General features: G+C 45.3%; 6 protein-coding genes across 15 annotated transcripts; 1 reads left to right on the top strand and 5 right to left on the bottom strand.

Annotated features, from left to right (window-relative positions):
• Window positions 1-1,229: 1,229 nt before the first annotated feature.
• Window positions 1,230-76,054, bottom strand: LOC119136605 (zinc finger protein 521). 5 transcript variants are annotated; one of them, XM_037275161.1, is made up of 10 exons: window positions 75,966-76,054; window positions 75,731-75,888; window positions 67,933-67,992; window positions 63,136-63,339; window positions 41,750-45,234; window positions 41,578-41,662; window positions 35,423-35,614; window positions 17,287-17,418; window positions 11,811-11,926; window positions 1,230-2,447 (listed from the first exon to the last, which is right to left on the bottom strand). In XM_037275161.1, exons 5-10 carry the CDS (start codon window positions 44,876-44,878, stop codon window positions 2,418-2,420), a joined length of 3,684 nt encoding a protein of 1,227 aa, XP_037131056.1. In that variant the 5' UTR covers window positions 44,879-45,234; window positions 63,136-63,339; window positions 67,933-67,992; window positions 75,731-75,888; window positions 75,966-76,054; the 3' UTR covers window positions 1,230-2,417. The 5 variants fall into 5 exon arrangements, with proteins under 5 accessions (XP_037131056.1, XP_037131053.1, XP_037131052.1 ...); XM_037275158.1 differs by lacking the exon at window positions 75,966-76,054 and adding an exon at window positions 75,042-75,085 and having other exon boundaries at window positions 75,731-75,857; XM_037275157.1 differs by lacking the exons at window positions 75,731-75,888; window positions 75,966-76,054 and adding an exon at window positions 75,042-75,718.
• A 16,884-nt stretch (window positions 76,055-92,938) lies between these two features.
• ss18 (SS18 subunit of BAF chromatin remodeling complex) lies at window positions 92,939-99,868 on the bottom strand. Of its 3 annotated transcripts, XM_037276223.1 has the most exons (11): window positions 99,698-99,868; window positions 99,223-99,299; window positions 99,062-99,146; window positions 98,662-98,818; window positions 98,072-98,302; window positions 97,819-97,989; window positions 97,468-97,545; window positions 96,768-96,890; window positions 95,712-95,842; window positions 95,327-95,390; window positions 92,939-94,280 (listed from the first exon to the last, which is right to left on the bottom strand). In XM_037276223.1, exons 1-10 carry the CDS (start codon window positions 99,764-99,766, stop codon window positions 95,373-95,375), a joined length of 1,140 nt encoding a protein of 379 aa, XP_037132118.1. In that variant the 5' UTR covers window positions 99,767-99,868; the 3' UTR covers window positions 92,939-94,280; window positions 95,327-95,372. The 3 variants fall into 3 exon arrangements, with proteins under 3 accessions (XP_037132118.1, XP_037132117.1, XP_037132119.1); XM_037276222.1 differs by lacking the exon at window positions 95,327-95,390; XM_037276224.1 differs by lacking the exons at window positions 95,327-95,390; window positions 97,468-97,545.
• Window positions 99,869-100,301: 433 nt separating this feature from the next.
• psma8 (proteasome 20S subunit alpha 8) lies at window positions 100,302-102,568 on the top strand. The gene is made up of 7 exons (XM_037276662.1): window positions 100,302-100,516; window positions 101,056-101,182; window positions 101,285-101,409; window positions 101,494-101,616; window positions 101,694-101,813; window positions 101,984-102,046; window positions 102,135-102,568. Exons 1-7 carry the CDS (start codon window positions 100,415-100,417, stop codon window positions 102,228-102,230), a joined length of 756 nt encoding a protein of 251 aa, XP_037132557.1. The 5' UTR covers window positions 100,302-100,414; the 3' UTR covers window positions 102,231-102,568.
• An 18,626-nt stretch (window positions 102,569-121,194) lies between these two features.
• LOC119137299 (BTB/POZ domain-containing protein KCTD1) lies at window positions 121,195-130,038 on the bottom strand. 4 transcript variants are annotated; one of them, XM_037276519.1, is made up of 7 exons: window positions 129,792-130,038; window positions 128,288-128,435; window positions 125,876-126,263; window positions 124,947-125,125; window positions 123,652-123,796; window positions 122,663-122,968; window positions 121,195-121,623 (listed from the first exon to the last, which is right to left on the bottom strand). In XM_037276519.1, exons 3-7 carry the CDS (start codon window positions 126,113-126,115, stop codon window positions 121,459-121,461), a joined length of 1,035 nt encoding a protein of 344 aa, XP_037132414.1. In that variant the 5' UTR covers window positions 126,116-126,263; window positions 128,288-128,435; window positions 129,792-130,038; the 3' UTR covers window positions 121,195-121,458. The 4 variants fall into 4 exon arrangements, with proteins under 4 accessions (XP_037132414.1, XP_037132415.1, XP_037132416.1 ...); XM_037276520.1 differs by lacking the exon at window positions 128,288-128,435; XM_037276521.1 differs by lacking the exons at window positions 125,876-126,263; window positions 128,288-128,435 and having other exon boundaries at window positions 129,792-130,027.
• Window positions 130,039-135,062: 5,024 nt separating this feature from the next.
• Window positions 135,063-136,977, bottom strand: aqp4 (aquaporin 4). Its single transcript, XM_037276522.1, has 5 exons — window positions 136,802-136,977; window positions 136,242-136,653; window positions 136,002-136,166; window positions 135,824-135,904; window positions 135,063-135,679 (listed from the first exon to the last, which is right to left on the bottom strand). Exons 1-5 carry the CDS (start codon window positions 136,888-136,890, stop codon window positions 135,458-135,460), a joined length of 969 nt encoding a protein of 322 aa, XP_037132417.1. The 5' UTR covers window positions 136,891-136,977; the 3' UTR covers window positions 135,063-135,457.
• Window positions 136,978-180,236: 43,259 nt separating this feature from the next.
• cdh2 (cadherin 2, type 1, N-cadherin (neuronal)) lies at window positions 180,237-222,886 on the bottom strand. The gene is made up of 16 exons (XM_037275566.1): window positions 222,610-222,886; window positions 220,839-220,947; window positions 197,183-197,394; window positions 193,794-193,961; window positions 192,604-192,759; window positions 191,810-191,954; window positions 191,543-191,715; window positions 190,152-190,289; window positions 189,802-189,987; window positions 189,064-189,317; window positions 188,637-188,779; window positions 187,691-187,924; window positions 187,036-187,269; window positions 186,693-186,832; window positions 184,532-184,696; window positions 180,237-181,710 (listed from the first exon to the last, which is right to left on the bottom strand). The coding sequence occupies exons 1-16, from the start codon at window positions 222,670-222,672 to the stop codon at window positions 181,504-181,506; spliced, it is 2,727 nt and encodes a 908-aa protein (XP_037131461.1). The 5' UTR covers window positions 222,673-222,886; the 3' UTR covers window positions 180,237-181,503.
• Window positions 222,887-243,793: the final 20,907 nt, after the last annotated feature.

Below are 243,793 nucleotides of genomic sequence, written 5' to 3'. Positions count from 1 at the left end.
ATCCTTTTCTCGGTCTCCTGCAGTGCTGGCGGCTCCCTAAATAGACCTAAAGCGAGGGTGTGTGTGTAGGTGTGTGTGTGTGTACTGCGACCGCACAGGGTGATGGGTAATGGAGTCATTAATAACGCCGACCTCCCTCAAGAAGCTCAGATGTTCGTTAGCCTGAGCCACAAGGGAGCCATGGGGAAATATAAAGCACTTTAATATCAGGGGGGGGAAAAAATGGTTATTTTTGATGATTGTGTTCATGCTGTCATAGGTCTTGTCTGATAGGTTAATTGCCAGTACACACATTTATAGACTACATGCATGGAGAGCAACCTTGAGGGGCCCAAACTGTCAAAAATAATGTTCAAATAGGAAAGCATTTGTGTCCCTTTTCACTAATGTATCTCACGGGACTAATTATTGGACGCCAGTGCGAGTGTTTGCACCTTATCCAGGGGAAAAAATGTGTTCAAGGATTTTAGTGCCACATCTAATGAGAAGTAACTCAAGAGCTGTAGCAAACTTTACACTTTGACAGTCAATAATGCTCAGTTGTTTAAGGGTTATCAATTTTACAAAATGTTGATAATTGCAATTTCAACTGGGGTAGAACTGCAGTGTTTGTGGGTTACTGCTACTGCTACTAAGGCAGGAAACAGTACCTTTATCTTCCATTGCATCACATCCAAACAATTCTAAAATCCCACACTACAATATATTAGCTCACAATCAATATTTATCAACAGAACTTGAAATAAATAAATGCTACTCACCAAAATCCGATGCAGCAGAGCAGACCTCCTTCCTTTGCTTCTGCCTGGCCGGTGTGCGTTATCTATCTTTGCATATTGCTCTGAAAATGCTCCAAAACTCAATTACCGGGTTGAAGCAACTGTGTTGCTTGACCTCCACTCTTGAAGTTCAACTTTTCTTGAAAAGGGCGCCTTGAAAATGCACTTTTAGTCATGTTCTCCTCTGAACCAATCGCTGGTGCGGATCTTAAGCTCAACCAATCAGAGGATATGGCTCTGAACCAATCAGAGGACGGAAAAGTAGGACGTCAGATTTACTGACTGAAATCTGATTGGTTACACGTAACACAAGAAATTGACATTTAAACGGTGTGTTGTCAAAGCCAACACTGGGCATTAAATAAATAAATAAATAAATAAATACTACGGACTAGGCATACATCCTGTTCATATAATTATTTCAATTATGGAAATAAACAAAGACCACAGCATTTTCCTCATAGTTTTTAATATTTCCATCACATGTGCAACACAAAAAAATAGCTCTGCTGAAATACAGAGCTCCATATTTGTACAATACTTTTGAGTAACATTGGCAATAAGTGTCCTCTTGCCGCGGGGAGTTTTAGCCGGAGATATCCTGTAAACGGCGTACGAACGATTCTCAAGTCAAAATGTCAAAACATTAAAGTTTCATACAAAAGTGCATCTCAGGTTCAATGAATGCAAAACATTTACACAACCGAATGTTGTTGTTGCTGTTTTTAAAGTGTGTTGCCACGGCGGCTTCCGGCTGGAGCGGAGGGCAACAGAACACTGCAAAGAAGAGGAAAAGGGAGCAATGATGTCGGCCACTCTCCAGGAGAGCCAGGGACTAAGTCGAGTACATCCCTAATACGGTAAGAAACTGTATTTCTTGTCAAACCATAGAATTCCAATTGATTTTTGCGCCCTTGTCGAGCAAAAACGTAGAGATAACAAAACATGAAAAAAACAAATCCAGTCATCTCCAGGCTTCAATGAGCAGTAAACATCAAGAGTAGAAATGTACAGGTTGAATCAGCGGGCTGGAGACTTCCCATCCCCTTGCTCTCGGAGCCACGTGGGAATTCTTTTCACGCCTCTGTTCAGCAGCCCACCAGGACCAGGGGGACCTCACCTTCCACAAATGCGAGTGGCCACATTTGCATATGTCAGCATAATGTCCCGCTTTGCTTCTGAAGACGATACCGTCCTCTCCTCACCCTCTTGATTGAGGCGGAATGCGGAGCGGCCGAACCTTCTTTTCTTCTTTTTAAAACCGACTGAAGCTGATTGACATTTTTTTTTGTTGTTTTTACAGACAAACATGTTAAACTGTACATTGGCGAATACTGTATAAGATTGCAATATAGCTGAAGTGAAGCAACACATGAAAGAGGGCTATGTACAAGCACATTTTGAAAGTAAACAATGGGCAATGTCATTTTGTGACCTCCCCCTCCCGCTCACGTCTTTATCTTCGTGCTATTTTTTCTTTTTTTCCTTCTTCGCAGCGGCACGGCCGCCTCGCCACGCCGCTGAATCCTTTAAGCGAGACAGCGAGCGGGACGTTGCACTGGCCATAATTGGCGCTCGGGCTGTATTCTCCGCGTCACGTCTCCCGTTTGGTCGTCGGCGGTGCTCGTCTGGGCCGGGTTAGCTGCTGTGCTGAGTCAACGTGTGGTTCTGCGGGGACACACAAAGAAACACGCTTAATAATGGTCTTGCCGTTTCTTCACACCATTAAACAGGGGTGGAGATGTATCCGGAGTCCGGACCAATTTGAGAATTTTGCTCCCTTTTCAAAATCGGACTCCTTGATTCAGATGGATGTCTGACTTGGGCTGCCCACTGACCGATATATAAACAAAAATGTTCTTTTTGTCCACATCCTGGTCTGAAGGTACACACCATGCTTTGATTTGGTTCTTGACATTTCAACATCATCCCATCAGGCTTTCATTATCCCCATTCCAATTAACTTGCACCTGAGTCAGACGTGCACGCTCTCAAATCGATACCCTCTGGATGCCTGGATGAAGCGCGCTAAAACCCGCTTCTGACACCAAAGCACAACACCTCTGACAGATAGATAACCCCCACCTTCTCCATGCTGAAAAATATTACATCCCAATCAAAGACTGTGGCCATGGAAACAAATCCATAACGAGGCACTGGCACACCATACGGAATACCGTCCCTTGGAGTCTTGTTTATTTATCTCGCGCTGCCATCTAATCAATGTATGCACTACCCAAAAAAAAAAAAGGATTATCAAAGTGGCCGGTGACTTTTTTTGTACATATGTAATGCTGCAAAAGGGAACGTGTCGACTTTTTGTTGTTTCATCCACATTGATGAAGACACACCGACGCGTGGTTGTCGCGGGGCAGCTGTGCCAGGTTTTTTAAAGGGAGCGTGGACCGGGAGGGGGGTGTAACTGGTGTCCCTGGTGGGCGGAATCCAGGTCATCTTTTGAAGTGACTGCTAATCCCTTTAATGCAAACTACATGCCCCACTTGCCGCGCTCACTTTAAAACACGGCCTCGGACTCCTGTCGACTGGCACGGACTTAGACGCACCTGTCACACGCCAGCGCAAGAGTGGGCTCATCATTATTGGACGCAAATAATCACATGGACCAGGCAATGTGCTGAGAGATATTTCATAAGTGACGATGCCTGTGTGTTTTATTTTCTGACATTGGCCAACAAAATGGAGCATTCTTGTCAGTGCTAAGGCATGATTTTTTTTTTCTTCAATGAGGGAGTAACTAATAAAATGAGCTACACCGAGTTGTTGGAATATAGCACAGCGAATACCAACAAAATAATACTTCTATTCATTGCTAACAATAATAATCCATGACGGGACCCTCGCAGCCTCATTTTCACGGCGGCGTGACAATAAGATCATCAAACTTTGATGCTGTGCAAAAAAAGCGTGACAATTTAGCATCAGCCATCTGTCGAGTATTCACATCTTTCTTATTTTGGGCATGTTGAGGCCCCTGAAAATGGGATTCAGAAAGCCCGCTAATATTTGTATTTGCTAACCACAAGAAGGTGTGATTATTTTGGTGGTATTGTGCGTGGTCCCCCTTCCGCACTGTCTCTCGGGCATCAGCGGTGGGCGACTATTAACCCCCATTGCGTCGCTCGCCTCCCTCGTTACCCTTCCGTCTGCCTCCGGATGAAGCGTTTAAACGCCTCCACGGCTTTCCCTTCAGCTGCGGCGATTACTCCCCGACAGGTGGGGTAATAAGCAGTTTGACGGGGGAGCAGGGAGAGTGACCCCCCCGTAGGGCTCACCCCTCCCCTCCCTCCCGCACTCACTCACTCTTTTCCTTAAATAGAGAAGGCCCCGAACAGGCTTCTCGGCTTGCCTTCTTGCAGAAATAAAGCTCCTCTAAGTGAGTCTGGGAGGAAAGTCCCCATGGGACGGTGCTACAAACCCAGCCCCCTTTCCGCCTTTCCTTTCCTTGCCTCCCCCTCCCTCCCTCTCCCGCTCCCCTCCGGTGAAGACATCCTTGGTGTTGCTGAGGAGGGACAGGAACGCGGCAACCTTATTAATGAATGCGGCGCATTACCCGTCAGCCCGACTCCTCGACTGCTCCCGAAGGCCCCCGCAGTACGTGACTTCAAATGGCAGGATATTGACACGGAGAGAGCAAAGCGGCGAGACTCGATGTGTGTGTGTGTGTCGGTGCCTCTGTGTGGCGAGAGGGAAACAGACAGAAAATTTGTGCGAGCAACCTCGGCGGGCATGTGTGTGCGTGGAGCCCAAAGGAATGCGGCTCCTTGGATATAATGTAGGGCTCGTAACAGCTATTAGAGGGGAAAATAACCCCTCTGGGGAACAGCTCCTACCCCCTTCCACCGCCATCACAGTATGTCCCAGCTTTGTCTGAGACACACACACACACACACTGCATCCCTACCTTTCCCTTAGACACGCCACTAGTTCCCCTCACTGAGGGCTTTCTCAAGGACGGTGTTAAACGACTTCAGTGGCAACCATGCAGACTAAAGGGAAATGGGGGGGAAAGATGAAGGGTGCTGTTGAAAGATTGAAAATGAAACCGATAGCGTCATCTCGGCGGACGCTAAACTCCGCAGAGTCCCGACTATGAGTGACGGAGAGTTAACGTTGACTTTTTTCCCTGTGAGCTCGGTGCTTTCGGTTGGCCGCTACGCAGTCGTATTTTAGCCTCGAGTGTAGCGGGACTTTTTACGGCGTGCCAAAGCAAGAGCCCTAGTGAGTCTTTATTTTGAAGTAGGTCGTCATAGCACGCGGTAGCTAGCCCGACTTAACCTTTGAGATTTCTGCTTACAGTTCATTCATGGTCCATGTAGGAAATTAGAAAAGTTTTCATGAAATTTAAACGGCCATATTTGACACATTGAGCTGAATGCTATTTAATTTGCACCTCTTAGCTATTATATTATCTATTAATCAATTAATATAGTGATCTGCTGCTACCCGCTGCCTCATTTACCCGGCAACAGTGGAAAAAGGGGAGCGGACCTACCCGCAATTATTTTTTTTCGACTTAAATCACAGTGCGGGCTCAACGCTAGTTGAAGCAAATTAGACGTGGAACAGGAATGGAGCAAAAAAAGGTCCAGGCGGCAAGTCGGATGTCACTAATGGTGTCACACCAGAATGACTGCAATTTAGGATTAGATGGCCTCCATTAAGCCTTTTAGCGCTCGTCTCAACGCCATTCTTGGATGGCGTCCTATTCCCCCGGAAGCTCGGCCGTTCCCCCCAAACCTTAATCCCCTCCTCCACCCTTTCAACTACCTGCTGGAAGCTTGCGCAAAAAAATAAAATAAAACGGCCATCGCAACTAAATTAGATTTATCTTCTATCACTGATGTGCTTCTCCACTATATCAAGATGGGCAGTGCCTTCTTCTTCTCCGTTCCCTGGGTGCTGCTGTTCAAGCCCACTTTCATGTGATTTCATCACCCCACAGCAACCTCCTCCAGGGCAAGAAGAAAAGGAGGAGGCAGAACACCCTCCAGCATGCAAACAGGTGCAACGCCTCTTTCTGAGTTGAAGGCAGCGGCTGGAAGGAGAAGTTGGAGGGAAGCAGCCGGATGGGGAGTTGATTTAGGATCGCTCTTTAGATGGCGGGCCTCCGCCGAGAGCGGCCGTTCTCCACTGAGGTAAGCGAGGTGAGCGGCTTGCGTCAGCGCCGCAGAGGAAAGACCGGACGGACTTGTCTCTTGGCTTTCATCCGGGCGAGCCGCATTAGACACGAGCTCTTATCGTAGCACATCACAGAGAGGGAAGATGTCGGGCTTAATCGCGGCTCGAATAATGTTTGATTGGTATCGTGTTAATACCTGCAAAGCGCCCTCCTGCTTGCTGTTTTCAGCATGTAGCTTTCAAGCCGAGCTTTAGCGAGCGGTTAAGGAAGCAGAGTTCACGCAAAAAAGGTTTCGAACAGCTGCTGCTATTTTAAAATGCGCTGTATAAACAAAGTTGTATTGTATTATAAGTAAAGTTGAATAAAGTTTGACTCAATTGCCCTGCACTGCATTTTGGATGATGCGCAAAAGTTCGACTTGTGCTGTGTTCAAAACAAAAGGCGAGGGTGTTGCATCTAGGCTCCATCTTTAATGGTGCGTTGAACTCAGTCCAGTATCGACTGCGAGCGAGCTGAGCGTTCCCCACAGTAAACCTTCCCCGTCTTTGACCTGAGGCCAGGCTTAGCGCCGGCCAACTTAGCCCGACGACGAGCACAATCAAATAAATAAATAAATAAATAAATAAATAATTGAGCAGTTGGCATTCTCCACAGTCATCACTTATCGGGCCGCGGGGAGGGATGACCCGCCCAAAACACCCGCGTTGTGCCACAAACCCGCCTGGTTTCCCTGGCAACAGACTGTCTTGTTTGAGGAGAGCTACCCGGGGGAGTCGTGGCGGTACAGTAACGGCCGACAAACAAGCGCTGATCTCCGCGCCTTCCTTTTGTCATATTCCCACCAAATACTCACGCATAAGAGCTCAAGCTCAAAATGGCGGCAAACGTTTCTGAGGTGTAACCGGGGACGACGGACCACTGTTTTTTTTTGGGGGGGGGGCTTTGTTGTTGTGAATGATAGTCATTAGCCTGTCGTAGCAGACAATCGAAAGGCGCTGGAATCGGGCCGTGCAGCGATCCCGCTGTTTGACTGAGGTAGCAAAACAAGTGCACAACTGCTGTGTTATTATGGGGCCTCATTAAGTGAGGGGAAGGTGGGAGACGGGCGAGGGGAAGCGTCAGCCAGAGGGCCGGCGAGGGGAAGGAAAAGAAGAAAAGAGGAAACACAAGAGAGCCATACAGAGTGTATTTGGAGGTGATGGCAACACACACACACACTCGCACACACAGATGCCTTTCCAGCCAAAATGAAGACTATGACTAAAGAAGCCAATTAAAGGCTTTCTTAGGGGAGCCATCTTGGGAGGGGGATGGGTCTTCCTGGGACATGAGCCCTGGGCAACATCCCCTAATTAGACAGAGCGAGGGGGGAGGATTTCTGCCTGTCACTGGGAAGGAGACAAGGTCCATGGGGTTCCGCATGTCACTCCCAGAAACAAAAACACAATTACTCTCGCATTTAACCACTTGAGTCTGGGATGTGATTTGAAAGAAGACACCAAAGCTGAACGCACGCACCTTCCGGATCGATCCACGTAGAAGGACGGAGAGCTCATCTGCACGATGGTATTTTGGGGAGCCAATCAGAGAAGCAGCTTTTAAGTGACCGAGGATGGGCGTCATTCGTTCGACGACACTTTTGGCAACTGGAAACTGCTGTTGGAATTCAGGAGGGAACAATTGGGAGACTACTTCGAGAATCCGGGGTAGTACGTTCTGAGGTACGCCGATTTTCCTGAGAAGCGCCGACACGTTGTTGATTTCTCACAGTCACGCCGGAAAGTAAAGACGACATGTTTGCGTAAGAGACGCGTCGACGGATCGGGGCGCAGCGCGCCGAGCCAGCATCTCTTCTTTGTTTGGATTTAACTTTCCCTGGTGGCGCAACACAGGGAAGGAAAAGAGCTCAAAGGCTTCTGGGAGTTTTTTGTCACGTCTCCCCGCAGACAACGTGCTTGCGTGCACATAGCAGACCCTGGGAGAGACCGCCACAAAGACAAACACATGCGAGTGGGAGAAAATCCTCCCAGGATGGCGAGGTCTGTCATGCTGTCTAATTCTGATGCACCTTCACAACAAGAGCGCCACAATGGTGACAACATCACTCACCATCTGAGACTGTTTACGTCCCCCATTACAGTAACGCCGCTACACTTGTGTAGGTAATTAGAAATAAGCTTAAATATTAATGACGGCTCCTCACAAGCTGCCGTTTTCCCCCCTTCTCATTCATCGTTGTTGTACTTTTGGGCTTGTAGCATTTTGAAACGGTGACAGAATCCGAAGCACCCGAGGTGACAAAGACGAAAACAAGTTGTCATATGAAAGGGGGGGAAAAAATACATACGCAACTTTCAAAGGCGTGAAGAGCTGTCACGCGCGGCGGCGGATCAAGATCTTTCCAGAAACGGGCCGTTTGAAAGACGCTTAGGGACAAACAAGGAGAGCTTTGGTTTACCTTTGGGATGCGGGGCATTCGGGGTGTTTCATAATTCGGAAGGAATTATGTATATTAAACAACTGTGTATTTCAATTCAATTGAAGAAAAAAAATCAAATTATGGCTTTATTTCCCTGACATGTTTCTTTCCTGACTGTCCATTTTCTTAATTTCGGCGCTGGATGGACGCCACATGGCTGTTTACACTGACCCGGTGACCGCCAAGCCAATAAATACGCTTAATTAAAACGCCGGAATTGGTCACAGCGTGGCAATCACTGGCATCACGCGGGGAGAGGAGACTCTCATTTGAGCAGAAGGCGATGCAGATGAGCGCTCGTCACTCATTAAGGATGTCGGCATTGTCTACAAAGGAATCCTTTTGGAAGATACTCCAATTAAGGTAGGTGGGAAGCCATGCGGCCACCCAAATCAATTTTTGATGTAAAAAGTATACAATTTGATGAATTGTGCCGCTCGCTAGTCAAAGTTGTGTGGAAGAAGTTTTGCGCTGACCAACCAAAGGAAATCTGCTGATGTCATTGAGGGCCAATTGAGGTTGCAAATGTAGGTCAAGTGCTTTTAGGCCAGCAGAATGATTGTCATCGTACCAAGACTGACCTGTGGGAGGCAGCGTGGTGCCTCTAGACTGTCGGAAAATACAAAGAACAAGTAGAAGAACTATTAGCGATTTTCTCCTTGTTTTTACCGTAGTGAACGCAAGAATTGCTGAACACAACCAGTAACAAACTACAAAGTACAAATTCATTCTTGCGAGGGTTCTACTTGTATATGACATTTTGAGGACTACATTTAAAGGCAAATTCGAGCCAGTCCAGCTTTCAGATGCAGCCCCCGAATCAGGACCGAGACGTGGCTCCCCTCTGCCGCATCGCTGCGGAATCCAAACTTGAGCGCTTCTTCTTAAAGCGACTCGCCGCACTCTCTCCGAGATGTCAGATTTAAGCTGCGGCTAATAGCGCGCGTCCATCAGTTAATGAATCCGCCTAATTAATCGGGGCCGAACGGGATGGCGGAGGAAGTTTGTTATCGGGTCTCGCGTAGCAGTGTGGCTTTCGCAACCACTCGAGGGAGGGATTTTTTTCAGGCTGGTAGGAGAAGGAGAGTTTCTTGAACTGAAAAGACAAGCGTGAGGTTCCACCGCCGCCTGGATGCGTCTCCATGAGGGTCGGCGAGCGCTTGCCCTCCCCATCAGCACCTCGTGAAATATCTCGACTTTGCTCTATATTTTAATGGCGTGAGGGGGAAGCGGGGTGCAGGGGGGTGGCCTCTGGAGAGCCGCGGCCTGCATCTATCTGACTTGTATTGTTTTGTCTGTGAAGGGAAGGAGATGATTCTCCTTTGGAATGTGGATTCCGGGGCACAGTGGCCCAGGAGTCAGTCAATCTGACCAGTCGGAGGGGGGCCGCCTGGCGGGGGGTCCTCGGAGGGCTGATTAGACGGATGCACTCCCATCATCCATCTCGACAGGCTGGTGAAAATTGGCTAGCCCCCTCGCAGGGTAGAGTTCACGAGAGTGGGGGAGGTGGGTGGGAGAGGCTGCGAGGCGCCGCACGCTGGATACCTGTCACAGCCTTTGGTCTGTTCCAGGATCTCGGCAGCAAATTAATAAAATATCCTTCCCGTTCGCCTTTACCTGCCGCGGCGGCGCTACGTGCCGGCCGCCCCCTTGACCCCGGCAACTACGGCCAGAGACGAGGAGCCAAAGTGTCAGGGAAAAAAGTGCAAGACAGCAAACACCGGGAGCTTCCACGTCTGGCGCCGCTGCTGGAAGACAGTCCGACTTCACACGGACTGACAAAGGAGCAGCGTGTGTCAGGGAGACGTGCAACTCGCAACTTGCAAGCATTTGTTGTGGGCCAAAGAGTAAGTTGGTCTCACTGAAAGTCAAATCAAAGCCATACAGTCATAAAAGTGGTGTTTTGTTTTGTGATACTACAACTTTTATTGTAAAAGGTTGCACCTTCAAAATAAAAGCATATTGTTAAAAAAAAAGTTTTAGGGCTCTATTAGACTTACTATAAACTACTACTCAACTGTACTTTTTTTCCCCTATACTCATCCACATAGGCTTGTTTTTGTGAGAAACAAAAAAAATAATTGTCTTAAAAATACGCTCTTTCTCGTTTACTTTATTTTCTTTCAACTGCTGCATTATAATGCACAGCAACCATTGCGTTATTCTATAGGTGCTGTTTGTGATCAACTCACTTGGGAGGCTCCGGAGCACAGGTAGACTATAATGATCGTCTTTGCCCCCCCTCTCCCTAGTTCCTTCCTGCTTTCACAACAAAGTGCCACAGGTCTGTCATGTTGTGCTCTCATCTCCTCACACAAAGTGTAAAAGCGTGTTATCATACGTGGAACAGCACCTCGGGGACACGGGGCATGTCAAACTATCCGGGTTCTTGAGAGGAAAAATTGCTTTTCATCAACATAGGCAGGTCCAGTTGTGTGCAACTTCCTGATTTTTATTTTGATCAAGTCCATAGACCGCTCGCAATATGATGAGCGGGCTAACGAACCGGCTGCGCTCACTCCCACAACGGCGCAACCGGCAATTTACTGGGCACCAAAATAAATCCCTGACATTGGCTGGAGGAAATAATATAGTTGAAGCATGTAACAGACTTATTGTGGTAAATAATCCACAATCCCTGTTTGTTTAATTCACGCTTACAGAATTTCAATGAGTGCCAGATAATGATCCCATTCACCTTCCTCCTGGCAGACTCACTGCGTGGCGTGCGGACAAGCTCTTCTTCTGGCTACCTGCTCATCGCGCATTCAGGAAGGCGCGTTTGGAGACGAGCACCTCATTTGTTTCTTTTTACCCTCGCTGGCAAATTAAGGGAAAACGCCAGTGATTAGAGCAGAACAAGGTGCTTTATGGAGTAAGGTTTTAATGATTCATCTTCAAACGCTAATAAAAAATGATGCCATGTGCACTATGGAGAATCCCCCAAACACGCACGCACACACCACCAGTGTAATAAAATAATAAGGAATGTTTCATTTTTGCTCACACTCCCTGAGGATAAAAGAAGGGGAAAAAAGATTGCCAGAAAACGGATTATATCTCCAACGCTACGAGTTCATAAGTCCAACTAGTAACTTTGTTGAAGGGCAGATATGTATCCGCCCCGCCGCCCCCTGGAGGAAAACACTCCTATTTAACCACGAGGCCTCCTCTGCGATTGGATGTGGAGATGCAGCCGTTTTGACTCGCGCCATCCGTGTTTTTTTTTTTTTTTTTTTGCCTCTGCGCCGCGCGTAATTACAGCTTCAAAAAGGAGCATTGGGCTAATCCCTTCATTCCAGATATTTTACTGCTCTGCCGGTCTAATAAGCAAATCAAATCGTATCTGGGAATCACAAATGAGTTTTCCGACGGTCTGAAGTAATTCCTTGCCACGTTAGGGAGCGGATACCTGTAATTCCGTTTGGAAGAAGAACTTCTGAGGACACTGCGAACAGTCGTAGATCTTATCCTCTTGGCCGTGAGCGGAGAAGATGTGCTGCTGAAGCTTATTGGCCTGCACAAACACTGTGGACGGAAGAAGAAGAGGAATTAAGATTATGCTATCGGCGTGCATCTCATGTTCTAAAACGACGACTCCGCTCGTGCAAATGGGAGCCGGTCTAATTCTCGCTGCCTGAATGGAAATAAATGCAATGACGAGAGGACGTGTCAAATGGCAAGGTGAAAGAGGGAATGACAAACAATGGACACGATATTACAACTGTTAAGAGGTTTCATTGGAAAATAACAATTGATAGGTTATCAGTGATAACATTCACGACACGTGCTCATGAATTTATTGTCTGTTTAGAGCGTACGGTGGAAACAAGGATAAGAAAATATTCCATTATTTATCTATCTATCTATATATATATATACATACACACACATATATATATATATACACACAAATATATATATGTACACATATACTATATATAGACACACACACACACACATATATATATAAATATATATATATATATTTTTTAGAATAGTCCCAGTGTTTGGCTCAAATAATTTTTTTAAGGACCGTAATCTTGTAAGATTAGAATGAATCGTTGGCCTGCACAAAGCGTGGCGAACAATAGGCATGCAGGGGGGACCTCGCTGCAAGCATTCCTGCAACAAAGGCGGCATCATAATTGCATTTGCCTGAATGGAAATTGAAGAGACGATGTCAAATGGCAAGGAAAATGACTTAATTACAAACAAACGAGCACTGCATTGTCGTTACAACAACCTTGTTATGTGATATAATTGAGAAAAAAAAAAAGTAACAATTGAGATGTTATCAGCAACGGTCAAATCCACAGCATGGGCGTTCCCAAATGCATATTGTGTGTCGGGAATAATAAGGCTCCTTATTTAGCACCGCGGTGGGAACAACAAGGCGGAAAATAAACAAGCGCCAAAATTGGCATAGCTTCAAGTGCAAAACATGGCCTCCATTAGTCAACATGGCTAATTATATTGACAATATAAATATTCATGCGCTACTTATTCATGCCGCCACCATATCAACACACTGGCACTTTAAACACATATATAGATATATATTTGTGCTTTAATGAAGCCAGAGTCCACATTGGCAGAGCCAAGGGGGATGGCGGTGGCGGCGGTGTAGGTGTTGAGCTGATGTGCCTTCAACGCGTGGGTGTGTTTCAGCGTCCTCCGAGGAACACTTCAAACGTGTCGTTTGTTATCCCGGACCCCTGTGCTTTAACGACGGCCGTCCGATCTCAAAGGGAAAGAAGTTACCATGCAGGGGCCTTCATTTGAATTTCTTACAGCTCAAAATAACTTTTCTTCTAATAAATGCAATGTGGAGCCACGCGGAGATGGAGGAAGGTGCTCGGGCACGGGGCATGCGCGTGTGTGTGTCGTGGGCAAGGTGATGTGACATGAAGTTGTACAAAGTGCTAACAGAATAATGCACTCTAACCACAAATAGAAACTCACAGAAATGACATCTTATCGGATATTGAGAAGGTTATTGAATGAAATATAATAAATAAGGGTAGAGTACATTCATGGTGCAGAAAGCATCTTTTGTCTGTGCGCTAACGACAACAACCTGATTCTTTATTACCGTAATTTTCGGACTATAAGTCGCACCGGAGTATAAGTCGCACCAGCCATAAAATGCCCAAAAATGTGAAAAAAAACATATATAAGTCGCTCTGGAGTATAAGTCGCATTTTGGGGGGCAATTTATTCGACAAAATCCAACACCAAGAACAGACATGAACGAGCAACAACAGGCTAAATGATACGGTATGCTAACGTGACAAACACAAACGAGGAGCTGAGAACGGGCCTGACGTAACATTCAGTTATTTAAAAAAAACTATTACATAAATAACACGTTTATAAAACCATCTGTGTCACTCCAATTCATTAAATCCATCGATCGTCCTTTGTCAACAATGCCGTTTGCCGCGCCGCAGTTCAAATTATTCCACAGGCCCATACAACGATATATACACTATATTTTAAATAACTATCACATAAACAACAATATTATCAAACCATTTGTGTCACTCCAAATCATTAAATCCATTGATCAAATGTCTCCTTTATGTCATCCTGGTGACAGAGGACATGTCCAGAGGATATGGCGCTTTAAAGTGTTAATTACTTTATTTGATTTTTTCTCTCTTGTTTCCATGTTTTGAATATGTTCAAGATAAAGATATCAAAGCATGTGAAGTGATCAACTATACTAAAAATAACATGTGAAGTGGTCAACTATACTTGTAAGTAAGTGATGTGTTAATGATCAAGTAAAAATTTGTGAAAAAAAACATATATAAGTCGCTCCTGAGTATAAGTCGCCCCCCCACCCAAACTATGAAAAAAACCGCGACTTATAGTCCGAAAATTACGGTATTAGCGGCGTGTTTTTGTGTGCATATGCTAAAGAGCAGCAGGTCAGGGCGACTGCAGGAAGCCCTCATTATGTCTTTGGCTAGCAGAGGAACAAGTCGATACAGCGAAAATAAAAATGGATCCGAGATGCGGGGGGGCCTTCAAACGCTGAACACAACGGCGATGACCAGAGTCAGACGCTTCGCCACGTCGACTCGCAATACTGGACTGGCAAAACACAAATGTGTTTAAAACTAACTAGGAAAACATTTGCTTGAAAAATATGAAAGTAGCTAAAAGCCTGCCTCCGCTAGGTTGCGGTTTGGACAAGCGCAACCAAAGAGGACAGCTACTGCTAAGAGGAAAGCAACTTTTAGTGGAGTCTGCAGGCCGTCGAGGGTGTCAAGGCTGACGAGGATGCGGGGGCCCGAGGTCTCCTCGCTGTGGGGGATATTAAGCCCTCTGATTGGCTCTCAGGGGCCACCCATGGCAGACATGTCCTGTTTTCGGCAGGCCCCAGCTCATCTTTATTTTGGCACGGCAGTACTCTCTGCAGGCTGCGTTGCACCAATACTAAGTTGTTTGAGCAGGGAGGCAAACAAAGTTAACAATCGCCCACTTTTCTCCCTGCTTTTCATTTATTTATTCCTCTAAGCTATGTGTTTTTGTTGCCGCCGCTTAATCACGAATGCGGAGGATGTTCTGCAGCCAAACAAGTCAAGAGACAATCTCTACAACTTTAATGGGGATGCAAGCAGGCACATGGAAGCTCACAAATGGCGAGCCAAGTCACGCTCTCAGGCCATGTGACTTCTCTTAGCCAATCAGGGAAGGCGAATGAAATGTAATGCTATCTAACAGTCACACCGTTTTTTAATTTTGGGAATGTTTGCAATAAAAAAAAGACTTGCAACTTTTCAAAAGTGAATACAATTTGGAATTTGGTATATTAGCAGCAAACAAGAAGTCGATACACAATTTGCTTTTTGCGGGCCGCACAAAAAGATGCCATGTAATTAAACTCCTGCGTTTGTGACAAGCTCGTAGCTTTCGTACTTTTATCAAGCTCCAAGTTCCGTGTGTGCTACTTTCATCAGGCAGAGTTTCTTGTATTTTGTTTGTCTTAAGTGCATATTCCCAATCACAATATCCACAGCAGGCCTGCCTTGTTGCCTTGCTGCCTTGCTTCCTTGCTGCCTGGCTTCCTTGCTGCCTGGCTGCGGCTCCTAAGGGTGCAAGCAGACACTTCTAGCTGCAGGCTCCCCCACTTCTGAAACCTGTCAAATGTGTCCTGGGAGAGTCAGCCTGCCTCTCATCATCCAGGGGCTTGTGGACCTCTCTCTCTCTCTTTCTCTCTCTCCATTTACCCTTCCTCTCCCCCCACATCTCCTCCCCCTCTTCCACACTTTCATCTCACATCCAAACTTGCCGGTTGCAACCTTCTCAGCCTCCTCCCGAGTTTTTTGTATTTTTTTTTGGTCTCCTTTTCTCCTCTAGTTTGTCTACGACTTACTTTGACTCGCACTTTCCCACCAGTCACTTTTTTGGGGCCAGATTTGTCCTCTTTTTGTCCCCTGTGGTGGTGATAGACACGTGTGTCAATGAACGATTCGACCGCCCACCACGTCGCACGAAGCTTCTCAACTGTACTTTATTTAGAGAGCGCTTTCACGGCAGCTGCGAGTTTACGGAACATCCGAGATCAAACATAAACAATAATGCAAACATGACAAAGCAAGAACGGTGAGAGGCCGCACTAAATGCCTGGAAAAGCATTTCAAATGAAAAATGTCTGCTGAAGTCAACGGGTCGCAAATTTGAAGGCTCCCTCCACAGCAGGAGATGTTTTCCCTTTTTGTGGTCCAGAATAGAAATAAATCTCGCCTGTTGGTTTATTTAACGATGGACCAACATTTTTCTGTATTTTAACTTTGACATAATTCCACAGACGGACAGAAAGTTATTCAGTGTTAATTAACATTATAAAGATCAGTCTAGCATCATCATCTGCTTTTCCGCTTGCCGCAATGGCCTTAACTCGTCTGTCTACTCTGTGACTACTGTCTTGAGGGTCCCCCCCCCCCCTTCCTCACTCACCCCACCCCTTGGTGCACCGTGATCAATACGGACGCGGAGGGAGAGCAGGGTGACTACCTGTCCGTCAAAGCTGGTGGAGGAAAATGAAGGCTCAGAGGAGGCATGCTGTGTATATTAAATCAGCCGGGACGGGAGAGAGAGGCCTATATCAATAGGCTGCAGCTAAAAAGAGAGATGGAATGGCAGAAGAGCAGGCTTATTATGATTTGGGACTTTTTTCCATTTTTTATTTTGCTGTTTCATTCAGTGAGTTTTGATTACTCTTTATTCATCCAAAATACTTTGTTTGAATAAAATGCCATTTTACCGTTAGTTTTGCTTCACTATAATAACCTTGATGAGGAAAAAAAAAAAAAAAAAAGCGAGCTAATGGTTTTAATTGACGTATCAAGTGTGCTGGGCGAAAGGGAAGGAAATGAGCTGAGAACTTCCAAAGTGCAAAAGAAGACTAAAGAGCTGAGGCGGAGAAATAACAGTGAAGAGCCCAAGTTAACGACTTTGCAGATTTCATTATGGAGATAGTTAACCCTGTTGACACTGAAGGAGGGCGCTCTCCTCTCGAGAGGAGCGCGCTCCTTCCACCTCCACGCGCAGAGACAGATGAGATCATTACAGCTATCAGCGCCACTGCCATCCACAATTAGCACATGCCCCCCCCCCTCCCTCCCCCACAAACACCACCTCCGCTCGCCTCGTGATGTCGTCCTCCCCCTCTCGCCTCCTGACACTTCCCGAGGCCCCCGATAGCGGAAGCCATTTGGACTAAATAAGGAAGCGCATGCAGCAGAAGTTCTCCCCGCTTTAGTCCAAGCACCTGCTTTGACCTTTCCCAACTCATTTACATTTGGCTTGAAGATGCAAAGTTGAGCGGAAATGTCTGACTTGTGTCGAAAAGAGCAACACACACACACACACACCTGTGAAGCAGACAGGACACTTGAAGGTTCCGCCCATCCCCTCGAAGCTGTGCTCGATCAGATGGCATTGAAGCTTGGCCGGCGAGTCGAACGACTGACTGCAGAGTTTGCATTCGTGGTTCAAGCCCTCCTCTGCAAGACAACAAAGCAATCATGAGTGGCTTAAAGAAGCAGTCAAAATAGCAAATCATTTTCAATATTCAGCAGAAGATCAAATTGCACTTCAAAATGGTTGATTGAAGTAATTCATGCCAGCAAAACTCATCTCATCGCCCCTTGTACGACACCTCAGGTCGGAAAAGCGCAGATGCTCGCTCCATTTCTCCTCCCCGCTTCACCACATCGGAATAGATCAATTTGCCACTTGGCTTAAATCATTTCGACAAACTCCACACATTCGTTTTCCAGCTCGAAAAATCTCGCCGAGTCAGCCTTGTGCGGAACGACCCATCTCCAGCATGTCAATAAAAAGCCCATAATGTCTGCTACGGGGGCCAGACGGCTTCTCCATTAAACTCCCGCTGGTCAGCGTTCGCTACGGGGAGGATGGATGCACCAGGGAATGCTTCTTTAGGCTTCGTCCAAGTACCTGACATACCAGAAGAATTGGATGCAAAGTGCATGAAACTCAATTCTACCAAGCAAAATGGAAGGAAAGCACGTGTTTGAGTGACTCTACCTCGCTTCCGCTTAAGAACACATGAACGATGCCGCTTGACATGACAAGCTAGCAGGTTGTTAAGGGTTTAACGCAGCGACACCGAGGTTAGGCTGATCACAGTGTTGTTTGCCGCAGCCCGCGTATTTGACAGATGAGCTAGCGCAGCCTAAATATAGGTCTGAGTGGAGCAGCCGAAGAGGAGGAGGAGGAAGAGGAGGGAAGAGTTTATCCATCCAGCCAGCCAGGCAGCCAGTCAGCACGTCTGCCCTCTTTGATCATCATTCACTCGGCTCGTGCGTGTGTGTTGGGGAGTACGCGGAGGTCAAGCGTGCTGCAGGGTTCACTCATCTATGCTGCCGCCATATGCGCAGCCCCTCGCTTGACCCCGGCCGGCGCACGACGCGCTCCCGTCGGACCTGCTGCCCTGCTTCATTATGCAGAAACCTCCGCACCTGCCCGACTGACCCGTGGACGTGTGTGTGTGTGTGTTTGGGAGCAGGTGCATGGAGGCAAAGTTGCAAGAATGCAGCAAAGAATGCAAGTGTTGTGTTTCAAATCCAACAGTGGACTAAGTATCGTTACCGCGGGGCCGTTCCATTTGTAGGTTCATTTTTAAAAAAGGGTCAATTCAGTTCTGTAAAATAAATAAACAAACAGTTGGGTGCTGGTGTCTTTTTATCGGTAGAAATCATTTTAGGAACGGTGTGACCTCTGCTTCCTGCCAGCCTCAATGGGATAAGCGGCGTACAAAATGGATGGACGGCTGTTTGGGAAGCATCGGAAATTTCCACCGAGGCGGTTGTTGTTTTTTTCCCCGGCGAAATGAAACATGACAACCGGCGAATGTGTTTGGAATACCCCTGCACTGAGCGACAGTCGGAGGAGCAAGCTAACCAGATTAACCACATCTTCTTCTTCTCTCTGATTAGGCTGAAGTCACTTCCTGTTCCTCCCTTGTGCGATATCTGCGCTAGCCAATGTGGCAGTGCGCAAAGTCCACGGGGAGGGACGTCAGCATCCATGGCCGTGTCCCCGCGTGCACTGCTCGCAAAATCCTTCAGATGCCGACTTCTCCCGGGCCTCTAAGCGTCTGCGACACCAGAAAAGTAAGCCCATCTGCATATCCACAGGGCTTCACCTTCCCGGGGCTGATGCTTTATGTATTTCACAGCTCCTTAAAACACAAACGGCTAATATCCCTCCCATGCGGTGGCACCACAAGTGGGAGAAGAGACAGAAGGGAACCGTCTTTATTTCTTTTTTCCATCCTGGCTGAAGTTCATGCGCCGTTGAAGGTTGTTTGGGGAGCCGGCGCTCGCCGCTCTCGGGCTGGCATGCTTTAGTAAATCCTTTATGTAACAGGACAGGAGTTGCTGCCTGGTCAATTCTGGAAGTCTTCAATCCGCTCGTCTTCATTTTGCTTGGGAGCGGATCAACTGACAGCCAGTGAAGAAGACGAAAGTAACTGAAGATGTTCCAGTTAATAATTAAGTACAGGCAGCGCAATTAATGAAAGACTCTCATATGCTTCCAACATCATCAGGCCAGCGATGCTCGACTGAGCTCGTTCGTTGACTTTGGGAACGCTCATGTAGAATTGTTAACAAGCCAACACATTAAACAATAACCCAGATTCTAACCTTAAAACCGGGACAAAAAGCCAACCTGAAGAACCAAAATGGAATCCTAAGGCGCTCATCCTGAAAACCTGAGCAAAATGCTAAAAGCACAACAATTACGCTAACCAAAACAGACTAATCCAAATCAAAAACTCGAGCCGTCACGGTTGCATTTGTTATTTCGAATCCACGCAAACATGATCAAATACTGCCCCCCAGTTGCAGCCTCCTCCCAAACAGTTTGTGCCGCATCCGCTGAGTGTTTTATTTTCAGAATGACTAGAAGCATTTGTTGGGAGTCAAGATGGATTTATGCTAATGGCCGCCGTGTTGTTCTCCGAAGCTTGTGCGGCCGATGCAGCTCCCCCAAATGATATTAAGGACATCAATCAAGGCACTCTTTTGCCCAAAGTAATGAGTAAACAAGGGAGGGAGAAAATTGGGAATATTTAGTAGGCAGCAGTGGGTTGTTTTGAGGGCACCCTAGAAATTAAAAGAGGTCTAATCGAACAAAACAGGTCAATGAGATTCGCGCGCAGCGTTTCAAAGAGCAAACCTTTCCCCGCCATCCTGTTTATGAGCAATTTCACCTTTCGCTCGTTTACTTTCCGGCTTACCATCTGTCTCGTAATTTCCCGTCTGATATAAGAGTTCTCCGTGAATAAGATTTGAGTTTTGCCGGATTTTCTGCAGTCTGCGCCAGCCTCCACGGAATTGGATGGGAGCTCCAGGCCTGTAAACAGTAGGTGGGTTTACTTCTCTCTTCTCTCGGCGGGAACTATCCATTAACAGATAATGGGGGGAAAATCAGAGTGATTAAGGCCCAGGGAATTATGGGTGAATACAAATTGACTCCACCTCCGTGCGATGCGCTCTCCTGAGGTAGAAACACCGCTCATGGAAACAAACTCATTTCTGAAGTAGTCGCGAGCCCATTAAGGTGGGGGCAGAAGGGAGAAAGGAAAGATGGTGGGTGGTGGCACCAAGGGATGCAAACCCCTCCGGACCAAAGCTGATTGGAGAACCGGTGCCGGCGGGGAACGCGGCTGATATGTATTTCCTGCCTGCATGCTTAGAGAAAGCATGTGCAAAATACGGCAATGAAAGGAGGAGATTAAATCGAGGTACCTTGAAGCCCCCCCCCATCGTTCGATCAGTGAATGAATGTATCAGACAAATAGAAAAGAAAATCAAAGCGACTGAATAAAGCTAAAGTGGAAGCTCCGCTGTGTTTTGCCGGTGGGGAAGTGGGCATGTAAAAGAAATCTTTTGTGCGTGCGAAGGAAAAGTGGAAGCGAAGCCAACTACCAAAGCCCTCATGTCAGGGCCCCGGGTTCATTGCATGCTTGATGCCGTGTTCTCCGGGGGGGAGGGGGGGGGTTGACACGCCAGGGGTGGAGACACCCTCACACAGCGAGAGCAAAGAATTCTGGGGTAACACGTCTCTAGGAGAATGTCAGCTCTGATGCGGCGGCGGCGGCGGAGGTGCTAATCAGAGCAGAGCGGAGCTCCTGCTAAGATCAGCCGGCGTTCGCCGGCCCGCAGCGTTTCCGCCACCGAGCCAAAGATGACACTTCTCCGCTGTCGACAAAAACACGCGTAACGCCTGAATGGATGTGACAAAAAGGTTTTAGACCGCTGGAACAGCTTTTTGACGTTTGACAAAATGCAAAACGGCGTCCTCCTTTCGAACCAACCGAATGGATGCATTTCCACAATGTAGGTCTGGTGATGGACAACATGTTGAATTGGAATCCCGTTGAAGCCCTCAAACACGCAGAGGTTACTACTTTCCAACTGGCCACACCATGGTGGCATCCCACGTTTGCTACAATTTGTCACAGCTCTTTAGAAGGAGTAAACACCCTCAAGCCTGAGTCCAACTCGGGTCTAGCGCATTATTAGCATCCTCAAAGCAAGCAAGAAAAAACCCAAAGAAACGATTCAGATTGAGGTGTGAGTCGAAGCGAGTCTCTGAATGTAAAAAGTTAATTACTGGCTCATGCCTGTCTTTTTTTTTTTTTCTCCTCCTCCTCCTCTCACGAGCCTCTTCAATGCAGCATTGTCAGGCTGAGGTATGCAGCTCCACCGGCTCTGTGGTCGGTCCGCACAAAGGATGAGGGAAGGGGGAGCGTTGCACACAGGCCCCTTGGCTGGGCTCGCCGCATGCAACTCTGTACAATTAGCCAGCCCCTACGTTCTGCCGGCTTATAATTATCAGTGCTTGCCTTAATTGACTCCCCTAGCCTGCTGCAGAGGGACCCCCCCTCCCCCCCATCACCACCTTCCCCCTCTCGCCACTCCGGGATCTCCAAAGTCATTTAGGAAAGCGCTCATATTTTTGGCCTGAAAAAAAGAAGGGAACATTTGGCGGCAGAGTATTCATCATCAGGTGTCTAGAGGTTTTCCTTAATAGAAAAGCTGAGTCCCACTGAGTGCGCTCCATGTAGCGGCCAGCCACGCATGCTCAGGACCAGCAAGCTGCCATTCGCAGCGGGCCGCCACACATTTGCATAATTTTATATAACACAGGCGCCCGCACTGGAAATTTAATACACCTCAGCAAATACCAGACAGGCGTTTTGCATAATTTTTTTTTCTTCTCTTCTCTACCTTGCTTCCTCACACCATGTTTCTCTCCTTGTCTTGTCTGAGCGCCGCCGCCCTCCCCTCCGATCCCACCCATCGCCGAGGCGGCGCTCTCTCGTCGCCCCACGCCGCGGCTCCTCTCTCTCGGAGAGGGAGAAGTTCATTACCTCAGCTAAATCAGAATTAGTCCCTTCATTTTGACGGGGCGAACTTCATTAGAAAGGCCCTTCCTTAATCCAGCCGGGAGAACTGATGAATCTACACGGGGGCAATCATTTGCTTTACGCAGCACATTCAGCCACTTCCTCCCCAGTGCTCCATTTCCTTCTTTTCTCCTTCTGTCTGTACCGTCACAATTTCATCGGATCGGCGGCAAGAAAAAAAAAAAAAGGCAAACACCTGCATATAATTAACTCATGGCAGGGTGGAGAGGATGACTTATGCCGCACGGAATGTCCCTTCTCCCCGACAGGCTTGGGAGGCCTCTGGAGGAGCCGCAATGGATTTGGCCGACGCTCAAGCTCAGGGTCTGAGGGAAGCGCCGAGACCGTTTTACAATGCCATCGCTAATGCCGCATTCTGGTGAGGGAGGCTACGGCCCACCTCAAAACGTTCCGCTTCACAATAAATAACATGCCCGAGTAGTGTGGCATCTTACAGAAATACTGCTTAGCTCTCCACTACTGTATGGGTCTCCTTCAAACCATCATCAAACAGCCGCAGTTCATTCCGAGCAACATTGTACACCTTGAATGATACAAAGCATATTGTTTGAAATGCGCCGTACAAATAAAGCTTTGTGGGATCCAAACGCGCTCCTTTTCAAGCAACTCAAGCTGATTTACGCTGATTTTCTTTCCGAGCGAAACAGAGGGAGGACAGACAGCCCCTGACTGCCATAGCACGGAGTCTGGTGTCAAACAGATGTGCAGCTTGGCAGCTCTCTCCTTCAAAACAGAGAGCCCGTGGATTTTAGGGAGGCGCGGACCCCGCCTTCCCTCCCCCGACAGTCCAAACTCCCCACACAAGGCCCCCGCGGTCTCCGAGTCCTCATCACCTCCACGCGGGAGTCTCCTGACTTGTAATCTCGCGCTTCGCCCGTGAAGCCCCCGCGTGGTTACCCCCTACTTCCGCGGCTGATGGCTAAATTGGAATGGCGCACCCTGCTGGTGCCGCGAGCTCTGAATACACAGCGGGTACTCGCGTGGCAAAGAGGCGGCCCTCTCTTTCTCGCGCTACCTTGCATATGGCGGACGTTCACGCTGGCTGCGAGCTGCAATATCCGTGTACGGCGCACGCTGGGAAGAAAAGGCACAATCAAGAACGCGCAAAAACGCTTCTGGCGAATCGCAACCTCGTACGTGGAGTTATTCTTTGCATGTGTTAGCCATTAGCTGAGTGAAACGGGTACTCGAGAGTACTTCCACAACAGTCGTTCTGAATTGGGAAATGGCAGAAAAGACACCATCTTTTTTTTTTTTTGCTCAAATCTTTTCAGCATTTACTGTGCAAATTTGTAAGATACAAGTTAACTTTGCAACAACAACACCACCAAACGCTTGCCAGATACATCGCATATATTTCATCGCACTAAAATCCACTGTGGGTTTAAGAATGGAGATAGTTCAAGTGTTTTTTTTATATTTTTTTTATGCAGACTGCAACGGCTAGGTGGACAAACGCAGGCAGCCGCACTAATTACTTGGGGACTGGTAGCAACAATTTCTTTCTGCTTAAAGCTCAATTAGGCAACGTGGTTGCTCTTGTGAACAGAGACAACAAATTATAATAATGTACAATCTCCAAAGACAATTAGAGGGCGAATACTATGACTTCATAAAATAAAGCACACTCTTCGACCATTTTGTTTAGCCACGAGGCCACAATCGGAATACGGCGAAATGTCAAACGCAGCACAGAAGATGAAAGATTTGCATCTCTATTTTCTAGATTCGGGGGACAATCCCAGTTCGGCCTTCCTATGTGGAGGTTAACAAAAACGGCAGGCGGGCCGCAAATGGCCCCCGAGCTGCACTTTGGACACCACTTAACAGTACACAAGAAAACATGTACGCGCCCCATTTGACTGTCACTGTGGTGAAAAAAGGTCATCAAAAACAAAACACCGTGCAGTAAATACTATTTTGATTAAAATCTCCAGAAAAAAAAGCCCCTTCCCTTCCTCCTCCTTTTGTGTTCACGGCCATTTAATTTCCCTGCCATAAACACCATCTTAGGTGAGGTGAGCAGGAAGGAGTACTTAGGCCAGACTGGCCCACGGTGGTATTTCCAGCAAGAGCTCTCCTGGAGAGAATACTTGTCCATTAAGACTGTCAGGTGAAGCTCTCAGAAAAGGAGAGGCCGTATCTCTGGAGAGGTCTGCAGGGAGTGCGCTCAGGATTGGGCTCGGCGTGCATTCAGGGTTCGAGAAAACTCCAGCCCGACTTGGCTACGGTGATATCTATGCCGGCGTCACCAGATTATTGAAAACATAACCTACTTTGCTCTACAAAGAAATGTCTATTCTATCCCTTTGAGTATCATTAAAAAGGGGTTTGGAATTACAACGCACTATTATTACAGCTCGCAAGGGGGGAGACCTCAGTCATTAAGCCTCTAAGATGTCGCCTGTTTTGATGATTTGTATCCGCTCTGTTCCCTTACAAAAGTGACAAATCCTTGCTATTTTGTTGCCAATCTCCTCGCGCTTGTCAAGTGTATCGAAAGATCACAAAAAAAAAATACAAAAAAAAAAAAAGCGCCTTCAAACGCGCGTGTGATGCATGTTGAAAATTCACCATTCCCCAATTGCGCTCGCAGGATTAAGTCGCGTCTCGCGTTTTTCTTTAACCGGTGGCTGCTGCGTCTCACATCAGAGCCGACGCGAGCGGAGCGCGCCGCTATTGTCCAGGGGAGGGAACCCTCGCTCCAACCGTCAGCGCCTCACCAACTGGGACGGAGATGATTAAAACGCACGGCGGCGCTGACTGACAGACTCCCCGGCGCTTCAAGGAGATGACAGAACGCTCCTCTAATTTTAACCACAACGCAGAGCTCCTCTGTCAAAAAAAAAAAAAACACAGAAAACAGCCACCCTGAGATGCTTAAGTGTAACAAAAGTAACAAACTGAGCAGAGAAATAAGTTTGAAAAAAAAAAAACAACAACAATCGGAGTGCAAGGAGGTGATGGGAGCGAGCGGGGAGAAGGCGCGGTGTCCCACCGGCGCCGCACACAAACAGCTGGAACCTGTGAGCGCGTGACAACACCTTCAAATATTTCTGTTACTTTCACAGAAATATCTGATGCTGATGCACCAGTGTGATGCTTCCGCCGCATCCTCGTCCCAGCACAAACACACAAATCAGATGATAGCTGACATTTTTTATAGCAGGCATGTGGAGGTGGGAGAAAGCAAAGTGAGAGGTGGAAGGTGACGTGCAAAACAAGGAGCGAGCCGGATTGACACTGCAGCTCTCAATTTAATCACCATTTTGATTGTGTGCTTACAGTGTATCTATTTATGTCGGGCGCTAACAAGTTTCAATTGTTCACGCAGGGATGTCGAATCGGAGCGCTCTGACAAATTCACAAATGATAATCAGGATGAAAAGAAAATCTGTACTTCAATTTGGATCCGAATTCGGTCCTGATCTCCAATTTGATTCAACTCGAACCACGTGGCGCCACGTGTCTGAAAATGTTCCTTCACAGAGGGCGGCCGGGACGGGCTGGGGAGCTTCTCTTTCATTGTCACGTTATACGGCGGGAGGCGGCGTACTAAATGATTCACAGAAAAGTCGAATCTTTTACATCGGCGTCAGCAATTCAGCCAGGCGCCCTTGTGGGGGAATTCTTTTTGTGTGTTTTTATTGAAGTCTGCGCCGAGCGCGCCCAAAAGCCCTGACAGGGGGCCCCCGAGGGCGCTTGTCTTCACCTTCAAATCATAAGATGGAGTGCAGAAACTCCCTCCGTGCTCTCAATTATACCGCTCGACGCCCCCCCCCTTTACACGCACGCTCGGTCCGACAGGCATGCACGCAACGCTGCCCTACCCAGAAAAATAAAACAAGGAAAAGTCTGAAGTAATGCGGTCCCGGTGGAGGGCGCCAGCGTCACCTTGCTGCTGGATCAGTTGACAGGCTCCCTACGAAGCAGGTCCACCACCCCTCCCCCCTCCCCCGCGGGTCTTTCACACTTGATACTACAAAGTGACAGTTGGTACTTCATCCTGAGGGATGGGCCAAAAGGAGCTATCATGGCTAGAACATTTTCTCAACACATTCCGACATCCATTTTAGCATATTTTTCGTTATGGACACACCACAATAAGAAACAATGGAATTATATGGAACCTCTAAAAATCAGTATATTTATGGAAGTCCTTGTCTTTTGAGAAGGACTTGAATTCAATGTCGTCATTTTGGTGTGGATTCTTGTTGATTTGATTTTTTTTAAGCCCTTGAAATGTTCGGTCAAATTGCGAGTCGTCCAAAGGTAAAGTCAACGGGAGCGCAAGTGAGGTGCGGCGGGTGTAGCCAAAGGATCGCTGTCATTTCATGGGCGGGCACAGCTGTACAAACACGCAAATCAGCCCATTTCTGCCTGCTCGATGGAATCCACTTTGCATGAATGGCCTCTATTTTCCCCGGGCCAAAAAGGACCATTTTCCACATGTCTCCATGAAGACGACAGGCCTCAGATGAGTGGACATGCAACATTAGTTGGGGCCAAATCCATGTGGGAAATTTTGGCTCCTCTGGCTGACTTTGCCCAAGACCTCGCTCGCCCAGGTCCTTCCGCCTGCCCGCCTGACCTGTCAAAAAGCTTCCTCATCCTTCCCAAACAACATAAAGCAGCCACCGCTGGCGGGGTCAGGGGGGCAGCTGCCCCGGGTGCCCGGACGCCTTCGCAAACGCTGGCGCAAACGCTGGAAAAGGGCAGCCAGTGAAAGGGAATCTTTTCAAAGTGAAATCTCCAGCTGATGGCTTAGAGCTCCACACCCCACAGTTTGTTTCTCTTGCTGCTGTCAGATGCTCGGCCTGAGCCATTTGGAAGGATTAAAAAGGGGGGGGGGGGAACCGGACAGTAGCGCAGGGCCTGAGTGATGGCTCCAAGACCCCTCGGAGCGTGATAAACCTTTTGACCGTGACGCCCCCCCTGTGACCCCTGACCTCTGGTTCTGTGCCACCGACTCAACGATGCAAAAGAATGACCTCCACAATGGTGGGCAGTTTACCTGCCTGTTCGGATCATCTGGCATCTAAAACCAAATGAAAGCTTCGAGAATGTCGTCATGTCTTTCAGTTGGTAGTTTTGACTTTGCTATAATTTTTACTGACAGTGTCTTTTTATCTGTTACTGGCATCACCAACCATCAGCAACACATTTCTTCTTCTTCTGTCTAAATATAAAGAACTGAAAAGAGGTGGAACATCAGCGTCTCCTGCAATGGAGCGAGAAAGAAGACTGCACCAAAATCAACACTTTGAAGCTTTTGCAGCTGACCACATAAATGAGCCAAACGCGTGTCTGTCCAAATGTTCTGCGGTCGGCCAAAGATGAAGATATTTGGACACCCTGGCTAGAAACGGAGAGCGATAAACCAAAGAACACCAACAATGGCGGTAATATGCTCTGAAGCCCGGAAGCGAACGTCTATTTTCAAATTCATTTCAAAGCACTAGCTCGACGGCTCTATAACGCTAATTATAATAAAGTCACGCCCCATTACCTATTCAAATAATGTGTAATCTGCAGGCGCGGTGAAATCGCTATGGAAGAAATGAATGGCCGCTGCCAAAGTACGTGTATTATTAGCAGAGGCGCAATGACACGTCCACCTTTTCCGCTCCACGCCGGGCAGGGCAGCGGCTCCAAGGTCGCGGCGGTCCATGCCAGTCATTCCGCAGATCCATTTTGCCTCCCCAGGCAGGCAGGCAGGCGGGCAGGCAGCCTCCCTCCCTCCCTCCCTCCCCCGTGTTGTTGGCCCAGTGATTCAGTGCCTTGCATTAAGAGCAATTCACCTGCCTGCGGCATCCCAGCGGCACAGCTCCCCCGGGGAAACTAGGTGGAGCATAAAAAAGTTCCACATATGGTAAAGTCAAGCTGCTCGGAGGCTGCCGAGTGTCTGCTGTGGGGATAGCGGCTCCTAAAAGGCCCAGCTGGTACTTGGAAAAGAGCTTGTGCATTACTACACCTCCGTGTCTGTTTGGGCTCCCCTTTGGAAAGTGTTGGCCGGCGCACATGACCGGCCATTTTAGATTCCTCCCTCTACCCTGCCTCATCTCCCGCTCCCGGTTCTGTATCCAATTGAACATTTGGTCCTCCACTGCCGGTTAATCAAATTCCTCCATCTGGCCCTCGTGGTCCCGATGGAACTCAAAAGGTGCAGCCTGAGCCCGGGTCCAAGAGCGTTTTAAGGGGAGGGGGGGAGCCTGGCGAAGGAGACGAGGACTGCCGAGCTAACTTACGCAGCCCAGTCAACTAGATCGGGGTAGTGTGCACAAGGCCGGTCGTTTTGGGCAAACAGGAACAGCTTGGGACTAAGTACCAGAAGCCTGCTGTTCTCATCCAGCTCTGGGATGGCGAAGGGATCAGATGACAGTAGGAGGATTTTAAGAGCTAATACCTCCATCCACTGCAGAATGCACAATTGAGTTGGGTCTAAATACTGCTCCTGACGACAGATGGCATGTAGCAATGTTATTTACTTGCCGCATCAGTAGAGGGCGCTGTGTTTGCTTGGGGGGGGGGGCAAAGAATTGCTGCATGGACTTAAATTTTGAGCTGATGCCGAATAATGCTACCTGAATCAAAGCATAAGATGCATCCTGCCGTTTAGACTCAGACAGACAAACCTAAAAGGCAAAACAGCTTCTGGAGGTTACTTAACCTCCATGACACTGTAGGGCCCAGCTCGTGGAGGGAGAAAAAAAAAAAAAACCATAAAAGCAAAGTAATGGACCAAGAAATTACAACATGTGCGTTAAATCTCGTCTGGTTCATGCTGAACTAGTGCTGGCGGAAAGAGACGACAAGCTGCATCTCGGTGTCCTCCTGGCACGTCAGAGAAACTGAAGGATCACACAAACAGTTGAGCAACTGCATTCCTCTCGCTTAGTTTCTGTAACTGCGGAGGGCGCAACTCCAGAAAAATGGCAACCAAATAACGACCTATTATTTACAAGCGCTCCTGACTTCAATTGAATCTTTCGGACTCAAACAAATCAGAATCTTTGCCTCTTTAAGCCTTAGAGGGCGCTGTTCTCAGACTAAAACGCATCAGAAAGGAGCCACGGAATGAAGACATTAGCTTGTTGTCTTCCTCGAGTTCAAAGTCGCCGCGAATCAGTAAGTAAGCGGCGTCTAAGCCCGCACTCTGATCAAAAAAGGAGTCGTGTTCAGATATCACGCAAAGCCGGCGGGGATCTTTCCATCCCCTGGAGAGCGTCTGTTGCCTTGGCAAAATATCTCCTTCACATATTTTTCAAACGTGACCGCTTGTATTCAGTGGCAACGGTAAAATGCTTACAATCCAGCGTTACTCTTTGATTGGGGAGGAGCTGAAGGGAGGTCAGCACAAATACAAAACGTCTGGCTCTGCCCGTTCACGTCCGACTATCGTCTCTCTCCCCTGCCAGGTGGCAAAACATGTGTCAATAATTAAACTGCTTTTACGTAACACGCTACAGGAACACAATGCAATTTGCTCCCCATATTTCATTGGGCCTTTATGAAAGCACATGAGAGAGTGTAATTAATCAAACCACTGGAATATGTGAACGGCAATTTCCACTTAATGGCACTTACAGGGATTGGGTCCCTTAAGCACCCTGTTCTGTCTACCAAACGAGCCGGATTCATTTTCATCTTGGTAGTTCAGAGGAGAAAACCTGGCGCGGATGTTAGACGACGCCCGTTTGACATCGGCGCAGTCGCGACATGCCCCAGGATTCCGTGAACAGATAAGAAAAAGAATCATTCTTTGCCATCTTTCTTGGCCGTTTTTGCCGTGACCTGAAAAGCAGAACGTCTGTTCTGTCTCGACTGGACCGCGGGATGCTAACCGCTACCCAGCCAGGGACGGACGGGAAAAGGATCATTGGCGGCTTTTAGTGGCTTTTTGGGTAAGAAGATGGTCTTGGTCGAAATGGCACCCATGTCCCGAAAAGTGTTTCTCTCTCGCTCTCTCTCTCTCTCTCCCCCCTACTTCCATCTGCCTCTCCAAAGACTCATCTAAGTGCAGCATCTTGTTTCAGTAATTCAGCCAGGGCCGAGACAGTGGAGAGAGGAACGTCATCGATTTCCCTCGCATTTGGTTCCTCCTAGACTTCCTCTAAGTCCTCTTTGGGGACTTGGATTGGAATATTGGACTGCGTCATAAGACAAGCGTGGTTTCCATCTAAGGTCAAGCAAACACACAAAGTGTCATTTTGAGAATGATTCAGAATGATTCAACTCTCGGATTGATTCGTTCCACAAAGCCATGGATGGCGCATCTATCCTTGGGTATTTTTACATACGGGAAAGAAGCAGCAGACCTTCAAAGGACTCTGGTCTCATCGTGAGGGTCTGAGTTTGCGGTAGGTCTTACCGCCATCCCGGCCGTCTTCCTGTTGGCCCCGCTTAGTAGCCCCTGAGCATCGGCGCCCTTTAGGACTCCTAATAATTCATTTTGTGCCGAGTGGAAGGCAGCCTGCTAAATTCTTAATAACAGTCAGCAACTCTCAGGCTGTGCTTCCATTCATTAACATCTTATTGAGATATTCTTTAGCACAAAAGCAATTAAAAATGCAACACAGCTACCTGCAGATCTGGGCGTGTAATATTTTCCAAATAGAGGCCGATCCCTCGTGCCATTAGGAGAGGCAAGTGAAATCCAAACAAGACAAATCTATCTATTGTTTATCACCTCCTCGGGCTTTTTACCCAGAGGCCAAAATATGAGGGGGGGGGAGAGGTCATTAAATTACCATTCACTTCTCTATCCGAGTTAGACACGTGACGGCAGAATGGGCGCTAATTACCATAAAGAGCTCCATTCCATTGAAGGGAGGAAAGCCATTCACTTGTTTGGCCTTCTCTCACCGAAGATGTACCTTTCCAAAAAGAAAAGCATCAGGGAACCAGAAGGATCACCTGGAGGCTTTCGTGTTTGAATCATCAATTGATTGTGATTGTGATGAATACCCCGAATCAAAACAAGAGCATCATGTTCAAAGTCACGTTTGAAGTTTTTGATTCAATTAATATCTCCTCTTCTGTACGGCTCACATTCTCGAATCCAATCGGTTAACAATACGTCCAACGGGCATTTTGGCCCAAATGTGAAATCGCCTTAGAGCACGGAGGCACCAATATCTTCAGTCAAGCAAACGCAAAGATTGGAAAGTGGAATACAAGCAGCAAATAAATAAGAACAGGACGGCAAAATGGAGGGAAAGATTTGTGATTTTCCCCTCTCTCCATTCCCCCGCGAGACCTCCCTTGATGCCAAGCATTCATCATTCAGCCTCTAATATCAGTTATTCTGTGGCTCCTCTGCTTACAGCAGAATTAATTTCTGCTTTAATTACTCTCATCGGCGGAATGCTGATGAAGGAGAGGGACCAGGCATTCTGGGACCCGGGCCTCATTCCGCCGCTTTAATTTGAATGAATTCCACACGGAGACGCTGGCAAACAACTGGCAGCCGGGCCCCGGGAGCCATGGAGGGAGCCGCCCCCGCGGCCCCCGCTACGCTACCTCGTGTGTGTATGGCATGATGAGTGTGTCACACAGGAAGAAGAAAGGCACTGACTGATGGATTGTGCGACGAGTGTGTACGTTGGGCCGCCTCCGCATCGACGTGCTCGGAAGGAAGCGAGCGGCATTCCGTAGAACGGCTGCAGCAGAACCTCATCAATAGTTAATCTGATCATTCCAATATGGCGCGTCATACTCAACGCCAGCCCGTATATCACGATAACAAAAAAAGAATGTTCACGGCCACGTTCGCATGGTGAAAACGAGTGCAGAGAGCGCGTTGTCGTCATTGACTTTCCGCCAAGCCCGCTTGCAGGACGCTGCGTATTGGCTGCATCGAGATTCCAATTGATTATGCGGGTCTTGCATACCGATTCGTTTTGATTAAATGTGAGCTTGGTTTTTTGTTTTTCACAAATTCTAATGAAACAAAGACACGGGAGGATAGCGTGCCAATGAAGTACGGCTGCTTAAATGCAGGGAGGAAAAACAAAAGTTCTGGGGATGAACGTATTCAGCGTTAGCTCCCACTGGACCCTCAGAACCAAAGTTATGCTTCTCATCACTTTAATCTCAACAACAAGCCACAATCTGTTGTTAAATTAATAAAAGAATAATTGTGGAGGTGTAGCTAATGTTTGGCTGAGTTCATAATACGTTTGCTATATACCGCTGCCACGTTAGCATGTTTGTTTTGCCCCAGTTAAGCTAACGTAGCACACCTCGCTAACCGAGCATGTCATTGTTAATGTGCCGCAATGACGTAAATGCAACGTCCTTGGTAGGCTCGACCTTTCACGACCCTGAAAGCTCCGGACAGGCGGGTGGCGGCAGCCTACGCGCGCTGTCCGTTTTTTGGCAACCTCAACGCCCACCCACCCTTTGCCTCCCCTCCGGGCCGCCATGAGCAGCTGGGTCACAAACACTAAGCGCATTAATATCTTCTTAATGATAATAATCATTACAGCATAAGCACCTTCCCCCGATGCGGGACGGCTCACGAAAATGTGCCAGAGTAGCATCGTCGTTAAAAAAAAAAGAAAAGAAAAAAGAAGAGATGAAATGACTCTTAATGGGCAACAACTTACAGTCACCATGATAGCGCCGACACTAATGCAATAATGTGATAATGAGATACAGCCAAGGCATTAGGGAGACCAAAACCGGGGTGAATGAATAAATAATATTTGGATTTAAAAAGTGGCCATGACACGGTTGCCACTGCAGATGTTCATGGAACAACAGTCTTGATTATATATGTTTTAATGAGCCCTAAGATGAATTTCCTAATGCAGCATCTGCAAGAGCACTTTGCCACCTTTTCGGGTGTCCACGCACGCACGCACGCACGCACGCACGCACACACGCACACACACACACACACACAGACACACAGACACACACACACACACACACACACACGCACCTCATTTCATACTGTCACTATTCACCTATCACAGGCCATTATGCGTTTCATCTACGTTCATTATTGAAGCTAATGATCTGTTGTCCTCTCAAGGAAGACTACATTAAAAGTCTCTTACTAACTTAATTAGTAATTATGAATGTTAAAGATTAATCAGCCAGTGAGTGGCTTAAGGTTGGCGTCTCTAGGCGGCGGGGGGTGGGAGGGGGTGGGCAAAAAGCGCAGAGACAAAAAGAGGCCACGTTCATGTTCACACTGGAAATGGAACGTGCCGTGAGGAATACACTCACTCTCTTGCCGGAAAGACATTTCAAAACATTCATTGAGGGAGGAAATGTCTTGGCCAGTCCATCACTACAGTGACAAATAGCACCATCTTGATTTTTAAGAATGTTATGAATTAATTTGTTTTAATTTTACAGTATTTTCTTGCATTAGCAAACAGTGCACCCTTTTTAAAATGAAAAACGAGCTTTGACACGTCCGTCCATATTTTGCCGGCTAAAATTTGTGCTCCTTATGAATTTAGCAGTGGTGCTAATGCTAATACAATCTCACACACCTCGTGTCTAAAAATGAAAGTTGCAGACACACATTCCGAGGTAGTGTCAAAAAGGAAAAGAAGAAATAACAATGGATCACATTTGACACTTTTCACCGCATCACTCCTGGATAGAGTTTGGCACGCCAGCCTTGAAGTGCCAACAGATCTAATATAACAGGAAGTAGCGTATAATATGAGAACTTGTGATGCATGGCAGCGCTCACATTATCTCCCGCTAACAAGATGGAAATAGATCTCCTTAATTAAGCCCAGGGTGTACACCAATTCCTGTCTATATCGCCACCTCCCTGACAATTCCACCTCAGCAGCTCCGGTAAATACTGTATCCAAACGCTGCTACACATTAAAGCTTAATAACTAATAAGGCTTTCATCCAGGGAGTTTCCTGTGTGATTTCCATTCATTTGAGGAGGGGGGCTATGCGGGCGGGAATAGCCCAGGACCATCTCCCTGTTTTCCGGAGCATGTGGATGCTTAAGCCGGCCGGGGGGGTTGCGTGCGAGAGGAAAACAAGCAGCAACTTTAAGTGTGCTGAGTTGCCGAATGTTGAGGATACAAGCTGCGTTTCTGCGCCAACTTCACCAATTAGTGCTCAAGACATCGATTTTTTTTTTTTATCTCCGAGTTCTACCTTTTAATGCAAGCGGTCGGGAATTTGTTTTTTTTTTTTGCTTCAAAGTTCAATTCTACACATGGTTACTATCAAAGCTAGGAAAGTTCATCCGAGCGCCACACAAATCTCTGAAGATTAGCGCTGATGCTAGTGCTAATATGAAACGAGAAGTGTCAATATTGCAGACGTCTGAAATTGGGTGCTCGTTGGTTGCCATGGAAACGCCAGCACGACCACACTTCTTATTTATTTCTAGCAGCCGTTGTTTTTAAAGCGCTGGCGCTGTCCCGGCAAGTCCGACAACAGAAGCCAGTGTAAATCATTGAGACTGTTTTTTGCTAAACTTTCAACGAAAGGTGAACAGTTGACAGAAAATCATTTTATAGTTTTGCCGTGTCCTTTCGAGGAGACACACAGGGAGTTGGGGTTGGGGGCTGGCTGGCTTGTGGCCTGCAGCACCTGAAACCTATTACGGGGCTCTGGAACATTCCACAGGGTTCCTTCACTTTAGCCAGAGGACATCATAAAGGTCCTTGCAGAGCAGTGTGAAACAGTACAAGTAGATTTAGAAGTAAATGTTTGTTTGGTCACTCAAGTTTGAGCCACCTTTGCTCCCAATTCTTACAAAGCAACGCCATGATCAAAACATTTACTATTGGCGAGCCAAGCAAAACTTTTTTTTATCAACTTTTTTTTGTGATTTTTATTATTATCACATGCTCTGCCATCTGGACTTAAAACAGTAGGGCCCAGTAGTGTGCTGACACTGAAAACAAACAAGCATAAACACACAAAAGCGCCTGCCAAATTTCTCGCAGATATAGTCTGGCTTTGTATGTCTATATGTGTTTTAGTGCCACCGAGGCCCGTCTCTTTGGCTGAGCCCGCGCCTCGCCTCGCCTCGGCGTTATGCTCACTGGGTTTGGCTCTATGGGTGTCTGTGGCCTCTCCTCTGGTCGCCCGTGTCCATTTGCTCTGCGGGTATGGCAGGCCCGAGCTGACAGATGGCCGCCCCTCTCTCCATTCCGCTCCAGAGTAACACAGTAACTGGTTTTTCCTCCGCCGTTGACCTTGCCACAGCCAGCCAGCAATCCGGGCTGGCACTCGGCCTGTCGAACAGGAGGGTAATGAAGTCCGGCGCTGCTCACATGATTATTAAGGCTTTGACGCTGGGGGGCCTTTTCAGAGCCCCATGCCCCACACACACACATGCGCTCCCTCCTCCTCCTGCTCCTCCTCCTCCCCTGTCAGCCATTGGCGACGTAAAAGTTAGATGAGAATAGTCACAGCTTTGGAAAAGCACCACCAAAAAGCTCGCTCTGCACTTCAGAGAACTTTGACAACTTTGCTAATCATCAGCATGTGTCTTTTCTCAAAAGACTGGAATCAGAGCCTTCTACCAACGGCCATCTTAGGTGCAAAAGTTAAATCACGCCGCCATTAGCGACGCCAACTTCTAAGAGCGCCGCGGTTCAACAGCAGCGCGAGCCCCTCGGCGCAAAAGCATCACCGGGTAGGCCAGTCGTGGGATTTGAGAGGCGTCGCTAGCAGCTCTGACCTTTAGCGATGGGGGGGTGATCTGTTTGCGCCGCCCCTATTAGTCGCCCCTCCCTGGAGCAGCCCGCCACCCACCTCCGGCCAGACTGCTAAGCAACCTCATCAGACCAGGGGTGCACATCCAGGGGTGACACCCCGGAGACCGACGAGAGGCGGAGTAACGCCGAGGTTAATTTCCATCATGCACTATTTATGGACTTCACTTCAGAACAAGGCTTGGCATTAACACTCCAAAAGAGACATCCCTCCTGTATATCAATAAAACATAGACTGAAGGGCAGGACAGGAGGAGCCTACCTTCATTCAGTCTGCATTCAAGTCAATTCTCCATTAGGCTCTTAAAAATAATGACATTGTTGCCGAACTAGTTTTGATGTACCGTAATTTTCGGACTATAAGTCGCACCGGAGTATAAGTCGCACCAGCCATAAAATGCCCAAAAAAGTGAAAAAAAACATATATATGTATATAAGTCGCTCCTGAGTATAAGTCGCCCCCCCACCCAAACTATGAAAAAAACCGCGACTTATAGTCCGAAAATTACGGTACACATCACCATGGCGACAGCCAACCAGTCGGCCCATTGCGATTGTACAAACAGGTCGTATGAACTGAGAAAATCCGATATTTTCTCACATGTTGGCCCATTCTGTGAGGTGTGCGGAAATGTCAGGGAAAAAAAAAAATCAATAGATAAGGACCACATCAGACCCCGCTTGTCTGGCCTAGGGAAAGCGCATCCCTGCAGTGATGTCAATTATCTTTGCTTCACAACAAAAAAAAAACAACATCAAAAAGTCTGCACTACTTTCAGCATGGAGGAATTTGTAAGAAACTTTCCTTTGATTCCAAGCTCGACTGAATTAAGCTGAGAATTGTATTGCCAGCACTTTTTTTTTTGTCCATCCCCCCCCCCCCACCAAGTTCATTTTGCTTTCAATTCTCCTCATGGATGCAACATTAGTCAGCTAGCGGTGTAATGTAACAAGCGGTAAGGTGCACATAATTGCATATTAGCGGCAGCACACTTGGCTGCGCGGGAGGTGACTGCGCTAACGAACGGAGAGGTGTTATTAATCACCAATTAATAAAAGCGGGCAGATATCACACTCGCTATGCAGCACGCGCGGCGGCTTCTTTTGTTCCAGCCCGAAGCTCCGATGGGTTTTTCTCCTCTTTATTGTGATTACATTGATGGTGCTCAATTCCTGATCTATTGACTTCTTGCGTTCTAGCCTCCAACGAGGAGTCCGACCAGGAGTGTTTGTTTGCACATGACGTGTGTGCATGCTCTAATAACAAATCACTCATGCCGTCAGACCAATCGATTTGCCGCGTCCACAGCAGCTTGGACAAGCACTTTTAAGATTCATTTTCTACTTTTATCCAGCTATCATGTTGTAGCTATTTCATTCAACTGGAAAGATTTCAAGTAAATATGAGCTGGAATGAGAATCAAACATTCAAAATGGAACTATTTAACGTGAGCCAATTATCTGAGGAGGACATTTTTTATAGTTTTTTTTTTCTAGCTTGATTTTGTTAGGGGGGAAAATTCCATTACAGATTCAGAATTTTTGTTGTTGGATAATAAAATAAAATAAAATAAAGTATAGTATAGTATAGTATATTTCTTTGCTTCTTTCTTTTGTTTCTTGATTTAGTTTGGCTGAAAAGTTACAATCCTCAACTGATATAGGTAAATTATCACAAGCTACACGACTGAATCTTTAAATAATCGATGTGTTGAGCACAAAACAAAAACGAGCTCCGTGTTATCACGCAAACCAAAGTGGAAACATAAAAACGAGGGAGCCCACAGTGGCCGCTTCCCACTGAGCGGCCAGCTGTACAGCAAATGTGCCTTTCCCCTCTCCGTCCCCCAAAGCGTCCCACCCCTTTGCTCGGTGCCCACCGTCTTACGCCCGGGTCGCACTGTGCAGGAAGAGGGCTCATCCCCGACTTGGCTCCAAGCTCATCGCTGTCACCAGCCCAGTAAAATTGCAAAGGTGACCCCCCCCCCCCTCCATACTACAAAAACAAAAACTTTGCTAGGATGCTGTTTGTTTTGTTTACATGTGTCCTTCAGACCAAATGGAGTGATTTTACAGAGATTAAAAGAAAAAGCCTTTTTCATCTTTTAAGAAGGCAGCCTGCGCCGCACGGAGCGACATTTGAAACAGTACGATAAATGGAGCACAAGCGACCCCCCTCGTGAGGCTCCAAATGTCAAAGTTTACAGCGGGGTCAAAGTAAAGCAACGGGGCTTCGTCATGGCGTGCTGGTAAAACCCCGAGCGGGCTTTTGTGTCATTGAAAGACCTCCAAACGTCCTGGTAAAACATCACCAAAAAACTACATTGGGACTTTCAAAGCTGAGCCGAAGCTCCATTTTTTAAAGATGAGACAAAATTCAAATGACTTGAGATTTCAGAGCTCAAGTGCAACTGGATTTAGACTGCGGGTGACACAATTAGGGAAAAACATACTTTTATTCTTTGCCTTTTGACTTGGCATGAGAGAAACATTATTGCAGTGTTCTATGGTAATAATTTATGACCTGTCCAAAAAATAATCCTGATGAATCTAACACGCGCTATCCCATGCACATAGTTGCACTTAATTGTATTTTATGACTTTGTCATCACGGCGTATGCCTTCTAAAAGTTGAAATGTTACTGAAGGTAAATGAGGCCTGGAGCAGATTATTTTGATGAGGGGGGGGAAAAAATGCATTGACTTGGAAGTCCAGCAGTGCTTTTGACTACAGTATGTTCCACTCTTCCATTTTCCCCACATGGAGATATTGTGAGGTTTCCTATCCGAATTATACAGAAATATAAAAGATTATACGGTGACGGCGGCGGCAGCTGAAAGCACTATAAATCTGCCAGTCTCTGGAGAAAAATTGGACACCCTCGATTCTGCGAGCGCACCATGCCAAAAAACTCTAAAGAGTGGCCAGCTGTCTTCTGGCCTGCTATTAAATTGCTCCTCGGATGGTGGCGATATCATTTTTTTTCCTCGCTCCCTCCCTCCTTTCAAAGGAGTCTCCCACCAGGTCCCCAAGCAGAGCGGCCAGCTGTACGGCAAATGTGCGCTGATCCATCTGGGCCCGGTCGGGCTGCGACCTCCAGCTTAAGACGCCGCGGTGCACTGCCACCTCACGTACATTTTTTTTTTTTTTTTTTTAATACCGACATCTCGAATAGCCGGTCACTTTATGCGTGAGCATCCGAGTGGCATGGAAAGGTGCAGCGGAGCTCGGAGTGCTGCTCGCATTACAAAGGCAGCTCATATGGACGATTTTGTCCGTCCGTCCAGGTTGCCGTTGCGTTGTTGCGTACATTAGCGCTCGGAGCAACTATATATAGAGTTATCAGTGTGAAGTGACACCGTAGAGGAACGGGCCATGGATGAAAACAACACCCCTATGAATCCAGCGTCTGCTCCATTACCTACGCTAATAACGCTGACAGCTGAGCGGCGATGACCCCGGCCCCCCTGTTTCCCCTCTCCCGTGCAGATGGCCATTAAAGAGAGAAAGTGTCCTTTTTTTCCACCAGAGAAGGTATTTAGAGCTTTTCTAAATGAGTATTTTTTTTTTTCACTGCGTTTTTTTGGCCCAGACTAGTTTTGCAGTGATTATAGGACTGGATGGGATTCAACTCTGTGATGCTAACGTTTTACTCCGCCGACGTAGAGACAATTGTCGGTTAGCTTTCGCCAACCTGGTCGCGGCTGCTACCTTCACTCCTCGAACTGATTGAAATGGTAACCGAGGCGCGATCAGGTAATCGAGAAGCCGATTAAATCAGACAAATACGGCTCATAGTCGATGCATGATTTTTTTTTGTCAAGGCAGAAAGTTGGATACGCTACTTATGTTGGATATCTGGTAAAATTGTACAGGTCGTCACATCGTGGCGCATTTCCCTTTCCTTTCGCTCTCTGTATTTGTTCTACGGATATGACAAAGGCACTTCTCCGCATTTCACAAATGGTCAAGCAAAGGCATCCATCCATCCAGCAGCCAGCCAGCCTTTTGAGGAGTCTGACGCAATCATGCGGAATACAAAGCGACGGCATATCAGAGGAGTAAGACATCAGACAATCAGCCATCCTCCTGTTATCTTAAGCTGCCCGAATTCCACTATTACGGGGGAGCTGTGCGCGGGCGCCGCTGAAAGACATAAAGTAACCGGTAGGGGGCTTTGTTTTGTACCCTCCCGGTGTGCTCCGTGCCCGCCTTTGCAACAGAAAGGACTAATGCTGGCACGGTACTGTATTATGCGCCCCCTGAAGAATAGTGGGTGAGCAGATTGCAAAGATGAATACAAAACACACACCTACACTCTGGGCTCATCTCTCTCCTTTGCAAACGCTCCGTGGCATCAAAATCACAAATCACATGCTTCTGATTGTTTATGCACAAACAGTGGGCCCCTGATAGAATTGCCGAGCGGTCCTGATAGAATTGCCCACCGTGTTTAAATTCACCTGCGCCTAGAAGCGTGTCCCAAACAGAGAGGCGGTTTGGTTCCAGATCAATGACTCGCTCCCCCACTGAAGACAACAGATAATGCAGTGTAATGAAAGAGCCGCCAAACGAGCTGAATAAATGAATGAATAAAGGAACGTGAGACCAGAATTCAGATACCTACTTACTGCAGGCGAAGGGGGGGGGGGGGGAGAAAAAAAAAATGTTTCCCAATTGTTTTGTCTTTACAAATGCTTCTGCCTGCATACAGATGACACACAAAGCCGGCCGAAATGTTTGGGGCGAGTGTGGTTTGTTGTCAAAATAGATTCAGGGTCAAATAATGTCACTTGCAGCGTTGTTCATATCTGAATCATAATTTATGTTTGTGTATTTTCTAGTTTTTAATCTGATTATTTGACAAAATGATAGTCATCAACAGATTAATGAATTAATCTATTGATATATATACACACATATATAGTATGTATATAAATATATATACATATATATATAAATACAGACACACACATATAGAGTATCTACATAGTGTCAAGATATTTTCTTCCCACTTTGAATCAATATTTGAATCAACATTTCAGCAGGCTCCATAAGCATGCTCACAACATTTTGATCATTCACATGCATGGGGAAATTAAGATGACTTGCTTATGTTTATGGATGCACAACACTTGGGGATGACGTTAAAATATTCAAGTAATTCCACCTAGTTTGTGATGTGATCCGGAAACTTGTGAGCCTAAATGAGACAGGGTCAAATATTTTATTAGATTTTTCACACTGTGTGATTTATCCTCAAATATGATGAAATGATGTTCTTTTTAATTTGAATGTTGAAATGGATGATGGGCTCAAGTCGGATTCATGTTAGCTACAAAATCACAACGATCATTTTCAAATGGAGGATATTGATCACGGTCTCTCCGTACTATAGAAGTACCTTGGAAACAGTGAATACATTTCGATAGCTCATGCAGGGACACGCCAAGAAACAACAACAAAAAAGGTCTCCTACCGAGCATATGGTTGGCCACATGAACTTGGATGTCCCATTCACTGTAGAATACCATCTGACATTTGATGCACTGGTACGTCTTCTTCTGTAAATAAAAGCAATATTACGAAACTCATCGTCGAGTAAAGCACACACACAAAAAAAAAACGAATGACAGAAGGAGGCACGCTACCTCTTCAGTTTGCGACGGACTGGATCTGGGCATTGGGGACATCTGCGGTGTCTTGAGCTGTCCGCCACTGTCCCCTGCGTGCACCGCCTGGACATGGTTATGCAATTCCACCTCGGACTCAAACTTGACGTTGCAGCTCGAGCACCGCGTCTTTGCGGCAGCCGTTGAGGACGTCGAACAGGACGAGGACGACGAGGAGACGGCTTTGCCTTTGCCCTCGCCTGGGCTGAGTCTCTCTCCCTGGATCCATTGGGCGGTGTTTGGCGCCGGAGTGGCGGCGCCCCCCTGTTGCTGCTGTTGCCTGCCTCCGTTCATGGTCGGACTGGAGCTCTTGGACTCGGCGTTGGCCACGCACGACGCGCAAAGTCCGTAAGGCAGGCCGTTGATGTCCAGCTTGACTAGGTCCTGCTTAGAACGAAAATCTTTCAGGCAGGAGGCACACTTGAAGGGTTTTTGGACGTGATGTAGGTGCTGGTTGTGAGCGAGGGCATTGGCGCGCACCATGGATTGGTTTGCCGACATGGTCCCCGTTTTTTGCATGTGGAAGGTCCCGTGGATCTTGAGCTCCAATGTGGACGTAACCGTCTGCATGCATACCACGCATCGGAAACCCGTCAAGGAATTCCTCAGGTCCGGGTGCATCTGACAGTGCTCCAGAAAATCTTCCTCGCTATGGAGAGGCATCTTACAGATGCGGCAGCTGCCCGTGTCGAGACTTTTGCTGTGGGTGACCTTGTGTTCGGTCAGGGTGAGCAAAGAGGGGAAACGCTCCCCGCAGATGGGGCACATGTAGTGCTTGACGGGCCCAAGGTGGGTCTGCATATGTTCCCTCAGACCGGGCTCGGAGAAGAACGTGCGAGAGCAGACGTTGCATTTGTGGTTGCCCTTGATCATATCGGCTTTCCTTTTCATCATGGCGCTCTCGCCGGGGCGAATGTTGTGGTCCCTCAGCTGGTGGTTGGTGAGAAGCGACTCCATGGTGTAGGAGGCGCCGCAGATGTCACAACTGTACATGGGCTCCGCAGTCTCCACCTCTTCCTCGCTCCCGTCGTGGCTGTTCTGGGACTCCAGCGTGGGTCCTCCCGTGGTCCCCGTGCCGTGGCTATTGGCCAGGAGACCTTGCAGCTCGGCCTCATCTTTCGGGTGGCCGTCCGCCCCGCCGACGGCGGCGGAGCCATTGGCGCCACAGTTCTGCGCCTTGCCGTCAAACACGCAATGCTTCTCCCGCAAATGCTTCTCCAGCAGCACGATGGCGTGGAAGGCCTTGCTGCAGAAGCGGCAGTTGTACTTCTTGCTATGTGTGGTGATGTGACACTGCAGCTCCACCTCCGTCCCGAACGACTCCCCGCAGAAGATGCAGCGGTGGGCGCGACCTTGGTTTTCCAGGTGGCTGTGTTTGACGTGCAGCTGCAGGTCGGTCTCGTGCCTGAAGTCCCAGTTGCAGGAGGTGCAGCGGTATACCTTCTTCTCGTTGCTGTGCTTCACGGCTAAGTGGAGTTGAGTGGACACCTTGGAGTCAAACACCTCCTGACACAGAGTGCAACGGAAGAACACAAAGGTGTGCATGTCCAGCAGGTGCTTCTGCAGGTCATCCACCGACGTGAACTGCTTGTCGCAACTCTCGCAGATGTAATAGGTGGAGGTGATGGTGAAGTGAACGGTGACGTGCTTCAACAGGGATTCTTGGTTCGGGAACTCTTTGTTGCACTGCGGGCAGGTGAGTTGTGGCTGCAGGCCATCAAGGTGAGTCTTCAGGTGGGTCTGGAAAAGATCTAAGTTGGTATACTTGGCCCCGCACTGGTTACAGATGAACTCTCCGGACGAGCGCGCGGCGGATCCGCCTTGCTTGAGCATGGACGCTTGTTCTACGGTGATTGGAGAGGAGGGGCTGAGAGCGTGCAACGTCTTCTTGCCATTATTGATGTAGTTGAGAGCAAGGGGAATGTTCTTGTGATTCTCCTTGATGTGCTTGTTGAGCTTCAGAACACTGTTGAAGATGGGCGAGTTGGTGCAGTACGAGCAGGAGTAGACCTCCACGATGGGCTCCTTGGGGGTGACGGCCAAAGGAGAGTCGAAACGCAGGCTGCCGCCGTCGCAGTGAGTCTGACGGACGTGCTCTTCCAAGGTGGTCTCTGTCAAGAAACCCATGAAGCACTGGGGGCAGAAGAAGGCGTTGCTCTCCTTGGCCACGGGACTGGGAAAGCCATGGGAACAGCGGATATGCTCCTGCAGGGTGTTGAGGTCACTCAGTATCTCGGGGCAGAAGTTGCACTGAAGGAGCGAGTCGGACAAGCCGACCAGCAGGGCCGCGTGGCCCTCGGCGTTGTGGACCTGCTTCAGATGTTCGTTCAGATTTAACAAGGAGGGCAGGACCTCCAGGCAAAACTGGCAGGTGTGGGCCTGCTCCGGCTTGTCCAGATGCATGGTCCGGAGGTGAATCTGAAGCACGGCCAAACTGGAGAACACTTGCTTGTTGCAGTACATGCAAGTGTAAGAAACCTTTGGCTGTTTGGCCGCTCGCCCGCCAACGTCCGAGGCGTTGTGAGCGGCCCGCTTCCTCCTGCCCCGAGTCTTGGGGACAGGCGGCGCTGTCTCCACCATGGTGGAGCTGTCGACAGAGAGGTTGGAGTCGGGAGTGGTGCTGGAGACGGAAGTGTAGCCCACGGTCAGCAAAGAAGGGCTGTTACTATGGTTACTGGATTCGGGAAGCTGGTGGACGTCCATGTGAGCGTAGAGGTCTTCCACGGACAAAAAGTGCTCGGCGCAGACGGCGCAGGAGTGGCTCTTGCGGTCCCGGCCGTGGGCCCGGTCGATGTGGCTCAGGAGGGCGCCTTCGTCGCCGAAGGGCTCGTGGCAGTAGATGCACTGGAGGGTGGCGCCCAGGCCTCCGTCCTCCGACGGCGAGCACTCGGGGTGGCACTCGGCGATGTGCCTCTGAAGGTCTTCGGGGACGTCGAAGCCTTCCTCGCAGCGGTCGCACTTGCGCGTCTCTTTCAGCTTCCAGTCGTCCGCTCGGCCCTCTTTGCCCCTTTCGTGCACTTGCATGTGGCCGTGCAGCGAGCTGGAGGAGAGGAAGCCTCGGCGGCACACGGGGCACTTGTGCGGTTTGTTGGAGGCGTGAGTTTTCATGTGGATTTTCAGGTGGTCGCTGCGGGAGAAGGCCGAGTCGCACTCGCCGCAGTGGTACTTCTTGTCGCCGGTGTGCAGCTTGACGTGGCGATCGCGGCTACGCTTGTGCTTGAACAGACGGCTGCAGAAGGTGCAGCTGAACGGGAGCTTGTCGCCGTGGCTCTGCTCGTGACGTTTCAGGAAGCTCAGGCGGCTGAACGACTTGTTGCAGAATTGGCACGGGTACGGCAGGCCTGGCCCGCCTTCGTCCTCTCCAAAATCATAGTCCTCGCAGTGTCCCGGAGACGTCTGGTCCTTACTGGAAGGAGATGACGCCGGCCAAGAACAGGACGGGTCGTCTTCTATGTCTGCGCCGTCTGAAAGGGAAATAGAAAAAGCCACGATTCATTTGAGTCACTATCGTCTCGTCCGTCGTATTAATCGGAGTGAATTCTTTTGGACTTTAAATACAAATTGAACATTGCCTCCTCGAAGGTGTTACCAAAAAAAGTTACATTAAAACACACAATTGAAAGTATAATTAGAGATGATAATAAGAAGAAATACTTTTAGCACAATTAACCTTGTATGTGGCCATGTAATGGCTTAGCCCACTGTGACTCATTACACAATCTCTCTGACATTTAAAACCAAAGCAAGACAGTGGGTGGAAGCCTGGCATGAGGTAAATTAGAACATTTCCATTATTTCTGAACAGCTAAAAGACTATAAAACAAAAAAAAGGAGCCCTTGAAACAACTTTAAAGCCGGATGAAACACACGAGAAATACAGATTCGACACTGGTTGGGATGGGAGAGAAGATTAAATGTGCAATTTCAACGGCAGCCATACGTAGCCTTTAGGAAGCCTCCGCCGCGAGACGAATGATCTGAATCAAAAGTTGAATGCGCCGAGCATCACTCAATACATATCCGATTACGGAATGAAGATTATTAACATATTTATCAGCGTGCAAAGCTGCGAGGCGAGAATGTGCGCGGCGCAGGGGAGGCAAACAAGGGACGCCACACCAGGGAGCCAGCAGTCTGTCTAATGACACGTCAAAAAGGTTCCAATCGCAAAATGTTGCTTTGATCCAATTTGGCGAACGGGAGCCATATTGGAGTTCTTGGGGGTGTTGTGAATGGTTGTCTGTCTTTGTACGGATGCTGCGACTGATGTGTCACCAGTTTCTGGATGCTCCAGCATCACGCGACCCTGAACACGAAACGGAAAATGGATGGATAGATTCACTATTTTATTTATTTTTTTAATTTATTATTGACTATTTATGGCACATGAGATTGCTCAATTCGCCATCATTGAGACCGACTTCCCTCAGGTTTTCTGATTGGCTAAAATAACTTCACAGTTAGCATCTGTTGCTTTGGCATTTAGCTTTTGTAAATCCCTGCATGCGTAGCCTCACTTATTGCAGGTGCAGTGAAACACGCCAACACTCCCGTACGTGTTCCAAATACTTGGCGCTTTCCCGAAATGTGCTGACGTTCCTGCACTGTGGCATGACTGAAAAACAGCACTTCCACAAGTTCAAAAGGTTACGGGCCACTTCTTCCTGCCGTCCGATTCCAAGTGCTCTCCACTTCCTTAGCTAAATAAAAGCGTGTCATCTCAACCCCTTCAGAAAAAGCCGAGTCCAAAGGGCAAAACTGAGAAATGGAAAAACAAAAGGAAACGGCAACGATTTATGAAGGTAGGAGGGAGGGGTGGTGAAGGAAAAGCTGGTCGCAGGAGCCAACCTGACAAATCCGAGCGTCTCCTTCTCCTCCCCTCGCTGTTGTTGTTTTACGGGGTGATCTGCCCTTCATCGGGATATCGTGCCCTCTCGGAACACTCGCGCCCCATCAGGGCCTATCTTCAGGAAACAGATGCGGTCGGTCGGAGGAGGCCTCCTCCTCCTCCTCCCCGCCGTGGTTGAGAGGAGTCCACCTCCACACCGCGGCCCTCCCCAATGCCTTCCCCCCCGCTGGCTAGGCGCCCACTCTCGGCATCTCTCTCAAGGTGCAAAGCCGGCTCGGCTCTTTGGGTGCGTGACTCAGAGCGAGGCCCTCCTCCACAGAGGGGGCGGGTTCTGCCATGAAGAATGACCCCGGCCGATGCCTCGCAGTCAAACGTATTGGCGTGAAGACAACGCTATAAAACAAACAAACAAATGGGCCCGTATGGCACGAGGTTAAATGGAAGTTGACGCTCCGAAATGAGGAAGCCTTTGCCTTGGGACACCGTCAAGCTGTCCTTCCATTGTTTGCTTATTTGCTTGATGTCAATTATTTATTTAGTGCCGTTACTCCAAGGACACAAAAACATCAATCTGATATAAAAAAAAACAAAAAAAAACAACTGTTGTTCTCCAGCAAAGACGAGCAGATAATAGTCGAGTAACAATTTGAATGAATCAGAGCGAGACAAATTTGACCAAAATATTCAGAGAGAAAAATTGCCACTCAAATTGAACACTCACAGGTTCAGTTCAGAAAAGCAGCAGCTGGATATTTATCCAAACATCTAAAGTCTTACAACTTTGAGGTGTGAAAACTAAAAAGCATAAAAGAATTAAAACGGCTCGAGTACTGGACCAAGCCGTCAAATAGTCCAGAATATGAAACTATTACAGGAAAAAACATGTTTTAAGATGCCAACAGCTTTTTGTGTGCAACGGATTGTTTCTGTTTCCATTATAGGAAACAAAATGTAATCAAAGTCCAAGAAAAAGAGCTTTGAAGCTGCACCGTGTGGATATGATTTATGAACGATAGAAGATCCCTCGCGGCTGAAAGGTTCTGCTGCTGTAAAGACACGGCGACTTAGTTCTTTGTTTTAGTGGCAGGACAATAACAACAAGAATTTTCGTTTTTTTCCCTGGCGCGTGTGCAGGTTCATTCTCTCGCTCTCTCCCACACATACACAAAAAAAAACAGAGTCAGAAGTCCAATGGCCAAAACAAGTATGTGAACAAGCGTGGATGAAAGCTCAATCCTTCCTCAGGAGAGCGGCAGAGGAAAGAGAGAGAGAGACAGCCTTGTTTTTTTCCCCTTCTTCACCCTGACAAGAAATGCCCAGGCCTCAGCAGCAGCAGCCTGAGTAAATAAAAGAAGGGGGCCTTACTTCCCGGTCTCTCGGGCCGGGGGCCTGTGCACGCCAGCGCTCTCTGTGCTGCTGCCAAAGGGGATGCTGGGGCCTGAAAAACTACACCCTGCAGCTGAAGGGCTGTCTTTGTTGGACTGCCAAGGCCTTCCTGAGCATCCTTCAGCCAACAGCCTGTCACATCCTGGGAGGAAGACCTCCATCTTAAGGCCTGTCCCTCTCCGGGAGTTGTGGCAATGCCGACACTCCGTTCAATGTCTCCTATGTGAACGAAAACAAGGCCGGCCGGCGGGAGGGAGTGTGCCATCGTTTGACATTAGCTGGGGAGATGAGATCTTAGACCTTTCCGCATGACAGCAACTAGAAAGGCAATCGCTAGTCCACCGAGGTGCAAAGATTGTGACCTGGCAAGCCGAGCAACTAATATTTGTATTTTTCATATGGCGCATTTTTTGGACCACCGTCTCAATGAACGGGTCTATTTATTTATTTATTTAGAAATGTGCATATACGAAACACCCTAAAGATCATGTGTACAGAAAATCTCTCTCCTATATTTATTCAAACATACTTTACTAACATTTTTTGGGAAGGGTATGAGGTAGTCATCTTCTTTTCAAGGCACAACCCAAAAGTAAACAGCTCTGGTCATGTGAGCATTTCTACAATACATTTCGTCCCAGCACTCTATTCTGTCCAAATTTACTGAAAATAATTGGAAAGAAACATTTCTAGAGTCAAATGATTTTTGTCTGTCACAATTGAGAGCGGTGGGTTCAAGTAAACAAAGCAGCAGAGCAAATAAGTCCACTTCGATTCGACATTCATCCTTGATTATAAGATGCATAGTTGATTTTGGAGAAAAGGTAAGGTACGAAGAGAAAATATAGCCCACGCAGAAAACCCACAAAATGAATGCAGGACCACTCGCTTTCTATATAGCAAGTCAATTTCACCAGGTTCCACATGCATGAGCACTATATTAAAAAAAAAAAAATCTCTTCTATTTACACAAGTCCTATATACCATGTATTTTTTTTTTTTCTCTACCACACTCATGTCTGGAGGTTTCTCGTAGCAGACTGAAGTGTTCTTTGTGCCCCCCGCTTCCTCTGTATTCATTCATAGTAACCTTTCCCAGAGTAAATACTCCTGTTCAAATAAAGCCCTTAAATCTGGGAACAGGTCGGTTGCCATTTTGGGACTCCAAAACCCAGAGGATCCCTTTTGATTTATGTCCGCTATTAATATATTTGGCTCTTACAAAAATACACGGGCATAATTTGAAGAGAGCGTGACATTAATTCGTCCACATATGGCGCTGGTCATTTTGGGCTTTTCATCGCCATTGCAATTGGTTGGCGGGACAACACTTTGGTGGCGTGCTCAACTCCAGTCCAAAGTAAATCACATCTTTGTGTGTTATGCTTGTCATAAAAAAATGTGTTTTGAGCGTATTTGTTGGCACACGAGGGATCGGGACTCATTGAATAAACAAAAAAGCTGACAACTTGTCTGATGTAACACCGTGACCTTCCTTCATATTCACACACGATGTATTTTCTTTTTTTCTAACATCATGATTATTTCCCCGCGAGACAACCGCACGTGTCATCTCAGCACTTTACCTTTTCTGATCCCCAAATAGCTGCGCGTCATGTGACAGCGTCACTTAAGATTGAATTGAGGATGCGGCAAAATGAATTTTCGCATTATCTCAAGAGGCCGGAAGTCATCCGAAGACATCAAACCCGAGTTTTGTGTGGTTTTATCGGCAAGCCTGACAAACCTAAATCTTAAAGTTCATTCAGTGGTATCCATTACGCCCGCCCCGCCTCCCACCCTGGGGAAAAGCGGCAAAGCGTCAACTACTTTGTCCACATTAGCCACGTCCCCCAGCTAAGACAGGCACACTTGGTCACTGTCCCAGAAATCACAGTGCCCCAGTGGCACCCCGAGAAAGTTAGACAAATGGAAGGCCAGAGTTGAGGAAAAGTAGGGCAGACGGTCATCATTTACTGGTTTTTTTTTCTTTTCTTTTCTTTGTGGTGACAAATGGATTACATACTGTGTGAAAGACATGGCCCTGACACACAAAGACAGTAACTGGACATTAAGGACAATATGGAACCCAAAAAAATCTTTGCCAGCTAATCAGTCAGTCAGTCAGCTAGATGTTAGTAAGTTAGCCAAGTTAGTCCTGCTGCCATTCAGCTAGTGGCTATCTTGTCCGTCCATAAGTCAATACTAGCTACCGAGATGGTGAGCGAATGTCTCAAACCAAACTATAAATAGGAGATTCGCAATTTGGAATGATTTTTTTCCAATTTTGCTGGCAGTCTAAGCTGATCTAAGCTTGTGAGAGAGTGAGAAGAGGTTGAAGCATAAGCGCAAACAGGAAGAAGGCTGTCCTGCAGGTCTTGGCTTGTCCAGTGGCCACAGTGAGTCTCGCAGGGGGAGAGAGCAGGATGACAATCTGTCCCACAGCATGACCCCTCCATCGCCCGCCTCACTGCACTGGCTCTTAGGGAGTGTGTGTGTGGGAGTGTGTGTTGTTCCCTCAACACTGCGGCAGATCAGATGCAAGATCCAGGAATCCATTCTATCCATGTGCTTCTGCTAATATCTGCTCATTGTGTGCACTTCTCTTTTTGATTTTGTTCGGGTGAATATGGCTTATGAGGAAAATCGTTGTGTAGAAATATGCCAACTTATTGTACGGCCTTGAAACAAGTTTCCTGACTGAGCTCAACTTTTTTAAATGAATAGCATTAAAAAAAAATCTTTGTGCCTTGTGTTAAGAATTTTTTTTTTCTGCCCAATCTACTCAGTGGCCACCATGAAAAAAAAGACATGTTTGTAACCATAATGCAGTTAAGCTAACAGTTAGCTTTTTATTGATTCTTCGACGACTATAACTGGAGACACCAATTTGGTCAGTCTTGGGATTATGGCAGATTTAGTTTGCTCATTGTTGAGGGAGATTTGATGGACTGTTTGCACACATTTCCTCGTTGTGTGGAGTCCTCCACTAAGGTCTAAAAAAAAAAATCTGAAAACTGTGTGCATTTTGGCTTGAGCAACCGCACACAGAAAGAAAACGCCTTTCCCTTGCTTCTTGACCTGTGACTTGTGTTTTTTCCCCTGATTAATACACAGAGGTTCTATTTGATATCTCCTCAAAGGCGTCCATGCTTGTCAGTGGTAGTACAACAGGAGACAGGCCGGGAGGGAGACAAAAACACGGAGAGCAGAGCGGGAGGAGAACAACAAACACACACATATTCAGAAGAAGAAAAAAAAAAACAAGCATCTGCTCAAGCAAGACGATGTATTTTCATGCATCCCTGTCTTAAATGTCAAGATTTCTTAAACCTCACTGACTACAGCAAGGACACCTCTCCAAGGTCCAAGAGAACCTGCATTTATTAATAATTAGCTCGAGACAGACATATTTCTTTTTCCGGAGAGAATAAAATTTCACAAGTTCTTTTCCAGTCATTCTTCTCGTTTTTTTGTTGTTGGCCCGAATCCCGTCGAGCGATTCAGACGTAGCATCGGCCTGGCTGCTCCCTCCTCTCCTTAATCATGCCTCTAATACCCTCCAGATGAATAAACAGCGTCATCCCGCCTCTCTGCGCCAGCCAGAAGGCTCCTCTCTGCGCTCTTGAATCCAACTTCCAAGCAGCAGCAGCGGCGGCGGCAGAAGAAGACGGGACGCCAGCAAAAAGATGACAGATGGAAGGGTGGATCAATGCGGAAAGCGGCGCAAACGGCAAAGTAACAAAAGCCACGGCGAGATTTCCCCGCTTTTCCCAATAATTCGTCTGATCTCTCACTCGACACAATTACCACTGTGATGAGTCTCCTCATCTTGGAGGAGACTCCTACGGACATGCTCGTGTTTTTTTTCTTCTTCTTCTTTTTGTTTTGGTGCAACCTTGTCACCTCACACTGTGTCCACAGACTGCACAGGGAGGGGAGGGGGTGAGGAGGTTGGCGGGTGGTTGTGTGCGGATGCTCCCTGGAGAAGCAAACAGACCCTGGACCAGCACTTCCCTGGGCCCAATAAAGCGTGCCAGAAGATTCCCGCAATGTGTGTAGAGTATGTGAGCACAAATGTCTGACAGATTTCAGGGTTAGCTTTTTTTTCCGCCTGCCCTCTTGCATTGTAGCTTGATGCTAATAAGCGCCGCGCAAATACATGCCGACACGCATCATCATCATCGTGAGGCCGGACGGAAAACAAGCGAGCGAATGACTACGGGGCATTTTTTACTTATTCATCCATCACTGCAAATTGATTTATTCTTCTTTAGCTATTTATCAGCAGAAAAAGATCAAACAAAAAAACAATTTTGCTCAATGGCAGAAGTTTTAGAAGTAGAAGACAAAAGGCTGATCTTCCTTCCTCCTCCTTTTTTCCAAATCCTTAATGGGCGGCTATGATTGCAATATACAGTGAGGAGGCAATAAAAGTGGCACGGTTGCTTAAGTTGCTATCTGAATTTTACAACTAGGGTGACCTTTAATTAAATTTGCTGCGCAAATATGCCGATGAATCAGCAAGGGACATTGTCAAACCAACGGTCAGGTGGCGTCTTCTCAATTTGCATTTCTTTTCAGGTCATGATGCGGCCTGGGCGAGTATTTGGTTGGAGTTTGGCTAAGCTGTTTAGTTTTAGGAGCTAAAATGCACAAGTAACAAACATCTTCCAAAAATGCATGGTTATTGTAATGCGACGTGACAAAAAGGAAATGTGGCTTTCTAAATATGGAATTCTCTAGAGCTGAGTGAGCACTCTGCCTTGGCCTTTATACGCGAGAATGTTAAAAGAAGACGCTGACAAAGGCCACCGTCGGTATTTATGGTTCAATGGCCTTGCAGGCAGCCATGTTAACATTATAAAACTGACAATTTGTTCAATTCAGGTTTTTGCGTGAACATGGAATTTTGGTCACTAAGATGTTTGGGCTCAAGTGCATTTGTCAAATTGCTACATTTTAGCTAGAAATGGCAAAAGCCGGTGAGAAAGGACTTAAGACACCGTTTGCCGTGTCATCAGCAACTATAATTATACAGCGGGGGTTTATTTGCTTTTTGAGTCAGAAAGTTTAGCCGACGAAATATTCACAGCCTTTTTTTTTTATTTAAAAGAACACATGTTGTATCATCAGATCATATCTTATAAACGGACTGCTGTCATGGATAAATAAGTGAAACACACTTTATGAGAAAATTAGTAAAGCTATTTCACACGACGCTTTCTATTAAGATTGGCCACACATGAAAGCAGCCATCAACTCGGCCTCTGGCAGCCTCAGCTAACCTTTATCCTATAGGGTCTAATTAATGTTGGCCTTTTTGAAGGGAGCGCTGTCCGCCGTTGCCCTCTTCTAGGCCAAATCCGTCCGTTTCGCTGCTGAGCCAGCCTGCCTCGCTTAGCCACCACCAAGCGGAGTAGCGCAGAGTCCCTATTAAGACCTGCACTTGGAAGCAGACCGTTTAATTATTTACCAACAGAAGGTGGGGGGACGGTATTTGGTACAAGGAGGGCCTATTTTTTTTTTTAGTTTATAAATGAAGATTTATTATCATTGGATAGTGTGGATGAAGAAAACATTTTTTTGTGGTTGCTCAAGATAGATACACACTATGCCTGTATTTCAATTTATGATGTCGTAGAGTGAGAAAAAAAATTATTTCATTCATACATTTTGTCAATTTGTCTTTATACACTGAAGTGTTTTTTTTTTTTTTTAATAATACCAAAAATAAAAATGGCAGTGTTCTTAAATTCAATTTAATGGGGAAAATTGATTCGATATGAGAGTACATTTAGTTACGAGCTTGGTCACGGACAGATTATTCTCATAAGTCAACACCCCCCACACTGTATTCTAACATTTATAAAGACACTAACTAATCAAATGGTGTCGAATTATTGTAGCATCCTATGCCTTTTTTTTTTTAGGTCATGGAAATTGACTTGGCAAGATTGCGTGTATTATTTTGACTTGCCAAGTTTTTCAACACGAGCTGCACAAAGGGTTAACTCGGGGCAAAGTGTTTGTATTCTATCTGCATTTCTGCACAATACAACAAAACATGCAGAATACAAAAGGGAATACATTGGTGGTGGGGGGGAGAGACAGAGCAAACAATAAGCGCAACCACATGTGACAGAGTTTGACTCTGTGTGCGCATTTTCAACGCGTGTGTGCGTGTTGAAGTGGGAGACAACTCGCCGAGGAGGGGGAGGGGGGGGGGGGGGGCGAGATGAAGACAAAATGCAGAGAGGGAAGCAAGACAGGAGGGCAGTGGAGAGAAAAAGCAAAAGGCAGCAATCACATTTGCGCGCGTGCACATAACAAAAAGCTCGACAAAAGAGGAACACACCGGGGTATTTGCGGAGCTGTCGGCAGCTGGAGGCGGGATCCTATGAAACTTTATTAAAATCGAGGCCCGTCAAGAGGCGGAAACTAGACGACTGGGGCGACGAGAGGAGAAAGGAGTGAAGGAAGGAAGTTCCAATAGAAGGGAGAGAAATTCTTTTATTTCAGCCGTACATTAAGTCACCTCCCTACTGATCTGTGCTCCCCTTCCTGGTGTGGATAAAGCCCTCCCTCGGGGGGCCCAGGGTAATTTCCAGAAACTCAGGTATTAGAAAAGTCCGCTTGGGGACCTGCCACAATATACCTTCACAATTTCAGATGCTCTAGAAAAGAAAAGTGGGGGTGGTTTGTGCTAAAACCCCTAGAGCCCCCCCACACCCACCCCACCCCCAAACCACTACCCCAGCTCAAATTTCTGAAGTACAGACATATGTGTGTGTGTAGACGGTGGCCCCCATGGGATTGAGCACCAGCAATAGAAAATCCACTGCATGGAGAAGAAAAAAAGCATTTCCTCTCTGGTCTGGCAGGAGTGCTTTTTCTCCTCCTCCTCCTCCTTTTCCTCCCCTGGCTCCCACCAGAGGCTTTTTACAAAACATGTGTTGCTGACATGTTGACAGATTGCTCAGTGAAGTGTTAGGCGCGTGCACACGGCCGGCCATTTAGAGGAGGGGGGACATGGCTTCCTCGCCAACATCCTCTACCTGAGGCACCATGTTTTATACATCATGCGCACAGAGTCTCCCACCCACCCTCACGCAAAAGAAAAGGAAGAGGGGAGGGAAGGATGGGGGGGGGTTAATATGAAAGGTAAGAGAGTTGCTCACATCGTGAAGAAAGCAGTCAGTGCAGAATATTTCAGAAGGAAGGAAGGAAAAAATGAAGGAAAAAAGGAAGAAAGGAAGAAAGGAAGGAAGGAAGGGAGTCACATGGTCACCGCCATAAAAAAAAAACTCTCCCTCTACTTTACGCCGTTCGTACTGTTTGGGTCAAATTTGACCTATTTTGACCCTATCGATGTTTCCATCCATTACTCTGAAATCAGAAGATGGCGGGATGACGACGGTTAAGAATGACTGCTGTTAGATGGATTCATTAGCCCGCGTCAACCCGAAACATGCTACAAATGACGACGAGTATGTTCGGATTAAACAAAAAAAAAGCCAACGGCTCCCGCAACAGAGTCTTATCAGGTTATATCGACAGCGCTCGTCCTAATCGCCCTGCGGCTTCCAAAAGTGCTGCCGTGGCAACAGGATGGAAATGGGGATCATAATGTATTCATGGTGCCGGCAACCTAAGGGGATGCGGCACACGCTCTCCGGGGACCGCACTTTACCCGGAGCCAGACGTGTCTGGGCAAAATCACTCCGCACAAGACGGCAGCGGAATACTGAGGAGCCGTCACAGGATAGAGGGAGGGAGGGAGGGAGGTAGAGAAGGAGGCAGGGAGGGAGGAGACTCGCACAGAATAAAACAAAGACAGAGGCGCGAGCTCGGACGGTGAGTAAACAGCACCTTCCGGACCGCCGTCGGAGAAACGTAACACAAAAGGAGACGAAACGGGAATGGTGGGGGGGGGGCTCCCACCTTGAGAAGCCACTCGCTCAAGTGGCGGGGAAAATAAATGGCAGAGGAAATGGGAGGAGATGATCGGGACCGCAAAGGAGACGCGGCCCTTTGGCCACGGGTGAGAAGGAAATAAACAGCCGGTGCGGTAAATGAACAGGAGGGGACGGACGGGAGATTGATGGCCCAAGAGATGGAGGCTTGCTTGCCAGAGAGCCCGCTTAGCCAGCCGTGCGCATCCTGAAATCAAATCCAAGGACCGGTGAGATGATTGCTCGGCCGAGACGCACTCGCTGACCTTCTCCGGCCTAATCAATTCCCACGCATGCTCCTCCGTACACAAATATAGGCGATAGATTCATAGGGAAGTGAAGAGGGTCACGCCATGCGAAACATCTCTCAGTGCTCAATTTGCGACGGCAGTAGTTGGTCTGCAAGGACCCATCCGAAGCATTAAGCGAGAAGTGAATCCGCCATCTTGCGTTGCCACTCACTTCGCCAGCCTTCATTGACTTCGCCACCCTTCTGTTCCTAATATTGTGACCCGTGAGTACACGTACGTGTGTATTCATCCTGCAAAGTGGAATAAAACATTGAAGAAAGATCTAACTTTAGGCTGCATTTTTATGTCAAGGTCTTTTTTTTTCCCCCCAAGCGTCATCTCAAGGTGCTCATGCAAATGCGCTGCAAGTCTCCCGAAAACGAACAGATTCACCCGCAAACTCTTGCTGGCCGCACTAACTATCCTCCACACGTAGTTCACCCTCAGGCACTGCACCGAGGGCCATAGACAACTCCCTTGTCTGTCCTCCTTCCTTTCCTTGTAGCTGACAGGGTCTTGGACTGCTAAGCTCCAACGCGGACACTTGTGTTTGTAATGGCGGCGCAATCAAGGTGGAAGGAGGAGAAGTGAACAAAAAAATGGTGAAGAAAGTGATATGCATTCATACAATGCTCAAAAGACAAATCAAAAGTTACTCAACAGTTACTATTTTCTATCAGGTGCCATATAGTCAAAACTCTAACCAAGGTTTTGTTTCGGAAAAATAGATGGCCATGCTGAGCACATCTCAATCTACGCCGGAGATTAGTAATCATCCAGGGTCTTGGTATTGATGTCCAGGCTCAGCTTGTTTGCATATTTACTGGCTTTAGAGTCCAGTCGCCTGAGGTAAGAGGCAAATTGCATTCCTGCTCCCCCCCACGCTGCTCACACACACAATCAGCGGCACGCTTTGCATTTGGAGCACCCCTTCCATCCTATCCTCCAACCTTAACATGCTGATCAGTCATCTTGCAGCAAGCATCCGAGCAGCGATCTCATTTGGCTAACATCATCACAGCCTTAATCTGGTTGCGGAGAGCAATCAGTTTACTTTGGAATTAGGCATTCCGCCGGCGGGTCCGCAGAGAGGGAAAGCTCGCAGGATTTCCAGCATGCAAACCAAGGCGCGGAATGCATTCCCGCGTCTGATTGGGTGATAACAACCCACACGGGCACCGCGTGAAGAGGAATGAACGGCCAACGGGAGGCCCGAATAATCAAGCCCTTGGATTAAAATACAATCACAGCGCCTTTTTCATTCTGTTGACTTTATTGGTGGGATATGTTCAACAAAGCCTGGCGGTCCACCAAAATTGCGAACAATCTGCCGCAAATCCACAGCTACCCAGTTCGGAAAACAACCCGCCATTTTTTAGCGTATCGCTTTTTATGAATTCGATTGTCTGCTTTTATCGCAGAGAGGAGCAACAAGTTGACTTTGCGCAGCCTTGGGCGAGTAGCCGCCACTCTCTCTTCAGAGAGGCTCTCCGATCGATCCATCGATTGCTCGGAAACGATCACCGGGTAGCTTGCTAGATCAGATGACCTTTCCCTTCTCGGCCGCCACTGCGCGCCGCTCTTAACATTACGGCGACAAACTTGGCGTTCCGCTCCGGATGTCGGCGTCAGAGAACCTCATTTGCGAATGCCACCTTCCAGTCGGAACACGGCAATTAGCGCTCCGATGGGAACCACGCGCGATATTTGAGAATCCCAGACCTTGTGGGTGGCTCGGCTCTCCGTATCCTGAAGTTTAGGAGTGGCCGCTCCCCCGGCAGCAGCCCCCCCCTACCACCCCACCCGAGCGCTACAGCCCGGCCAACAAAAACATGGACCCCAGGGAGAGGTGGAGGAGAAGGGAAATGTTGAGTCCACCATCGACCCAAAAATTTCCCAAAGGCGAGCAGGATGCCGTCACAGCTGGCTCTGCTCTGTGCAGCATTAAAACCTCAGCCGCCACCCCCCCGGGACACATAAACCTGTCGGAATGGTCACTCTTTCCACTGCCCTCCGTTTCCCTCTTTCCTCTCCTCCCATTACGGGCAGCTTTGGCATAGATGCCATTGAAGGAAAAACAAGCCTATGGGGATGGATCAATGCGTGCTACATTTCCATGCAAACTTTTATGAACTTTTTGGGAGTTGAAACAGGATCCAGTCGGGCCACTTGACATTTCCGCTTGCTATAGCGCCAATCGAAAATGAACAAAAACATTCAAAGACCTCCAACGAGACACAACTCGTCGTTGCCAGGGTAAAGAGTGAATTGCGATACATAAAATTAAAATGGGTTCCATGGCAAATGCAGCAGCTAGCAAAAGGCTGCTCTGTGAGCTGTTGCCATCCGCATACGACGCTACGCGAAAGAGGTCGAGTGAAGCCTGCGGGGCGCTAAAGGACGTGTCATCCAAAGCGCCAAGCCGATGCACGCAGGTGCCGCTACTGCCGAGCCCTCCGAGCAGATACGAATAAAAGCGGCGAGGACGATGAGGTAGAGTCGCCGTCGGGCTCGGTCGTACGAGTCGAGGCTCTCCGTTCTTTTCATTGTTTTTCAGGAGGATACGCGGCTTTCGTCTGACAAAGGCCGATAAATACTTTATACGGTGCATAATGTGTGCGGCGGCGGCGGCGGGCGCACGGCAGGCAGAGAGAAAGAGGGGCACTCTCATGAGGGCATACGCTTTGAATTCCTAATGACACTCCTGTTAATGTTAGCGCCACGGGCGCACCGAGAGCCAAAGCCTGCGACTTGAAAGCTCCCCCTCCGTCTTTTTCCTTCCTCCCAACCTGGCGTGGGCGGGCGGTCCAGACAGGACCCCGAACCCGGATTGCATGCCAGAAGTGACCGTCTTGGCAAATCCTTGTAATCGGCGTGCCGTCGCTTTGTACCACAAGACGCAGAGTGAGTCTCTTGTCGTCGTCTTGCGTGAGCCATTTTGAAGCAAATTTATCCTCGGCACAGTCTTCTTGGCATCGTAGATGTTGGATCGATGCAGAAAGTTACAGAGTACGGCTAATGGGATCCTGTTGGAAATTGTTGCAAAACACGGCCCGGCTGCCAGCCCAGCGCGCCGCTCATAGTCGCTCGGAGTGATGTTACTAACTGTTTCCATGTGGTCGACCCAAAGGCTTGATGTAAACGGGAGGAAAGCATGTATGGCAGCTTTCGGGAACGCTCGCCGTCAGATGGCATATTACAAACATGTCGGCGCCGTTTCCGTCACATTGCCCAGGATGTTATTGTTTGGAGCGTTAGCGTTGCCTTCTCTCATAAATCCGAGATGCGCTTTATTGAAGCCGAGCGCAAGCGTCTACGGGGAAGAAGGGGAGAGAAATCTACATAATATAAATCCATACGTGGCCCAGTTATCTCTCTCTGCTTCTGCGTCGCACCCTTTTCTGATTGATTCCTTTATCTGGGGGAAGCAGAAGACATGCTCTGTTTGCTCGCACAGTGGCTGGCAGGAAAACAGAGAAAGACACTTATTAAAAAGGTCATCTCGCAGAGGGTTAAAATAGCCGGGCGCCGATCTCTCCAGAGGGGAGGGGAGGGGCGGGGAGGAGGGGCTAAGGACACAAGGAAAGGTGTTGCTCCGGGGAGCCGTAATGAAAGAATGGCCCAATGTGCACAAGGCCGTTCGAATAGCTACAGATGTGCCTGCCCGTTTGGAATTCAACTTTTAGAGCCCGAAATCTTATTTCTCTTTCCTAGTTTGCCTCAAAACAATTTCACTTCCCCTTGCGAGAGACAAAGCGATGGTGAAGTGTTGTTTTGGCGAGCCCTGCGGAAAAAAAAAAAAAAAAAGCCTCCGGCCTCTCGTCTCTTCCCCAAGGCGGCAGGATGCTGATCCCCACATGGAAATCTGATCCGCAGTCATCCTGGAGCCACGGGGGCCAGCCCGCCTCCCCCCTCGTCTCGCCTCGCCTCCCCTCGGAGCCCCTGAAGTTGAAGGGGTGCTCTGGTTAGGGGGGGGTGGGCATTCCTGCAGTCCCACCCCAACTCTCCAGAGAAGCATTCTTGCAGCCGTGCCCGTAGCCTTCATTTGTGATCTCCGGGGGAGCATTCCTGAAGCCCTGCCCCAGCCGGCCCGGCCGGTCCCCAGGGGACGCATTCCTGCAGCACTCGCTCTCCTTCTCCCTTTCCTCCCCTCCATCTCCCTCCCTCCCTCCCTTGCTCGCTCCCCCTCCGGCAGCCTCTTGCCTTCCTCTGCAGTCCAGCATTAGCGCGATCGATAGCGCCGATTGCCTCTGGGACAGAAGGCAATCCATAGCCGCGCGCTCCCTTAGCGCACTGCAGTGGTCATGGCTTAAGTGCACCGAAAGGTGTTATACCTCCGCCAGACGGGGTGGGGGCCGGCCGGACGGCTGGCCGGGGGAGACAATGGTCGCCATTGATCGTGGTGACATGTAACATCTTTTTCTTTCTCGGGCGTGGCCCGCATGCGCCTTAGACTACTTTCGGAGTTTTCTGTCACTCCACGTTGAATATAAGCCAGACAACTTTGCATGTGTCTGCTTTGTACGAGCTCTATTGTTTCTGGCTAACAAACAATAACGATGTTTTGAGCACCTGCTTGATGATTGTGGGTTATTTTTTGCACGCCGAGTCATTATAGGGCAGCTCAGCATAAGCAGGAAAGCAGCTGCCGTTCTGTACATTTCTAACTGTTAAACAATTGAAACAAACCATGTCATCCAAAAGGCAAAATATGTCCATTTTTCTTCCCCCAAAAAGAAAAGGTTTCAAATGTGGATCTTTTCGCAGGTGCTGCTTCTTGACTAGAAAATGTCTCCAATAAAGCATCCATCTGTCAGCGGAAGCTGGATGTAAGGCAAATTAATTGGCCATGGATGTCTCTACATAACGCCGCAAAGGAAATCTCCTCCCATATTTCTGACTCTACACTAACACAACGCTACACAAACACACACACACACACACACACGGAGCGGTACTTAGTATGCCATCTCTAAGTTTCTTTTTTTTTCTGCCACTGTTGTTTGAATACTAATCGAGTGTTTCTGCACAATCACAATGCCCTGATGGCAATTAGAATCTTTTGTTTTGCTTTCTGAGGGGGGCTCTTATCTAAACTCCGTTTTTTTTTTTTCTATCAGCATCGAGCAATTAAGAGTTATTTGCCCGTAAGATTGACATTTATAAAAGCCCCCGGCTTCATTAGATGAAGAGTATGGCCGAGTCAGTCGTGACCACAAAGTACAACCGGCGCCCGACATAAAAGCTTCGGATCACATCTCCAACTCTCACAACACCGCCGACTATTTCGCCACAAAATAAGTCTAATTACAGCAAAGAGAATTTTAATTCCAGCCCTTGCCGCCTCTTAAATAATGCCCTTTGTGTCTTGATGTTCCCAAACAGGCAAATCAAGAGTTAGACGGATGAAACTGGATTAGAAGGACAACCGTGTTAAAGAAGGTTCAGCGCCGATACGTTCCGCTGAAAGGCTTTCTCTTGGCTGGCGGTGAAAGCCAAGCGTGCTTTGATTTTTCACAGTGGCTCGTCGCTCTTTACAAATGCGCACACCCGAGGCCAACAAGCACGTGCATGCGCACGCCTGCCATAATAATGCACACGAGTGTGTGCCAACGGAAGGAACAAATGAATCCGCACGTTTGCATTGTCACTCGCCGCTGTAGCTATCCGGACAAGCGCCCCAGAAAGTGGATGACTGGATAAAAAATGGTCGGGAACCCTACTTCAGTACTGCCTCTTCCAAAATGTTAAAAATAGCATCGACAACACAAATCATTCATGATTCATTGCAAGACTTCCCAACTGGAATACAATTTGGAAGCATCGAGCAGACGCAGCAGCAAAGAGTTGCGGGATTGCTCGAATGTATTTATCCATCCTTAAGAAATTCTGTTTGAAGTCATGGGTGAGGCAAAATGAGGTGCGCTACTTGCTTGCCACCAGCAGGGGCACTGTGGCTTCAATTTGTTGAACGTCAGATGCAGCCAATGTTATACAATTATTACCAGGATTATTGAACAGTCGTTTCTTGTTTTTTTTTTTATAGTTGTAGGCTGTTTGTAAGTATATATTATATTTTGGGCTTCTATGCAAATGTATATAAATATATTTTACTTGATGACAAGGCGGATTCAATCACATAGGCTGACACCGGTGACGGCAATAAAAGTCAAGTTCAGTTCTCCACAATATTACACTATGTTGGGCCCGAAAATATTTTGGAGGAATTTAGTTGGCGAAATGGATTACGGCCACTTGATTTTAAAAAAGGACGGTGACAGAACGCCGGGTGTGCAAAGGAGGACAGCATGTCCGGGCATGGGAGGAAGACACACACGTACCCAGAAAAACCTTCAAACCACATCATTAGTTCTCCCGGCCCCCTTGTCAGAGTATTTTTAGCAGCATTCATCCATCAACAGGTCAATGACACACACTGCCAATGGCAGCCTTCCTTTTTGCGCGCTAGCATCGGGAGGCCGTTTTCTCGCCTTGCCTTTTATAAGGCGGCGCTTTGCAAACTCCACTTTGGGGACATTACAACAGTTCATTCAACTCAAATGAAATTGTATATCAAATCAAAACGCATTTGAATTGAATGAATTGGCCAGCTTTAGAGATCGTACCAATTGAAATGCGAAAGGTACGGTAAGCCGAGACAACATTGTGCTGTCGTTAGCTTGCGGTCAAGTAGCGTGAGGACAACCTATTTGTACGCCACATCTGTATTGATGTGCAGCAAACATGACTAATGTGCGCCAGGCCGAGCCAAAGTGGCAGTCTGGCGTGGGCGGCGCTCCCCCTCAACGCGACGTATTCTCCGGCGAGGGTGAGAAAGTGAGAGGCAGAGTGGCGGGCAGGCGCGGTGGGCTGAGCGTTGTTTACCTGTCAGCTGGCATTGATTAATCTTGTGTTCGGTGAGATCGCTCAGCGACTCGAACACCTGCCGGCAGCTGTCGCAGCTGTGCGGCGCCGGCTCCTCGTCCTCCTCCTCTCCCTCCTCGACTTCCTCGGGAGAGAGCAGCCTCTTCTTCCTCAGACGCCCGCTCTCCGCGTCCTCCGACGCCCTCTCGGGGGCGCACTCTGGATCTGGAGAGCCACGGGAAATGACACAGTCAGAGAGGAAGGGAAAAGAAAAACGGGTGACTCACCAACATCCTTTGGGCGGCAATAAACTAGCTTTGGGTTTAATAAAAAATAAATACAAAAAACAATAATAAAAAGTTTAATAAAAATGCAGGTTCACTTTGGACCTCTGTAACTCAACCACTTGCGCCATTGCGAAATTGTAGGGCAGGTGAAAGACACACACACTCATATACACACACACCTCTGTTATTAGAAATGGTTTTATGCCGCGTTTGCCCTGCTTCACCCAAGCAAAACTTCAGTATATGAAAGCAGACTGATGGGAATAAGTGTAGTTAATAAATTGTGGACTACAGCTTTTGGCTGGACTGGACTGGACCAAAAAATAAAAATCAAATAAATAGCAGGATGTACTGTAGTTGTGGACTGCAATAGTCAGGAGACAAAACATATTAAGGAGACATCGCAGGCCACAACAGTGGCGATACACACAAACGTCTGAGCGTGTGTGTGTGTTCCACTGCCGGCATGACACACTTCCCTAAATTATTCAGCCTGGCTCGCAGGCAGCAGCGGGTCACGCACATCAATATCCTTCAATCCATCTGCGCGTTTGTCTCTGGCCGGCGTCGTGCAACCGGAAAGCGGGAACGATGACCACCGACGTGCCGCTTTTTAATCACAACAACAAGAAGCCGAAAAGCTTGCGCGGGCCGACGTGCGCTTTATGAGCGAGCGGCGAGCGGCGAGCTGCGCTTTTCGCCCCTCCCCTGTTGTGAGCAATGCACTTCATAATAAAGCTGATTAAAAAGCCGGCCGCACTTACAATCGCGGCCACCCTGGCTGAGACCCCATGGGGCAAAGGAGCTGGTGTACTCGACTGGCAGCCATTTTAAAGCTCCATCATGCACGCCTGGACTCCAAGTTCTGTTTTTTTTTTTAGCATGATAAGGTACCAATTGTCTAAAGTGGTGCGCAAAAGAGGAAAAGATCCTTTGATTATGCAATCATTTTGCAACCTTTTTTTTTTATCTTGGTAAATACTCTATTATATATATATATATATATATAGAATATAAAAAGATAAAGAAAAATGCAAATAAATCAAAACTTTTTTCAAAAACAAAAAACTGAATTAAAAAAAAAAGTCCAAATGAAATCAAAAGTAACTACAATGAGTCCTTGAAGGGTCAAGCGGTAATGTAAACATAAAACAGCCTACAATTGAGCAATAATGAGCATAGGTGCTGCTGTTTTGGCTAGCAACTGAGTTCTTAAGGGCCGAGTTAATACTTTGAAGTGCATTCGTTATGCCACACGACTCACCGAGGCCACACAGTCTTTCCCCCCCTCTGCTGCCACCCCAGCAAACCTCCCCAACTCAAAGTATTGATGCCACATCACACCCTCCATTGTCCTTCTCTCCTGCAGACTGAACATGCCCTCTAAAAATATCAGCCCGGTGGTCCCTGGTGGGAGCATGCAGAAGAGAGCGGAAGGTGTTTCATGAAAATGAAAATCCCAACTCAATCCTCACAGACGCGAGCGAGCGAGCCTTTGTCGCTCTGGGGTCCAAACGGTGCACAATATAGACCTCAGCTACTGACACCGAATGACAATAGGCACTTGAAAGTCAACTCTTTTTCGAGCATATGCCTGTGAAATCCTTTATTTTATTTACCTCAAATGCTGTTTAGAATGCTTAATTTCTCTAATGATCTTGCTAAATCTCTTCTATTTCAGCACGTAATCTTTTATGGCAATATTATAGACTACTAGAGTCGGCGTTATTATTAGTTAGCCTACTTAATGGTCAAATGATTGTACTGATCATCATTTTAGTATGGGGCAAGGTTTGTAAATTTTAAACAGCAATGTTAGCGTGACATGAAACAAGGTGAGAAAGTTCCTGACTGGCCCATTAATCAGACAATTAAAGAAGAAAAACTGTGGCTCGCTCTGGCAATGGCGGGGAATTCATTCTCATTGTAAGCGAATGACAAGCTTGTGTCAGCATCATTACTTACATAAAGGTAAAGTGTAAAAATACCAAATAGATCAACAAAGTTGACAACTTAAATGTGAGGCAAATTTCACACAAGTGCCTAACAGTAGGGTTAGCACCAATGCTATTGCTAACACATCAGAGGTGGTTCACCAAAGAGTACAGCCCACAAAGGTTGAAAAGTCACTCCTATCATTTTTTTTTTTATCTTTAGCAATCCCATAATAAACAGAACTGTAATTTCTGATGCAATGATGAATGCAACATGTTGGAGGTGGCAGACATCTGCTGAGGAGAGGGGAGAAGAGGGGAGGGGCCAGCCGGCCGGCGCTTGACTCGGCAAGGTCACGTCCAAGCCTGGGATTACAGAGCCACGTCAATACTTGAGGTTCCTGCGCCCGTGGGCCTTTACAGTAATCTATCAGATCAGGACATCTCCTCACAGCCTCTGAGGGCCGGACAGCAGATCAATAGCGTCGCGCGCAACCGCTACCTGACGATCTCGCAACTCAATCTTGGGAGGCAAAAGACCCGTTTTGCAACATCCCTGCAAAAAATGTTCTTAATGAAGGGGATGGAATGAAGATTGGATGGAAGGATTTATTCCTCCCTTTCACTACCTGTCACAGTATGGGCGGGCCACCATAATAGGGGGGAGGCAGGGGGGGGATCCCCTGCCAGGGACCCTGTGCTCCCTGGTGGAGCTAATGGAGCGCAGAGGAGAATATCAGTTCAAGGCTTATAAATATTTAAGTGCAGAAATATTCAATAATATAAAGGGTGGGGGTGTCCAGGGGGCTCTTGGAGGCGTAGGATGAAACTTGTGGCGTAATAAATGTCACCAGAACGCCACGAGAGAGTCTATCATATGATGGATGTCTTCGGTTTAGGGTGGAGAAGATCAGGACTACGACGCTACATTTGAATGTTGGGGAAAGTTTTTTTTTTTTTTTTTTTGCAGGTGGTAGTGGGTGCAAAAGAAAACGCAGCGGTTTCAAGCCGAGCTGGCTCCGTCAAGGCTTTTGAGCTTCTTTGTGCACCCGTTGGAAACATAATTACCCGCTCAAGCGGCTCTCCTTATTTCCCCATCGCTTCCCGGAGATCATGATCCTCTGATGCCCCACCCTTGCTTCCTCATCACCACCACCCCCTCCTCCAAAACCACCCCCAAATTCAAATTAAGAATTTATTTTAACCAGCGAGCGGCTTCTGTCGACACATGTCGGCAGGCCTGATCAAAGGTGAGTGCGCTCCTTTATCAGAGTGGGGGGGGGGGGGCTGTCAGGAATAGGAGGACATTAAGATTGAATAACCTTCACATGCTTGGCAGCACCTCATTACTTAAATATCTAAAAACTTGGGTACTATCTATACACACATACAGTACATCCACATGTACAGTAGGTCACACTTGCTAGCTCCACGCATTGTTAACCACTATTAATAATTAAGTGAGAATTTAATGCATACGTCTAATTCTGTGTTTGGGATCCCTGTGAAATTCTTCTTGGAAAAAAAAAAAAAAAAGGAGATGAATCATCGAGATGAAGATTGGCAAAGCGACGAGTCCTTTTTTGAGACACGACGACGCCATTTTTTCCAGAAATGGGAGAAGGAAAAGGGACGGAAGCGGGAAGAAAGAGCGTCGGGCATGTGGTTTGAATTACACTCCGCCTCGCAGTAGCGTCTTGAGCCTGGCTCGGGCTGGCTACCAAAAAGCCTCATTAAGTCTCGCCGTTTGCTCTTTATGATGCCGTCTTTCTGTCTTTTGTTGCAGTTTGGCTTAGCCTCCTGTCAAAGATGAATGAGAAACAGGAAGCGGGGGGCCTGCAGACCACTCATGGGGGTCGTCCTCTTAGAGGTAGCTGCGATTAAACCCGAAGCTTGTCGGGGGGGGGGGGCTTAATGGCGATTGTGGCCGCGTCCATCAAAATGGCAAGCTGGGCTGTCACCAAGCAGTCTTAGGGCCATTCTTGAAATGAAAATAATTATATCACCAGGTAAAGGTCAGACTGTTATGGAGTGATGTTTTAAAAAGCAAGTTCCAATATTTGTAGAGAATAAAGTTGGAATATTAGGAGAATAATGGGATAATATTCAAAATTGCTAGAATAGGAAAAAAAAAAATCTCATTTGAATGAAGTCGTGAGGATAAGTCGAATATTGCGAGAAAAATAAAATATCTGTGGTTATACGGCAAATGTTGTTTTGATTATGAGCATGAAAACAATATTCCCAGAAACACACTTTCAAAAAAAAGTTGAAGTTGCTGCAGTAAGATGAAAAAACGCATTCGGTATAAGAATAAAGTCATGCTATTATGAGAAAACAACTTAAAAAAAATCTCCAAAAATACTACAAGAAAAACAATATTCACAGTGGTAATAGGAGGATTTTTTTTTTTTCTTACTTGAGTGAAGTCAATATTATGGGAATAACACACTCAGCAGCAATGCAGGTTACTCAATAAAAGCCTCAACAACAGGAAACGCGTTTCGTCGTCAACTCAACAAACACACACACACACATACGCAGACACATGATCCACTTTCCAGACAAAAATGATGAAATATGAAATGGAGCATTACCGCTCGGAATGGCGGCGTGCCCGGGACTGTGCTGCTGCTGCTCCTCTGTCACATTGTCTTCTACTGCCACAAACCCAGAAAGAGAGAAAGAGGGGGAGGGAGGGGGAGAAATAGTCAGGCAAAGATATGCTTAATAGTGCAAAAACAACTTTGACACACTGAGATTTCCCTCTTTCTTTTTTTTTTTTTTTTTTTTAAATTTGGCACTCAAATCATAGGGAGGCGGACAAAAAAGAAAAACCTGCCGGGATATTTGAACTGCTTTCGGCAGATTGGCGATCCACACGAGGCTTGTTTACGACTTTTAGTGGCAGCAAGGCAAGCAACCACCACGTAAATAACATTCATGAATAAAAGACGGCTCCAGTGAAAGCTGCTTCGCTGAGAAGGTTCGTGCATCAGGCGGCGACTTAAAGGGATGCTGACTTGAAAATGGATGTGCCAAAACAAGCAGCACTTAAGTCCAGAATCCAAAATAGAGACAGTTGATCAGCACTCCAGACCACAACATGGCCACTCCTCAGTGAGACTTTTTCTCATCCTGACCACCCCACAAAAAAAAAATTCTAGCTACGTCCCTGCCTAGCGCGAAGCAACTCGGATGGCCTTTAGGCAACGACGGCAAGAACGAGACCAAAAAAAAAATCCGGCTTTAACATTGTGAGGTTTCCAAGCGGCGTGTCAAGTAGGAGCAGTGAAATGGATTTTAACAGCGGGAAGAGAACAAAAGCGTCTCCCACCTGTTCCATGTAAAATGAAGGCCTCGCTGAGGGCTTCTCATGCCTCTGCGTTCCACCCGTGAAGTTGAATTGCATTCTCCATTATGTATTTTCCAGCCTTTCATTTCCGCCAGCTCGGAGTGAAGGGGGAGTGTGACAGGACCTCCCGGCAGGGGAGAGCCATTGACTGCCGACGCAGGAAGTGCAGCGCTTTTAAAAGCGCGCAAAATATCCTGTACTTTGCATAATTAAGACGAGATCCTATGGCGACAGAAGCCTTTCGACTCAGGGGAGCGCCAGTCACGTGCGAGCGGGGAGTCCAAGCGCCGTGAAAAATGAAGAGGAAAGGTTTGGCTGTCGCAAATGAGAATTGCAGGAGCCGAGCACGCCAGAAAAAAAGAACGAGGGAAAGGTCAACGTTAACAGAAGGAGAAATGTACTTCAAAAAAACATGTCACAATATTGCAAGAATAATATAAGTGGCAAGTAAAAAACTTTACAATGGTGAAATTGTGAATTAAGGAGAATAACGTTGTCAAATTACAAGTACAAAAGGTTTTAACAAAAGGTTTTTTAAAAAAAAAAAAAAACTACGGCAAAGTTGCAATATGGTGAGAATTTTGTTTAAATTTAACAATGTCAAGATAAAGGATAGTATGGGAAGGAAGATGCTATATTATGCAGGAATTTTTTTTTTAGAAACAATAAAACCATTATGAGACTAAAGTTGCAGTATTATGAGAAATATGATTACAACTGAAATAGTCAAAATATTGAGATCATTTCTGCGTTCAACATTTTTTGAAAATGCAACATTTCTCGACATTACAACAAAACCAGAATTTTAGAGGAATGAAGTCGCAATTTGGACCCGAGCGATTAATTGGTCGACCGATTTAATTGGGTAATATTGGTCATTTTATATTGAATATATTATATATAAGATTACGACATTTTTCTTCTCGCGTCAAGACTTCTTTCCCGTAACTTTACGATGGTGCGTATTTTCCTTTCTGCAAGTCCCAGAGACTCCAATTTACATCCAGCCACATCCGATTATTTTGTTGAACCTTTTGAAAGACTGCCCATGACCACTCTAATTGTAAATGTTGCCCAACGCCGCATACGCCAAACAAATCAAGGCCTCGGCTATTAATTAGCGGCGTCATTTAATGCAAAGAGGCGCGGTCGGACAGCACGGAGGGACGTCCCCCGGCGCCGCCGCAGAAGACGGAATCAGCCGAGGCGCTCCCGCCGGAGCGGGCCTCGGTGACTGACGCCCTGAGAGTTTAATGAGTTTCTCCGCCGCCGCCGAGCTCCTCGCGCCTGAGATCATTTAAATGGGGCCACGGATGGGGGGTCCTAATAAATCCCCCGTGGTTCCATCAGAGATTGGTGGCAGGGGTTTCTCTTTTTGTTTTGATTACCATCCCTGTTGGTGAGATGAGGGAGTTCAGGCAGAAAATGTTCTTTTATGATACCATAAGAAGCCCTGGCGGTCAGGGAATGATTTGTCGCCCGCTGGAACCATATTAAAAGTTTGCTCATTATGACAACTTTGAGAAGAATTCGGCATGTCTCTAAATCGTTCGGTATCAGCGCGGGAACGTTTTGGGTTTGGTTAAGCGCACCTGGCTTGTGATTCTGATGTTTCGACTTGAGCTCATTGAGTCAATGGAGCTTAAACAGCTTGAAATTTTAAGATCGAAATCATATATTTAAAAACACCCAACCAAATCATGTAATGTCAGAAAACGGATAGCTTAATGCTAACATATAATGCAAAACGCCATTGACATGCCAACGCAACTGAGCAAAGATGTTAGGATGGAGAGGGCCACAATTTGGGGGCAGCAAAGACAAATATACGATACGAAATATTATCTCGTACCGACACGGAACGGATGTGACGTGCGCTCGTGCGACGGCACAATCAGTGCTATCAGTTAATTAATGTTTGACAAGTATTACTTGGGAGAAAAAAAAAGCATTTGTTGATACAATACCAAACCCACACGGGACCGCTCTCCTTTGATTATCAAAGTGCAAAGCGGGGTAAAACAAACAAACAAAAAAAACACCTAATCCCACAACAAGTGTTGCAACATTAAAGGCCACTAATTAACCGAGCAAGCAAATACCGAACACACACACACACACACACACGGGAATGAATGGAGGCTAACTGTCATTTTACTGTGAGTGACAATCCCCTAGACGGAATGTTTCCCTTTTTGGGGATGAATTAATTGCGTGCAGACAAAGCTACACAGATTATCCATTTATTGACTCTTAATCGGCGTTTATTTGAAGAATTTGTAAGAAATGACAATAAAAATTCCACAATACATTTCAACAAGGTTGATTAGCTGCGGATTTTCCTCTACCTCGTGACTATAAAATGTTATGTAACTCATTCTCCCTAAGAAAGCATGAAGAAAAAAATGACTTAAAGAATTAAGAAAGTTCAAATCTTTTGCACAAGTGTGTCGATACAAAAATGAGGTATGAGCATGAGGTACGCAACAGGTCAGAAGTTGCAACATCCCCCTTCGATTTTATCCTATCCACTTGTTGCTTAGAAATCTCCAAGCTGCTCCGACGTACGGTCCACAAAGTTCAGCAAACAAACCAATTATGTCGATTCACGTGGACAAATTCACCTCGCCGTACAAACAAGGCAAACCCATTAGCAGCGAATGGCCGCCGATGAGCATTTTGTGCAGATTACATCGAGCTTGCTTTTCCAATAACCTTGCAGCTTTTGGATCCCCGATTCAGCCGCCTTTTTGTGCACGCGTGTCTTTGTGGATACGCGTGACTCATCCGCTTGGTTACAAGGCGTCCGGACGATACGGCGGCAAGCACAATGGCGCTGTAATCCGCCCTGACTGACCGCGAAGGAGATGCTCGCCACGGGGACTACAACTCAATTTAGCAGGGGGTGCGCAGGTCAACCCTCTTCAATTAGGCCCGGGAGGAGGCGGGTGGAGGACACGCACACATGACTAACTTTCTTAATGAGCATTATTTGAACTGATGATTAGTGTCATAAATAATTTGCAATGGAGCAGCATGTTAATCACGTTGCATAATGTCTGTAATCCTTCATTTATATATAGAAGGGAGGATTCATTAAGAGCGCGGCGCCATGATTGCAAATGTAGCGGCGGGCTACGCGAGTCAAGTCAGACGAGAGGGATGCAAATAAGCCGGGCGACATCTCATTTGGGTTTGCGGAAAAAGGCAAACGCGGTGGGGATCAATCACTGTCTGGCGATCAGACCATCCATGACAACAAGACAGACGCACGCCGCGAAATAAGAGGAGATATCGGCCAGCTCCCGTGACGCACCCGTCCGGCTCGCCTCAGCCGCGTGTCAAGCGCGCTGACAGCCGTGCTAATGGGATTTTTTTCCCCCTCTTCTCCTTTAAACCAACGGCTCCATCATAATTTCCTTAATGATAATCCTAACCATATTTTTGTGTCACATTAGAAACGTGTTAATGGGTGTTATGCCACGGTCCATTAACGGCCCGCAAGACGGCACGGCACGTTCCGAGGCAACCGCAATGGAAATAGAGCTCAAGTATGCCTTCAAATGCTAATGCTAATGCAACGCAGTGTCAACATTGCAAAAAGGGGCAAGGACTAAATGCTCCTTCATAGGATGTAGCTCCATTTAGGGGGAGGGGCTAAAAGACTAAGCTAAGTGGCTATAACTTTAGAATATAAATTATTAACATTTATGGGCAATATATTAGTTGGTCGAACAAAGCAAGCAATTCGAATTTGCCGAGTTAATTGGTATCTTTAAGTTGGGGGACAACACAAGGGACAATTGTTGAAAATCACTTGAGCAGAATCGAAACTATTTTGTTGAAGTGCCCAACTAATTTACCAGCTACCTAGTGGTAGAGTGTCCGCCCTGAGACTGGAAGGTTGTGGGTTCAAACCCCGGAAAGACTATAAAAATGAGACCTATTGCCTCCCCTGCTTGGCACTCAGCATAAGGGTTGGAAATGGGGCGTTAGATCACCAAATGATTCCCGAACGCGGCACGGCTACTGCTCCCCTCTCCCCCAGGGGATGGATCAAAATCACACGGCGATAGGTTAAATGCAGAGGACAAATTTCACCACACCCAGATGTGTGTGTGACGATCATTGGGACTTTAACGTTATAACATTGTATTGAAATTTGGAGTTCCAAATCCAATCCATCTATGAAGAGTCCAACGACTTGATGTAGCACCCAAAGTTCACCCACGCGGAGGCTAATTGCAGCTCCTCCACAACATGAAATATTTAAGGCCGACATGACACGGCACCAATTTCAGCGTCGCACTCAAATGCAAATGGTGCGGAAAATATATTTATATATGCGCACGGCCGATGTGGAAACTCATCTCTTCGGCCAATAAACACGTCAGCGGCGAGGGCCTTGAGAGTGCGGTCTGTGCTTCGAATGAAAACATCTACGCTGGCTGGCGCGCTTCATTCAGGAGAGCGCAGACGACGGGACGGACGACGTGGCAGTCGTCGCTCGCGTGCGGGAGATCCGCTCGCACATGGCGTCACGCGGATTCGAGAAACATCTCGCGTCTGCATATACGTGCTCGCCTCGCTCCCTTTTTATTCCCCCAAGCAATAAGATTGCCCGCTTTGTCTGGCGTACTTAATTGAAAGACGAGCTGCAATGTTGCCTGCCCTTTTTTCTTGTCTGTCTGTCTGTCCTGACGGGACCAAGAGCAGACTTGGACACCCTCAAGCAGCCAACGCTGAGATGGCGGCCAAATGAAAGAATGCAAGGCAGCCGTGCTAGCATTAGCTTGCGCTCAAGTCTGGCTCGCCAACGTTTTGGAAGGTAACAAATTGACCTCAAATTGATGTGAAAATTAAATAAAAATGAAACCCTAACAATTGACTCCAAAACACTGATAAAACATTCAATACATGGAAAATGGGGGGGAGGAAGGGCACTGACACCCCGCGGATGCGATCAATGACGTCATCGATGTATCGCTCGTAAAACGCTAAAAATCTGCCGATGCGACTCCGCCGATCATATCCGAGTAAATTCATTGATGAGAATACACGGATCAACTTCATTCGTCACAATAACGACACCGTTCCTAGAAAATCACGATGTCCTACGACGACTCAGTTCTTTTCGGAACAGACCCGCGGGCTACTCGTGCGGTCCATGCCACCATGACCTTTGCCCTAAAGGCATCAAAAAGTCAAACTGCAGGCAAAAATAACTAACTAACAATCTTGCGGGGAGAAAGACATTTTCGAAAGAGCGAGAGGAGATGACGGCGCTTCCTCTCTGAACAATAGCGAGGCAGACGGAATGACAAGGAAAGTTATTGTGGACATCTGTATAAGTGTAGCCCCCCTTCCCCGAGGAGCCACACAGACAAAGAGCAGTAAATAACATCTGGCTCTCCCCTTTTTTAAAAAAAAAATAATAATAATAATCTACGGCGACCTGCTTTCTTTCGCTCGGAACGAAGACGTAAAATGTTGATTTCTCTGCGACGATGACAAAACAAACTGGCTTCATTTGCATACTGATTTGCTCCCTCCGTCTCTCGCTCGCACAGCAGTCTGAACAGATGTTTTGCATGGCACACTTGTAGCATGTAACAGGCTGCAAAAACGCACAAGTGACGAAAAACAACCAAACAAACGGCTGTAGCAGGAGGGAAAATAGGACGGCGAAGAATCGAAGACGTGCACGCACTCTCGGGGGGTGATATTGATTGCAAATGGTGGCTGCACTACTGCAGAGCAATTCCTTTGTGATGAAGACTTCCGAGGAGGAGTGACGAGGTGGAAAAGATTCCAATGCATGATCACAAAATTGGGGACGACACAAAATTCAATGGCTGCCAGATGGATGAACCAGAGCTCAACCCCCAGCCCGCCCTTGCCAAAGTATCCATCTTTGCATGTCTGCATCTATTTCTCTGACCACACTGCCCCAAAAAACACCCCCCAAAAAAAGTTGAATCTTCAAAGTTCTTTTCGAACATGTGTCCAACTTTTTGCCTCAAAGATAATGGACGCACACACACGCATACGTACAAAAAGTCTCACTTTGCTCACGTGACTGCCGTGCACGCCATTCCTTTACTTAAAGTTGGCTGCTTAAGGATGACTCCGGATGTTTGCGTCTGTAGACGCACAGCCGTGCGCGCGCGCACACATGCGTGCGCACGCTCGAACCCGCCCTCAACGAACCGGTCCAAAATGATTTTTCCATGCGCAAAAAACATATCCAGCAAGCAGGAATGCGTCCGCAGCAAAGCAACATTTCAGCTGTTGCTGGTGTTATTGTTGAAAAGAAGAAGAGCAAATAAATTGTTTTGGGAGCCAGCTTACCTTTGAGGGATCTTGGCTTCGCTTGCTTGCGCCGCGACATGATCCTACACAAAACGTTGAAGTTGACAATGTGCGTAAAACGGCTCAGTGGCAAAAACGTCTCGAAATGCGCGTGGGCTCGACCGCGGCTGCCTCGCTACCATCACCGGCGCGCGACGCTAAGCGATTTATTTGGAGGAGAAGAATTTCTTGGCTTTTGTGATGAGCAGGTAGACAAGACGTGTTTTAAAAGGTCCGATTTCCCCGGGAAAAGTGCGAGAACGTGGCTCTGGTGGTGCTGGTGGTTCCGTCACGTGCTGCCATTCCCCGTGAAAATGTCACGCGTGTGCACGCTCAGGAATAAAAAACGCAATATTTGCTTTTTTCTCGACCCCCGCTACCATCATCATAATCATCCGCGGTGGTGGAAAAGAGCTCTCCGGTAAGAGAGCGCAAAAGAAGAGGGAAAAAAAAAACGTGCAACAAAACAAACCACCCTTCCGTTAAAAAAAAAAAACGAGAAAAGGGGACTAAATAAGAGTTTTGGGGCGGGTTATCCAGCTAAGCACACGAAAAGTAGTCGCGCGTCAGAGGACTAGAGCTAATGTAGAATTAGGTGCGCGGATGTGCTCCGAGTCTACGTCTAAATTGCTCTTAAAAGGAGGATGAAGAAGCAGAGAGAAGATGGAAGCTCCCTCCTCATCACAAACCTGCAAGGTCTTGGACTGCGCTGTCGCTCCGGTAGTCCACATAATAATGGAAAATGGAAGCAAGGCCCCCAAAGCCATCAGGATGGCTCCAGAGGGGGCCCCTACCCCGCAGGGACTCGCTCTGTACGTAATCACTGAGGAAATCATTGTCAGCCTGCCTGCACTCACACACAGACAGAGAGGCATGATTAAAATCCGAGGGAGCGCTGCAAGATGTGGACGCCTGGACTCGCACCGGTCTCCGGATCCGGAGTCGCGCTCCCAGCCCCGCAAAGTGGAAAGTGGGCCTGGCGGGCTGGCTGGCGTCGCCTCTTCCTGCAGTCCGCCGGCGGACACTCCGTCCGTCGATCAGCCCGTACAGCAGACGGACTGGTCCCCCTTCTGGTGAAAGAAGAAAGACACGTTTACCTTCAGTCATGCACGCACGCGGCAAAACACGTTTCCCTCCACATCAACTTTGACGACTTTTTAAAAAATGCAAAATGCATGACATTGTCATTTATTCATTTTTATTTTTGTGGGGTTTTCTTTTTGAAGATGGATGGATATGCAGACAGGTGATATGACGGGTAGCTACGATATGATGCAATGAGATACAGATAGAAAAAATGCGATATATAATACAATAAAAATAGACAAGACAGGTACGATGTGCTGATTTATATATGATATTATTAATATATAATATCACACGTAAATTTTGCACGGCCTCTTGTTGCTAGGCAGATTTCAATCGCTGGTACAGTCAGCTTAAGTGAATATAAAATGTGTATGATCTTTTATCGGAGCTTACTAAGCCTTTCCTGGATTTTTTTTTCCTTTCATTATTTGCACAGGCAGGGTAGGGCGCCCCTCAAACAGTCTTCTGCGGTGGATGGAAATTAGCAACACCCTTTGATAGCCTTTGGTGCAGTGCAATTTGACTTAGTAAAAGCAAAACGCACACCATAAAAGTCAATAGTTAAAATTAATGATGTGACTCCATAATGAAGCTGTCTCTATTCTATAGGGTACCTCTACCTTTCAATCTAAAATTTGGAGTGCACAGAGACTACAAGACTAAATGCTCGAAGACAACAACAAAATAGAAGCGGCACCTGCCTACACATTCTTGCGCATAGTAAATTGATGGGGGGAAAACGTGATGCACAAATATTTATAACAAATTTAACTTGTCATCTCACAATGTACATCAATAACCATGCCCAAACATGTACATTATAAAACCGAGCCGTTGCTTTTTGTAGACGTAAAAATCAGAGCGAATTTGACATTCATTAATCTATCGCCCAAAACAGCAAACTAAATAGTGGGTCGCCATCTAGTGGTCGACAGTGGTATTACACCCAAAATAAATGGGAGTCCGTACAAAATAGTCTGGATGCCCCGAGGCACCATACTGCCATTCACTGGTTAGTCTTGGTACTACAACAAACACTTGATTTGAGGGATTCTGAGTATACGCCACGGAAAATAAATCAGTAAGCACACGTTTATTTATTTTTTCATCATGTGAGGGCTCGCTTACATTTTAAACATCGGTTAAGAATCGTTTCGTTTCAGCGTTCAAGAGGGACTTGTGACCTACATACACCTACAAAGCTTTCACTTTGCATGCTCAATTTTCATCCTTTATTTAATCTGCACCCCTTGCCTCTCAAATGAGCCCCCTCCTCAACACACACACATGCACCCCACCCACACGATGCCACACAAACCAAAAGATCAATAAGACAAAGCGTGACAGGGACTGACGTGAGGCGCTTTGCTGCGTTCAAAGGCCTCACAAACTACAGTAAACTTGGTAAACACGCATATATGAAAGGACTATTTGTCGGCGCTGGGATTCTGTCAGGAGGTCTCAGCCGCCTTAACGCTTCAATCCCAACAATGCTTCCCCTCACAAAGTTCCCTCTCGCTGTCTCGACGCACTGTCAGACGTCCCTCCCAAACTTTTACCCCCCCAACACACACACACACTGCTCTTCAAAACACAAACAAACATCCTCCAGGGCTCTTTGCTACTTTCATTAGTGACAAAGTAACTGGGAAAAGGCTTGACTTGACTCACTTCAAGTCTCTTAAGTCACACTATACTCCCTTAACCACAAGCCCCCCACCCCTCCTTCCCACCATCACCCCACCCATGTGAGGAGAAATATTACTCATGACGCTCCAAAAACTGTCTGACTCTACTTGCCCCACAGGAATTACTTTAGAAATGTGGAGAGAGAGAAAAAAAAAAAAACAATCACATATGCATTTATTTCCCAGGAGGGAGATAAATGGATAACCAAAGTAAATAAATGTGTTTATCCAATTTGGACTATGAAGACTTAAAAGGGATAGTGATTATTTTATATGGACACAAATGTAAATGCAACTTTTTATATCTTTGCATTTCTGTGCAATGGACAAACTTTTGATTGAAAAAAACAACAACCTCATTTTACATTGGCATCATGTGAATTCATACTATTTTATTTTGTACTTTTCTAGCATTTTTTTTTTTTTTATGGAAATGTTATTTGGAGGGGAAGAAAATGAACAACGTACCAGTGCCTGTTGTTTGTCCTCCTTAGCTTGATTTGTAGGCATTTAATTGTTGGGGCGAGCATACACAATTATGACTAGTATTAATCTTCAAACTTTATCACCGGGTCTAATCAGGTAGTTTGTCGAAAAGGCAGCTGCGTTCAAAGTGACGTGACCCAGGAAATACAAAATTCCAAGTGGAAAGGTGACACAGGCAGACAGAAAACAGCGCCGCCTGCTGTCAGGTCAGTGCACCCGCCATATTGGATGTGGCACTTGACTGAACTTGTTCAACGACTAAACTGCACAAAGTTGATGCTAGAAAGAATTTAAACAAAAAAATGTGTGCGTGTGCGTGCGTGTGTGCGCGTGTGTGTGTGTGTTGGATCATTTCAGCCTCCACTCTGTCTCTCGGCAGGGTCGAGCTGCTCCCCTTCAAGAATTGTTTGGCCTCAACTGGAGGCTTTTCCGTGACCTTTTGGCCTCTTCGTACTCTGTCCATTTGGCTCCCCCCGAAAAGTACAAGATAACATGAAGCAAAAGAACACCTAAAAGTCACGACTTAACTTTTAAAAGAAAGTTTGAATGGTGATGACTTGTGAAGAAAAGAATAATCACTGAAGGCTATTGAGAAGACTTTGCTTATAAATGGTGAAAAACGGCATCTTAAAAAATGCAGCCGCTCAATTACGCTTGTTAGAGGAGGGCATATACACAGACACGCATGTGCACCAAACACACATGCGCGCACACACGCACACACTTTGACTTGCCTCATTAAAACCCATCCAGCAAGCAGAACTCTGAGATGTGAATGCCTCCCTCGAGGAGCACAACACGTTCGTTTCCAGAAAGGCGAAATATTCAACATTTTTTTCCCTCCCTTCCTTCTCCTCCTCACTTGCTTGTAATTACTGACGTTGCCGGAATGCATGACCCCGAGAATAAGGCCGCGTCCTACGAGAGCCCACCAGACACATCACCATCTCCGGTCCGGCTCTCCGCTGTGCGCACGCTCCCCCGTCGGAACGCCACCCACACCGGGCGCGAGTGAGGTCGAGGCGGCGCCCCCATCACCAGAAAGAGCGCCCCACGGGGACTTTACACTCGCTCTAACGAGCCAAACTCCCGAGGCTGAGCAGAAAAGAAAAACAGCTACGATGATAAGTGACGGAGAGCGGTACAACTGAGGCCTTGTCTCGCAGAAAACTGATTAAAACAAAGAACAAAAAAAAAAAAAGCGTTACAAGTTGGCAAGCTCGAGCCAGAGTGCAGCTTTCCAACTTTGTTCTCGTACAAATTGTTAAGCAATTAAACACTGGCGCAAGTGACTATATATATATATATATATATATATATACAGAGAGAGAGAGAGAGAGAGAGAGAGAGAGAGTCAGAATGTGTTTGACTTTACCGATTCGGCTGTATCTGTAATCTGTAATCTGTAGTGAATGGTCCTCCTGGAAAGTGACCTTCCAGTCACATATCCACAACTTCCATCTTCCCAAGCCAAGGAGCCCGCGGAGCAACTCCCAGACGGGGTCATTAGCGCAGCGGTGTCACCGGGCAGCAGATCACGGGCCAGAGAGGCGGGCGGGCGGCGAGAGAGGGGGACTCTTGGCACCGCGGTGGCTGCTGTGCGCTTTGACATTCAGGGCTGGCTGATCTATGGGGCTGGGGAGACAGTGCCCTTGCTCTGGGTCTCAGTGAGGGGAAGGTCCTGGCAACGTTACCCTTGCTCGCTTACTTTATCATGAAACTCAGGTCACGAGACACCGGACGGGCTCGTGTCCGCGTCACGACCTGCGCTGCAGGACTGCGACATTCATTGTCCTTTTCAAGCAACAATATTTTTATTTATAAATATAGCAGATATATACGTGTTTCTATACTTATATGGAGTTAATGTAGTCTGATATACATTGTTGCTCCAGTAGCATTGATGTAAGCGAGTATTCGGACTGTTTATTTATTTATTATTTATTCTATTTATTTTTTATCTCATGCGCTGATCGGTTGGCACTTTTAAATTTCGTTGTACGTGTGACAATGACAAATAAAGATCTATCTATCTATCTATCTATCTATCTATCTATCTATCTATCTATCTATCTATCTATCTATCTATCTATCTATCTATCTATCTATCTATCTATCTATCTATCTATCTATCTAAACATGCTAACAGTAGCGTTCCTACAAAGTTAGCATAGCATCTGAAGTGCGGGACATTTTAAGTCACTCTTGTCACCATCTCAATCAACGAGGTTGGGCGCCGCCACAAAGCTAGCTGCTACTTTCATGCCTATTTAGCAACTTTTCCGACCCCTTTAGCGACTATTAAAAAAAAAAAAGTAGCAATGATATTCATATTCACCTCCGATGGATAATCCGATTCTATGTATGCATGAGGCACGTCCCCTCACAGTGTGTCCTTTAATGTATCTCGCACACAAACATCAATGAAAACATAACCTCCTTTCTTGAGATCATTCCTAGTTAACAATATTGTTGTATTCCTCACAAGTTGCCATTAAGCATGCACAAAGACGTGCGCTTGGCACACGGCGCCATGTAACCACAACGGGACGGATTCACGGCGCGATCAAAAATCATTCTGCTGGTTTTTATGTCCTCTTCTGAAATGGCTTTGACCTCCAACTGCAAAATGGCCACCACATGCCAAGAAAGACAATCCCCCCCGGGGGGCCTTACCGCAGTCCAGCATGGTCATAAAAGACACAAAAAAAAATCCTCTTGGCAGCGTCACGTAAAGGCAACATTACCACACATGAAAAAGTTTTTCATTAGAAGATGAAAAGAAGCTGTTTGCAGCAATTGTGTTTATACTATTTTGTTGTGTTATTTGTTGTAAGATGATTTCTTTATATGATATTTTGTTTTTTTATCATAAAATATGTAAAAAAAAAACAGTATTCTTCATGATATTTGGACTCACTTCAGTTTCACCATTTCATGAATTTCTTCTCTCTTTTTTTTTCAGCGTTGTGGCTGTGTAACGCGGGTTAGTTAGTGACTACTCGAGCCCCCCACTAAAAAGCTGCTGTTGAGAGTAATGAGCAATAGCGCAAATGAGAGCGGCCATCTTCTCCTCCTCAGCAGCTCCAATTTACTCCGGCACATTATCCCTGGAAAAGCGGCAGCTGTGCCGGAACGCTCGCGCGAAAGCAAGTCGGAGAACGCGGGCCCGGAAGGATTAGGGCTGACTCTCGCTCCCGGGCGACGCCACGCGCGCATTATTCATCCCGCTCTCCTCCTCCCCCTTCCTCAGCCCTCTTCACCTTTTTCGCTCCCACCAGCCCACTGACTCGGCGGCTCCCCTGACAGTTGCATAAGCCCACAGAACCTCTCTCTGGACCGCGGTGGCCGGGACGGCGTTAATTAAAAGAAAAGGTTAACACACACGAGGCTGGCGGGAGGCACATTCCTGTGGGGGGGCTCCCTTGGTGGAGCATCTGCTCGGTGCCCCCCCCCCTCAGAGAACCCCCCCGTTCAGGAAAATTGTAGGACCCGAGGACATTTGCCAGGGTGATTGCGCCCGACAGGGACATAAAGGATGACCCTCAAACTAAAGAGGCTGCAGCATGTGCTTCCACTCACCTGTCCGGCTCGGGCCTTCTTGCTTGGGAGCTGATTAGCGTGTCCCAGAGAAGGTCTCACCTCCCTAAACACCGCCCACACACACACACACAAACACACACATGCCTTCATTAAACAGTGGGACGTGTGCCAGCTCCAAGTGTCATAAAGCAGAGGAGAAGCAGAAAGAAAGGCGAGCTTGAGAGAAGACAGCACCGGAAAAGGCGGCAATATGGAGGAAGTTGCGGGCACGCCTGCGCCGTTTGACGTACGGGATCATTAAATAATGATGAATTATCACTTCATTGGGTTGGAAAAAAATACATATTCACGCGGGGAAATTGTTGGCCTAGTTAGCCTGGTATATGCTCGCCGTTTGGCATCAGGTGGGACTTTGTGATGAATGGGTCACAAATAGCTGCGAGATTAAAGCACTGCACCCAATGAGAAACGCAAAATGATTTTCAGAGGAAAAACTCACACTGTTGTTTCATTGAGGCGTTTGAGACACATACTAGGGAGACGTTTAAATACAAGTTGTGCTTGCAGACAAAAAAAATAATATCGTAATGGAGGTATTTATAAAATAGTGCCAAAATAATCAACAATGCAGGAAAGGGAAACGTCTTTTTTTTTAGATAAAATGTGATTTACTTGAAAGAAAATTGTGATTTACACACACACAAACACACACATTTGATGTCATCGATTCCGACTCCTCACTTTCAAGTCATTCCCATAAACACACAGATGCTTTTTAAGACAAACGAGAGGGAGTGAAAGACTTTCCTCCCCCGGACTAAACAATCAGAGATAATTAAACATCTATCCTCAAAGAAGTGCTCCCACTGGAAGGTTGTTTAGTTTAAGGATGTTCTCAGCGGCTTGACTCACAAGGGACAACCCCCCCCCCCCCCTTCGCCACGTAGGAAGCTTTCTACCTCTAACAAGGCTTAATGTTCAAGTAACAGAGCGCCTGATGAAGTCTGACAACAAGTTTGTCTTTCCGAGTAGAAATCAACAATATAGAGTCAACATTTGTATTTACTGCACCTCGACTTGCTGCACAAACACGACTTGCCGGCAAGTCTTGAGAGAGTCGAGAAGGAGGAGGCGGCGCTCAAAAGCCTCGGGTCCCGTGCCATGTGACCTCCTTATTGTAACGAGAGCATTTCTCCTCAAAACTCTTGACTGCTGAGGAGGGGGAGGAGGAGGAAAGGAAGGAAGGGTATTCTTCAGAGGAGCTCTTGGAAAACTCTGTGTTGAAATCCCAGATGAAGTCCTGTCAGAGGGCTGACACGGAGCATCCGGGGAGAGCTGGGGTGGAGTGGTGGTGGTGGGGGGGGCTTTGGTGCTCCGGGTCTGGACACTGGCCTAGTTTCCCTCCGACCCTGCACCACCTCATCTGTTCTTGACTGTCATCCTGACCTCATTGAACCAGTCTTGTAATATTCCCCATCACTTTTGGAGGTGACAACAAAACACAGAAGCCCCTCAGTAACAAAAGAAGATATCCAATTCAGTTTGAAACCAAGTTGACACTTTCAAACTCATTTAGCCTGTTTTTCCAATGGATGACAGAACAGTTCACTCCTGGCGCCATCAGAGCTACCGAAAACGGAAAAGGTCTGGATGATACCTGAAAAAAGGCATTCAAAGCTCTTCTGTCATGTTCATGTCACGCCGTCAAATATGTGCTTTTAGTGAAATGTCAGCACGGCGGGCGTAAATGCTGCTAGTTTGTGTCTTGTAGCTAGTTTGATGTGTCGGCAATCCCTTTGCTAGCCCAATAACTGGCTCACCCCAACGCTTCTCTTTCATGCTGCCTCCTTTATTCTCATTCTTGGTGGGATTCCTCCAGAGGTACATGGTGTGCCTCTTAATTTCCCCTGGGAAGCGTGCGGGAAACAGACACTAGTGATTTTCCAGAGGATGAAAACATTGGAATAGGATATCTGCGGCACGTGTACTGTTGCCGGGTCAGACAAGCAGTTAAGCGGGCGGGTGCCGTAACTTGTCACGAGTCTGTGCTTTGCATCCGCTCTTAGCTTTCCTGTCTTTTGTCTTTCCAGGGAGTCAGCACATCTCCGCCGGAGAGAGAGAGAGCAAAAGAGAGAGCGGAGGGACCTCGGGGGAACCGTGTGGCCCGACGGGTTTAGTTTGTATAACCGTCACATACCTGGGGGGGGGGGGGGGGGGGGGGGGGGGGGCGCGAGCGGCTGCTCCTCTGAGGAGCAAAAGTTTCTGCCATGTTTACTGTCGTGTTCTAAGGTACGGCAACATGGCTTCAAACACATCAAACGCGTCTACAGGAATACTGATATTGGGAATGCCGTGGGGAAACGCACCAAAGGCACGAGAAAAAAAAAAAGAACAACACACACGCTCGTGCGTGCCCACGTCTGTGCCCCGAGCGTGCGGGAACCACACACAAATGCATCCATAATTTAAAACAAGCATGTTTTTTGGTGCTAGCAAATAAATGTGAATGCTTCGACTGAGACATCATGTTCATCGTGCAGGATTTTGATCCAGGTACGATGATGGAAGAAACTACGCAAATTGCATAAAAGAAACGGTCAATGTTGTAAGTCTTGTTGCCATGGAAAAAATGCTAACTATTGCATGGATGGCAAAGACACTCGATGTGCTTTGTTCACAAAGATCTTCTCAAAAGTATTGATGGGGGGCAAGGCAACCTCTCAGCATCGACATCTGCGAAGATGGCTGCACTTGATTTACGGAGCACTGCTGATGGATTTACCGAAGGCGGCGTTTGTTTGCCGCGCCTCCGAAGGCGGGAAGACGAAGCCGTGCGTCTCCGCCTCCAGTCCCGACTCGTGGGGACGTTGGACCGGATTAGACGGCTGACAGCTGGGCCACATCTCTGGAGGCTGTTGAGGGAGGGGCACCCCCCCACCACCACGCTCGCTGCCTGCTCGCCTGTGCACCAAGTGTCAATTTGAGCACGAAGGAAAGATGGAGCGAGCCGAGGAAGTGAGTAAGTGAGGGTCCGCTGGTGGTCCTGGGTGGGTTGATATCAGTGGTGCATGTACACCGTTAGGCATCAGGAAACACACAAAGCACTCCTCCAAGCGTGGACGTCTTGACCTCTCTCCTGGTTTGGGCTGTGATGATAATAGTGAGCACCGCATGCTATCGGGCCAGCATATTAAACAGGCGGCATTAGCTTTCCCATTAATTGTTCCGCAATCAATTTTTTCCCTCGCCAAAATCAAAGCTTTTCAACAATGCAAAAAAATAATGATAATTCTCGCCTCGGGTGGTAACCTGTACAATTACGCGCAATCAAGGTAACAAACCTGCTCAAAAATCAAACACTGGTTTTATTTCCATTTGGGTTGATGGGAGACGTAATTAAATGTGACTTCTCTAAGTGGTGGAATTGTTTGACGGGCTGACTTCCAACACGGACGTTAACTTCCACATGAGACGATTTTGATTGTGGCGTGCACAACAACAGGCGAGCGTTAGTATGACAGATGTTGGGCCGCCGCCGCCGCCATATGAGAACGTTGCCTAATAGGTTCTCTTGTGTTTCCTTCGTCGTGGCGAGGACGTGGGCCGCAGGGCCGCGAGTGGACTTTATTAGCCCGCCATTTATTTTTATAAATGAGAGAGGGGGCCGCACGTGGGGGGTGGAGGCCAGTATGCAAATGCAGGCCCTCATTAAACAGCAGCCGCCTCTGTTGTTTGTGTTACATTAACCGGGCTAACTAATGACAATGTAATGATCAGAGCCCTCGTGATGAAGTCATCACAAGCCTTGACATTTACTCCTTTTTCATGTCATCGAACACTCACGTCCCACCCGAACGCTCAAGGGGGTGTCGTGATTGAGTTGAAAGACTGTTCTGTTCCTGCTGTCCCGATAATACGAGGTACACAGGTATGGGAATGACGGTTTAAGATTCCATTATTTTCCTTAATTCGTCACACGGCAATGGTAAATCTGAAATCCATTTTGGTGCATTGTGGATGTGGAAGGTGGAGATGTTTATTTTTTCAGTTTCCCACTCTGCTCCAATATCGTATGGTGTTCCACAGAGTTCAATTTTAAGGCCCCTGCTGTTTTAATTTGATTTGCTACCCTTGGATTTGAACTTGAGAAAGCATGCCAGATGACAGTATGTCTCTTTAAGCAACAAGTACGGTTTCTCTGGAAGGCCTCTTTATCTGTCTGGAGGATATCTGAGACTCTTGAACCTCTGAAATCCCTCCAGAGCTGTAAATGTTCACCCTATTGATGTTCCGTCTGCGAATGAAAGGAACTAACTTAACCATGGGCGGGGTCAAAGTCAAAGTGGGGGTGGTCATTATTTAAATGAGCTGAATACCGACGTCTCAATTTGGCAAAAGGCTTGTTGAGAGAGATTTTCAGAAACGGGCAGATTAAGATTTACATGGTTGTTTAATTTCACACTTGATGGGAAAGCAAGCACTCCAGAGACTCAACTATTTGTATTAAAACAAAGTCCATTTTCCATAATATGTCCCCTACGAGTCTTATAGTAGCAAAAACACAATACCTCCCGATTCACATAAAAAAAGGAAAAAAAAAAAAAAGGAAAAACTGCAACCACAGCAGTTCTATTTTTGGGGTCTCTTAATTTTTCCTGATGAAGTTGGGACGCTGCCGGTGTGTGCGTAAAGATGTTTATCTGGACGGCTTTGGTGGAAATGAGGAGATTAACCCCACATAACTAGCAGACATCTTCCAGTTGATCTCAGCATCATTAGCGCGCATTAATAGCCCGTGAAATGTGTTTTTCACCCCTCCCCAGTATCATCTTAATTACATGACATCTGACTTGGCCATCTTAACGACGACTCTCTTTGCTTTGGGACTCGCGAGGTGCGTTTATTGAGTCTTCCACACCTTATCCGAAAAGACTGTCTTTGGCCATTAGAGAGACAGATTGACACAAGTGTCGAATAAATCTTCATGGCAGTGAGTCAGAAATATAAATAGAGCAGCAAAGATAGATTTGTCTGCCGTGTTGATGAAGTTACCTTTGGGGGAGAAAGCACTACCTTTTTAGTAATGAGGACAACTGCAGACTGTGTGGTCTCCTCATAAAAAATGATAGGTTGGGAGGTACCCCACCGAAGGCCTTGCTGATTTGGGGGAGAACCAGCCCCACCTGGTGGCTTCATGTGGAGAAGATGTGGGTTGTTTTATTTTCCTTATCAGATCCCATATCAAACACATTCTCTCTCTCTCTCTCTCTCTCTCTCTCTCTCTCTCTCTCTCTCTTTCTCTCTTTCTTTCTTTCTTTCCTCATTTGAAAGCGAGGTCCAATTACAGCCCTATTGCTAATCAATGTGAGACATTAGGGCGTGTATAAATCACACTCGGCCGGGCGCCTGGTTAACAGGGGGATGCCACCGGGGACGTGTGAGCGAAGCAAACAATGTGACGCTGGGACTAAACAATGAAGACCCAAACACCATTATCACGTCCACAAATCAGATTCATGAGACAGATCTGTTTCGATTTAGTCGGAATGTTTGGCATTTTAATGACGTAGATGGGAAATATTGTTTGTTTGCACTCGGCCTACTGAATACAAACGAAATGTTCCACATTTAAAAGAAATGAGAGGAACCACTTTGATTGCCGCTGAATGAAGTCGGCTGCGTTCACGCCCACCGAGCGCAGACCGCCCTTTCTTGAATGCTCCGGCTTGCTCGCCGCCGCGAAATTAGTACCAACACCAGGTCTAACGCACATCACAAAAACAGAGCTCAAGCATGTTTTAGTCTTTAAGTCCATTATCTTAATGCTAATGTAAAATACAACGTATATTACTAAATGCAACTAAATGCAATTTTTTTAAAACTCACAAAAATGTTGTCATCTTTTTTTTGTGAAGGCTGTTCCATTTATTTCTAACTGCTTTGCGTGTTGTGTTCTGTTCTCTCCAGCAGTATTTTGCAATCTAGGCCCAAGTGATTATTTGCTATTTACAGCGACTAAACAAGCAAAGAGCACCAGAGGTGTTTGTCAAATATCTGGGAGTAGCGAGGTTCCTGTGTACATTTTTAATTGAAGATGTCGTTATTGTGCCCCGAAAAGCTTCGCTTGCAAAGTGCACACGCAGGCGTTTGTAAAGCGAGCTCGCTCCAGACGGGGACCATGTGAAGAAGACTCGCAGGCCCTTTGATGTCTTTGGGAAACGGGCATAATGCATGTGTAATTAATAAGCCATTTGCATATGATGAACTGGGGCACTTAGTCAATGTTCTTGGGATACAAATACCTGAGGAAAACAATAACAGCAGAGAAAAAAAAAAAAAAAAAGGGATGGGGGGGAGACAAATCTACAGCCAGCTACGGATTAGAAATACATTAGTCGCTAATTATGTGCTAATTGGTAATATTTTACCAGGTGTTTGTACTTAACTGGTGGTAATGCCCTCTTGGAAGGAGCGCATCGCATCGCATCGCAGGTATCCTCCGCGGAATCTCTCGGCCCTTGGTGATTAGGATGCAGCCAGACAGCTCCAAAAAGAAGGATGATCATGTTAATGATGGGGCTAATGACAATGAGTTGGAGCATAATGACCTACCTCACTAGAACACTTTTGTGTTATACATATATAAATAGCACTTTTCCAGAAACATATGGTTGAGTGTGAGAACCATCATTTTAGATGTTAATGAATGAGATGTTTCGACACATCTTTGTATTTGATTTTGCACGGAAACTCAAACGTCACGTCTCTGGAGTGGGTCCACTTTGCAAGAGTGCTGACATGGACTAGTAAATGTAATGACGAGGACACAAAAAGACAAGCACGTATCATTTGGGAGTCGATTACAGATGCGGCAATAAAATTCGCAACAACACAGCCCACGTCGACGCTTGTACATGTCCATGCGTAAACCATTTGGCATATTATTTCTTTCATTTTTTTTTTTTTATGTTGGAGATTGTCGCTAGTTATCGTTATGACGATGATGCATAAAAAGCCTTTGGTGGTTTATGACAAGTTGTGTATTTTACGCTCCATATTGCACCCTTGTGAGTGTTTTCTTAATTGCATGTTCCTGTTGAGTACACTTTATTTTCTACATCCTGTACAGCACTGGCATGTATGGGCCACTATATTGGGTACACCAAGCTAATGAAATGGAATTAGAAGACCTATGAATGAAACATTTGTTTTGCTGCGATGTTTCGGAGGTACACAATACAAGTCTCAAATGTTAAATTGACAAAGAAAACATAGAGTTGCTAAGTGAGGAAGCGCCGTTGAGATTTTTGTGTGATTTTGCCCCAGTTTGTCGTCAAAGGATTGCATCACGCACGTCTTTTACCTCTTGTGACTCAACCTTTCTTTTCTTTTTTCTTCCTGCAGCTCCCTCAGCATAGTTCGACCTTGACTGAGAGGCTTTTTTTTTTTACTTCCCTGAACATAAGCGTCGCACTTTCCCGTAATCCTCCGGGAGCGCTGAGGTGAGAGCTGTGGCCCACTACAGCACTCCAAGTGGCTGGCAGCAGATCAAAAGCAAAGCGGGTTCTTGAGCTCATTCCAATTATAACGGCACACACTATCGGGTACAAATACAAACAGCACGTAAGCGATAGTGCCGGTGGCCTGCAGGAGGGCTGCCAAAGAGCAGGCGGCATGCTAATCAGGATACCTCTCGCCACGGGCTAGTCGGGGAATGGCCTCCCATCTTGCCCATTCCCAGTCAGGCAGGGAATAAAGGGAGAAAATCCCCTATCGGGACAATCCAAGGACAAAATATAAAAGCACCGCTTTTGCTCTTTCGAGTAAAATGAAGTAATGCTCCAAAAACACCCCCCCTCCCTCCCTCGTTTGGATAGCCCCCTCGGAGCTTGGCGGCTCTCCAGAGCCACGCCGGGGCAGTGGAGCAACAGCAGGAGCCTGAGAGAGAAGCACACATTGTGCACGGCAGGACCTCAACAGCGGAGGCCTGCAGGCACAACTCTCAAGGACGCGCAGAACTGGGGCAGAGAACTTCCAAGCTTCCAACTGGCAGGGTGGAACCACACTGTGTGTGTGTGTGGCGTACTGGCTCAAAGTTCCCTGGATTCATCCAGGAAACACGAGGGCGATTTAGACCATGAAACAAAAACAATCAATTCATATTTGAGGACTTTTCGAAAGGATCCATTGCATTGATTGGCCAAATAGGTTCCATCGCTAAATTATTTCTGTGATGGTTCCAATAAGAATCCACTAAGCTTCTACACGGACATCTGTCCAATAAGAAAATAGAATGATAACATTACTGAAGATGATCGGAGCAGGTCGGTAGTTTGGTGGAGTGCGTCAGGATCTCAAAAATGTGTTTTGTTGTTTTAAAACGGCACTGAGGCACAGACAGCAGCAGTCCAGTGTGGCTCAGGTTTACCGCTGCCATCACATCAGGAAGAAAAAAAAAATAGGAACCACGCCGACGTGAGATGGACTACCCCCAACCAAACGTTAGCACATCGACCTGCGCCACCATCCTGGGCCTCTAATGGAAGCCCCGGGCATACAGACGCCTCCTCGGCTTGGACGCAGGCGTCAAGTAGCGCGCTCCTCATCACCGGACGCAGCGGGCCGCGCCGTCCTCTTTCTCTCTCCCTAGGACGGGCTTTTTGGGAACATTGCAGGCTCACGTGACCAAATGAGCGCCTTCTAATTTGCGGCCTCGGATTAAGGCTCGGCCGGACGCCCGAGAGAATCAATGGCGTTATTTCCCTAAAACACTGATGTGGCGAGAAGCAGCTCGCGGGGTGCTTTTAATGCCGCCGCAGTTCCAGCGGCGACCGGGCCGTATTGATTGCGCCCGGGCGCAGCTACGTGCATCTTGCGGGGATGGATCTATTTGTGGTGCTCTGGGCTGGGATGGGGGGGGGCTCCGCCGGCGGGGCAGAGAGCTCGCTCGGCCAATGCCAAAAACATCACAACGGCCATGTTTACAGATTACCCAAAGGGAAAGTAAATTACAACAATTATGCAGGCGGCGGGAATACCGATAGAAGCGTAGCCGCTCGTTCACCCGGAGATTCTTCGTCTTTGCCAGACCAGAGCGAAGACAAAAACGTGCACTCGATTTGATTTGGTGGCTAAACCCTCAGCAAACGATGGGATTTAAACTAAGGGGGTGGGGGGGAACATCACATGCATGCAAAACAAGTTGAGGTTGTCAGCTTCAAGAAATCTTTTTGTCTGGCACGATGGCGAATCAGCGCTGTTGTAGCTTTCGAGACTTCGGGTCATTAGTTGGAGTTGGAGCAAACTCGCTCACGCTTGTCTCCCGGTAATCACAGGACAACGGCAATTAATCATGAATGTAAACATTTGGCAATTTGCAGCACAGACAAGCCATTTGCCCTGGTGTTATTGCTGTCGGTCCAAGCTAGAAGAAGGAAGTGTCTTATCCAAAAATCACAGGCCTTTGTTTGCTGCAGCGCTGACATATTCATGACCGGGGCCATAATAGTCCGATTTCTGTTGGAGCCCCCCAGGGGGAGCGCAGAAAATGGTGTCACATCCAATTACTGCGGCACACTGTAGCAGTACGTATGCAGCCATCTCCAGAAATCACAGGTGCGCACACACATTGCGCTTTTCAGGCTGCTTGAGAAGCATTGTGAACGGCCCCACGCACGCTCAGCCTTTATGAAGATTGCAAGAGAGCGGGCTTATTTTTATAATGCAGACAGAATACAGCGGGAATACTCAATTTGAACACATTCAAATTTTGGTTTCAGGTCGTTCTGTTTCCCTTAATGTTTAACAGATACATACTCCCAGGAGTAAAAATAATTTGTTTTAAATTCTCCATGAAATTTGCCCCTACTATAAAATGACACTTTTTAAATAATAATAATAATAATTTCACTTTAGCCGACAAAATGGAAAATAATCTTTTTTGGAATACATTTTTGAAAATAAAAACAGCTAGACAAATCATATTTAAAATCCACTTTAAAACATTCATCACTTGGATTTGCAACCTGGCACCGTTTGAGCGTCTGGTTATCTTTGAAGATTAGAATTCTGCCTGCGCACCCTTTTGTGCCAGCCAACGAGGGGAGCAAAATGACATTGTGATCATAGCTGGCAGGCAGGCAAGACGTGATCTCTCGCTTTCTTTCTTTCACTCTTCCTCCCCACTTTTTCCTCACTGCCCCCCCTCATAGCCACGTTCTCCGTGTGATAGAAATCCTTCGGGGAGGTATAAGAGCTAGTTATGGGGGAGATGCAGCAGGCTCCACAGTTTAATTGGAGATGTGTCACACTAAATAAATGGTGCAAAAACAAGCGCTGACTGGAGGCTTGAGGGAGGGGCCCTGGGGATGCTGCCCTGTTTTACTGGGCAGGAGCTTTGCACCGCTCCAGGGTGAAACGGGGCCAATGCGCTCCAACCGACAAAGCTGCGGCGTGCCTCCCAAAGACAAGATCTCGCCGACAACAAGGTGTTGCATACGTGCAATCCATTACATCACAGCATGGGATATTTTCACGTGACATTGCGCCATCTTCCAATAGGTGGCAACCAATCAACCAGTTTATCAAGAAAGCACACGTTATTATAAGAACAGGAAATCTTACTGAGTCGCCTTGGCACCTCCTCATCCTCCCCGAAAGGCCTCAGACAGTCGCAGGAGGAGTGACCTTGCGTAACCCCGGCACCGGCTGCGAGGGCACAGCTGAGGGCAGCATCTGCCAGGCTTGACTGGGAGTGGAAGTAGGGAGGGATGGGGGGGGGGGGGGAGGGGCATCCACCACCATTGCCAGCTCTGCCAAGCCACGAGCCGGGTTCAGGGAGCCCCAGTGGCAGATGGGTTGGGCGGGGCAGCCAGCTGTGGAGCAGCAGGACGATGGTGGTGGTGAACTGGGAGGCAGGCGCCGCTAAAATCTGAGCGGCAAACGTAGCATCAAAATATTTTGTTAAGACTGAAGTTCAAAAAATGTACAGTGAAGTACACAAAAATTCGAGTTCTATAATAAAACAAAAATTCCCATTAATATCAAATATTGTTTGAAAAAAACGAAAACAACTTAACAAGAGTGCAAAAATACATTAAAGATTCCTCCAATTTATTATCAGAATGTACAGTATAACATTACCATGACACAAATGTGAACGCCATGTGGATGGGAATGCAAAATATTTCAAAACAGCCATAGTGTATAGAAACAATAGGTGAGGCCAGTGTTGCCCTCGCCACGCCGCGCCGTCCACGTACGCGTCAGCAAAAAAGCTGGTGAACTGCACAAGCAGCCATGAAACTGGACATGAACATTACGTTTTACTTATCTTACATGATGTGACAGCCGTTAACATTCACGTACGACACTACTTAAAAGACGACAGCCTACGCACGTACTCCGATGAAGGAAAACATTCCAGCATTGCTAGTCGTAATATATCGGAAGGAACTACGATTTCTTCCATTTGCAGGAGAATGAGGCCAAACTGAAAGGAAAGAAAGGGAATATCTCGACTCATTCTTATCCCGTTAACGGATTTCCCGTCCCTACTTCATAGTAGCAAGTTTCTCATCATTTTTCTTTATTTTTTTTTCTTTTCAGGCTGGCCTTTCTACTTGTGTGCACGACCAATACGCTCCCTTGGGCTCGACACACCCAAGCACACCTTTGGCCACATCTTGTCAAATTGTGGCAAAAGACATCTTTTTGTTTTTTATTCTCTTCACCACCGAAGTTGGCACAGTTTATTTAGTACAGCAAATGTCTTTTTTTTTTCTATATAAAAACATGTTCTAATGGCAAGTTTGCTTTCCTCCTAATTACAATTTGAGGAAAGCAATTGCAAATCGTTTGAATGGTTCAGTTCGTAACAACAACAATGTGCTGGATAACCCTCCCCCCCCAAAAAATAAACATTGTTGACACACAACTTAGTACTAGCTTCCAATGTCTTATACAAATTCATGTCTCTACAAAAGAATAAAATAGATTTTTTTACATCATCACATACATCGAGACGTGTACCTGTGCGGGCACGTGTAGACTCCAAAGTCTAGGCCGTGCCCCTCTAACCTTTTACACACACTTTCCACCTACTGCTGGCATTATTGCTTCTTGTTAACAGGGATCCGAAGCATGAACCACAGTAGAACCACTTTTGAATCGTCTGTGAAGAAAAAAGAAAAAAAAAAAACCTCTGGCGTGCAGTCGACGTAATGCTCAAGGATAAGGCAGCTCCATCTTTAAGGCACTGCCGCTTTGAGACGTACTGGACCACAAAAAAGGGGGAGGGGAGGTTGAAATGTTTATGAGCCCAAAATAGGGAGGGGAATGGATTTGTTTTTTTTTTTTCCGTGTTTGTTTGTGCTGCTGTGACTCATATCATCTGTGTGGGCGTTTTTCATTGCTGGTAATTTCCATACTGGCCCTGTGAGGGAGGATGGGGGCGGGGGGGGGAAAAAGGTGACAGGGCTCAAGTTACTTGTTTAAAAATACAAAATACATTAACACACACACCAAAATAAAACTGAGCTATCAAGCAACATCTATAATTGACTTGACTGCACACCATGACGTATGGCTGCGTTTGCATGTATCCACCAGCAGATGGAGGCAGATCCTCACAAGTGGTGAGCTCTTACAAAAAAAAAAAAAAAAAAAAGAAAAAACACTAGTGGAGAGAGGGAGTTTTGCAGCACGGCTCTCTTGAATGATGGCTTGAGCAGTGTTTCTCAAAGTGTGACCCACGGGCCACTGGTGGTCTCAAAGAAACCCCAAGTGATCCGTGACAACATTGGACAAAAAAAGTTAAGCAGATTGTGTAACTTGGTTGTTTTGAATGAGGAGTGGAATTTTTAGGGCCGTGCCGAAAAGTCCTATATTAGTATTTTGATCTCTTTTTTTTCCCCCCATGGTTTGCTTTTAGGAAGTTTACGTCCAAATTGGCCACCTGTGCAGACTTTCAAGTAGCAACAGAGCAACTGATTTTGTGTACAAATGATGTAAATAAACTGATTTTTTTTTTTTAATCGTGTGAACAAGTTTGAGAAACACTGTACTTGAGGAGCTACTTTTCAATGAGATAGATTCAGGGCAAGGAAGTAGTAAGCTAATGTACATCTAATCAGGGGTCGAAGTGTGTTTAATTTAAGAGTATGACTTGAATCCAGGGCAAGATACCTAAACATTTTTTTTTTTACACAGATCGGGTAAAGCCACATAAATGTGTTTTGGCTCTTGGCAAAGCATGCTGTGTTCCCGGACCTCAATTGCGTATAAATTCGACCCCTGGCTAACCAACGGTGTTAAAAAGGAATACAAAAGTCTAATCTTATCAATCACCTTATCAAAGAAAGAGGAGAAGAAAATAAAGGAAAGAAAAGAGAGAGAGAAGGAAAGCATAAAATGCAAAATTGAGGCTAGGTGTTCAAAACATCTAGATTGGACGTTGAGGTCTTCACAGCAACCATTTACCTTTGCTTCTTATAGAGCTAGTCAGGGGGTTCAAATCCCCGGGCCTTTATTTCCTCATGTGCCCCTGAATATTCAAAGATAAAGATATCAAAGTGTAGCTCGGGTCCCCGCCACGAGAGCACAGGATATTACAGGGCGAGAAGAACCACGGCAGTTAGCGGCAAACCTAAGGAAGAAGCCTTCGTATTTTGTCCCTGAAGGGGAGGGGCATGCCACGTTAGCCAGAATACACAACCGAGGTTAACACAGGAATGGCAGTAGCGACAAACACGAGTAAGCGCAAATACGATGAGAGCATGCACAAAATACACACCGAGTCAAAAAATGCGGGACGAGCTACAGTCGTATCGGATCTCGCCGCTCGCCGCGCCGGGCGCATACTCACCTGGTCGTAGCCGTAAGGGCGCTGCTGCTGGGCCTGCGGGGGTCCGGGCTGAGGGGGGCGATAGCCGCCGTACTGCTGCCCCTGCCCCTGGGGGTAGTTGGGGTACTGTCCCGGAGCATTCTGGGAAGGCCCTAAAAGGCAGATTGGACCGATTTGGTGCAGTTTCATCTCAAGTTTGAATCTGAAGCACTTTTGGCGCAATTTTGTTTTATTTCCGGAGCTATTCTGTTGAAGAAGCGTGATCGTTTTAAACCTTAGCGGGTCTGTGACGCTTTGATAACACCACGATGAAATACGGTAATGCAATGCTTCATCATGAATTTTTAGTTGGGGAGGAAGAAAAAAAAAAAGAAAAAGAAAAGAGAGACTCGGACATAATGAGCAGAGTTGGCGGAACTCTAGGGAATCCCTTCCCAACCATTAATTGGATGCCATAAAAAGTCGATGGATGCCAACCAAAGGACGGCCCAAAACCGGACTCATTTGTTTGGGCGACGTTATGCCGCCAGCGATTCAGGTTGGGGGCCCACACGTTAGCTCCCTTGTGGAGGGAGACATCAAGGAAATGATGCTGGTCTTCATTAGAGAAGCAGACTTCATTATAAAAAATGAGGAGCGGGCAAGAGAGGGAGGTAGAAGAAAAAAAAAAAAAACTTTTCTCAACCCTCGCATGGTGAATCCAAGATGTGCGAGACTAAGCAAAGCCTCACCATGCCCACGCAGCATCATTAGGTGCTCGTAACGCCGCTCAGCAGAACCCGGTGAGGGCTGGCGAGCGACCAGCATGTGTGGCAGGCAGATGGAGCTCACCTCGCAAGCTTTGCCTGGCTGCGAAGCTCATTACTAACTTGAGCTTTGGCCCGCACTCAGGTTGAGGGATGGAAAGTTCTGGAGGGAAATGGGATGAGGGAGGGAAAAAAAACTTCCTCCTATACTAGGATTGCATGAAAACTGAAAAAATGGTGGTTCCACTTCATTGCAATCTCTCACTAGGAAACCGGAGGCATTGATTTTCCTCTGCAGATGGTACGCCGAGAACGTGGTAGTGAGACTCACCGTAGCCCTGCTGCTGTGGCGGGTAGGCCTGCTGACCTGGGTACTGCTGTTGAGGTGGGTAACCCTGCTGCTGTGGGGGGCCTTGCTGATAAGCCTCTTGCTGTTGGCCGTACTGGGCATTCCCTTCGGAGCGCAACATCAAGACATGTGAGCAAGGAAACAAGCGGGTCCCAAAAAAAAATGCAACGCATCGGTAACAGAGCAGAGCTGTTTTATGGCGACAATACACGAGATTGTGCAGGTGTGCCTAATAAAGTGCCCAGTGACAGCGTGTCAACACCAGGTTCATGTTAGTAGGAAAAATATTGCTGTCCTTTTCAAACGGAAAAAGTCATTTGTTATGTGTGAAAAGTCATAGAAAAAGAGTGTTAGTAGAAGGGAGGGGGGGGGGGGCATACAAAGTAAATGTTAATTAAGAAAAGAAAGTAAAAGGCAATGAGGCTGTTACGAATCCACGTGAATGCAGTTGTGCTTCGCAAGCGTGGTGGAATTGTTGAATGGACTGCTGATCCTTGGGGAATGGCAAACACTATTTGGAAGCGATGATGTCATTTATTAGGCCAAAGTCACTTTTTTCATTTTACCACCTAATCATAAAGGTGGGCGAGGAGGGGGGGGGGGGTCTTTGAATCACGCAGTCTCTTTGCATCATTTGTGTGTTAACACAAGGTGCTGGGCTGACTGGAAGGATTTCTCCTACCTTCAGAGGCTCCCTGTCCTGCATGACTGTACTGGTCCCCATAGTAGTCTTCCTGCCCTGGGTACTGCTGAGGGGGTCCTACATGCACATACACAACATACACACAAGTAGATTCAAGGTGCTGTTGGAGCGACCGGCTGTGTGAGGATGAGGAGGGAAGGGGTGGCATTTGGATTTCCGACCACTATTCTGGAATTGTATCGCATCCCCGATCGGGAGGATGTTTTGCGGGCAAGCCGTGTGGAGACGTGGGGAGAAACGGGAGTGAGAAGTGTAGGAAAGTGGGTTAGGGAAAGGGAGGAGGAAGAGCCACACTCGCACGCACGCACACACACGTGGGAATTGGGTTACCTTGCTGCGGCGGTCTATACGGGGGCATGGGCCTCTGCCCCATGACGTGATTGCCCTGGTTCACCTGGCCCATCATGCCCATGGGGTTCTGCTGGCCTTGGTAGTGCTGGCCGCCCCCGCCGGGAGGCATGTTGTACTGCTGGGAGGGAGGCTGCTGGTGCATCATGGGGCCTGACACGGACGGATAAGACGGAAAAGCTCAAGAGCACGGCGGCGGGAGACGTCCGTCAAAGTCGCAAGCGAATGCCTTTACCTTGATTGGGCTGCATGTTCATACTGGGTCGTGGCCCGTAGTTGCCCATGGGCTGGCCCTGCGTCATGTTCATCTGGCTTTGTGCCGGCATGCCCTGCGACGAAGGGACGGCGTGGTTGTAACCGCCCATGGTTCCGTGGCTGCTCGGGGGCATGTTCATAGAGCCTGCGGGCATGTTGGGGGGCTGGTTGGGGCCAGGACCGGGGCCCTGCATGGGCATGTGATTGGGCCCTGGGGGTAAACAACATTGACAATGCGGACAATGGCTTACGAGAGGCGCAACGATCAATCGACAACTAATCAATTAGCAAACTAATTGCAAATGATTTGTGCTAATCAGTGAATCTCTGAGCTCTTTTTTTCATTTAAAATTGTCCAAATGCTCAGAATTTTAGCTTTTCTCAACAGTAAATATTCGATTTCAATGTCATTAATGAAAAGAGAAAGAGTTGAGGTCCAAGACAAACAGGTGACATCATCCTAGCACAACCTCCCTTGCAGGTCTGCGCTGTTGCTAAGCAACCCAAGTGAGAAGGACTGAAGGGAAACGGAAGGGGAGGGGGAGCAAGATGGAGGGAAGGGCCACTTACCAGGCATTTGTCCGTTCATCTGGTTCTGCATGTGTGGGGCAGGTGGCCCGCAGCCCACCATCCCCTCGGAGGGCATGCTGTGACCGTGACTGGGCTGAGACGGACCTCCGCTTTGGTTCATCCCACCGGGGCCCATCGGCATGTTTTGAGTGGGTGGCTGCGAAACACAACTGAATTCAACTAGAGGCAAGATTCGAACCCTCAGGTCAGAACTGCAAGGCAGACGCGCTTAACGCTTGGCCACCTGGTTGTCCACAGAATGCATGATTACTAAAAATCAATCACCGTGGCTCCTCTGTTTAAGACAGACTTCTGTGTGGACAAGTCTTCACACACAAAAAAAAAGGGAGACATGTCATCATCACCTTACAAATATCCCAAATCATGCACACATACTTACTGCTGGTAGAAGAGACTGCATGTTCTGATTAGAGTCTGCTATTGTGGCCAGGTACACTAAATTTCTGTGCAGTATTTGTTGATACCTGTCGAAGTGCAGGCAGTTATTAATAGCAGTCCACTTTAAAAGGGGAACTCCAACAACAGTGGAGGACAACTCACTGTGAACACTCTGTTGTTTTGCCCTTGCTCTGGAAGTCCATAATACTCTGAATCAAATGGTTATTTTCGTCAAGTAGCTGCAAAAGCGAGCAGACGTATAGGAATTATCCACTGCGAGATAGATTTTTGACATACAATTCTAAATGAACAATTTGACCGCAGTAATAAAAAGGGGGCGTTTAATTATAAAACGTGCCTTTGAAGCTAACAAAAGAAGCGTCTTGCTAGCTTGCTAATAACGCGCTAACACAATACCAAAACCGAGCTCGGTATATAAAAATCAATTTGAACGTGTGAGTGTTTTATGGTCTGCACATGGCAGGTTCAGATTCACCGCGCCGGGATTAGCATCATTGTGCCCAATCCATCCATAGCCAGTCGGACTCGAATGGACTGCATCGATTAGCACTAGCGGCTAGCAGCGTCTCAAAAAGCACAGCCTCCATTCTGCGACGCTTTCAAAAAGATGAATTACCTTTTGTATTCCAGCGGGGGTAATATCACCCTTGCCACGCTGTCTATGAGGTACGAACGCCACCGACATGGTGATACCGGAGGTGAATTATATGACCGAGATCATAAACCGCAAAAAGTCGCGCGCACACTTGGCAAATCTGTACTACACAACTCCGATGATTGAACACACTAGGACGACGTTGTAATGCATTCGTCCGATTTAGGGGGGGATATGAGATTTGAAAACCTGTTTCGAAAGTATTTATGCGATGATGCCTGTACGGTGATTCATATGGCGTTTAATGACAATGTAAAAAAATAATACTTTCAACATCGTTATTATATTGTCATAAAAACGTATATGCTTTCACAATCAAATTCGTGTGTCCCCTATACCGCGTGTAATGAAACAGCCCGGAAGCCACAGGAACCCTGATTTGGGAGATTAAAAAAAATAAAAACGCTGTACTTGAATATTTTTCTTAGGTTATCGTTGACACAAAGACATTTTTGAAAATACAATGATTAATTTTTAAGTATATATCAACATATCTTTCGTGAAATTAGCTGGTTAACAAGTTACAATTTTCGTATTCGTATCTTTTCCGAGTTCAGAGTTCATGCGCATGCGCCGTGCTGGACTAGCGGCATCGTTCGATTTACGGCTAAAAACTAGCTGAATCATTTGGCTAAAGTCTCCCATTGACTCTTCTCATTGCACACTTCTTGCGAGGTTATGGCTGCAAGATACGATAGAGCCATCACCGTCTTCTCCCCGGATGGCCATCTCTTTCAAGTGGAGTACGCCCAAGAAGCTGTAAAGAAAGGCTCCACAGCGGTCAGTTTGGAAATGAAACTAAAAAAGCTAAAGCCAGCGCTAGCTAGTTGGCTTTCCTTTCTGTTGACGAAGCTCGCAGTTCATTAAAGTCCGCCTTACGAATTTTGCGATAGGCTTAAATTGTAGGAATTATGTCCTAGACGCGTGTTTCGTTTGAGAAAAACTTTTAACCGTGTTAATGTGTTAGAAAGCTGTCCTAATCAAATTAGTGGATCAAATTTGACCCGTGATTTAACTCATTCTGAAAAGACTTAAAATCTCTAGTTATTACCCAATATTGTTTTCCATGTCATAGCTGACATAGTATTTATTCATATCCATGGAAACACTGTTTTAAGAAGTGCCATTGGTTAGCATCAAGTCGCTGTGTCATGCTCTCTGAGAGCTTTCAGTCTCCAAGTTATCAATTTGACAAAAATCACCAGAGCACCGTTATTAAATATTAATTTAAAAGTCAAAAAAGCAAGCTGGTCGTCTTATTGCAGTCACATTTATTATAAATAAATGTCACTGTGTTGCTTTTGTCTGTGTGCGAATAGGTGGGAATCAGGGGCAAAGATATTGTCGTCCTCGGAGTTGAGAAGAAATCGGTAGCAAAGTTGCAGGAAGAGAGAACCGTCCGCAAGATATGCGCCCTCGACGAGCATGTCTGCATGGCGTTTGCAGGTGAGCCATGGAGGACAATTCCCAATAATTCATGCACGCAAGTGTTAAAATGTAGTTTGTCTCTTGTTTGTTTGCTCATTCCTTTTCACTGACTTTTTTCAGGGCTGACGGCAGACGCTCGTATCGTGATAAACAGAGCGCGTGTTGAGTGTCAGAGTCACCGCTTGACTGTGGAGGATCCCGTCACTGTGGAATACATCACACGCTACATCGCCACCTTGAAGCAGGTGGATATTCCCACTATGTTCAGTTGAAATGGGTTGCAAGCTGACTGCTCACATCCATGCGTTTTGAAATGGTTTTGATTTTAGCGTTACACCCAAAGCAACGGTCGCAGGCCATTTGGCATCTCTGCTCTGATTGTCGGCTTTGACGACGACGGGACCCCTCGGCTGTATCAGACTGACCCGTCGGGAACCTACCATGCCTGGAAGGTGGGTGATGGCTTTGGCCTTGTAGTACTCACATGTCCAAATGTTGAATGAGAGCGCCATCTTCCGTGTCCTGTTAGGCCAACGCGATTGGCCGCAGTGCCAAGACGGTGAGAGAGTTTCTGGAGAAGAACTACACGGACGAAGCCATCGCCGGAGACAATGAGGCGATCAAGTTGGCAATCAAAGCTTTGCTCGAGGTGGGTTTAATGTGCTGGTAAATACAAAGAAGAGAGCAGAGGTGTAATAAAGTAAAACAAAAACTTGGAGCTTATTTGCTACATCGCTCTAATTTTCTTGAACACAACACAACCTTTGAGATCATCATCCATCTAAGTCTTCAAACCGTCACTTTGTATTCCTTCAACAGGTGGTCCAGTCGGGAGGGAAAAATATTGAACTGGCTGTAATCAGACGGAATCAACCACTCAAGGTGATTTTCATTCGCGCCGCCTCACTTGTACATTCTATATTCGAGTTCCATCGAAGCTCATCATGAGCATCTGTTTACTTGTGATCAGATCCTGGAGTCCAAAGAGATCGAGACTCTGGTGGCTGAGATCGAAAAGGAAAAGGAGGAAGAGGCTGAAAAGAAGAAGCAGAAAAAGTCGACTTGAAATATTTTTTTTTTTTTTTTTTTTGGAACTTGGATATGGAAGTAGCCTTTTGGGGAGGATAAAGGGGGACTGATAACTCATTTATTTCACTGTAAAGAAGTGAATCCTAACTTGAGATGTACCATCCCTCCAGCTGTTCCAAGTGTGTAAATACTCATACATACACACAGCACTCAAGTTAGGCTTCACACACGGACATTTTTCTATCATTCATCTTTGCAAGTGCTTTGATGGTGACAAATATCACATGTCCAAAACTAACCGTTCGGATTTGAAATCGGGAATAAAAGATGACTTGTTTATAAAAGTCTTCATTCATATCATGGCGCAAAAAAAAATGACAAAACACACCCCAATAGAGTGAGATTTTTAGTGGGCTCGGAAAGAATGTAAGCCTGGAGGAGGCGGGGATATTATTTGCAGGTATTAAAATATTCATACATATTCTACTCGTGTGACACGTCGCAATCTTTGATGTCAAATGGCTAAATAGTAAACATGCATGAAGTCATTTAAGACTTCTTCAATACCTGCTTTGTCCAAAAATGTTTTCCAAATAATATTCTGTGAAATCATTTAGTTGCTAATATGGGTTGCATGTCAATTTTGTAAGCTGTATCGCTCGTCCTCAGCCGTCATTTTAAAACAAATTAGTGAGGGAGGTGTGAAAGCAGCACCTAACTGGGGGAGTGGAGGGCTCCCCCTTTTCACCTTGAATTCGCTTATCAAGCCAGCGCTGCTGTGAATTCTCGCCGACACAATTATGGCCGGCGGTGTGGAAATGGCATTTAATGGGATCCTGGCCTCACACCCCAATGGGAATTTTCGGGGACTTTAATCTGGGAGCCCCTTTGAAAAAGTTGTGCTCCGCTGTGCCAAGGGGCCCCCGGGGGGCTTTCCCTCCGACTCTCCAGCAAAGACATAATGGTGAATTCTTAAAAGTCCTTCATTTAGAGTCATCTCCCCGAGACAGGATTTCCTGAGTGGATGCGTTGGCTGCCTGGACAAGACCCAAGTGCACTTTGTTTGCCATTTGTCTTGTTTGGAGCTTCTGCACTGACCAGTATGTGGGCGCCAGGATGTCGCAATGAAGAATAAGTCATCGCGCCATCACAGCGGGCGTGACGTCACTCGCGTTGGTCTGCTGCAATTGAAGGTTTGTCACAGCTGCTCGTTCGCCTTAGGTGTAATGGAGTGAAAAATAAAATCTTTAATATACACTTTTCATACCTATTACTAAATATTTTACTATATACTCCAGCTTTTCAAATTAAAATACTCATTAATATTTGGCCTAATCTACAAAGATGTACAATAAATTGAGCGCCATTTCACTTTCTAAGGATTTATTGAGAAGTCCCAGTTAGCACTAAAGCTGATAATGAATTGAGTCGGTGGCTAAGCTTAGCCGGACATTATTGAAAAATGTCTGATCTGGCCCTCTCAATCGCCTAAGCTTATTTTGTGCTTCAGCAAAACTCTTCTTTTTTTTTTTGCAGCTGCTTGTGGCTATGGAGTCTTGTCTTTCTTCCCTCCCACTATTCCCCTTTCTTTATTTATTTTTCCAGCATCGTTGTTGGCCATAATCAGCTACTGCTGCTGCTGCGCCTGAGGATAAAGTCCATCTCTCTCATCGCCGGCTTAGGCTCATCATTATTGCAGAAGATAATAGCTTCACCAGAGGTCATCAGCGGAGGAACGCGGCCCGGGGACATGTACTCTCCAAGCAAGAATGCACACTGCTGCGGGCTGTCAACTGAGTGCATTGTTTGTATGCAAACACACGTGCACTCACACACACACACCTGGATTTTAGGCTTGTTACACATATAAAAATACTGTTGACCTCTTCACGTCCCCCCCCCCCCCCTCTGCTTCATCTGCCATGCAAATGCAGTGGACTCAACACTGTAAACAATTTGGGGTTTAATCAACACATTTGGGAGGAAATAGGTCTTTCAAATCAAACCTGGGCTTCAAACCATCATCAATTCTTATTTCACAAACGCAATACGAATCAGATTGTCGTGTTTACACTAAGGTGGGGTGAAAAAAAAAAAGACAAAGCAAACTGTCTGTCAGAAGATGGGAAAATTATCACAATTACAGGCAAGTTGTAGATTTTTATATTTTTTTGTGAGGGGGGGGTCACATCTTAGTAGTACTGACGGGGGGCTTTTTTTTACGACGAAGGCGTCTACGTGGGCCTTCACCAGCAGAGGGCAGTGTTGCCTCAAAAGCACCATCATCGACTCGTTTTTTCATCTTTCATCTGGCTTTTTTCATCTTGCAGACTGACAGTGTGACACCTATATCTTGCAGACATGTTTTTGTCTCTTTACTTAAACCCACGCACGCACGCACACACACACACAACAATGTGAACAAGGCAATCCGTGGAAAGAGCGTTTTTTTTTTCTTCTTCAAATTGTCAGATGAAACAGCAGCATGGCTTGTGTCCCCAAGCCATGGCCAAGCTGTCAAAGTGTGTTGGGTCGTAAAAGGCTACGCTCTCAACACTGTCCCTTTTCTGCTTGTCACACGTCGACAGCTACACACATCAACTATTTGTGTGTGTATAGCCCATTGCCCCCCCCCCCCCCCCTAACCCGGGGGGCACTTGCAATGTAAAGTTAACTTTGGGCATATCTGCACGCTGGCTTACATATCCAAAAGCAAAAAAAATAAAATTATGTTTGCTTTTTATGCCCCTCCCCTCCTAGCTGCAGGGAAGCATTTTAAATGTCATTCCATTATCTCTTATCAAAAATCTCATCTCCCCTGTCCCTGAATCTTATTTTGAAGTCACCCTCTCTTTTTGATTTTGAGCACACGGTTCGGTAACAGATACGGCTGACGGCTTGATGCCTTTGTGTTCCGTGAAAAGTGCAGGAATACTAATAGTTTGACGGGAAACAACACTAAAGACAAGGTTTTGGGTTTCCCCTCAAGAGTCAGCTGTCAGGGCTTTTGTCCCGCGACAGAAAATCCTCCTCTAATTGAAAGTTGACACTGAAGAAGAAAAAGACAAAGAGAGAGCAAAATGTGGCCAAATGGTAAAAATCCGCGGGAGGGCTGCGGGGCAAAACGCCATCGCCTTCGGGGCCCGACGACCTCCCGGCGGTATGGCAGAAGCCACTCACACATCACATGACATTACTCGGGATGGGGTTACAGGAAAATGTCAGCCGATGCATAAGGAGGAACCATCGGCCCGTAGGATGATTAGATTGCCCCGGGGAGGCGCAATCTTGCATTCCCACGATTCCCCTCTTTCCACCCACGCCCTCTTTGCATTGTATTTTCGCTCTTTATTGCATGTTTTCAATTTGGACTATATTTGCACTATTATTGTTAAAGAATTAGTAGACCCCCTTTTTCCCTTGATGCCCAACAAGCCCCCCTCAAAAAAAATGTTTTTTCCCATGCAAGTCTGTCTGTGTTTGCAACCCCCGCCTACTCTCAGTTCGTCAATTTTTCCCCCCAATTTAAAACAAATGTTTTCTGTGACCATCAGAAGAAGACGACAGGGTAGAGGAGACGGAAGGAGAGTTCAGTGCAGATGTCTGAGTACGTCTGACAGAGAGGACAGCCCCCCAGGCAGGTCCCAGCCCTACAGCAGCCAAAATGACACATGACTGCTTTGACTTTTGTCATCCTCTGCCCCTAAACCCAAGCTGCCAATACACACCGAGGCAAGTCGTGGACACACACACACACACATGCTCAAAGACACAGTCACACACTGTATACTGCTTGGATTACATTATCTGTATCCCCGGGACACGAGCCCTCCTTGTTGGATGACATTTGGGCTTGCGCAGCACTAAGGTTACCTTTTTTTTTTTTTTTTGCCCCTGAGTTAAAGATGCCTGTCTGCGGCATGCATTTGAAATGAAGGATGGAAGGGGAAGTGGGAAATCAGATGAGAAAGATTTCCAAAAGCACTTTGATCAGGGGCATCAACAGTCACGCGCAAACTTGTTAAGCAGTATGTAAATTTGGGCTGATACTGAATAAAGTTGCCAGAATGGCATGAATCCATTGTGCTGCGATGATCAAAATAAAAGAGGGCTTCATGCGCTGCGGGGCAAGAAAGTCACAGACATGAAGGCTTTTTTTTTTTTTTTTTCTCCCCCTCTTTCCTCCTATCAAGGGGCTGATGGGATGCAGAGGGGAGAGATGGAAGGCAGGGAAATGAAAGATAGGGGGGAAAGCCTGGAAGGATCTCAATCTAAATTAGCAAGAGTAGCAAGAAGAGTGTGCTGAGCGAGACACATAATTGCGGTGAAAACATCAGCACTCACCCCGTCACTCGTCGGGCCAATCTCAACAAGAGCTCAAATCATATAGGAAAGTGGGAAGGACGGAGTTCTCGCCAAGACTGGTATTTTCCACCAAACGTCATTAAAAATCAATAAGCAACTTGCTCTCGTACGACACATCGAAATCCCCGAAAGTTTGGGTGATGAAATTACTTATTGATCTGACGTTCACTTCAAGTACCTCAAACATCTTACGTGAGAGAGCGGAAAATCGATATTCTTTTGATAAAGAGCAACAATCCCTGAACATTTTTGCGGATATTGTTTGAAAATCACGATTAGGAGACACTTGAAAGAATGAGCTGAGCGCTCGGTGCTGATTAATGCCAGAATTGTAGACAGTTTGGCGAAATTGGACCTGAACTACATCAGATGTACTCGTGTTATAAACATAAAAAAATCAATAAAAAAAACGAATAAAACATCCCAAAGTATTCTATGGCCCTCCTCACATCAGCTGACACAGACATACAACTTGCCGTCCATTTTGTCTTAACTCTCTTCTTGTTCCCCCATCACTTTCTTTATGTGTCCCTCGTTGCCTCTTTTGTCTCCGCGGCTGACATCGGGAGATGGATGCTCGTTGTCACGGGGACTCTTGTCGCCTGTCAGCTTTAAAGCAACGGGAAACAAAAGGATCACTTTCACAGGTGGGGGGGGGGAAAAAAGTGGATGATTGTGTTTCACACCGTGGCGTGACTGTAACCTAATCGTCACTTGAAAGTGGCTCTGGATCTTCACCCTGCCTGGCCACCGAGTCATGGTCAGTAAAATCCTTGTTCCGAGGGTAATTATGCGAACAACCTGATTTGGTTGTTCCATTTCACATTGGATGGATGTTTGCAGTTAACGAGCAAACACAATGGAAACTTTTGTGATTGCTTCCTAATTGGCGGAGGTATGCGCTCAATTGAAAGTCACTTTGCTTTTATTCCGGCGTGGCCCTGGCCTCCCTCTAGCGCAGTGTAGCGCCTGTAAATCTGCCTCCCTGCTGACAATAAATAAGCACACACCGAAGGCCCCCCCCCCTCCAAATACAAGCTTGACGTCTGCAAGGTGAGGAGGAGGGGGAAAAAAATCTAGGGCCCTCAGGTGCGTGCCCTCGTACTCTTCCTCTGTGCACCTGCACCGGCTCTCTCAAGTATGCCGAGTGTCTTTCGGCGCACAATGGAAGGCCCGCGGCGCCTCTCTCCAGCTGAGAGCCACCTCTCTCCAGAGGACGGGGCCAGGCAAAGTGCCAGCACTAACAACTGATCCCGGCCGATAAAGGAGCCAGGTTGGCCGGCAGGAAGGAAGTGACTCGGCAATCCTCCGCTTTATGTTGCTTTCCCTTTGAAGGGAAATAGTTTTCAAATGTAAACAGTAATTGATTGGGTGTGGTGCGTATCAGTTCGTGGCGTGACGGATCAAAACATTCATGGTTCGGATTGGATCGCGGGCTTGAGTCATCGTTTTGTGGATCGGCGAAAGAAAAACAGGAGAGAGAGATTTTGCCCATTAAGTAAAAAAAAAAAAAAAAAATAGAAAGATTCAACACAAAATGTCAACTATAGCCAGAAGGGCATTCAACGCTAGCGGCTAGCTGATGGCCGCGAACGGCAGACTTGCACCATACCATAGAGTGACATCGTTCTAGATTTGCAGTTTCTTAATATCCTAAATTAGCGATTGAATGTGATTTTGGTTGGCCTTATCCCGATGTACTAAATTGTGTCAAGGCAATCCAAAACGTCAACGAAAAATCAAGCTAGCCATCACCCCACCAGGCGAGCCACCTTCAAAATAAAAGTCCAGTTAGGCTTTTAAATTGACCACAGTATCAGAGCCAATGTCGTGTAGACATAGAGACCACACATCTGCATGATCTGACCCGCTTTTTTTTTTTTTGTGAGGCACGCGATGCAGTGTAGTCACGGCAGGCCGCATGAGCCAGCGCCAGATCATTGGAGCACTCACACTGCTGGGGGGCGGCTGACTCCAGCAGCCGTTCGGCGAGACGGCCGTGGCGGGTCAGCCAGGCCGTGCAGCTGGGAGCCCCCGTGGCCAAACGTTGACCTTCTGCGAGCGAGTCAACTTTACATGCAGCTGCACTTACGATGAGCGAGAAGTGCTGCACCTGCAAGTCCTCTCGAAAATATGGCACGGTGTCAAGGAGGACACTTGATTCCTAACACCAGATGACTCAGTTGGACTTTGGAGGTTCTGCTCTCGGTTTAAGTGTAATTGAAGCAAATTTGTCAAATGACTTTGCAGGGCCAAGTTGAGCATGAGACTTAATTGGATTTCCATCTCCGCCTGAAACACAACTTGGCAGACTGCAGGGGAGGCTGGAGGTGACTCGGGGGTGGTTTTAATGCAGCATTTCACACGCCACCCACGACACCTGGGCGCGACCCCCCCCCCCCATCCCACACTCCCGAGCCAGCCAGGGTTTCCGTATCCTGCCACTCCGAGTCAGCGAGTGATGCCGTGGTGCCAAAACATTGTTTTTCTGCTCATTTCAGCAGGTCAAGGTTGGCCTCCATTTTCCTCACATGCTTGCCTGAGGGGGGGCGGGGATGGGCCGGTGCCCCCCGGCAAGGTCGATCAGGCGTTATTTTTATAGCATCGCGCTAGTCAGTACACTTTTCTGCTGGCTTTCTCCTTTTTCCGTCTTATTGTACACTATTGATTTCTGTCAGCAGTAAGCTATATGTCCATTAAGGCACAGATTTAATAGAGCGACAATGGAAAGCGGCTCCATTTGTTCCTCCAGTAGTGTAAGTGTTCATTTTGAGAGTCTGATACTAACCCTGGCCAGAAGCGAGCGCAGGATTTTTTCGCTGTAAATGGAAAACGCCGGAGGGCTTTTTCATTTTCTGGGCCCAGACGTTCCCTTCATGGTGTCGGAGCCCTTGTGCTCACAGAGTTCATGTTTCGCTGTGGGCCTTTTCTTTTTATTTATTTATTTTTTTTATTCTGTATTTTGTTTTATCTCATAGCTTAGACTAGCAGGGCTTTGACTCCCAGGGGACTTTGGCGTAGCAAGAGCCGAGATCAACAAAGTGAGTTTGTTTATGCCGGCTGTGTCCGCATGTTGTCGACTTGCACGTTTTCTCCGTCTCCATTTCCTGCCTCTCCTTGCCCCAGGGGAACGCAGCCCTCTAATTGGATCTTGTTCTAATTGAGCCTAATACTGGAGCGAACCGGAGTTGGGCCCTGTGGTGATGAAGAGCTGAATCAAAACTAAGCACAAAAACTTTAAACTGTGTACGTGTGTGTGCGCCTGTGTGGGTGTGTGTATGAGCTTTTTGGCCTGCATAGTTTTTGCTCGTTTTATTTAAGTACAGTGGTTGATTTGGAGGGGGAAGGGTTGGCATGTTTTTTTTTTATTTTTGGCTACCTCACTCATATACAACTAAATCACATTAAAATGGAATATATTCCCCTTCAGAGAGAAATGTTTTCATTTAGTCAGATGTGGTTTTGAAGACTGCATCATTCTTAACATTTCATTTCGGGGTTTTTTTTTTTTTTTTTTTTTTTTTTTAAAAATCAAATTATTGCGTCATTGATCCCAATTAAACAAACCCCAGCTCAGTTGTGATTGAATCTTGTCAGTAAATTTAGCAAATAAGAAAAAAACTAAATATATTCTAGGATTTTCATAGGGACATAAATGTACATCAAAAATAAATACATCATTTATTTATTTTCAAATAAGTTTTACAGTTTTTCAAATAATATTTTATAATTTAACATTCATTTCAGTCATTTCTCGCTGACAACCCCTAAAACGCTGCATCGAAGCTCGTAGAAAGTTTCAGATTTGCCAGAGTACGTTTTGGTGATGCAGTAAAATCAGAAACATTTCCATATTCGCCTCTTTGTAACCAACCCTCGTGCAAATATCACGTCTCACAAACATTTGGGTGCATATAAAGTACACCAGGTTATGCATGCGGCAGTTTTACCAGACGTTAAACACGCACACACACAAATGGAAATGAACAACAGCTGCTAAAGGGCAAGGAAAGGAATGAATACATTTTTGCCTCCAGCTAAAACATTTTTTTTTTTTTTTAAATATAACCCTGCCTCCCTGTGAATCATCTTAAAACAGGAACAGACACATCTTTAACAATCACAACAACACACTGTTTTTAAAGCTGTTTGTTCATATTTGCCTTCTGCACACTGGAATGAAAAGTCACATTTTAGACAGTTTAATTCTATCCATCCATTTTATTTAAACTTAACAGATAGTTCATTAGCATGGCCGCTTTAGAGGGCCTTGTCGGCTGCGAGTGTGCACACTCACAAAAACCCTTTATATTATATTATATATAATATATTCTAATATAACTAATATTCTAGTCGACATAGGCTTGAAGCACTTATATGACGCTAGCTCATGTAGCAGCCATTTTTTCAGGTTGTAGTATTGGTATTTTATTTTGACAGTTGACAGTTGAGCAGGATGTGTGTTCAGCTCAAGTGGCTTATACTAAGGGCTGCCTAATGTATGGAAGTTAACTTGAAGTTGAATAAGGTTTGACTCATTTGCTGTTCTGTCCCCCTACCCCTTATTGAGACTGGGCCTTAAAATCAGGTGCCTTTTATAGTCCGAAAAATGCGGTAATTGTTCAAATATTGCAGGGTTGTTAACAACAGTGTTGTATGTGGTGTAGCAAATTTAGTCGACAGATTTCTTCGCACTTTAAAGGGACTTAAAGTCCATGTTTGAGTCACTTGTAGTACTTGTACATGCCTGAAGAGGGGAGCTGGGTGTCACCCTCGTTTCCATCCAAATAGGTCACGCCTCAGCGCCCCGAGGCCGTGTGCCTTGCCTGGAGCCAGGAGGACGTGGGCATGGCGAATGGTTCCAGAACAAACACAGCCTTGGAAAAACGTTCTCGCCCTCAGGGCCACTGTGGCCCGTAGGCAAAGTGCTGATTGGAAACAGTTGAAAGGAAGAACTTTAGGCGGGGCCGGGCAGGGCGGGGGATTGTTTGGTTGTTATTGCGAAAGCCACGCAGCTGCTCGGGAGCTGAGAATGTCGGAAAGATGAGGGCACGTTGTGGCCTCGAGGTTTTTCTAATCAACTTGAGACTGTACATGTGCACGCTTAGTTTATTTCAAAGTTGTGGGGAAGTGCAGGACCGCAGTGCAACCTTCCCGCCTGCCCCCCCTGGTCCCCCTACCTCCCAGCGCTTTGTGTTGGAAGCATTAAACAAACAAACAAATGGTCGAAGAGCCCATTACTCACAGAAAGTATGCATGTGTGTTTATGTGCTTTTGCGCCCCTCCGGGGCCCCGCGGGCTTCCACGTCGGCCCGTGTCTTGAAGGTGAGAAGGCCTGCTTGATAATTGAACGCCGCCTGGCACTTTAACAAATGTATTGAAAGAAGGAATCGAAAAAGCCGTTAATGAGATTTAACGCCCTGGGTGGTGTTGGGGGCGATCCTTCTCATAATTTTCCCAATCTAATAGTTTTTTTGTCAAACGTTGTTTTGTTTACACCCACATAAGACACTCAAAAGCAAAGGTGGTGCAAACAAGGCCCGCGAGCCGGATGCGGCCCTCCAAGTCATTTTATGCTCGCAGCAATCTTTTTTTGGCTTTTGTTATGCGTTCCAAAAATTATAATAATCGTATGTAGGCGTTAGGTGGCAACGAGAAGTATACGTACAACACAGCGCAGCTCTGCTTCTGACCAGGAGACATGCTTCTGATTCTGGCTAGCAAACCTCACGGCTCGTGACATTCTTTTGGCAGAAAACCAAAGTTGTTGACCCATTTTTGCAAATGTGAATATTGGTACATAACCCCGCCCCCCCAAAACAATACCTAGCATGTCGCTAATGCTAACTTCAAGTGGCATTTAAGCAGCCTCTTCTGGACCTTTCACATGGGGCCAAAGTAATATCCAAGGTTATTCTATATTTATTCTATAGTTAACAAAATGAAATAATTAAAACTAAAATGGAAGAAATATTTTTGTCAACGAACTAAGTATAAATCGACGTATTAAAAAAAAAACTATCAAACTAATACTAAACCTAATAAAAACAAAACTAAAATAAAACATCCGTCCGTCCATCCATCCATTTTGTCGCCAAAATAAAAACGAATACAATTTGTAAAAAGATATAAAAACGAATGATATTTCAAGATCTCAAATTCATTGTGAATATTTTTATAGCATACCAATGTTACCCAAGGTACGTACCAATTTTTCACGTCGTAGCCACAGTCTTTTACCGTCCGTAGTTGTAACTTTCAAACCAGACCTCTGAGGGCACCTGCAACAAGTTTGACCCCCCCATCCCAAGAAAAAGTGAATAACTTCCAGACGTTCCAAATGAAACAAAGGGTAAAAAAAAGAAAAACGCCAACATCTGAATGGCGAGTGGCAGCGCGCATGTCTTTGTACTTGGGTTTGTTTACCTCACAAGATGGCTCCTGGCTCGGAGAATGAGCCATGAAAATGGCTGCTGTGGCTGGCCCGCGGCGCTCCGTATAGATTGGACTTTTCCACGTGGCGGCGGCGGGGGCTGCTGGGATACGCACCCAAGGGGATGTGCTCTCATTAAGGACAGTAGCCAGGGGCGCTTTTTACACTGCTTCCTGTGGTCGCTGACCTTCTTTTTCTTCCACACGGGGGCCTCGCGGCTGCACCGCTCTCTCTGCTTCTTGGGCTTCCTTGTCGCTCCCGACGACGCCCCCGGGGTTGCGTCACGTGGCCCGAGTGACTCCTGACCCGCCCCGCCCGCCTACTGTTTGGCGCCAATGCAGACGGCGCGAAGGGTCACATGTGCCCCCTCAAAATGGCGGCGATGTCCCCGGGCTCTGCGAGGAAGAATTTTCCCGACTTGACAGTGTCAAAACATCATGTCAAAAATGACCAAGCGGATGTGTCATCTTGAAGCGGTGCGGCTGCGCCAGAATTCATGTGGAAAAGGTTTGTACGCTGCAAACTCAAAGCTAAATCAGTGATGGGAGATATTTTGGAAGACTTTTGGTGCTTCATTTGGGTCACACGTGAGTCACACGAGGCACCTCAATGTGAGATAAGAGCCGCGAAGCAAAGCCCTTTGCGGGAGCCATTTTTGGGTTCTCCAACTTGAGCCAAAATGGACACCACAAGCCTCACTATAAGGCAACGGAAGCATAAGATTCCTCCTAGCCAACCTGTGAATTAAGCTGCTGGGATTTTTATTTTTTTTAGAATATTACATAGTGGAATGTGCAGTATGTATTATACTAAATCATATTTAAAATATATAATTACATAAGGATATTACTATATTGATTTGAATTTAAATGGAGGTTATTTGATGTAAAACTATAATTTTCTATTTTTAAATTGAAGTATTATTATGGAAAAATAAACTGAAACCAATCAATGAAATGGTTTCCATTTTGTTATTATTATATTAGTGGGAAAATGATTATAAAGTCAAAATGTATTGCAATTTCTTACATAATAAAAATGTCATTGTATAGTTCGCAGCAATTTTGTAGTGTTAAGAATTGTCTAAATTTTCCAATGGGTAAGTCTATAGAGTTAATAATTGATTAGAAACTCGGGGCTATTTGTTCTCTTCCTGAAGTTTCATTTGAAAAATATTAAAATATTTGAACTCTGCAGAGCGTCCTCATTTTCACTGTCCTTTTAATTCTTTTTTTTCCCTTCAGAAGAACAATTATGTTGAAATGATCCCTGCAGGCAAAGGCACCGTCGTCCTTCACTCGCAAGCAACTCGACCGCTTTCAAAGTAGCCTCCATAAACTCTCGCTATCCCTCCCTCGGTGTGTCACCAGATGTGTGAATTTGCGTTCGCACAAGACGTGCACGCGCACGCGCGCTGTACTCGTACGTTTGCGGTTGGCGCAGCTCGGCGTCTCCAAAGCCCTAGTTTGATGCCCTCGTCTCACGATATCCAACCCCCACTCGCACTGCATCCCCTCAGGCCTCTGTGGGTGTGTGAGTGTGCTTGTATAAAATGGCTACTGAACCAAGAGGGTATTGTTTCTCTCCGTCAGGGTTGCAAAATTGAAGGTTCACATCCGAGCACGTGCTCGCGTTGCATGCCGAAAGTCGAAGCGCACACACAGCAAGGCGTATTCAGACCCTGTTTAAAATTTGGACTTGTGTCTTGGCAGTGATTGAAAAAACAATGAGCTTTTGTTCTCTAAGTGGTGCGAAAAAATGTTGTGTAAGCCTGAAAGCACTGAAGCATGGACAAAGTGCACACGTACAGTATACCGGTTGAGAGACCACACACGACGAGGACAATAGTAGTTGGAGATGAGGAATTCGAAGAAGCTAGGCTAACAGTTAGCATATCCGGTCTACATGCTAGTCACCTCATTCCTGAACGCTCTGATGTAAAAGCAATTATGGGCTTGACTTCCTGTAAGACACAGGAAGTAGCAGTGAGATATTTGTTACAGCACATTTTGTTAGATGACCCTAATAAGGAAAACCTGCCAAGATTTTGTTGGGTTTCCAAATTGCAAAAACCTACAGGCCTTTTTCTTTCAATCCAAACCAGAAATCTTCTTTTTTTTTGAGCGTACACATTGTAACTCCTACCCCCCCTGCGGCAGCCCTTCACACAGTTCAAACCAAATTTTGAAGACGAAGCTCCCCGCACAGCGTTGCTGGCGACACCGCCGCCGAGCCGCAAACTTGATCGGACGGCATCGGGTCGTGCGCTCGTCGGTCTTCGCGTATGAGTGAAGCGTGGAACGAAAGCGACAGCGGGCAGCAGGGACGAACCCGTCAGCCACTCAGATCACATCAGGTCTGTCGGGACACATTGGAGCATAGCGAGCCTGATGGGCTTGTAGCCCGCGGGGGTGCGAAGAAGGCCAGATGACATACAGTCGCAGAGGGGGGCGGGCGAGGACGAGACGAAGAATGCGGGATGGCACATCCTCGCTTTGCTTTTAACGCTCAATATGCTCCAACGACACGCGTCAGCCCCGGCGTACACGATGCACTAATTATACAGTAACGCCGTAGCGCCGCACACATACGATAAAGTATGCACGCAGACATGTCTGCCCCCCCCCCTCAGAGAAAGCGCCATAAACACATAGCCTGGATCTCCCACCAGATAAGCTGCATCTCCCACAACATGGCACATATGCTAATGTGAAAGGCAGGACTCTTTTCTTTTTTTTTTTTATGGGCTGCACACGATGCATATGCTCGTACGTGCGGATAAATGTGCAGACACGCTCGGGTACATATGTCCGCAGGGGCTCAAGCGGGAAATAGACACTTCTCTTCATGCCTGTTCTTTAATTGGGGCATTTATTGTTTTTTGTTGCGGCTGCCGCTGCTTTACTTCATTAAATTAAAGGCGCACGTATCAGCACAGCCGCATGTTTTCAAGGTTTGTATAAGCAAGAACGCTGCCCTCAGCCATTAAGTTGCAAATTAGCATATCGTTTTGACTGTGGGAAATGCCAGCCCAAGACGCTTTTTTAACATTTTCACACTAATCAACTTGACTTTAACATGTTGGATTTGAGTTTGATTTGCTTTCATCACAAATATTGTCCTCCCCCCCCCTAGATGTGTGTGTGTCTGGGCATGTGTGTTGACTCTATGTCACGTTAGCATATTTCAATGCGCGTGTTTGTTTTAGGAAGAGGCTGAAAAGGACAAATTGATCTAATGTTGAATATTCCGTATTGGTTTTGCTGTAATTCTTTTCTAATTCTTGGTTTATTCAATTGCATTTCCTCCAGGCTGCTAGGTATGGAAATAAGCCCCCACCTCCCTCCCTCCTTCTTTTTGCCTGTGTAAATTGCTGCTATCACCTCGAGCCTTTTGAACAAGATTACCCAGATGGCCTCGCATGGTGTGCCTGAAGTTTTATTTTTCCTCCTTTGCCTGTTTTCTCCCTTTTGTTGCTGCAGGGGAGAAGGAGAGCGAGCCGGGAAGCCTGCTGAAGGCTGCGGGCCGAGCCAGGAGGCTGCAGCTGTGGCAAAGAGAGATCTGGGGGAACAAGAAAAAGAAGAAGAAGAAGTGAGTTGGAGGAGTGTGCAAGTGCCGTGGGCTGAATCAGACTGGTGCAAGGGGGCGGGGAGTGTTTTGTGTGCGAGGAGTTTGCGGGTTAGTTGAGGGACTAAAAATCTGAAGGCAACAATACCAGCTATTATTAACCCCCCCCCCAACACACACACGCCCTCACCTGCATCGGCTGTAAATGGGACTGGGATAAGCCCCCCCAGGCTGGTAGGTATACAAACGTAGTGGATCTGCACACATGTTTTGAGTAAAGTGTTCCCAGAGTAAACACATATTTGTTCAAAACGTACCTGGTAATCAGGTTGCGAAACCCTCGCAGAGGCTTTCCACCAAAGAAGAAGAAGGCTAATCTAAAGCCAAGATCAGCAAAGATCTTCCTCATCAACCCCAGCCCCCTCCGATCTTCTGCTCTTGTTGCCCTCCTGACCTCTCTGCAGCCAAGCAGCCTCAAGGCCAGTCAAGGCCTCACATTCCCCGGTTGCGTCGTTCCACAAGGATTTGCTCACTTCTCGAGGAATTATGAAGATCCAACCATCAAGCTACCAGCCGAGCACTTACGACGCTGTCCACCAAAAGCAACTAACTTTCAGCCTTACTGTCCAAATCCAGCCCGCCAACTAACGGTGGCACCCTCCCACCAGCCAAACATCCAAATAATAATAATTCAGGTTATGATAAATAGCCACCCGCCGCCGCGCCAGTGGTTATTGTTGCGCTAGTGCTAACGTTCGTCATTGGCTTTCCGCTCAGCGTGGCCTGGACATAATCTGCTGCTGGTTTTAAGCCCCGAGCAAGAATAGCATTTTCATACATTAAGGTGGCACACAGATAGAGAATTATGCACAGCTAAAATGTTCACCTGTTTATTATTCGAGCATGCTACATCCAGACTAATCTCCAAAAAGAACACGCCCAACCTCCAGATTGCTGATCTTGGCCAGGAGGCAACAGTGGAAGGAGATGCTCACCTGAGATAAATGAGGAGGGCAAAGAACTGCATATCGTAGGATATATGCTTATAAAATTTATTATTGCATGTAGCAAAGCAGCAATAGAAAGTAATGTTCCTCTTGAATGCATCACTCGCTTGTTTTTTTTAAACTTTTTTTGCTTGATGTTGCGAGTAAAAATTTAAGCATCAAATACTGTAGTGAAAACCAAAAATGGTCACAGAATGAATTCAACTCATAAGTTAAGGCACTCGTATTGATTCAAGTTTTGCAGGAAAGCAGTGAGGCAAGGAGTGCAGGAATCTCAAAAAAATATTTCTCCAAATGTATGGGGGGAAAAAAAAGTAAAATATCCAAACAAGACAAAAGTACTAAATTAATAAAAAGTCAAACTAAACAAAAAAGTAACGAAACTAAATTGAGGAAGCCGGAAGCCGATTGGAAGACGCAATGAATAAGACAACACAACAAAACAAGTTCCTTGCATGGCGGACTCTCACTGTTTGTTTGTTTAGTAGAATTTTGCTCTCTGTCATAATGAAGGACCCCCCCCCCCCCCCCCTTTTTTTTTTTTTTTATCTTGTTCTTATTTATTCTCATGGCTGGAGGTAGAATGTGGTGGTTGATGAGGGGCTGAAATGAACCGAGCCTTAGCCTCAGCCCGAGGGCCGCCGCGCATATCTTAGCATAAGTGATGGCCGACCGCGGGGCTCAAACGTTGCCGAGAGAGCCCCCAGGACAGCCGGCCCTGACAGATCATGTATTTATAGGTCTGTTGAAAGACCTCTATTGTGTCCCACATAGCCCGGGAGCACGTCTGTCCTCTGTATTATAATAAAGCCGGTGGCCTCAGCGCTATGATGGATGGTTGGCTCTTGAATGGCGGACTCCGCAATCATCGGAGCGGTTCGGGTCCGCCCCGCGTGAAAGGCTCCCGCCGTAGAAATGTAACCTCTTAATCAAGGCCAGGTATCCCGTCTTAATTGTCAGCCATGGGACGAAGGCGCAGAGAGAAAATGAGTGAGGGCGACTGCTGTTTTTTTTTTTTTTTTTTTTTCTGCGCCAAAGGATACATTTGCAATTATCTCAATGGCTTTAAAGGCCCGGTGGGCTTTTTCGATACAGGTTAGAGTGAGGCACCTATGGCATTTAAAGGCTGGCCAGATTTCATTGCTGCTCAAATTCCATCACAGCTCCGCTCAGCCATTTTGCACCACCACGGTAAAATGCAGCGTGCATGTATTGGGAAAAAGTATCTGCCAAAAAATGGAAAAGTCGCGCACGAACTTGGCAAAAACGAGACAAAGCTTGACTTTTTGACGCCTTGAGCCTCACGAGGCGAGTCGTGTTTGAGCTGTTTCCCAATCGCATGTTCTCCTCTTACCTCTGGAGTAGAATATAAATGATACACTCTGAGCGTACAGTCAATGCCAAAGGGCCCGCAGGGGAAGACGCAGCCCCGGCTCGGAAAAACCTCCTCACTGCAAGCGCGCCTCGACTCCAGCCTTGACTTTTTTGACAACGGTAAAAACAATAAGCGAAAAGTGAAGCGAGCTTTACCTCAAATCCGTCGCTTGAACAGAGATATTTTAATGAGGGTATTCATTTTGTGTCGCGGTCGAGGGCTGGACCCGGCGGCCATCTTTACAATACCCGCAAGTGGAGATCCTCTCACTGAAATGCACTTTGCGAGCGTACGCCGCTCTCTCCGCGCTAAATTTAAAGGAATTGATAGAAAACAAGTCAGCTGCGTTCTCCCCCACAACGGCGCAAACACCCCTTCTGCCCGTTTACCCATATTAAGACTATTTTTCCACAACTTTTTCATATTATTCAAGTTTTTAATTCTCATATTATTAGGATTTTTCTCTCATAATACAGTGCAATGCTTTTTCTTGTGCTTGAAACTCAGCAGCACAAAGTTTTTATTCCCTCCACATTATCCAAACAGAGAGTGTCAATTTGGGGGGCATTATCTCACCACTAGTCATCAAAGTACAAAAAAATTCCAAGCTCAAAGTCTGTATAGACATTTATTCATCACGCTAATGCACTAATTTCTCCGCTAGAAATAATTCTGTAGTCGTGATATTAAAAGAACGATATTTCTAAGTCTTCAGTCTCTCAACTGTCTTTGAAAATTTGAAATCAACCCCTGAGGCTGAGGCAGGGGGAAGACAGAAGGGCGGCTTGAGGAAAAAGAAAAATGGCACGGGAGACGTGTGGGAGTTGTTGTTTTTTTTTGCTTTTCTTCGCCGTGGGTTACATTTATAATCATCCCGCTGTTGTAAAATGGCCGAGGGTGGCAATTTCAATAACGGTCGGACACATCTGTGGAGCTCAACTAAAGATCAACACAGAGGGAGAAAGATGTTTAAAATGACTTTGTGTAACATAATGGCGAGCTGACTGCGTCCATCCGTTGACCCTGCACCGCGCCGCTCACTTTCTCCAGGCGCTATTCCGCCTATGGACGACTTCAGATAATCACCAGAGACAGACACGATTGACCCTTTCTTCTTTATTCCATCACATTTCACGACAGGTTGGTTTCATTCTTATACCCAACAAATTATAGGAGTTTTAAAATATTGTTGTCATCATCATGGAGACTCCTGATCACCTTCTTAAGCATGTTAGCATTTAACTTGTGTTGTGGGTTCTTCTCTCCCTACACTCCTCCACACACAAAGCGCCATCCAAAATGTGAATTTAATTGTGTATATTGTAGCCTACTTTTGAGAAAGGATAATATTTTAGTTTGATCTGCTCGCCAGCTACTATCCAGTGAATTTGAGAGCAAAGGGAAACCTGCAGCCTTGGAGGTTGAGGCTCAAGCTAAAAAAAATTAATAAAAAAAAAGCAGGGGGGGTCGGGGTGGAACTAGGGCACAAGAGGCCTGAAAGGGAGACGTAGCGTAGCATCAAGCGGCAGATCGCCACAGAAAAGTAGCGATTCTGCCATGAGGGATGAAGACAAGATGACAGGACTGTGTGAGTTCTCACTTTTTTCGGGGGCCCCGCAGGGATTGTGTGGAAGCGCAGCTGACAGGACTAGCGACATTGCAACTAAGTAAAGGAGGCCTCCGTGCAGCCACTGGTGCACCGACGTTTATCGTACTTGTATGAAGATCGTACTGTAATCATTTTTTAATGGCCCCTTGCCATGCCTCCTCTGTCTGTGTTTCCTTACCTCAAGGAAGTACTCACACTGTGAAATCTGTGCCTGGCTTGACACCTAAAGTCCAGCACTTTCGCTAGTGCGAGTGCTATGATGCATACTTAAATTTCCCTAATGCGGCGGGCACAAGCCAAACCACACTTGGGGCCCTTTTTTTGTCATTTCAAGTGCCAAGTGGAGTCGAACTGTGCAAATGGGCGGAGCTTTCTTTCGTTAGCAAGACTACGCGGATAGAAGGGGGCGTGTGCGCCGGTGTGGGAAGAAACACGACCGTCTCCCAGCTCTCAGAGGGATTGTGCCCCACTATTGTCATATTTATGAATGAAATACGAGGACGTCCGCTGTAGTGAAATGACAATTCCCTCACAAAAAATGAACCAAAGCTGACTTTTGGGGAGAACATGCAGGCCTGAGCCATTTGTGAGGCACACGTGCTGCCCACTACACCACCGTGCTGCCCATTTCAACCTAATGTAGGCTCAAAGTTTTAAAACAAACTTTATTTCGGGATACAACATATATAAATCTTTCTCATTCGCGTTTTATGGGGGTAGACAATCACAAATGTCCGCGCAATCTCTAATTCAAATGTCGCAAATCTTTCCATTGCAGATGCGTCTCTCTTTTTTTTTTTTATTCTGTAGATGATTTTATAAGAAAACAAAAACATCAACAAGAAGTCAAAACAAGTGAAGAAAAAAAAACGTGAAGAGTCCAGAGCACGGAAAAGTCCAGCAGAGTCTCTAGTCTAGCTGCTCTTGCTTTATCCGATTGGAATTGAGTCCTCCTCGCTGAGCCGTCCTCCTCAGTTCCCGCCTCAGAACGTACTCGCTGAATTGGGACGAGTCCACGCCTCCCCCGCAGGAACCGGCAATCTCGAAGCCTCGTTGCTGCAGGCGCTCCAGAACCTGAAACGAAGAGAGGGCACAATATATAAAAACAAAAACTTGCTCTTACTGTATATTCACACCTAGCTTGTTTTTCCTTAGGGGGAGCCACTTTTTTTTTTCTTTTACAAAACCCCAAAAGTCACCAATGAAGATGCACCAGATGTGGAAAAAAAATCTTGAAAAAATTGAAAAACACCCAAAAGTCAATGATCTGGCCTGACACCTGGGAGGTCCAAGTATATTTCAGGGGGGGGGGGCTCACCCTCTCACACTCCACCAGTGACCTACAGACAATTTAGAGTCCTCCACAAAATACTTTGAGTCTCTTCGCAATATGCTGTCGAGCAACCCAAAAACCGACTGGAATCTCAACGAGACTTTCATCGGAAAGTCTCTGCCTCGTATTCACGTCCATTGTTGTCTAGTGTGCGTTGTGCGTTTGTGTTGGTCTGCCTACGTGTTTGCGAGCCCGCCGCCTCGCAGACATCCACAGACGTGTCCCGGGGGCCTGTAGGATCACATTCCATCGAAGAGGCCCCCGGGAGCAGTGTGGCTTTCTCTCCAGTACTTGGCTCAGTGTGGGACGCTCCCCCCCCCTCCCCCATCCGTTTTCCCTATTTCTCCCCCCTAGCCCCAGGCCCAAGCCTCTGCCGAAACTACAAAGGTCCCCCATACTGCTTGCAGCCCCCCCCACCTCCCTCACCATCTTTCCCTGCCTCCATTAGCCGCAGATACAGCATCCACCGCCGGCGTGCTTTAATAACCAAACAGGATTATGGGCCCCGCCTGGGGACAAACTGCCAGGGAGCACGCTCACTTTCTCTCTTGCACTCACTTCAGAGGCGGTTTTGTTGTTTTTTTTGGGGTGTTTTTCAGACTGTCCAGATCAATGCCAAATCTATTCACATATGCCTCCAATCCTTCAATAATGTAGCAGACGAGAACTTAAGTCGCTGAAAAGCTGACTGCTCACTGTTAAGTAGGCCTCCGCCAAAGCCATCCGGTCATACATTTTTTTTGGTGTCAATTTTAGGGTCACAAGTCGCATCGTTCTTGCCTGGACAGAGTTGAGGAGGCAATATCCGTTGAGCGGGAAGCGGATGACGTGCGTGGAGTCGTGGTTCCAACCGGCGTTGACCAGGTTGCACATGACGTCGCCGATCTCGGGAAAGACGTCCTCGATCAGCGCCTTGTCGCCGCTCAGCGTGATCCTCTCGCCCAAGTCGGGCGTCACGCGTACCACCACGCACTCGCATGGGCGCGACACCTGACCCAGCTCCTGGTCCTGGCGCCAGTGCTCCAGCTCGGACAGCATGGGCTGCAGCTGGAAGTATCGGGCCTCCTCGTACAGCAGGCTGTAGTCCTGGTGGGGGGGTGGGGGTCAAGGACACAGAGACACACAGCGCGCTTAGCATGAATAGCTAGGTTGTATTTATTTATCGAGCTTGTCTGTGAAACCTTTGAGTCAGCAAAAAACGTGACTAGGTTTCTCACTGTAAATTTAAAACTCCTACTTTCGAATTCCATTTCTAAGACTAGAATATTCGAACGTAATGAGTCATGTACGCATGTTACGAGGTTTGCAACAGCGGCGCTTCAACAGAGAGCACCGCTGGGCCTGTGAGTGCATTTGAGTTCTCAGCGCCGCTTGACTCGGGCCTGTCTTTTGTCTTTGCTTATTTTAGCTGACATACTTTCCGCTGATGGAGCCTCAGTGTGGATAATCTATCAGATGATGTGCGTCTTTGCTTTCTCCCGAGGGGTAAGTCAAATAATTACTGACTGAATGTTGCACAAGAGTTGAACGGTAGGAGTACTAATGGGTCACATGTAGTGTAATTCACCCTCGGCACACAGGACTACTTATTCACGTATCACAACCACCAATTGTTTGCTCTCCTCCTATCGTCCGTCCTTTGGCCAGTGGGGACCCTTGCTTGGAAGATGTTTGCAGCAATTCCAACATGCCAAAGGCGCATGTTATTGTGCGCGCGCGCCCACTTGCAGAAGCGCTGAGTGGCCGATGAGGTTTTTCTCTGGGCTTACTTTGAAGTCGTCTGGGATGAGCAACTTGGACGTCCTGAGGAAGTTGAGGATGTAGCGGAACATGTGTCCGTCCCTGTCAATGAAGTAGTGCTGCTTCAGGCTGTCCAGCACTATGGGCTCGGTGCCATCAAAGAGGCGACCGATTCTGTGCGGTGACAGGAGACATGTTGGAAGCAAAGAGAGTGTCAGCGTCGGAACAGAAAGGGCCTCTTTCGATTTAGCATAGCGCTTATGATGGCATGTAGTTGGGACACATTATTGAAAATCCTACAGTTTTCAATTGTCCCAACCTGTTTCTCCACCCATGACATAAGCAGTTCGGCTGGGTGAAGATCCAGAGCCACTTTTGAGCAACTGCTCACGCATCATGCACACTTGCATTAATATTCTTTGTGGTTGCATCAATATCTCACAGCTTTGCTTTGCTCCCACATGAAGATAGTCTAGCGACATGACTCAGGGTAACTACCTGGTTGTCATGGTAACAAAAGCCAGTCTTGCAATCATCCCAACAGTGGAGTAAGTATGGAGTGGCTAACTTGAATGAGATCAATTTCAGCGAGGCAAGATATGGAGGATTTTTAAAGCTGGAGGATGTAACCTTTTTTGGCGCCCCCTATGCTGCAATTCAGAATTACAACAACAGAACCAAGCTGTGCAGTTGCTTCAACATGACGTCAGTCAATGCATGTTATGTTCCTTGGATGCGTGTTAACATTCATTAAAATAATATAGCAAAAAAAAGTTTTACGCCGACTATGTTAAGCTATATTTTTTCACTTTTACTCGATTGTGCAGAGGCAAGACAATTTAGTGGAATAATCAAGGAAAAGAAAGAAATTGTGAGAGGTCAGGGCCAGCTGGTCGCCCTCTGCCCGAGGCGGTGTGCTGCTCGCCCTCGGGCACGTCACCCACAGCGACCTCGCAGTCTCCAGATGGCCGCATGCCCTTTGGCCTTTTTTTGCTGCTGCTGTGGCATCTGTCCAAATAAGCCCGTTGTCTTTGTCCGCACCCTGCGCTCAACATCTTAGACTAGATTTACACTGTAGGTCCAAGATTCCAATTCTTATTTTTCGTTTAAATCGTTTTTGAGGGACTGTCAACCCTTGGCAGTGACAGAAGTAAACAATAATTTGTAAATATTTGAATTTTGTTAGTTGTGTGGAATTGGTTGGTTGGTTGGTTGGTTGGTTGGTTGGTTGGTTGGTTGGTTGGTTGGTTGGTTGGTTGGTTGGTTGGTTGGTTGGTTGCACTCTCCATTTTGCCTCCCAGTCGAACAACACAGAGTAACTCACCGAGATTCTGGGAATTTGGTGAGTGTGGCCAGGCTGCTTGTGTACATGTGTCCGCCCACGTCGATGTGCACCGGTGCGTTGGACTTGGTGAGCTGCGCCGGCGTGGGGATGCCCTGGTTACTCAACGGAGACACCGGCGAGCGTGTGATCATGGGTCGGGACATACTGGAGCGATTGTCCTGTTGGCACACATTGAAGTTGCACTTGATTAGTCTTGCAATTCATTTTCTGGAGCTGGAGCCAAAGCAAACTCAACGCAGGAAGGCCAGAGCCCAGATTCACACCCTGAACCTCAAAACTACGAGGCAGATGTGCTCATTAACACAACATATTTGGGGGAGGCAGTGCCCCCGGGCCCCCCCTAGCTCTGCCAGTGTACTGTGCTGAAAATAATGCCTACTTATATCGACGCAAAATGCAGTATGACTTTTTAAAAGATACTTTTTGCCACATAATGACTTGTGTATAGTATCTATTCAAACTCCTGCGGCAAGAATCAAACCCAGAACCTCTCAAATGTGAGGCAGGCATGCTAACCACGACTTCCGCTCCGCTGCCCTTCATTTAATCACGTGGAAGAATAAGACAATGAAATAAGTTCAGAGATCGACCTTGACCTGAATGTTGCCAGTATCCACAAGCACTCAACCCCTGCAGGCTAAAAAGCAAATTAATGTTTTTTTTTATTCTTTTTTGTTGGAGGGGGGAGGGGGGGTGTAATAAGACTCTGGCTCCTCTTAACCTAAAAACACCATTAGCAGCACACTGGGTAGGACAAAAAAAGTTGACAACTAGCGATTTTAAAGCTTCACTGTCAGGATCGCCCAAGAACAAACCATCATGCGTAAAACCCCCCACCCAGAAAGCAATTGAACCTTAACTACCAGTGACCCCCCTCCTCCCCCTCAGCCGATAAAAGCAGCTTTTACCTGCGCCGGCATGACGCTGGTAGGCGACGAGGTCACCGAGTGGTCATTCTGCTTGAGCGAGGCGGCGGGCAGTGGTTCTCCGCGCACGGCGTACATGAGCGACGTCTCCCGGCACTCGGCCGCCCGCATCGGCGCTCGTTTGAGTGGAGCGTGCACCGCCGCCTCGTCCGCGGAGGTGATTGGCCGCGGTCGCTTCCTCGCCTTCTGATGCGTCAGGTCCATGATATCCGTCTCGTCCATTTGTTTTTTATTTTTTTTGGTTTGCTGTCACGAGATTAGATTTCTTGTCTTCTTTCGTCCGTTCTCGTCCTTTTGGTCGGCTCGAATGTGAGGAGGAGGACGCGCGGGGAGAGCGTGGCTGTCAGGCGGAGCAGCTCGCTCGCAATGGCTGGGAGAAGTCAAAGCCCCCGACAACATTAGCATCGCAGCGCCCGCGGCTCTTCGAGGCTGTCGCTCTTTCAGCGGCAGCAGGTACGAGTGTCGCATTTTCACGGGCAAACCAATCCTGTTTCCAGACCGGCTTTTTTACCCCTTCCTTTTCACAAAAACGGCTCTGAAGACCCCCACCCACCTTCTTCTTGTATGGCTGACCTGTGCCCCCCCCCCCTCTTTTTTTTTTCTGCCCCTCCTCACGATGATGCTCGACAAACACACACGCGATTGCGCGCACACCCGCATAATGTAATGATGGAGAACCTCAACAATCAAAAAAGATTATTTCGAGATGCACTGGGAGCGTGGATGTTGATGCTGACACTTGTAAAACAAAAAGAAAACAAAAAATGTGAGAAAGGTAGTTTATTCATCTACTGTACTGTACAGTACTTCAATTAATGCATTAAGTTAATATTAAAAAGAAAAAAAGATCCCCTTCCAAGCTTCACGAGTGTCAGTCAGTAATAACCCCAATTTTACCTTCAAAAAACAGTCTGGTCAAAAATAGCCCCAGAAATTGGTTGTTTTGTACGAAACAACTCAGAAACCCGTTCTGATCTAAATTAGGTTACTTCAGACCCAGCTCTTTTTAAAAAGTGTGTGACTATATCAAAACAATGACATGTCAACATGTTCATTGCACTAGTTCTGACGTGATATAAATCAAATAAATGTATAACCTAACGGCCAACCGAAAATAAGTTTGTATTTTTTGGGGCCAAATGACCACATGTAAGATTTGAAGTCTGTATTGCACTTCACTGTCGATTTGAATTTGATTAATGGTTCAGCCCCCGTCATAAGTCTCGCGGTCTGTCGTACTGAAAATACAGAGTGGTGGCTACACCGATTTTTAATAAGACTCCGATTGAAAATAATGACTTGGAGCGGTGGCCTTAAAACATGCACACCGGCGCGTCTTACTGGCAGTGTGAGTTTCACACCCGAGACTACCCAATTAGCAATTAAGCTTGCCTTTGAGTGCGGGCCCGCAATGTGCTGTGTGATCCCGCTCTGATTTGCATGCCATTTGTGCACGCGCTGATAAGCAGGCAGGCGGCAGCCATGCATAGTTTTAAAATTCAACTCCAGGATCCCTCGCAGAAGGCAGAGGGGAGCTGCGGGGCAAATGAGAGTGAGTGAGGGAGAGAGAGAAATCACATGGCTGCTCTTCAAAAGGCGACCTGTGTAAGGCAGCCGGCAAAGTGCGTGGGATCGCACTCAGAATGCAGGTAATTTGTTCCTTGACTAATTTGTGCGGATGATGCTGCCTGCGTGTGGAGAGCGAGGAGTGCAGTGCGCCCGTGGAGAGTTAAGTTCTGAAAACATCTCGCTGGAATTGGATTTCCTCAAAGCCTTGTCATTGCAAAGGTGGATAGAGTGTAAAATCTGTGAGGCATTATGGAAAATAGGAGGCTGAAAGGGAAGTGGATGCAGGCCGGGTGGGTGGGCGGTAGCAATGGAGCGCAAAGTGCTGTTGAGTCGGTGGAGCTACGCTCAAGCGTGCACCTGCAACCACCTCACATTTAAATACCTTTGGAAGACACGGAGCGATATCCAAATGAGAAAAGGCCCAAGACAAGGAGTTTGATACTTTCTTCTTCTACTACTCCAATTCTTGGATGCCCTGTGACTCTCTGCTACCTCCTACATGTCACTCTTGGTACTACATCAGACAATTAGGCTTGATGAAGTCCTTTGTTGCATTGCCGGTGTGTTGTTTATTCAACTTCTCGCCATTCATTTGCATTCGTGTCCTCAATTGGTATCTCCTGAATTGGAGACTGAAGTGAGATCATGTCACATTTGCTGTAGCTACTTAATCTTCGTTCATTGCTTATGCTGAAAACTGCTTTTCATTTCCTCGATATTTCATCATGGGGTAGCGTGACTTCATGTGGACATTTTTGATTCGATGAACTATGCTGCTGCTTCTGAATTCATGGTACGTTGTCAGGGTCGGTGAATGAGACTTACTGTTTGTACGCTTCGAAAACCTGTTTCGAAATGTATTTGCTTGTTTATCCCACTCATGGACTCACGCTGCTCCATAGTTAATGGAACAAATCAGAACCAGAACCGTTGAAACTCAAAAGCCGGACCAGGCCTTCTGTCAATTCCTGTCCTCAAAGGAGCAAACCGCACAGCGTCAACTTCCAGTCACGGAGTGTGGCGTCAACATCATGCAGCTTTTCCATGTTTCAATTAGCATTTCAGATCAGAGCATTAAGATGCAGTGGAAACTGAGGCAGAGTGGTATTTACATAATCTGAATGGGTTGTCTCTGTTTTCTTGCCCCGTGGCCATTTTGTCTCAAATGTCCTCAGTATGGCACACGTTGGGCTTGCTTAAGTCAAAAAACGAAAACCGATACCCCATCACGTTATTTACTCTTCTGCCGCCGAAATGTTGCCATCCAACTTTTTTGCTTTGATGTGGTTACAAATCTGCACTGCATCATGTTTGTCACATTTCTCATGTATGACAGAACTCAAATATGTGAACCAGATACTCTTGCAGTGTATTTTGTCAATATATGCTATTACAGACTTATTTATTTGCAGGTTAGGTGAGGTTAGGAACTCCCTGCACTTAGCTGGCCCTTTAAGAGTCTTCTCTGCATTGAACAGTGCCGTCATGAGTAACCAGAGAGCCTGCAATGATGCTGTGGTTTTCGAACAGCACCACCAAGTGGCCACTACTGGGGTCACACGGCATCTCTTTTCAAATGCCTCCATTTCCACATATATGGCTTAATAGGCTTCTTGAGCGCACACGGGTGTTTTTTTAAAAAATATTTTAGATGTTCTATTTGATTGTTTCGAATGTATAAATAGCCCTGGCGTGCAGTTTTGGGGTTGGGTGTTCTTTAACATTAAGAGGAATGAGTCCAGACTTGATCAACTATGCTGGGACCATTTTACGCGTCGTAAAAAAAAAGAAGATGCAAACATGTTTTGATTATTCTCTCTGGGACGATTTTCTCTATTCTACGTTTTTAAAAAGGTACATCGTGTCTCATTCGAAGAGAATGAAGGGAAAAGCGCCTGGGGCGTAAATACTCCATAATGGCGTCTTTCAAATAGAAGCTGAGGAAGTCAGGAAGTGGGGCTGCGTGTTGACACCCCGAAAATAAAACGAAAATATTTTTGAAATAGTCTTGAGGAGACTCGAGTCAGTTCAGAGCAAGTTTAGCGAGCGTGGACGCGTATACGAGGCGCTGTAGTCGGCGCGCACTCTTTTTGGGGGTGGGTGGGGATTTTTAAAAGGCACGTTTTCCGCGATATGACATGACACGACCCGGCGCCGTGTTCGTGTTTTTGGATTTAACGTGAATAATGCCCGAGAGGCTGCGGAAACGCCAGGAAGCGGTTCAACGTATAGTTGCAAAGTGCGCCAGCCGGCACATGCGTAAAAGCCGCTGCGCCCCCCTCCACGACACCCCCGATCCAAAGCCAGAAAAAAAAACATCTGCGCTTACCTGGAGGAGTCAAGTCAGTTTTTGTCTGCTTAAAAAAAGTGATTCTTCCACTATCTGCTTCTTCTCTCGCTACCGCCAGCGAGAAAGGCAATAGCTTGGCTAAGGTAGACACAAGAAAATGGAGAGAATAGTTGCTCCCGGGCTCCCCAAGCCCTTAAGGCAAAGATCAGGATACAATTAGCTCATGTGCCTCCCAGTGTAAGGGAAAAAAACAAACATGCAACCATGGCTTTTTCTTTTTTCTTTTTTTGCCTTTTATACAATCAAATGGAGGAATCTGTTTCTTTCCCGTAAATTTAAAAGAGCCTGCCTGGCGTCTCACAGCAGTGATGTTAATCGTTATGATTAGTTTTGATGGAACGTTGCCTGCAGCCAGTGGATGGAGTGTTTCTATTTTGCCAGGCATGGGGGAAAAAAAGCACTTGATGATAATTATATAGATTGCTGTTGCTTTGATTTTCTTCTTTTTTTTCGAACACTATCAAATACAACTGCTTCACTCAATCACTTGTTGAATGGCTTCTGCTATGAAGAGAATGACTTGGTCGCTATTAAGTTTTTTTTTTCAAACTCTTTCCCCCTGCAATCAAGTCTGAATCAGTGCCTGCGGCTTGTGTGTGTGTGTGTGTGTGCGTCTGTGTGTGTGTGTGGGGGGGGGGGGGTCTGTGTGTGTGTGTGAGAGCTCATTTCAAATGTTCAGCCATGCAGCAAGATGGAGGCAAAGTGAATTACTTTGTAATAAGTCTTTTTGTTTTGTAGCAATAAGAAGTGTATCTGAATCGCTGGATATGAAACATATTGTCCAAATGGTTTGCATATCTGCCTCACAGTTCTGAAGTTCTCGGCTTGAATCCAGGCAAGTTTGGTGACTTTCAATAAAACAAGTCAGGAAATACGCCAGCCCTTCACGTCCCACGTGGGGAGCGTAACACCAAGGCTTAAAAGTTTTTTGCCCTCGAGCTTTGCGGCTGGCACATGATTCAGCAGAGGCTCAAATGCGGAGGCTGCACGCACATGCACACACACATTTTGATGCCATTAGTCTGACAGAGCACCGTGAGCACAGCGCGCCCGCAGGCCATCTCAATCCCATACGTTCACCATTTTCGGATTCGGATTTCCCGCCAGGATAATCGTTTACAGACGTCCGATCATCGGTATGCCAGTACGCCGCTGTAGCTGGGCCTAAAATAAACAATGCAAGTGCCACAGGTAGATGGCAGAAGGTCCACTTTTTGTGCAGTCATTCATTTGGCAGGTAAACAACCCGGGGGGCATTTCTTGTTGTATCTTTGCTCATGCAAACGCTCGAGTGTGCGCATGCACGTGTAAATCCAGTCCAACAGGGCCGGTCCACACGACACTTCTTTTAAGTTGTGATCTGCGGTGCTTAACGTTCCTTTATCAACCATCTCAATTTACCATCATCACTAATATATGAAATCAGTGGGAAATCTGGGCCCCCAACCTGTATTAACAATCGGTCAGATTTTAAATTGACGCTAGCCTTGCTGATCATTATTGATAGAGCACTTTAAAAATAACCACAGCGGCACATAAAGTCAAACTCTGACCTTGATATTTAATAAACAAAGACAGTTAAAGCAGTAAATGAATAATATTAGCATTTTTCATCTTCTAATTGGTTGATGGAAGCAAGCCAAGTTCAATTAGCAAAACACATCTGCAGCTATCTGCACCCATAATCAAATTTGACTCATTTGTTTTTAACCAGACATGCAAGTAAACATTTTCAAGTACGGTAATATTTGTTATAATTATTGAAGTGTGAAGTTCAGCATGAGGTGGAATTTTTTCCCCTCGAAACGTCATTGCTATAAATTACAATGCATAGATCCAACTTCAAAAATGGAAATATCCCAAAAACCTAGTATGCATTGTTTTCGTATAATAACTTATTGACGGTTTCTTCGCCTCGCTCCCTAAATCCAGTTTAGAAGGACTGTAGTCAACCTGTGAGGATAAGTACTCTAGAAAATAAATGGATGGAAGTTGATGAGTTTCCCGGAACAAGCGGCGCGCCCTTTCAACCCCGACAGTGGACGTGACAGTGAGGGGAAGAGAGGAGACGGAAGGGGGGGCGAGGGGGGGGGAGCTTGCTGGGAGGCTCCAATAAAATGTAATCCTGTTACACGCGCCCCACTTGAGGGCTACAACAATAATAAAGATTTCCCTAATAACGCCGACGCAGACCGAAAACCCAAATGGAACACAAGTCCCGCGGTCAAGCGGCGCACTTGTACATACATCCTCTCATTAGCTGTCGGGGCGGCGAGAAGGCCTCCGAGACGCGGGCGCCGTGCCGCGGCCAGCCAAGAGTTAAGTCAAACAAATGTGTTTCATCAAAGTGCACTTTGCGCTGCTCTGCATAAAGGAATTGCGAGAGGAACGAGCGGGGTGGCGAGTCGGAAGCCCCGAGGAAACCAATCAGCACTTGGCAACCTCGCTTCTTGTGTCAAAAACAACAGAGGTGCAGGTGCCTGCTAACACAAAGGATTCTTGCAGTTGCAATCAACAACGCAGTCTGGAGTCCATCTCACTATCCATCGCTCTGTCTATTTGTCCATCCCAGGAGTGTCAAAGTCATTTTTGTCGCCGGCTTCATTGTAGTCATAGTTTCCTTCAGAGGGCCATGTCAACGCCTTATCTGTGGATAGGCTACACAACAAACTGTTTTGAAATCAGAAACTAGTTAAAACTGTTGAAATATTTTAGAATGGGAATAAAAAATTGCCAGAAATATCTTTCTTTTTTTTAAAGTGAAGACAATATGTAATTTTAGATGAAGTTGACGCACAAATTGTCTCTGCGGGCCACGTAAAATAATGTCGGGCTGTATTTGGCCCCCGAACCTTGAGTTTGACATCTTCTATCCATACTATGAGACAAAATATTTTTCATATCAAATTAAAGGAAAAAAATTAACAAATCGAATTTATTCATATTTGTATATTGAATCATTTGAATATCAATGACAAAATTGTCTATTTGAAACTTTTTTTATTTGATCTAACTAATGAGGACTTGGAAAAAGTGCAAAATGCTCATTTCCAACCCAAATTATAAGTCAAAAATCTATATCTAACAATAAACAACAATCATGATCTGGAATATCTCTAAAATGATCAAATGACTTAAATTTCAAAATAGACATCTTTTGATGGATAATGGCGATATTGTGAATGCCATTATCGGGCTTTTCACTGCAGGACCATCTTGACAAACGCTCCAACGTATCCAATGTGATGCTGTCATTAATGAACACTCCCACACCCTCTCCCATGCATTCCCTCCAAATATTCATCATGAGTGAGAGCAAAAATCAATCATATTCTCAAGACGGCGTGAATTATTAAGCGTGCCCGTGTGACAAAGCCCGGTGACGGCAATGGTACTTATCTGCGCGCGTGTGTGACAGCATCAGAACCCGGCGTCAGCCCGCCATCCTGTTCCTGCCCCTCCCTGCAAGCATCTCACTCAAGGCACTTTGCGGAATCAAACAATTTCACGCAGCTACTGGAGGAGGAAATGAACTGGGCCGCGAGCAATCATAAAATTATACAAATGTTATTACAGACTCGCCTGCTACTGTCCTACTTTAATTCAAATGTGGGCACTCCGGGCGGCGCTTGTGGCACAAACCTTCCTGAATAAATCAACATTAGCTTACGTCTAAATTATTAAGGAAGTGGGAGACTTTCTTGTTTATAGTATGAATTATTGAACGAGTGTTTAACGCAGTTTTTCCTCCACGAATCCACAAATATTAATTGCTAATGATCTTTAAGGTGTGGGTTTTATCTTTTGCCCCTTCTGCAGCACGCTGGGGATTGAAATTGCAAATGCAAATGAATTGTCAAGTTTCAAGAAGTCAGTCTGTACTTGATGGGAGCGTTAGAAAAACTGTTTTGTTCGCTTCAATTTGATGAATATTGTAGTTGGGGAAATGCCCCCGGCCAAAGCCGCCTTGAGTAAATTGACCATATTTCCGGGATTTTTCTGATTTCTTTCAGAAAAATAAACACAATACCGACAGTCACACTTGGTGGTGGTAGTAACGTTGATAGTCCGGGCCTGCTTTGCTCCTTCGGGGCCTGGATGACTTGTTGGGATTGATGGGCCATATCCCGAAGGACAATGTCTGGCCATCAATTCATGACCTCAAGATGAAGCGCACTTGTGTTCCGCAGCAGCTATGTTCAACGATCCAAAAGACACCCGGAATTCAACTTCTGAAGATCTTTACAAATCAAAATGAAGGTTCTGAAACGACCTGGTCAAAGTATGGCCTTGAATCTGATTGAAATGCTGTGACATGACCTACACAAAAAAATGCTCATGCTCAAAAGCTGTATGCATATACAGTATGATTTTTGTATAGTTCTATACAATTGTTTTTAAGAAGTGAAGCTGGTTTAATCCGGTCTGCTTATGTCATCATAGAGCCTATGAGCACAAGAAAGATTATTACAAGATTAGCCGGTGTTAGCCTCATAGGAATTCTTGCAGTGTAACAAAGGTGCACTGCAAATGACAAAAAAAATTGTAGGTGATTTGAATTTTTTGTATTGCTGCACCAGGGTTTAGTACTTCGGTCTCAGGAAACAATGGAAATTGCACAGCTCTTGGCTGCCCTCTGCTGGAGAAACACTTGAGCTCAGTTTTTATTTGACACAGGAGACCGCTAAGTGATGCTGTTGTCACATTTAGACTGCGTGCAGGGAATGGATGAGCTCATCAATTTGTATTGTGGGGTTAGCAGTATAGTCCTGGTCATGTGACGTCATAAAGTCGGAGTGGAAATGAGCAACAAATGATACATTGGAACTCGGCCATAAATCATCTAAGGTGGAGCGATAACGCAAAAAGATTATTTATCTGCTTGTCTTTGATTGTATGAGCAGTGTGTCATATATTTATACATTTGGTTTAACTTGATCACATCTTACATAAAATTCACAGCACCAATTTCCAGATCAGTTGACAATGATACAGTTAAATCCAAATAAAAAGCTAAACGGATTCATCCATCTTAGATGATGTAACCAGGGCAAGAAATTTATATATTCTCTTAAGAGTGTACAATTATCTTAATGTAAATTCCAAAAAGTAAAACCATTTTTTTACAAACAGTCCATTTCCCATGATAGCATAAACCTATGCACTGAAAATTAGACTTTACACTGATCTGATGGATAAGATCGGCATAGAGTTTGCATTTTATGCAAAAAGAAACGGCACTTTTTGCAAAGCCAGTCATCGGTATGTCGTAATTTGCACATCGGTCAATGGCGTCATTGATTGGATTAGCAAAATTACACGATCTCGTTCATTTGAGGGACGTTCTGTACTGCAAGAATTAATAACTCAAGGTTTCTCAGCCTATTGTCATATACATTTTTTGTTTTTCAGCGCTTTTGGAGAGAATTTTCAGGGTTTGCAAACTGTCTCTCTGCTGCTAGCAAAGCTACATGTCATCGAAATTGTTCAGTGCACAAACCCTGAAAACGCATTCAAGGAGGAATTATCTGAAGGCATGGGAGGTATAAGGAGAAAGGGGGTGGCGGGGGTGGCTCGAGCTGAAAGCCAAAAACTGTCCAAAACCAAATTCTGTCCTAAAGTTTGCTCTCCGGTGCATTGGATTGTCATACAGTGGACAGCACTTCTCTCGTTGGCGGCGGGTCTTTTCGCTCCGTTCTCCTCTTCCTCTTGACCGGCTGCATGGAGCCCATCCCATCCTTGAAGGCCCCCATTTGCTCCTTGGGAATCACCCGCCCTGGACTCGGTTTGCCGGAAGATGGGTAGAAGATGAGCTCGTACAGGGGTGCGGCGATGATGGCGCCCAGGAAGGGTCCCGCCCAGTAAACCTAGAGCAGGAGACAAAAAATAATAATTTTGGAACATCTCAAGACACCATACATCACAAAATAAATCACACCGTTATGTTTAATGGTATGGTTTTTAAAATCTGAAGTTGAAGGAAATGTTGGGATGTCATAAAGCACGCTCACCCAATGATCCTTAAAATTAATCGCGATCACCGATGGGCCGAAGGAACGAGCGGGGTTCATGCTGGCTCCTGTGAAAGGAATCTGCAAGGCGGAAAAGCCGATATTACCCAGCACAATAATGGCGAACGCAGAGGGCAAATCATATGGTGCAAGCAATGTTTGGATGGTGAATACTCACCCCAACTAAGTGACCAATCGTTACGGACGTGCCGATGGCCACGGCAGGGGATCCGCCCAGGTCGGTTTGTTTGGGGTCGCATGAGGCAAATATGGTGAAGACCAGCTGGAACGTTAAGACAAGCTCCACCAGTAGGCCGATTGGTCCCGAGACATCTTTACCCAACTGAGCAAGCGCAAAGATTTTGCTTTGAATTTAAAGGACAAGACAAATGAAGAAGATGACATCCAGAGTCCTCACCCCGGTGACGCCCAGGTTCTCCCGGAAGTAGGAGGGCGAGAAGAGGCGCACGATCCCGCCACCTGCGACTGCACCGACTAACTGGGCCAGCAGGTAGAACACCCCCTTGATGATGGTCACTTTCCTGGTCACGACCATCGCCAACGTGACGGCCGGGTTGATGTGTCCGCCGCTGATGGGGCCAAACCACCGAACCAGCATGGCAATGGACAAGCCGAAGCACAGCGAAATGAGGACCGTGCGGTCCGACTGGGTCGGACAGCTCGCTGTACTATTGCTCTTTGCTGGAGCTGACGCCCAATCGATGGTGCAGGCAACGCCGAGGAACACAAACATGAGCATGGCTACAAATTCGCCACCTACGGCCCTCCAAAATTCCTTGGTCTTTAATTGTTCCACTCCCGACATTGTCCTGTGACAAACAGAATGCGCTAAAGATTTACAATCATCTGCACACAAATGCGTGGATGTATTTTGTCCTAATTGGTGTTTGCTCCCACTACCTTTAGGAGCTCAATATTTTTGTCGACGACAATAATGACAAGTCGTATTGTACTTACGCAGCAGTAGCAGGTTGTGCAGAGCTGATGGCCACTCTGTCATTCGAACGTGCTCCGTTTCTTGTGCCTTGGGATTGCACGTCTGGCATCACCTCTCACAAATTCTAATGCCTGAGCAAGTTGGGAGGAGTCAGGGAGGAGCAGGGAGTCAGCTTTTTAACACATGTTGGTCATGATGAAATTTGTGTGTGTGTGTGTGTGTGTGGGGGGGGGGGGGGGGGGGGGGGGGGGTATTTGGTATAAAAGGTTTGAAAATCACAGGAATGAAAGAAAGCATTTTTTTTTTTCATTTTGGGAAGCACGATTATTTCCCTATATCATTTCGTAGACTACATTTGAATAATTTTTCTTGGTAAAATGAATCATCTGAACTACAATTTCTGGTGCGTTCTCGTGCTGTATGAGAGTTGGTATTCCAAGACTCTTATTGAAATTAGAAACGAATGGGCTGTTAAAGGTGGGTCAGGTCAGTAAGCATCAGCCTGGGCTTTAAAGGAGATCACTAAACGACACATGGTGCCGTGTTTCAAGCGTATCATGCGTAGGTATTTATGTGGTGTTTTACCGTTGATAAAATTCCCGAGTGTCACTCAAGTAGTCATACTCACAGCACTCTCCCTTTACATGCAGGTGTGTCGATGCTCTCTCTATATTTTAAATGTGTTTAACCCGCTAAAGTTTTTTTTTGATGACCCAAAGTTAAGTTATTACAAAGTTTTAAAGTGAATTTAACTATTGTAACTCGCTAGCCTGATGTACTAAAGGCCGTATGTGTGGTTACGTTAGCATATGAAATCATCTTTGTGTCGGCGACCACGACCGACGATTCGTGGATAAAAAAGTGTCCTAAACACTCTGATTTCGTAGATAGGTGAGCTCATTAAACACTCGCTGCCCTTTGACGCCAAGCAAACGTTTTGGATTGCCTAAGCCGTCTTTAATACGTTTCGAACGGAAAAAAAAGTTTCATTTTTAACGTCGCTCAATTGCTTGGTATAATCTATAATAGCTTCAAAATGGCGTCTTTCTTCAAATACTTAAAATGGAGGAAAATGAGTACATTGTTTCGTCTACTCGACCTTGTTTTATGCTGTAGGCGTCGAATGATTTGATGGAACATGATGTTTAAACACTTTTTGTCTGTTTTTATTGACAGCTATGTGGTTGAATCCTCGTGTTGGGGTCAGACAACTCAAGATCCTCAAAATTCCGAGGTAACACGAAGACAAGGGCAGCTTGACAATGCACATTCATTTTAAGATTCTCATTCATAAGGCTAGGATGTCTGCATAGTGAAGATTAAATTATTAATATGCACAACTTGTGAAAAAAAAAAAGTCATTTTTAAGAATGATGTGGTAAGTGTGGGTCTGCCGGCCAGTTTCATTACAAAACTGTGCATTTTAGGTTCACTGAAAACTATTAGTTGTATGAAGATGAATGTGTGTTTGTACCAACATCTTAAAGGTGAACTAACTAGTGGCTGGGGACATTTATCCAGTCAACTGCAGGTGGAGGAAGGCATTTTTCTTTTTCAAAATAATAAACAGTTTAAAACTAATTCAAAGTCACACTTTTCTATTGAGTACTTTTCTCACTGCACTTAGCAACGTGCATCCCACCATGGACAAACTCATTCAATGACCAATCTTAATTTTGCTTTGAAGGCAACGTGAGAATGTCGCTACAGTAGACAATAAAACAATCATTTTATTTACCTCATTCCATTTGACCTAATTCTTGTACAACTTGTTCCATATGAGCAATTAACACGCTGTGGCACGAGCAAAGACTAATATAGCTAGCAGGCACATGCCTTTATTTTATGTTACATTGATATGTAAATCACGCACGTAAACATTAACAAACCACATAAATCATAATGAAGGCAGTTTTGCTGTGAAAGCTGCGAGGCATTACGCACATCGGGGGAGGCCCCTCTCTACTAATTATTAATATTTTGCCACAATTTGCATGTGTTTCAAGTGCTGTTAAGTCGCTTCATGTTTGTTGATACAGTGTGTTGAATTGAGAGAACCAGAGGACGGTGTTCAGTGTTTGAAGACGAACCTCCAAAGTTGTGCTGTTGAGATTAGCGCGTTACCAACAATCTCTTGCTGTTAGCATAAATGCTTGAAACGACCTAGGGCGTTAGCTTAATTGCAGTAGCTACATGGAAGGGAGGTGGTGCTGTCCCTCATTAGACATCATACAATTATTGGAGATTAATAGGACACATGCCGAACAATCAATTCCATCGCCTCGCTAAACAATTCATGCTATTAACAATGTAAAATAACTCGCACAGCCCAAGGGAATTAACCAAGGCGGCTGCACGCTAATGGTTTTTTGCTAACGGTCATAACGGCATGCTTGGTTAGCTCCTGTCCTTGTTGGCGGCGCACCACGCCAAGCCTTTTCCATCTCTTACATAAGTTAAAGGCTCTGACACTGAGCCAAAGTCAGCGTGCCCCCCATTTGGATGACAAAAAGGCCTTTGATGCATGAAGAACTAAAAGGGATCATTTGTAAGAAATGGTGATATTTGCTGAAATCTGGTTTCAGTCATGATGCGAGATGTATCTAAAAAAAATCAGTTTACAAGAATAACAGAATGAAACCTGTTAAGCATTTTCTTTGCTCCCTTGTATTTAAAAAATCTCAATAAAAGGAAATTTTAAACAGCAAAATAATTTTGTCCTGGACTTGAAATGGCTTGAAAACTTTGGTTCACTCTTGAGTCTCTCCTTGCGTGTCAGAGTTGTCGAGACCTCGAGACGATTTTTGCTCACTGGACAAAAGCAACTTGACCTCCCAAACGTTTTCTGCGCCGTGAAAATTGCCTTGTTTCATGTCAGCATTGAGCATCACAATTTCTCTGTTGGGAAGAAGTTAAAGTTGTAAAAATATATTTTTTTAGCATACATAAAGAACTTAAATTCGCACCAGTAAATACAAAAAGCTGTTTGGGAGCTTGATGGATGGATTTTCCCAAAGCAGTAAAGTGATGAAAGCTGAGCTATTTTCTGTCTCTGATTGCATCACAGAATAGGCAACATAATGGGCGAGATGTGCTGTGGATGACGTGCAGGATGCCTAAGCATGAAGCAAATTAGTGAGTGAGTAGTGACTTCTTTTGTAAACGTTGACATTTTTTATTTATTTTTTTTACCCGAGTCAACACTGCAACATTATTGCCTGCGTAATGCGATGTTGAAACACAGACTGGAACTTCTAAATACACAATAGTTCCCTCTAAAAGGCAGCTCGACAACTGCACAAATGAATGTTGTTGCTTTCGCTGGCTGCTATTGCCGTCAAAGCGAGCTAAAAGGAAAGCGGCTCCAAAAAACAACAGCGCCTGACAGAACGAACACAGCCTCCCTCATTACCGAGCCCCGGCGGAGACGAGCTGTCAGGCCGCAACCCGCAGGAGCACGCTGCAGATGCTGCCGAGCGTCGGCCTCGCATCCCCCGGCGAAAGCAAAAGATGATGTCGGCGGGAATCAGCATTAGGAAATGTTTATGGAAGAAAAATTCACATTTTGATCACGACAAACTTTTCTTGTCTTTTTGAGTGTCTCGTCTGACGCTTGATCACAAAACCGTATCTTAAATAGCAAAAGACACATTTTTGTTTTTATTCTGTGAAAGACAATTTTATTGGAGTTCTTTCATTGTTTAGACATTTTCAGCAATCGGCCATATCGAGAACCCAGTCCAACCCAGCGGCGCCTGGAAAGCGGACTTTAAAACGATGATGATGATGATGAGACATTTTCAGCAATAAAAAAGTTTAGTCATGTGACATTTGCAAGCTGAGCCTTGATTGGTTGTTACTTGAGACGCCAGCACGTGCCAGGTCATTTTCAGTCACAGCAAGTGGCAAAATGTGTTTTTAAAGGTGTCATATTAATTAGATTAAATTAATACATTAGACAAAAGATGAACCTTTTCTGATGACATTTATTTTTTTGCTCTTACAGTGTGTGGTGTACTCTGGAATCCAGCTAGTAACGACGCCTGGCGTAGAACCAAGACAAAATACAAGTAACAAACGGTAAGAAACAACGAAAGCGAGCCAAACTGTCACTTTAAAATAGATCGTGAATAACCAGACGAATAAGCAACAATACGAGTGACTAATGAGGAAGCAGTAAAGCAAGAAAAACGTATCGCAGGGAAAAATGTATTGCGACAAACAAAATTAAAAACAGAAGTGAGACAGAATACCAACGATGACAGTTTGACACTGAGGCCTCAATAGGCGCTTCAAACACGGAACTCCAATTCCAGAGAGCCAAAACTTCCAAGCTTGCTTCACTTCAAATCATGACGCAGCAACTTCATGGCTGTCGTCTCAATGACTTACCGTCGTGGTTTTAGTCCAGTCAAATGACGATGAGGTGGCGCAGTGGTAGTTTTGTAACAGTAGCCGCTGTCGATTGTGTCGTGAAGCCATGTAACAATGTGGCTCCATTTAATGTCAAAAGAAATAATGCACCTCAATCAATATCTTTTGAGTGTTCTCCATCCCTAATTATGGCCGTATGATTACACAAGAATAGCTAAACGATGACACCTTCCCCCAGAATGCTCTCACTCAATAATATACACATGCTAATCAGTCTTTATTTGTAAATCGAAGATGATAGTCAGTCTCGGTGTGTGTATGTCAAACATTTACGAGGCAAATATAATCAACATGCGAAAGTGTGAATGTGAGTGTAATGTGGTTGTTAGGCAACGCATCTGGGTGTCGATAAATAGGCTTCATTGCGCTCTTACGAAGTGCACACTGAGTGCGGAGTGCAAACTTGCGAGGTCAGCAATACTTTGATGCAGCTCAAATAGCCTCAGATAAAAATGATAATGGGAGTCTAATAAAGTCATGTCACGTTTTGACACGGGGCACAGTTTCATTGCATGTGGAAAATTGCCAGAATAAAAATGGTAAATATCATCAAACCATTTGGAGATGATAATACATGTGCTGTACTGTATAACTACAAACGTTTTTTTTTTTTTTTTACATCCGGACCAAAAATAACTGCAATTTCCGTGGGAAACCTCAGAGTGGAGCCAGTGTGCTTTGCAACAATTGGAGCCCGGCAATGCAAACCACTATTGCTCTCTTTATGCGCGTCACGTCACGCTACTTGAATGTAATTCCACCGCATGAAATTCCCCGCCAGCTTTCCAAAGCTGAGCATATTTCAATCAGCCTTATCTCTCCGTTCACAGCATAGCGGTTTAGAGAAGAAGCACTCGGAGGCCTCGCAGGTGTGCCCAAAACCTCAGACAAGCGTGCAAACAATGCTTTGATGAATGGGATGGTTGGAATAGAAACCCGGCATGCAGTGATCAGCATTGTTTTGATTGTGCTGGAAACATGCGAGGCCGCACTTTTATCAAAGAACATTTTGTGTCTCCTCGTGCGAATGCGAAGTGACTGACATTCATTTTAATATGGAACAGTTGGTATTTAAAACTAATGCGCCAGGTCATTTGCAAATGGGGTAACCGACTGTGCAAGGTTCCACTCTACAAAAGAAATGGAAAAAAAAAAACCACACACATTTTAGTCAACCCAATTTCTGGAAAAGTGGCCAAATGAATAGGACTTGAATGCTCCGTGGACCGTGTGTGGGCCACGGGCTGGATTTTACCCACACCTGCTGTAACACATTCTTACATGATGCACATTGTGTCTTTGATTATCCTCACCAATTATCCTTTGGTGTTAAGCGAGTGACTTTTTTACCCCTATAGCTAATAAGAAATGATGTAAATTTTCTCTTATTAATTTAAGCAATCACAATTTCTTCATATCAAACTTGACATGCGTGTTACTTCTCGAAACTCTAAAGCAGACGTGCTACCCGCTCTCGTTATAGCATCGCGTCGTTCAATCACATGTCAGTCATGGTAACGAGCGTTTCATGCTTGCTTTCTAAAGAAGCTGTGAGGTTTCCATAGCAATAACAGAAATGCTATTTCCATTTGCATTGAGTGTAACCGTAGCGTAAATTACGACAAATCATGTAAGTTGTCTCACTCAGACGATGCCCCCCCCAAGCACCATCCACCCCTGCTTCAATTGTCGCACGTAACCCACGTTCGGCTCAGACAATACTTGCAGTACAGATAATGACACAAAACAAATGGACGCTGTATTGTTCTGCTTGCGCCAAATGCCTTGCAGCGCACCAATCGGCCTGCTCCTTTTTTAAAATGTTGCCGCAGCCCACTCCCTGATGTGCTCGAAAGTGTCCTGATGATGTTTGTCGTGGGCATTTGTGCGCACTGTTGGCCATGGTTTTTGTTGTTGTTGTTGTTGTTATTTTTCTCCAGAGAGAAAGAGGAGGTTGACTTGGGAATACAAAACCTCAGAAAAAAATGGCACGCTCTGGAAAAGCGGGGCAAAGTTAGTTGCGGTTGAAGGAAAACGGGCCAGAGGAACGACTCCCTGGTGTAAGTGGATGCGACAGCTCCTCACCCAGGAGAGCACTTGTACTCAGCGCACACCGGAGGCCGGCAGGGCCACCTGTCACACAGATCTGTGACTAAACAACTCTATTAGCCAACACGCATGGGGAGGCACCGTGGGGTGGAGTGTGCCGTGTGTGGTTGGCGTGCACATGTAAATATACTGTTTATGTATCTACACAATGCCGGAACACTCGGAAATGTTGGAAAAACTGTTTGACACAAATTGCCCCGCATAATACCATCGTGCAAATGTGCCGAAGGAAATGCTTAGCTCACATTTAGTCTGACTGCAGTGTTAGGCTAATAGGACTACATTTCCCATGATTCTTAGACAGAGAAGCAGGAAGTAGTTTTAATTTACCGTATGACGAATACAAGAAAATGTAAATTGAAGTAGAGACGACAAAATGAAAATGCGGTGCGGCTTAAGATCAGAAAATATGCTGGTTAAAGTTACATTAACCAGCATTAATGATTCTCAAATGCCATGGACAGATTAGAATGGCATGAGGGACGCCTGAATTACTAAAATGGCTCAATCAAGTTTTGGTCTGTTCTTGAAGCAACCTTTTTGTCAATTCGGCTCATAGAGTCTGAAAAATACATTTGACCAAAAAAATGTTGCCGTATTTGAGTCATGTGCCCAGTGTCCTCGTTTTTCTGCAACTATCACGCTAATCAGGCCGACCCATCCTTGTCATTGCTTTTGACATTGTGTCTCGCTCTATGTATAGAAAGGCCAGTGTCGCCATTACGCGTCGCCATGTGGGAAGAGTCATAAAGCCGGGGGCCGAGCCAGTCAGTCCGACGTTAGTCCGCCCTTCACATGCACTCGACGTGCCCGTGGTATTTTTTTTTTTCCCAGCCGCTGACTTTCATCACAAATGACCGTCTCGCTCAACCCACAAATGGGAAGTTGAGTATTTTATAAAAAGCGATTCAAGTGGCGATCTTTATGTTCATCATTGGTTCAGCTAGCGAGGCGGGCTGCCTATGGATTTGACTCTCCATACAGTAGCTGGTGCCTATGGTGCCTGAAGAGCGGGATTTACTCCTCCAGGAATGGGCCTTTGGCAGGCTCGCTAATGGGATATGGTCCACAGCTCCACCTGTTCCAATGAATTTCTCCCCTTTGGAGCAGCCAGTTTGCGTCACGTGGTGGGGAGGTAATGGGGGAAGGCCATGATTTGAGAGACGGTGCTCACTGCTCATTTCTTTTTTTTTTTTACTCCAAGCAAAGTAAAACATCACCTGTGTTCTTGCCGGGAGACGAGGAAAGGGAAAACGGCAAAAGGCTTTCAGGATGAGGGGACAAAAAAGCTGAAGAGCAATTTTGCACTTGAATGCCACATTTCCATCATGCGTTAGTTTGCTCCACCGCAGTGCGAAATGGGGACAGCGTGTAATTCATCCATGAATTTAACAAAGGGAACCAGCACACCGTACTTGCTCACGCGAGAGACACTTAGGGCCCCGCCCCTCATTTGAATAATAGTAATAGAAACAATAAATAAATAAAACTGCCAAAAAAATGATACAAAATAAAAGTAAAAAATAAATCCGAAGATAAAAAATTAAAAGCAAAAACAAATGTGAAAATACAAAAATAAATATATAAATAAAATTAAGTTACATATATTTACAATTTTTCATATATATATTACAAAAATATATTTGTTAGTGGCCGATGCTGATGGAACAATTTGTGTTCAACCTCGGAGGCCCCACTGGAGAGTAACACATTTAACCCAAATAACCCAAATAATACTCACTCATTCTTTTGTGCAAGTCTTTTGACAGCTGGCTGATAAAAAACAAGGCTAATAGATGTGTGTTCTTGCCACATCGGGGGGACAGTAGATGATCCTGTCACTTGAACAAGACATTGGTGGAGTATCTTCCTCCAGGGTTGCAATTCTCTTGTGTCACTTTCCTTCTGGCTGAAACTGATGCTTTAACCTGAAAAGCCCTTCCAGGAGTCATGCTTTAACCTGAAAAGCCCTTCCAGGAGTCATACTCAGTGTATGAAGAAAATATGATGCAATGATGGAACAAGCGTATATTTCTGAGACTGAGAATCATAGATCTGGCAGTTTTTCCAAACTGCAGAGACGGTCCTAAAAAGTTTGCATGTTAAAGTTGCCGCACCGCGCTTACGTCAACCTACCTAAAATAGTGTTATTTACACTACAATTAACTAACTAGCTAGCTACTAGTGTGGCTAAATACGTTGCGGACTCACCCTAGAGTCAGTTTCAACTCCGCGGCAGCGAATAAGCTAAACATCTGACCAGTATCGGCGAGGAAAGATGAAGAAGCCATCCTAATTGCTAAGCTGACACGGCTAGCGCTTTTAACCACCAGAACTAAGTGCTTTGGGCTTATCAAGTCCATGTTTCATAAACGTCTGTCTGGAGCTGCGTTAAAGCGGAGAACATCCAACTTTGAACGACCACAAAAGAGCCAAATTAACAAGTGTCTAGGCACCGGAGAGAAAATCTACTCGCTGAACAAACCAGGAACTGGAAATTACACCAAACGTCATTTTTATAGTACATAGAACATCCATTAATTTTCTGTACCGCTTGTCCCCATAACAAAATTTAGAGAAACACAATTACAAATGTACATAATATTTCCATAAAAAATATTTCCATACTATGTTCCCTTTAAAATGGTTTGCGCTTTCATATGATAGCCCCTTTCAGGCCATTCATGTTTCAACATGTATGTGTCCTTGAGCATCAAGCAGTTCCCTGGACATTGATGGTGAAAGTCGGCCTTACAAAAATAAAATAAATGAAACATCGCTACCTTTTGTTCGAATACTCCCTTTGAGCTTGTCCTTTACACACAAATCAATACCTGCATCATAATGCACTTGGCTTCTGGTGCCGAACCACAACAAGAAAAACCAAAACATCTGCACTTTGCTTCGTTGGCATCGTGTAACAACCGGGCGAGAATAAATTTCACCCATCCAAATGCCCGCGTCCTGTTTGTTGGCATCCTGTACGCATGGCATTTTAAACATAAGTGAACATGAAAAGTGTGTCGCTGCGAGGAAACAGAGGTGACTCATTTGCGGATCAAAGTATTTGTGTTGCGTGCTATGCAAAACAAACGCCTGACAGACTGAACATTGGTTTCATCTATTTTGGAGTTAGCACACTTTGAAAACCCGCTGGGAAGCTTTGGTCATGACGGCGCTCTGTACTAAATGTGTCCATTCTGCTTTCTGCTTCGGGAGAAAATAAAAGGTTATTTGTGTCATTTGAAGATAAAATGCTCATAAATACTTTGTGTGCAGGAGATTGTGGTCAAATCTAATGGCGTCGTTGGCCTTTTCTGCTCAGATTTTCTTTGTCTGCTTCTTTGGGAAAAATATCAACAAGCTGGAATTGTGAACCCCATAAAAAAAACAAAAAAAACAATATGATTGGTTATTGGAATGATTGACAGATTGACTACTGGCTTCAGGTTGGTTGTGTTATAAATGGGAGTAATTGTGTGACATTTTTTTGGCGTAATCAACATGAATCATTTTTTCTTCTATTGTAATGGGTTTTAGAAATCCTGATTAAATTGCGGTACAATTTTCCACCCTAATCAGTATGAAGTAAACCTCCCATTTGATGTCACTCTGTTGGATGTCAACACTGCCTTGTGACATATGCAAAATAATGCTTTTAATGTTCCCAACCTTTTGCTAGATTGAACGTTCCCCTAAATGTCGGCGACGTCAGTCAAAGTGACGGTGATGTGCGGCGCGTCGGGTGGCGGGTGGCGGGCGGGAGTCAGGGTGTAAGATGGACTAGCTGCGTTTATTGACCATGACAGGTGACGCTCCCTTTCATTCTAGCGAGTGCTTTGTCAAGACGCTGTGGGAATTTTGAGCAGATTCATTTTCTGGTTTTCGTGTTATGACCCGTCAATATGGAAGATAATTTATTTGGGCCTATTCAGGAAATCGGGTTGTCAACACATGACTCACAAGGTGGAGTCATAACAAAGATTGATGACTGGCTTGGGGACTAAAGTGACAATAAGATGTGGCTCATCACACACCGGTCGTTTTTGTATTCATTAAAAAAAATCCTTCGGTTACCCTTGACGAACAGATTGTTAATTCGGTCTAACTATGTGGTTATAAAATATACACGTGCGATCTCCAAACTCATTTGAAATGAATCAAACAGACAGGCGAGTAAGGATGTGACAATTTTTGGTGTTTATAGTGTCAAGTCAAATCAAGTTCAATCAAAAATGTTTTGGAAAAAAAAAAGCCTCAAAAGTCAAATAAAATCAGGAGTTGAGCTTAAAGAGGTTCAGATGATGGATGGATGGAAACTGTCATCATGCGTTATGAGATGATTTTTTGTTTTGTTTTACTTTTTCTGACATTCCTGCAAAGAGTAAAAGGATGTTGAATTCTTCAAACCAGAAAAGCCACCCACTATGACGGGAATGGACCTTGTTGCTCTTTATGAGCCATCCAATTCAGAAAATGTCTGCAACAGAAATTGTGACAACATAATAGCACACATCTAGCAGGAAAATGACCAATGAGGCTTTCCAACAAAGGTGGTTTTTTTCCCAGTATACAATTATTTAAATTGTTCTCCCTTTGCTTGTACACAGATAATTGGTTCCCTGGAGTGCTCTCCTTCCCATCAAGTGTGAAATTAAAATCCAAAGCCTCTTCCGAGCTATAACGCTGTCATGCTGAGGAGCTATCATGCTAAAACATCCAAATCTTGTGTTACAACAATGATGTCATCAAAAAGGTAGGCAGAACTGCAACTTGTTTATTCCATGCACAGATTAGTGTTAGCTTCTGATGTTAGCTACTGCCACGTTGACACAGAGGCGGCGTGTCGTTGTATTTGATGTTCACCAGCCGCTCACACACTAATGTTATGAAGTGCTGCCTCTGTGAGTGAAAATGCTTCCATTTAATTACGGGAGCACGCTTTTGTCAATACTTGGGGCTCTGCTCCTAATTATACACATTCAAGACGATAAAGGTAAGAAAATCCACATGATCCATTTCCCCATTGGTATTATAAGTGTCCGGTCACAGATTAGCGTTAGCTTTTGATGTTAGCTACTGCCACATTTGATTGCACGGTGTTGACACGGAGGCGGCGTGTCATTGTATTTGATGTTCACGAGCCGCTCACACACCTGTAATATTATAAAATGCTGCCTCTGTGAGTGAAAATGCTTCCATTTAATCATGGGAGCATGCTATGTCAATGCTATGCTCCTAATTATACACATTCAAGACCATCAAAGGTAAGAAAATCCGTTTCCCCATTGCTATTATGATGAGAAGTGTCCGGTCACTTGCATGCATGAAACGGGCCCCTAAATTTTGTTTATTTTGTTTATTTCAAATATGTGGAAAAAAATAAGATTACTCTACACAAATGAAAAGACAAAATATATGCATGTATATACACACATACATATATACATACATATGCATACATATATATACTACATATACATACACACAAACAAACAAACTAAAAGAGTAGCAATCAAGATATAACTAAAAAAAGAAACCATAAATCATATTCACATGCCTGAAAAGGAGTTCAAAGAAGTATAATTTATTTAATCCCACCCCCTTTTAATAATCCCTACATACCCAGCCATAAATCATTTTGCCTCACTTATCCCAACAAAATACTAAATTACTAAACTATCTTCCACCTGCTGATCGCTAGAACACTAAACATATACCTACGCAATATTAATACATACATATATCTCGCACAGAAATATTTAACATACATACATACCTCAAATACAACACAAAGATACCTGAATGATAAAAATAAACAAAATAAAAAACAACATGAACAAAACAATGACAAACAGACAAACAAAAACCAACAAAGAAACGTAAATAAATAAATACTAAGCACCCCATGATACTCAAACACCCTTATTTCTGTACCTTGTAAAGATTTCAACCGGACACGAACTTTGCTGTGTGAAGTGTGCAAAAACTAAATTATCTTCCACCTGCTGATTGCTAGAACACTAAACATATACCTACACAAGATTAATACATACATAGTATATCTCACACAAACATTTAACGCAAATACAACACAAAGATACCTGAATGATAAAAATAAACAAAATAAAAAACCAACATGAACAAAACAATGACAAACAGACAAACAAAAACCAACAAAGAAACGTAAATAAATAAATACTAAGCACCCCATGATACTCAAACACCCTCATTTCTGTACCTTGTAAAAATTTCAACCGGACACGAAATTTGCTGTGTAAAGTGTGCAAAAACTCTTGCTGTGTTCTTATGGAACACCGCAACCCTGCATCTCTGCTAAGACCTTCGTATGAGGTAAGTCATTTTACTTTGTTTTTAGTTTTATTTCTTTTAATCGACACAAGTCTTAATACATAATAGTAGTCATTAGCTTCGGTTTACATTGCAGCTTTCAAATGGAACCCCTGCTATTTTATACATTCACGCATGCTTTCACGAACAGATGGTGCTTGAGTCGTATCACAGATTTTAGCAGCAACGAGTTTTAGTTCAAACCCTGCCTATAGAATTTCAAGATTTTGAACGGAACAATTTCATTAGTGAAGTTGAATTGTCCTCAAAAGTAGCTTGCCTTCAGGCGCTCATGTAACATTCAGAGAAGAAATGCAATGGTCAGCTCAAATTGGCCTGACATTCAGGGGAAAAAGACCAGCTCCCTCCGCTATGGTGTCCGTTCCATGTACATCCCCCCCACCTCCATCCTAAAATGCTGACATCAAAACAAACAAGACAGAGAAAATAAGCTGTGGCACCACGTCAAAAAACAGCTGTCAAGCGTCCCCGCGAAGCCGTGAGGAGGGACGTTGTTTGGGTGACAGCCCAGGGAAAGGTGTTTGAAAGACGCCTCCAACCAAGAAATATGCTTGACGTCGACGCCCGTTGCCAAAATGTCTCGCCGTCAAAGAAATGCCGCGTGGCCACGGCACGAGACGATTGCGTTGTAGTCTCTGACTAAAATCTCGCCTCGTTTACATTTTGAAAACTTGCGGATATTGTTAAGAAACTGCCAATGTCTCCAGAAATTAGAGCCACCCGGTCCGACGCAGCGACTAAATAAAGGAGCTGCTTGGTTTCTCGATGAATAGACGATAATCACACAAAATTGCACTCGTACGCCGTCCCTCGACAATGTTACCACGGTGATTGCTTCTTATCGCCGTAATGATATCACTGCAATCTTGCTGGCAGGCTCCCCTTGTGTATTACGCATCATATTTGCTGACTCCAACATCGTGCTGCCGTACCTGCTCCTGGAAGGTTTTGCATCAAATAACAAGAACAAATACAAGCGACCGCTTTCATTTATTATTGATTACACGGCAAGATAGTGAAATAGGAAATACCGGTGAGCTCCGGCACCTTGGCAAAGAATATTGATGTAATATGTATGCGGTATGGTCACAATGAGTTTGACCTCGTCTGGCCAAATATGTTACGTTGGCGTTTTTAAATCAATGTTTATCTTGTGGTTTTTATCTTGTGGCGCTCAGCAGCACAAATGAATGCGCTAGTCTTCTGGCTCCAACCCGCTGTTGACGTTTCCTTCCTTTGTCAGCGACCACACGCGTGAGACATCTTTTTGCTTAAGGAATTTTGGCAGCCGCAGTTGACGGCTTTGATCCCCAGAGTTTAATTTGCATCATATTAAAGTCCGTGATTTCCTCGCTGATAGAAGCCTCTGCAAGGGAACAATTCATTTGCCGTGTCGCTAGTTCTTTTTATTTGCAAGGATGTTTTGCAATATTATTTTTATTATTAGGATGCCTTATAACAGCCTCGATTTTTTTTTTCTTCTTTATTTCTTTCTACCTCCTTGAACATGCAAACTATGCCCAAGGATGAAATGTCTTCTTTCTAAATCCATCAATGAAATCTTTTACCAGCTTTAGACAAAGCAAGTAATCGAGGGACCAACAGACCAATGAAAAGACGGATCGCCGTTGTCGGTCTAGCGCTTTCTGTAGATGTACAGCATGCCAAAAATAAACACGTTAGCAGAGATGAGAAGAAGACTGAATGGCTCGCAGTGTTGCCACTCTATTTAGTGCCCAGCATGTGAGTATGGCCCTCACCAGAGGTTCAGAAAGTGCAGAGAAGGTAAGAAAAGCCAAATCTGCAGGGGGATATGGACCTAACAAGCTAAAACAGTCTCTGAGTTGCCTGGAGACGGTGGCACAGTTACAAAGCATAAAGGGAGGAAATAAAGTCCTGCCAAGCGCAGGGAAAAATAATGAAATAGCTGGCAGAGAGAATATGACTAAACGGGTGGCGGCCATGTGGAGGCCTTACAGTTGCTGCTAAGGATAAATGATGGACGTCAGAGTTTGGAATCAATCCGGGTGGCACATTTGATAATCACAGAGGCGGTGACATTTTGATAAAGCCCTTTTTAATGCCGTACGCGGACGGCAATTGTTAGCAAATAGTCGCCAATAGGACACTGTTGAGTGCTCTGGAAGCCCGCGAATGACATTTTCCAGCGCCAACCTTTTTCTTAATTAGAGAGCAAATCATTCAGGCGTCTTATTTGTAGTGTCGCTCAGAGTTAATAGGTGTCTTTTAGTAACTAATCTGGAGCCCGAAAGTTCCCTTTTCCAAAATGCAACAAAATGGGAGTTGCTGGTGGGATTTATGGGATTTTGTAATGCCCCGCAGGTACAATTTTTCATATCTGCTCGCTCCCTTCGCCTTTTGATAACTTGGGCTCTAAGCCCTCAGTGGGAAAGTCAAATCCTTCTTTGCTTCTTTTTAATCTGACTTTTGGGCACTTTTTACAGAGTTAGCAAAAATGTAGGAACCAATTCCTACGCTCAGTAATATGAACAATAGATCTATCTGGTCACCAGTTCGTCGATCTCACCCCAATGTTGTTATGTACGCACAACCAAATGGTATTTGTCTTAAAATTGACCAATCTAATTAAAACGGAATTTGCCCAGGTTTGTTAACTTCACAAAGTACGCCGTGTGAGCCGAAGAACTCGTGTTTTCGTCATTTCCAAATATGACCTCATTTAAAGTTAGGTAAACTTCAAATCGTGTTGAAGTCAGCGTTTATCTTTCAAGCTGTTGTCTTAATGTGATTAATTCTCGGATATTACCATCAGTCTTTCACATAATTAAGTGTCTTATGAAAAAGGATAGCTGATGCTTTATTGCGATATTTTCTTCATCTGACGCTGTCTTCTACCTGGTGTCGGTATTGGTGCCGCTACTATTCTATGTCACATTCTCTTAAACTGGTTTGTCAAAGCTTTATTGATTTTCTCTACTAGTCAACCCGTATTGTTTTCAAAGGTCAGTTTTGATGACTGCAAACCGGGACAAATGAAAACAAATAAAAATGTGTTACAGTCCATCACAATAGAAGTAGTTAAAATAATTTTATTTTGATGCGCGGTCGAAATCAATTCAAATGATCAACCTTAAGCCGCCGAGGTAAAAACAGCCAAATCCCGTCTGAGCTTGCGGTCGTCCTTGTGCGGCCATCCAAATACCAAGCCGTCTTTGCGCTCTCGCTCTCGTCTGGCTCGTTGATCTTTCCCATTGCCACTCGACGAGCTCTGACTGCCGAATATCAATCAATCGCACCACGCTCACGCTCGCACTTTGCTCACCTCTGCTCACCTCTGCTCTCACCGTGGCAATCAACTGATTGTGCTTCTTCCGTCTGCTCGCCCCACAAACCTATGCGAAAATGTCAAACAAATTAGGAAGCGCAACACCTGTTAGTATCTCCTGAGTCAAAATCCAAATTCAAAATTCACATTTTAACCATCAAGGGCATATAGTATACGTTACTTTGGCATTTTTCAATATCACATCTCGACTATAAAAAAGAAAAGTGGTCCCTACTTGAGCTTAAACAAATGATGCTTCATTTCAAACCAACTCTAATATTGCTGCCAGTCCGCCCTCGCCGTAAAACCAAATTATCCTCGGGCATTTGTTGTTGTCTGCCGTAAAGTGTGGCTTAATCTGTTGGATGCTCCAGATGAACATCACTTTATGGCACGGGAGTTCCTAACTATGACAGCTGTTCTGCATAAAGCTCACAGCTGCTGCCAGCCTTGCAGTTCAGTCCAAACGACGCTCGGTGCTCCTTAATGGCGGATAAGCCGTTCTATTTTCAACGCTGTCATCTGTACCTAGAACCAAAGGCACGTGACAAAAATGTCCGTCTTTCCATGATTTTTATTTAAATCTACTCTTGAGTACGCTCATTCAACAAAACCGTCTTTATCACCGCAATGGGAATAGGAGGTAATCTTCTGAAGGCAGCACGTTGAGAATACCATCATCACACTGCTGAAGCTTTGCTGCAGTTTCTCGGCTTGTTGTGTAATCTGATGCAAGCAAACGGCCTCGGAGAGGACTTCTTACGCTTCCTCCTACAATATTAATGAAAAGGAAAATACGTACGGGCAAGTTTGATGAGTTCTTTCCCAACGGCCGTGCTCCACTCCCACCGCTGAGGTTAAGATCTCGCCGATGGCCTCATCATTTAGAGTATTAACATCAGTATAATGTACAATGCGACGACAAATACTTTTCATCACTGCCTCCATCAATAATAGAAGTTCACGAGGTAACAATGCAATAGAAGCAGCTACTACTAGATATGAAAAGAACAATTTGGTTCATCAGCCGCCTACACGTGCGGAAAATTAATTACGGTTATTCACTTACTCGTCATGGACATTAAAACCCGTTTATAGTTTTCAGAGGCCAGACCTCTGACATTCTTTTAACAACTTGGAAGGAATTAATTAAGATGGAGGAGGAGAACAAAGTCTTGATTTTTCAAGTGGTCATTAAGATGTTGTTCTTCAGACTAATGACGTTCGTCATCAACTGATGCAATAATGCCCAACGCTGCTGCCGCTGTTCTTATCAGTGACTGCAGATTTCTGATGTGCTGAATGCAGCATGTGATTATTATTTTTTTTTTTGTCTCTAAATGATTTCCACACAAGAGAATCTAATTTGTAATCAGCACCCGGCTCTTGCAAAAAATACAAAAAGATGATCCGCTGAATACCGAACATCGGCTTTGCTATTTAAATCAATACGTCCCTCATTACGCTGTCCTGAATATTTCATCTGAAAGACGATTACTTCAAATGAATCATTTAAGTGCAGTCAGCGTTTGAGGGGTTCAGGGCTACCCTCGTCCCAGAGCTTCTAAATCCGACCGCCCCAACGGCAAGGTCTTGGATCACATTCTGAGATGTTTCTCTCGCACGTTGTCAGCTTAGCACATCAAAGATTTGAGTAAAAGAAAAACATTAAGCATCATGATTTGGTGGGGGAAAAAAATCAAAATTTCATTGACATATCAAAACTGACTGGTCTTTTGTGTGTGTGTTTTTGATCATCGTATTCTAAATACATTTTGCTACAACAAAGCAGTTTAGATTTTTTGTAGCGTCATTTATGTCGCTGGCGATTTTATTTTATTTTTTCTAATCATCCAAACAGTGTGACTAGACTATGAAATAATGACAACATTTTTGGTAACTCCTTTTATTTTAAGCTTCCAATTACTGCAATGGATTCCATCCACTGTATTGAGAATACTTTATATTGCTATAATGAGAACCAAGCTCATGAAAGAATGTTTCGGTTCAACAGCGCACACAATTATACATAATTGTATTGCAAGGACAAACAGATGACCGCATTTCTTTCTATTTTTTTATGATATTTCTTCTTACATCAGTAATGATTTGGCAACTATTTCGAACTGATGCTACGTGCGTGAAGTACATGCCGAGCAGGAATAGATTAAACACCAAAACTGGAGGATTGTTGTCATGTTAAACCATTTATATTTGATTTATATTCTGCCGTTTTTAGCTGTAGGTCTTTCAGCTACTGTACTTAGCTGTTTTTTTTTAATATCTTTATCAAGCAACCTTCTTGTAGATTTCAGTGTTTACTTTAAAAAGGCGGATCTCATGAGTGGATAAACCCCAACGCCAAATAGCGGCGCCAAGTAGCAGTTGAAAAGCAGCGCTTCCCTTGACATCAAATGAAGAAACAATCATAAAATATTGAGCGAGTAGATTTGAACCTTACGTATCTCCAGGAGGGATAAGCATGAATCCATTTTCCCGCTCTCTGAACTTCATCAAGATGGAGATAAGACTTCTTTCAAGTGTTGAGCTGTGCTGGATATTAAGTAATGCAAGGTCAAAGGTCAGATTAGGGGAATGTCAATCCCTTTCCTGTTTCCCAGTCCGACAGTGAAGAATGGCGTCGGACGGCGAGTAGTATTTAAATGTGCCGTGCACGGACGGATGTGTCGATTGTATGAAGAGCTCTCGTTTCCCCGCACATCCACACTCATTCATAGCCGCGCTCTCAGACAGGTTATAATTTCTGTGTAATTGCCTCCATTAGCTTGAATGGCTCTTGTGACGCTGGAGTGTGTTTTGACATATTGTGAGTACAGCGAATGGGGCATGGCCCCTTGCATCTCTGCTCTCTCTTCAAAAGGCAAAAGTCTCGTTATTGACTGGATTCATCAGCATCCGCTAATGCATTTACGCATTACAGGAAATTGAGGTAGTCGTTCTCCAGATCAGTCTGGGCTCGTTTCAGGGACAACCAACCGGTGCTGCCTGACTGTTTTTCTCATCCCTAGCAAAGAGATTGTTGTCATTACCGCCGCCGATATGTAAGTGATCATGGATACACGCTGATTACTTAACCACAGAGCGTAAAGTCCACGTGACGAAGATTTCTGCAATCCAATTAACGTTTAAGGTAGAAAAGGTAGAGAGCAGCTTGGACTTCTGAGTTGGAAGTGAAGTTGAGGGTGAAACGATGGAAAGAGGCTTTTGTTTTTGCTCCAGAGTTCTGCACCAGTTGAATCCATGGCCAACATTTATTCCTGTTAAGCATTGTTACAAATTATTCAATAAGTTAAATATGACCTTGCTCCAAGCCCACTTTTCACCTTTTGGTATTTGCAGCTGGATGTGTCATCATTAGTTCAGCATGTACACAAAGAGCGGTCTGGTCCGGCGTGCGCAACACAAAGCTTTTTGTCAAACAGAAATGCGATGCAGTTCATGAAAGACAAAGAGCTTCATTCAAATTCCTGTCGGCATTTCCCCTACACGACTCCTACAAAAAAGTCAAGCAGAAAATTGCTCAGAAAAAGCCATTGTTTATCTGCCACGCCTTTATATCCTCTTCTAGGTTGTCCTTCCAGAGAATGCTGATAGGGACTTATCGCCTTCCATCGCTCCCACTACTCCTCCGTATCACTGCAATCCTACCGAATGGCAATCTGCACTTTGTTCTCTATGGATCAATGGCTCATATCAAGCATAAACCAATTTCCTTTACAACAGCTCTCTGGGAAGTAAACAGACTCACTCCCTCGGTAGCTTGCCGAACCATTGCTCAAATAAATGTTTTGGAACTTTGGTAGACGGGGAAAGTCGAGACGGTGTTAAATATGGCGGCTGTCCGATGGAAACTTTACAAGGCCACTTTATGACACTTTTATGTTATTCTGCGGGCACTGCGAAAAATGCGTTGCGAAATAACTGAGGAAAACGGTTTTGTAATTCTAATTCTGGCACATATAGTTAACGTGATGTAAGAATGCAACGTGTGTTATTAATGTCAGGTGGAAAGGATGTATTCGCAAGCTTGCTGCTGCCAGAGACATATGGGCAAGTTAATTCTCAGTGAACACTGCAATGGTTTGATCTCCCATATGAAGCGTTTTCTCTGAGCCTCCCACTTAATGTTTTGACACCGTTTCACATGTAAATGCTCAGCGTGGCTCTCGTGAATACTGAGAGCTCTCCTTCGCACATGAATTGTCAGAGTGCTTGGAGATCATTTAATTCTTTGGAGATGGTGATTAACACATGCATTCGTTTCAGGCTGTGCACCTCTTTGATGCTAGTGGAGGGATAAACGCCACTAGAGGGAATGAGGAGGGGGAGGATTGTACATTGCCACACACCATTATCGTGATGTGTGGCAACGCGTGGAGAAAAAAAAAGGAAAAAATAGCCTCCGTCAAAAGAACAAAAAGCACTTTACGGCTCGACAAAGACAGCACCGGGCAAACTAGTAATTATTCTCGCATTTCGCATGTATCAACAATGGCTCGTATTGACATCCTGTTCACTTAAAAGCTACAATCCTCGGCTCTGCTGAAAAAGGTCAATGTATGGATTTATCAAAAAGCGCGAGGTGTTTACAACAACCCGACTGTGACCACAATCTGTCTCCATTTACATATCGTATGTTCGCATGAGTCGTTGGTCATTTCATCAAATGGGCCTTAATCCGGTTGTCCAGGTTACTACGCTGCAATGGCTCCTCGATAAAACACCGACCGAAAACGGAATGAATCTTGAAAAAGTGTATTTTGATGAAAGAATGTCCGTCAGTCAGCATCTTAGAAACATTAAAACACACTTTGGAAAGTCTTGATGACAAGTGAGGAGAGGCCTATAGCAGCTACAGTCAGTGGCTAATTAGGTAGCGGCTAACGCGAGAAGCTAATATTGCAGTCGACACCTAGACTCAAACGTAAAGCAGTCAAGAGTTAAAAGGCCACTTCGCTTGTGAATAATTTCATCATTTAAGGGAGCAGTTTTAACCAATCCCTTAAGCACACGAAGTTTGCTGCCCCTTCACTGATAATATGCCAACACCGACATTTGGTTGAATCTCTCATTGTTTTTAAAGGTCATTGGCCATTCAGAAACTCATGCTAAAGGGCATCCGGGCCTGAATGAAAACAAGGTGAAGGTCATTTGTAGACTAGAAAATCGATCCGTACATATATTATCTCTCATCTGTAAGTTTATGCCATTATTATCTTGGGCAACTTTACTTTTTATGGTGGAACTCATTCCGTCAGAGTTCCTGAGAGTTGGACTAGGACTCAGATGCCTGACTTTTGCCCCATCGTACCTTAAAGAACTTATGGTGCCGTATTAACCTAATAGAGCTGCAAGAGCTTATTTTAACTTGGAGGTCGAGCTGTCAGGCTTCTCTCCTGCTGAACCCGTTTCCTAATGCTGTCTGGAGGGCAGACACTCTTTCTCCCTTCGTGAATAGACTTCTTTCCTTTTTGATCGAGGTTATAGTGGGGGATGAATCAGGCTTGTCCTAGCTCATCTCTTAGCTATGCTGCTATTGAGCCAGCGTGCTGGGTGATTTGTCCGGATACGCAGAACCTCCCCTCCCCGTCCGTCTCTTCTATCAATCTTTCTTACATCTTTATTTCAACTTGCGGATACAGCGATTGTCGGTCGCCGTTACCAACGCGCTACGTTACATTTTTCTGTAGCTACGCCGAAATGTTTCCATGCATGTGGAAAATCATTGACTCCTCCAGTTTGCACCCATCAGTATCTGTGAATTAAAGAATAAGAGAGTGATTGGGGGCCCGGGGAGCAAGAGAAAGAGGGTACGGTGCTCGCTACATCATGGCCGACCTGTCATTACATGTAGACAAACTGCGCGGGGATGATGGGGGAGGACAAAGGAGGCGATTAGTTGGACAGAGTAGCGGTAATACAGTCCCAGGGGCGCAGTAAGTCGAGCTGCTCAATGCTGCGACCAGGTTCGCAAAGCAATTAAGCTGGCCGAGAGAGTCAAAGTGGCTTAGCCTGACGCCGGGCAGTTCTGCTCCGCCGTTGAGAGCGGAAGGGTCACTTTCTCTCCCGATCGGTCTACCTGTGTGTCTTAATACGGCCATCCACACTGGCTCCGCGAGATGAGAACACGGCTGAAGAGACAAGCAGGGGCCACCGCCGTACACAGGAGCACTTATTCTTCTCCCGGTCCTATAATTGCGCCTGACACATCCGTTGCCTTAGCTCCCAGATCGCCAGCCAATAGATAGTTGCTTTTATGCTTTTTTATTCTCCGTGTCTTAATGAATTATTCATGCAGGGGTGAACGAGGGGGTACAGAGTCGTAGCAAGTAAACAGAGAGGAAGAAATGGCTCCTATAGAATATATCAATTACCTCGCATAGCGGAATTATGATGTGGCCACATTTTGTTATTGACACAACACAAGTATTAGTCAGGCAACAACAGGTAGTTGTGACGTGCGTTTGGACTGTAATAAAAACGAATAATGTCAGCACAGACATAATGAATTTAATATTTTCATCTTAATCTGCATATTGTTACTGTTATGAAGCATTTTGTTTTAAATCTTTTAAAATGTTGGAAAAATGCAAAGTGTGTATTCGGATTTTCCACTCTTGGGTTCGTTTTGACTTCTATTGTAAACGATTGATCTTTCTAGACTGTAAGTGTTCCTATTGCAAGAACTGAATGGGATTATTTCTGCCTAAATATTCCATTTTTGCACTGTTTGATCTCCACAGTTCGAAGAGTGCAAACATATTCATAAAATTGCCATTGTGTCTACTTGTCATTTTACAAGCAATGCCGTATGTATTAGCCACGACCGCCAGGCAATCAGAAAAGCCTATAAAAACCTCAGTGTACTCGAAGCATTTTAAAAGTAAGGCCCTTGGACAATTCTCAATCCTCAAAAGGTGTATTTTTGATTTACTTTTTTTTTTTTCCCGCCTCCATCGTCCGCTAGCAGACTGCAAGACAAGCAAGATTACAACAATGAAGGCGGCGTGCCTTGGGGGGGAACAATTTCCAACTTACATTCACAAGCTCTCTTCTCACCTTGAGGGTCCGCCGAGAAATCTGCGCTCCCAATTTCCAGCATCCTGGAGAATGTGTGTGAGCTTGGCTGTCCTGAAATACGTTCTTTGCTGCGTTTCATGAATTGAAAGCAAAACGAGTCTCCTACGTAGAAACATCACAGAGCTAAAAATGCAATCATACAAGCATTTGTCCTCTAGTTTCAATTTACACCAATTAGTTTGCAATAAAATTCATGCTGGTTAGGATGGCTTAGTCCACACATCATTCATCATCTTAGTTAAAGCCACAAAAAACCCTCTGCTATCAAACGCTTGTCACCGCCGCAGAAAATTGCTCGCGCTCTTTACCGAGGGCAGCGAGAAATTCAATGTCCTCGTTTCTCGGAGTTATCGATATTCTTTGAACTTTAACACGTCGGTGTCGGTATTCTGCAATGGTTTTTCGAGTGTCTGGTGAAGGGCGGCTCTCGTGTTACAAAGGACAACAATGCAATCAAGGCAAGGGCAACTACCCAAGTGTGAATTGACCACATGGCCGTAGTGCATTGTGGTCCAATAGTGCCGATAGAAAGAGCCAACAAAGTACCAGGAATGTCAAAAAAAAAAAAAAAGGCAGCGATACTGCTCGTCTCCAAAAAAAACATTATCCCTACAGCGAGACCTTTTTTTATTCAGCTGGAATTGAGGCCTTCGTCAAGCCCCAAATCACAAAAGTAGTGAAGGCACGCCTTCTTTACTTAACGAATAATGTTCGCAGGCCGCGTGCGTGTCTGTCCCAACACTGTTGACATGAAATGATCAATGACAGTAGATCAGCCCCACGGGAAGTTGTGTGATGCGCATCGCATGATGAATGGCTTCGCCGGCTGTCATGAACTGCGCCGGACCAGCCCCGGTGAAGGCTTCATAAATCACGAGCATTCGGAGATGTGAAGTTCTGTGCACTTAATAAATGCTAACATTCGGAATGCTCAACTTGCCTGCCTTTTGATGTCTCGGGCAACATTAAAAGATCAATGTTTGCCTCCAATTTGGATGGTTTATAGTCGCTGTTTTCTCTTGACACTATTCCTATTAAAGTGCCCGCAGTCTAACGATGAATTAAACATGAAACGCAACAGTGTAAGATATCCCGGAGGAAAGTCTGTCATGCACTAATGAACGGCTCTTCAACCTGTAAGTGTTTCCCTCTACAAAGAATAAATACTCCAAATCAAAGGAGCCCTGATGGCCTGCCAGCAGCTTATAAAGTATTCGAGCAAGATGGACCGTTTACGCTCCTCGCCGACATATGGCAACGAATTTGGCCCGTTGGCCTTTTCTTTCACTCAACAACTGCGGAAACTCTTCAAAAATATTTCACAGCTTAAATAAATGAGAAAAATATGACCCACAACATGACATTTAATCTTGCTCTCTGCTGCCACAATGATTTGGGCTTGGAATGTTTTGATTATCCACAAAAACAACTCCTTGGTGGGCGGGGCTTCCTGCTCCTTACCTGCCGACGGATTACCCCTCAATTGTCTGTCGTCGTCCAGGAATTTACTTTTATTAAATGATAAATTCCCTAATTTAAAGTCAATTGTTTAAATCAACTGGTGCAATTTACACAAAATCCTGTGGTGATTTTTTTCTGCATAGTAATTTACAGAAAATCTCCCGTTCCTCATCTAATTTAAATGTAGTTCCAATTCTATTTAGTTCTTTCTTTTTTTGTTTTTTACATTTGCTTCCACGTAAGTCATTATGCTCTGGCCACAATTACTCTCCTTAATGGTTGCATGAGTAAGACTGGCCACTGGAAGAAAATCTTGAGTATCATTATCCAGTCAACCTCCAAACCACCTGCGCGCACTATACCGTAAGACTGGCAGTTCATTACTCGCACATTTACGTACCTGTGTGGACGCCGAAAGGACAGCGGCAAAGGAGTAGAGGGGAGTGCTTACTCAACGGCATGGGTGTCAAACTCAAGGCCCCCGGGGCCAGATACGTCCTGCCATATCATTTTATGTGTCCCGCAAAGTGTTTTGTTTTGTCGTTTAATGTGGGTTTGTCCGCCAGATTTGTGTGTTCGTCTCGTCGTACCGGGTTGTGCTACAAGTGCGGCGGGCTGGTTCTGCTCGACATCGGCGAAAGCGAGTTTTGTGGCGATCTGGACTTCGAAGCGGGGACATTAAAGGCGCTCGGTCTGCTCCGTCCTGGAGCGTCGCCGGACTCGCCTGCTGTTCCTCCCCCGGTTGGGCGTCCGGGCCTGGCTGGCGGCCAACCCAGCTCGCCCGGCCGTGCCTTCCATTCTTCTGGCGAACGTTCGATCGCTGGACATCAACATGCCTGCTGAGTTCTGCGGACAGGACAGTGCGTAGCTGCTGTGCATCTGGAGCGGATGGCGTGCTATCGGGCGGACCGGGCCATTGTACGAGGGGGAACATCGCGAGGAGGTGGACTGTGCGTCTACATCCGTGACGAATGGTGCCGGGACTTTGTTGTGGGATGCCAGCACTGCTCGCCACTGGCGAAGTTTGTGATCTCCAGGCTGTTGGGGTCCTGAACTCTCTCCCCGTTGTTTTACTTGTGTGTTAATCGTGTGCTGTGTCTCGTCAACGTGGGATAGGGGGAACGGTATTTCGGTTTCTTTGTGTGTCTTAGCATGAAGGAATTGACAATAAAGCTGACTCTGACTCTGACTCTGAAAGGCAAATCGTGCATCGACTTTGTGTCAGTACTCAAATTACACATTCTCTTTTTGAAAAAAATAGAATTGCGAGCAATTTTTGTTCGCATTCATCTTTTTAGAATCTTTGGACAGTTTTACTAGTCTCTGATTTCAACACGAATTATTCTTCAGTTTGTTGTGTAGCCTATTATATATAGTAATATAAGGCGCTCCGAAGGAAACAATGACTGCGATGCGGCCCACGACAAAAATGAGTTTGACACCCTAACTCTACCAGATAAAAGGAGCCCTTGACGCATTATCAGTGGAAATGTGCAATATTCGCGGGATCTATTTAATTCATTGCCCTCACTGTGTATTTACCAAGCAAAAACAAAATGATTGTCACATAGCAGTAGTTTATTTGGCCATGAGATGGTTTTTCTGGCAGTGGTGAGCTGGCCCCCGCATCCCTTTTTCGTGGCGGGGCAAGGTCAATGCTCATGGAAATCGCTCCACAGAAACATGATGAAAAGTTGCAAAAACCCAATATATGCGTGATAACTTCCAATAGACAAGGTTAATTGCCGGACGCGAAAGCTCGTTTAATTCACAACTTACTTTGGAGATGTCTCTGCCCCGGAGGCTGCAAATTTTGACCAAATATGTGTATATGTTGGATGGGGAATGATGAAAAATTCAGAGGGAAAAGGAATGAGTGTCAAAATGGCCCTCAACTTTCAATTTCCACAAATACATGATTCATGAAAAGGACAATTAACATACGTACGCTTCCCTCCAGAATTATTAGTGATCCCTTTTGTGAAGACTTGCACGATAGCAAGGCAATGAGCATAGAATGCGCTATAAGTTAGTGTGTATATTTAAAGAAGACCCTGCTCATTTTTGGGAGCGACCAACTCAATATAAATTTGTAGTTAAATGTTGCTTGTTCAAAAAACAAAATGCAATCTTTTTTTTGTAATGAAGACAGCCACTCTTGAAATAAATTGCTCACAAACGGCATTGGGAATTCATAATACACCAATTTATGTTCCAATTTATGATGTTTTTTCTCTGAATTGTATGAATAGTCAAAGCAGATTGCACTCTGCATCATTTCCAAGTAATCGCTATTGTTAGAGAATAATTTGAATGTTTTCAAACAAACTTTTTAATGATAACGGTATGCTTTCATATAGCTGCATCAGTAGAGTTAATGACACTTTTTTTTTTTCTCATGCCACCTGATATATATGTAAATGATATATAAAATGGCATTTTTCAAAAAGGGTGCCATTCAAGGCAAAACCGCCATTGCATGAACAATTTGGACAACTTTCCTTTAGCATGCGTTATCTCCGGCCCAGTGCTTGCAAGGACACGATTTTGCTTTTTCATTAGTAGTCGTAACCTATAAGAAAGCAGCAAAGTCAGCACCCAGAAGAGAAACCTCGTGTTGTGAAGCATGTCTATACATAAATGGCGCTTGTTTGCTCTGTAAGTTAAATACAAGTAAAATAAAAGTCTGACAGCAAGCCGTGTTTGAAGTTGCTAGTGCAGAATGGAATATCAGCCGGCAGACATCAGCACTCCCATCAGTACGTCGTCTTCATTGCCACCAAGGACAGTGATGCATGAAGTGAAATGAGTTTGGGGATGTTTCACAATCATCCAAGGCATCTTAACACCATACTGGACACCATACAGATGGAAAATTACCACTTTTGTTGTTTTCTATGGAACAGCAGCTCGGTGCTCTCACAAAGTGTACGTATGCCAGTCAGCAATTTTGGAACGCTATGAAGTACCTGTTCACAGATCATGGCGTGTTCAAATAGTTATCAACCCCCTTCCTGTTATGTATAAGCTGATGCTTCCCTTGCCAGAATTTCCATCCAAGCGTTCATGTAGCCCAGCCAGTTGGCGTCCCCTTTTTCTGACCTTCCCTAGATTTCCACTATTTTGATATTCCCTGTCCAACTTTGTCTGGATCTGCCCAGTGCTTACCAATGTGACCGCGTTTGCTTGTAACAGCGACAGTTTCCTCAGTAACAACCACTTCCAATTCTCTGTGTATGTCTCTCGATCCAAGGTCACTCTTTGTGTGGTAATGTTACTCCGGGTACAGCCTCTGAAATTCAGTTGCGCTCAAAACAGGCTTTGTTGGAAGATTGCCAAACCCAGATAGAAATAATTGTTATCACGAATTAAGAACAACTATGATGAAGCTAGGAAAGGTCCATGTCATACCCTACATGTATTATGGAAGTAAATCAAAACATCCTGCACGTATTAGAAACTCAAAATACAGGTGGGAGATGAGCTACATTGAGTCTTGTCGCCATTTGTCACGTGCAGAGTAGATGGAGCCTGACACGGGGTGAGAGACGGGCTACGCCCAGGACAGATTGCCAGTCAATCACAGGTCTGGCCACCCAAGCGAAAGAGACAGATGATCTTTAAGAATTCACTCAAAGGTTTAGCCATCAGATGATGTCCTTATTACCCCCAAAGTCAAGTCATTTAGAGCAACGTGTATCTCCACTTGATGGACAAACTCGGCTTCAGGAATACAAAGAGAGCAGATGGCGGAAGCCCTGCAAGGATGTGCTCGGGTAATTTGTGTCCACAGAGAGCCATCGTAGCCATCCAAAGGAGGAAAACTGACTTAGCTTTATTGTGAAAAATTCTTTGAGAACATTCTTCTGAAGGCGGATGAACTAAATTAGATTAAGCTGATGGAAAAGGTGTCGACGTTAATGCCTTGGCTCGTTAACACTGCGGGTTCTCCATGACCAAAGTCTACCCACGGCCCACATGTGGCTACTATTAGAAGAGGCCTTGCGGTTTTGTAAGCCGGTGACCCCCAACTGCTGTTATGAATCAAGCAGAAGGAAATGTCCTCCCAAAATGTTTATTTTGCCTTCGCTCTGCTGCCAGCAATTAAATGTCTTAATATGGTCTCGGAGTTCCTGTGAAACCCAGACCGTGTTTTGCTGGAAACATTAGTGCACAACATCTGGAACCATTGGGATTCGTTTTAATAGCGAGGTTTTACTCATCTTATTGGATTAAAAATTGAAACGAGTCTCTGTTTGTACATATAAGAGATGAGTATATATTGATATGCTAATCAAGTGAATGAAAAAGAGAAAGACCAGCCTTACCTTTTTGAGGACACTTCTACATGTCGGGTTTCCTCAAGGTTGCTTGAGGACTAAATGTGTCACTTAAGATGGCACTTTTATGTTTGACATTTAAGATTTCCGTGGCCCTTGTCTCATTCCTCGGGGCGAGTCTGAAGTGGTCTTTAAAATGCAAAGCACATCTCCTTGTGGGAGAGAAGCAGACGGACATTTTGGCAGTGGAAAGTGGAGTTTTATGTAAGTCTAATCTTTTTGCTCAATTGCTTCAAGATGAGGTGAAGCAGCAATCGCTTCGCCACAATCAACAAACTTCATAGCAGTCAATTAGTCAATTGATTCAAAATTTTCTGCTAGTTTCCACGTCAACCAGCTATTTTTTGGAACTGTACTGTCCCTCAGCCAAAACCACACAAGAGCGCAAGATTTGTATCCTTGGTTGTAAGTGATGAAGACATTGATGTTGCATGTTCTTTCTGGCAATTTCCTTTTAGCCATATCCTAAGGAAAGCCAAACCTTGAAAGCTGCACTTGTGAAAATATGACAGGATTGTGAAAGTGTCCAAGCAGCTCACGAGCCTGTACAGCATCAAGTGAGGCAACCCCGGAAGAGCCCCCTTCCCCACCCCATCAGATATGCTCTGCTAGCAATCACAGCCCACCGAGTCACATGCAGGCCTGTTGGAAAATGTCAGATAAACATCACGCTGGGAATGGGCTTACTCTCCCATTTGGCAGTGTAAGTGCTTTAAGAATAGCACCAGAGATGAAGCTGCTTATTTTAAGTGACACCTGCAGTGTCCAGAGGTCAAATAAAAACTACAAGGTTAGACGAGACAAACCAGCGACCGCGGATCGGTGTGCCTTGTCACTTGTTCTGCCTCGTGTTGTTCTGCTGTCAACCTGTATTATGTACTCAGGCAAAATCTATGAGAAACACGAGGAGTGAAACCCAAGTAAGGCGCTTAGAGTTCTACAGCGAGAACACCACATTAGAACCAAGTGCGGACTGCTCTCAATCATCCTATTCGCACCCTCGCGTCAGCGTTCACAAAAGCTTGTCGTAATTTCCTGCGAGACCGCACCAAACGCAGTTAGGAACAGCTCGCGCTTCAGGAAAGTATTATAAATCACACCAGGGCAGCTCTTAGATTTCATTTCTACTCAACGTTTTTCTCCACTCATCGACCGGAGGGAGAAAGTTTCCTGTGTAACATCTCCTGCTATGTCCTGACATTCCACAACCCGGTTAGACTTACACCATCTCATCTTGCTTGATACGCTTAAAAAGCCATTTAATGGTTGAACATTAAACTTATTTCATTCACTGGACTATCACAGTCTTTACTGCGCTCCATGATACATTTAACAACCTTGAAATTCTTCGGAAAAACTTTGACAATGAGAGTCTTAGGAAGGGTATGTTTCAGAAGCTGACATGAACACAGCTCACAACTCTTGGTAAATAAAATGCTTTACTGTCAGTACTTGGATTACAGTCCATTGAGCCGTATTTTTCCATCATGTGAAAGTCTGCACACCATCGTATACGCCGCCACCTTTGTTTTTGGCCCAAAGCGACTCTGCGGTCGATGGAGTGCGTCTGAAGCTCGATTGTGGAGTCTGGTGTTTTGTTTTATTTGTTCCAAGCGCAACGTCCAGTCGTGGTGGCATGGCTCTTGCCTTTAGCCTCGTGTTTAGGCCATCTCTTGCCGCGTTCACTTCATTTTGTTGTAGCCAAAATCGAATGCAAGTGGAGAAAATGGATGTGGCACCCGTTTCACTTTGTCTAATAACATTATTACAATCTCTGTGGGGATTGCTGTGCCACCTCTTCCGTCGCCTTCCTTGGCGGTCATGGCGACCAAAAGCGTTTGGCGGAGAGTGCTGTCAGGTCTTGACGGATCCAAGTTGTGGTGGTTTGCTGGCTGTGGCACTAAGGAGCAGTGTTTAATTAGCCCTGCTGCGCTGCTCCTGTTTATTTCCCCCGTGGCTCTGCGTGGCCAGAAAAAGAGAGACAGACAACGCAAGACAAGCCAATCATCACGCACACTTTAACACACAATAGAGACGTAGAACTTATTCACAGAGATAGAACAACCGACATCCACATAAGACCAGACTATACTTTGATATTTTCTGGAAAATGTCATTCGTTGCAAGTTTGGCGAGGCTTCTCATAAGATCGCCTATGATTATCATTTTGAGTTTCGACAGTAATAACACTGTGATAGAAAGTTTTCACGTCAGATATAATTTTTAAAAAAGTGTTGGATTTTGGCTTTTCTGAGTTCTCCAGTCAAATACAGTATGTTATATGATACAATTCTCTAATGACGGTTTTGTCACGAGCTAAATGTGCACTGTACCAGCCAAGCAGTTGCGCTGCTCTACATTTCATGTTAGCTTAGCGGTTTGCCTGTAGCCTGCAGCGACTCTTTGTTCACTTTTTGGTGTATCCATACCTGACAAGTGTAACTTATTTGCCACCATGAAGGTGACAATTTGTGAGTCAGATCAGCCGCAGTAGGATAATGCTTGGCTGCGGTAGCTAGCTAGTGTGTGAACTGTGAGAAACTATTTTCATAAATACAAATGACCTGATCTATGTCAGTTTTAGAAACCAAATGTCGCCCTCGAGCACACATTTTTGCTACTGCATCCTAAAAATCCATATTTATTTGTGTGTAATCGTAAAAAAATATATATATAATTGTACCTACCTCCACCAGTAAGTATCTCCACCGTCAAAACAAAAGCCTCGTCACAAGTTCCGTTAGATCTGTGAGTTTCTTGGCGTCCTTGAGGGCATCGAGTCTCTTTAAACATTAGCTGTTTGATTTAAGTGCGGCTCCATTGAACTGGAAGAGAATTACTGTCGATCGCCCCTAGGTCTTTGTGTGGTGGTGAGAAGCTTCAAATCAACCAAATGGAGCAATAGGAGAAGACAGATATACCCGAGGACATGCTGTGAGACATTTACCGACAGTATTCGTCAACATTTTCCAAACAGCAACTCTTGCCTGCTGCTGCCGCTGCTTTAACTTTGTGCAAATCAAATTTGGAACACATGGCGTGTTTGAGATCAGTCCGACTACTCTGGCACTATCCAAACTGTGAAAGTAGGACTGGCACTCAAGCAAGTGTATGTCCTGTGCCAGTTCTTTCTTGTTACAAAAACATGATAGCAAGAACCAGCACTCTCGGTCCATGTGATAAGAGCCCAACTGCATCCTTTTTTGATGTTCAGGTTTATCCTCTTACAAAATACAAACGAGTGGGGGAATAAGCCACAAGAAGGATGTTTTTAGTATGTAATGTTGGACACAGACCGAAGGAGGAAGGACGTTGAGGATTTCTTTTGAGGCTCACGGTAGTGTAAATATGAGGGGCCCCCCTCGTCTCCATCTCCTGTGATTGAGTCATCGGACTCACAAATCAAGTAGCCAACGGGGAGCTGGGCCGGCGGGGACGTAAAGGAGAAATATTTGCGTACGACGTTGCGAAGACTCCTGAGCATGGCAATGAGATGCACAAAGGCAGCTTTATTGACGTTATGAATGGCTTGTAGACAACCTCATTTGTCTGTCAGCACGCACGCCTCAGTGGAAAAGATTGAGATTAGCGATGTAACCCTTTGCTCTCGCCGCCTTATATGGCCAGCTTCGGGGTTTCACTCCCGACGCCTGTGAACGTGCATTAAGGAAGGTCCTCGGCTGTCGTGAAAGAAGCTTCTTGCTTTAGTGACTTGAACCGGAACACTTGGAGTAGGAATCTCGATAGATTGCTGCCAACTTGAGCAGCGATTACTGATGACACGCTTGATACATGATTTGATGAGGATGAAGGATTGATGGATTTGTAGCTGCATATCAATTTAAACAATTAGGTAACCGGTTTGCAAATTAGAGGCGGATGTTTAGAATGATCAGTAACAGTCACACTAACAGCTGAATCGTTTTGGATGCACAATTATATCAGCAACACTCCCAGTGCTTCTTCATCTCCGTTTCTTGTCTGGCAAATAAGGCCTATTGTTCATTTCCGTTTTTTCTGCCTCCGCCTCCGCCTCGCCAGAGTTCAGGACACGTGTGTTGGCAGGGGAACTGAGCCAAGTGTGAGCAAACAGTCTCAGCATGATCAAAGTCGCTGAGATCACGGCGTACGGTGCAGAGTGAGGCGAGAAGTGAAGTTCTCCCAGCTCGCAGTTCCCCGCATGAAATAGCGAGGCACGTCGGTCCGCACGTCTCGCTTTCAAGAGGACCGAAACCCGACAGCTGAAAAGGCCTCTCGTTTACTGAGGTGACTGCGTCGTTACTGTAGGTGCGAGACAAACGCAATGTCAGAATAAGACAGGCTAACAACCTCCGTACTGCGCCACATTCCAAATCTGCCACCTTGTGCATGATTAGCACATCTTTTCCCCTGCAGCGAGCGTTGCCGCTTCCTGGCGGAGGAAACAACTGTCATTAAACGCCGCAGGGAGCCAAAGTTCAGCAAACTCCGTCTGCGGCGGCCTTGCGACGAGCACAGACAGCAACATGCATAATTGCGGCGTGGGAATGAAAAGCAAGTGTTGCTGTTTACTACTCCGGGGCCCACTTTCCGTTGGTCCGATTTAGACAACCAGTGATACAAAGAAAAAAGAAGTGGACATCGCAAAAAGGGCCATTTGCGACGTGGCCACCGCTGTCAACAATGTCGTAACGTCACCTTAAAATAACGACTTCATTACACACTGAAATAGTTGCGGTCTATAATTCTGCTGCTCCAGCCCCGACACCTCTGACGTTGGCTGTAAAATTGACCTCGAAAACCTCGCCGCAATTCCACCCGCCGACTACGTACGCTCATGAGGGAGTTCGGGCCTCTACATGCTGTAAATGCACACCCACCCATAATTTTTGGCGAGATGCTTTCCCTTCTGGATACAATTAAAATCCCACTCAGAAATACTGCACCGTGTTTCTATTAAATGTTTTTCGTACACTACTGCCAACAGTTCTGCAGCGTTCGCCCTGCTAAGACGCCTCCTACAGAGTGGTCTGAAATACCCGTTTGATAATTCCTGAGCATCCATTACTTTGCATCCACAGCGCTAGCGTACAATGGGCCCGCTTGGTGTGTAGGCCCCCCACCGTAAATTTGCTGTGCTTGGCTAATGGCACTCTTACGGTCAGTAGCGACACTTGGGTGAGGCTTCCAAGGATAGTATGTTATATAGTATTTCTATCGCAGCTCCAGTGGGCCCGAACCTTTTTTTGTCCATCTTACAATTATGTTAGCAATTTTAGAAACACTGACGCTTATATGAATCATTATCTTCAGGCGCAACGCTAATATCCTCATGAATAAACTCCAGACCTCCCATAGGAGAGTGTCAAACCCCTGCTCGCGTTTCGACGGCTCTCGTTGCACCTTGTTATGGAAGCGGGTCTTTGCCGTCTCACCTCTCGGCTCACCTGCGAGAATAAAAAAAGCAAATGGGCTTCGCTGGGGGTCAGGGTGGGAGGGTGCAACTGTCATAAAGCGGTGCTGCTCACAAGCATATCCAATTATATGTGCTTGCTTATATGCCGCTTTGCTCTGGTAACCAGCGCGTAACGTTATCATTACGCCGTGGACGTGAGCAATAACAGACAATGTTTACAGGGTCTGCCGTATTAAAAGATATGAAACTTAATGGTGATTCATGTTTTTTTTAAGCGTCAGTGCTTAATGGTAACGATGGGAAACAATACGTATGTAGTTATTTTTTCTTCAACTGGCAGCTAGAATGTGTCTGTCGTTGCCATAGCGACGCCACGTCACCTATTGGAGCTGTGAAAATGGGCTTCAAAATTCACATTCACACTATAGGAGGAGTCTGGAACGTGATAATTCAGGCACATTCTTTCTCGCTGCACTGACACGGACATAAATGTTCTTCCATTTTGTCGTAAATACTTTACTTGATAGCCTTACTGAGGAAATAATCTGTGTGAATTTAATATTTGAAGGCAGCGCATGTCAATAAAATTTTCAACAAAATATTCAAAGTTAGGCGGCTCGGTGGCGCACTGGCTAGCACGTCCGCCTCACAGTAAGGAGGGTGCGGGTTCGATTCCACCTCCGGCCCTCCCTGCGTGGAGTTTGCATGTTCTCCCCGTGTCCGCGTGGGTTTTCTCCGGGCACTCCGGTTTCCTCCCATATCCCCAAAAACATGCTTGGTAGGCCGATTGAGCGCTCCAAATTGCCCCTAGGTGTGAGTGCGTGTGCGGATGGTTGTTCGTCTCTGTGTGCCCTGCGATTGGCTGGCAACCGGTTCAGGTTGTCCCCCGCCTACTGCCCGATGACAGCTGGGATAGGCTCCAGCAAGCCCGCGACCCCCGTGGGGATACAGCGGTACAGAAAATGGATGGATGGATGGATGGATATTCAAAGTTTTGCTAATGTGAAAAGTGACAAAGAAGTAACTGTCCCTTGTATTGTCCCCCAACTTGGAACAGGCTTTGTTGGAAGACACAAACAACTTTGTTGTGCTAATTTACTTGATTGCCATCAATATCAACAATTTAGATTTGAAAGTTAACTTGTAGTCCAGAAAAGTTTTTTTTTTTCCTTTCCACTGTAGCTTCATTCAGACACTTGTGCAAAGACACAAACGCAAAGGGAACATGACACGTTATTGTCATGTTTAGTTAGTTACATTAAAATAACTTTGTCCCCACATGATGACTTTTCTTCAGAGCTCATGATTAATTTGGACAGCAAAATAGAAAGGGGGCAATTTGGGAATCTCTTTCACGTAAGTGGTGTCAACAACCGCTTGCCTTTGTCATGTGCAGCATCCTCTTTGTTGCCTTGTTGAGAGAAAGCAAAGCAGGATGTTCTCATCCTGCAGTCTGAGCAAATTATTTGGATCTACCCCGTCATCCTTCCTCCACCTCGGCTTTGTAGGCGGCCCCTCTCAGAACATCTCCCAGCGGAGTCCTCTCAAGTCAGGACGAGCTTGCGTCGGTTGCGCTCCTCTATCCTACCCACACGTATTCAAAGAAGCGCTTTTGTCTCCGCCAATCGGTCCTCCGGCAAACCTTGGCAGCCAGAACAGCCTTTCAAACACAAAAGAAAGCAGTCCACCTTAATTCCGTCTTTGGGAGATGCAAGTGCCGCGCTTGGCAAATACAGAAACCCCTCCTCCTCCTCCTCCCACCTCTCGTTTCGAACTTCCCCACTCAGTCCTCCTCTCACGCTAGACGATCAAGCCTCAGAGGAAGAATTAAGTCAAGAGCCTGATGGGATTTTTTCCTTGGGCTGCCAAAGCCCGCATGGTTGCTGATGGAATGGAGCCCATAATTTCCACATCAATTTGGATTTGTGGCTGTTCCCAGTGCGCGATGCCCAGTCATTTGCTTACAGAGCCCCACTTACTGGGTTTAGGCAAATTCACAGTCATTGTTTCTTTGCTTAGATTAGAGTGGCATGTCGCGATAGCCTTGAAGCCGCCGTCTTCACCGTGAGTAGGGCGTTTCCATTTGCTTCAACACAGTTTCATAAAGCATCTCCCGGCCGCATGGTTTTATTGACATGCAAATCACAACTCGGCGCGTTTTTGATATAGTCCTTAATAAGATGCGCCTCTGATGCAATCTTTTGTGGACGCGCATTATTACCCCCGCGGCTTATGTTGTAATACACCAGAAGGCGTTGTGTCAGATATTCAGCCAAGGTAATTTCCAGAACGGGTACACAAATGTCATCCTCGATGAGGTTGCACCCAGTAGTCCAGAGATGATGATAGACGGCCGCCAACAATCAACAATCCTCTACCACGAGCCTGCGCTAATCCCTTTCGTAAAGTCATAACGCTGCAAAATCTTTGCATGGAAAACCCTTCGAGGCCATCAGTTGAAATCAATCAATCCATTTTCTTCTGCCATTTCATGGTATTTACATCTTGACGTGTTATCAGGACAGAGTAGGATTGTTTTAAGCGCTAAGTGAGGCTTTACTAAACATTTCCCATCCAAAATCTTGTACAGCTGTCTCCGAAGTACTGCGTCAGAACTCTCCATTCATTTGGAACGCGTCTTCAAACAACGCATCGTTGAAAGCAAAAAAGGCGCTCCGAAAGAGAAAATTCGCTGGCTTCCGCTCTTTCCTCTGTTATAAAGTGTGATTGATCACCGCGTTTGGCTATTAATGGCGGCGCAGCTCACATTGAGACGGAGGATAACAAGGTCACACCCCCCACCTATTTTGTGCCAGCAGGGAGGCGGATCCACCTCATGATTTTCACTCTTCTCAATCGACCAACCGCAGTCGCAAACGGGAGGATACTTAAACCACATTGCGATGTTAGGATTCTTCCGAGAGCCTGCTTTTGCACATAACTGCTTAATGACTCGCTCCCAGCCAACGATAACCGAGGAATTATTGGCTTTGCATAGTCGCTTCTTGACTAATGTGCCTAAATGGCATCTCGGCGGTTCCCATTTAAGACGCTAATTGGCAGTAATGCTTGTCAAACCGCCGTGTGTTTTATTAAATTAACTATTGATCTTGGCCTCATATGCGACCGACGTCTCAGTCCATGGTCACCTTATTAATGTTTTCCCGCTGTGGTTTGAAAAAAAAAAATGTCGGCAACCCAAACATTCCTTCACTTAGATGTAGTTTGGAAATGGCAGCGTGCTCTATCAGGGTGTTGTTACATTTGCAATCAAATAGTAAGGCGGCCAAAAAAAGCCATTTTGCTTTATAACGGGCGACTCCATAAATCGGCCCGCCTCAAGATTTCATCTTCAGCCGCAATAAAATGCAAGCCTTGTTCTGTATCTTTCCCATCCACAAGAGAAATGCAAATGAGCCCAGCAGTGCAGGTTAGCAGTAATGCCCACTGCGCCGCCTCAGATATCTGCCCTGAATGAAAATCTCTGCTCAAGACCGTAACCCGCTTGGAAATGTTTCCGCCACACAGAGCGAGCATCATCGCCACTCCTCACTCCAAATTAAGGGTGAGCCGTCAAATCCGGAGGAGAAGCCATTTGTAGGGAAGAAAGATGAGTCAGCGTGGGGTGAAACTCATCCGACATCCTTTGCCGACAATCCAAATGTGTTTTACACCTCCACAGTTAGCCGGGCCCCCGTCTCCCATTAGCATGAAAAAGCAATTTATTATAATGCGGGAATTCCGTCACTGGAGAGCAAAAGGGATTAGAGACGTCTTATAATCGCTGTGTTTATCACTACTTAACAGTAGATGGCTGCTGAATGAACATGTCAGAGCTGACTAATGATTTTTGGAGATCCGGTATCCGTTGTCGAACGCAAACGGATGCTGTGAATGGAATGGCGTCTTCTTTGAGAAAGGAAGTGTGGCTCTGAGTTGGTGTTCTTTAAGACGACTGCACAATTTTGTTCCTCGTCACTCTTTGCCCCGGGCTACGTGTGGCCGTGCCTGACTACAATAGGCTCAGCAGACAGGAAAGAGCGGCCTACCCAGTGGCCTCTTTTTTCCCCCATGTGGACAATACACTAACCGTCCTTTTTTTTTTGTCCTAGCAGTAGCGCATTGATCCAGGCTGGCCTCTAGCCTTAAGCGCATTTATTAACCACTGATCGCAAAGTCGCTGACCAGACCCCCTGAGACTAAAGGGACATTATTTGGGCTCATTGGAAGAAATTATCCATTGCTGAAAATGTGACCAAGGGATCTAAACCCTTAAAGACACGAGGGTGATGGGATGTCAAGCGTATAAAGCCATGAATAAATCTAAAAACACTCCAGGGATTCAATAGCCTTTGTTTTTCCTTAGTGCCACTTCACATATTTAGCTTATTTCAGCTCTGAATTAGATCAGCTCGGTCTTGATCCGCATTATACTCGATTGTTTTGATTGGTGTCCCTCAGGGCTCTTTCTCAGGGGACATTGCTTTCCAAATTTTTAGATTCAATCGTTCATCCAAATGGGCTACAATCTCTACATACAGAGTGATTCATTAGTTTAGTGCCGTTGCAATTCCTGTGCTGTTCCGTTGGAAACAGGAGATGGTCTAGGATTCTGTGAGGGTGGCCACGTCTTTGCTCATGTGGGTGTCAGTCATTATTATTTTTGTTGTTGTGGAGCTGCTCCAAATGTAAACTTCCTCAAGATAACCTCTGTGTTGAACTGGCACAACATTGTTGTGTCCTTTATTTTGCAGGCTCAAGTGAATGACAGTTGTGTTGTCTTTTTTATTTTATTTCATTTCAGATCAGCTGCTTAGTTATGCTGTGAATGGTAGATCTGTATGCCAATTTTTCAAATGCCACAACAGTTTTCTTGTGCAACAGGAGTTTGATATACTCTTTCTGTTATTTGTATTGTGATGAATATTGGAAATGTCAGAATGAGGATTGAAAGGGGACAGGGACAGTCAGAGAGAATAGAGAACAGAGAAAAGAACTAGAACAATAGCCGCATATCAGCAATATATGGCAACAATAAAAAATAAAAAAATCCGTGAAGATATAATCTACTTTCTATTCTACCTGTAAGGATGATTTTCTTGACCTAATTTGATTTGAGCTGGGCTCCCTACAAGTACAGTCCTGGCCGTGGAATCCCGTCTGCCATCTAGTGGCCAACACTGCTATTACATCCTAAAACTGCTCCAACTACATGAAACGTTTTTCATCTGAAAACGTCCACTTAAGCCTAAAGCTGGATTCACCTCGTACTGGATCTACTTTCTACTGCCGGATGTCATGATGGACTTCTGGTATCCCTCTGAGCTCTTTCCGAGAGCCTTGGGGTCCCCCCCCCCCCCCCCCCCCCGCCCCCCCCCCCCCGCACACACACACACCAAGTTGCTTCTCTTGTCACTGTTCTGTTATCTCACATCGTTACAAGCAGGGCTTAAACGTGCATTAGTGCTTGAACGTCATATGTTCCACGTTGTCAAGCTCAATCTCGGGAAGATAGCATTTCTCTGCCCTCCGGGGACAGATCGCCCTCTCGCCGACCTCATGACGACACCTCTGTTCTACCCTTTTGAGTCAGGCAACAGCCAGCTGTCCTTGTCCTTCCCACGTTACACCTGCAAGTCTCTGCCTCTGTTCTAAAAAGAAATCAGATCTGGGGAGCTTCACAAGTCGTATAGGAACACAGATGAATAATCCATGAGGAATGTGAAGAAAAACTACAAGGCCGGTTTATATATCCCGTACCCAATGCCATGACATCATTGCTGCATCATTCCTTGTTGTCAGGCAACGGCATCAGCTTCTTCCTGGAAAAGGTCGAAAACCGGTTACACCAATGATTCTTTATCATTTACTGTCCAATCATGATGCAATCGCACAAACGTTGCCAACTACTACCTCGGCCTTTAAATCGACATTATTGGGATTCTTTGTATTCTTGTCACTGCAAGCTTTTGATTGCATGAACAATTCACGCATGAGATGCCACCGTCAGAGGAGAAATGCCTGAATTGCGCTGACGGCGTGGCCCAAAGTGACATTGAATCGACGAGCTGAAAATCTGCCATCCAGCCCTACGTGCATCATACAAAGCGAGCATCGTTGTCCCCTTGGGTGCCAAAACCGACGGCCTCTCTTTTTCCTCTCTGTCGTTCTGCGCTCACAGTGTCACATCTGTGTGGACTCCAGGGCTTGTTTATACAAGACTCTTTTAAATGAGACTGGACTGTTGTTTTGTAGCTTTTGCTGGTGATTTCTTTCTGGGGCGAGGAGGAGGGGGGGGGAGCGCTAGCGTTACCTACATATAGGCTCTGGATTTGCAGTGGCATTCAAGAGATGTAACTCACAAGAGACTGTAAATCAAGACATCACGATTCAGAACTTAGAACAAAAAACAAACACACGGACGGAAATGAACACCATTGATCTGAGTAGAGTGACCGGGTCCAGACAGCAATAAATTAAAGACTGGCTGCGCCCAGCGTGCCGATGCTGTCATCCAGCCTACTTACTTATTCATTCAGTGGCGGCCTGCAGGGAGCCCACAAGAAAGATTGTTACCCCCCCCCACACACACACATACACACGCACCTCCATCGATAACCCGGCCAGCATCCGTCTTCCTAAGACCCACCAAAGGTCAGCGGAATAACTTAGAGAGGGTTTTTTTGGGAGGGCGTCACATTGTAGAGTGTATTCTCATGTTTACCGACATAGTGTCCCCTGGTGGCTTTGAGACACTTGCTTACAAACACACACACGGGCACAGAGCGCTGAGCCAGGCTGACTTGCAATTCTGCAATGTGGTGAAAGCCATGTTCACAGTCGATAAAGGGGACCCGCGGGTGCTTGTTGGAACACCAATCCGCAGGCTTCTTCCTCAGACGATGTCTCGGGAGGACTATCGGGTTACAAGGTGACATCCTTCTCTTTTTGGAGATTTTTCTTTTTTTTTTTATACTTCCACTAAAAGTGTGTGTGAGTCCAAGAGACAACAAAGCCACATTTCATCCACAAATGGCACATTCATTATTTTCCGTTATCACTGTGTCCGAGTTTTGTTTGTTGTTTTGTCTAAATGTGCATTTTGTAACTCAAAGACGTCCACATAAATTGGCAGATGAAACCGACGTGGTTCCCTTTCCACTTAATTAGCTTTGCAAATTATTTAGTATGCATCACTATTTTTATCCGTTTGTCACTGGAAAGACAGCGATGTGCAAATGAGCAATTATTTCTGCCTCGCACGCCAAATAAGTCATTGCGACGACTACGCTGGCGTCTGTCAATGTCAATGATAATCCTTCCCGCGCATTGTTCTTTTAATTTGTAATCTAATATATTCCGCAGGGGCGGCCTCGTCACTCGCTCATTGTTAGAAATGAGATGTAACCCAGCGAAGAAAACATCAGATACAGGGCCATTGGAACCGCAAGATCAGTTTCCGTTTTTGTTGTATCCTGGAGACATTTCAGTTTCCGATCAAAAGATACATTTGAGACATAAATTCAGAAGCCCATTTTATATTTTGTGGTATTTACTTTGAGATTATTTTTGCGTCAGGAAGGACAACTGTGTTTAACATGCCAGTCATTCACTGTGGTGACATTTGACAGGGAAAAGCTCATTTTAGTATTTCTTTTCTAGTATCTGCATATATTTTGTCTCCTATATGCGTTGTGTTTTTTTAAATATTTGCGCAAATCATGAACGATTTTCAATGTCAGTGACACTAATACTCCTCAAGTATTGTCCTTTTAATCTCTAATAGAATAGAGCCATGATGTCCTCTCCACTTTCTCAATGTTAACAAGTGTGCATGATGGTGGATGTGGATGTTGAGCGCCTTTATGTGACCCCCCCCCCCCTCCCCTTGGGGGTGCTAATCCGTTCTGTGAAATTGAAGTGTGGTCCTGGGATGTAAGTTATTTTTCTCACCTGCGACGCTTTTTAAGAGGCGACTGCTCGATGCGACTGACCTCCTTCAAGCAATCTTGACATCCGCATGAGCGAGCCCCATGTGGGACATACGGCTCTTAAAATATCTGCCGCCGAATCGTATATGATGGACAATACAAGTGCCGTCATTGCCATGGCGACGCATCATCACCTTCTGGACCAGCTGGGACATCGTAGCCATTAGCGTAGGTGCTAACTTTAAAAGTGCCTGTAACGGCTTTCAGGGTCATCTTGAATCAATCAGTAATTTGTTTATAGAAGGAAAGTGAGGGCTGCTTGGTTGACACAAAGAACGTGGCTGATGAGAACAGGTGGAAACCAAAACCAAGACAAAATATGAAGAAAGTATGCAGGGAAAATATTCCGAGATGAAATATGAAAAACGTATGCAGGGAAAATATTCCGAAACATCTCAACAAAAATACAGACGATGATGGTCGGTTTTATTAAACGTGAAGGCTCCGATGTGTGACGGGGACCCGAACAAATTCTCTGTGCGGCCATTCCCACATGGACACATATAGTACATACTTATCATTCCGCTCCACATCCCCCCCCCCCCCCCCGCTCCCCCCCCCCAGGGGCCTCCGTGCACATGTGCCTTACAGGCAACTTTGTATTTTTCTTCATATTGAAGTCAAGTACAATCTGACCTACTGTTCTTTACGGGGGAGATGCGTGCGGTCACACAGCTTTCACCTTGGCCGCCAGAACATTGTTGTTTTGATCCTTAGATCAGAAACAATTTTTCCGAGATGCAAAAAATAAAAAGGAAAAAAAGAACTAAAAAAAATAAATAAGTAATGGCGATAAAGCAACACCTCTGATTGCGGGGGTGGATGAAGGACTCACACAGACTACTTTGTAGCAATGCAGATGCATGTGTGTGTGTGGGGGGGAGGGGGGGGGGGCGGGGAAGGTACAGGACAAGTGTTGTTGAATACAAAAGAATCAACAGGACATTTTTGAGCTCCAAAACTGGACTTTTATTTGAATAGTTTGGGTAAGAGAGCGATAATTAGTTGAGCAGAACAAAATGCGTTTCCACACAGCTCAAGTCCAAAATGTTTTTCCACTATTAAAGCTCAGCTTTAATAATCAGTGCCTTGCATGTCACACACACCCCCACCCACACTTTTCTTGGGGGGTACAAATTCAACAGTTGTGCTGACGAGACGACAATTTTTTTCAATTTTTCAAATTATAGTTATACAAAATCTCTCAACTTTTACACACTGTCAACCAGATTTTTTTTCTCCATCTTGTAAATAAACTTGGGGAACATCATTTTTTTTCTTCCCTCCATTTTGTCATCATGAAAAGATCAAAACATGCAAAAAGAATTTTCATTTTTGATGTCCAAATGAAACATTTACAGGTTTTGGAACTTTTTGCACTTGTTTATAGTATACTACACCCAAAGAAAAGATGAAAAGAAAACAACAAAACAGTATGTACACACATCTTTTTACAGTGAAGAAAAAGTCCAAAAAATCCGATGATGACTAAGGCAAATGAAGTTGATCAGTGAACATTGATCAGAACAGTTTTTTTTTTTTTGTTTTCTGTCAAATACTGTACTACATCACTCCAGAAAAAAAGAAAAGTAATCTGCTACAAAATTGTGATTCATAACTCCCTTTTAGCTGCGACCAGCTGCATACCCGTCCAATTTCCGTGGACAAGTCTCGCATACTCAACAGTGCTGCTCTTCGTGGTTCTCGCCATCCGGGTCGACAGATGATCCTTCATTAAATAAGCCTTCACAAACAAATGGAAAGAAAGAAAGAAAAAAAAACGGGAGTGATCGAAGCGTATCAGTGTCACATACTTTGCTTTGAAATCATCCCCCACCCGAAAGAAAATCAGTACCATTAAAGCCTTGAACATAAAACTAATCATTTCGGTCCAAAAGAAACGTACAAAAAGGCACATTATATCCCAGTGCTTCTGTACTGTGAAGTTCAAGTGTAACTGAGCGCATTCAATACCCACAACAGTCTTGAATGGTGTGAGCGTCCACCGGCATCGCCCACAAGCATTATGTACGCGGAGACTACAACAATAAGCCGAGTTGGTTGGTTGGTTCTTTTTTTTTGTTTGTTTTTTTTTCTGAAAAAAAATCTCTGCATCCTTTTTTCTTTCTTTTCCATTGCAAAATGTCCAACTCCATCCACAAGGAATCTTTCCTTCATTTTGTCGTCGTCTTCCGGTGTCCTCGTTCGTGTCTTAGTCATCGCTCCCGCCGTACATGTCCGCCAGTTTTCTGAAGCGAGGTCCCCAGTCGTTGAGGTAATCGTAATCCTGGTCGCCCCCGCTGCTGGACGAGTTGAGCGAGCTCAGCGAGCCGGCGGTGGAGCCGCTGCCCTCGTAGTCGAACACCAGCAGAGAATCGTAAGGCGGGGCGGTGGGGTCGTTGTCGGCTGCCTTCAGGCCCTGCAGGGAGGGAAACCAAAGTGGGAATCAAAATCTATCCAGATAAGAGTTCCTAAAAAAATTATTTTGGCTTTGCGTGGTAATTATCAGACAACATGAAGAAAAAAAACCTTAACGGCTCTTAATATTGTTACTGGTATCGGGCAGAATCCTTTTTACCTCCAAAAACAAAAAGGTTTGCTTGAACAACTAGTGCAAGCTCAAAGTTAAGGCTCATTGAATCAAAAATTCTTCTTCAACTCGACGGGGAAGATTTATAGTCGTTGTTTAAGATGTGGGTGTGTTTGCGATTGTTTTGCTTCCTTTCTAGTCATGCACTTGTAAATTCCAGTCTTGGAGACCCGGAATGTCTTCTTCATCCCACAGTGAGCGCAGAGCTCGGCCGCACTCTCTTGATCTTCGGGAGATTTGCGAGCGTGTGCCGGCGATACCTTGTCATCTTTAATCTAGATAGCAATCTGAAGCTCAGGAATAAATACTCGCAGAGAGCATCGAGCACATCTGTGGCTCGTGCAAAAATGAGAATGTGTTTGTCACGCACGCGCGCCTTTATCTCGCGGTCGGCTTTGAAAGATGGCCCTCGACATCCCCAGAAATCTCCATTGCGCCGTGAGAGCTCCTCGCTATTGATTTTCAAGACTTCGCTCCCCCAGGGGTGCTCCAAAGACCTGATGGATCACTAATGTAGGCGTCAACACGAGCTTTGGCTTTCGCCGACCACTTCGGATATGCTCCCCGTCGTTGCCACCTCCCAACCAACAAATGGATGAAAGAGTCGGAGCAAATGGATTCCGACAGAGCAGCTCTCACGTGGCCGGCCGGGAAAGCATTTGCGGTGCTGTTTCCAAAAAGAGACAGATTGATTTAAAGTGTCTAGACAATAGGCAATTACTTCCCACTTGTTAGCCATTGTCAAGTGTTTGCTGCGGGCCTGATAATCTGGAGGGGAATATTACACATAGATCGTTCATTACAATTACAAGCGTAATTGCTCCGCCGGTTACAGCCCACCGCCGCCCTGTTTGCGGCCAAAACGCTACGGGCAGCTTTAGAAGGTTAGACCATCACCATTTGATCTTGGCACACACAGCCATCCACTTGTTGGCCTGACTCGTCTCGGATGTGCCTGCTTTACTGGCATGTCCTGCGCCAGCTAGCGTGACGGCTAATCAAGAAATAGCAAAGCACGCTTAGGGAGTTGATCTATCTATCATCTATCACAGAAGTGAGAATGACAAATGGTTCCCACTGCGCTTATTAGGAGGGTGGTTCGATCCGAGCCCTGCGTTTTGTTTTTTCAAACTGAAGATTCTGGATTATCGTTAATTTGGCATTGTTGTTTTTCTGCCATCAATCCCAACTCAAGACTGTTAAAACGGGGGTAATGAGGAAGACTTTCGTTTATCTATTGAATGATCAAGAATCAGTGGTTCTTCCTTAGGTTACTAGATTGTAATCAAGATCAAGTAGTCATAGGGGTCGATTCAGATTTATGGTTCGGACTCTGGATTATTGGATTCTAGAGATTATCTGATGTCTTAATCGTTCCGAAATACGGGTCAAGATAAAGGCTCGTTCATCTATGGAGAGCTACTAATCGGTGGGACTCGCTCTAATCATGCCCGTGTCATTGAATGAACGGTTGGGATTCCGAATAAGTGGGGACCCAATTGTGCTTGACGGATGCCTTAAAATCTTGCAATGTACGAGTTTTTGTTTTTTTTAGTGACAGTGGAATCTGGGACACAAAAGAAGACATCATTCTCTGGCACACAGCTTTTCTGGGTCGTCACTCGCTGTGACTGCGAGGTCTTGTGAGGATTCGACAAAATGAAAATGTGGCGGCGATTGTCATCTATCGGAAAACATCGCTTTTCTCGCTTACGAGGTGCATCGGCGACGCAATGTAAACGACAGGTGTGAGAGATGGATAGCCAGACGGCGGGCGGCGTGCTCATCTACAAACAGTTGCCGTCCGGAAAGTAGGCGCGTGTTCCGTTTATAATGCTGTGAAAGTCCCGTCTTTTGGAGCTGGTGAAAAATACATGACTGCTCTTTTCATTTGACATTCTCCCTTCAAGATGGAGTCAATGACGGCCTCGGGCACTCTCGCTATGTATTTTATTCTCTCGCTCTTCTGACACATCTACTTCTGTAGCGGGAAGAATAATCATTATATCGAAGTGTGTTAGCATCATGTTCTCTTCTTCCTTTTTACATGTTTAAGTAGACATGCGCAACACGCGCAAACTTTATTCTTTCGTGCGGGAGAACAATCGGAATAATATTAATTGAGTCCGTTTGAGGTCGATTTTCTCCCGAGTCGGCATCATGCGGAGTTGTATAAATCAAATTGTTTTTGAGAAAGTTCCATGAAAAATTCCGCCTTTGGTTCATTTCATTATGCAGCCCTGGGATTGGATTTGCTGCTGCAGCTAAACAGTCCGTCTTCTCAATAACAAAAAAAATTGAGATCTTGTATTATTTTAGCCACTTTTACACAGATCCCATAATACAGCACTTCAGAAAACAACACTCAATATATCACAAAAAATTAAATATGTTAAAAAGCAAAACCGATTTCATCGCATTTATTCATAAAATCGGGCCAGCATTAGCTAACAGTGACACGGCGGCCCCGGCCAGCGGGCCTCGGCTAATGTCGGAACTTGATGTAAATCCTCGACGAACTGGATTAAAGAACAGAGCGAGCCGTTTATGACCAGCAGGTCATACGTTGCCCACACGGGCAAGGCGATGTGCTCCGGGCGTGTCAGAAAATGCCATCTGGTACGGGCAGCCTTTCGTTTTTTATTTTTACCTCATTGATGAAGTCTCCGATGTCTCCGGGGTGGGGGGCGGCAGACCTCATGGGGTACTGCGGCTCAGGGTGGAGGGGTCTCTCATCGAGACGTCGGATCCCTACGGGCTTGATGGCTTCGGGTTCCAGCGTGTCGGGCTGCTGGAGCTGACTCAGGTCATAATCCTACGGAAGGAATGAAGGGACGAGGGGCTGCGTCAACGAGATGTGTGATAAAACCGCCGATCGTGCGACTGGTGTAATAGAGCGTTCGGAAAGTGTGAAAACATCAAGACACGTCATGCGAATGTGCCGAGGCCACGGGAAGTGTAGACTCTAATCAATAGCCAGACGCGGTACGCATAAACCACGGCTAATCCTATTAACATTACCAAGGCAACGCTAAATCATGGCCGGGAGAGGGAGCGAATGGCCGGATGGTATCAGCGCCTACCTAATAAGCGTACGGGATGGATGCTCCCTATCCCTAATCTGTCAATCTCTAATATCCCCTTTCGATAGCGGTGTCTTTGCTCGGTCACTGCACAAGTACGTACTTGGGAGCGTCTTGCCCCCAGTGTGATGAATACATGAAAAGGACACCCACGCACAACAGTATTATATCTTGTCTGACTGGATCGTGCCGACTTAGTTAAATTAAAAACACCTCGAGGCCATGAGTATAAAACAAACAAGTGACTAACGCTAGGTACTGTGTTAACTGAGCGCGCGTTCCTGTGTCATGCAAATGAGTCCCTCGCTTGTAACCGATGATTACTTCTGATTGTTTAGTTTCGGGGTGGGAACCTTTTTTTTTTACAAAACCATGAATCTTAAAAGATCCTAGTTGGAGTTACATACCTACCTAATCCGTCAATTAGCACATAGTTGTAAGAATGACCCGCTACCAATCAGTTTGTTAAGCGCATGCCGATGCGGCCCTAACGGTATAATCGTCCATTTTGTCCGAGTTCAACTTGATCATCCGTCTGCCTGTGATAGCGACAGCTTCACAGCGCTGCTGCAGCGGCAGCTCAAATCATACACCGTGAGAGCACCGAATGGACTGACACTTCAATTTCCTCCCTGGTGGGAGATAGGGAGAACAGAGGTGGGTATTATACAGACCACAGCGCCAGGAAAGTCGGGTCTATTTTTTTTTTTTTCCCCAGCCAATACGGACTCCATGGACAGCAAAGTCAAGGCCATTTTATCCCGCTGTCCTCTGTGCTATTTAGAATAGAAGCTTGTTCACTCTCAATAAAATGCAGCTTGGACTTAATTTGCTTTTGAGCAGCGTTACTTTCCTTTTCGACATGTCCCGCTCGACAAAGTTTGTGCTTTTTATGTGTGGACATAAATACACAGGAGGACGCTTCCTCCCTTTCCGCCCGCAGATGTTTTGCCAGTCTTGTTCTTATTGTTACCTTACACAGAGCTTCATTATTGGCGCACAGCAGATGCCTGTCTCCAAATGACATCAGCGCACCAATTACAAGTCTCCAAGGCTAATTTGCCGCCGTGTCGGGTCAGAGCGAGGTCTCCCGCTTATTTGTGCAATATGCGAGCCTCTGCCGCACTTGAGCTGGCGAAAGAATAGCCTATGTGGAATAACGCTGCCTTATTTTTTTCCCCCGTGAACCGATTCCGTTGTGCTAACAAGAGGTCATTAGGAAAATTGAATTTGTGTCGCTACATGCCTGATCAGCGCACCGAGATGCGGGGATGCGACTTTATTTATGCCTCTGGCGCTTGTCCAGGATGCGAGTCTTTGGGATGTAAAGTGAAAAGCACATGTCCAATATTTTCACAAGCAAGTGGACCGTAGGGTTTGTATTATTGATTTGACTGTCCTGCCCTTATGCAGAACCTTGACAGCTGAATTGTCTTTCCCGTTCAAGTAACTGAATAGTTAATTTGATTGACAGCCTCAAAATATTTGGCACGGTATTGTAATGATTCTAGACATAATGTTTTCAGACCTTGGCTTGGAGACATTTTCTATGACCGCAAAGCAGTCTTAGTCATCCTTAGCCGTCTGAATTTTCTATTGAAATAACTGATTGCTTGGCAAAAAAGTGCTTTCAGGGCTTTTCAAATAATCCAGTTTCACCAGAGGTTTTACTCTGTGTGTGTGTGTGTGTGCGTGTGTGCGCGAGTGTGTGTGTCACATCGTTCCTACCTGATCCTCTTCTCCGCCGCCTTCCTCGTCATACTTGAGAATGTTGTCTCTCACGTCATCCTCGGGATCAATGAGGAGTTGCTTAGCCTGGCGTTCTTTATCGCGGCGCTTCATCCAAACCACAAAGAGTAGCACCAGAACTGCGAGACGCACACACAAGCGCGGCGTCGTATTACAAAATGGAACCGCGCTCATATTTTGCTCATTCGCATGTAATCGGATCCCGCGTATTAGCTTTTCAGGTCGGATGTAGACGACTATATATTTGTTTGATAATCCCGCGCTAATCTAATCATCATCGGGATCGTGTTTAGCCGCTGTGCTAATCTGCGACGACGCTCACTGAGGAGGATGATGATGCACAGCAGGATGGCGATGATGGCGCCCGTGCCCAGTCCGGCGGCCATAATGTGCTGCTGGTCGGTACAGTCGCCGTTGATGTCGCACTGGCACACTTTGACCCGCAGGTGGGAGGTGTTGAACAAGGGCAGGTTCCCGGAGTCGGTGATGATGATGGGCAGCTCGTAAATGCCGCTGTCGAGGAAACCGATCCTCAGGCGTAACTGAGCGTAGTCGCCTGCAAAAAGAAGCCAGGATGACGTACGTCCAAGTGCGTTCTTGTTTGGGTCATGATCATCGTTGCACATTTTATAACAGTGTTTATTGTTGAGCTGCGCTCCAGGCCACTATTTGCAGATATACGTATGATAAATTCGAACTTGCATTATCTTGTAAAATCCAAAACAAGGATTTTCAATTTGAGGCTCGCCAATCGAGTGAATGACATTGGATCATGCTGCTTAAGCTTAAAACTCCTCGCTGCGATCATCCAAAAGGTATTACCCAATGAAGATAGTCTCTATTCATAGCATATTTTGGGTGTTTTTTTTTTGTAAACATTACAGGGATTACTTCATTTAGTGTGCGGTTAGTGTTAGACTACAAATCCTGTGTCTGCTTTGTAACATGTAAAACAAAATGTCCGTAGTCATTCCTACCACTGATTCTGGTGACAGTCCAGTTCCTCTTGACATCGACCGGCATGTTAGCCAACTCGAAGGCAAACGGCCCAGCATTGGGCATCAAGTCGCCGTCGATGGCCGTGATGTTGATGGCGTTGGGCTCGGGTTTCTCACATATTTCCACTTCCTGGGGGAACACCCTCGGGGCGTTGTCGTTGATGTCCATCAGGTAGATCTGCAGGGTGCCCGTGCCAGTTGCCGAAGGGTTGCCTGCACCGCCCCAAAACACACACAAATATTGGCGGAAATCTTGAACGCGGATTGCGGAATCATGGTGCGGTGGGCCGAGAAGAAGAGGCGATTGTTGTGTCTCCGAAGCAAGATATGTGCTCCTCCGGTGGGAACGGCCCCATCCAAAGTGCATACTGATTGAAGAAACTAATCTCAAGCGAGGCGTCAGATAGAAAGAGTGCGGTATTAGAACATTTGGATAGTGTGAGGGGAGAGAACGAACGTCTTCCTGACCGAGGACATGCGATGGGAATACTAAAGCAGCAAAACAGAGGCCACTGTCGCTCCTCTCAGGCTCCTCTATGTATTCACTGCGCTAAGAGGCTTCTTTAGCATTCAGGCCACGCTCAAAGGAGCTAGTCATCCAGACCTGACCCATTAACACTGAGAAACCTCTTTACCGGCAAAGTTTTAAGCCTGTTGGCCTACGACGCTATGCTCTGAAGAACAGGGTAAACCCGAACAGAGGCAAAGCCTCTTCAGGGAATTGGCAAATGTATCCATGGTTCTCAGATTGTTAACCCACTGGCCTTAAGTTGAAAGGCTGTCAGCGGTTGCCCTTCAGGCACGGTGGATTTTTGTTGTCGTCACACAAGTGGCTCAATTAAACATCTATCCTCCGAAATGGCATCTCTTTCTGACAGAAGCGGCGAATACACGAAAGGACCTTGGCAATACAAAGATTACCTACCGTTGTCAGTGGCCAGGAATGTGGCATTGTACAGGCTGTTCTTCACAAAAGGCGATTCTCTGTCCAAAACCGCCATTGTTGTCACTCTACCGTTGCTGGGATCGATCCTCAGCCAGTTGGCCGGATCCGACAGTTTTGTGTAGCTGATGAAAGACAAAACACAGTCGTAATCACGTCACTCAACTTCGACTATCGACGGCCTGCTTTAGTTTTGCGCACATCGTCTCTTCAGTGCACCTTCAGATGCTCAAATGAGCGAGCTGAAATGAGGACCGATGATAACAGACGCAGCCGGGCTAACGTCATATCCGATCATGAATATTCACTGATGGGAGCCATTAGCGTCAACCGGTGCCGTTGCTCATTATTGGGTGTGATTTAAACGAAGTAAGAACAAAGTCTGCGTTGCTCTGTTTTAACCTCCTACCGGATACTCTGCTGCATGTAGCGATCAGGGTCCTGCGCCGTGAAGGTGGTCAGCATGAAGTCCGCCGGCTTTCCCTCTTCCAGTTTAATCAGTTTGGGGTTGGGATCGAAGTAGGGGCTCTCGTTAACATCGAGCACCCGTATGGTGACGGTGGCGGTGGACTGACGGGGAGAGTGGATGCCTCTGGCGAGGGGCACCTCGTTCTTCGCCTCCACTGTCAGCACGTACACTCGGTTCATTTCATAGTCAATAGGCTGCGAAAACACAGGGGACACGGGGATTGCCAGGCTCACGTTATCATGTGAAATATGTTCGGGGGAAGGTGGGTTAAATGCTTGAAAATGGTGTGAGAGTAACGAGGCAAATTAAAACGTTTTTCATTCCTCCTCCCTCAAAATCTTTCCTGTGAAAGCCCCACAATAGAAAGCAGCAAGGCCGCCAGCTTCTTATTAATGACCTTCTTCTGTTTGACATACAAATGAGGAGTCACGACTCAAATTAATCTGGCTGATAAACAAGTATTATTATGCTCCTGTTTGTATTGTTGCTAGATGCATTCATTCCTTGATTGCTACAGTACATAATAATAAGAAGACATTCCTGTATCCACCGTAAGTGTGGATTCTCAACCGGTGGGCCACGGTCAGCCACTCTGAAGAACACCATTTTGTTGAATTGGAAAAATATCCAGAGTCCCCATGGGAACCTAATTGGTAAGGTTTGCAAAGGTGACCTTACCTTGACAACCGTCACCAGGCCCTCATTATTGGTGGGATCAGTCGGCACGGAGAACCTGCCGGTGGGGTCGCCTCCGGTGATTTTGTAGACTGCGTTCCAGGCTTGAGTGTTGGGTTGGTCCTTGTCAGTCACCGTCAGGTTGGCCACGATCACGTTTACGCGGTTTTCGTGCACCTCGCCGAAAAACTGCACAAAAAAATCAGGAGGTAGATGTTGTTAGTGATGCTCTTATCGTGGTCATTTCGTCGTCATTTCATTTCTAAGTGCTTTTTGCGCTACCACTAAAGGGCATTGCATATCCACGGCGGGCTGAATGGACGGTGCAGCCCGAATAGGTGTCCATGACTTACCGTGTCAGCCGTGAACTCTGGCGGGTTGTCATTGATGTCGGTGATTCTGATGACGGCGGTGGCTGTGTTGGAGAGGCCGTACATGGGGTTGCCCTCTGTGTCAGTGGCCTGGATGATCAGTGTGTACTGAGGCACTTTCTGCAGTGGCAAAGGGGGAATGGGTCGAGAATCAAACAGTCAAGATTGTGTACAAGATTGAAGTATTGCAATGTAGAGTCCAACACCCCAAATGTAATACAGGTGGCAGTTAGACTAAAGGTTTCTGCCTCAGAAGCCAAAACTTGATATTAATTCCCTTCATTCATTCCTACAGATTCTCATTTCCCGTGAGAGGATGCGTCGCCGTGTTATTTTGACAGTGATTCAATTCACGAGTCTCATACAATTTTCATGATGGCGACAGCTTTGACTCTCTACATAAACAATCCCAACAAAGAAGCGATTTTCTTTGGTCCCGCTATAATTGAATTAACAGTCAATTGATAATATAGATTGTGCGGATTTTTATCGTGTGCCTCAAGCAGGCTGACGAGGCGGCACGGAATTATAAACAGTAAAAAATGGCTTTCTTATATTTCCTTTCCTAATATTGATGTATTCCTCGGGGAGGCAAGGAGAGAGTTGCACCACTGCTACGCTTTACTGTACACCGGCTCGAAGTTGACAAATGACTATTTCCACATTAACACTTATTCGGGTGATGGACTAGTCACTCGGTAATGAGAATAGGGCAAATTACTTTCACGGTGGCGACTGTCGCACATAAAACGTCGGCCCCAAGGTGGAAGTGATTGAGCAGCGAGCCAGCCAGATTGCCCTCGCTAGGATTACATCAACCGGTATGTGCTTTATATTTCATTTTATTTATTTCCTCCCACAGCTCTGTGAGCCAATTAGGGGGAAAGGCGGTTGTTTACAGCACAAAGGAAGATAAGTAAAAGACGTGCACTTTGGAAATGAGGACATAGAATGGAAGGGAGGGGATTATTAAAATGATCGGCGAAGCGTGCAACATTCTTGTCGGATTAAACGCGTGTGGAAAAAGCCTTGGCCGACTCCACTTGTAATTTACGTGGTAATCAGCAAACGTACTTTGGCTCATTGGCTCCATTACCAAACATGCCCAAGTTGTGATTGCCATCATATTTAACAAACACTTGGCTCATTTATGTAGAAACTGTTGGGTTGATAGATCAACAGACATTGTAAAATTCTAATGAAAACAATGCATCCAGACTTTGGAAATAACCACAACCAAATCAGCAGCGAGGATCTTGTAATGCCACTTTCATCCTGTGGAGGCAACAGCGTGTTGCTGAGGTCATTTTTTTATTTCACAGGCCTACACATCCCGCAAAGTCGCTGTGAAGAAAGCAAAAAAAGCTACCCACCTCTCTGTCCAAGCCTGCTGCCACAGTAATGATGCCTCCAGTTTTATTATTAATGGTGTACATGTTGGATGTGGGACTGTCTGGGTTCTGAGACAAGATCTTGTAGCGGATCATGCCATTAGTCGTTTTGGGGTCGTCTTTGTCCACCGCCGTTACCGTCATGACAAACGTGCCTTTTGTACAGGAAGACGACGACGTGTTTTCAACGTAAGTCGATAACACTGCGACGATGGGATCGGCTATTTGGATATATCCTGTTGACGTTACCTGGCTTGGAGCCCTCCGGGACGGTGCCGTTCCAAATGGGGTGGTTGAATTCGGGCCTGTTGTCGTTCAGGTCAATGACATTGATCACAATGTCGACGGGGTTTTCCACCTGGTTGCCGTTCAGGTCCACCGCGTGCGCTCTCAGCTAAAGAGAAGACAAAGCCAGCCACACTTGAATTGGGTCGCTGTGGGCTATCTTTATTGCTGATTTCTTAGCAAAGCTGCTTCTTGAGTTATGATTGTTGTATTCAATATAACGGCGCAATATAACACATGATGAAAACGCAGTTTCCAGGCCCATTGAATATATTTAGCTCCCCAGTTTAGCTTTCAAAGTAACAAGTCAGTAAGTGCCTTTCACAGATCACACACTCGAGTGTTGGCTAAGTCGCTTATCCAATGATCTTCAAGGTTCTCATTTAGCCATGATTCCTTCTCATGCACATACAAAAAGGCTATTTTAAAAGTTTATTGCAATGTCAAAGAGCCACTGCAGTCGAGCGCAGTCTTTTAAAGCCGAGGATTATCTTAATGTATCTAACACACACACACACACACACACACACACACACACGCATGCACACACACACCCACATGCAAAATCCTCTAAATTCTCAGACGGATAAATCCAGTTCTCTGAGTGCCACGTCACGCCACAAGTCTTTATTGAGTCTGAGCCGAGTGTTTAGGCTACGCATGACCCTGGAGCACATAGCGACCCGAGGCAAAGTGCAACACTGCCAGGGAGAGAACAAATAGCCAGATCATAAGGAAATCGTTAGGGCTTGACTTACATGAAAGTTGGAAATATGCTCTCTATCCAGCGGCTTGTTAACCGAGAGCTCTCCGGAGATTGGGTCGATGAGGAAGATGCCGGTGGGAGGTTGGTCAGCGCCGGGGCCCGTCACGCTGTATCGCAGGGATCGGTTGTTGTCGTGGTCCGAGCGGATCTGCGGGCGGGATGATTAATTACGACTATCGTAATGTCACCAATACCGTGGTTTTGAAGCACGTGTAACATTTCTAAGACGGATCGTTGAATTCAAAAAAGTCGACGAGTGTTATCTATTGGGAAACTGCTGCAGAGATTTTATACGTATCAATGAATGTAAACAAAAGATTTCAGAATCATCTCATTTTTAGCATTCTCAGTCCTTGATTGTTTGGTGGTTGTTCAAATCTGTATCGCGTTTGAAGTGAAGGTCAAAACCGCTCTACAGGAAATGTATTCAATTTCATGACGATTGGTAAGCCAAACCCGCATATCCGAAGCTCGAGCCAGCAACTCTATTACATATGCTAATAACGTCCTGTAGCTTGAGCGTCTTATTGACAATCGCAAGGATAATATTGATTTATGTGCGGTATTGAAATTCTGCCTGGACGAGGATTTTTTTTTCACGTTGCTGTTGTTGTAAATTGAGAGCCTTCAGCACCTTCTTCTTGGTCCACGCTGAGCATCTCATTTCCTGCTGACAATATTACTACTACCCACTAAGCTCAGAAACATCCCATTTAATGTGTCTCGCATTAATATAATCTGTACAAAATGTGTGTAGAGGACCTGATAAGAGATTCCATTTAATACACTGAAAAGGATCTCCTTAACTGGCCTGAGGAGCGCTTGTCCTTTGACAGCCGCCCTCAGCGAAGCTCAACCACAAGACACTTGTCAATAAAAAGAAGTTGAACGTGTCCTTGAGTCGCGATAAAAGCGCGACGTAATACAGTAAATACGTGCTCGCTGCCATCGAGTTCAGTGTGGCCCTTAAGAACTAAAAAGTCTAGGGGCGGTGTGACGGGGTGCGACCTTCAGCAAAGAGCTGTAAATAAACACTTTCTTCGTCTCATGCCTGTGACCTTCTGGGTGGAAACTACGAGCATGGTTGGGGGGGCTACTAGGTTGTTGTAGCAAGCACAGAAACATTTTTGCTCATTATATGAGTGGAGTATGATTGTGTGTGTCACGGGAGGGGGAGCTTACCCGAACAAGCTCTTGTGGGAATGGACCTCGTGAGTTCTCAGCAACATTGATTGAGGGAATGACCCAGTCTCTCTTCATGCGTTTCAGCTGGCTGTCCGAATTCCGTGACGGAAATGTTATTTCCGTCAAATCCTTGGACATGGCCAGATCAGAAGTGGGTTCCATGACCTGGAAAATAATAGATGATTTGCTATACGTAAGACTGTACATATAAAACGTAGACATGTTATTTACGGCAACGCATGACAGTGTGTCAATATTTTCAACTTACTTATGGTAGTCATACATTTTGCCATACATATAAAACAGTCAAACGAAAAATCGGACTTCATTGGTCACATCTTTTCAGGCACGATTTGCATCCACTAGAGGCGCTGTACCATCTGCAGAACAACAAACGCAAGCAAGCTATGTATGGGACTATATCGACAGTATGCTAACATAGCTAGCATTATTTTACCCTATACAACACTGGCATTGAAAGAGCAGTTGCGAGCATTCAGAGAAGGAATTAATTGATCATTAAATTTCCCGTAAATGTAGTTAGACACCCTCCCCTGGTCTCAGCAATCAACATTACAGCACAATTCTCCTTGACATGCTCTGGTGTATGCGGTTAGCGCAGCAGCAGGAGTACACCGGCAGCAGCGCTCGGCTTTAAATGGCAAACCTCATCTCATGTCCTGATAAAATGCACCCACACAGACACCACCGGCTCCCATAATGGATCTGTCATCCTCCCTCAGCTGTAATGAATGAGATTTGAAACAAAGGAGGATGGTACCTGCAAGCCAGACACTAAACACACAGATGGCTCAAATTGCCTATGCTGCTCCAGAGACATGAAGGAAAGGACTCAAGTAGTGCCACGGAAAGTTATGATAACCTTGAACGCAAGCCGGGAAAGAACAACAACAATTAAAAAAAGAAGGGGGGGGGGGGGGCGCTCATTCCTTCAAGTCTTTATACTAGGACAAGTTTGCGGAACCTACGGATTGCGGGCCATATATGGCCTATGAGAAAACCTGATTCGGCCTACCGAGCAATTAAAACTCTTAGAAAACTCACAAATATTGTACCCACAAATACAGGCTATGTAGTTTAAAAAAAACAAAAAGTATTTGTTCAGCATTTTCCCTGCTGCTGTGCTACACGCTGCCCGCTTGAATGTCCAGTGTTCCATGTAACCACAGAAATGAATTACCACTTTGCCACCCTATAACAACCCATGCCTCTTACACACACAAATGCACTCAAACGCACACACTGACCACCGTCAGACAGCTTCCACTAATCATGTTTGAAATTTGATTATCATGCTTTCTCACACTGCACAAGTACCAAAGGCAGGAAAGCAGACGCGCAGACAAGCAGCATGTGCGCTTAAGAAATATTGGTTACTTTATTAAAATCGGCATGAGTGAGAGTAGCAATTATTTGCAACCCGCGTTGGGAATGATGAATGGCGTGTTGAGGTTGTTTAGCCCAACGTGTGTCTTATCTGTGGAGCCGCAGCACACACACACTAACGTGCACGCACACGGATCGTCCGTTCTGACATCTTCAGGGCCTCAACATTGAAGTGTGATTCACCATTTAAGAAATCTCCCTTGTTTTCACTTCTTAAGTGTTACTTTGTGTCTGGAGACACGGTTTCATTCTAATGAGGTTATTGTTTAGTTGTCAGCGATAAAAATGTCTTCACCCTCAAGGCAGAAACACTCACGGTGATATTAAAAAATAATAACCATCCTTTGATGTGATTAAGAAATCATCAGCGAATGCATACGTTGAGGATGCCTTATTTATGTTTGAAAATAAAAAAGTCTGATAGTTTACCTTTTTGGGAAAAGTATTTATCTTAGCAACGGCGGTGACTAATAGCATCATTAAGACCTAAGCCGCATTTGTGTGTGGCTGATGATGTGCTTGGAGAGGCTGTGAAATCATTACTGGCTAAAACTTTAATTTAGTTCCTGGCTACGAGACGTGCCTGCTGGCCCCAAGAACTACACCACAATTGTTTTTTTTATCTGCCCCTCTCTCGAAATTGTCCCCGGTGGCAAACATGTTGACAAGTATGTCGTCACTTTTAGTCAGTATACTGATTATGTTAATGAGATAGATTCTTGCATTTAGGCTTGTGTATATTCCATAAAACGTTGCCGGTTGGACAAAAGCCTTTGGAAAAACTAAATGAAAACGTCCCAACTGTCAACGCTCCTCATTTCGGCAAGCATTGATGGAAGTAGAGGCAATGGTTCTGCTAATTGCAGTTCGTTGCAGTTATGACGTTAATTTGGGTTTGTTTTGTTCCAGTTACACTTTGCTTGATACAATTGTCAGCTGATATTGACCAAATTTTGGGGGGTGAACAAAGGACTGTGATTCAGATCCCTTTGACTGTTATGGTGCATTTAGTTTTGTGTCATTTGAAGAGAAGCAACCCATAGTGACGGGTAGGCTGCTATGTTAGCTTCTTGTTAACATGCTAGCCATCACTTCTGATCCAAAGGTACAAGTGTTTTATGTTGCATGTGTCTTTAGTGATTGATTTCAGATGATTGATTGTAATTAATAATGGTGACAGGCAAGCCGTTATTCCAAATAGAATCCGTAGAATTGTATTAGACTCAATATCGTTTGGAATCCAAACAAATGGGCTATTTTTGACTTTGGCAGTTGTACTGTTATCTAGAGTCTGAAAGAAAACATGTCTGTCTGTGTCGAGTCTTCCAGAGCAGGATCGCGTAATTCCCCGGCACTCAAGTTAATAAAATCGACAACCCTCGAAAGCCTTTAGAAGTTTCTTTCATTTCCTGACTACAAGAAAGCGCGGTATGACACGTGCACTTAAATGTGAACTTTCTCTTATCCTCGACCAAAGACAATGTTGACATATGAGCGCTTGGACGACGTAATTAATCGCAGACGACTGCTTGTCTTGTCCAGGAGAGCTCAAGCAGATGCTTGCTGTCTCTCAGAGGCAATAAGCTTTCCATTGCAAGACTCGCTCACTGAAATCTTTTTTTACGAGCAGTCGTTGCGCATCTGCTCTCGCTAGATGCTGACCGTGTTAAGTATATGTTTGTGCTCCAACTAAATTGACACATTAACTTTTAATTAGCAGGCATCCATCTTGTCTTGTGGAACACCTGCTACAATTTGGGGAACTAGTCATCTGTGAATGTGCACTGAGGGTAATCAGTGGAAGTTGATTGATGCAAGGGCACAATTGATCATTCCGTCTTTCTTTTGTATTTTTTTTCTATTTTGTATGTTCACCTAAAAGGAAAATTAAGACATTTTGTTGAGCAACTATTTTCACCGTCTGTTGTGACTGGAGTCAAGTGATGGAATCCATTTTGTATTCGTTGTTGCTTACTCACCTGCTGCTTGGAAGGCATCAATCTGGCTAGGGTTATCCATTCCTGCTGAGTAGTGTCATCAATAGCCTTGATCAACAGCGCCGACGCCTGAGGTCCAGAGAGCTGCAGATTCCTGGCGGCGTAGACCACCCCGTCGGATTCTATCCAGAAGTCCTCTGGGTTGTTGCATTCGAAGCGCAGCAGACCCCCTCGGCTACAGTCGGCAAACCTCGCTGCAAGAGAGAGATACAATTAAGAATGAGCCCTGTGGTGAAAAACAATCCCTAAAAAGGTCAGACAGACAGCAAGACAAACTACAGAGCAACGGAGGGTCCACAAAGATTTTGTGATTCCCTCCCTTATGCTCATAAATTATTCATGTCAAGTTGTGCCCCAAAGGTATCGCTCAAAACAGGTGCGTGGGAATATCAAGTTTGAAAGGGGAGGCAACTGAAATTGAGCATTCTGAGCTATTAAGGGGAAGCGGTGTCCAAAAGACAAAATGTTATTCCTACAATTTCATGTGCAGATTCGTCCGTCCAACATAGTACGTCGTGTAAAATCAACCTTCACATGCTAGCTTTGTTGCTCACAGAATTCCGTGATGCCTGGGATGGCTGAATCCTCCACGGGCAGGGCTTGTGATGTTTATTGCATCACAACACACAGATGTAGAGAGACACCAAAGACAGGTGTCCCCTGGGGACTCCGGTCCAGGCGAGGGCTTCAGTGGCAGCGTGTTACAAGCGAGTGGCAGTATAGCATAGCGGAAATGAATGGACAGAAACACACGGCTGTTTTGCGTATGATCCTATAGTCTTGGTCGGGTTCCCCGCTTGGCCACTCGCAGCGAGCTATACAGTGCACAAAATGGTACAAAGGCAAAGAAGGGAACATATTCCCGAGGTGTATGCTTTGTGTAGAAGCTCTGCTGTTGCTGCTTTGAATTATTCAAGCAGAAAGGGGCATTATTTAACAAAAGCCTGCAAGGGGGCATCTCATCTTGCTTTCTGTTGCTACCTCATGGGCCCGAGACCCTCTCTTCAGGGAATTATTTGCACTTGAAGTTCCTCCGGGCTTGGGCGGAGGATGTAGTAGATCGACTTGGGATCATAAGTTTAACCTCCAGGCCTAATTAATAGCCAGAATCTTCCACGCCCAGTTTGTAATAGAATTGTGATGACAGAGATGCATGCTGCTTTTATTACTTGGCCTGTGTGCAGCAGAAGATAACCTGCTACATACTGCATAGACTTGCCTGTGACTTTAACTCTTGCGATCCCGCAAAATATTTTTGCACGCAACACCGTTAGTTTCTCCGTCCTGGCTTTTATAAAATATACGCAGTGAATGTGTTTAAGCTCAAAGTCGTCAACATGTAGAGATCCTAACATCTCATGGAGGCTCCACATTCTACACTCGCACCACAAATTCCCAGCCAGCACAACCATCTCCGATGATAATAAATGAGAATGTCAATTTGTGTATATTCATTTCTCCATGTTGAAAAATCCCATGTGTAGATCTAGCTATTGCAATCTATACGTGGACACGTCGGCTCCCCACACTACAAGGCCGAATGAGATCTCGGCTGCCACGCCCCATCAGACATGTCGTCATGGGTACAACGATAAAGGCTTCAGCGTGGAAAGAAATGCCGATGCAGCAGGGGGAGGGTCCGGGGGTTAAAAAAAGGAGGGTGTGTGTGGGACAAACGGGCCCGTCAGCAGAATGGCCTGTCCGACTAATGCCCTGCACCGGGCCCCGGAATTACCTCCGACTCAATGATCCTATTCAACGTTTATATGCCCCCCCCCCCCTTGACTAGTGACAAACCACACAAAAACTCAGGCTAACCCCAAGTACCATAGTGCCCCTCTATTGTTTGCGCCATCACGAGAAAATTCGGACTTTAATGGTTCGGGAGCGATAGCGAGAGATGGCTTTCGTTTCATAATATGGAATACTACTAATAACGATCCACATAGATCTAGGAACTAAACCCCAAAGGCCTACTTAGCCCATAGCCCAGCCTAGCAAATAGCTCAGCACCTCGACTAAACACTAACTAAGTTCAAAGGAATTGTGATGATGCGAATTAAAGCAGATGATCCCGTTGAATGTGAAATCTCCAAATTATTTACTGAAGTCATACTTCAAACTGGCGCAATCTGCATCGCTTACAAGATTTTTGGGGAAAATGTAAACGTTTGTGTCTAGTTTGCTGATTTAAAACTTTAAGAACGTTTAGACCTAGGTGACCTAGACTTGACGGGAAAAAGAATCAAAACTATTTGCAAACATTTACTCAACTGTGAGATTCTGCTACATTCTCATTTTTCCAGAAGACTTCAGACAGTCAACTGCTTGGAGCTAAAGCTTGGATCTGTAAATAAGGACATTTGCCTTTTTGCCACACTCAAGTGCTTGAAGGCGTTCGAGTAATGCACTTCAAACGAGCAAAGCATTCCACGCATTTCGAGTTGGTCTGAAAATATGCGACATTACAGAACATTACAGAAGTGTTTACGCTCAATTCAAGTGTAAACCTTTAAACAGTTTATAAAAGTTCAAATGGTCATCACTTGGTTTGTGCAGTGAAGGCACATTTTTGGAGGAGTTGTTTTTCCACGTTAAATCTGTGGACTCCTGAGGATTCTCGCAAGAATACATTATGAAGACACCCCCCCAAAGAAAAGCATTCCGATATGACTTTCTCTTATCACACTCATCCACATTGCAATACAGTGATAAGCACCATGGCGGACTGAGTGGCTAACACAGATTTGGATGCTTTATTTATTTTTTTCCCCAAGGAAAGTGACCCTTAAGGATGTCCTTTTTACATTGTTACTTGGTCGGTATTAGCAAGGCTACCCGATAGCTTTGCTCGCCACAGAACAAGGAAAAGTCCCCAAATAGCCTACAGAGTTGCCTCGTTTGAGAGCGCCACTGTGAATATAGTTGAAGATTTGCAACGGGTGCAACGTGCTTTGACCAGGTGGAAAATATCATCCATTGGTAGTCTAATCCCACATCAAGTACTAAGTACCCCCAGCTAAGCAAAAGATATCTTAACGAAACCATCCACTGTGAGCTTCTTAGGGTGACATTTAGTGATAGCCCCTTATTCCCCAGGCAAATCCAGTTTATTTTCCAAAAGAGAAGACAATCTTTTTGAAAAACACTTTGAAACTCGGATTGTCTGCCGCAGAGGACAAGTTCTGAGGTTGGTTATTTACAGAGGTATGTTAAGCAAATAAACTGACTTTACCATACAGCACAGTCATAGCCAAGCACTGTGTGGATTAGAGTGTCACTGGAGCCGGGAACTGATAAAGTTAATCTTTCGGTAGATATCCGGGCATAGCGGTGTGAATCAGTGAAGTGAGTGGCCAGATAATTTAGTGAGGCATTTAAAGTTAATCTTTCGGTAGATATCCGGGCATAGCGGTGTGAATCAGTGAAGTGAGTGGCCAGATAATTTAGTGAGGCATTCAACGGTTACTCGAATGTTTGACAGGCAACGCTAGCCAGAAATAGATGGTTCTAAACGTACGAATCATGATGCAAATGTGATGTGAAAAAAATAAAAAGTCTCTCTCGGACAGATCGCACAAAATGGCTGCATCACAGTTGTAACGATGGAATTTTGGATTTCAGATGATCTTGCATCCTGCCATTAAGGTCATTCACTAAACACTTATTGTTTAAGCACTTGTGTGGATGGTGTCACTGACCAGAAGGAAGAACAGTAATCCACGTGAGGTTGGTCTTTCCCATCCAGTCGGTAAATAAATAGGCCACCATTTCAGCAATCTAGTAAAGTACCGTGATGAAATGGCGGTACTGCTACTTCCATCGACAAAGTAAGTCTTTTTGATGATCTTATGAGATTTTTCGATTACAGTTGTTTAGAAGTTCCTGTCTTCCATTTGCTGAGAGAGGAAAAGCAGAAGTGTGCCAAAGGTTTCCCCACGGGGGCCATCAGGCCTGCTGAGTATTTTATGGAAAAACAGATTAGGTGACTTGCGCTGTGATGTCAGTGGCCTCAGTTCTGCTTTTCAGCACGTGGGAAACTTGTAACCATGTTCTCCGTAGCCGCAATAAATATCGTCTGTCGTGCGCTGCTCTCGATGCAACGAGTCTTAAATAAGGACTGAGACAACTTGACAAATCAAATAAAGGTTGTCTGCTGCGGAATTCTTGCTTGAGCACTTATTTGGGTTAGCATGTAGTAAATAACTGCGGTCAAAGGATTCGGCCCAGTTTGTCTGCACGAAGGAGTGGAGGCATATTGTTTCCATTAAATTCCCGACAGAATGCATATTTGTCAGCTGTGCGCCGCGTTCTGGCAAACAGATGGACGGCAAAGAAAAGTTTCTGAAATACTATTTGGCAATCGGGATCCATTAAAAACCACAAAATAGTTGACTTTTGTGCATTGGCCAGGAAGAAGAGGACAATTGGTTTGCGGACTCAGTCAGATGCAGAGTTGATGTTCAATATGAACGTTGGCTGATAAATGCCATTTAACTTGGGAAGCTTTCGAGTAAGCGCAGCATTCATTACATCTTTGATTTGCACAGAGCAAAGGTTGTGCAAATGAATGTGCGGGAAGACAAAGCCATTATCAACAGAAACTGACCGCTGAGAAAACCGCATGTTATCCGTTTGGATGAAATTGACGCGGCGTACGTTAGAATGTGATTAAATTCTGACAAACTGTCAAAGCGCCCGCTCGGCTCGCCGCTCACTTAGTAGTGCGAGCGGCAGACCGACGACTATTATCGTGATTACGATCGTCATCGTGCATGACGAGAAGCCTTCGGACGTGATGTGCGACGTGATGTGCTTCTCAAATGGTCGGGAGCGGGATCGTGCTAATCCTCGTGTCTCTGAGCGATGTCGTGCGATAACCATCTTGTGCTCATTGCTTATGCGTACAGTCAATGAGTTAATGCATCTTTTGTGTCATCATAATGGCGCAATATTATTTTACAAATGTGAGCTAATTATAAATTTACAAGAAGTGTGTTTTGACAAGTTACTTTCAATGAATGGCTCACACACATATGGAGCAGGCAGTTTTGAAGGACAATTTAGCAAAGAACTAATGTTGAGGCTGTGAAAGCCATTTTTTGTCACGTGTGGCACGAGTTGATGTTGGATTCCGGAGAACAAAGCCAGTGGAATTTTGGCTTTTCTTTCTTTTCCATTTTGGATAAAGCACAGCGCCAGCCAACAGGAGGCAGGCGCATCCTCTTGGCCGACAAACAAAGCGGCAGACAAAAGAAGATGAGGCCGACGGCCGCTGGAAAGCACCGTTCGATTGCGCGATGGCATCTGAGACCCTCATTCGGGAAGTTTTGTAACCGTTTGCACACCCCAAAATGCCTCATCTTGAAATTCTAGAATCTCTAAAGCTACTGAGATGGCTAAATGCTTCTCATCAAGCTGAACAAAGCCAACGACGAGTCACTTGGTGGGTTGCAGTCACACCATTAGCCTTTTTTTCCCCTTTTTTTTTTTTTTAGTCATGCGCCACACTTCCCAAAAAGCCCTTCATGATAACAAAACGAACCAACCCGAGGCTTCACAGGCACTGCTTCAAGTGAAAGGCTGTGGAGAAAAGGGGGCAAAAAAAAAAGTCTGAAAAACAATGTGAGCCAGCGAGGGGGGGAAAAGCCTCTTCAAAGCGAAGGATTAGGGCAGCTGCCAATACACACCGTGTATGTGTGTGTGTGTGTGTGTGTGTGTGTCGTAGCACGTTTGAATCAATACGTGTCAAATTTCGCTTGAAACACAATTAGCCTGCGCTTCACAAAGAGAGAAAAGCGTAAAAACACCGTACAAAGACAAGCCCAACGTTGGCCCTTAAAAGCTTTCAAGCTTTTCTCCTCTGACAGCTTACGCGGCGGCGGCGCCGCTTGACTTGGTGCACGTGAGAATGTCTTGTAGCGTCCAAAATGCATTTTGTGGACGCATCCATCAGCTGAGGTCTCCCTACTTATCTACTTTAACCTGCATGACCCTCCTCCCCGACCATCTGTCTTCCACAAAATAAAGTCAGAAAATTGTTGCTGGTGCATCTCAAGGATGAAGGCATCATGATTTTAAATGGATGAAAAGTTGTTTGCCCAGTGGAGACAAAGAAATCCATTAAAAAGCTTTTGTGAATGCTTTGAGTCGAGATGGCCTGGATGGCCCTCGCTGTTGCCATGGTAGTCAAACTACAGTGCGCTTAGAACGTCCCCCCCCCATGACCAATCGAAATCTTAACCCTGTCATTAAAATGAATCTTTTCTTCAGAACATTTCAGTATCTCTCGCATACCTGTTAGTAGAGACAAGTCCTGTTGATTGGCGACACTATCTTTTATACTTAATAAAGAAGTTCTGCCTTTCAATTTCTCACATTTTTCTATTAGTACTGCTCACTTTCACATGCACGACCGCGTTTTTTATTTCTGCGTTGAAGCAATTGAGCATCATCCCAGCAGCCAAATTGAAACTCTGCAGCCGCTCGCTCTCTCTCGTCTCACATAATGCACATGCGATTACGCCCCGTGGAAATGACAAAGTTCAGTGGAACCGCCAGAGAAGTTTAACTTGGGAGTAAATTATTTCAAACATTGACTGTTCACAGAGAGTCTGGCTTCGTGATTTGAAATTGTATTCGAAAAAAGACGTTTTGTCATCGAAAGATTCCGCATAAAGAACGTGCAAATATTTACATCAACTCAAGATGTGAAAGCACGAACCGGGTCGCTTGTGTAAGTACTCAATGTGACGTCAGGTGTCAGCGATTAGTACTGGCACGATTCCGTCGCCGATGGAAACGTGCATTATCTGCGTTAAGGGCGCATGGCCGTGCGACTGGACTCTTCCGCCCATGCAATCAGCTCGACTGAGTGGGCGCAGAGCAGGCGGGTGGGATGTGTGCAGCTGTGCTTTATTACACACACAATGAGTCCCAGATTAGGGGAAGTGGAAGGAGGGCGGAAGAGAAAGGGGAATCAAGAAGGGGGGGAAGGAAGGAATAGGGGAGGGGGTGGAAATGACTCCAAACACATCTGTCCTCAGTTTGTCTAAAGCTATAACATAACAAGCAACCACAAGCATGACCATGTACAAATCTGTCTCCGCCTGTAGAAATGCTTCCAGACCTTTAGGGCTTTTTTTTTTTAATGTGACCAATGATGGAATGCTGTCACCTTGTTCAGAGCGCTCACAAACTATAAGGTGGCACAGGCGCTGTCAATCGCAAGGATTGGCGATGCTATTCAGCCTAATTTCTACAAATTGCGGCTAGACAATAAAGATGCTAAACTATGTCGGAAAGGAAAACATTTGCATTACAACATCACGTCTGGGAATGAAAATGGTCCTATTCCGGCTAAGTTGAAAAAGCGCAGCTTTGAATGCGAATAGCGTCAAAGGAAGTTGCCGCTCAAATCGGCTAGCATCGTATCGTCATTACGTTAACGTGGTAACCGTCAAGACGATTACTTCCGAGTTGGCAAAATGGCCGCATTGTTGCTTTAGGTGCGATAAGCGTCTGATTATGCTGCACTTTGAGGCGGGACAGCCGCAGTGCCATAAAAATGCAATAAAAGCCTGACACCTCGCCGTGCGTCACCCTAATCAAGGCGCTGAGAGTCGGGCGAGAGATGAGAGGCGGAGGAGAAATGGGGGTTCTGTGCCGGGTCAGTCCCGTCCAATCATTCTGCTTCAGTGGAAACTCACACATTTGTGCGAGTTCACGCTCGGCAAGATTCACCAGAAAGACATCGTGCTTCCTTCCGTCGGAGCTTCTTGGAAAGCCATTCTATCTCCATTTTACGCGCCTCATGCACAAGGAGTGATTAAACATCAAACTGTTTCCGCATAATCCGGCACCAACTTTGCATATGACTCTCTGTTGGTCTTACTTTCGTCCCCTGACAAAACTCATTCCTGACAATTCTGAATTAATCCCAGCCTAAGACGTTTGACGGCAGATGGCAAGATGTTGCAGATGCTGTTTAAAAAACAAAAACAAAAAAAACAAAACAGGAAATGCTCAAATGAACTTGATGAAGCGAAAACAGGCGTAGCTTTGATGAATATGGAAATTATTTCTCGTTACAAAGACCCGGTCAGAGTTGGACACATTTATAGTTGGCAGGCACATTAAACAGACATTTCTTCCTTGTTGGAAATACTTAAGGGGGGATTAAATTGTTCCAGGTGGTACAATTTGCTCTTCAAACTTTCTTTTACCAGAATCGAGCCTTTTCCTCCGAGCCGCAGAACACAATATAAGGTCTGTAACTAATTTTATTTCTACTTCTAATCGCAGACTGTTATCTTCACATGACCACAAGATTGATACTCAGTTATCTTGAGATTTATACACTAATGTATCCAAACTATTTCCAACAATTGCAAAGTTTTACTTGTTGTCCTATCTTCAGAGGTCAGGGCATGACGTATCTGCTTATTAGTTTACGCGATCCTCTGGACCACACCATCCAGATGCCACGACTCAATGCTAAAGATGTACGGCTTTTATAACTCGTATTATATGAATTCAATAATCTGCAGACCGCTGCATGCTTGTTGATGAGGAGCCGTAAAAGCAACTTTAATATCCCAGTGTGTTGGAAGCGCTAATGATCAGCGCTGAAGGCGGGTGGGCTCTAACTCATCGTCCACGGCCAGCTCGCTGCCAATCTGGAGTGTGATTCTGCAAAGCCTTATATGAGGCAGCATGCCACCATAAATAAAATTCAGACGGCGTCAGCATCGAACCCACCCACCGGCTCAGACTGCTTGCTCAGGCGAGCCCGGCCGGCCGCTTTTAAGGAACATTCAACAACGGCACGTCATCGGAGGGCTAATAATTAGTCGAAGGAGGTCACGCTTTGGCGAGCTGGACGAGCTCAGCAAAAAGACTTGGAGATCACAAGACTGTCTGTCAGCCAGCTGTGTCTGTTGATTCTGCGTGAGCCTTTCAAGTCCCCGCAACATATGGTTTGAATTACATACATCTGACTTGTAGCGGGGCTTTCAAAAAGGAAAAGTCCCGACTTGATTAAAACACATCATAAAACATATTTTGCCTTGTACATAACTTAAATCAGGGGTTTTAAAATAAATTGTAAATCCACTCATGCTTGGACATAAATCACCTCACCAATTTGAGGCTCAGCCCTATTAAAAACATTTTTTTTGTTGTTGGTGAAAACAAGTTACAGTCAGCCGTCAATGCCCATTTTAATCCACACAAGGAAGCATTGTGGGTTTATAAGACGTTGCGGTATTAAGTATAAGCAGCTCACAGAAGAAAAAAGCAAGCCCCCCCCCCCCCCCACACCACCTGCTGCACAACTACACTTCCAAATGCATCAAAATCCTGCCAATTTTGGGTCCTGCAGCGGGACCTGACTCTGCGAGTGTTTTGTCAGGCTCAAAACACAAAAGGAGCGATCAGTCATTAGTGGGATCAAATCGGGCATAGCAGTGAACAAATTCATTGAGTGGAGGCTTTGCCCTTTGGCAGAAAATGACACGAGCACGTTCAAACATGAATTAAAGCAAACAATATTAGCAAGTCGCAGCCGGGTTGGTCTAGTCCCGTATTTTCCGACGCTACGCTCCTTCCCGGAATGGTCAATTGATACGCGCTGATACGGTCTGGGAAAGGGCGTTTTCCATGAACCTCATCGTGCCGCTTCGTCTTATATTACACATCCCCCATCCTTTGTGCGCAGGGACAATAACATGGCTTAGGAGGGATAGGGAGGGGAGAGATCTGGTTACCTTACCAACCACCGCCGTAACAACACATGCAAGGAAGGGCCGTTTCGCGACAACAGGTTCGTCGTCTTGGTTGTCTGAATGGTTTGCCAGTCGTGGGTATAGCAAACAAAACTTACTCTAAGTAAACCAAGTGCATTTCTGTGGAACTAACAGTATTATGCTCCTTGTTTTCTGCACACATTTACATAATGTAGGCGTTGAGGGGTCAAAGTGCATCCCCGTCACAAATCCCTTTGAGCGAGGTCTCGCATCAGGCATGAGCTGGCTGCTTTTAGCCTGGCGGCAAAGGGGAGAGAGTCTGCTGCTCCCTTGCTGCTTGTTTTCCTATTCTGCCTGTAGCCACACCTCAACTATCAGCACCGAATTTGAAAGCGGGACTCCCGCAACGACTCCGCAACTCCCGCAATCGCTTTTCAGACCACAGACGGGGTAGTTGCAACAAAAAAATAAAAATAAGTGGGGGAAAAAAGAGAACCGAGGGGGATTGGGGGTGGTGGACAAGGAGCTCTGCGAGTATCTGCTTCATTGTGTCCTAGGCCATGAGAGAGGAATGGAGGCGGAGTTGGCTTGCTTCTTTAAAAGAACCATCTATCAGAATCGGGGGTCTGCAAATTGGCAAAAACGAGACACTTGGCTGCACTGGGCAACACTACGGAGCGCAGCAAGTGTAAATAAGATTTGCATCGGCTCTCGGTATGACCGGCATACAAACGAGGTTTCGCCGTTCCACTGAGAAGCATGAATTCAATTAAAGACAATGTGGGAGGAGAAGACAACGTTCGCACACGGTGCCTCCCAAGTTTATGAATGTGTCGACACTCACAATGTGGGGCAGGATTTGGCTGTTCACTCCCCCCCACCACCCCCCCCCCCAATTAGGCTGTTATGTAAATGTGACTTTTATTTTCTGGAACATCGACGATCATATGAAGTATGAAGGTATCTGTCAAAACAAGACTAGCTATAGTTTAAGGCCTTTGAGCAAGTAGATATTAGGTTGCATTGCTGAGCTCAAAAGGTCCTGAGCACAGAAGGATAACATGACAGCTGCAGCAGCCCAGGATACCGCCAAGACCTGGAAACCCAAACATTTGTCTTTCTGCCTCGCTGGAATCTACATTAGGAGGTCATCGGCATTGCACCAACCCCAAGATGTGCTCCCCTAGCAGCTGTGCATCAGGTTTTACTGCCCAAACACAAAGGCAGGTGTCCATAAAGGGAGAGTGCCGCCATGCATGGATACAGTACAGTCAATGTGCCAAGTAAATTGACCAATTTGAACAAAGAAAACAAATAAGGTAGAGTTGTTACACATGATGCATCCTCGATGCATGGCCAAGGTTATGATCTTGCAAGTCATTTTGAAATACTTGCTGTTATCCTTGCATATGCCCACTCCAATCCAGCAAGGTTCTTCCGCTCAAGTGGACCAGCGGGAGACGAGCTTTTAGGATCATGGCAGCCGACAGAGTAGGGAGTGACACCCAGGGGTTGCATTTAAGCATGGCCAGACAGCTGGTGCCACCAGCTATGACAACAGATCATTCTTATGGAATTCAATTCCCTTCTTTTACGGCCGTGGAGCTGTGGGCAAATTGTGGCGCTCTTCTGCTAAGAACATTAAAGCCCTGTTTTATGGGTCGAATCTAGCGGCAAGCAGGTCACTTTAATGAGGGACAGTGTCCAGCCCGTGCGTCTCCTCTCTTAAAAAGCCAATGCTGGACCCTCAACCACATTAGGGACATCTGGCTCCTTCATCTACAAACATGGCCCGTAATGGCCCATTACAGAGTACAGGGCAGGGCCGGGAATGTGCTTGGATTTATGGTATGGATGAATCCAAACCCAGAATCCTGTCTATCATGGCCGCATTAGATTATATGAGACGGGAGGCCCATCAGACCTAATAAGCCTTATCGTTTCCAGAGAACGACTGTTAAAGCCTCCGCTACAATACCAGCGCAGCCCGGTGAATTAAACAAATGAACGTTGCCTTTGCTATAACAATTGAAGCGTACAATAACACCAAACTACGAACCTCATTAACTGTATGTCCCGAGCGGGGAACGGGGAAAAGTCAATTATAAATCACTTACGTAGAAATGTATCGTATATTGTTTGAGCCAAATAAGTCTTACTCGGTCCTACTCATCTACAATCTTTCTTCAGAGCCTTCGAGAGGGGAGGGCTGAGGTAGTTGCCCCTGACAACCTATTGGCTTTTCCCAACTTGAGCCCTCTTCATTTCAGTCTTCTTTATTTCTCTGGCTTCCTTTCATTTGCGGGTCTCTCGCTTTTATTACATCCCCCTCCCCCCTTCGCGCCTCAAAACCCCAGCGCGTTATCCATGTCAAATCCATTGGAGACAGCCAGAGGAAGTCAATATGGCGCCAATAGATTCTCTGCCGGGACTATGTGGAGCTCCCGAGGCAAGGCAGGCAAACTATGACCAATGGCTCCAAAACATCTGTAACACAAACGCTGCTGTGCGTTGCTGCTAAAAAAAAAAAAAAAGAATCACAATCAAACCGAGATGGATCAAAAGGATGCTGTTCGTCATAGTGATGGAAAATGAACCTTCAAATTTGCTTCATGAACCAGTTGTAATTTTACATTCCTCTAGACTAGAGGGCACTCTGTTCAACATTGGGCTAAAGGTCTTACCACTTCTCAAATTATTTTATTTAAACCAACAGAGCCATTTAAAGGAGTCAAAAAAATACAACTAACTCACAAAGCACATTTGAAGCTTCATGAATAACTTCTTCATAAGATGCATCCAGCCAAAATAAAAACAACGCCTACTGTATGGTGATGTGCGTATTATACAATTCTGTTCGCACTTGACCAAACCAATCAAAGTACCAGAGTTGATTCTTTCTTGCGAATACAGCCCACAGTGAATGATTTTTTTTAGCCATTGTGTAAGCCACAGGAGGACTGGGGCTGCCACCAAACCACAGAGCATCATGGCCCTGTTTTACAATGGCAATTAACACCTGCCAACATCCTGTCATGAGCCGCAGGTGTGAGGAGAGCAACGTGCGACCTGATGAAAGACACGCCACCAGAGCGGTGCCAAGCAGTCATTTCCCCTCACTGATGGTCCATTCTTTATTTAGCATAGCCTAAGGAGATTCACAATCGCACACGTCGGCGCAGGAGCTAAAAATACAACCTTCGCAACAGTGCAGCTCGCCGGCCACGTATTAACCGCGTGAAACTAAATATTCCCCGTCTTGTATACAATACTGGTTCTCGGGAATTCAAACACACGTGAAGGACATCACAGGTGAAAGCATGAATCACCGACTGTACACGTCTCGGCCCAAGTGCCCACCCAGTGGCAGGAAGTCTGGAGGAGACGGTGAATACTAACAATGCAGCCGAGTGTCTCCCGGGTCCTCCTCCGTACAGCGGGCGCGGCGTGGAATCTTAAATGAGCGACTTTGACAGAAAACACATACTAGGCTTATCGGGAGGGGGGTGGTGGAGTGACGGATGAGCAGGAGAGGAGGCAATGAATTTGGAAGTTTGGGGGGGGGGGGGGCTAGTTATTTTCTGTCAGCAGCAAGCCCTTCACTAACAAAGGCTCTTTCATATTTCCCGTGAACAGAGACAGACTCCCATTAAGGGAGGCTTCTCCTTCGCACATAATTTACTCCTCTTACGCCCGTCCGCCCATTACCGCTTTCAGCATGGACGTAGACGAGCTTTGAGTACCTCTTACAACTAGTTACGTCGGTGCTAAGGCTTGATTATCAGATGTCTCTAAAAGATTACCCCGAGTGGTTATCCTGTGATTGAGGTTGGTGAAAAGGCCTTTTTTTTCAAGGCCGACGATCGGAACTAAAATGTGCGGTCCAACGTCGAGTTGGACCTAGCCTGGGATTCTGGGGCCAAGACATGAAACAAAACAATAGCCAATTAGATAGCAACCCGAAACTTGCGCTGTTGCCAAACAAAAAAGGGGAGCAACCGGCTGTGTCGAGTATTTTGTACTGTATAACTTGCCTTTAACAACGCAACGTAGTTTGTGGTTAGCAGAGAAAGGAAGCAGTTAGCTTCTATTCTTCTACTACCTCTCACAGGTCGGTCTATGACGGACATCTGGTTTGTACGAGGAGAATTGCTGGTGGAGAAATACTGCCGTTATGTGTGTGGCGTGCTGTGATGGCCAACACCGCACGCCGTTAAGAGCAGTAATCACACATGGCAATTGTCATGTGTGAGGTCGCTCACGTTTTAAACATGTGGAAAGATGTTTGGAAATTTGATGTGTATGACCTCCTAGAGTTAGAATACATATAGCTTGTACTTCATGTGCCAAGCATTCACTCCGAGCCAGCGAGAGGAAGCTGTGGCAACCCTGCTTCCTCGCATGTTACTCCCCAGTCCCATCGAATTGAAAATTGTCCGGCCAGCTGTCCATTTTTTTAGCCCACTCTGACGGACAGCGAACGTGCCAACCAAAACCAACACCCCCCCCCCCCCTCCTCCTCTCTAGCTTTATCCGCACAGCTGCCCGTGTTCGCATGCTCAGACACTTTGGTGGTCTGGGAAAAGGCATGATCAACCGCCATGGAATCAACCTCTAAACTGTGCGGTTCCCAAAAAGTGGTTAAACATAGCAGAGCACAAACCGAGCTCTCTCTTTAGCATGTGCGCAGCGTCTGGGACCTCCTCCATTTCAAACGGACACAAATCGATGCGAATGTGATCACCGAGCGCACTGCAGGCAGACCGATATACGATTGGCCGGATCAGAGAGTAGGCGAGAGGCCAAGTTTTCATCGGAAAACTCTTCCGAGACCTCGGTGGCGTATCCACACCCTGTAATGTGTTCAACAGCTCCGCAGCATGACGGCATCATCTGCTTGATGATTTAGCGCTATTCGAGGCAACGCTATCATGGCTCAAAAATGCGGCTGAGTCACGTCTGCTGTGACGAACATGACGCAGAACACAACGTGAAACGACTAAGACATGTCATTTCAATCTGGATATTCAAGATCAACGTGTAAACATTCATTTGAATCCAGATTCCGGCTCCCGAAAGGGAATCTGTAAATCTTTCAACAGCTACAAAATGAAATAATATGTGCTGCTGTTGCCCGTTCCAATCTCCAAACATGGAGTGACCCTGACAAATGCAGAACAAAGCCCTGTTTGTGCCTTTTGACCTCACATCTCCATTGGCCCGCGCATTCTTGGCTTTTCCGCTCTTTTTTCCATAAGATCCAATTTAAAAAGACAATGCGTGTTTGTGTGCACCTGGGGCCCTCTCTAAACAAACAATTAAAGCTTATCTCATTAACATTTAGGAACATTTGACCGCTTTCATCTTCCAATAAATAAGTAGTCCCATCTGCCACTGAAGTAGTTTTCGTTGATTCATTGTCTACTTTTGGATGACAACCATATTTGGTGTTAGCAAGAGCATGCCTATAGCGTCATCAGCTGCCACCCACTTGATGTCTCCACTTGAATGCAACATCAAGTTTTCCCCCACACTCCTTATGGCCCAGTTACCACCAGACGCATTCCTCCCACTTTTTCTTTTACGTGCTGTATAATTTGACGAGTACCAGGCGTGCTGACGAGTCCTGCGAACAAATGCGCGCACACAAGCTAGCTCCCATTCTCCTCGTGCATTAGCCGAAATAAACACTTCAACTACTCCCTGTAAATTAACACGGCTGAAGCGGCATAAAGGGTGTGTGTCTGTGTGTGTGTGCGTGCATGTGTGTGTTCATGCTCACTAATTGAGGTTATGGCAACATTCAGAGCACAGCATCCATCCATGCGTCCATTATCGGAACAAAGCAAATGCACAATGTTAAAATTATGCTTTTAAGTTTGACCTCAGTGGGGACGCCCTCTAATGGCAAAACACATTTATAGAGCAACTTCTATTTTCTTTTTTCTTTATCAGTGGCTTATTTCCACTGGGGTCGGTGGTGCTATTCACAAACAATGCATCAAGCAAAGATATGCTTTTCCAGAGTCGATAAAAGTGGCCAGTCAAGCCCCATAAGGGACTGCTTATGATTATAAACACAAGGAGTGGGACTGGATGAAGAAAAAGACATCATGGCATGTTGATCCAATATAAAAATGCATGCCTTCCTAACCCCCCGCCAGCTTTTTACAGGCGGGGGGGGGAGCGCAAAGGGAGGACAAGGCTGCAATAACATCAGCTCAATCTTCTCCGGCCAAAGCTGGCTCTTCTGCTGTCTACATGACATTCTTTTCATGTTTCTTTTTTATCTAAATTCTTATCTGTCCGATCATCCCCCCCACCCCCAATTGGACTACATCTACAAATAGACCGTATGCACAATAAGCCTGAAGTAAAACCGCAAGAAAAGGTTAGCATAAATTGCCAACCAAGCACGGGCTCTACTATTATAACCCATTTCATTTTCTGTCTCTCTCTACCTCCTTCTATCACCCAGGACAGGCGTGAAAGGTCAATAACCTTGGCTCGCAGCCTTCATATGTTTAGCAACGGCCATCAATTAAAGGCTGCGGCCGTTATTCCAAAAGTCTTTAGCTTATCTTCGACAAAGGTCACACTGCTTAGAAGGCTTCGTCGTGTGTGAGGGGAGCAGGCTGACATCGGGCCTGGAGAAGATAGAGGATCGGTGGTCAGCAGGCGTAAAGGTGACGGCACGCTGGTGTTTCTTCTTGGGAGAACGTCAAAGCGGGGTGATATTTCACACTACAACAATTGTAAACAGTTGTAGTAGATGCGAGGAGGAAATAGAAGCGTACCCCCTTCTTTCACGGTGAAACGTAAAACTACAAAAGCGTATCAATGTTTTTTTTTGCCAGATGAGTTTTTTGCCTCGGTGGAGCAGTGATTTTTCTGCGAGCATGTTCTGCTCTTGACTGCTGGTTGCAGCGCAGCACGGATGTTTTCTCTGCCGCATGACTTTTATGAATGACAGGTCACGCAAAGTTAAATACAACGCCACACCTTTTGATGAGCTGGCACCCGCCGGGTCTTTGAAAGAGAAATCTCCTTTTGGAAACATTTTGACAAGCAAAAAACACAATTACTCCCTTCTATTTTAATCTGATGAATCAACAGCGATATACTTACAGCACGATATAGGAAGGACGTATAGATTTCGTTGTACTTATTAACCTCGTGGAAATGTTCCAATCCCCCACGGTTATTTTACGTGAAGCTGTTTGTATAGAAAATGTATGAAAATGTTCAAACGTTCACCCCGCGGGGTTATATTGTACACTTCTGACAGAGTATCCGCCCCCTAGCCTCATTCCTGCTGAGCCGGCAGTGCTGCAGGAAATAAAGTGGCGACACGCCGCACGCTCTTTAATGCCTCAATAAATATCGACAGAGGCAGCGATAGTATAAACTCAGACAACGCGGGCCGCCGAGCGATATGTTGCTTATTGCCGTGGTGTTCGCTCAAATTGAGACTAGAAATTGTTTTTGGTCAATCATAATATCCGTGTACTGTGATGGCAAGCAGGCGTGCCATGGGGGTGTCATCGGGTTCTGCTCGCAGTAGATCACTCGAGACGTGGAACATCCAGAGCTGCATCAGACTAGTTTTTGGTAGGCACATGGTGTTCTCAATCGCATATCTACCTGCGATTAAGACTCTAATAGGAATAGATCGCAACTCGCCTCAAATTCCACACACCACTCGGTTTAAGAAATGAGGCATCAAAGGTCATTTGGAGACGTGAACTGACGACAAAGAATAAAGGAGTTCCATCCTTCCGTGACTCAATTAAATCACATCCATCATGGGACGGACAGGAGCAGTGGGGAGCTCCTCTGTTTCAGAGGAAGGCAAAGGATGAAAGGATGATGCATGCACAATGTCATGAGATACAACCTAGTGAGTCATCAAAGGTGCAGCGGCTAACTGAGCGCTGGTGCGTCGTAATTGAAGCCTCTGCCGGGAACACAATAGTCGGCGTGGCCCGCGGGACGCCGTCGCCTCTTTGTGAACATGGTTACTGTATCTGGGTCAATCAATGTGCCCCAGCGTCAAATTTCTTTTTGTCAGTCGTGATGGCGAGCCGATTCCTCGTTTGGGAGATGTTTTTAAGTGTATGGTGTAAACATGGGTGCTTTTTAGTTTCTACGTGCAGCCAACAGGCCTTTCATTTGAGAATGGGGGTGCCGAGTATCGTCTAAGCCACACCAGAGTTCACTTGCAAAAGGACCACGGTCCAAAGATCAGATGATAACATTTGCGCGATCAATCTGCGATTGCGCCAGAGTTTATTTTAATCAAACCAAAGCGGACAAGTGTAAAGAAGAGCAGCGAGATCGGCAGCCAGGAAAAAAAAACAGCAACGCAACTGAGCCTGAATATACTGCCGACTGCACCAAAGATTTAATGAGACGGACAACATAATGGGGATGGGGAGTGGCTCCTTCACGTGCCTGCTGATGGAAAACCAAAAGGCCTTCAAGGTCCCTATGCGCTCTGATTCCGTTTAACTTAATGAGAAACAAAAGGCACAATGGGGTAGATTGAGTGGTCGAAATTGAATGTCAGTATTGCGAAATAAGCCATTGCAGACCAAGGAGGTTGTGTTGGAGACAATATAGAGTTGTTTGCTTGCAAATTTTACTGGCAAAGAATACCAAGCCCTGTTATACATAGGCATATGTGCAAGAAAGTCAGGTCAATAGTTATTTATACATGACCTCTTTGCATTTAATCTGCTTTCATTGCATTTCCCCCCCATTAAATCAACACACCAAGAGAACAAAACACTCCTTCAGTCCTTTCATGCAGGAGTCATTTTGTAACGTGGACAAATTAACGCATCATTTCAGACTGTTTGGACCCAGGTGTGATCTCAAACCAAATAGGCTATAAACCAGCCCCGACAGCACTCGTGCACAAGAGGCAAAAGTTCACCTATCTACCGTGAACGGCTTTGTATCGACTGCATATTTATTTGAGTCAAACAGTAAAGATTTCCTTTGATTGAGGTTGTATGGGTCAAATAGCCTTTACTAACCCTTGGCTACAAATGTGTCACTGTTTGTGCCTTTGAATTGAACAAGCTAATTATGTGTGAAGGACAACCCCCCCCCCCCCCCACATGACTGAGACGACCGGCCAATGTCAGACTCTGCTAGTTGCCAGTAATGGAGGGCACGGCCTGTAGCTGATAACTGCGATATGAACAGAGGTGATGAGAAGTTATTGGCGCCACGTTAGCCCTCTACATGCTACCCGTAATGGTCTTAAGGCATGGCGTGCTCGCACATGGCGAGGGATTATTTTCAGACAGCCTCCAGTTAGCTAAGAACTTACAGCCTGAAAAGGTCAGACATAAATAAATTACGCCTTATCCCTCCATGCCACCCAGCAGGCTCAGAGATGCAGCCACCAATTAGCTACAAATGATTGTGCCAGCTTTATGCTAACGTTGTGATTATTATTATTCCACGTTTACACTTTTGCCCTAGGTATGCAATGGAGCTTGTTTAAGGGAAAATAAAAAGGAGAGCAGCGATCAGCTCGCATCCCTGGCCACGTTGGGGTCCTGCCTGCCTGGCATGTTGGGGTCAACACCATGCAACCACATCAAAAGCTTTCAATGACTGAAAAACCCCAAAGTTTGAAGACAATCACGTACATTTTCTAGTTAAAATATCACCTCTATGTAAAAGGATAAAATGTTGCCAAATTCTAGAAAAAAAATCCTGTTAGGCTTGGGACATGGCTCCAAATTTTATTTTGGTAGGTTTTGGGTTGTTACTCCCAATTTTCGCAGTGCTAGCTGAAACATGCAATAGAGAATACGTGGCTAAAAATCTGCAGGATTGAAAATCGCACAATGAAATCTCTAAAATATTGGGTTTTTTTTTTTTGGGCCAGGCCTGATTTGTTTTTATGCATGTTTATACCCTCAAAAACAGTGTTGTTTTATTAGTATTGCCATGGCAACAGCAGCGTTTCATGAAAATTAACAAATTGCGTTAATGTTTTTTTCCCGACAGATGTATTCTGCCACTATTCAATTCTACCGTTACAATTTGTGTAGGTTATCTAGGCCATGGTGCTCCTCAAAAGATGACGAGAAAAGATGAAAATAAATTCATGAATACAATGCAAAGAATAAAACCTATTCAACTCAAAGCTGCCAGTGATGCTTCAGCTGGGAATTGGAGCACTGCCTTCATTACATACATATTGATCACTGTAAACAAAGAACTGCATGTATCGATTTCCTTCCGGAAAGAAAAATAGGAGTATGAAGGCGATAGAGTGACGTTATGAGCAAAGCACGTCGTTAAATAAAAGGCAACGTGAGATGTCATTTCAGGGGGAAGAGGAATGGCCATGGGGTGGCTTGGTAAAAAAATAAAAAATAATAATCATATCATAATAATCGGATACAATTTTATCTACATTCAAGTGTTTCCCTGATTACTGTTTATTAACCAATTATTTTTGTTTATTTGGTAATATTTAGTGATTACAAAACAACTAAACAGCTGAGCAATATCAGACAAGAAGTACTGATGGTCATTGTCTTCCAAAGTAAAAGCGGATGGTTGCAAATGTCCTATTTTCATTCAATACGAAAAGATCATGACGGGCCAGAGAATTCTTAAAGCTGGCTGAATCGTTCCTCGCTGCGGTTTGAAGTTTAGTCTTGCAGGTCTGTACTTTCAGACATCTGTTTATCTTACTACTTTTCCATCCGTAAAGCCGACTGGGGGGTAGCACGGTGAAACCAGTGGTTAGCTCATCTGACTCACAACCGAGAGGTTCTGGGTTTGAATTTTGTTGCGGATCCGCCTGTGTAGAGTTTGCATTCCCTACAGCTCTTCTGCCACCGAAATGTCACACCCTAAGGCATGGAGGTCAGGTGTGGACGTACAAATATCTGTCTGACACGCATCTGCAAGCCACGCCCGCCCCACGTCCGACCTTTTTTGCTCGCCGGTCCGTTTAACCAGACCTGACCGTGCACTCTGCGAGCAGGAAAAATGCTTGAGTAGCTCGAAGGGTACTTGGCCCAGTTTACAGGACGGGGTCGAGCGGGGTCGTGTCTCGCCAAACACGGGGGCCCCCTTTAAAAACATCTAAGTGGTCACAGCTGCACACGCGGCCGTCGGACTGAACAGAAACAACTCCAAAAGGATTTTGCCGAGTGACGTTTTAGTTTATTTAAATCCTCGGTCTTGTGTAAACAATGCCAAGACTAGCCATTTTACTCAATGATAGATTAGCAGAAAATTTGCAACGCTAGCCCATGTACCGGCCACGTCTCAATGTCTGACACTAATGGTGGCAATTTATTTCATGAAGCACCTCTACTGAGAAAGTCCTTTTGCAGTGATGAACAAAAAAGATATACCACAAAAACGTGAGTAAGGAGAGAAAGCAGAATATATGAAGCCAAGTGTTTTAAGTGCAGTTAAAGCTCGTGGCCTTTTCATTAACCCACTTTTTAGGGCGGAAAACCTCTGCTGAATAATGCTCCGACTGACACACTTTCTCCAGTTTGAAGGCCCCAGCTGGATAAAAACAGTACAATGCGCATGGGCAAGACACCAGAATTCCATGGAGGGGCAAACCACCCGCAGCCACCACCCAGCTGAAATTGAATGCCGTTTTGTTAAACACGTCGCCTTCTTAATCAAGCCATGACAAGATAAGCTATCTTTGTCTGTAGAAGGCTTTTAATAAATAACTTGGTTTTTGGTTCTACTCTGTTCACTTATCAGGCCAGAGCAAACATTTCACGCTTTAAAAGCTTCAAGGATTTGCATCGGCTAACAATGAGCACCGCCTCCGTTTACCTGACTGGATCGCAGTTCTCAAAAAAAAAAAAAAAAAGGTCCTTTTTGGCCTTTCTTTGCAGCGCTCTGGCAACTAACTTTGCAAAAAAAAAAATAAAATGAATTTTTATTGAAAATCAATGTTGCCTCACTTTGCCAGCTGACGGTTAAAGTCAAGAGGACGCCCCCGAGGATCGCGATTAAATCTTACAATCAACTGTGCCGGGCAGCCTTTGCCAACATCAAATCGGCAGGAAGTCTTCAATTTGCTGCATACAATGTGCGCTGTTTACAAGTCAAGTAGCGCCATTTCCACCTTTTTTACGCTTCTCTGGCTGTGTATTCATTCCTTTAATCTGCCAGACTGCAATCAGACGGGACAAAGACGTTTAACGGCTTACCTTATGCTTTGTAGTCTGGAATTGTTAAGACAAGACAATATAAGCGACAAAGTAACTTAACATGGGCCATCTCATTTCAAAAACAGCCTAGCAAAACCAATCAGGAAAGAAAATGGGGGGAGAAATGCCTCTTAATGCTTTTTATTCATCAGTGAAGCCCTTTCAGGTGAAAATTGACCAAGCTAAAGAGATGCGAGGTCACATGCCAAGCATCGACCAAGTAAACAATATCCAAAGCAGCAATTGAAAAACTTGGGCAAACTCTTGCCACCGCGGGGGCTTTTTGTCTCTCCCGGCACACGGTGGGAGTCTTCCAGCGGAGAGTGCACTTTCATTAACATCATCTCGCGCTGCTGAGCTGCTCGGCCGCATTACAATGACACAGGAGTGCCCCTCTCTGTCGAAGGAAATCTCCGCTGCACTAGGGGTGGGGTCTGGGGGGGGTGGCAAATAAAAAAAAATAAAAAAACGCCATTACCCCCGGTCACGGCTCATCCGCAAGCCGGCCGAGGGAAATCCATCACCTGTTGGATCAAACGGAAACTTGTGCACGAGGTAAAACTCATTGAAAGCAGCAGTCGGCCGTCCGAGCGCTTTTTGAGTCATTTCTGCCTCGCCCCTCCCTCCCCCGCTCTGACTCACACCAACAGCGGTGTGCAACTTTTGGGCACATACTGTGAAATCCAACACAAGCTCGAATGTTTTCTGGCCTAAACGACCTCGAGGCTGTAACCTCGCTAATGGCGCGCTGGTGTTATATTCCACTTTTATTACTGGCTGGAAGAGCAATGTGTGGCTTCACAGTAGCCGCATCCTTGTTAGGCCAGTAATAGCGGCGCCGGTCAGGCCTTTTTTTTGGGGGGAGTTCAATGGGCAACTGCCGAAAAAGACGGAAACATTTTTGAGGATCCTGATGTGAAAGTCTGTGAAAAGTGATCTAATTGAACCCACCGGCTTTGTACTGTGCAACAAAGAAGTGTTGGGCCTACACAAAAAAAGTCATGTCTTTTTACTTTTTGTGACATCACCACTTTTTAAATTACAGCACAATTTGTTCTCATAAAATGCTGTCCTGTAATAGGAAGGAAAAAAAACTAACATTTATTCCCGTATCATTACAAATTATTTCTCATAATGTGTTTACTCTTGAAACCTTGCAACAACTTTTTCCCCTCAAGACAATCTAAGTTTAGCAAGATGACTCACTTCTTTGCGCTAAGGTGCTAATGCTACACACCTCACGTTTAGCAATGCCAATTGCTTGATTAAAGGCGCATGCATAGCTATTGAAATACGCGCAATGGATTTTCATTATCTGCCCTCCGGGGGAGCCCCTGTGAAAGATGCGAATTACGGAGGAGTGTTAGCCACAATGTATGCTTTCACTTTTGACTAACAAGCTGAACTCTGTACACAGGCCTCTCAGCTAACCATGAAAAAAAAAAAAAAAAGGGGGAACATGTAAGCAAATGGGGCGATATAAATGTGAACCACATGTGAGCTGGTTCATGAGGCCAACAACACGGCTCGTAGCGACCCGGTTGGTGATTTTCCAAAATGTTGGCCTTGTTTTGCGCAGGAATACTGTGACATTGCAACATAGGAGCATAGCGATACATAGACAGCAAGGGGGAGGGGAGTGCGTTTGTGTGTGTGTGAATCAACACTCACCAGTGAAAAGGGGCTGTCCCTTCTCGATGATATCTGGCAAGGCAACCTTGTATACATCTTCAGAGAAACCAGGCCTGCATGGTGGGATGACCCCGCATTCTGCTGTAATCTGCGGTGGGGAGGGGAGGGGGTGGGTGACAATGAGTCATAAATCAATCCACAAAAATGCACCCCCGTGCCCTACCGAAACCTCGCTCACGTTTCGAATCCCCCCCCCCCCCCGTCTCAATCACCCCCCCCGCCTGCATCACCACCTCCCTCAGTTGTACAAAAGCATCTGTTGTTTTTATAGCAGGCACTGCAATTAGGATAATGAGGCCAAAAGGGTTAAGCATTAGCCAAAAAGCATGGCTGGGCAAGAACAAGCTCCATTTGTCCCAGTGGAGGGGCCCAGGCACAGGCGGGCGTCACTGCCAAGCCTCTGTGTCGGCCTTTCTGATCAACGCTGTGTACTTTGCAAGCGCAGGAACACGGCCGTACAACGTACATGCCAACAATCCGCTATTGTTGCCATACAAGCGGGCGGAACACCCAGAAAGCAAAAAAAATTGTGATTACCAACTGTGGATTTACCGGAATTTGGATGCCGCCCCCTCCACCTACACTTGAAGTGAGTCATTGAGATAAAACTGACCATATCAGGAAGTTATCTACTCAAATTTAAAGGAGTACTGGCCCATTCGCTTCCCAGAATTGGCAAGAAATGAATCATAAAGGGGTGTAAAGCATTTCTCTAGAGTAGTCTACAACTCCCACAACATAACCTCAGCATTGATTCTGTTTCTTGTCTGCCGGATTTGACCCCGTTTCTCATTGCATGAACTCTGAGAAGAATGTAAAACAAGAGCCCCCCCAACTTGAAAAAAAAAAAAACGCATTGTGGGTATTTGTGCCGCTGCTTAATCAGAGGAATTTAAATTGAACATGAAAGGGAAGCTGGGCTGGGATACTATAGGACAAAGGTGGGCTATTTTTACTAACCGGGGGGGGGGGGGGGGGGGGGGGCAAATACATTTCATGAGTCTACTTGTGGCTGAAATGCATGGAAATTGTACTTTGGACCGTTTGAAACGCATCAGCTGGGCCACATCCAGCTCACGAGCCAATGATTGCTTTCCCCAGCGGCAATAATGATTCTAAAAAGAGACACAAATGTTTTCTAACCATGCCAGCTTGAAACACTCGTATTACTGCTTTGTGCTTAATATTGTCCCCCCTGTTGTGTGTGCACTCATTTTGTCCTTAAGCCTCATAAGCCCTGTTGCGTGTAGTGGGGGTAACATGGACCACAGTTGGATGATTTGGAGTGTGTATTTGTGTGTAGTACGCTGCGAGTTTGAAAAATGCATGTTTGTAGTGTTGTAAGCTATTCAAAAACAACAAAAGGCTGATGAGTAGCTCTTTATAATGATGCAATCAACTCGCCCATCGTCCCTGAGGCACGGACGCAGATATTTAACTTGAGCGCTTTCCAACTCGGTTAACCTCAGTCTATTTATGCGGGTGTAATAAAAGCCAAACATTGTTGAATTTAAATCAAGAAAGATTTTGTCTGAGTTTGAATAAACGGGACGACCCGTAAGCTAGCGCCAACGGCACGCGCAACTGAACGGTCGCTCCCCGTGTCCGTTAAACAGCGTTCTCCATTCAGTTCAAAGAGAGAGAGAGGAGGAAAAAAATGGTCGCTGACACGCGAGATAGAGTAGCGACATCGCGTCTGGAACGGGCAATGCGACTTTGAGTGTCCCGGCTCGGTGCTCGGGGAAATTACCTGCAGTAAAGCCAAGAGTGCCTGCAGAAGCAGCCCGCCGCTGCCCTCCCGTCGTCGGTACATTTTGGTTGGCTTAATTCCTCTTCAAAATCACAAGTGCAATCCCACACGTTGGTCCGAAATGAAAATGAGGGGGAAACACGATTCCGTTTTTCTTTTCTTTTTTCTTTTTTGCAAGAAGAAAGGGTGTGTGGCGTCTTCGGCTGCAGCAGCCACCTCCGTGGAGTGTATCCGAGGAGAAGCACTGGCTGGTACTGAGGCTGCTCCAACTCTCCTCCTCTTCGCCTCCGCCTCTTTCAACCTCTCTCGCTCGCTCCCTCTCTCTTTTGCTTCCTTCACTCCAAAGCAACACAAAAGACGAGCCACTGGTCCACTCCACTATAAAAAAAAAAAAAAAAAACAGTTCTCACTGTCTCTCCCTGCTGGTCAAACACCGCTTGCCGGAGAATAAGAGTGCGCTCCCTAAACATGAAACTGCTGCGAGTGAGGGGGGAAGAGTGAGAAACGATCTAAGTTTTAAAAATCTTTGATGAACAAAGAGATTAGGATCTAAGATTCTAAGTATTTGCAAACCCGAACGTCCAATCAGATTATTCCGTTGTACCGACACTTCCGCTCTTAACCCATAGGGGGCGGGCTAGTCAATGTCGTTTCAGAACTATTTAAAGTAAACAATGATTGCTTCAAGTTTTAAAAAGATCATTTAATATAAAGTCTAATACCAAAAATTATAAATAAAGAAAAAAATTAAAATCAAATGATCATGAATTTTTGTTTAAAAAAGATTCCAGCTGGACTTGGGCAAGAAGTAGTGTCCCCATAACTTTTTGTTAAGTTTTTAATTGATAATAGATGAATAGATGGATGAATGGGGTGTGCAGTCAAGATGCCAACAGGTCAGCTACTCAAACAGTGTGACATCATAGTGGTGCGTCATGGCGTTACCGGCCGACGACTTCAACAAAAAAGAGGAATGTGAGACAGTTTACAACAGACAATGGAAGACATTTTGTGTTCTTTCATCTGGATGTGTGGCTGTTTTTCAGAAGATGAATTGAGCGTCTTCTGTTTGCATTCTAGTTCTGTTATCGGAAGTGTCCGAAAGACGTACGCTCAGAAGTTAGCACTGCTTTGTGCTTGTCACTAAAAAGGTTCAACATTATATCTGTGTTATACCTTACCGTTATATTTGTATTGCAGTTTATAAAGTTAAAATTCATATTTAAAAAAATATATATATTTGTGTGCCTTTCTTAAAATGCTAATTTAAATAATGCCCAGTTGAAGATGGTGGTTTAAGATGCTTAAAGTTAACAAGAGTAGTGGCTAATTGAACTCCAGTTATTTTGTAAGTTGCATATTGACATTCTTTGCTAATTAGCTTCAAATCAGTGGGAGCAAAAATGATTATCGCCCAGTTTGCTCCTGCATGAAGACGAGTAGGCCAGACTATTGATCATCATGTAGGTGATTTTTGATCACGGCTCCGCACGCTAATTGCTCCTCACAGCAACATTTGATCTTAACGGATTATTAACTGTGGGTGCTTTTTGTGCTCATGTCTGTCTCTCTCATGTTGCCTAATAGGCTCTCATTTGGTTACTGTGGATTTCCCCCCCCCCCCACTTCAGTTTTTGCATTCTGTTCATTCACTTAGGCGTTCTTTTTTTTCACGCGCTGCTAAAATATGCAATGAATAATTCTCCTCACATTATAAGCTCACAGCTGATGAAGGTTAAGCTACCTCAGTTGTGCTGCTGACACCTAATTAACTACTAAGGAAAGGAATGTATAGCTTATGACAAAAAGTGTTTTTAACCACCTTCCAAGAGACAACAAGAGCTGACTTTTGGTTCACCTCCTACGCCGTGTTGTTCTCCACCTTTCTTGGTGTATCATGCAGGGAGGAGATGGGTGCAATGCTGATCTCTTCCTCCTTTTCTTCCCCCTCCTCCTCTTCTTCCTCCTTCTTACAAATCAAACCATCCGCCCCTGGGGGTGAATTGTAATCGTAAGCAAAGCGTCAGTTCTATTGCAGCCCACTTTCATTCTCCACGAACAGGAAGAGGAGTGCTCATTGCCGCTAACAAGTGATTTGTGTTGTCTTGCACTCATCTCATTGATTATCACGCCTGATGGTTCATGTTTTCGAATAATTAGGGGCACGCTTTGATGCAAATGAACCCGGTAGGAGAAGTAAATTAAAACTGTCTTTAAAGGAATCGTTGATTGGGCTGAAGCTTGGAATTAATGCATTAGGTCTCGGTATAAAAATGTTAGCCCTGGTGCCTACTAATATTTTGAAAAACATTTACAAAAGTCATTAATTTTACGGGGATTTGTGGGCCGGATTAAAGACTTGAGTGAGCCCGCATGTGGTCCGCGAGCCATACCTTGGCTACCACTGAGTTAGTAGTCTTCAATGAACCCAACAAGCAGATTTTTAGAATGTTAGAGGAAGTCGGAGTACTCATAGAGAAGCACAGATAGAACAAACATACTTCACACGGGAAAACTGGACCCCCGATTTGATTCAGAGTCAGAGTGGAGCTGCCCGAACGTTACATAGAACGTAACAGCCATTGGCGTCCATTTGAATAAATTCAAAAACAACCTTGCCGTCTTTATGCAAATGTGACGCAACAACCGAGTTTCTACCAGATCATCACCCTCATCCTATTACGAGAAGACACGGTTGCCATAGTGTCCATATTTAAAGCAATTACCTAACATGACAAGGTGGTGTTTTGCGTCAAAGCCATTCATATTCAAGGCAGCGGGCAGCGAAGAAGAGATCAAATCAAATGACCTGTTGAGAATTGATATCACATTTTGAACAAATTCTTCAATTTATGTAATCTAATCTAATTGAGAGTGGGATCAGACCGCTACATCTCTTTGATTAATGCCAAAGGAGGCTATCTTTCATCAGCGCCTGTCTCGGCCGCGGGGCGAGCGGCCGTCCGTCCATCCATCCAATTTGGTGTCGGCGCGGTCGGAGCCGTATGGGGCCATGTTCCACGTTTCATCAAAACAATTTGGTGTAAAATATCCAGTCAAGGGAGGCGTCAAGGTTGTTGTCGAGTTGATGGCTTATATATTCCGGTGCTTGCGCCGAGACAAGATAACGGAGGCAGCCGTGTGATTCATGTCGGCCGCCGTGCTGACACTGCGCTTGACTCTCATAAGCGAGGGTGTCGGAGGGTCCCGGGGGTGGGGGGGCCCGTGCTTGAGCCCCCTCCCTCTTCTGCCTTCCACTGCGAGAACATGGCCTTAATGACGCTGGAAGAAAACACAACAAGGTCAGCAGACTTTCCACATTGGCTTCTTCACGCGGAGTTTTTGTTGATGCAGGAATGTCCCACAGGTCACTCGCTCATGTTGCCAAGCAAAGCAAAAGCCAAATATAGATGAACTTCTCCTAACAAAGTATGCGCACATCCTCTTTTTATTTTTGCTGATTTCATGAGAAAGGGACGTGAGGTGCTGGTAGCATTCCGTCATAGAGGGATGCGGCAGATCCGCCATTGTGGAACAATTTAAAACTCGCGGCGCAAGGAAATAAAGTAGTATTCCTCGTTCCCAAATGGCTGTACATCGGAGAAAAAAACGTAACTTCATGTGAGCTAAGACTCGAATTGCCTGTGGTCGGTTTTGTGCTCTCTTTTGGGCTGTTGGACAAGTAGCATGAATTAAAGACCGCTACTTAGCAACACATGCTAGCTGCAGATTGACGTCCTGTGTTACATACGATACCAATCAAAAGTTTGGGGTCACCCAGACAATTTTAAGTTTTCCATGAAAATAGCATAATTGCTCAAGAGTTTTCTAATCATCCATTAGCCTTCTGATACAATTAGCAGACACGCTCAACACTGGAGGAATGCTTGCTGGAATTGGGCCTTTATATAGCTATTGCTTTGAAACCACTCGTTTGCAGTCATCTCGAACATTAACAATGTATAGATTGTGTTCCTGATTAGTTTAATGCTGTCCTCGTTGAAAATTAGCCAATTGTCGTTTAAAAATAAGGACTTTTCTAAGTGACCCCAAACTTTGGAACGGTAGTGTACCCTTTATTCCATTAGTTGTATCATAAACATGTTTTTTTTTTTTTCCCGCACTCGACACTAATTACCTTGTCATTGGCAATCCCACGTCAAAGGTTGCTCCGGAACAAATTAGAGCCAAGGAAAGAGCGGCCTCTTCTTCAGAGCCATTATCAATTCCAATCAAGAGTCATTGTTATGCATTCAATAAGGCGTCTCTCAAGACCAAAGTAATACTCTGATTATTCCGCTCCTGTGCCAAAGCAACCCGCTGTTGGAACAATGGAACCCAACGGCATTCACAACATACAGAAACGTAGGAGCGATTTACGTATGCGGTATTTTTGTCCAGAATATGACAAGTGCTGTTTTGCAATGAAAACTCAAGTGCCCAAAAAAATGTCAAGGTTCTTTCGTAAGCTCTAGCGTCATCTATGGCAACCTTCATAGTGCTCCTCTAGTGCACGTCTGCACCAATTTGATGCTTTGATTTTATAGCTCCAGCAAAGCACGCTTCTGCGATACACGCCGCCCCCGGATCTAATGATGATTGATTGCCTGATTAGGGCAAAATCATGTTGAACTGCAGACAAGCCCAATAAGAGAGGGAAGCGGCATTGATTTTTGTTTGAATTGAAAACGTACGTATTTTGATTAAAAATGGCACATCAAAGTGGTGGGCTTAATTTACTAGCGTCATTTACTTTTCATTGTGTTTTTTCTTTTGTTTCCCCGAAAGGTTCAATCTTTTTGAGACTTAATTCCAATCAGTATGTTTTTGATTGATGACTCACCACCGCTAGCTTTACTGCTAAGGTTATCGTTGAAAATGTAAACGGCACTCACGCGTGAAAAATCTTAGCATGTTTAGCCGTTATATTCATGAATGTTTACCTTTTTTTACGATTACACTTTTGTTTTTACTACACCGACTTTCAATAAATTGTCAGTTTAGTGGTTAGTGATAACTAAAAAAAATAATAATAGGGAAAAAAAACAACAATCATTTTTTTTTGTTTTTAATCCAAAACTGGCGCTTTTGTTAATAATCTTGCCGGTAGGGATCATTTCCAACCCTAAGAGCAGTTTTGGCGCAGGAGCTCGTTAACAATGTGTGAATAATGGCGGCTGTTTTAAGCTTGTTTGCTCTCCAGGTTTGTTAGATTGTGAAGATGCGTGGCGCGCTCATTAACGGGATTAAAACCATGACGTCTATCATAAATGAAATCAGTGAGTTAGTTTGGAAAAACTCTCTTGGAATCACTGCGTGTATTACTACTCCTTGATTTAGGTTTCCTAAATACAAAAAGCCCAAACTCACTCATGAGTGCCTTGGAAAGTTACAAAACATAACAAAAACCAGAAAGACTCCAGATTTTCTGATACCAGTGTAATTTGATCTGGTATCAGATCGAAAAGAAAACCGGTGGTAATGCGGTACGGTTGATCGAATTAAAAATAAATAAATAAACGAGTTAAATGCACTTAGTGATATTGCGACCGACATAATTGCTGATTAGACACATATTATGTTAAAATGCGATTACAAGAATGTTCCAATTTCTTGTAATTGCTGTGTCTTGATATTCGACACTCACTGGTAGTTGGATCCTATCTCATTTCCTTTTTTCATTTTTTTTTAATATATACATATATATAAATCAGCAGGAGCAGGATGATGGTGTGGTGCGTAATGTCACATTCACAGTTGATTAGCAGTCAGCAGGTTAGCAAATGATTCACATTCCACTTTCCTTGTCTTCCTTTGATTTCTATCACGTCTCTAAAGAACATAACGGAATAAATTACAACACATTCATTCAATGACCTTTTTATTATATTAATTCCGACATTTATTCTTCGACTCATTTTTTTGTTTCATTTTATGTACTTGAGGCTGAGCTGTCATGCAGTGTGTAATCTATATATGACTTATGAAAGGAGCATTTTGCGCCAATGCAGCAGATGTTAGTGGCAGGTTGCTCATTTGGCTCGCTCGGGAGGTGATCATGAGACATATTGCATTTTATTCCCTAACCCTCACACACACACACACACACACGCACACACACACACACCACATGACTATAATGTCAAAAAGTCACTGGAGGCAGACAAATCTGGAGCAATTTCCAGCACACTTTGAACGAAAAGAAAAAAGACCATGAAATTGTTATGTTCAGATTGGATTCAGGCCTCTTCCAAATGTGAAATCAAATATTTTATCTTGTTTTATTTGTCAATAATTTTGAGGGTTGATAAAAATCCATGTAGAATGGGCGTCAATTACACACAAATTGTTACTATTTGCAGGCTGACAGGTCCACTTTAGGCATCTGTGTCTGCTCAAGCAGATAAACACATTAAAAATGTCCGCCGTAAAGTACAGGGAAAGCAGCGACAATTAAACACGGTGTGATTATGCAACATTATCCATTGTTAAATAAGCAAAATAATTGCTAATTGAGTCATATGAAAGGTTACCCTCATTTAAATTATTGAAGTCAGCCCAGGCCAACTAAACGTTATGTAACATTTCATATTTTTGGGTTGATGCTTGTGAGTTTTTTACAAGCAATTTCGGTGTCTGCTTTAGCGGGTTGTTTTCACATATTCTTCCATTCAAGTTCCATTTGGCAGGTTTCACGGTTCAATCATCAAACCATCAAGAATGTCGGACTTTTTCCTCTCCCTCTTTTGTGCCATTTCATACAAGCTCCACATCATCTTTTTTTGTTAATTTCTTCGCCTCTTTCATTGTTCGAAGCTCAATTTCTCTAGCACCTTTTTTGGTGGCATCCAATTGGCTTCCATTGATTCACTCGGTCACTGTGGTGACTTGGCCGCGTTCTCTGCTGACCCTGCAAAATCATGGGAAAAAAAAAATCAGCCAGGCTGTCTAACAGGCTTTGGCCCTGCGGCGTGGACACGCACGCACGCACACACACACACACAGACAAACACAGACACACAATTCCCAATCCAAGCAGTGAATGATTGTGTCAGTGAGCTGGAAGTGAGTCAACCTGCCCCTCATAGTTAGCGTCACACAAAAAAACAACAACAAAGGGCTCATGGTGCGTTTGGGTCACTCACTGTTGCAGTGTGGGAGGGGGGGGAGGGGATGACTGAGGGGTGAGGCGGGGGTGACGGGGCGGCCAAATGGCGGCTCACCGAGAGGGACGGGGGGGGGGGACACGGCCAGTCGGCCACGTGTCACCTTGAGCTCTCTGGAGGAAGTATCCGGAAGAAAACCAGCTGGGAATAAAGAGTGTGAAGGATGAAGTGGAGCCAGGTGTCCACTTGTGACAGCAACTGTGACTGCCAACAAGGACCAGAGCAATCATTCGGCCATTGTTTTCCTTTTGTCACTGAGGCCGATGTACATTACTTCTGATTCGCTGCCAATGATACGATTCACTCACGTCACCAATGAAGCTACCGTTTACTTCCAATACGATATGATTCATTCTGCTCACGATAACATCCGCTCCAATTTTGATATGTTTCATTGCAATTACAATACGGTTCAGCGCAATCACAATGTCACCCAAAATGATTGACTTTATGTACGTATATGATTCAAGTCACAAGTAAAATACGATTTAGTCCGTTTAATATGCAATGCGATATCATTTACTCCAATTATCTACGGTTAGCTCCATTTATCGTATGATAAGATTCATTCCAAATAGGATACGAATTACTCGTATCGTGAGATAATACGAGCGACTCCAATTTCATGAGTTAACGGCAAATTTCAATCAGAGATGGCTTCATGCGTCTCTAAATGTATTTTTGACGGTGATTTGGAATATTTTTCCATTACTTTTTACGAGCACATCAGTTATTTTTAGTTTTTTTTAAAGTCTCACTTAAAAAAAATTGTGTTCCTTTGCGTTGTAATTTATATCTATTACGTTTGAGAAGTAGAACATTTAATTCAATTCAATTTAGTACAAATCGATTGACCAGTTTTATGGAATGATAGCGATTCAGTACGGTTAATTTCACCTTCAGTATATGAGTCCCTCTCATTAGTGAAACAATTCAACATAATTTGAATGCTGTAATTGTAGGATTCATTCAATTACATACCAATACAATTCACAATTATTATGATGCAATTACAGTCTTACTCTGCTGTGATGATGTTTTGCAAAACCTTTCACTTCCAACTAAATTGTGATATGATTCACTCCGTTTCCAAGCTCTGACAATTTCTGGTTTGACACGAATCACTCTTAATATGATCATTCACATAAGACGGATTCATTATAATGCACTGTGATACATGTGAGGCAACGTTACATAGTTTCCCACGACATCATCTTGGACTGCAATGCGTTTCCCACTTCTGCATATGTTTGCTATTTGAGAAGGCCACACAATGCATCTTTTCAAATTTGCCCGAACAACGCCGAAGCTTGTACACAAGCACACTGTATTGCATATTCCATCTAAATACGCTTATCTCGGCTTCTGTATGCTCAAATAGGATAAACGCTATGGAAATGGAGGGATAAATACAGTAGTAAAAGGTTTAGGAGGTTGGAAATGTGCCCTTTGAGTGTCACGTTTCCTTGGCTGGGAGCTTAGCGACGCTTCCCATTGTGGTGTGCGTGGCTTCCCTCTGTAATTTCCTTGGTTTAACACGAGAAAGACTGAATGTGTGCTTGTCAATTTCTACGTCTTGTGAATGACCAATAATTCGAGAATTATGCATTTTCTGTCATCCGCCTTCTTGATTCAAGATAAGATCGATTCATATTATATATAATTGGTGATGAGAATAAAATGCTAATTCGTGCACGCAGTCAAATTTTCGGTGAGTGTGTCGGTATTTCCTTCGCTTGAAAGTGGCTCTGGATCTTTTGGACAACTCCTAAGAACAAGAACTCGGTTGTTTAATTTCACACTTGATCATGTCAGATCCAACTATTTTTATACAAGCCCTTAAAAAGTAAATTTTCCTTCAAATGTCCGCTTTAGTTTCCAATGAGAGGATAAAAAGAGGCGGATGATAAAGGCGAGCATCCTCGTGTGTCCTCATTTCCTGCTGTCGCCTAGAGGCGGCCGGCGATGACAGCCGTGACTCTTCAGGTGTGAGCTATGCAACATTTGCTATGCGGCACACAACCGTCGAGCCACCTGCTTGGTCACTCGCAAACACGAAAAAGCGTCTCACACACACGCAGCTGCCAATTGCTAGTTGATGCTGTGTCAGCGAGATGGCGGCGATTTGACAGAAAGCAGCCACGTTTTTTTTTTTCTTTTCTCAAAGTCAATGGAAAACTATTTGATCAGCGCTAAAGGAATTTCATATTTGGGGTCCATACTCTCCCATTTCAGCAGACATAATACATATGTGAGGCACATTAAGGCCAATGGCTGTACACGGCCGGATCGCAATAAACGTTTTATGGCAGGGCAGGCAATAAGGGAAAAGGCGTTACTCACTGGAGGGTACGCTTAATGTCCATAGTAATTAATAAGCTTTATCTAGCGCCATGCTAATTATTTAATGTTGGCCCCTATAAACAATTCACAATATGGCACTTTGTATGCTCTATATAGCCCGTGCAGAGTCTGTTCTTAAATTAACGAGGCAGCATTTAATGGTGCGTATCTGGTAGAAGTCTACTCCTGTGAGATTTTTCTACAAAGTACATGTTAGTGAGCAACTCTCTTTTTTTTTTTTGTATAAAATCTAGAGTTCACCATGTTCTCCTCCATTGCCGTTGTTTGTTATCGCGTCTCATTGTTGTACCCTTCAAGAGCAAAAAAATCTGTCCAGTATTATTTTTCTGGTTTTGTTCCACGATTGAATGAACTTGGTTTCTTTTCATAAGACAGCAATAAATGTTCTAGCTTGGAACTGAAAATACTGCTAAAGGAATTTCGTGATTATTTCCTTAGCATGCATAGGCAATTATCTTGAACAAATAACCGCTGTGTTTACTCCGATAGCAGCCACGGCGGCCGTATAACATGAATGGAATGGATTTGTTCATAAGTCAGCTTTTTTCATTTGCTTGGTGGCTCTGTTTTCATTTGAATTTTAATTGCATGACCTCCAAGTCACCTTGAAATGTCTCCACACATAGTTCATGGCAATAGTCTGGATTGAAAGCCAGAGTAATGTGTTTCCAGCACATATTCTTAACCTCAGTGGCAGCGTCAAGACTGTAGCTGGCCGGGGTGGGAGGAGGAGGAGGAGGGCGGGGGGGGGGGTTGAAAGCGGTCCAGGAAAACAGAAAAGCAGAAGTGAAATTAGATGTGCTTAATAGTTTGTGGAAAATATGTGAGACAAAGTAGTATTTATTATCTTTTACTCACCACAATGTTTCAGCTTCACAGTTGGACACATAAAGTATAATTACATCCTTACCGGAAATTGTGATTTTTTTTTTTTTCTTCTTTTTATGACTGACATAAAAAAAAAAAAAATAGTGGTGCTCGGATGCTGCTCTCATCATCAAATCACATCCTGGCTGGATTTACACTGCAAGTACCAAATTCTGATCAGTAGAAGTGACACATATCAAACATCATACCGTATTTTCCGCACTATAAGGCGCACCTAAAAACCTCTAATTTTCTCAAAAGCCGACAGTGCGCCTTATAATCAGGTGCGCCTTATATATGGACCAATATTGAGCCACTAGACCAGGCGTGTCCAAAGTCCGGCCCGTGGGCCAAATGTATATATCTTATATATGGACAAAGTTTTAAAATGGGCCATTCATTGAAGGTGCGCCTTATAATCCGGTGCGCCTTATATATGGACAAAGTTTTAAAATGGGCCATTCATTGAAGGTGCGCCTTATAGTGTAGAAAATACGGTAAATAAATAAATGAATGAATGAATGAACGTACTGGATTAGCGTAATGCACCTTGCCTTTCCTCGCCATCTTATACATAGAGCATACATTACAAAGTTGTTGATTTTGGCTTTTCTTCCCACTTGGCATTGGTTGAGGCGCCTGTTCTTTCTCCAACGCTCACAGCTCAGCTCGCTAATGCGCCCCAGCCTGCGCTTTGCTCTACCATGTAAATGCAATCAACTTGCTCACAGAGTGGTTCTCTTGGCAGAGCCGGCGTCTGTTCTCCATATTAAAAATACCTAATAAACAAGCAGCCAAGTCATCTAAAAATAGAAGAATCAATCTTTTAAAAAGAAAAAAACAATTTCCGCTTACAGTCGTGTGCCACGAGTATATTTAACCTAACCTAACACGACAAGGTTAATTTTGTGCCTCTCGGCGAACAGTAAGACTGATTGCTGACCTTTGGACGTACCGATTCATGGTCAACTTTTAATGAGGTTGCCCGACTCACTTCACCACTTTGCTTTTCTCGTGCAAAAATCAAATATATTAGATGTGATGCGGCTCAGCCTCCGCGTTCCGTACTGATTGCATATGAAAAGGTTACCTCCACCTTCAATTAAATTTCTCCTGCTATTTGTTAATGCAAATCTTAGAATAATGGTAGTCAGGTCAAGGGACAGAGTACTCGTGCCCTGGTGGCAAATTTACTTTGTTTCCTGAAGGGTCAGAAATGACTTCTCATAAACGCGCCATTACGCCTGGACTTCACCGCCGCCTCTGGGACAAATTAGACACACGTCACCTTGATTGCTGCTCGCCGTTGCAGCTCCATAGGTCATTAATGCTTTCGCCGCCAAAGTGCTTTCAAGTCATATGAGTTGGTGCTAATCTCCAATAATGAACAAAAGCCGCACGCTATAGGAGCCGGCGCTGATTACTGCTTCAATTTCTCATTCATCCACATGAAGCGGCCCGTCCGGTTCAGTATGCACAAATGCACTTTTGAAACGTCAACGCGCTAGCTGATTTTCCTCCAAATGGCTTTTGAACACTTTTGCTTTCACTCATTGCAATTGGAACCAATTTTAAGTTGCACTTTCACTGTTGCCCGAAGGTCTTTTCTATCAAAGCCGGCAACGTAAAGATAGTCGTAATGGTGGTGAGATTTTGATGGAATATTCCAACAATGGCGTTAGCCTTGATGGGCAAAATGGCTTTTTTCTTCTGGTTGTTGTAAGAGGGAGAACATGGCCCAAAAAAAATATCTTCAAACATTCACTGCAGCCTCATTGCTGATACTAAAGTGAATTAAAGATTTTTTGAATAGTGATCGCTTAGGTGGACTGTACCAAGATTCCGTTTTTTTGGGTTTTTATCTCTCTTTTATACCTTATCAAATTCCCACATTGAAATAATTTGAACATCATCACTTTTGTTTGTTTTTTCACTCAAGCAGTTGCGTATCTAAAAACACAAAGTGAAAAATTGACCATGTGACTTCTTGCAACTTGAAAAACTTGGAAGTCGGTGCTCCTGTGATAACACGGCACCTTCTGATCTGAACTCTTTCCTCAACCTTGAGTGGCATTTCCCAAAAGAAGCTAAAAAGTGTGCTCGACAGCCAGCCATATCTTTGCATTTTGCATTAACATGGATTCTCATCTTCTGCTTCTCAAACACATCCTTCGTGACAGATGCGCTCGGTCTTGAGCATTAACTGGAGGCTTAAGACGCTCCAAACGGCACGCTAAAAATACAACCCCCCCCCCCCCCCCCCCCCCGTCCCTTTGCGATATTATGCTCTTAATTGAATTTCTATTAAGCATGCTGCGATTCCAAAGGACATTGAGGCATCCCGCCGCATGCAAAGCAGGGACAAAATGTGTTCTCTTGTAATGGCTAGATTTCCTATATGTGCCTACGAACAGGCTAAATGAAATTCCCCTAGCGATGTCCTTCAAGTCTCTTGTGATGATCATTAATCTTGTCAACAAAGTGGAAAACACCTCGCTTTTGGCCGCTCGACTTCTTGCTGGAATCCAAAACAATTTGTTTGTCTTGACACGAGTATTGATGTTGATCATTTGTCCCAAAGCTTTGCAGACTTACTTGGGTTTTCACCTTAGCAAACAAAGTTATTTATTACACAATTTGTGTATTTTGGCCCGTGTCGCTGATTGTTATGAGTAGTCAAAAATATAAATCATTCCTCAAACACGTCCGAAATGTTAATTAATAGTTGCAATCTAAGTTTGATAATGCAGCAGTAATATTGTTGTTCTTTTTGTTTTTAAATTACAAATAAAGGCCAGGACACCATTTACAATCGAGTAAATAAATGCCCCCAGACACTATTTGCAGCATGCTGGTTAATATCCCGTGGATGAAAAAAATTACAATAATTACCAAGTTTGATCGGTGACTTTCGATCAGAAGGTTAATTGCAATGAGCAAGTTAATTGTTTATTCGATGATTCGGTGTCAGTGGAATGTAAAAAATGGACTTTGTGTAATGGTAATGTGCGCCTGCCTCTTTAAATACCAAATGTCTAATCTCCATGAAGTGGAATTTCATTAAAAGATAAATCTTCCATTTCACAGTCACAGGAAATGATAAATGAGTTGTCAGCATTATTGATTAGTCATCAGCATCATTTGGAATCATTTCTTTTGCATTGTCATAAACAATATATCCTTGTTAGGAGGAACGTGGTTGGAAAGCTGTTAACGTCCTGCTGATCTGTTGATGATCTCATCCAGTGGGAGTCCAGTTTGGTTGCGTTTTGTTTTGCAACCCCCCGTGGCCGCGCTAAATGGGATCTCGCTAATGATGCCACAAACTGTTCCGTTACGTCCAGTGATGAACCGTGTTGTCTTTTTTTTCTTCTTCTTAATGCGTCTCACCTCCTCTCTTGAAATTAAGCACTTGAGGCATTATAAGAAACAAAAGTGACAGTCAGGGAGGTGAGGGATTTAAGCACCATTGACTTGGAACTCGAGAGATATATTTGAGGCCGTTCCCCCGCAGAAAAACATTAGAGGGCCCATTAGATGGGCTTATGCTTTATGGGTCAATTAGAAACCAAATGCTATCGGCCCTGCCCAAAACAAGAGAAAAAATAAAAAATAAATATATATAGAAAATAAAATAATCTATATATAGATAATAATATATATAAAATATCATATATAATATTCTAATGTATATAATATGTAATATAAATATATAAAAATAAAATAACATAAAATAAATATAAAATAATATATGTAATATATATAATATATATATATAGACACACACATACATATACATATATAATAATATATATATATATATATATATATATATATACACACACACACGCACAGTACATATATCTACGTATATGTATCATTTCATACTTGCATGACAGTTAATGCTAAGACATTTCCATTTAAGGGCATCTAAGTGTTGTCACAGCATGTGTAATCCTCCTGCGACCAAATTGCAACAATGCGAGTCCATTCGAGAGCTAATTAACCACAGTGCGATCCTTTGTTTTAATTGTGTTGCTGTAGTGCGGTTTGGACTTTGTGAAGATAAATCTTGTGATTAAATACAGCTTTCACAAAAGATGTCATTAAAAATAAATTGGAGGCTGACCACCCTTGGAGACCTTATTGCAGGTTTAATGGCGACACATTTTCATTGCAAAGCAATAGCAGCAGCAGCAAAGCGTTTTGGTGCCTAAATTTAGTTGAACGCGATGATCATCAAAGGCATTCCGATATAAACAGAAACAGAGGTGGCAAAGAAGACTTTGATTGGAAAACAAAGCATCGCTTGGTGTCAAACTGTCAGGCAACATCTCTGATGAAGGACGTTGTCAAATTTCCATTTTTAAGAGCTAAAACCTGGCGAGCTAGGCTGTTATCAGAGGGAGATTCATTCAATCATTTCAAACAAGAAGTGAATTCCTTGGACGCAATAGTCCCCAATTGGCTTCTAGAAAGGCTGAACAAAAGGAGTCTCATCAAAAAGTCACCGCTTGGACTTTGCAGATGTTTAACATTTAACAGACAGCAGGGGAGGAAAGATGTATCAGCGCAGATCCATTTTTATCCATTAAAGTGCCACGAATTTAACACTAAAGTGATGGCAGTAAATTCTCCAACAAAATGTCTTTAAGTGTTCCTGCTATAAGCATTTTAAAAACAACAAATACAATAAAAAATTGGAAATAGTCAAAACCTGTGTGCTAACTTGGTTAGCTAACTTTGGTTTAGAAGCTATGTACACCTTAAGCTAGTTGCCACAGGCAAAAAATATTTGTGGTCAATTTAGTCTTTGAGCAATGATGTTTTCCAAATGTGGCAGCAAAATGTTGCGAGGGAGAATCCTCAAAAAAAACTTCTATTAAAATGTCTTGACTGTCAGACAGATGTGCTAACCGCATAACGTGCGATCACAGTCCATCCTAAAAGGACTTCAATGACGGCTTAGTCCAAGATGCTTCTGCCATGTGTTTGCATGTTTGTGTCATCCTACTTCCTGTCCTTTTTCTTTTGATTGTTTGGCGTCGTGTTCTGCTTCAAACTTCCAAAGCGTGTCAACAAAGGCTGTTTATTTATTTCCATTCAAGTTGTAGCACATTTGCTAAGCATTAATTGGACTTGAGAAAGTGGACGGTCTTTAAAAGCGCAGCTTGCTTAGTGTTGTCAAGTCATGTCAGCAACACAGTGCTTGGAAAAATAAATTTGCCCACTTTTTATGAATATTATAATTTTTCTGAATATTTATTTCCAATTTTGCTGGACATGTAGTCACTTGCTAGCTGATTCATTTTTAATAACCAGTTCTGGTTAGCATATTTAGTGGATGGTTGACTGTCTGGATGGTTGGATTGGTGGATGAATGGATGACCGATAGAGGTATGAAGGAATGATATTTTATATCCAAAATGATATTAAAGCTGTGCACGACAGGCGCCAACATCCCTACGGTCGCAACCAAAGGTATTTTTCATCAGCAAAAACCTCACTGACAAATTAAAATGTGCTTTAACAAAAACATTATTATTTATGGCGATTCAAATGGAGCCGACTGCAGTTTGGGATTTTCTCTTCATTTATTCTGTCAGCTTCTTGCTGTTCACCCGCGAGTCACACTTGATGCATTATGACAGTGTTAAGCTATTTTTATCTCCTTTCCATCGCGTTAAGAAATTACAAGTGATGTATATACGGCCTAAAAAGAATCTTCTTTTGTGGTGCCGACGCCAGGCCAATCTTGATATCGCTCATAATGCCGTCTGAGCCCGTCGATTGAGTTTTTGCTCCTCTGCGATGTGTACATCACCGTAATGGACTATTGAAGTGTGTGCACTCCAAAAATGAAAGAGGCTTAAGACTAGCCGCTGCTTTAATGGTTTTGGCTGCTTTCTTAATGATAGCGGCGTTTTTCCCCCTTGAGTGATTCTTCTTGCAGGGGAGGCCGATTGACATCTTTAGTGTGATCAATACGATTGTGGATGAAGTGTACGAGCAGTTGCCGTTAGATCAAGTCACTCTTACTTATTTAAATTGTCGGCACAAATTATTTTAATATGCAGAAAGACACTTTAATAAAATAAATACCAAAAATCCGTCCGTCCATCCATCCATCCATCCATCCATCCATCCATCCATCCATCCATCCATCCATCCATCCATCCATCCATCCATCCATCCATCCATCCATCCATCCATCCATCCATCCATCCATCCATCCATCCATCCATCCGTATTGAGTCCCATGTGTCCCCCCACGCCAACAACGTTTATTTGCTTATGTCCGTCCTCATCAAACGAGCTGTGAAGGTCTGCCCTTGTTCTCCTTGCCGCCGTGGCACGCCTCCCGCACGAATGCGCTGATAACGCTCTGCTGGCTTTATGTTCCGGCAAGTTCAGCTGGTCAACCGTGTCATCCGTTTTATTTTGGGCCGCTCTGACATTGGAGAGTAAGTCGTGTTGTTTTCCACAAAGGATTTCTACTGCAAAAGAGGGCAAATTAACAACAGGCTCGAAACATTTACAATATATCACGCAGAACCTAAAATTAAATACAGTTCGTAACAGATGGGGGGAAATCTCGAAATCCGGTTGACTCTCCAATGTCACACACTCTTCTTGCGGCCCGAATGGTTAGCTTGTGGCTAAGACTTCAAATTCTATAACCGTGTTCTTAAGACCTTATCTGGCCTCACTCTGAGCTAGATAGTATTCATCAGAGGTGGGTGACGCTACTATTCAGCTGCTTTCATCAGAAAATATTCAGGCAGCGCCGCGTCAGGGCCCGGGCCCGCAAATGTTTTCCTAATCCACATGTTCTACTCAGTGTTTTCTTTCAAGCCCACGCCAAGAATGTACTTAAGCACTCCATTTGAATGTCATCGTTGTGTTTTGACAAAGAATAAAACATTTCCACGAAGGAGGAGAAGCAGTAGAAAAGACAAGATAGCCATAATAATAATGACAAGTGAAGCAGTCATTGTTATACTTTGATTCCCGAGCTTTTTGGAAAGCAGCCATAATGCTTTCAGGAATTCAAAGCGGCGTCTTCGATGTGTTCCAGGTTGAAGCTTTTAAATAGGCCCGAGCAATCGCTCTGGAAACTCAATAAGTCGTATTGTATAACGCCGTGCGGACAGTCTCGGAAACAACAAAGGGAGATGAGTGATAGCGAGTCGTAACACTATTTAATTAACTGAGCTAAAAGACGCTAATACGTCAAAATGCCATCAGTTCTATGCGAGGAACACATTGCTGAGAGCTCTATGCTAGTGCATAAATACCACAGATGGAAAAAAAAGCCAAGTATCTAGGGAATTATTTTTATTCTTGAAAAAAAAAACACTTTTTTTTGTTGTGTTTAGTGTGGTCCTGATATGCCTTACATAAAATTATATTGTGTTAATCCTTCTTTATAAGTGTATAGTCTATTAACTCTTGGTATTGTTTACAACGATGTTGGCGTATTTTGTTGTTTGTTAGCGTCTGCTTTCACCTCTCCTGTTTGGATGAATGAAATATTGTGTCTGCGGCCTTGCCCCCTAATTGAATTTCCGGCTATAATTAGCATTCCGCTATGCATTGTTCACACACTGCAATGAACTTCAAATGTGACTCTGTTTGCAATCAAGCCTTTTACTTTGCACGTGCGCCTTTGCGGCTTGACGTCACCTTTAAACCAGATATTGCTAATTAGCACTATGCTAGTCACGGCAGCCTCATAACCATTCTTTGTTTTATTTTGTATTCCAGTGTTGCTGTTTTGTGCCTTGTCCTAATTAAAAGTTTGCAGAGTTAACAACTGTCTTTTTCCTTTTTTTTTTTACTACGAGCCTTGTAACTTGTTTCTACTGCAAAGACAAAACAAAAAAGCACCATGAATGGACCGAGTCTGGGATAATGAACGGGTCTCGCTAATGGAAACAGATTAAATAAAATTTGCGAGTTTTTGGTGCTGCTGGCAACGTTCTTTCAACAGAGTCATTAACATTTTCTCCCTCTCACTAAAATCTTTCTTTATTTTCTTCTACCTCCATTTCTTTCTACTTAGCTCGTCCCGTGTGGACTGTACAGGTCGGCGTGATTTATTTGAAAGGGCTTTTAGGTTGACAAGTGGTCAGGAGTATTTTTCTTGGGCCCGGACAAATGTGTTTTGTTAGCGGCGTCTGGGGCCGCGCGTATTTAAATTCAGTTCCACATAACCTGCAAGGAGCTCTCGTTTACCGGTGCGCCTTGGCCTTGAAGCAAAAACATTTTTACTCAAAAGCTGATTGCCTTCTTCAATAAATGTAAACTTTAGTCTTTGGGAAAAACGTTATCTTTTCCAATCCCTTGTTGTGCCCCACCCTCATAGGAGCGAAGCTTGCCAACTAAGGGGGCATCTCTGTCTCCCCCTGTTGGTCATTGTTTATATCTCTTGGACGGGTGGTCGCCATTATGTGAATTTTGTTTTTTCGTACTTGCGCATGAGCTGTGACGATAAATTTCCATTCCATTCAGGAGAAATTTTGTACTGGTAAAATGTGCTCACTGGACATCGGTCATTTGGGTTAGGGTTAACACTGACTTATAATTAATTACCTTAAGAAGCGTTAGTTAAAGTCAAGTCAAGTGTTCCCTTTATATAGTATTGTTTCTATTTGTACTATTGCCAGAATCTTTTAAGCTGAATTTTCTGCAAGAGATTGTGAAGGTCAATCCATTTTCTTTCTTTTGCTCATCTGAAATGTTTTTATATGTAGGGGATGAATTGAAATTCCCTTTTCATAAGGCTCAATATTACCGAGTGCAAGGCTTTTGTGCCTATTTGAATTCACAAAGATGCATCGGCGAAATTCTCTTTGTACGCCACCAATCATGTTTTCTTTCTTCTATTATGCTTTTATAGGCAAGACGGTTGTGAATGATGTTCCCTGACACAACTGTGAGACAACACGACTATTTCATTTGGGGCAGCTAAATGACATGTCAGCGTGTGGGAATAGAGCGTTTACATTTGTTACCTACCACCTGTCCAGTCAGCAGTGGAACAGTGATGATAAAAACAGCTGGGGTCTCCCCATCCTCATAATTCTAAGATGACATTGTTGGCCACTTATACTCTTATTTTATGGGCAGCTATTATTGCTAGCTAATATTGACTTTTTTAATTTCCTGTGGTTTGGCTCCGCTTCAGTTTGTCATGGTAACAGTTCGCTTACAGTAGAGAACATTTGAAGCCTTCCCAAAAGCGCCGGGTCTCAGTGCATGCCTCACCGCGATTGAATCCTTTTTGTGCCGGAACAGGATGAAACCAAACTAATTAACCCGTCATCTCATTTGTCTTTATGGCCGCCAGATTTTGGGTGATTAGTCCCTTTCGTGTCATCTGTAAAATGGCTCTTAGGCGACAATGTCTGTCTAAATGAATCAAAAGCGGCTGATTTTGATGGACAGCCCGGGCTTCTTTTGTACAAAATTGGACATTTGCTCACCAAGGACCAGGGCCTCTTTTATACAAAATTGGACGTTTGCTCACCAAGGACCAATCGGTGCTGTCCATTTATCTTGTGCAAACATGACGGAAGACAAATAAGTAGGCGTTTTGTCCTTGCAATGTAGATGGCAAACAACACAAGAAGAGTGGTCCTTTTATTTATAAAATTGTTTTCCTTGAGTGAAATACTCAACAGTCCCTTTGTATTCGTTTAGAGCGCAGTACTTATGTCGACGTACTTTGAAAACAAAAACGTAGAATAGTTTGTGGGGAAATTTAAATTGAATGAATTGAGTTAGTCATCTATCATTGATCGTAAATTACAACTTCATACTTGTTTGTGGTGTTTTCTGGTATGGAAATATGACTTTATTATTGTCATTCTTATTCCAACTTTTATTTTGTAAAATCACATTTAACCTGAAAAATTATGAATTCATGTTTATAATCCCAATTTTGATCTTGTAAAATTGATATTCGCCATTAAAATTACTAATGTTCCTTTATAAATGCATGACTTCATTCTCATAACACTGTGGCTTCATTCTAATAAATAATTCTTAGTTTCCGTTCTGTAAACTGACGTTATTCTCGCACTAGCGTTCACATTTTCACTTAAATGGCCATAAAGCGGAGTGACACAGTACCTCTGCACAGAAAATTCTCTGGTGGCTTGTTTCTTTTTCTGTAGCAAAGGCGATACTCTAATGGAATACTAATACACAATGTTGGCCATTATCCGTGAAGTTCAGCCTAAGCTAGTGTGAAAGCCAATCATAGCATTCCTTATTGTGCCTTATAACTCTGAAGCGCCACAAATCGGCAATTAATCCCTAGGAGTTAATTGCAGGCTCCACAGCAGATGACCCGGCTGCTCTTTGGCCGCGACTTATCTGCCCTGAGCAAAGCGTGCCAGGATGACCGCAGACTGCTTCGGAAGCGTCCGGGCAATTTTATTTGATTAACGCCTCACCCAAAATAAAAGGTGCTTTTGTCAATGACTGTGGCTGGAACGCTTTCAAGTCACCGACAGCGCTAGAATTATGACCCGGCTGAGTTGCTATCCATCATCCGCACGCTTCAACCTGTGGTGAGCGTGTAGCGATCATTCATGCTCATAAACCACATTGTTCCGCGAAACAATGTGCCATAATGAAATCCCCCAAAAGAAATGAGATGGTCAGCCTTCCCCGTGAAAAGCTCCAAAGAACCGCCCGCCTGTCAGGACCTATGATTGTTACACGGGCGGCCCCCCGACTGTTGGCTCAAGTCTGTGCTCGTTGATGTGAGCGCCAGC

The sequence above is a fragment of the Syngnathus acus genome, chromosome 17 (genome assembly GCF_901709675.1).
Source record: "Syngnathus acus chromosome 17, fSynAcu1.2, whole genome shotgun sequence".
Taxonomy (NCBI): Eukaryota; Metazoa; Chordata; class Actinopteri; order Syngnathiformes; family Syngnathidae; genus Syngnathus; species Syngnathus acus.
The sequence above is the reverse complement of the archived record's forward strand: the minus strand, read 5'-3'. Positions and strand labels throughout refer to the sequence as shown.

Excerpts from the sequence above, each read along its gene's own strand:
- LOC119136605 (XM_037275158.1), bottom strand. The coding sequence starts at position 75,081 with ATGTCGCGGCGCAAGCAAGCGAAGCCAAGATCCCTCAAAG. Across the intron at positions 63,340-67,932 it reads GCACGCCGCCATTCCGAGCG|ATCCAGAGTGCGCCCCCGAG; the intron begins GTAATGCTCCAT and ends GTGGCTCTCCAG. Across the intron at positions 2,448-11,810 it reads TCTTCCAAACGGAATTACAG|AACCACACGTTGACTCAGCA; the intron begins GTATCCGCTCCC and ends GTGTCCCCGCAG.
- ss18 (XM_037276222.1), bottom strand. The coding sequence starts at position 99,766 with ATGTCGGTGGCGTTCGTACCTCATAGACAGCGTGGCAAGGGTGATATT. Across the intron at positions 98,303-98,661 it reads GATGAACGGACAAATGCCTG|GGCCCAATCACATGCCCATG; the intron begins GTAAGTGGCCCT and ends GTTTACCCCCAG. Across the intron at positions 95,843-96,767 it reads GCCACAGCAGCAGGGCTACG|GGCCTTCCCAGAATGCTCCG; the intron begins GTGAGTCTCACT and ends TCTGCCTTTTAG.
- psma8 (XM_037276662.1), top strand. The coding sequence starts at position 100,415 with ATGGCTGCAAGATACGATAGAGCCATCACCGTCTTCTCCCCGGATGGC. Across the intron at positions 100,517-101,055 it reads TAAAGAAAGGCTCCACAGCG|GTGGGAATCAGGGGCAAAGA; the intron begins GTCAGTTTGGAA and ends GTGTGCGAATAG. Across the intron at positions 101,410-101,493 it reads ACATCGCCACCTTGAAGCAG|CGTTACACCCAAAGCAACGG; the intron begins GTGGATATTCCC and ends TTTTGATTTTAG.
- LOC119137299 (XM_037276519.1), bottom strand. The coding sequence starts at position 126,115 with ATGGACGAGACGGATATCATGGACCTGACGCATCAGAAGGCGAGGAAG. Across the intron at positions 125,126-125,875 it reads CCAGCGTCATGCCGGCGCAG|GACAATCGCTCCAGTATGTC; the intron begins GTAAAAGCTGCT and ends GTGTGCCAACAG. Across the intron at positions 122,969-123,651 it reads TCATCCCAGACGACTTCAAA|GACTACAGCCTGCTGTACGA; the intron begins GTAAGCCCAGAG and ends CCCCCCCACCAG.
- aqp4 (XM_037276522.1), bottom strand. The coding sequence starts at position 136,890 with ATGCCAGACGTGCAATCCCAAGGCACAAGAAACGGAGCACGTTCGAAT. Across the intron at positions 136,167-136,241 it reads AGAACCTGGGCGTCACCGGG|TTGGGTAAAGATGTCTCGGG; the intron begins GTGAGGACTCTG and ends GCGCTTGCTCAG. Across the intron at positions 135,680-135,823 it reads TTAATTTTAAGGATCATTGG|GTTTACTGGGCGGGACCCTT; the intron begins GTGAGCGTGCTT and ends CTCCTGCTCTAG.
- cdh2 (XM_037275566.1), bottom strand. The coding sequence starts at position 222,672 with ATGTACCGACGACGGGAGGGCAGCGGCGGGCTGCTTCTGCAGGCACTC. Across the intron at positions 197,395-220,838 it reads GGGACAGCCCCTTTTCACTG|CGAGGTTTGCCGACTGTAGC; the intron begins GTGAGTGTTGAT and ends TCTCTCTTGCAG. Across the intron at positions 186,833-187,035 it reads GTGCATCATCATCCTCCTCA|TTCTGGTGCTACTCTTTGTG; the intron begins GTGAGCGTCGTC and ends TGCGTCTCGCAG.